Source organism: Schistocerca cancellata, chromosome 2 (assembly GCF_023864275.1).
Source record: "Schistocerca cancellata isolate TAMUIC-IGC-003103 chromosome 2, iqSchCanc2.1, whole genome shotgun sequence".
Classification (NCBI taxonomy): domain Eukaryota; kingdom Metazoa; phylum Arthropoda; class Insecta; order Orthoptera; family Acrididae; genus Schistocerca; species Schistocerca cancellata.
Window position 1 is genome coordinate 102,885,122 of NC_064627.1, and position 288,358 is coordinate 103,173,479.

General features: G+C 43.2%; 2 protein-coding genes across 2 annotated transcripts; both read left to right on the forward strand.

Annotated features, from left to right (window-relative positions):
* Window positions 1-92,733: 92,733 nt before the first annotated feature.
* On the forward strand, window positions 92,734-219,762 carry LOC126161366 (cell division cycle protein 123 homolog). Its single transcript, XM_049917136.1, has 8 exons — window positions 92,734-93,079; window positions 151,353-151,571; window positions 190,232-190,327; window positions 190,413-190,526; window positions 194,501-194,609; window positions 194,860-194,982; window positions 203,944-204,281; window positions 219,487-219,762. Exons 2-8 carry the CDS (start codon window positions 151,365-151,367, stop codon window positions 219,523-219,525), a joined length of 1,026 nt encoding a protein of 341 aa, XP_049773093.1. The 5' UTR covers window positions 92,734-93,079; window positions 151,353-151,364; the 3' UTR covers window positions 219,526-219,762.
* Window positions 101,971-102,741, forward strand: LOC126151252 (mothers against decapentaplegic homolog 3-like). Its single transcript, XM_049915930.1, has one exon. It carries the CDS (start codon window positions 101,971-101,973, stop codon window positions 102,739-102,741), a length of 771 nt encoding a protein of 256 aa, XP_049771887.1.
* Window positions 219,763-288,358: the final 68,596 nt, after the last annotated feature.

Consider the following 288,358-nt stretch of genomic DNA (forward strand, 5'->3'; position numbering starts at 1 on the left):
CGGGGGTGGGAGAGGATCGGGGAGACGAGCGGGTGAGGAGGATCGAGTTTACAGGAGGTGTACAGGATCTGTATCCTTTCAAGGAAAAGGAGAAGGTGGGGGAAGGGGATGAGATCGTAGAGGATCCGTGTGGGGGAGGGGAGACGTATGCGATAGCGAGGCAGAGAGCATGGCCTTGAAGGATTTGGAGGGATTTGTAAAAGGTAGGGGGAGCGGAGATCCAAGCCGGATGGGCATAACAAAGGATAGGGCGGGTCTTCACTGCTGTTATGGTAGCCTTTTTATACCTCGTGGACGGCTTATGATTGGTCGGTTTGTGATTGGTCGGCGATTACGTACTGCTGTTGCAGACGGTGTCAATGAGTGCGCCACCGCTTCCGTTGGAACGTAAACCTTGGAAGGAATGTCTCTGCTGCTTCTCTGCATCAAGCACTCGTTTCCATGCACAGCTCAGATGGTACTTTTGGCTCATTCTTATTTCAACAGCCTCCTTAATAACAGAATCCCCCAGTATGTGGAGGCATGAGACAGAATTTTTGTGTCATCGAACAATATTTTATGCTTGTTCGTGAGGCTGTGCTCCGCAACTGCCGATTTCTCCAGTTCTCTATTTTTAATATGGCATTGGTGTTCTGCACAGCGGTCGGAAACGGTACGAATGGTCTGACCTATATAATTGCTTCCACACTTACTGGGTATATTATAAACTCCAGGGACCCTGAGGCCGAGATCATCCTTAACAGGGCGCATCATCTCCTTAATTTTCTTAGGAGGACGAAAAATCGGTCTTCTACCCCGTCTACGCAGGAATCTTCCTATTTTGCTGGAAATAGTGCCACAGAAAGAAAGAACCGCAATCGGTGTTTCATCCTGTAAGTGTGCAGCATTTTCACGCTTCCTTTTTTTTGTTTTTTTGAGAACTCTGCCTTTATATCGCGTGCACCGTAGCCATTCTTTCGGAACACAAACTTCAGATGGTTAATCTCGGACCTTAAGTGGTCCTTGTCAGAAACAGTATTTGCTCTATATACCAACGTGTTCAAAACTGCTCTCTTCTGAATAGGATGATGGAAACTCTATGCATTCAGATATAAATCGACATGGGAACATTACTCTTGTGGATCTTCGGTAGTCCTAGACCGCCCAGATTGTACAGACTACCGAAGATCAAAAATGGCTCTGAGCTGCTGAGCTCCTCAGTCCCTAGAACTTAGAACTACTTAAACCTAACTAACCTAAGGACATCACACACCTCCATACCCGAGGCAGGATTCGAAACCTGGGTGGTTCCAGACTGTAGTGCCTATAACCGCTCGGCCACTCCGGCCGGCTACCGAAGATCCAGAAGGATAATGTTCCCATGAGACCTATTGTCAGTGCAACTGGTTCTCCTACTTACAAGCTGGCCAAATACCTAACAAAGTTGATGACTCCTATTGTCGGCCGGTGTGAACATCACATCAAAAACTCCCAGATGTTCATTGAGAAAACAAACAGATTAGAGTTGGTCCAAATGACATCTTAGTCAGCCTGGATGTGGTATCGCTATTCACAAAAGTTCCTGTGGAGGACACTTTGAAAATGCTGGCGGATCTTTTTCCTCCTGAAACTATAAAGTTGTTCCGGCATGTGATGACGACCACCTACTTCTTGTATGGTAACAAATTTTATGAAATGACGGACGGTATGGCGATGGGCTCTCCGCTGCCTCCATCACTGGCTAACTTTTTTAGGGAGACGTTTGAGGAACGTGCATTAAATTCGGCTCCCCTCCGTCCATCCTTATTTTATCGTTATGTTAACGATACATTTATGATGTGGCCACACGGCGCAGAAGCTCTCTAGCAATTCATGGAACACATGAACAACATACATTCCAACATCCTGTTCACTGTCGACATGGAGAAGGAAGGGAAACTGCCTTTCTTAGACGTTTTAGTACAACGACAGGCGGGCGGGCGTTTTGGCAACTCTGTATACCGCAAGCCGACGCATACCGATTTATACCTGAATGCACAGAGTTTCCATCATCCTGTTCAGAAGAGAGCCGTTTTGAACAAGTTGGTATATAGAGCAAATACTGTTTCTGACAAGGACCACTTAAGGTCCGAGATTAACCATCTGAAGTATGTGTTCCGAAAGAATGGCTACGGTGCACGCGATATAAAGGCAGAGTTCTCAAAAAAAAAAAAAAAAAAAAAAAGAAGGAAGCGTGAAAATGCTGCACACTTACAGGATGAAACACCGATAGCGGCTCTTTCTTTCCGTGGCACTATTTCCAGCAAAATAAGAAGATTCCTGCGTAGACGGGGTAGAAGACCGATTTTTCGTCCTCCTAAGAAAATTAAGGAGATGATGCGCCCTGTTAAGGACGATCTCGGCCTCAGGGTCCCTGGAGTTTATAATATACCCAGTGAGTGTGGAAGCAATTATATAGGTCAGACCATTCGTACCGTTTCCGACCGCTGTGCAGAACACCAATGCCATATTAAAAATAGAGAACTGGAGAAATCGGCAGTTGCGGAGCACAGCCTCACGAACAAGCATAAAATATTGTTCGATGACACAAAAATTCTGTCTCATGCCTCCACATACTGGGGGATTCTGTTATTAAGGAGGCTGTTGAAATAAGAATGAGCCAAAAGTACCATCTGAGCTGTGCATGGAAACGAGTGCTTGATGCAGAGAAGCAGCAGAGACGTTCCTTCCAAGGTTTACGTTCCAACGGAAGCGGTGGCGCACTCATTGACACCGTCTGCGACAGCAGTACGTAATCGCCGACCAATCACAAACCGACCAATCATAAGCCGTCCACGAGGTATAAAAAGGCTACCATAACAGCAGTGAAGACAGCTGATATGCCCAAGCCACCCCCACCAGTCCACCTTCTCCAGTATGCTGATGACACTGCCTTCCTGGCTCTCTATCCTACGCTTCAACGGTCTCAACGTATCCTCCAAACCCACATTAACCAGTTCACCAATTGGTGTAACCAGTGGTTCCTCCGTCTCAACCCCTCCAAAACCCAGGCAATCATCATAGGCCACACCACTCGCTCCTTTCACCTCCATGATTTCTACCTCACCCTTTATGGTCGTCCTATCCAGCTCACCCCCACCATGAAATACCTTGGCCTCACCCTCGATCGACACCTCACCTGGACCCCTCATCTCCAGACCATCCAGCAGAAAGCCCATTCCCGCCTCCGCCTTCTGAAACTCCTGTCTGGCCGGACATGGGGATTGCATCCTTCTACCATCCTCCACACCTACAAATCCCTCATCTGTCTATCCTCTGTTATGCCAGCATTGCCTGGATCTCCGCCCCCACCCACTTTTACAAGGCCCTCCAAATCCTTGAACGCCATGCACTCTGCCTTGCCTTCCGTATCCGCCTTCCTTCCCCCACACGGCTCCTGTATGAACTGAACCCCTTCCCCCACCTCCTCCTGTTCCTCCAACATCTCCGCATCCTTTACATTGTCCGCAGGCTTGATCCCCCCCACCCTCTGGTTTCCTCCTTCCTCTCCACTCCACGCCCGTTGCCACGCCTCTATCACTGTATCCCTCCCTCTCTCCACCTCCACACCCTCCATCTCCTTCATCAGGGCAATTTCCAACGCCTCCCCCTCCCAGATGACGAACTTCGCCGTGACATCTACCCTTCCTTCCAACTATAACCTGGCCTTGTCCCCCCCTCCTCCCCAGGGCTCCCTTTTTTCCTCTGCCCTCCTTCTCCCAGAGGGGATCTTCCTCCTTCCTCCCCCCCGTCCCCTGAGACCCTGCACCCCATACTTGCCTCTTTCCTTCCCACGTCCCTCCCTACCTGGCCCTCTTCAGTGCGCCCCCCGCTCATCTCCCCCATCTCTTCCCCTCCCTCCCTTCTTCCAGTTTCCCTCATCTCCTTGCACCTGGCAGATCCTCTGTCTTGATCATCGTCAGTGTGCCACGTCAGTGTTGTGTTTAGTGCTGTTTCTCCTGTGCTTCCAGAGGTGTGATTTTAATTGTGTACTGCCTTGAGGTTCGCCATCAGTGTTTGTTATGTGCTACACCATCCGTTGATACTTTTCATGCTCCAGTCATACTGTGCCTTGTGTTCTTTTAATTGTCGCAGTGTGTGGCTTTTTGTGTGTGCTACTTTTAAACAGTTTTAACAGTTTTTTATCTCCATTTTACGGTCACCCCGTTTTTTTGTCTATTGCCTTCCATGTTGATCCCCCTTTTTTATATCTATGTTCACCATATTCTCTCCTTTGTTCTTTTCAAATTTCTTCTATTGTTTGCTCTATGTCTTTCGGCTGAAGAGCAGCGCATATGCTGCTGCCAGCCCGCCCCGATGGGGAATTGAAATACAATAAAGAAAAAAAAAACAGCAGTGAAGACAGTCAGTAGCTCCTGACAATGACGATGGACGATATCGTCGAAAGCTCGAGATTTTATCCCGAATTGACGCGGCAAGAAAACCGAGAATGTTTTGCATACAAAGACTTAGAGGCTGACAAGTTCATGGAAATGTGTGAAAAGGACTTGAGGCCATTTAGCAGTACATAGGCTTCCTAAAATTACGATAAACGTTGATTCAAATACGAAAAATCCATGGCTCAGTGGATATTAAAACCACATTCTGGTGGTATGCAACCTAGTGCGAAAAAGTATAAAAGAAAAGCTTTTTCTTTCAGATAAATATTCTTTAGATTAACATAACGAAAAATGAACTTAGCGTTTGGTGAAATGCATTTGAGGAATTTAATAGATATCTTCAGCTTCTTAAGTGCAAAGGCTTTCAGGGATGTTCTGCTTATTGTAAAAAATATGTATTAGAAATGATCTGATGATAGTTCGAATTGAGAATTGCCTGTACTAATCGAAAGAGGGTGAATATACGGACGAAACCGTTCGCGTCGAAGTAAATAAATAATCCTGAAATAAGGCGGAAAAGAAAAAAAAGACGAAAAAGTCCACAACTTTCTGCGCTAAAAGGACTCAAAATGAATATGTATAGTATATTGGGCCTCGTCTTGCGATATTCGGGTAAAAAACGTCCGAACCCTACTCGTAACACTCCATTGAAAGCGTACAGAATGAACTGCTACGTAGCGTACGACTGTAGGAAGACGGGCGGGCAAGCAGTATTTCTTTAGTCTGCTAGGGTTTGGCGTAGCTTGGTCTGGATAGGAGTAATGCAGCCTGCCCGTTCGGCTGATAACGCACGGCAGCTTGCCTGCCTGGCTAACAGGCAATCACGCACATGTTAAAAGCCGGATATGTAGCACGTTTGAATCAGGCACACAGTTCCATTTCAGACACGATGATTGCATCGCTCTCTTTGGGGAAAGGAAAATATGTAGTAACCCTATATAACAGAATCATGAATGAGCCATCGAACGCAACGTAATTCAAAACAAAATCCCCTTAATTTTGGAAAGCAATGCGTCTACCACTGTCTTGTCACACTCATCCCGCAGTGGCCTTGGTAGTGTAAACTTAACGTAATTCTGCTTTGCGAGGCGAACTAAAAGCTCTGTAGATGACGATGCGCCTATGGGAAGTCTAGGAGAGCCCGTGAAGGGGTTCTTCAACGCAAGTAGCCGCAGGCTCCGAGCCGTGGTCTCGAGCAGGAGCCGAAGAGGGAAAGTCTGCTTGGAAGCCTATAGTGAAGAAGTCCTCAGTGGCATCTAGCGCCAAAGAACCTGTAAAACTTCGCTAACTAAGAAGAAATATCCACGTAACGACACTATTCTGGATTCCTTGTGGAGATCTACATCTACATCTACATCCATACTCCGCAAGCCACCTGACGGTGCGTGGCGGAGGGTACCTTCAGTACCTCTATCGGTTCTCCCTTCTATTCCAGTCTCGTATTGTTCGTGGAAAGAAGGATTGTCGGTATGCCTCTGTGTGGGCTCTAATCTCTCTGATTTTATCCTCATGGTCTCTTCGCGAGATATACGTAAGAGGGAGCAATATACTGCTTGACTCTTCGGTGAAGGTATGTTCTCGAAACTTCAATAAAAGCCCGTACCGAGCTACTGAGCGTCTCTCCTGCAGAGTCTTCCACTGGAGTTTATCTATCATCTCCGTAACGCTTTCGCGATTACTAAATGATCCTGTAACGGAGCGCGCTGCTCTCCGTTGGATCTTCTCTATATCTTCTATCAACCCTATCTGGTACGGATCCCACACTGCTGAGCAGTATTCAAGCAGTGGGCGAACAAGCGTACTGTAACCTACTTCCTTTGTTTTCGGATTGCATTTCCTTAGGATTCTTCCAATGAATCTCAGTCTGGCATCTGCTTTACCGACGATCAACATTATATGATCATTCCATTTTAAATCACTCCTAATGCGTACTCCCAGATAATTTATGGTATTAACTGCTTCCAGTTGCTGACCTGCTATTTTGTGGCTAAATGATAAAGGATCTATCTTTCTGTATATTCGCAGCACATTACACTTGTCTACATTGAGATTCAATTGCCATTTCCTGCACCATGCGTCAATTCGCTGTAGATCCTCCTGCATTTCAGTACAATTTTCCATTGTTACAACCTCTCGGTACACCACAGCATCATCTGCAAAAAGCCTCAGTGAACTTCCGATGTCATCCACCAGGTCATTTATGTATATTGTGAATAGCAACGGTCCTATGACACTCCCCTGCGGCACACCTGAAATCACTCGTACTTCGGAAGACTTCTCTCCATTGAGAATAACATGCTGCGTCCTGTTATCTAGGAACTCCTCAATCCAATCACACAATTGGTCTGATAGTCCATATGCTCTTACTTTGTTCATTAAACGACTGTGGGGAACTGTATCGAACGCCTTGCGGAAGTCAAGAAACACGGCATCTACCTGTGAACCCGTGTCTATGGCCCTCTGAGTCTCGTGGACGAATAGCGCGAGCTGGGTTTCACATGACCGTCTTTTTCGAAACCCATGCTGATTCCTACAGAGTAGATTTCTAGTCTCCAGAAAAGTCATTATACTCGAACACAATACGTGTTCCAAAATTGTGCAACTGATCGACGTTAGAGGTATAGGTCTATAGTTCTGCACATCTGTTCGACGTCCCTTCTTGAAAACGGGGATGACCTGTGCCCTTTTCCAATCCTTTGGAACGCTACGCTCTTCTAGAGACCTACGGTACACCGCTGCAAGAAGGGGGGCAAGTTCCTTCGCGTACTCTGTGTAAAATTGAACTGGTATCCCATCAGGTCCAGAGGCCTTTCCTCTTTTGAGCGATTTTAATTGTTTCTCTATCCCTATGTCGTCTATTTCGATATCTACCATTTTGTCATCTGTGCGACAATGTAGAGAAGAAACTACAGTGCAATCTTCCTCTGTGAAACAACTTTGGAAAAAGACATTTAGTATTTCGGCCTTTATTCTGTCATCCTCTGTTTCAGTACCATTTTGGTCACAGAGTGTCTGGACATTTTGTTTTGATCCACCTACCGCTTTGACATAAGACCAAAATTTCTTAGGATTTTCTGCCAAGTCAGTACATAGAACTTTACTTTCGAATTCATTGAACGCCTCTCGCATAGCCCTCCTCATACTACATTTCGCTTCGCGTAATTTTTGTTTGTCTGCAAGGCTTTGGCTATGTTTATGTTTGCTGTGAAGTTCCCTTTGCTTCCGCAGCAGTTTTCTAACTCGGTTGTTGTACCACTGTGGCTCTTTTCCATCTCTTACGATCTTGCTTGGCACATACTCATCTAACGCATAATGTACGATGGTTTTGAACTTTGTCCACTGATCCTCAACACTATCTGTACTTGAGACAAAACTCCAGTTTGGCAATCGGAAGGTTTGTTAGAAGAGGTTATAGTGGGATGCTACGTAAAAGATATCGCTCTCTCTCTCCTCTGAAATGTTTACTTGTCTCTTAGACATTCTGTAATTTTCCAATAACACTAACAATTTGGTAGCAAACCCCCACTCTCGAAAAAGACTGCAGCTCAAACCAATGCAAGCAAACCCACGCTTCCTATTCTTGGAAAACTGGAGTCGTGGTGGCTTTTTTCGAAAGCGGTCCGAACATTCCGCAAACTTTACAGTTCCACAGACCGGGCACAATGTTTTCTGCTGTGCCGTCTGCCCTCACTTTGTTGTTTTAGGACCAGGCTGTGGTCAACAAGCACTGTACAGGGAGCAGTTTGGTTGAACAGGACACAGCATACAGAAATGCACAGGTCTCGCGCAGTTCCAGCTACTTCTTCATTCCATAATACTGGACGCAGTATTGTGCAACCCGCCAGACACGTGTTCAGTTCCGGCAAAAGAGTCACCTTGCTTCGCCAATGCGGCACCTAGTACACAGTGGTCAGAGGAGTGGCCGTGTAGCACTGGGCCTGGGCCCAGGGGAGGGGAGGGAGGGGGGTGGAAAGCTGAGAGAAACTCTGTCCCATGAGCCCTTCAGCCTCCGGCTAAAGGCACGTACATACAAGGCCAGGGCTTCACAACATACGTGCTCGCGGAGTAAGCTGTGAGCAGCAAGGCGCGAGCACGGAGCAGCGCGAGCACGCTACTCCCACTACCAGACCAGAGCGGAGAGTGGGGAGAGTCCCGTGAGGCACACAACAGCTGCCGCCAGTCAATGTAAATCCGCGGCCACCTGCAGGGATATCACTCACAAATTATTACTGCCACAAATGAAACGAATGAAGGAGAATGTACACATGCAACATAATTTTATTAGCTTAGTGTATGCCTCTACATTCGCATTAATTTGTGAACTGTTACACAATAAAAGGTGTCACTGAAGTGTGGGATTCTCGGTTATCTTGTACTTTTTGCCCTTTACAATTGCGTCTATGTTCGGAGTAATTGTTCTTCTGCATTTTAGGCGCAGCATGCAGTTTAAATTTCGATCAGACAATGCGTTTCTCAGGCGTGTCTTGTTACATTTCATTGCAGAGAACAGTTGTTCACAAACATACGTGGAACCAAACATTGATATTATTGTAGCTGCCAGTTTGTGCAAACGAGGAAATCTATCCTGAGGGAAGTGTCTGTAGAATTCCAAAATGTTTTTCTTGTTCTGAAATTTGTCTCTGTATTCTCCGTCACACTGCAGGTCAATAATTTCTTGCTGCAGCTCAAGATGAATCTCTTAAATATTCGCTGAATGTGGAGAGAACAGATCAAAATCACTGTCTAGTGCTGTCAGATCTTGAAAACGCTGATCAACTAAACTATGTGAATAACGTTCACAGTCTTTGTGAACATCTTGCATGGATAATAATTTAGGAAAATGAGCTAGGTTTCCTGTTTCCAGCTGACTCACCCAAAGTGTCAATTTCATTTTAAAAGTTCGTATTCGATCTATGAAATGAGTAATTAGCAGATCTTTACCTTGTAGTAAAATGTTCAAAGCATTCAGATGGCTAGTTAAATCTGCTAAGAACGCGAGATCACATTCAAACGTGCGCGTGCATTTCTCCTCCCTCCCCTCCCTCTCTACTCCGCGACCTTGCACCTGCTCGCGAGCACGTGCCTGAGCAGACGCGAGTACTCGCGCTCAAAACCGGCCAGTTGTTAAGCCCTGTACTAGGCCAAAGAAGGCTAACGAACGACAGACATTGGCTTCGGCCGCGTGTGTATTGGCTTTCGGTTTCTCACCCACATCAAACGAAGGGCATGGAACCACAAGATTCGGCCACGTAGAATAGTAGTTGGCTCTGAAAACTTGCCAGCGGTCCTCCTGTTTTGTTGTTATAAAGTAGCGTTTTAATTACAATTTCACTGGCCAATATTATGAGGAAAGAAGATGATTTAGTAGTCGTCACATGTGCGGCATTTATTTTACTGCAAAAATTTGACCTTCAGGAAAAGATGGAGAAGAAACGACACTGACGGACGACATCTCTTCTAAAAGTAGGCAGCAGTGAGGTGTGGCAAATGAAATGGAATACGGTCTATTTCATAATTTTTTTCCTACAGATAGCTAGAGGTTTCGAATTGTTATTGTGTAGGCTCTAAAATTTCGAAATATAGCACATCAGAAAGTTAATATTCACTCCCAGTTTTGCTTGTCTTTGTCATTCACTGCGAACAGATGTCAATAAAGACACCAATTTCTTTTTCACATTCTGTATTTCACTTTCTAATAGCTGACAACAGTCTATTCTTTTTAGTTAGTTTCTACATTCCCTTTCACGGTAAAACTCTGTCAGCTTTACTGCCCCCTCCATATCCCACCCTTAATACACGCCCCTTAACAGGACTGCAGGGGAAAGAGCGACTGGACTGTTGAAATTTTTTCAGGACAGCCACACGTCGCACACAGTTTATTTTATTGACTAGATTCGCTCTTTAATTTAACAGCCAACTACTGTACCTTAAACTGTAAATTCTAGAGTTTTTGATGAAATTAAATACATCAGTAAAACATACTAAGTGCTACTTGTGACTGTACTTCTGGAACACAACTAATCACTAATGAACCAACGAACATTCGACTCGGCGTCCACACTAGGAGCAACGCCAACCAACCGCCACACCACAACCTAGGCCAACCGATTCGTTAGTTCCGATTTGCCGCCCGAACACACTAAGCAAATATCGGCCAACGAAGCGGTTGGCTGCCTCTCGTTGGCCTTCGTTGGTGTGGTGTATACCCGCCTTAACAGGACGCACATTGCTGCGACGGCTCGCCGTCACTCGGCTAATTTTCCAGCCTACTACAATATGCAGGACCAGTACTCAGCTAACCGGAATTACGTTATTAGATGGATATATGACCGCCAAAATCCTCTGTCTGTAGTGTGAAATAATAAAAAATAAAGGCTCTTTACTTTGGTGAGGTTTGTTATGACTGTCAGTATAGCATGAAAAAAACAGGCTGAATATGGTTTTGTTTTAAATAAGTTATAGGTTAAAAACACCAATGGTAACTTTAATGACTTCGTTCGTAACTAAATTTTGATAAGAATCACCTTCAATATCGCTATTAAATGCCCTTACAGAACTGTGAAGTTGTTACATAACACACAATCCTTTTTTTCTCTCACCAGGGGCTACAAATTCTTTGAAACATGGGCTCTATTATTTTTCACAGGTATCTGGTTCGATGTATATGAAGGCAGTGCACATTTTATTTGGATAAGTTCACTCAAATCATTTACTTAACGCAATGTAAAATTTCACCGTTTAGCTGCCATTAGTTTAGTTACTCGGTGAGCAGTCCTAAAGCATCGACTGTACACCGACCAACGCAACGCCGCGAAACGGCATCAAGAAGGCGCAGACCCGCCCACCAATGGAAAGAGCAGGCAGTGCCACACCTCCAGGTAGACAGGTGTCAGCGCTGACTTAATCAGTCGCCCAGCTCTGGTCGGCGCAGTTCTCTCGTAGTCTTCGAGGGCATCGGCAATGATTAATAGGAAGACAATACTTAGACTGCGTTCTGCTATTAGCAATAGGAGGCAAAGAAAGCTAATTAATAACAAGAAGTTATGCTTCTTCCATTTTTAGAAATAAATTGTTCTAATAATTTGAAAGTGTTTTGTCCAGATGATTTTGGATTCCTACCACCGGCCATTGCACCTTCTCTCCATAATTTTTCGTGTCGGTGCTGACTCCCAGAGCAGCCGACGCAACAATCGGCATATACAAACCGGTACAAGTGAAAGTTGAAGCAAAATCTGAAAATTTTCACGACTATTATTCAATATTTCATTAGATTGTAAGAATTTGTCATTTCTCTTTAGAGAAAACATGGCTCTCTGGGTCGTATTAAACAAAATTAATATTATGGGCCATACAGGCAGCCAGCAACAGGAATGGTCCACTAATCTTAATATCGTACTGCCCAGAAAAGAACGCTACTTTCACACAAACAAAGGGAATATTATTTTAAACCTCACAATAATAAATATATTTTCAAACACAAGCCAAGAAATTATTACTTTTCACAGACCTTGAAAAATACAAATCGAGAAAACTGTTAGTGCGTCCATTCAATTCAGCGGTACTAGCCAGAGAGATGAAACATTTTATCATAAAAAAATTACCGTATAGTTTTTGTAATGTCTTTGTCTTTTTCGGCGAGATCACCCACACACGCCACTCAACATTAAGCCTTTTATTCACTTCACCTTTCGAACTAGACATGAGTTTTTTTTATATACATCTACATCTACATCTACATCGATACTCTGCAAATCACAATTAAGTGCCTGGCAGAGGATTCATCGAACAACCTTCACGATAGTTCTCTATTATTCAAATCTCGAAAACCACGAAGAAAAAACGAACACCTATATCATTCCGTGCGAGCTCTGATTTCCCTTATGTTATTATTTATTGTAGATCGGCGTCAACATGCAGCGGAGAAAGTTGTTAATTGAAATCTCAATTTCGGGAAAAGATCCCGCCGCAACGAGAAACGTCTTTGTTTTAATGACGCCCTCACTAAATCCTGTATCATGTCCAAGATACACTCTCCCCTATTTCTCGATAGTGCAAAACGTGCTGCCCGTCTTTGAACCTTCTCGATGTACTCGGTTAATAAATCTGGTAAGGATCCCACTCCGCGCAGCAGTACTTCAAAAGAGGACGGACAAGCGTAGTGCAGGCATTCCCTCCAGTAGATCTGTTGCATCTTCTAAGTGATCTGCCAATAAAACGTAGTCCTTGGTTCGCCTTCGCCACAACATTCTCTATGCGCTCTTTCCAATTTAAGTTGGTCGTAATTGTAATCCCTAGATATTTAGTTGATTCGACTTACCCCGTAACCGAAGTTTAACAGATTATTTTTAGCACTCATATGGATGTATGGATGTCCTTACGCTTTTCTTCATTTATGGTCAACTGCCAATTTTCGCACCATACGGATATCTTTTCAAATCGTTTTGCAATTTGTTTTGATCTTCTGATGACTTTACTGGACGACAAACGATAGCATCATTTGCAAAAAACCTAAGACGACTGCTCAGATTGTCTCAAAAATCGTTTATATAGATAAGGAACAGCAGAGGGCCTGTGACACTGCGTTGGGGAACGCCAGAAATCATTTCTGTTTTACTCGATGGCTTTCTGTCAGTTACTTCGAGCTGTGACCTCTCTGACGGAAATCACGAATCCAGTTACATAACTGAGACGATATTCCATAAGCACTTTATATGGTTACAGGTCACTTGGGTGGTACAGTGTCAGCAGCCATCTGGAAATCTAGAAATACGGAATTAATTTGAAATCTCTTGTCAATAACACTCAGAACTTCTTGTGAGCAAACAACTAGTTTATTTCATAAAGACGCTGTTCTCTAAATCCGTGTTGACTGTGTCTCAATAGACCGTTCTCTTCGAGGCAATTCATAATTTAAAACATAATTTATGTTACAAAATCCTGCTGCGTATCGACGTTAATGATATGGGCCTGTAATACAGTGGGTTAGTCCTATTGGCTTTCTTAAATATTGATGTGAGTGATTTAAGTTGCTGTACTACGCCGAGGATATCTACTTTTGCGTTACTAATGTTGGCAGCTGTTCTTGATTTGAATTCTCGAATATTTACGTTATCTTCTTTGGTGAAGGAATTTCGCAGGGCTGTATTTAGTAACTCATGTTTGGCGGTGCTGTCGTCCATAGTATTTCCATTGTTATCACGCAGAGAAGGCACTGATTGTGTCTTGCCGCTAGCATACTTTACATATACCAGAATCTCTTTGCATTTTCTGCCAGTTTCGAGACAAAGTTTCGTTGTCGAAGCTATTATAAGCATCTCGCATTGAAGTAAGCGCTAAGTTTCGAGCTTCTATAAAATATCTCCAAGCTTGGGAATTTTGCGTTAGTTTAAATTTGGTATGCTTTTTTCGTTGTTTCTGCAGCAGTGTTCTGACCTTTTTTAGTGGACCAAGGACATTAGCTCCGTCGTTTGTTCATTTATTTGGTGTAAATCTCTTAATTTCTGTCGATACTATTGCTTTGAATTCAAGCCACATCGGGTCTACACTTACATTGTTAATGTGGAAGGAGTGGAGAAATTTTCTCAGGAAGACGTCAAGAGAACTTGTGTCTGCTTTTACGAATAGGTATATTTTATGTTTGGAGGATTTGGGAGTTACGATATTCAGTCTCGCGTACAACAACCCTGTGTTCACTCATCCCTGTATCCGTTTTGATGCTCGTTATTGGCTCAGGATCATTTGTGCTAAGAGGTCAAGAGTGTTATCTCAATCGTCTACTATTCGAGTGGGCTCATTAACTAACTGTTCGAAATAATTTTCAGAAAATGCATTCAGTACTATTTCGGTGATGTTTTATGCGTACCTCCGGATTTAAACATCTGTTTTCGCCAACATATCGAGGATAAACTGAAGTTACCACCATCTATAATTGTATGAGTTGGGTAAGTGTTTGGAATTAGACTCAAGTTTCATTTGAACATTTCAGCAATTCTATCGTCTGATTTGGAAGTTCAGTAAAAGGATCCAATTATTATTTTATTTTCGTTGCCAAGAATGACCTCTATCCATGTTAACTCACAGGAACTATTTGTTTCAATTTCGCTACAAGGCAATCTACTCCTAACAGCAACAAACGCACTAGCGACAACTGTACTTAGCCTATCCTTTCTGAACATGATTAGGTTTTTCGTAAAAATTTTGGCTGAACTTATATCCTGCTTTAGCCAGATTTCAGTGCCTATATGATTCACACCTGGTTAGGAACTCGCAAAATGTCACAAAATCGTTTACTTCCCTGTTGCCGCTTGTCTCTCGGCCGGCTGCTGCTGCCTCGCTTGCATTTAACGTCTTTACTAAAGTCAGTTCCAGGAGACGGTAAATGCCCCACTTGAGTATAAAATCTTGCATCACTTGAGGGAAAAAGAAAATCTAATTAAGTATGATCTAAGAGTGAATAACAGCAATAAAAAAATGAAACGATAAACTGGTTCCAGCCTAAAGTGGTTTACAACCTTCTGAACTGGGGAAAACTTGTCCCGACGATGTCACACTTTCGCTGGTCATATTGGAGCAATCATCTAGCAAATTTTGTAATTCCAGTCTCCTAGCGTTAGTCAGCAGAGAAAGGGGTGGCACAGAAAACAGGCAATGCAGTGCTGCGCCGATAAGGCTTATTACTTTTTCTTTGCACACTAACGATATTCATCCACAATAATATAACCATCGCTCTCATTCGTTCAAACTGCTGGCGTAGACTCATACTTTATTTCACACAAATTTCAAACAACATGAAGCCATACCTCATTCTCTCTTCTCAACAAAATTACTACTTATATTCCAGTATGAGATTTTCACTCTGCAATGGAGTGTGCGCTGATATGAAACTTCCTGGCAGATTAAAACTGTGTGCCCGACCGAGACTCGAACTCGGGACCTTTGCCTTTCGCGGGCAAGTGCTCTACCATCTGAGCTACCGAAACACGACTCACGGCCGGTCTTCACAGCTTTACTTCTGCCAGTACCTCGTCTCCTACCTTCCAAAATTTACAGAAGCTCTCCTGCGAACCTTGCAGAACTATATCAGCGCACACTCCGCTGCAGAGTGAAAATCTCATTCTGGAAACATCCCCAAGGCTGTGGCTAAGCCATGTCTTCGCAATATCCTTTCTTTCAGGAGTGCTAGTTCTGCAAGGTTCGCAGGAGAGCTTCTGTAAAGTTTGGAAGGTAGGAGACGAGGTACTGGCAGAAGTAAAGCTGTGAGGACGGGGCGTGAGTCGTGCTTCGGTAGCTCAGATGGTAGAGCACTTGCCCGCGAAAGGCAAAGGTCCCGAGTTCGAGTCTCGGTCGGGCACACTTTTAATCTGCCAGGAAGTTTCACTACTTATATTATTTATAAACATAACAATGAAGATTCAAGTTCGCTGTTGTACTTTCTTTTAAGCTTGCTTTAACATTCTCTACCTTATTTTTGTTCATGCGGTCACAGTAAGAGTAAACAAAATTCCTTACAAATCTTCACGCTCCGCTAGAATAATACATGTAGTTGCCTTACACGTCCTTCAGTACGCATGTTTTGATCATTAACGTTAACTGTCATTAGTAGTTAGTAGGTTACATGTCATGTCCTCCACCAATACAGATATTATTTGCTTGATGGCTACATGCTCTCTAATTCTAGACATGCATAATTTTCACATTAATTAGAGGAACTACTGATAGCCACAGAATCGTAATCCTCATGTTTCGCTTCCTTCATTCCCCCGAGACTTTTCAACGTCCTCCCTATACTTTGAACTTCGCAGCAAGCGACCCTCATCTCTGCCCCTAGATGGAGGCCTTGCTGGTCACTCAGCACTTCACAAGGGCTGTTCAGCTTCAGGATGCTATTAACAACAGGCTGAAGTATCAGGTGGCACCATTCTGTGATGAAGGGGTACAGAAGCTGGTATTACGGTATAACGAGTGTTTAAATTTGGATGGCGACTATGTGGAGAAGTAATTTCAACTTGTGAATAAAGATTATTTATAAAAATTATTCAGTTTTCTCTTTTTTTTTAATAACCTATCACAGATTAATTTGTGAGTAACCCTCGTAGGTCACAAACCCCAAGAACATCTCTGGTTTAACGTGCCCACAGTTGTATGATAGGAAATACTCAGTGAGACCACTACGTTACGATAGTTAGGGTGGAAATTGTGGCTCTCCGCAACTTCAGCCAAAGTCGTCTTGGAGATGGGCACGGCAGAGCTAAACAGTCGTAGGTCTGTAGTGATCAGTGTGGCCGTCCGCCAGGCCTGCGGGAGAGGTTACGTTGAGGATGCACAGTTGTGTGCAGCTGCGATCAGCTGAAATCGTAAATCGTCGTGTGACACACTTTTCTTCCTACTTTCGAAATGCCGTATCGAATTCATCGTATTTCGTTTTCCTATTCACCAGTGGTCTAACGGTAGCGTCTTTGATTAGTAATCAAAACTTCCTCCATCCCGAGTTTGGTGGAAGACTTCCGGCATGAGAAGTCACCTTCATTCTGCCAACAGCCTTGCTACAGAAGGCAGAGGAGCAGACAGAGGTTCAGGGTACTGTCTTGTCCTTGGGGTGGTAAACTGTCCCTAAAAGCGGAACAGTCAGCAATGATCAACGGAATGAAGATGCAGAAGGCAATGGAAACCACAAAGTATGTGGCCCGTAACTGAAAAAAGTGCCATGATGATCTCTCGATTGGCAAAAGATTCCGGAATAGTCCCCCATTCGGATCTCCGAGAGGGGACTCTCAGGGGGAAGGTGCCCATGGCAAAAGAACTGAATAATCAATGGAAGGATAGCGTTCTACGAGTCGGGGCGTGGAAATTCGGAAGCTTGAGCGTGGTAGGGAAGCTAGAAAATATGAAAATGAAAATGCAAAGGCTCAGTCTAGATATAGTAGGGGTCGGTGAACTGAAACGCAAATAAAACATGGATGTCTAGTCAGATGAGTACAGGGTAATATGAATATCAGCAGAAAATTGTATTACGGGAGTAGGATTCGTTATGAATAGGAAAGTAGGACAGAGAGTGTGTTACTGTGAATAGTTCAGTATTAGCGTTACTCTTATCAGAATCGACAGCAAACCAACACCGACAACAATAGTTCAGGTAAACATGCCGACGTCGCAAGCTGCAGATGAAGAGACAGAGAAACTATATGTGGATACTGAAAAAGTAAAACAGTACGTAAAGTGAGAAGAAAATCTAATACTCATGAGGGACTGGAATGCAGGAGTAGAAGAAAAGATTACAAGAGAATATGGGCTTAAGACAAGGAATGAGAGAGGAGGAAGACTGTGTTCTGCAATAAATTTCAGTTAGTAATAGCGAATACTCTGCTCAAGAATCACAACAGGAGGAGGTGTACTTGGAAAAAGGCCGGGCGATACGTGAAGATTACATCATGGTCAGGCAGAGATTCCGAAATCAGACACTTGATTGTAAGGAATATCCAGGAGCAGATATAGACTAAGATCACAATGTAGCAGTGATTAAGTCTAGGCTGAAGTTTAAGAGATTAGTCAGGAAGAATCAATACGCAATGAAGTGGGATACAGAAGTACTAAGGAATGACGAGGTACTCTTGAAATTCTCTAAGGTAATAGACAGAGCAATAAGGAATAGCTCAATAGGCAGTACAGTTGAAGAGAATTGAACATATCTAAAAAGGGCAATCACAGAAGTTGGAAAGAAAAACATAGGTACAAAGAAGGCAATTGCGAAGAAACCATGGGTAACAGAAGAAATGCGTCAGTCTATCGACGAAAGGATGGAGTACAAACATGTTCGGAGAAATTCAGGAATATAGAGATACAGGTCGTTGAGGAATAAAATAAATAGGAAGAACAGGGAAGCTAAGACGAAATGGCTGCTTGAAAAATGTGAATAAATCTAAAAAGAAATGATTTTCGGACGGACTGACTCAGCATATACAAAAATCAAAACAACCTTCCGTGAAATTAAGAGCAAGGATGGTAACATTAAGAGTGGAAGGGGAATTCCACTGTTAAATTCAGAGGAGAGAGCGGATAGGTAGAAAGGATACACTGAAGACCTTTATGAGCGGGAAGATTTGTCTGATGTGATAGAAGAAGAAACAGAAGTCGATCTGGAAGACATAGGAGACCTAGTACTATAATCAGAATTTAAGAGAGTTTTGGAGGACCCAAGATTAAATAATGCAGAAGGGATAGACAATATTACATCAGAATTTCTAAAATCGTTGGGGGAAGTGACAACAAAATGACTATTCACGTTGATTGTAGAATGTATGAGTCTGGCGACATACCATCTGACTCTCAGGAAAATATCGTCCATACAATTCCGAAGAGCGCAAGAACTGAAAAGTGCGAGAATTATCGTACAATCAGCATAACAGCTCGTGCATCAAAGTTACTTACAAGAATAAAATACGGAAAACAGAAAAGAAAATCGATGATAATCAAGAAGTAGAAGTCAACCAATTTTGCTACCTAGGCAGCAAAGTAACCCAGGTCGCACGGAGCAAGGATACCAAAAGCAGACTAGCACCGGAAAAAAGGGCATTCCTGGCCCATAGAAGTCTACTAGTATCAAATATAGGCCTTAACTGGAGGATAAAAATTCTGAGAATATACGTTTTGAACACATTGTAAGTAGTGGAGTAGTGAAACATGGACTGTGGGAAAACTTGAACAGAAGAGAATCGAAGCACTTGAGATGTGGTGCTACAGACGAAAGTTGAAACTTAGGTGGACTGATAAGATAAGGAATGAGTAGGTTCTGCTCAGAATCGGAGAGGATAGGAAAATGCGGAAAACACTGACAAGGAAAAGAGACAGGACGATAGGACATCTGTTAAGACCTTAGGGAATGCCTTCCATGGTATTAGAGGAAGCTATAGAGAGCAAAAATTGTAGAGGAAGACAGAGATTGGAATACATCCAGCAAATAATTGAGGACGTAGGTTGTAAGTGCTGCTCTGAGATTGAGATGAAGAGGTTGGCAGAGGAGAGGAACTCGTGGCGGGCCGCATCCAACCTGTCAGAAAATTGATGACTCAAAAAAAAAAAAAAAAAAAAATTACATGTTGTGACAGTGCACCCTTTCAGGACCACTCTAGTCATTTATGCAAAGGTTTGTACAAGTTGTTGTTATTCAATAATACAGTACAGTTCAATAATAATACAGTGAGAAATTCAATAGTGCAGTAGTCAAACAGGTATCGCTACAATGTATTATTACATGAAGTTTTGCCCTTCAGTCTGCCCAATACTTCTTCATTCTTTCAGATATATTTACTTTCTTCCTTCGTCTGAGATCACTCTTCCCGTAGCCCTTTTATTGATCTTCCTTTGTAGCCTGGTTTGTGTGGCTTGCAGCATTCTGGTTTCCTCTGTTTTCTTTTTTATCTACTGTAATTTGTAGTTCTCTTAAATGTTCCTTAATTTCTGTGATCCATTTAATGTTGCTCTTACTAATCCACGATTTTTCTGTTATTCCCTTACTATTTCTGTTTTCTGATGTTCTTATCAGATGTCCAAAGAATGAGTTATGCTTCTTCCGGTTCGTGCCCATTACTGGTTCTATTTTCTTGTACTTTGTATCATTTGAAGCTGTTCTCCGTTGCCGATTTACTTGAAATTGTCTGCTTATGCATGTCCTAACTATTCTTCTTTCTGTCTTTAGTATTTTGTTGATTTCTGCTGTATTTGTTGTTTTGAAGATGGTTTCAGTCGCGTAAGTTATTTCTCGCTGTGTAACTGTTTTATAATGTTTTACTTTTGCGTCTATGGATAGGTTTTTTGTTGTATTTATTTTTGATAATGCAATTTGCTTTCTTCAATTTTTTTATTCTATTTTGCCTTGATGGTTTCCCATATTTGACCTAAATATTTGAATGTATCTACAATTTTGATTTCTTGTTCTCTTATTGTAATTTTAATTGCAAGTGCTGGGTCAGTTAGCATAACCTTTGTTTTTTCAAATGATATTCTGAGGCCAGTTTTCCGTGCTATTTCTTGTAGTGATTTACCTCGTTGCCTGGTTTCTTGAACGTTGTTGGGTAGGAGAGCAAGATCACCAGCAAATCCCAAGTAGTTGAAACTTATTTTCCGCTTTCCCAATTCTAATTTTTTTTTTTGGGGGGGGGGGGGGGGGAATTATTCTTATACCATTCTCTCATTATGTATTCTGGGGCACAGTGAGAGTGTCACCTTGTTTTAACCCTTTTTTTATAATAAATGGTTCAGAAACTTCTCCTCTAAACTTAACCTTCGATTTGGCGCTGGTTAGAGTACATTCTATTAATTTAATTAATTTTGGATGGATTCCCACATTCCTTAAAATTTTTTGTACTGAAGGTCTTTGGAAGCAGCCATAAGTCTTCTCAAAATCTACAGCTGTTATCGCAAGAGGTTTGTTCCGTTTCGTGTAATAGGTCATAACCAGTTTTATACTAATGATCTGTCTGCACAGCTTCTCCATGCCCTCATACCTACCTGTTATTTACCTAACTAGTGTTCTTGTTGTTCCTTGATTCTTCCAAATAGGATCTTTGATAAAGTCTTGTATGTGCAGTCTAGGAGAGAGATTCCTCTGTAGTTGTCTGGATTGCTCTTATCCTCCTTTTTTTTTTGTAATGGCTGTATGGTGGCCGTGGTCCAATGTTCAGGGAATTGTTCTGTTATCCAAATTTTTGTTAGAGCCTTCTGTAAAGAGTTCTTCACTGTGGCACTTGAATATTTTCATATTTCAACAAAAACCCGAACTTCTCCACATACCTTACTTTTTTGTTTTTTGTTTTTTTGTTCTTTGAGGACTCTTTCTACTTCTTGGAATGCTGGGGTTCTGATTTGTTAGGTTCGGTTTTAATTGGGGTATTTACGTCGATTTGTAGGAGCTCTTTGGGTTCTTCACGATTAAAAAGTTTATTAAATGCTTTTGCCATGATTTCAGCACTCTCTTTGTTACTGTGTGATATTCTTCTATCTCCATCTTTTAGTATTAGCGTCGCAGGCTCATACTGTTGTAGTTGTTTCCCAAAGATTTTGCAGTAATTCCTGGAATTGGTTTTGTAGTAATTATCTTCTGTAGAGTTTATTATGTCTTTATGAAACCGTCTCTTAAGTCTCCAAAAGTTTTGTATGAATTTGCTCCTTTCATGATTGAAGTTGATGACCTCTTCTTCTGTTTTGTGTCATTCTTCGTGGAATTTGTCACGTTTCGGAGTCCACTGCGCATTTTTCTTTCTGGGTTCAAGGGAGCTAGATTCTCAGCTTGTTTCTTGAGACTTGGTACCAGTTCTTTTAGATTATCTGTTACTTTAATGGTTTATGTTATTTGTTGGTATTTGTCATGTAGCAGTGACATTTGTTTTATTAGTTTTTTCATTCTTTTTGTTTAGTGGAGTGAATTTGATTTTAATTTCAAATGGTTCAAATGGCTCTAAGCACTATGGGACTTAATATTTGAGGTCATCAGTTCCCTAGACGTAGAACTACTTAAAGCTAACTAACCTAAGGACATCACACACATCCATGCTCGAAGGAGGATTCGAACCTGCGACCGTAGCAGCAGCGCGGTTCCAGACTGAAGCGCCTAGAACCGCTCGGCCACAGAGGCTGGCTTTTAATTTTAACTAGTTAGTGGTCTGAGCCTTTCTCTGCTCCTATCAGTACTTTAATACTGTATATTTCCTAATGAAAGTTTTTGTCTATACAGACATGGTCTGGCTGCCAATACCCCTTCATCCAGTCTGGGTGTTTCCATGTTTTAAGTTTATTTGGCTTCCTCTTGAAGCGTGTTGATTTAGATGTAAGGTTGTATTCTCTGCAGAGTTCTACATTGTTGTTTGTTTAGCTATGTGGACTCCACTTCCCAAGTATATCTTTTTATGTCCTTTCTTTTCCCAGCTGGGCGTTGAAGTCTCCCAGTAAGATTTTATATTTCTTTCATTTATTCTGTTGACAGATTGTTCGAGAAGGTCTCAAAATTTATATGCCTCTTCCTTTGTTTTTGTTAGAATTCTTTTTTCAGTTGTAGGGGCATGAGAATTTATAATTGTGTAGGTTTTGTTCATTGTTTTAAAAGTCAGAGTTGCAATCCTTGGTGATACTGTTTGAAAATCAGTTACTGAATCTGTTATTTTTGTGATCACTATAAATCCTGTTATAAATTAGGGAAATTGTTCATAGTCCTCTGTGAACTTCAGTGCGAGATGCTTTTAATAATTTCCACAACGAAATACTGTCTCGGAATCTGCCAGAAAACCCAACGAGACTTTGGTCACGCATAAAGCACACCAGTGGCAAGACGCAGTCAGTACCTTCACTGAGCGATAACAACGTTGAAGTCACTGATGACAGTGCCACTAAAGCAGAGTTATTAAACACTGTTTTCCGAAACTCCTTCGCCAAAGAAGACGAAGTAAATATTCCTGAATTCCAATCAAGAACAATTGCCAAGATGAGAAACATAGAAGTAGATATCCTCGGTGTAGCAAAGCAGCTTAAATCACTTAATAAAGGCAGGGCTTCCGGTCCGTATTGTGTAATAGTCAGGTCCCTTTCAAAGTATGCTGATACAACAGCTCCGTATTTAGCAGTTCTATACAACCGCTCGGTCACAGAAAGATCCGTACCTAAAAGACGGGAAAACTGCTGAAGTCAAACCAAAACCCATAAAGGGAAGAAGGAGTAATCCGCTGAATTGCAGGCCCGTGTCACTAACCTTGATTTACAGTAGGGTTGTGGAACATATACTGTGTTCGAACACCGCACGACCGCTACGATCGCAGGTTCGAAACCTGCATGGATGTGTGTGATGCCCTTAGGTTAGCTAGGTTTAAGTAGTTCTAAGTTCTAGAGGACTGATGACCTCAGATGTTAAGACCCATAGTGCTCAGAGCTTGTGTTCGAACATTATGAAGTACCTCGAAGAAAATGATTTACTGACACGTAATCACCACGGTTTCAGAAAATATCGTTCTCGTGAAACACAACTAGCTCTTTATACACGTGAAGTAATAAATGCTAAGGACGGGGGATGTAAAATTGATTCCATATTTTTAGGTTTCCAGAAGGCTGTCGACACCGTTCCTCACAAGCATCTTCCAATCAAACTGCATGCCTATGGAATATCGCCTCAGTTGTGCGTCTGTATTTGTGATTTCCTGTCAGAAAGGTCACAGTTCGTAGTAATAGACGGAAAGTCATCGAATAAAAGAGAAGTAAAATCCGGCGTTCCCCAAGCAAGTGTTATAGGCTCTCTATTGTTCCTGATCTATATTAACGACATAGGAGACAATCTGAGTAGCCCTATTAGGTTGTTTGCACCGATGATGGTGTCATTTACCATCTCGTAAAGTCATCAGAAGACCAAAAAGAATTGCAAAATGATTTAGATAAGATATCTGCATGGTACGAAAAGTGTCAATTGACCCTGAATAAAGAAAAGTGTGAAGTTATTCAGAGTACTAAAAGAAATCAGCGTAATTTCGATTGCGCGATAAGTCACACAAATCTGGAGGCTGTAAATTCAGCTAAATACTTAAGGATTACAATTACAAATAACCTAAATTGGAACGATCACATAGATAATATTGTGGGTAGAGCAAACCAAAGACTGCGATTCATTGGCAGAACACTCAGAAGGTGCAACAGGTCTACTAAAGAGACTGATTACACCACGCTTGTCCGCCCTATTCTAGAGTATTGTTGTGCGGTTTGGGATCCGCATCAGGTTGGACTGACGGATGACATCGAAAAAGTACAAAGAAGCGCAGCTCGTTTTGTATTATCGTGAAATAGGGGAGGTAGTGCCACAGAAATGATACGTAAATTGGAGTGTCAATCATTAAAACAAAGGCGTTTTTCGTTGCGACGGGATCTTCTCATGAAATTTCAATCACCAGTTTTCTCCTCCGATTGCGAAAACATTCTGTTGGCATCCACCGACGTAGGGAGAAATGATCATCACGATAAAATAAGAGAAATCAGGGCTCGCACAAAAAAATTTAAGTGCTCGATTTCACTGCGCGCCATTCGAGAGTGGAACGGTAGAGAGACAGCTTGAAGGTGGTTCATTGAACTCTCTGCCAAGCACTTTATTGTGAATAGCAGAGTAGTCTTGTAGATATAGATGTAATAATTGAAAAAAGAGACAGCATTGGTCGTATATTTTTTACTATCGCAAAATCGATTTTCTGTCACTGAGTGACCATCTTCAGTGCTGTATTGTATAACTTAAATTAGGATGCACTGTTGTTAAGTTATACAATACAGCAGTGAAGATGGTCACTCAGTGACAGAAAATCGATTTTGCGATAGTAAAAAATATACGACCAATGCTGTCTCTTTTTTCAAGTATACCTGTTATCTGGTCGTAGTGCACAAGACGACATGGAGTCGCCAATCAATAAGATGTAATAATGCTAGGATAGTACGTGATTGCTGTGCTGTTGTGGTTAGAGCTATGTAATAGAAACATGTTCTGCGATATTCGCTGTTACTTACGTATAAGAGAGTGCTCTCTCAGTAATGAGAGTCTTTGATTTTATGACTTCAGTCTGATTAAGAATGGAAAGATGAAGTGGCTGCTAAGTAAGCAAGTAGCAGTGACATTTGTATTCGTTTTGGTGGCAAATAATTGGCCGTCTTTTCGTATATGACGCGATTTGCCGGAATTTGTTTATAGCCCAAGTGCACAGCTTACACTACTGCTTTTACACTGAGGTGACAGTAGTCATGGGACAGCGATACGCACGTATACATGTGACGGCAGTATCGCTTACACAAGGTATAAAATGGTAGTGCACTGGCGGGGCTGTCATTTGTACCCAAGTAATTCAGAAGGCGGAATGGTAGTTGCAGCTACGCGCATGGGACACTCCATTTCGGAACTCGTTAGGGAATTTAGTATACCGAGATCTACAGGGTCAAGAGTGTGCCGAGAATATGAAATTTCAGACATTAACTCTCACCATAGACAACGCAGTGGCCGACGGCCTTCGCTTAAAGACCGAGAGCAGCAACGTTACCGTCGAGTTGTCAGCGCTGACATGCAGCACTGCTTGAAGTAACCACAGAAATCAACGTGGGGCGTATTCCTTAGAACAGTGCGGCAAAATCTGGCGTTAATGTGCCATGGTTGTAGACAACCAACGCGAGTGCCTTTGCTATCACCACGACGTTGTCTGCAGAGAACTCCTGGGTTCGTGGCCATATCTTTCGGGCCCTAGAGGACTGGAAAACCGTGGCCTTCTCATATGAGTCCCGATTTCAGTCGGTAAGAGCTGACGGTAGGGTTCGAGTGTGGCGCAGATCCCACGAAGCCACTGACCCAAGTTATCAACAAGGAGCTGTGTAAGCTGGCAATGGTTCCGTAAAGGTGTGGGCTGCGTTTACATGGAATGGATTGGTCCGTCTGGTCCAACTGAACCGACCATTGACTGGGAATGGTTATGTTCGGCCACCTGGAGACCATCTGTAGTCATTCACGGACTTCACGTTCCAAACAACGATCGAATTTTTATGGATGATAATGCGATTTCAGTCGGTAAGAGCTGATGGTAGGGTTCGAGTGTGGCGCAGATCCCACGAAGCCACTGACCCAAGTTATCAACAAGGAGCTGTGTAAGCTGGCAATGGTTCCGTAAAGGTGTGGGCTGCGTTTACATGGAATGGATTGGTCCGTCTGGTCCAACTGAACCGACCATTGACTGGGAATGGTTATGTTCGGCCACCTGGAGACCATCTGTAGTCATTCACGGACTTCACGTTCCAAACAATGATCGAATTTTTATGGATGATAGTGCGATTTCAGTCGGTAAGAGCTGATGGTAGGGTTCGAGTGTGGCGCAGATCCCACGAAGCCACTGACCCAAGTTATCAACAAGGAGCTGTGTAAGCTGGCAATGGTTCCGTAAAGGTGTGGGCTGCGTTTACATGGAATGGATTGGTCCGTCTGGTCCAACTGAACCGACCATTGACTGGGAATGGTTATGTTCGGCCACCTGGAGACCATCTGTAGTCATTCACGGACTTCACGTTCCAAACAACGATCGAATTTTTATGGATGATAGTGCGATTTCAGTCGGTAAGAGCTGATGGTAGGGTTCGAGTGTGGCGCAGATCCCACGAAGCCACTGACCCAAGTTATCAACAAGGAGCTGTGTAAGCTGGCAATGGTTCCGTAAAGGTGTGGGCTGCGTTTACATGGAATGGATTGGTCCGTCTGGTCCAACTGAACCGACCATTGACTGGGAATGGTTATGTTCGGCCACCTGGAGACCATCTGTAGTCATTCACGGACTTCACGTTCCAAACAACGATCGAATTTTTATGGATGATAATGCGGTTTCAGTCGGTAAGAGCTGATGGTAGGGTTCGAGTGTGGCGCAGATCCCACGAAGCCACTGACCCAAGTTATCAACAAGGAGCTGTGTAAGCTGGCAATGGTTCCGTAAAGGTGTGGGCTGCGTTTACATGGAATGGATTGGTCCGTCTGGTCCAACTGAACCGACCATTGACTGGGAATGGTTATGTTCGGCCACCTGGAGACCATCTGTAGTCATTCACGGACTTCACGTTCCAAACAACGATCGAATTTTTATGGATGATAGTGCGATTTCAGTCGGTAAGAGCTGATGGTAGGGTTCGAGTGTGGCGCAGATCCCACGAAGCCACTGACCCAAGTTATCAACAAGGAGCTGTGTAAGCTGGCAACGGCTCCGTAAAGGTGTGGGCTGCGTTTACATGGAATGGATTGGTCCGTCTGGTCCAACTGAACCGACCATTGACTGGGAATGGTTATGTTCGGCCACCTGGAGACCATCTGTAGTCATTCACGGACTTCACGTTCCAAACAACGATCGAATTTTTATGGATGATAGTGCGATTTCAGTCGGTAAGAGCTGATGGTAGGGTTCGAGTGTGGCGCAGATCCCACGAAGCCACTGACCCAAGTTATCAACAAGGAGCTGTGTAAGCTGGCAACGGCTCCGTAAAGGTGTGGGCTGCGTTTACATGGAATGGATTGGTCCGTCTGGTCCAACTGAACCGACCATTGACTGGGAATGGTTATGTTCGGCCACCTGGAGACCATCTGTAGTCATTCACGGACATCACGTTCCAAACAACGATCGAATTTTTATGGATGATAATGCGATTTCAGTCGGTAAGAGCTGATGGTAGGGTTCGAGTGTGGCGCAGATCCCACGAAGCCACTGACCCAAGTTATCAACAAGGAGCTGTGTAAGCTGGCAATGGTTCCGTAAAGGTGTGGGCTGCGTTTACATGGAATGGATTGGTCCGTCTGGTCCAACTGAACCGACCATTGACTGGGAATGGTTATGTTCGGCCACCTGGAGACCATCTGTAGTCATTCACGGACTTCACGTTCCAAACAACGATCGAATTTTTATGGATGATAATGCGATTTCAGTCGGTAAGAGCTGATGGTAGGGTTCGAGTGTGGTGCAGATCCCACGAAGCCACTGACCCAAGTTATCAACAAGTAGCTGTGTAAGCTGGCAATGGTTCCGTAAAGGTGTGGGCTGCGTTTACATGGAATGGATTGGTCCGTCTGGTCCAACTGAACCGACCATTGACTGGGAATGGTTATGTTCGGCCACCTGGAGACCATCTGTAGTCATTCACGGACTTCACGTTCCAAACAACGATCGAATTTTTATGGATGATAGTGCGATTTCAGTCGGTAAGAGCTGATGGTAGGGTTCGAGTGTGGCGCAGATCCCACGAAGCCACTGACCCAAGTTATCAACAAGGAGCTGTGTAAGCTGGCAATGGTTCCGTAAAGGTGTGGGCTGCGTTTACATGGAATGGATTGGTCCGTCTGGTCCAACTGAACCGACCATTGACTGGGAATGGTTATGTTCGGCCACCTGGAGACCATCTGTAGTCATTCACGGACTTCACGTTCCAAACAACGATCGAATTTTTATGGATGATAGTGCGATTTCAGTCGGTAAGAGCTGATGGTAGGGTTCGAGTGTGGCGCAGATCCCGCGAAGCCACTGACCCAAGTTATCAACAAGGAGCTGTGTAAGCTGGCAATGGTTCCGTAAAGGTGTGGGCTGCGTTTACATGGAATGGATTGGTCCCGTCTGGTCCAACTGAACCGACCATTGACTGGGAATGGTTATGTTCGGCCACCTGGAGACCATCTGTAGTCATTCACGGACTTCACGTTCCAAACAACGATCGAATTTTTATGGATGATAGTGCGATTTCAGTCGGTAAGAGCTGATGGTAGGGTTCGAGTGTGGCGCAGATCCCACGAAGCCACTGACCCAAGTTATCAACAAGGAGCTGTGTAAGCTGGCAATGGTTCCGTAAAGGTGTGGGCTGCGTTTACATGGAATGGATTGGTCCGTCTGGTCCAACTGAACCGACCATTGACTGGGAATGGTTATGTTCGGCCACCTGGAGACCATCTGTAGTCATTCACGGACTTCACGTTCCAAACAACGATCGAATTTTTATGGATGATAGTGCGATTTCAGTCGGTAAGAGCTGATGGTAGGGTTCGAGTGTGGCGCAGATCCCACGAAGCCACTGACCCAAGTTATCAACAAGGAGCTGTGTAAGCTGGCAACGGCTCCGTAAAGGTGTGGGCTGCGTTTACATGGAATGGATTGGTCCGTCTGGTCCAACTGAACCGACCATTGACTGGGAATGGTTATGTTCGGCCACCTGGAGACCATCTGTAGTCATTCACGGACATCACGTTCCAAACAACGATCGAATTTTTATGGATGATAGTGCGCCATGGCTCCAGGCAAGAATTGTTCGCGATTGATTTCAAATGTATTCTGGACATTCTGGACAATTCGACAGAATTATTTTGCCACCCAGATCGTTCGACATGAATCCCATCGAACATATACGGAACAAAATCTAGAGGTCAGTTCGTGCACAAATTCCTGCATCAGCAACACTTTCGCAATTATGGACGTCTATGAAGGCAGCACCCGTTGTCTAGAGATAGCGTCTTCGATTGGTACTCAAAACGTCCTCTCCCCCGGGGTCGATCCCGCCACCACGTAACTTTTGAATAAAAGTCATCAGCAGTGGCGACCAAAGACTTCCCGCGTAAGAAGCTACCCTCAGCCTGCCAACGGCCGCAGAAGCGGACAGTTTTTTATGGCATTCTCTTGCCCTTGTGGCGGAAACTGCTCCCCAAGTGCGGAAGAATCAGCAATGAAAAAGGGCATGTGTATGCAGAAGGCTATGGAAGCCACTGCATTAAAGACATATAACGTGTTTCCACAGGACATCTGGTCTGTAGCTGAAAAATTCATGATCATCGCTCCACTGGAAAATGATTCCGGAATAGTTCCCCATTCGGATCTCTGGGAGGAAACTGCCAAGGGGGAGGCGATCATGAGAAAAAGATTGAATAACCAACGAAAGGATAACATTCTACAAGTCGTGGCGTGCAATGTGAGAAGTTTGAACGTGGTAGAGAAGCTACAAAATCTGAAAAGGGAAGTAGTAAGGCTCAACAGAGATACTGTGCAAAAATTATCGCACAATGAGTTTATCAGTTCAAGCATCAAAGTTTCTGACAAGAGTAAAATATAGAAGAGTGGAAATGAAAATTGATGATCTGTTTGACGACAGCCTTGGGAGAGCCAGCACTGACAAAACTCTACCATCTGGTGAGCAAGATGTATGAGACAGACGAAATACCCTCAGACTTCAAGAAGAATATAATAATTCCAATCCCAAAGAAATCAGGTGTTGACAGATGTGAAAATTACCGAACTATCAGTTTAATAAGTCACAACTGCAAAATACTAACACGAATTCTTTACAGACGAATGGAAAAACTAGTAGATGCCGACCTCGGGGAAGATGAGTTTGGATTCCGTAGAAATATCGGAACACGTGAGGCAATACTGACCCTACGACTTATCTTAGAAGCTAGATTAAGGAAAGGCAAATCTAAGTTCCTAGCATTTGTAGACTTAGAGAAAGCTTTTGACAATGTTGACTGGAATACTCTCTTTCAAATTCTGAAGGTGGCAGGGGTAAAAGACAGGGAGCGAAAGGCTATTTACAATTTGTACAGAAACCAGATGGCAGTTATAAGAGTCGAGGGACATCAAAGGGAAGCAATGGTTGGGAAGGGAGTGAGACAGGGTTGTAGCCTCTCCCCGATGTTGTTCAATCTGTATATTGAGCAAGCAGTAAAGGAAACAGAAGAAAAATTTGGAGTAGGTATTAAAATCCATGGAGAAGAAATAAAAACTTTAAGGTTCGCCGATTACATTGTAATTCTGACAGTGTCTTGAAAGGAGGGTATAAGATGAACATCAACAAAAGCAAAACGAGGATAATGGAATGTAGTCGAATTAATTCGGGTGATACTGAGGGAATTAGATTAGGAAATGAGACACTTAATGTAGTAAAGGAGTTCTGCTATTTGGGGAGCAAAATAACTGATGATGGTCGAAGTAGAGAGAATATAAAATGTAGACTGGCAATGGCAAGGAAAGCATTTCTGAAGAAGAGAAATTTGTTAACATCGAGTGTAGATTTAAGTGTCAGGAAGTCGTTTCTGAAAGTATTTGTGTGGAGTGTAGCCATGTATGGAAGTGAAACATGGATGATAATTAGTTTGGACAAGAAGAGAATAGAAGCTTTCGAAATGTGGTGCTACAGAAGAATGCTGAAGATTAGAAGGGTAGATCACATAACTAATGAGGAAGTATTGAATAGGATTGGGGAGAAGAGAAGTTTGTGGCACAACTTGACTAAAAGAAGGGATCGGTTGGTAGGACATGTTCTGAGGCATCAAGGGATCACCAGTTTAGTATTGGAGGGCAGCGTGGAGGGTAAAAATCGTAGAAGGAGACCAAGAGATGAATACACTAAGCAGATTCAGAAGGATGTAGGGTGCAGTAGGTACTGGGAGATGAAGAGGCTTGCACAGGATAGAGTAGCATGGAGTGCTGCATCAAACCAGTCTCAGGACTGAAGACCACTACAACAATTTGACGACAGTAATGGTGAAGGCAGGAGAGAGGCAATTGTGACATTGCAGTTGATAATGTAAGCAAGACTAAAGAAAAATCAGAGCACGTTCGTAGGGCCTGTCGACCTGGAAAAAGTATACGGCGATGTCAAATGGTGCAAGATGTTCGAAACTCTGAGGAAAATAGGAGTAAGCTATAGCAAAAGACGTTTAACATAAAAACTGTACAAGAATCAAGTGGGAACAATGAGTTGAAGACCAAGAATGAAGTTCTTGATTTAAAAAGGATGTAAGACAGGGATGTTGTCCTTCGTCCCCTCTGTTCGCTCCGTACATAAAAGAAGCACTGACGGAAATAGAAGGAAGGTTAAGAGTGGAATCAAAATTCAAGGTCAAGGAATATCAGTGACAAGATTTGCTGATGATGTTACTATCCTGAGGAAAGCGAAGAGGAATTACAGGATGTGTTGAAGTGAATGAACAGTCTAATGAGCACAGAATATGGATTGAGGGTAAGTCGATGAAAGAAGAAAGTAATGAGACGTAGCAGAAATGAGAACAGTGAGAAACTTATCAGAACTGAGGATCACACAGTAGTTAAAGTTAAGGAATTCTGCTACCTACGGAGCAAAATAACGCATGATGGATGGAGGAAGGAAGACATAAAAAAAGAGTAGCACTGGAAAAAAGGGCATTCATGGCAAAGAGAAGTCTAGTAGCATCAAATATAGCACTTAATTTGAGGAAAAAAATTCTGAAAATATACGTTTGGAGCACAGCACAGTATGGTAGTGAAACATGGACTATGGGAAAACTAGAAAAGAAGAGAGTTGAAGCATTTCAGATGTGTGTAACAAAAGAATGTTGAAAATTATATGGACTAATAAGGTAAGGGATGAAGAGGTTCTCCGGAGAATCGGCGAGGAAAGGAAGACAAGAACTAACCAGAAGAAGGGACTGGGTGGTAGGACATCTGTTAAGTCATCACGGAATAACTTCCATGATACTAGAGGGAGCTGTAGAGGGTAAAAACTGTAGTAGGAAACAGAGATCGAAATACATCCAGCAAATAACTGAGGACATAGGTTGCGAGTGCTGCTCTGAGATGAAGAAGTTGGCATAGGAACGAATTCGTGATGGGCCGCATCAAACGAGCCAGAAGACTAAAAAAAAAAAATGGTGGCAGCAGGTAATATTTCTGACGTGGACTTCCATCTATTTGTTGAGTCCATGCCACATCGAATTGCTACACTTCGGCGGGCAAAAGGAGGTTCGACACGATATTAGGAATGTTGTCTCCTATCTATCTATCTATCTATCTACGTGCTATTTACAATAAAGTGCCTGGCAGAGGGTTCAATGAACCACCTTCATGCTGTCTCTCTACCGTTCACTCGAACGGCACGCGGGAAAAACGAGCTCTTAAATTTTTCTGTGCGTGCCCTGATTTCTCTTATTTTATCGTGATGATCATTTCTCCCTATGTAGGTGGGTGCCAACAGAATGTTTTCGCAATCGGAGGAGAAAACTGAAATTTCATGAGAAGATCCTGTCGCAACGAAAATCGTCTTTGTTTTAATGATTGGCACTCCACGTATCATGTCTGTCACACTATCTCCCGTATTTCGTGATAATACAAAATGAGCTGCCATTCTTTGTACTTTTTTGATGTCATCCGTCAGTCCCACCTGATGCGGATCCCACACGGTACAGAAATACTCCACAATATGGCGGACAAGCGTAAAATAAGCAGTCTCTTTGGTAGACCTGTTGCACCTTGTAAGTGTTCTGCCAATGAATCGCAGTCTTCGGTTTGCTCTACCCACAATATTATCTATGTGATCGTTCCAGTTTAGGTTATTTGTAATTGTAATCCCTAAGTATTTAGTTGAATTTACAGCCGTCAGTTTGTGTGACTAATCGCGTAATCAAAATGTGGCTGATTTCTTTTAGTACTCATATGAATAACTTCACACTTTTGGCAAGTCGTTTAGATCATCTGATGACTTTACAAGACGATAAATGACAGCATCATCTGCAAACAATCTAAGACGGCTACTCAGATTGTCTCCTATGTTGTTAATATAGACCAGGAACAGTAGACGGCCTGTAACACTTCCTTGGGAAACGCCGGATATTACTTCTGTTTTACTCGATGACTTTCCGTCCATTACTACGAACTGTGACATTTCTGAAAGGAAATCACGAATCCAGTCGCACAACTGAGGTGATACTCCGCAGGCACGCAGTTTGGTTAGAAGACGCTTTTGAGGAACGGTGTCGAAAGCCTTCTGGAAATCTTAAAATATGGAATCAGTTTGACATACTAAGTGTATAGTCTTACTTGTCACAAATATTTAGCTGCGATCGACTCCTTAACAGCGACTTCGTAAATTCGTCGGTCAAGATATCAAAGATAGCAGTACACGGCGGTCGAAGGACGTCACGTGACCCGAACGCTAGCTGAACGCGCTCGTGGCGTCCTCACTGTAGTTGGTCGTTACACCCTGCCGCCAGCCACCACCACCTAGACTGCAGGCCTGCGCGCATAGTTGTGACGTCACATACTGATGGCCGGGTGTGTATCGGAACGCTCCTGTTAAGCACTCTGCAGGTATACAAACTTCACGAGTTTTAGAGCTGAGACCGCATAAGGATTCTCGTTCTTTCCTCTTCTGCATGGCCTTTTAATGAAAGTATGGAAATTTATATCATTGCGTAAAGTAACTGAACAAAATTGCCCTATGATATTTCAAGACGTAAAATTATTTTGACGATTTGCGTTAAATACGCGTTTCTAGGCTTGAATACAAACTGTAATTTTAAATTCTGTCTTTTACCTCAGGAGCTGTGTTTTCTTGCAGTAAAAAATCGGCAATATGCAATTACAAGCAGACGTTTTCGGTTTTAATTAAAGCAACTGGAGCTTCTACAGAATGTAAGAATTTGTTTCCCTGGTTATTTTCGTAAATTTTCCTCTCCACTTAAGAATTTGCTGACCTCACACGAAACTCAAATCATTCGACGAAATGGAGCGCCTCCTGATTTAATGTTTAATAAATCAAGAAACCCGAAAACATATTTTATTTCCCTGTTTCTCCAGAACTTTAGAACCTTAAACATGAAAAGATCGTTTCTACTATATCCTTGGCTGAAATTCGTGCCACAGAGTGCTGTTAATTTAATCACAATGCACTTACATCAAAATTCTGCTTTCTATACTGCTTAATCTGTCGAACACTGAATTCATTAAAGCAATTTTCCAAGGTAGTTTACTCAAATAGAAATTATTTCCGAATAGCTGTATATGTAAAACTGAACAAAAGCATTCTGTAGCTCTTCCAAATAAAAGTACTGGAAACTCAATAATCTAGTAGGAATGATAAGGAATACTAAACATTTTCGAGCCACACTAATTAATATAACTACTCTGTGTGACAATAGTTGCTTCGTATTAACCTCGCAGCAATGGTCCAGAATTAAGGCAAAAATTATACTGGTACATGATACATAACTGCTTTTAAAAACAATTGGCAAATGTGGTGCAATGGAAACAAATGACACGCTATAATTTTTTTGTCATTTACTTACCCTTGAATGATGCGTAGACACAAATTCCTGTCTGGCAATAGGTGCAATCTAGCGATTTCTCAACTTCACACATTTGGGAAATTGAAACATGTGCACTTTCATGCCTTTTTGGGATTTATAATTTCCCTGGCAAAAGGGAACGCGACACTTGTACCCCATACTTCGAAGAACTGTAGGCGAATACTTTATGAAATATACACTCCTGGAAATTGAAATAAGAACACCGTGAATTCATTGTCCCAGGAAGGGGAAACTTTATTGACACATTCCTGGGGTCAGATACATCACATGATCACACTGACAGAACCACAGGCACATAGACACAGGCAACAGAACATGCACAATGTCGGCACTAGTACAGTGTATATCCACCTTCCGCAGCAATGCAGGCTGCTATTCTCCCATGGAGACGATCGTAGAGATGCTGGATGTAGTCCTGTGGAACGGCTTGCCATGCCATTTCCACCTGGCGCCTCAGTTGGACCAGCGTTCGTGCTGGACGTGCAGACCGCGTGAGACGACGCTTCATCCAGTCCCAAACATGCTCAATGGGGGACAGATCCGGAGATCTTTCTGGCCAGGGTAGTTGACTTACACCTTCTAGAGCACGTTGGGTGGCACGGGATACATGCGGACGTGCATTGTCCTGTTGGAACAGCAAGTTCCCTTGCCGGTCTAGGAATGGTAGAACGATGGGTTCGATGACGGTTTGGATGTACCGTGCACTATTCAGTGTCCCCTTGACGATCACCAGTGGTGTACGGCCAGTGTAGGAGATCGCTCCCCACACCATGATGCCGGGTGTTGGCCCTGTGTGCCTCGGTCGTATGCAGTCCTGAATGTGGCGCTCACCTGCACGGCGCCAAACACGCATACGACCATCATTGGCACCAAGGCAGAAGCGACTCTCATCGCTGAAGACGACACGTCTCCATTCGTCCCTCCATTCACGCCTGTCGCGACACCACTGGAGGCGGGCTGCACGATGTTGGGGCGTGAGCGGAAGACGGCCTAACGGTGTGCGGGATCGTAGCCCAGCTTCATGGAGACGGTTGCGAATGGTGCTCGCCGATACCCAGGAGCAACAGTGTCCCTAATTTGCTGGGAAGTGGCGGTGCGGTCCCCTACGGCACTGCGTAGGATCCTACGGTCTTGGCGTGCATCCGTGCGTCGCTGCGGTCCGGTCCCAGGTCGACGGGCACGTGCACCTTCCGCCGACCACTGGCGACAACATCGATGTACTGTGGAGACCTCACGCCCCACGTGTTGAGCAATTCGGCGGTACGTCCACCCGGCCTCCCGCATGCCCACTATACGCCCTCGCTCAAAGTCCGTCAACTGCACATACGGTTCACGTCCACGCTGTCGCGGCATGCTACCAGTGTTAAAGACTGCGATGGAGCTCCGTATGCCACGGCAAACTGGCTGACACTGACGGCGGCGGTGCACAAATGCTGCGCAGCTAGCGCCATTCGACGGCCAACACCGCGGTTGCTGGTGTGTCCGCTGTGCCGTGCGTGTGATCATTGCTTGTACAGCCCTCTCGCAGTGTCCGGAGCAAGTATGGTGGGTCTGACACACCGGTGTCAATGTGTTCTTTTTTCCATTTCCAGGAGTGTATATCACTTTCACCTGGCACACACTTTCAACACAACATACACGCCAAAAGGACTGCCGACTACAGATACGATGGCCAACAGTTTGTAACGTCACGTGCCAATATGGCTGCTGTGCGTAGGCCTTGTATATAGAAGGCTTTGTGCCAGCTCGGTACCGCAGGGGACCGCTGTGTGGGCGGCGCCTTCGCTGCCGCAGCCGCAGGTGTCGCGCGCTGTTGGCCGGCAAACGGCTGCGGCGGGGATTGCCGCTGATTGAGTTCCGCTGCCCACTGACGCACGGCGGCAAACGGGCCGTAGCGGCCGCGCTGGCTCTGGGGGCTACGCGAGCGCGTGATGGGCAGCGCCTGGGCCACCGGCCGCCTACCTCAGCACTCACGTGCCAGTGGCGGTGGACTGTGGTGCTAAAGTAGTGATTAACCAGCCTGTTGGCAGGGCGTTATTACTGTACCACTTCAGAGCACAGTGGGATATGAAGATACCTTCTATTCCCCAATCCAACTCTTATCACTAGAGGAGACTTAAGCCATGCAACAATCGGTTGGGATAATTACAATTCTGCAAGTCGTGGGCTGGAATAGACAGCCTGCCAAACATTACTAAATGCCTTCACTGAAAATTAGCTGGAGCTGACAGTCTGGAAGCTCACTCATGACGGAAATCTTTCCCAGATAGGACTGAAGGACACTTCGAAAAAGTTCAGAGAAGGGCAGCTAATTTTGTATTATCACGAAATAGGGAATAGTTGTTACGGCAGTCATTAAAATGATGGGATTCTTCGATACGGCGAGATATTTTCACGAAATTTCATTCACCATGTTCCTCTTCTGAATGTGAAAATACTTACTGTCGGCAACCTACATAGACAGAGGTGATCAAATAAGAGAAATCAGAGCTCTCTGCCGGCCGGTGTGGTCGTGCGGTTAAAGGCGCTTCAGTCTGGAACCGCGTGACCGCTACGGTCGCAGGTTCGAATCCTGCCTCGGGCATGGATGTGTGTGATGTCCTTAGGTTAGTTAGGTTTAATTAGTTCTAAGTTCTAGGCGACTGATGACCTCAGAAGTTAAGTCGCATAGTGCTCAGAGCCATTTTTCAGAGCTCTCACAGAAAGATTTTAACAGAAAGATTTCATTGCTCACTTTTCCCATGCGCTGATAGGTAGCGAAACGGCAGAGAAATAGACTGAACGTGTTTCGAAGTACCACATGCCAGGCATTTTAGTGTAAACCGCAGAGTAGTGATGCAGATGTGGAAATGTATTAGATCTAATGCCAACAAATATTACTGATCTCTTTGAGGATGTCCATATTAAAACTGGTATCAGTGACCAGGCAGTCGCAGAAATAGCGATTAGGGTAGCTAAAACAAGTAGAATGTTTTACATGTTCAATAACCTAGATAAAGACGCTGTCGAGTCGTATCTCAAGGTGGAAGTGAAAATGTTTAAGTACAGACAGGAGCATGAGCATGCAGAAGAAATGTGGTTCAAGTTTGAAACAATAGCCAATCATGAACTGAACAAATATGACCAAGTAGAAAAGTAAATGGGAGCCCTCCCTCCCCACATCCCTCCCCTCTCGTCGTGTAAGTCACTACAAAGAAACTATTAAATAAGGAGCGTCTTGTACATAATAGGTTAAAAAGAAAGCATAGGACTATTTATGAGTCATGCTGAATGACAAGCATTTGGCTGCCAAGAAGGCAATGCGTGGAGCCCTCAATGATTTCTACAGCACAAACTTAATGAAAATACTTCTCTAAAAATAAATAAATAAATAAAACAATAGAAATTCTGGTCGTATGTGAAGGCAGGCCGTGGCACGAATCTTAGTGCCATTCTTGGATGACACAAGAAATGAAATTGAGGGTTGTTGTTGTTGTGGTCTTCAGTCCTGAGACTGGTTTGATGCAGCACTCCATGCTACTCTATCCTGTGCAAGCTTCTTCATCTCCCAGTACCTACTGCAACCTACATCCTTCTGAATCTGTTTAGTGTATTCATCTCTTGGTCTCCCCCTACGATTTTTACCCTCCACGCTGCCCTCCAATACTAAATTGGTGATCCCTTGATGCCTCAGAACATGTCCTACCAACCGATCCCTTCTTCTGGTCAAGTTGTGCCACAAACTCCTCTTCTCCCCAATCCTATTCAGTACCAACTCATTATTTATGTGATCTACCCATCTAATCTTCAGCATTCTTCTGTAGCACCACATTTCGAATGCTTCTGTTCTCTTCTTGTCCAAACTATTTACCGTCCATGTTTCACTTCCATACATGGCTACACTCCATACAAATACTTTCAGAAATGACTTCCTGACACTTAAATCTATACTCGATGTTAACAAATTTCTCTTCTTCAGAAACGCTTTCCTTGCCATTGCCAGTCTACATTTTATATGCTCTCTACTTCGACCATCATCAGTTATTTTGCTCCCCAAATAGCAAAACTCCTTTACTACTTTAAGTGTCTCATTTCCTAATCTAATACCCTCAACATCACCCGACTTAATTCGACTACATTCCATTATCCTCGTTTTGCTTTTGTTGATGTTCATGTTATATCCTCCTTTCAAGACACCATCCATTCCGTTCAACTGCTCTTCCAAGTCCTTTGCTGTCTCTGACAGGATTACAATGTCATCGGCGAACCTCAAAGTTTTTATTTCTTCTCCATGGATTTTAATACCTACTCCGAATTTTTCTTTTGTTTCCTTTACTGCTTGTTCAATATACAGATTGAATAACATCGGGGAGAGGCTACAACCCTGTCTTACTCCCTTCCCAACCACTGCTTCCCTTTCATGTCCCTCGACTCTTATAACTGCCATCTGGTTTCTGTACAAATTGTAAATAGCCTTTCGATCCCTGTATTTTACCCCTGCCACTTTTAGAATTTGAAAGAGAGTATTCCAGTCAACATTGTCAAAAGCTTTCCCCAGCTTGAGGGTAGCGAAGTAAAAACACAGCTGCTGAACTCCACTTTCAGATGTTCCTTCACTGAAAAAAATACGGAAGTAGTTCGCCATTTTACTTCTCACACCACTGAAAAAAACAAGTGATTTAGATATTTGTGTCAATGGTGTTCAGAAACACGTAAAGTGACTAAAATTAAACAAGCCCAGGGAGAGGAGGGAACATAGTATAGAGAATATGCTATTGAGTTTGCTCCCATTTTAACCATAATGCACGTTCATTCAGTTAAAAAACCTGTACCCAACTATTTGAAAAAAGCATAGGTCACACATGTCTACAAAAATGATAACGGAATCACTTCTGTCCATTCTCGTTAATGTCCATCTGCTGCAGAACCCTAACACTCAATGCAGGCTCAAACATTGTGAGCTATCTCGAACAGAATGACCTCCTCCATATTAACAAGAATGGATCTATGAACTCCCTAAAAATCGGTCGTGTGAAACACAACTTGCGCTTCGTGTAGTGAAGTTTTGAAATGAATGGATCAAGGCAATCGTTTGGATGCAGTATATCTTGACTTCCGAAAAAGTACCAGGTGATCAAAAAGCCAGTATAAATTTGAAAACTGAATAAATCACGGAATAATGTAGATAGAGAGGTACAAATTGACACACATACTTGGAATGACATGGGGTTTTATTAGAATAAAAAAAGGTTCAAAAAATGTCCGACAGATGGCGCTTCATCTGATCAGAATAGCAATAATTAGCATAACAAAGTAAGACAAAGCAAAGATGATGTTCTTTACGGGAAATGCTCAATATGTCCACCATCTTTCCTCAACAATAGCTGTAGTCCAGGATTAATGTTGTGAACAGCACTGTAAAGCATGTTCGGAGTTATGGTGAGGCATTAGCGTCGGTTGTTGTCTTTCAGCATCCCTAGAGATGTCGGTCGATCACGATACACTTGCGACTTCAGGTAACCCCAAAGCCAATAATCGCACGGACTGAGGTCTGGGGACCTGGGAGGCCAAGCATGACGAAAGTGGCGGCTGAGCACACGATCATCAGAAACGACGCGCGCAAGAGATCTTTCACGCGTCTAGCCATATGGGGTGTTTTTTTTTTTGTTCTAATATAACCCCATGTCATTCCAAGCATGTGTGTCAATTTTTACCTCTCTATCTACATTATTCCGTGGTTTATTAAGTTTTCAAATTTATACTGACTTTTTGATCATCTAGTATTTGTCTCAGTATCACATCAATGTTTATTAACGTGAAAAGGATCATATGAGGTATAATACGAAATTTGTGACTGGACAGTGGATTTCTTGGTAGGGACGAAAAAGTGGTGCATGCTATCATGGATGGGGATTCTTCGATAGAAGTTAGATTAGTAGCTACTACAGATGTTTTCAAGGAAAGAGTGTTGGAACCCTTCTTGTTGCACTAGTGTGTTAGTGATCTGGATAACGATATTAACATTAACCTGAGACTTTTTGCAGATGATGTTGTTATCTACACGGTCCAATCACATTAAGGTGACCATCGTCTATGTTCGACGTTAGCGTGAAGTACCCATTCACAAAAGGCAGATGGTAGCACCAGCAGTGGAGGGTGTATAAAGCGTGCCAGAGTGACACAAACAACAGTGCAGTCATTGTCACGATGCGTAAAGGGGGCGAATTATCTGACGTCCAAACGGGCATGATAATTGGTTTTTGGGCCAAGAGTGGAAGCTAAGTTTTTAAACTGTTCGTGTGTCGCCGTTGTTAAAGTATACCGTGCATGGCAAAATGGCGCTATCTAAAACAGGCGCCGAGGCAGCTGTGGTGTACCACGGGCCATAGGTGACAGGGGTGAACAACAGCTGTGGAACTGTTGAACTGGTGCTGCCTCCATATGGGCCTCTGAAGCACGTGGTTGATTCATGCACCCATGCTGACCGCTGTTCATCGGTGACGATGGCTAGCCTTTTCACGCCAGTACTCCAACCGGACGTCCACTAAGTGGCAACAGGTGACATTTTCAGTTAACTCACGCTATACACAACGACAGATGTTCATTGGCGTGAACGATGTGAAACATCTGAAGGCAAACAAGGAGGGAGCTTTATGGTCTGGTGAATGTTTTCGTGGCATTTCCTGGTTTATCTCGTCATTCTGAAGTCAGAATAATCAACACAAGTTTCATTTATTTATTTATTTATACATCTAGTTCCGTAGACCTAAATAGAGGAACAACCCTCCAAGGTCATGGAACGTGTCAGTACATGAAATTACAACATAAAAGAAATAACAGATAAAATGTTTATGAACCCAAAAAGGTCAAGTCATAAGTTTAAGTAAACGCGATCAACAATATAAGATGATGATGGTGAGGTCCCATACTCCGAGGAGCGTAGGGAGCGATGCGGGAGACCCGTCCGCCTACTAGGCAAAGTCCTAGCGGAGGTGATTTGCCATTGCCTTCCTCCGATCGTAATGGGGATGAATGATGATGATGGAGACAACACGACACCCAGCCATCTCGAGGCAGAGAAAATCCCTGACCCCACCAGGATTCGAACCCGGAGCCCCGTGCGCAGGAAGCGAGAACGCTACCGCAAGACCACGAGCTGCGGACACAATATAACACAGGAATCAGCTTAATTTTTCAAGGAATTCCTCGACAGAACCGAAGGATCGACCCATGAGGAAACTCGTCACTTTTTTTATTTCAAAGCGCGTGGTCTACTACTATGATTTTTGAATTCTTGTGGTAGATTATTGAAAATGGATGCAGCAGTATACTGCATGCATTTCTGCACAACAATCAAGGAAGTGCGATCCAAATGCATACTGGATTTCTGTCTAGTATTAATTGACTGAGAGCTGCTAATTCTTAGGAATAATTCGATACAATTAACAAGAAACGACAGTAAAGAACATATATATTGAGAGGCCAATGTCAGAATACCAAGACCAAGACTAATGAACAGCGGTCGACAAGAGGTTCGCGAACTTAAGACCACTTATTGCCCGAACTGCCCCTTTCTGTGCCAAAAATATCATTTGAGAATGGGAAGAGTTACCCCAAAATATAATGCTATACGTTATAAGCGAATGAAAATAGCCAAAGTAGACTAATTTTCGTGTTGAACGATCACTTACTTCACATACCGTTCGGATAGTAAAAATGGCAGCAATAAGTCTTTGAAAAAGATCCTGAAAGTGGGCTTTCCACGACAGTTTCCGATCTATCTGAACACCTAGAAATTTGAACTGTTCGGTTTAACTAATCATGTGCCCATTCTGTGAAATTAAAAAGTCGGGTTTGGTTGAATAGTGTGTTATAAAAAAAAGTGAGCCTTACTGTGATTTAGCGTTAGTTTATTTTCCACAAGCAATGAAATTATGTCATTAGCTGCACGATTTGAAATAGAGCCAATGTTGCACACAACCAAGCTAGTGTCAGCAGCAAACAGAAATCTTTTATAATTACCTTTAATACTAGATGGCAAATCATTTATATAAATGAGGAAAAGGAGTGGCTCCAACACTGATCCCTGGGGCACCCACATTTGACTGTGCCCCACTTAGACCTCACATCACAGCCATTTTCAACATTGTGAATAATAAAAATTTTCTGCCTGTTGTTAAAGTAAGAGGCGAACCAGTTGTGAGCCACTCCCCGTGCTCCATAATGGTCTAACTTCTGGAGCATCTATCTTTGGCGATCATGTCCACTCCAACATGCAGTTTGTCTTCTCTTCGGCACGATGGCGTCTACCATCAAAACAATCCAAAGTGACACACAGCCTGTGGTGCCCGTGCGTGGTTCGTACAGAACCCAGACAAGTTTACAGTATTCCCCTGGCCGCCGAGCTTACGGGATTGAAACCCAATCAATAACACAGGTCTTTGACATAAAAATTGTTTCAAATTTATTAAATGATTTTTATAGCGTTTTCAACGCTGATTTCGGGAAAAATAGTGAAAAAATTCCATCACGTACAGTTATTTCACAAACTGCTTGTCTAGTTTTCGCTGTTTTCGATATTTCAGCACTCTAGTGAGTTTGAATTTTGGTTTTTAGGATCTCCGTTATTTAGCCGTTTTTATACTAGATATACCTAAAATAAAGAGTAATTAGGAGAAACCAGCAGTATTTTCATGTCAGTGCCTGTCTGTCGAGCTGCCCCTTCCCCCGCCATCACCAAGCAGTGAGTTCCCACTATTGTCCTTCAGTTCACAGTATCTCTTCACGCTGTGCTGTTCACGTGTTGTTGTTACTAGTGCTTTGAAGTAGTGACTGTTTTCTTGTGTTGTGAAGTTGTTTAATGGACACTGGACAATGGCTGCCAGAGGATGTATAAACTCGCCAGATTGCTTCTGCTACATTTGTGGTAACTATACCGTTAAAAAGCAACAAAGGAACATTTCCGATTTTGTTGAAAAAGTATATTTCGGCTATTTTGGTATAAAGTTGGGCGATCAAGATAAATCCCGGGCCCCACACAAAGTTTTTTCGGTGTGTGTTGAAGAACTGGGGCAATTATTTCAATGTAAAAAGCAGGCCTTACGTTTTGGAATATCAGTGGCTTGGAGGGCGTCCAAAAATCATAATGATGACTGCTGTTTTTGTTCTTCCAACGTACGAGGTTTCAATTTGAAAAACGAAAAGGATATTTCTTACCCCAACATTCAATCAGCCGTTCGCCCTGTTCCTCATGGACCTGAAGTACCAATACCCTCTCCTCTTTGGATTCTTTGGATGATATAGATGATCACGAGCCATTTGCTCAGCAAGGTGATAGTGAAGAAGACAGAGATTGCAACGATCCTGGCACAACCGATCCCATTCCACTCTCACAATCTGAACTGAACGATTTCGTTAGAGACCTAGGCCTTTCTAAAGCATCGGCAGTGGTTATAGGATCTAGATTGAAAGATAAACATATGTTGGCTCCAGGTACATCCTTTTCATGGTGTTGATCGGGGGAAAAGCAGTTTGTGTCTTTTTTCTCTCAAGAAGGTGACCTGGTGTTTTGCAGTGATGTTCCTGGACTTATGGCACGTTTGAAAATAGCATATGCTTCTGATGAGTGGAGACTTTTTATTGATTCTTCAAAAAGAAACCTTAAAGCAGTACTTCTACACAATTTCAGTAAGTATGTTTCTATGCCAATTCGACACTCGCTTCACTTAAAAAACCTTGAACTGGTTATAAGCAAACTCTACTACTCAGACCACAAATGGACACTATGCGGTGATTTAAAAGTCTTTTCAATGCTTCTTGGTCAACAAAGTGGCTACACAAAGTTCCCTTGCTTTTTCTGTGAATGGGACAGTAGAGACAGAAAGCAACACTACATAAAAATGCTTGGCCCTTGAGAAAAACCTTACAGGTAGGGGTTAAAAATGTTGAGAGGAAAAGTCTGTGGATCCCAAAATGGTGTTACTTTCACCACTTCATATTAATTTGGGGCTGATGAAACAATTTGTTAAGGCATTGCCAAAAGAAATACAGTGATTCAGATATCTTTGTGGACAGTTTCCTGGTTTATCCGAGGCAAAGCTAAAGGAAGGAATCTTTGTCGGACCAGACATTAGAAAACTAATGACAGATCCCAACTTCGTGGACAAAATGGAAACAAAAGAAAAGGCAGCATGGACATCTTTTAAATTAGTTGTTACTGGTTTCCTAAGAAACAAAAGAGATCCAAACTACAAGACAATCGTCGCAGACATGCTCGGCAACTTTAAGAGGCTGTAACATGAGCATTAAAGTTCATTTTCTCCACTCATTTTTTGACCACTTTCCTGAAACCTTGGTGATGTAAGTGAAGAGCAGGGCAAAAGATTGCACCAAGAAATCAAAGAAATGGTAAGATGACATCAAGGAAGATGGAACGTCAACATGATAGTGGACTGTTGCTCGACGATAAAAAGAGATGATCCTCAACGAGTCCACAGCCGGAAAAGCAATAAAAAGCTTCGACAGGAGGCGAAAGCGTTATCATAAGGACTTATGACTTAAAGAGAAATAGAAGTGTACTGGAATTTTAGTTTAGAACATGGTTTATAAATAAAATAAAATTTTATAACGTTGGAAAAAATGTGATAAATTGCTTAAATTTTGTTATTATATCCCAAAATACTCCCTTTTTTCTGAGAAAACCTGACGTGATAGAAAAAAAATGGATCGCATTTTTTAAATCAACGCTGAAAAGCACATAAAAGTCAGTTATCAAATTTCAAACAACTTTCAAAAACTATTTTTTGCAGACCTGTGTAATTTGTGGGGCCACCTCTATCGGGCTGTTCACGCCGAGGGTCCTCACCCGAGGAACCTCGTGCAGCTGTCCACAGCACTGGAGACCGCAGGGCTCCACATCCACCTTCCTGACCCTCACTGACTCTCTTCGTGCAAGTCTTACAGTGGTCCTCAGTGATTATGCAGGCTTTTGGAGAGGTGGTCATTTAATGTGAGTGGACAGTGCATAATGAAATACTATATCGAAAACGTTGCTCTGATATCCTGTCAGATGTTGATAGTATTTAAAAGTGGTGAAAGAATTGCCAACTTGTTTTAAATGTTCATAAATGTAAAACGATGCAATTCAGAAGACTAAAAATGTAGTATCCTGTGACTACGACATCAATAAGTCACAACCCGAATAAGTCAACTGATGGACGTACCTAGGTCTAACAATTCGTAGGAATATGAAATGGAAAGATCACATTAGCTCAGTAGTAGTTAAAGCAATTGGCAGGCTTCGGTTGATTGGCAGGAGACTGGATAATTGTAGTCAGCGTACAAGACTGCTTGGCCGCGCGGAGTGACCGCACCGTTTATGGCGTCATGTCACGGACTGCGCGGCCCCTACCGCCGGAGGTTGGAGTCCTCCCTCGGGCATGGGTGTGTGTGTGTTGTTCTCACCATAAGTTAGTTTAAGTAGTGTGTATGTCTAGGAACCGATGACCTAAGCAGTTTGGTCCCTTAGCAACTCACACACATACACACATTTCTGCAGGATATGACAATGAAGCATTACCATTTTGAGTGAACGTTACGGTAGCTAAAAAGAGTGCAGAAATGGGTCCCATTCACACACATTTGAACAAGATACTTGTGCGTCTCATCTTAAAATATTGTTACAGTGTGTGGGACTGAGTAGGGTTAACAGTGGATACTGAATGTATACAAACAAGGGTGGCGCGGTTGTTCGCAGATTTGTTTGACTCACGGGGGTGGGATACGGAAATGTTGGAAAACCTGAAATGGCGGACCCTTGAAGATACGCGAGCTATTTTGCGAAAGATTTCTTACAAAATTCAGGAACCAGTATTAAGTGAAGAATTTAAAGATAATCTTTAGCCTCCTAAGTATGATAAGATTAGAATAATTACAGCATGCAGACACAATCAACAGTATATATACCTTGCAAAAGATGGGAAAAAAGATTTTGTTATTTTAAGTCGTTCATATGGATGATTGGAAAACCAAGTTTTGCCAACAAAAATTGTGTTGACTTAACTTTCTGTAGTCAAAAATTTTGAAAACTTCGGACTTTTTTCAGTCCTTTTTTCACAAAAGCTGTTTCTTGCGATCCTACCGCTTTGACATCTATTTCCTTTTTAAAAGAGCATTAAATTCTATACAAACTTGATTACTACAACTTTTTTCTGTAACCAATACAGTTCGTGAAATACGGCTATCATTTTTCAAATTTTGTGCAAAATGGCAAAATACCTAGCTTTTGAGCACTTTTATTTCAGTTTATGTTTATGTAGTAGAAATTTATTTTACATGAAGTTGCTTACTGGAAGTGAACATCTCACTTCGCGGAATTCAGTTCTTCTGTGTGTAACGGGGTGATTCCTGGGCATGCATATATTGTTATTCGTTCATCAATCACGCAAGTTAAGCTCCAGGGCATTTCAGCTCTGACCCATGGATGTTTATAAAACTACATATTTTCCTCATTATGATATACATATTAAGTAAACTGCAACGGGAAACTGAACCACAATTAGCTGAACTAGGCAAACCGATATAGGTAGCTAGTATTAATCATATAAAGGAGCCAAGTAATACACAGGAAACATAGGTAGGTTTATTATAATTAAAAAGGCATTAACGTTTACTAACACTTATTATTATTTCCTGATGCGTAGTATTTCTGACAGAGTACGTCAACCGTCGGCTCACTTGAGATAGATATGTGAGATACTTCCGACGTTTATATGGGCCAAGTCCCTCGGTGTCGCCAGAAATGCCTTTAGTAATGGAATCAGGGTAAGTCAATCCCTGATCGACCTTTTCTTCCAACTGTGAAGCCTTTTCCACTTCGTTGATTTCGACGTCTCTTTCATCAATAATTTCCATAACTTCTACTTTTACTTCATTTTCTTAAAAATTCTAGCACATTTTCACAGTTGACTCCAGTGCAATTGTTACAAATGGAAGAACATTTAAAACGCTTTCCTACAGGAGCCCGTCCCGCTTTGGACTTGATGGTAATTTCGTAACGAATGATGTTGCGCAGCATCGTTTGTGAGTGGCAACCTTGCAAGATTCAGTTTGCTTTTTGCGGCATACTTACCTAATGGCTGTTGTTGCTAAACGTCTAGTGTCTGCGAACTGCTGCCTCTCCATTACGCAATGCGATAATAAACTGTCCTCCAGCTTTTATTATTTCTTCGTGGGTAGTGTCTGGTTTCTCGGACGTGGCAAATGGTACGTTTAGGTGTTCACGTTTCTTAATAATGTTGCAAAATTTTGTATTTCGTTGACAAACGTGGATTTTGTATCACATCCACCAACGACGTGAGTGAACAGACTATGTTCACTGTCGAACTTGTAGAATACAGTGCAGAACCAATTGTCTTCAGCACTTGCTCTGCATGGCTTTAGAAAAAATAAGTTTTCGATGCCTTGTCCTCAACCAGTCACGAGCACGAGGAGGTCAACATCTTTTACCACTGTGACCACACTTCCGAAATTGTCGGTTCTTGAAATGGCAGATGTTACAATTACAACTCCAACACCTTCTTGTGCCTGTTACAACCTACTACTACGCTCTCAAAATTCTTTTTTAGGAAGTGTAATCAAGCAATTCTTGCTTTTTTTCAATGAACAAAAATTTGCCGTGAGGGACTTCGTATACCGATACAACTAAAACTTCAACCTAAGAATGTTTTCTAGACCTACGAAATCCCTCAGCACTCTATGTTTACATTGCTGTCCCTCATATGGGTCCCCATCAAATACAATGGCGATTTAAGATCCAAAATGACGTTGCATGCAAAAAAAAAACATAGCATTCGGCTATTTATTTGAAGGAAACATTTCGAGGTCAAGTTTCATCTTCATATACATCTATGTGGCTACTCGGAAAATCACATTTAAGTGCCTGGCAGAGAGTTCATCGAATCATCTTCGCACTAATTCTCAATTATACCACTCTCGAACAGCGCGCGGGGAAAACGAGCACCTATATCATAACGAGCGGTCTCTGATTTCCCTGATTTTATTGTGATCATCGTTTCTCCCTAATTAGGTCGGCGTCAACATAATAATTTCGCATTCAGTGAAAAAAGTTGGTGATTTAAATTTCAGTTCTGGGAGAAGATCCCGTCGCAAAGAGAAACGTCTTTGTTTTAGTAATGCCCACCGCAAATCTCGCGTCGTGTGCGTGACACTCTGTCCCCTATTTCATGATAATACAAAACGTGCTGCCCTTCTTTGAACTTTCTCGATGTACTCCGTTAATCCTATCTGGTATGGACCCCACAAAGTGGAGCAGTACTCCAAAAGAGGACGGACAAGCGCAGTGTAGGCAGTCGCTTTGGCATCTTCTAAATGTTCTGTCAATAAAACTCAGTGTTTGGTTCGCCTTCGCTACAACATTTTTTGGGTGCTCTTTCCAGTTTAATTCGTTCGTAATTGTAATTCCTAGGTATTTACAAGAAATTACGGCCTTGACATTAGACTGACTTATTTTGTAACCGAAGTTTAATCGATTCCTTTTAGCACTCGTGTGGATGACCTCACACTTTTCATTATTAGGGTCAATTGCAAATTTTCGCACCATACATATATCTTCTCTAAATCGGTTTGCAATTGGTTCTGATCTTCTGATGGCTTTACTAGACGATAAACTACGGCATCATCTGCGAATAACTTAGGACTGCTGCTCAAATTATCTCCTAGATCGTTTACGTAGATCGGGAACAGCAGAGGGTCTGTAACACTACCTTGGGGAACGCCAGATATCACTTCTGTTTTACTCGATGACTTTCCGTTAATTACTACGAACCGTGTCCTCTATGGCATAAAATCACGAATCCAGTCGCATAAATGAGACGATAGTCCATAAGCACGCATTTTCATTACAAACCGCTTGTGAGGCAGGTGTCAAAAGCCTTTTGGAAATCTATAAATACTAAACCAGTTGTCTTCGAGACAATTTATAATGTTCGAACACAATATATGCTCCAAAATGCTGCTGCATATCACGTTAATGATACGGGCCTGTAATTTAGTGTATTACTTCTACTGCCTTTCTTGCATATTGCTGTGATCTGAGCAACTTTCCAATCATTGGCTACGGGTCTGTAATCGAGCTAGTGGTTGTATGTGATTGTTAAATATGGAGGTAATGCATTGGCATACTCTGAAAGGAACGTAATTGGTATACAGTCTGGACCGGAAGACTTGCTTTTATTAACTGATTTGAATTGCTTCACTAGTCTGAGGATATCTACTTCTAAGTAACTCATTTTGGCAGCTGCTTTTGATTCGGATTCCGGAATATTTACTTCGTCTTCTCCGGCGAAGGAGTTTCGGAGGGCTGTGGTTAGTAAGTCTGCTTTAGCTGCACTGTCATCGACAGTATTTCCATTACGATAGCGCAGAGAACGCTTTGATCGTGTCTTGCCGTTAGCATACTTTGCATACAACCACAATCTCTGGATTTCCTGCCAGGTTTCAAAATAAAGTTTTGCTGTGGATAAAGTTTTGTTGTGGAAACGATTATAAGCACCTCACATTGAAGTCCGCCCTAAATTTCGAGTTTCTGTAAACGATGGCCAATCTTGGGGATTCTGCATTCTTTTAAATTTGGTATGCTTTTTTCGTTGTTTCTGCAACAGTGTTTTGATTTTTTATGCGTACCATAGGGACCAGCTTCGTCGTTTGTTAATTTATTTGGTATACATCTCTTAAGTGTTGTCGATTCTATTTCTTTGAATTTCACATCTGGTGTACGCTTACAGTTTTAAGAGTGTTTTTCATTGTGAATAAGTAACTTTTCCAAATTGTAACACAATCTTGCCAGACGAAATTGCCTCAGAGGCTCCATAAACGAGGTCTTAGTATCAAACTTGCATGTAATTTATGAAGGGAGAAGCTTTTGTGCCCGTGTACTGCGCAACCGTCAGATTCATGCAATCACCGTTGAAATCATGCTTCCTCTTTGTGCATAAACGGATATAAACTAGGTCTACAACTTCGCTTCCACCGTTTCTTTTCTGATTTCTGGGCTCTATTGTGGAAAACGTACAAAACATTTATGGATCATAGTATTGCCCATTGCTGGCCATTACATTCTCCCATCTTTCGGATAGCATACGAATCCCGTGGCGGAAGAACTGGGCGTCTTTTGTGGGGATCCATGAATCGATTCCATTTTGCACTTGTTCACATGACCGGAAGTGCTGGTCAGCCACACTGTATGCCACTGATCGAAAAAGGTGGTAGTTCGAGAGAGCAACGTATGGAGAATACGGCGGGAGGGATAGGACTTCCCATTTCAACGTTTCCATGTATATTTTTACGTGTTTTGCGACATGGGGTCGAGCACTAACCTACTGCAAAATTACCCTTACGTGTCTATCGCTGTATTGAGGCCGTTTGTGTTTCAGTGCTGGGCTCGAACGCATCAATAATGATGTCATATGACTGTCTTCGTCTGTTTCAGTAGCTACGAAAACGTTCTGTCTTCCACCGCCATGCCGGTCTTCGACATCAAAATCACTGTTCCGAAGGTGTTGAAAACATTCTCTGCGCGATCTTCCACTAATAGTTCCCTCACCACTGGTCTTACCCAGCATTTTAAGAGCCTCAGCCGCAGATTTCTTCGTGTTAAAGAAGAAAATTAAAACTTCACGCAAATGGCTAGAAATGGGTACGTAAGTTGACGCACTTAATCGAGAATAACCTTATAATGCAATCACAAATCGACTAATATTTGTATGGCATTATGCTAACAGATACCGAAGCTTATTGTATTACACCCATGACCAACCACTTGAAACCCACTTGCCGCTACTGCCGTCTATTGCAAAACGGCGGAAGCAAAGCTATATACAGAGGGGTCCAAAAAAATGTATCCACTGTTTAAAATTCCATAACTTGCAAATTAATTGACGGAGTGGTCTCATTTTTGATGGAAGTGTAGCTTAAAGTCCAACTTAAAGATATTACTGTAGGTGTACGAAATGGTCACCATTAACATCCACACACAAACGATGAAGCCGAACTGAAGCACGAACTACTGACTACAACGTGTTCAGTTGGATATTTGCACATGAATGTACGATGGATTCTCGAAGTTCATTCAATGTGCGTGGTTTTTGTCTATAAACGACAATCTGTGCTGCTAATCCCGGCGGAGGTTCGAGTCCTCCCTCGGGCATGGGTGTGTGTGTTTGTCCTTAGGATAATTTAGGTTAAGTAGTGTGTAAGCTTAGGGACTGATGACCTTAACAGTTACGTCCCATAAGATTCCACACACACTTGAACATTTTTTGATTAACGACGTCCTTTAATGTTCCCCACAGGTAAAAGTCCAGAGGGGTTAGGTTTGGGGAACGTGGTGGATACTCCACAGCACCTCTACGGCCTATCCATCTTCCTGGTAGATTTTCATCAAGATACGCCCTAACGCGATTTTGGTAGTGGGCTGGGGCACCATCTTGTTGAAAGTAAACTCTTCCGTCTCCATACAAGTCTCGGATGGTAGGTAAAATGGATGTCTGAAGCTTCTGAAGGTACACCTCACCGGTAACTGTGCCGTCAAAAAAGAATGGCCCAATCAAGCCCCGGTAAGACAACCCACACCACACATTTACTCCTGGCAAATTCACGGCTTTGTCTACATGGACATTCGGATTTTCGGCGGCCCAGTAGATGCAGTTGTGGCGATTTACTGTACCATTGAGTTTGAACTGTGCCTCATCAGACCACACAATCATCTCTGCAAACTCTTCATCGTTGCGCACCATGTTAGTAAACCACTCGCAGTACTCCATTCTACGATCTGGGTCGTCCTCGTTCATGGCGTGTAGCAATTGTGGGATGTATCACTTTGCTGTCTTCAAAATTCGCCGAACACTTTGAGCGACTCACTCCAGTTTCACGGGCACACTGTCTCACAGACTTCTGTGGTGAGTGAGTGAATTTTTGTAACACACGACGGGAGTTAGCTGGACTTGTTACTGTTATAGGTCGTCCAGTCGTTGTTTGTGTACATCTTTAACACAGCCTTCGACTTCAAATTTGTCTCGAATGCGACGAATCGTTAAACGTGTCGGTGGCTCTGTTTGATACTCACTACGCCATTGCCGTTGAACCTCATTAATGTTTTCGTACTTAAAATACCACTTCAAAACTGACTTCCTTTCATCGAATGTAACCCTTGCGCCAGCCATGTTTACTCGAGTAACTAGGTGCAACTAAGAACAAAACACTATCTGGCGACTGTCAGCTGACAAAACAAAACAACGCAATACAACGCTTGTGTGGCGATTGCTGGAACTACAAACTATTACACTACAAAAGATGAGACTACTCCGTCAATTAGTTTGCCAGTTATGGACTTTTAATACATACATTTTTTTGGGCCGCTCTGTATATATGTTGGGAAGTTGTATGAAGATTTCTTGGTTTCTGATGAAGGTTTCTACAGTCTACACCACTCATTATTCTTATAACAAAAGTTGATGGGCCAAGAATATTTTCTTCACTAATGATTGGTTTCCCAAAAAAATAATTCTATACGTCGTTAGAAAATGGAAGTATCCATAGTAGACAGCCATCATAATGTTTAAGTTCCCACTTTCAGATATAAAATACAAGGCAAAAATCTGTTAGCTGAACATTTATTATATGAGTCCACTTTACTCTGCAGTCAATAAAGCTTAATGGCCGTCCATTGACTCTAAGCCATTTTACTAAGTCAATGACAATATTTTTAATAGGTCCTTAAACATTTTCATATATACAGCCATGAGTGATAATGTGGATGCCGTCAGTAAAATGGTAAAATTACACTGTAGCCTTGCATTGGGTTGGTGCATACATTCGCAGCGTTTTTGGTTTGCATGTTGATATTCTGGTTGCTATGGGTTTATTTACGACTGTCACTTTTTATTTTTAGTTCACTGCTGCTATTTGAGTTTACGTATTGTAATTTTGTCACTTGGGGTAGTGACTGGAGATGTGGTCGCTAGAAAACGAAGTTCCAAGTGGAGAAATCGAAACATTTGCGACATTTTCTTCTCTCTGATTTCATTAGAGGATGACAGCAGCGGAGGCAGTCAGAAACATTTGCGCCATGTATGGAGATAATACCTTTGGAACGAATTTCTCGTTTTAAGGAGGATCGTTTTGACGTTAGTGACTCTCCACTTCAGGGAGACCTTTGGGGTTTGATGAAGAGCGTTTAAACGCATTAATCCACGACGATCCTCGTCAGTGCACTCGAGAACCATCAAATGTTGTTAACTGTGCTCATGCCATCGTCGTGTGACATTTACTTGAAATGTGGAAGGTTCAAAAATATTATGTATGGGTAACGCATGAGTTTAAGACAAAACCCACAAAAATCTGCAAGTAACCAATCGAGCATCTCTGCTTGCTCGTCATTAATTGGCTTGTGAACAGCATTGAGCACTCTTATGCTCTACCATTGCTGGTGATGAGAGATAGAGTCTCTATGTCAACAAAAGGCAAAGAAAGGAACTGCTAAGCTAAAACAAAGCAGCATCACCCCGTACAAAGACCTGCGCGCATCCACAGAAGATAATTAGTAATTTTTGAGAACGTTTCTCTTGCAGTATAGCGTTTTTTATTACGTAAAAATGAACATGAACAGTCTCTACCGCTTGAAACTTCTTTTTTTATGAAGTTACCGGTTTCGGTCTGTTTTAGACCATCTTCAGACTTCAAACCGTACTGGCTGTGAACGGAGCAGGCGCTACGACTGAGAGAACGCTAACTCCTCAAGCGAGCAGTTGAGTCCACCATCATGGTATGAGGTCTGAAGATGGACTAAAAAAGATCAAAACCGCTAACTTCATAAAAAAGAGGTTTCAAGCGGTAGAGACTGATCACGTTCATTTTTAAACAAAAGATAATGTTATGCATCTGGTGGGCCATCGACGGTATCGTGTGCTACGAATTGCTTCCCTGAGGCGTAACCATCACTGCTGACGTTTATAGTCAACAACTGAAACGTCTTGCAGACGCAGTCCAGGAACAAGACCAGGAAGACTCCGTGAAGTGAGGCTACTCCACGATAACGCCCGCCTGCAATCTGCTAGGCTGACAAAAAACTTTATTCAGGACTTGGATTAGGAATTCATCGACCTTATTCACCTTGTAAGTAGGCTGTTTATGTTTTCTTATTGGCAACGTTACATAGCGCTCTGTATGAAAATCACTGGCTATGCTGTGTGCAGTCTGTGGCTAGTTTGCATTGTTGTCTGCCATTGTAGTGTTGGGCAGCTGGATGTGAACAGCGCGTAGCGTTGCGCAGTTGGAGGTGAGCCGCCAGCAGTGGTGTATGTGGGGAGAGAAATGGCGGAGACTTGAAATTTGTAAGACTGGATGGCGTATATATTATGATTATTAAGGTAAATACATTGTTTGTTCTCTATTAAAATCTTTCATTTGCTAACTATGCCTATCAGTAGTTAGTGTCTTCAGTAGTTTGAATCTTTTATTTAGCTGGCAGTAGTGGCGCTCGCTGTATTGCAGTAGTTCGAGTAACGAAGATTTTTGGTGAGGTAAGTGATTTGTGAAAGGTACAGGTTAATGTTAGTCAGGGCCATTCCTTTGTAGGGATTTCTGAAAGTCAGATTGCGTTGCGCTAAAAAATATTATGTGTCAGTTTAAGCACAGTCATGTATAAATGTTCAAAGGGGACGTTTCAACCTGATCTTGCGCCCCCAGATTTTCACATTTTCCGCTTTCTATCGAACAACCGTCAACAAACTTCCTATTGAAAATACACTCGAAACATGGCTCGACGAGTTCTTCGCCTCAAAATCATGTGATTTCCACAGTCGCGGAATCGAAGTTACCCCAGCGTTGACAGACTATTGTAAACAGTAATGGAGAACATATTATTGATAATTAAAGTCTCTGTTACGTGTATCTCTTCTGTTTATTAAACGCCTGGAAAAACGCAATGAACTTACGCATCAACCTAATACATTGTGGTAAGTCGTTTACGAATGAGAAGAAACTTAAAGGATCAATAATGATTCTTGTACTGTCTTTACTGTTTAGTACTGCTTTCTGTTTCCTGTCTTTGAAGTATGACCATTGTCACTTATTTGATACACCACCTGGTCTTAAAATGCTAGCTTTCTGTAATAGTATTTGATGGTTCGCAGTGTCAGAGGTTTTTGATATATCACAAAATAATCTTACTGTCACAATTTTGTCATTTAGGGACTCTGGAATCCACACATATAATTAAAGTGGATGTATGATCCACATCTTATCCCCAACTACTGAATCGATTTCACCCAGAGCTGCTACACATATTACTTGCTATCTGGAAGGAATTACTTTGAGGGCGGGGGGGGGGGGGGAGAGGGGGGCAAGAGGCAGCAGCAACCTCCTATTGGGGTGGAGTGATAACACAGAAACAGGGGGAGGAGGAAGCGGTGGAGGAGGAAGAGGATTGCAGAGAGAGAGGTGGGAAAGAGGAGATGGACACAATATGGGGTAGGAGGAAATGGACAGACAGAAGGGCGAAGCAGCAGATGGTCTAATAGTGTTGGAGAAAATACATTCCCAAGGAATGCTGTGTACTCAGCTAGTTTTACTGGTAGATTGCTTGTTCAGGAGACATATCCTTTTGGAAACCTAACTGTCTTTTGCTGAGAATATTAAATCTATATAGATGTTCCAAACTTCTTGTGTATATGAAATTTTCTATTATGTTCGAAACAGCAGTCAGAAGAGATATTGGCCCATAATTTGTAAGTTCCATTTTTTCACCCTTCTTGAAGAGGTGTTCCATAACACCTTATTTAAGTCTGTCAGACGCAGTCCCTTGTTGTGAGTATGCATTGTAAATTTGCAAGGTACATCACTTACAGAAACACAGAAGAGTTTCAACAAATTGTTGCCGATATTAATCGCTCCATCTCAACCACGGAGGTTAAGAGATGGCACTAACCATGCTGAGCAGACATTGGTTGAAGTCTGTCTGCTAACTTGGTGAGTCTTAGAAGTCTGTTTCTCTGTTAAAGCCCCTATTAAAGCTATCCTTTTAGGGTTAATGAACTAAATTGACGATATATTCTGAGAATTTACTTTGGAACAATATAATTTCATGGATGAATACCCATCATCACAGAGTTGAAATCTTAATTTTTAGCGCCAGTTCTCACCCGTAGAGAATAGTGTACGTTGTGGAAAAACAACCGAACGGTTTATTCTCGTTTTAAGTGAAACTGAAGAGCAGAACAGTGATACGAACACTCCACTATCAATATGGCCGAGACAGGCTTCACTTTTTCGGTATAATGGCTAGTCTGCGGGTGTCTAACTATATTTTAATCTCCTTGTTCTCATCTTACATCATGATATTAAGATGCAGTTATCTACAGACTTTTGTGACACCTTGGAGTGACAATGGCAAGAAAAAGAAGAAAGAAACTGCTTTTATTCTATAAAGATTTTAGCGAGGCGCTGCCAATTTCGTTGTTGGTATCCCAAATTCACAGAGAAGTAGAGAGCTATTCCTTCTTCCTCTACGCTTGATTTAGCGGTCCTGTTGGAATTTATGAAGTAAAGCGAGTATCTGTTTGCTTTTACGATAAAAGCAAGTGGCATAATGTCAGTGATCTGTATATTATTAGCCGTAGAATTGTGACTATTTGTCCCATTCCATCGTCTTCGTCTCTAAATACAACTGAAGACTTTTACTGTTTATCGATCCTATGAATCGTATTAAAATTTAAATGCATTGCCCCAAGTCATCAACATTTTGTTTTAAATCTATAGACATAGGTCTTAAGACATGGTCTCGTAAATGCAATGGAATGGGGCTAGAAATTAAATACGGATTTTATTTCCTACTATTTGCTGATAAGTCAAGTGGTTATAGCACAAGCTGTAGAGGACACGAATTATATAGCTATGTAACCAGTTAGCAATGGATTACAGAAGCCAGGGACTGAAGTTTAATTACCAGAAAATAGAATACCTCACAAATGATCCAGATGACTTAAAAATAGAGGGAAAGAAAATTAAAAAGGTCATTAGTTTCTTTTATTTGGGATCTATTTTATCGCTGGGGGGGGGGGGGGGGAATCAGAGATACAAATTAATAAAAGAATGAGCAGTGAGGAAAGGTCATTTTGCTGCTCGGCTCAGTCTTATGGAGTAGAAATGTAATAAACCGAACCAAAAGAATCATATATAAACAGACAGTAGACAGCCTAGTTATGTATAGAACGGAGACTTGGACTACCAGCCTGAAAAATTAAAAAATTGCAACCAGTAGAAATGGACTCCAGGAGAATATCAGCAAGAGTTTATAAAAAGGAAGAAATAAGAAACGACCAAATAATAACGAGAATCGACGTAAGAGAAATAATAGACAACGCAATGGATAGAAGGAAGTTACAATAGTTCGGGCATGTAAGAAGAATGAAGGAAGCCAGAATATCGAAAATGATCCTGGAATGGGAACCGGAGAGAAAGAAGAGAAGAGGTCACCCAACGACGACCTGACTTTAAAATGTACGACTAACAACGAGAAGACTTGGCGCAGAGGAAAAAATTATACAAGATCGAAACGCCTGTAGGGCATTCCTGAGGAGATAAATTAAGATCTTATTTAACAAATGTAATAATTTCCGGGTATTTGTTATGTCGGAAAAAACCTTTGTATAGAGGAAAATCTCAATTAATAAATAACAAAAATACAGTGAAAGAGATGATGAAATATCATTACATATTTCAGTGCCGATAATATGGTTCACATGTTCAGTACACTGTATTTGCTACCGGTACACTAAGAATTATTCACCCCCAGCAAAAGTGCGTTTATTCTGTTCCACATTTCGTGTTGTTTTATGTGATAAACTGACGTTGCAGTGCTCATCTTCGGCACAGCACTGTAAAAGAGGACACAAAATCAGCTCCATGCAAAGCCCACGGAATTTCCATCTTTATTTGTGGGTATTTAGGCATATAAGCCGCTTCTCGTATTTATGCTGACTCCAGGTAAGATCATGTGCGTCAGATAAAATCTTTCCTTTAGAAATCTTAAGCCCAAGAACTTTACGTAAAATTTAAATGTGTTTTCCGTGCTGATTTTATCAAACCTTGTGTTGATGTCGTCATATATTGTGTGTATATCAATTCGCCGATTGTAAACTTATCCTTTGAATTTTAGAAATGTGATATATTTTGTGGTATTGTATCATCAGTATTGCAAACTTAACATGTGCCTTTCATAAAATTTTTCTTAGAATATCTTCGCTCAAAATCAACAGTTTCCTAATTTCATTACATGTTTATGTGAGTTTCATATTTATATGAGAAAGGTATATTTTAGAGAATTGTCGTAAGTTATGAGGGATTTGGGTAACCTGTTTCAAAGTAAATCGATGTTTGTGATTTACAGTAACTGTAAGTAACAGATCGTGTAACATTAGTTTTCTCTTTTAACAGGAATTTAAATTGCCTACATTACCGTAAATTAACTCTATTATCGAATTTGTTAGTGGCTATAATCTGGAAAACATTTCAGCGAAACAGTAAAACTTTTATCAAATTTTTCTGTTGTCATAACAAACATTTCGTTTTGGCTGTTAACCGCTTTAGTTCCAAAAGGTTACTGGTAATACTTGTAGCATATCAAACCCATTAATTAAAAGAGGATCAGTAAGTTTAGTCTAACGTTATTTGTTTATTGCTCAGTCAAATATGTAGTGCCACTGTGTTCACTGCTCTTGGGCGGAGGAACGACTGATTGTTGTTTGTAAGCAGCTGGAAATCGCCTTAACTACTGTGAAGAGATTGGAAGCTGCTGCGAATGGATGTATTGGGAGGACCAGAGATACCAAAGGTACCTCAAATACTCCCGTGGACGCTGTCCCTTCTGCAGGAAGTACCGTATCCATCCCTACTAGTACAGTTGACTATTAGCAGTGTGTCAATGATAGGTCTAGGCAAGATGTACAGAGGAGACAGGAACCAGGGAGAGCTCAGCATATTATATCCACACGCTAAACAACAAGATCAGGATGCTGTCTTCTACTGACACTGCAGGTGAGCCAATGAGACTCACTTCACCTGTTGGGAAACCTGTAGCGTCCTGTGTCAAGAAGAGACAAATACAAATGAGTATCAGTCTATTACTCATAGTGGTTTAAACACACAGTAGTCGGGAAATGGTAGCAAGAGATGGGAAGGAGCACTAGGTGCACCAGTTGTATACACCTGCGGACCTCACTCAGCATATTAAAGGAACTGTTCCGACAGTTGCTGAGGGAGTAGGGGTCAACCAACTGCAGACTGTGGTACACATTGGAAGACACTGTACCTGCCATCTGGGCTCTGGGGCTGTACTAGGATCTTTCCAATGACTAGCAGAGCAGGATGAGAATACCATCCTAGCTCGAGCAGTTTCAACAAAGAACTGTAGATGAATATTGGACGTGGATGGCAACTGTCAGGATGCGCCGCATTAAAACTCATCCGTGTTTCCCAAGTGATTTATTACAGTGTCCCGATTCCTCTCAGTCTGCGTCACCAGGTCCTGCAATGCTGAGGACACCACTTCGCTGTCTGCGAAATGGCTTGGCACTGCTGTGTGTCGGCCTTGTAAAGCTGTGGAGTTGTGACAACGTCAGGATGCACCAGCAGTCGAATCAGCAGTCTCCGTCCCTGCCACCTCAGTGCCGCCCACTGCGAGCTGCAAGGCGGCCCGCTGCATGCTTCCTTGCTGGCGTGGCTAAGATAGCAGCGGCAACAAGCGCCTGTGATCTGGCGTCTTAATCTGCAGCCCTTGCCTTGAGATACCTCCGGCTTGTGTTGGGAACCAACAAGACTGCACGCAGTAGAAAGCCATGGCGTGGCCCGCAGCTGGCTGGCTGCAGAACGCACATTGGCCTCAGATGGTCGAACCAGCAACCTGCTGTGGGCTGGAACGTTGGCACCTTATCTGCTGCTGCGTGTTGCCAGTGGTGTGGCACGCCCCACCATCCAGGAGAGCTGTCACACCTGAATGCCTTGTTAGTGAACCAATGCCTATTTATATGCAGCTGTGCGCCTCTGTTTTGCTAACACACTGCTCTGAGTCATGTACTCATAACACCTGAGTTGGGCCAGTGGGCCCCTTCTACCTGTAACTTGCACTATGCAAACCGTTGCATTTACTCTTTCCAGCTGGTTTATGGCCCTCTGGCCTCCATTCTACTTCACAACTGCTAGTAGCATAACTTACTGTCAACTGGCCTGGCTGTAACTTGTGCACTCATAAATACTGCACTGAATCTAACTTTCCTATCTTAAATGGTGGTGCCACTACATTATTTTCCCCTTTTGAAAGACCTGGTTCCCAGGTCAACCTCTAACTACTCTTAAACTTGTTTGGGTTGGCACATACTTATGACATATCTACTACTACTGTTACAAAACTTAGATGGGGTCTAGTCCTCTTAAAACACATGACATGAGACAAAACGTAAAAATTCCTTACTGGATGACACTCCACTTAATGCTCAATCAATGCCTTAGATACCTGTCTTACGCCCTCAGTATCCAATCCACTGGGATTTGGTCTACCGTCGGTTCCCTCTTGGAATTGGCTCTCTGCCTGGTCAGAATGAAAACAACACACAATAAAGTTAAGGCTCATATGGCACTTGGCACAGATGTGCTCAAAATGATCGTTACTTGACGTTGCCTTTCCTATATTGAGCGACATACTGCACAAGCTGTACAGCTGATACATGCCCCTCTTCCTCTGAAATGAACTTGTTTATGGATCTCAACAGACCTGACTCCAGGGTTTGGTTTAACAAGGTCAGATTCTGCCTTGGGAAATATTCTAAAGTTGCTTCTGGTCAGTACAGCTGTGGCTGTGTAACATTCAATTGAGTGACTCCTGAAATTGACGCTGGCAGATGGAAGGTTGGTCCTATTATGTTACACTTAGTTCCATCGATTAAAATTCCGCTTCCCTCGAGCTCTATACGTTTTGCTTCGGCGAATACTCCCTGCTCAAAACAACTTACTATTCCTACTAATTTTTCGTAGGTGGAGAAGATCCAATGCATCCCAACCCATTGCAAACTCAATTCTGGCTTCATGATGTCCCTTGGACAGTCTGTTTCTTTCCTACTGGCTAAAAATAATTTCACCGTGCACGTGTCCAGATTGGTGCTTATCACCCTGGCTGGACATACCGTTACCTTCCCTTATGGCAGCTCCCTAATTCCTCCCTCATCATCTCGGCATACCGGCTGTTAACTGCCACATGAGCAATACGTCCTCAGTTTTTTACTTGTACCAACTTGCTCAATGCCCCCCACTTCACTGGATACGGGTGGACTGTGTAACATTGAAACCTCACGTTTTTCCCCATAACTGGGAATTAGACCAAAATATACACTCTCCTTTTCAGTGACCTGAGAACAGGGATCACCATCACCCTTCCTCCCTCGTCAAAAAGACTGCTGTTCCTAGCAGGCTCACAAACACATACAACATATGAAAATACAGTGCCTAATTAATCTACGCAAACGCAATGATACAAAACTAGAAAACAAAACAACTATAAATACTCCACTACTTTCTGGATCACAAAACATTTGGTACATCATGCTGTACTCTATCTTTCTGGTTTTCTCTGTGCTGAACACCTCTCTTCACTCTCTCTTTCTTCCTTTTCCCTTCCTGTGACATCCCTGTAATCACAATGGGACAACCCTTAAATGGCCAGAACCGCCCAATGTATACTATCATTGTTCTAGTTGGCAGCTGAAGCTTAACATTAATGGGGGATGTGGTTTCAACTACTTGGTATGGCCATTGATACCTCGTGATGAACTTTGTTTTCCATTTTGGCGTATAGGGGCTGGATAGCATTAACCATTGCCCTACTCTATACTGCAGTAAACTTCCTTTCCACTTCACTGCGTCTTCCTGCCTTTCCAAAGCCTTCATATTCGCCTTTTGTACCCATTTCCAAACATCCCGAATTGTTCTCCCAAATTGACCTACAGATTCACTGGTCCTTCCTTTCTGCAGCTTCACTAACCTAAACGGTGAGGGCATTTTTCGCCCATACACTACCTCATACGGAGACAAACAGGTATTGGTATGGACTTTTACATTGTATGCACTTACAATATGCTTCAAATACTCGTCCCACTGACGGTGATGAGAGTCCACATAAAAACTCACATCCTCCCGATTGTTTTGTGTACCCATTCTGTCCTTCTGTTCGAATGTGGATGCAATGCGCTCACCCTCAACTTCTTTACATTCAGCAATTTACATAGTTCCTTCACTAAATCCGACATGAAGTTGATCCCTTGATCAGTAATTATTGTCTCCAGTACATCAAACTTCAAATTCCAGTTACTTATTAACGTTTGCGTGACCATTGCTGCCTGTTGATTTGGCATAGCCACCATCTCCACATTCCTCGAAAAATGGTCTGTTATCGTCAGAACGAATCTGTTCCCCAATGGTGTTTGACTGAAAGGTCCTAAGACATCAATTCCCAACATAGTAAGTGGACATGTCGCCTCCGGCAATAGTTGTAGCTGTATCTGTTTCCGACTCAAATCTGCTCTCTGTGCACACGGTATACAATTCTTGACATACTGATCCACATCTGCTTTCCTACCTCTCCACCAATACCTCTCCGCCACTCTCCTATTCGTCACTCTACACCTACCATGACCAGATAACACATGATCATGTGCTTCTTTTAAAATCTCATCTCTCAGCTTCGCTGCACTACTACCCTTGGCCCTAACTTCGTTTACCTGCACACAAGACCATCGTACATATTAAATTGTGGCTGTGTCCGATACAATTTACAATCGTCATCAGTGTCCTGTAATTCTTGCCATACTGCTGGGTCACAACCTACTACTTTTGCCACCTTTCTACTCAGTGCATCCGCATTACTGTGCTACTTCCCAGGCTTGTACACTAAGCCTCACAGCCCACCTAGTGAGTCTAGTGGACGGATCCTTCAACCCCAACAACCACTTTAACGCAGCATGATCTGTCACTACCTGAAATCTTGTCCCATATGAATAACATTTAAAATATTTTATTCCATAGATTATGCTAAGCATCTCCCTCTCTGTTGTTGAGTAATTCGTCTCTGCTGCATTCAACTGCCTAGACGCATAGGCTACAGGATGTTCTTTCCCGTCAATTTCCTGACTAAGAACACACCCTAATGCTTCATTCGATGCATCGCATATTAGAATAAATTCCTTTTCAAAATATGGAAACACAAGAACCGGACTTGATGTTTCTTGTTGACAGTTTGTCAAACGCTTGCTGACACTCTTCTGACCACTCAAATTTCACTCCCTTCCATAACAATTGCGTCAATAGCTGTGCTAAATCTGCAAAACTCTTCAGGAACTTCCGATAGAAATTGCAAATTCCGACGAGTGATTGCACTTCCTTAACTGTTTTCGGTTCCCGAAAATCCCTTACAGCCTGTACCAACCTCGGATCTGTTCGCACTCCGTCCTTACTGATGATATGACCGAAATATTTCACTTCTTACAATGCAAAATGAGACTTCTCCAGGCTCAACGTTAAACGAGCTGCTCTTAACGTCATAATGACTTCCCTTAACCGCTGTCTATTTTGCTCCATACTACTTGAAAACCCTATAATGTCATCCTAATGGACAAGACACTGCCGTGGTTTCAAACCCCTCAACACACTGTCTAGCAACGTCTAAAACGTTGCCGGAGCGTTTTTCAAACCAAATGGCATTCTGATGTACTGGTAATGGCCTCCTGGAGTAGAGAAAGCAGTTTTTGGACGATCATCTGGAGTCATCTCTAACTGATGATAACCACTTGTCAGATCCATAGTAGAAAAGTGCTGGCACTGTCCTAAGTGATACAAAGTCTCCAATATGTTTGGAATGGGGTATGCATCCATTATTATCGAGATATTGGTAGTCAAAACAGAATCTGTATTTCTTAGTTCCATCCATACACTTTTTTAGGTACAACGACAATGCCCGATCCCCAGCAACTATTACTATGCTCTACAATGCTGTGCGCAAGCTGTTGATCAATTAAATCCTCCACAATAGGCTGCAAATACCTCAGTATTCTGTATGGTTTACAGTAAACAGGTGCTTCGCTACCTGTGGGTATCCTATGTTGAACTAATGGAGTTGCTGGTAACGGCCGTTGAGGAAAAAAAATCCTTAAATTCCCACAACAATTCTTCCATGCGCTCTTTTTCTCCTCCTTTCAAATGCTTACATCCAAATTCGCTACTAAAACTCCTTTTCTCAAGCTCGCGTCTACAGCGCTAAAATTATCCACTTTCACTGATACTACTCGCCCGTCATTTCCCTCTTGTATGTATACAGTACTACGTTTCACAAAACATCCTAATGGATCCAAAAATTCATTATCCTCCAATGGTTGAATAACACATATCGTACCCACAGGTAGTTTTGACTCTATACTTATCCAAAGCGACTTCCCGGTGCCACTACACACACACTCATGCGAATTAAGCCTTAATGTTAATGTCCGCAGTTCAATTGGTTTGTCCATTAAACACCCCTCGCGACAACTCTACATCGACAACAGTTTCCCCTAGCTGAAATAACATTCCACCAAGTTCCACAGTCCGTTGTCCAAGGTCAATTTTGGCATGATGTTGAAATCTACTCCTAGGATCATGTCGTAGCCCTCCCCTACCCATGGTACTACCTCCAAGCATGCATCAAATCGGACTTTCCCTATGCGGAAGTCAACTGTCACTGCTCCAAAGGTGTGACCTCCTTATCCTCCACTCCATCGGGTTCGATTCCCGGCGGGGTCAGGGATTTTCACCTGCCTCGAGATGACTGGGTTTTTGTGTTGTCCGCTTCATTTCATCATCATTCATGAAAATGGCGAGACTGGACTGAGCAAAAGTTGGGAATTGGTACTGGCGCTGATAACCGCACAGTTGAGCGTCCCACAAACCAAAAATCATCATCATCCCCCACTCCAATGAACATATAACGTGGTGAGTCTAACTTCCTTAGGCCCATTAAACTCTTAGTAGCCACTGACACTTGCGCCCCTGTGTCCAACAAAATCTTAAACGTTTTAGTTCCTATGGATCCTACCACTGAACATTCCACCTGTGCATACGTATTTGTAACATTGAAATTAAACGAGAGCTCTCTTAGGTGGGTTTTGGGCCTCCTCTGCTGTTTAACGATTGTCCATCTCTACTAACTCCACTTTTCCATCCTCCACGCTGCTGATTTCCACCCCTTCCTCTATTCCTCGGTGACTGGGGTATATTGCCTCTGCACATGTCCCGTACGACCTCATTCAGAACATATACCGGCTGTTTACACTATCACGTACACCCGTTGCCATTTCTATTTCCTCACACTGGATTGCCAGCTGAATGGCCGAATACAAACCTTTTGTAGTCCCTTCAAGCATTTTCCACGACATATGCGCCGGTAACCCCCTCAAAAATACATCAAGTGCCCTTTGCTCGGCCTCCTGCAACAGAACACAATTTGCCTCATCGGTCTGACCCAACTCGTAAGTATACTAGTTAATTTCTCTTGTCCTGTCCGCAAATTTCTCTACCGTTTCCCCCTGCCTCTTCGTTATTGTACTCAACGTCTCCCTGAAGTACCGAGCGCTATTCTGTTTCTTGTGCCTCTGTAAAAGCCCCACCCTTAAACTGCTTAAACTGTCCTGCCTTCCTTAGGACCTCAGAACACCTTAACATATGTCTTTGTTTCACCCGTTAATCTAATCTTGGCTACATGTGACAACTGTTAATCAGACCAATTATTCATCCAGCTGAAGTTTCCAAGTCCTCCACAAATAAACGCACATCCTCAGATGCCTTGCCAGAATAAGAAACTCGCACCGGCTGGATCAACCTCCTGCTGCGGCACTCTAGGCAGAAATTACTTATCTGATGCGGTTCCCCGCTCACTTCTAGATGTTAATTCACTTCTCAACTGCGTATTGTCCACTGTCAATTGTGCTACCTTTTCCAACAGAACCCGTACTGCTTCTGGTTCTACATCTACATCTACATATATACTCCGCTAGCCACCAAGCGGTGCGTGGCGGAGGGCACAATTCGCGCCAAAGTCATATTCCCCCCCCCCCCCCCCCCTCTGTTCCCCTCGCGGATCACGCGAGGGAAAAACGACAGTCTGAATGCCTCGGTACGAGCTCTTATTTCCCTTATCTTTGAATGATGATCATTACGCGATTTGAAAGTTAGTGGTAATAATATATGCTCTAGATTCTCGGTGAAGATTGGATTTCGGAATTTAGTGAGCAGCTCCTTCTGTTTAGCGCGTCATATATCTGCAAGTGTGTCCCACTTCAAACTTTCTATGAGATTTGTAACGCTTTCGCGATTGCTGAATATACCAGTCACGAATCTTGCCGCTCTTCTTTGGACCTTCTCAATCTCTTGAATCAGACCCAACTGGTAAGGGTCTCATACAGATGAACAATACTCTAAGACTAGACGGACTAACGTATTGTAAGCTATTTCCTTTGTTGAAGGACTGCATCGCATCAGGATTCTACCAATAAACCGCAATCTGGAGTTCGCCTTACCCGTTACTTGTGTAATCTGATCATTCCATTTGTGATCATTTCGAATGGTCACACCCAGATACTTGACTGATGTTACCGCTTCCAAAGACTGATCATTTATTTTGTACTCATACATTAACGGGGATTTTCGCGTTGTTATATGCAGTAGGTTACACCTACTAATATTGACAGATAACTGCCAGCCTTTACACCACGCATTTATTTTCTGCAAATCAATGAGGATTGACTTGTTCACAAATTTCGTGTGATACTACTTTCCTATAGACTACAGCATCATCGGCAAACAGTCTAAGGCCGCTGTCAATACTATCAACCAGATCGTTTGTGTAAAGCGTAAAAAGCAGAGGACCTACTACGCTGCCCTGGGGCGCACCTAAAGTTACTCTTGTTTATGTTGAAGTTACCCCGTTCAGGCCGACATACTGCTGCGTGTCTGTTAGAAAACTTTCTATCCAACCGCATATGTCATTGGACAGACCGTAAGCACTCACTTTTTGTAGCAAGCGACAGTGCAGAACTGAGTCGAAAGCATTTCGAAAGTCTGTAACGCCGGAAATGCATATCCTCCTATATCCATCTATTGCACTATAATTTTTTTCCTTGTTTTGTTACCTCAAGATATGACATTTGTCTCTTCATATATTGTAATTGTTTTACTGATTTTTTATATATATATATATATATATATATATATATATATATATATATATATGCATTTATGTTGGTTTGTTTTGTGAATATTATTTGTATTTATACGCTGGGTCTGGCCTAGGAAAAACTATGCTATCGAACGAATACATCGATAGGTCGTGTGGAGAACAAAAGTGTTTAGGATCTTTGGTAGTGTTAACTCTGTCGCGTGGAGCGCGGGCAGAGAGGGAGTCTGGCTGGAGTAGCGAGTGGAGCAGGTGTGTTTTGTGACGCTCCCGCGAGTTGCCGCGCTTTCGGGGTTTGGCAGCATGTAATTGCGCTCGACTTGCTATGATAGTTTCTGACACGGTGTCGCGGACGTCAAGAGCCCGTTTCGTCTGGTGACCGTGTCGAGAAGAAGGCGCGCCAACATCCAGCTTCTGCAACAGCGACGGCCGACAATGAGTGACTGTCGCCATCTCCTCGATCGATGGCTTCAAACCTTCAACCAACCAACAAGGAAGACTGGAAGCACGTAAAGTTTTAGAACTGTATGGCAGACCTCAACTTTTCAAACTTTTAAAATTGTTGCATCACAAAATTACAGCAACTTAGCATGAACGTTTGTTGCTCATTGTCCCAATTGCATTACCAAGCAGGGTCCCTTCCTTTTCCGAAATGAACCCGAGTGTCGTTGAAATTCAGACGCCAGCATTAAAGTACAATCATTCGATGTCACTGCTTTAATTTCAAAGTTCAGTTAAGGTATTCATAGCTGGCCACAATATTTAGATTACACAAGCACAAATTAAGAGTGTGAGTTTTGTTACCGTATTTTAGCTTACCTGTGACTGCAGCTCAGCTTGGTACGTACTAAATTTTACTATTGTTAATTGTTCAGAATCATTTAATTCAAGTTCAAAGTTTAAATCTCTTATTTCTAAATTGCGTAGATTCAAGTAGCTTTTGAAATGATTGTTGAGGTAGTCCAAGACTAACCGTATTTTACTGAATTTCGATGTGCTTCAGAAAGAAAGCTCACTATTAACTTCAGTCACTAAATTAACTTTCCATTTTCCGGTTTTATTAATTCTTTTGCTAAATTAAGTCAGAGTGTAGCGAAATTTATTACTTCTGACAAACTTTCAGTTTTCACACAACACGTGTCAACCTTCAGTTGCCACGCTTCTAGTGCTAATTATATGTGTAATAACCTTTCTTTTTCAGTTACTATAGTAATTCTCCATAGGACTGGCGACCGTAATTTCCCCCAAATCTCAAATATCTAATTGCCGCTAGTTGATTGTTAATGTCACGGCCGCACATTTACTTTCTTTATTAACTTTACCCCTTTTCAAAATTAATTTCCACCAGTTTAATTTACATTTTTTCTTTCATTTAGATGTAACCCTTTCCTCCCTCTTTACCGACAGATTAACTTCGGTGACAATTGCTTTTCCCAAATTTCCATTAGGTACACGCGGTTTAATTTTTCACTGTCATTAAGGTCGATAAGTGAGGGGGAGGATACACGTGGCGACCGTGACAGGACAATCTTCGGATTTGAGGTTGTTCTGGATACGAATTTTGCATTGTGCAAATCTCGTTACAAAGTACTGGTTACGAAATGGTCGATACGTCAAACTAGAATATTAGTGTGAGGAATCCTAATTAGATTTGAGATTTGTCATTTATACTGAAAATTATTAAAATGAGTGAAGGCAACAATTACCAAAATTAGGTAGACTTGGATACGGAACAATCGGTCGAACAGTGGGAAACGCGCACCGCGGTACCCATAGTTCAGGGGCAGGCGGCTAGCATGAAAGACGCTACCGCCGAAACGCAACAAAGAGCAGAAACGGAATTCCAAACTTTAGAAAATGTTTCGGAATCGGAAGTGAAAATCAAATGTGAATCCCTTGATGACGAATAAGGGGGGACAATAAAAGAGGAAGCCGCTACGGAAGTAAAACCGGTAGTTTCCGGTAATTTAACTGATTTATTGAATGTTTTGATTAACGAATTCACGAGTCAGTCTGAAAAAATTGAACGGAAGCTAGACAATCAGAACAAAGCTGTTAATGTTGTTAACAACAATGTTGGAGTTGTTAACACAAAAGTTGATAAAATCAAAGAAGATATTCTTGTAATTAATACCGAAATCGGTACTCTTAAACAGGAAATGATAAGCGTTCAGGTGGAAATTGCGAGCATAAATACTCGTTTTAATTCCGAAATTAGCAGAACCGAGAAAAGTGTAGGAGAAGCAGTTGCTCCGATCATCGAGAATAAGGTGACGGAACAAATTCAATTAGTGAAAAAAGAGGATCAACAGAAGGTGGAAACTTTAAGGGCTTTAGTGTCCGAGGTTGATGCTAAAGTGACGAAGCAGGCTAATACCTGCGAAGAGAAAAAAAGGGAAGTAGAAACGCTTGCGACAACCACTTGCCAAGTAATTACGAGAGTTTCGGAATTAGAAAAGAAACTTGACGAAAAACAGAGCTATGTGCCAATCTGTGCACATAGTTCGGAATTGTTGACGAAAGAGGAGCGGTTCGACCCCTTGAAAAAAGGCGGTATACACCCGACGGATTTCATTGAAAATTGTGAAAGAGTTTTACCCAGATCATGGACTAATGAGAGAAAAATTAATGCGGTTATTGATGTGCTGGCTGGTGATGCCAAGCGTTGGGGCTTAAACCTCAACATTACGAACCTGACTTTTGACGAGTTTATAAATTTTTCTGGCTGAATACTGGTCAGAGCAAAAACAGCAAAGTGTCTGGCGCGAATTTGTCGTATCGAGGCCTTTCGATGCGAATTCGCGCGGCTCGATGAAGGAGTTTTGTGAGGGCTGGATCCGCAAGTTGGAATATTTGCGTGATCGCCGCACGGAATCCGAAATAGTCTGGGAACTCTACAAGAAGCTTCCAGACGATACAAAACGCTACGTAGGAAGCAATTACAGGACAATCAATGATTTCCTGGAAAGAGTTGAGGACGAGGACAATTGGCGCAATAATCGCGACAGTGGTAGAGGCCGTGGTAACAACAACGGGAACCACAACAACGATAACCATGGGAATAATGCATACCGCAACCATGGCAGCAATAACAATAGTAGTTCGGGACGTAATGACAATCGGTACAATGCAAATAATAACAGGAATGGCGGAAACCAGTATCATACTAGCGTGATACGGGCTTCGCAGAATAGTAATAACGTCAGAGGGTGTGATCAGCCGCCTCAGCAGCATCCGGGGAGCGTATCTGCTGGGACGAGACAGGGAAACCATTAACCGCGCCGGTGAGGGGCCGACCGGGCGTGCAGAAATTTTGGCGGCCCAATAACAGTAGAAAACCCAGGTGTCGTCGTTATGAAAATTCCGTATGGAATAATCAACGGCGGGAGAGTGTGCCAGTGTTAGGAGAAAGGAGTGCGCCCACGAGTCGTAGATCAGCTGTAGACACGGCAGTAGAAAATACATTCACTGTCGGTGAGAACAATTTAAGTAGTGTTCCGGAAATCGATTATAAAGTGACAGCTGTAACACCCACAGCGGAACTGGAGATTGAGTTTAAGAATGATTCGCAAGTGTTGAGAGAAAATCAGATGTCGGATAAAACGTCGGCCATCGAGCGAGGGGATGCAGAGAGGGATGAGGTCTGGTTAAGGCAGTTCTGTCGCTTATACGACGAACTAAGAGATTATAGGGGCCTGTATGTGAGAAGTGTTAATGGGGAGCGCGGGCAGGATTTGCCGCGTCTCGTCCCACAGGAAGATAGTATTTGTGAAGTGATAGAAAGTTCTGGCCCTAACCGGCAGACTTTACTAGAAATGGTTGATGTTAATGGGGAGCACGAGCAAGATTCGTCGTGTTTCGTCCCGCAGGAGTTCGATGTTGAAGTAGTAACGGAAAGTTCTGGCCCTAACCGGCAGACTTTACCGAAAGTTGTAGTAGTAGAAGTAGCCGACCCATCCGACGCAAACCTCCAGTTTAAACATTGCGAGAGTATTAAGGAGAAAGATTGTGAAAATTTTAGTGATAGCCGGACACGATTGGTAGAAAAGCACATAGATTACAGCGTGTATGAGGTTAGAGCTGACATTATACGGTCAGATGATAGCAGTGTGGGTTGCGCAGACCTAGAGGAAGTAATTGCAGATACTACTGGGCACATTCCTCCAGGTAGATTGGCAGATGAAATCAATCTGACCAAAGTGGAATCAACGAAGGTGACAATTAGTCAGTTGATAGCAAAGCAACACCCACCAGTTGACGAGTTACAGGAAAAGGTTTCGGTATTGGAGGCGAAGCTACAGACTAAGCCTCAGGACAAACGTGTTGAAATTAAAACTGTTTGTGAACAGAGGCTGAAAAAGCCGCCAGATAAGCAGGATTTAGGATCAAAGCCGGATGGTTTTTTTCTGGAATGACCTGGATATAGACGAGGATTTACTATGGGAAAATAAAGAAACGGTCGAGGACAAGTGTAGACAGATAGTAGTGTCTGTTAATATGCACGACCTACAACTAAACGTGTTGATTGACACCGGTGCAGAATTGAGTGCTGTATCTGGGAAAATATTTGAGTTACTGAAAGACAGACCTGGCATCGTAGTTATGCCAGTAACAGGAGTGAAAATTATCGGTGCTACTGGGAAGGCCAGTAAACCGGTCACAAAACAGATTTTTATCAACTTCAAGATATGTGGGGCACGATTTGAACAAGAGTTTGTCGTCGTGCCAGACTTAACTACAGAAGTAATTATCGGGTTAGATTGGCTATTAAAGTACCGTGCAGTGATTAATTGCGAAAGCAAAACTTTGACATGTACGTCACAAGATAAAACAATAGTAGTTAGTTTTGACGAGGCAGGAGACGGTGTGCATAGGCAATACTAGCCTATACACATTGTTAACTGGCCGGATGCTATTGACGTAGGTATGAAATTGAACTACTGTAATGTGAGGAATCTCGGAATTGACAATAGTGTAGAAAGTGAATTGGAAAGTATTGTAGACGGTGTGTCAAACGTAACACACGAACAAAGACGAGGCCTGTATGAAGTAATAATGAGGAATAAGAGTGTGTTTTCAGACAAACCGGGACTTGTGGAAGGATATAAATGCAAGTTGCATGTAATTCCGCGCGAACCATTCTTCGTGAGACCGTATGCTATACCGCTGTCCAAAAAGGAAGCAGTGCAACGGGAGATACATAAGATGATCGAATGGGGAGTGATTGAAAGAAGTACGAGTCCGTACAATAACGGTTTGGTCATTGTAGCAAAACGGGATGGTAGTGTGCGTATTGTGATTGACGCATGCACGTTGAATAGGGTCGTTCAACGTGGAACAGACAGACCAGAGAGTATGGAGTAGATTTTGCAACGTTTTCATGGCGTTAAGTTCATGACTAGCCTCGATCTGACGGCTAGTTACTGGCAAATAGAGCTCGAAGAAGAATCTAGGCCATACACCGCCTTCTTGTTTGCGGGCAGGTGTTATCAGTATAGAGTACTGCCGTTAGGACTTAATATATCTGTGTCCGTATTCATCAGGGCCCTAGATAAAGTGCTAGGACCGGCTTTGAGTTCAAGATTAACTGTATATGTTGACGACCTATTGTTGGCCAATGCCACTTGGCATGACCATTGTGACCTGTTAGATGAAGTTTTTAGAGCATTGCGCCGTGGCGGAATGACTCTAAAGCTAAAGAAATGCGAATTTGTGTGGCAGGAACTGAAATTTTTAGGGCATGTAATTACCACTGCTGGTATTACGAAGGACCTAGAGAAACTAGAGGCAATAAGGAATTGTCCTCCACCCAAGTCTAGGAAACAGTTAAAAAGTTTTCTAGGGCTCACAGGATTTTACCGTAAATTTGTAAAAGGACAAGTGTTTAATGAAAATTTGAATAACCTCTTACGCAAAAATGTTCCGTTTGTGTGGACTGACGGGTGTCAGGCCGCTTTCGAGAGATTAAAAGACGAGTTGTTAAAATCTAACATACTATTTCATCCTGATTTATCGCTACCCTTCCATCTGGGAACGGATTCGTCGAATTACAGGGTGGGGGTAGAACTGTTCCAAGAAGTTGGTAAAGGAGAGGATAAGGAACACTGGACGATAGCGTTCGCGAGTCGAACTTTATCAAAAAGTGAGCGAAACTACACGATTTCTGAGAAAGAGTGTCTCGCTATCGTGTGGGGATTCAAGAAGTTCAAGGGTTACCTATGGGACCGTAAGGTGATTATTCATACGGACCAAAGGCGCTCAGTTATCTGAAGAATTGTAAACTACTTCACGAAAGACTGACTAGGTGGTCGCTGTATTTACAGCAATTTAACTATGACATCTGTTACGTAAAAGGGACCGACAATTGCGTAGCGGATGCGCTGTCGCGGTTGCCCGAGTCTAATCAAGATGTATTGAAAGATGAGTCAAATGGAGTGGTCAAATTATACTATTTTAAAGAAGTTGAGGGACGCAAATTAATAGTGAACATCTGTAAGAATCTACGTCGTCATCAGAACGAGGATGGTTGTTTAAATATGGTGAAAACCCGATATGACGAAAGGAGTCCAGAAGGAGAGAAATTAAGGAAGTATTACAAGATATACGATCATATCTTGTACATACGTAAGGGCGAAGATAGTAATATTTGGCGGGTATGCCGGCCCACCAAATACGTCACGGAAATAATAGACTACTACCATTTGGCGTATGGTCACTGTGGACCGAAGAAATGTACGGAAAAGCTGATTGAAGGAGTGCATTTTAACAACATGTTAAAACGCGTTACTGACAGAGTGAAAACTTGCGATTTATGTCAGAAGGTGAAGGTCACCAACTGTACGAGTCGTGGTCCTATGCAAAGTATAAGGCCTAACGACACCTTTGAATTACTGTGCGTGTACTTGTACGGACCTTTGCCCAAGTCATCAGGAAACTTTGCCTACATTTTAGTAGTGCTAGAAGCTTTTTCCAAGTTCGTCAAACTATACCCGATTAGGAAAGCTACAGCCAAAGCGGTCTATAGCAAGCTTGTGAACGATTATTTTGTTCATATTGGTAAGCTCAAGGCGATTCTATCAGACAATGGGGCACAATGGAATGAAGGCATGGAAAGTAATGGGGTCGAGGTGATCCATATTTCAGCTTATTGTCCGGCTGGGAATCCCGCTGAGAGGTATATGCGCGAGCTAGGCCGACTTTGCCGTACCTATTGCCATCACAACCATAGGGCATGGGGCAAATATGTAGCAGTATTTGAGAGAATTATGAACACCTTGAGACATGAATCTACGGGATTTTCTCCAGAGGAAATCCTGTTGGATGACAGAAGTAAAAGTTTAGTGGAAGAGATAATCAAATTCCCTCCATGGATTGACATTAGTATTGGTGTGAAAAAAGATCGTTTGCGAGAAGTAATGAAGCTAAAAGCCGATGCTCGCATACGTCGTCATGACGCTAAAGCGCGTTTTGCTAAGTTTGCAATCGGAGACTTAGTACTTGTAAAAGCTCATGAGAAATCGAGCGAGATAGACCATGAAATCTCTAAATTTAAGTTTGTTTATAGTGGACCATATAAAGTCATTGGTATACCTCACACAAATGCTTATTGCTTAGAGTATCCAAGCTCTGGAAAACTATTAGGTATACGGAACATTGTAGACCTGAAATTGTACCAACCTAGGATTGATTAATACCACAGAATGGGTAATTTGTACAGTATGTAAATATAGAGTGCAATATTTCACGATTTGCTAGATTTCCATGCTTTTGCCTGACCAAGAGGACATTAAAGAAGTTGTAATTAATAAGAAATTAATTTTGACTAAATGATTTAAGAGTAACTGATTAGTAATCATCTGAAAAATCCAAGCTGCTAGTTTAAGTTTTCAGCTGAGTCACAGTAGATTAAGGAATGTAAATATGCTTTTGTAACTAGCTGTCAGATTTCATGAATGTGTGTTTTACTAGTCATTGCCAATGTACTTAGACGCTGTTTTAAGTTTCAGGCTAGTACATGCGTGTGATGATGGACAGTGTTGAGTTATCCACTGTGATAGTATTAAGGGACTCCTTGAGATTACTCGGGAGTGAGTTTTTCCTAAAGAATTCAGTGAAACGGACGTTCTGGAAATGCCGTTACACAGGCGAGTGAGATCAAGCGTGCCGCACAGGGGGGCGCAACAATACTGGCGAGGCTGAGCCGCTGTCCGCTCTTGTGCCGCTGTCGGCATTCTTTAGACTTGCGAGTACGGATGGCGGAATTCTGCTGTCAATATTTATGGTCTTGTCGATCTGCTGAATATTATTTTCTTGTTTAGCGTTAATTGGACTCTCATGACGAGAGTATTAATTATGAAAAGGTTATATATAAAATGTGTATAATATGTAATTAATAATTGATTTGCGTATTTTGATCTACCTGTTTTTATGACCATGTACTCTGATTAATTTTGTAAATAGTATTCCATTTCTTGATAGTGTTACGTATTTTGACGATTTTGGAATAGCTAAACCATTTTCTATATTTTCTATGAATTATAATATGTTGTCAACCTGTTTTATTTTGTGCTAGATGACAGAGTGGAATAAGATTAGGAGTGTCTCCACTCAATTATTATGGTCTAAAATTGATTTATGGTTAATTAGACGAATGCCAAATGTTGTTGATGTTTTGAGCATATGCGTTTCCGCTGTTTCTTTTTTGGGACTTTTCTGAGTCTGTTTACGTTACACGAACATCCTCAGACAATGTGGGGCACGTGTAACGCCGGAAATGCATATCCTCCTATTTCCATCTATTGTACTATAATTTTTTCCTTGTTTTGTTACCTCAAGATATGACATATCTGTCTCTTCATATATTGTAATTGTTTTACTGTTTATATATATATATATATTTATGCATTTATGTTGGTTTGTTTTGTGAATATTATTTGTATTTATACGCTGGGTCTGGCCTAGGAAAAACTATGCTATCGAACGAATACATCGATAGGTCGTGTGGAGAACAAAAGTGTTTAGGATCTTTGATAGTGTTAACTCTGTCGCGTGGAGTGCGGGCAGAGAGGGAGTCTGGCTGGAGTAGTGAGTGGAGCAGGTGTGTTTTGTGACGCTCCCGCAAGTTGCCGTGCTTTCGGGGTTTGGCAGCATGTAATTGCGCTTGACTTGCTATGATAGTTTCTGACACGGTGTCGCGGACGGGAAGCATTAGCTGGCGCACATCAAGAGCCCGTTTCGTGTGGTGACCGTGTCGAGAAGAAGGCGCGCCAACATCCAGCTTCTGCAACAGCGACGGCCGACAATGAGTGACTGTCGCCATCTCCTCGATCGATGGCTTCAAACCTTCAATCAACCAACAAGGAAGACTGGAAGCACGTAAAGTTTTAGAACTGTATGGCAGACCTCAACTTTTCAAACTTTTAAAATTGTTGCATCACAAAATTACAGCAACTTAGCATGAACGTTTGTTGCTCATTGTCCCAATTGCATTACCAAGCAGGGTCCCTTCCTTTTCCGAAATGAACCCGAGTGTCGTTGAAATTCAGACGCCAGCATTAAAGTACAATCATTCGATGTCACTGCTTTAATTTCAAAGTTCAGTTAAGGTATTCATAGCTGGCCACAATATTTAGATTACACAAGCACAAATTAAGAGTGTGAGTTTTGTTACCGTATTTTAGCTTACCTGTGACTGCAGCTCAGCTTGGTACGTACTAAATTTTACTATTGTTAATTGTTCAGAATCATTTAATTCAAGTTCAAAGTTTAAATCTCTTATTTCTAAATTGCGTAGATTCAAGTAGCTTTTGAAATGATTGTTGAGGTAGTCCAAGACTAACCGTATTTTACTGAATTTCGATGTGCTTCAGAAAGAAAGCTCACTATTAACTTCAGTCACTAAATTAACTTTCCATTTTCCGGTTTTATTAATTCTTTTGCTAAATTAAGTCAGAGTGTAGCGAAATTTATTACTTCTGACAAACTTTCAGTTTTCACACAACACGTGTCAACCTTCAGTTGCCACGCTTCTAGTGCTAATTATATGTGTAATAACCTTTCTTTTTCAGTTACTATAGTAATTCTCCATAGGACTGGCGACCGTAATTTCCCCCAAATCTCAAATATCTAATTACCGCTAGTTGATTGTTAATGTCAGGGCTGCACATTTACTTTCTTTATTAACTTTACCCCTTTTCAAAATTAATTTCCACCAGTTTAATTTGCATTTCTTCTTTCATTTAGATGTAACCCTTTCCTCCCTCTTTACCGACAGATTAACTTCAGTGACGATTGCTTTTCCCAAATTTCCATTAGGTACACGCAGTTTAATTTTTCACTGTCATTAAGGTCGATAAGTGAGGGGGAGGTTACAAGTCGAGAAATTGGCATCAACCTGGGAGCCGGTATCTAGAGCCTGTTTTGTATCATGCACAAAGAGGGCCAGCTGTGTCTGGCATGACCACTGTTTCCTAAAACCGTGCTGGTTTCTGCAGATGAGCTTCTCAGAGTCTAGAAAGGTCATTATGTCTGAACATAAAATATTGATTGTGCAACAAATCGATCTCAGTGAAATTGGCCGGTAATTATGTGCATCCGATTTTCTACCCTTTTTATAGATTGCTATGACCTGGGCCTTTTTCCAGTCCCGTGGAACTCTCCGCCGTTCCAATGACCTCTGATAGATGACGGATAAGAATGGTGCTATATTTGTAGCATAGTCAACATAAAATCTTACGGGGATACCGTCTGGGCCAGATACCTTTCTGGCGTCTAAGGATCTTAACTGTTTTACAATCCCAGATACACTAAACACTAGGTCAGCCATCATTTCGTTTGTTCGATAAATGAAAGGGGGAATGGTGCTGCAGTCCTCTATCTTAAACGAGTTTTTGAAAGCTAGGTTTAGAATTTCGGCCTTCTGTTTATCATCATCAGTTACATTACCTGTACTGTCAGCAAGAGAAGGTATTGAATTACTTGCGTTCATAGATTTCACGTACGACCAAATCTTTTTGGGGTTATTTTTAGAATCTGCATATAAAATATTGCTTTCAAATTCGTTAAAAGAGTCTCTCATTGTCATTCTGACAACTACTTTCATTTCACATAATTTCTTATTTCTGTTTGTCAGCGGAGCAGTGACTACGTTTAAAACGACTGTGCAAAATTCTCTGCTTTCTCACCAACTTCCTAACATGTTTGTTGTACCAAGGTGGATCCTTTCCCTCCCCTATACTTTTGTTAGGCACATACTTCTCTAGCACATGGTGGACAATACCTTTAAATTCCGACCAAAGATGCTCAATATCTTTGTGTCCCGCGGTGAATGCTTGGAGCTGACTATGAAGATATTCAGTAATAACACTTTTATTTGCTTTCCCAAACAAGAAAACGCTACGTTGTTCCTTTTTTTATTTTAATTTTATTTTATTTTAATTTTATTTTTATTTTTTTTTGCGATTTCCACTGACATAGAAGCCACAACGACATTATGGTCGCTAATACCTTCTTCTAGATTAACTTCCTCAAAAAAATCAGTCCTGTTTGTCACCAAGATATCTAATATGTTCCCATCTCGAGTTGGTTTTCTAACCAATTGCTCAAGGTTGTATGTTGAGAGTGCTCCTAGGATAGCTTCACACGAATCTGCTTCTGCCCCCTGTGATAAACGTGTAATTTTCCCAGTCAATGGATGCTAAATTTAAGTCTCCACCTATAACTAATGGATAATTTGGGTATTTACTTCCTATGTACTCAAGACCTTCCCTGAAATGTTCTGCGACGTTTGTTGCGGATGCTGGTGGTCTATAAAAACATCCTAATACAACGGTCAATCCTTGTCTGATTGACAGCTTTATCCAGACCATTTCACTGTCTGGCGCTGTATCGATCTCAATTGCGTTTAAACAGCTTTTAAGTGCAATGAACACACCACCCCCAATAGCATCAGTCCTATCCTTCCTAAACATTGTCCAATCAGAGTTCAAAATTTCAGTGCTTTTTATGTCTGGTTTCAACCAGCTTTCGGTACCTAATACAATATTGGCATTGCTACTGTTTATTTCGGAGATTAACTCGGGTGTCTTGCTACAGACACTAACTAACATGAGATTAAGCATATTTAAATCCTTTGGAATGACCTGTTTAGGCGAAATAACAATTTTTACAGTTGGCACACCCACATCAGTGTCATGAACTGGTAATTTTTCGGGCCAGCAGTTTATTTCCCATGGGGAGGAACCTAATCTAAAAAAACCCATGTGCACGCCACAAGTACTGTGCTACCCATGTAGCTGCTTCCTGTGTGTAGTGCATCCCTGATCTATTGAGGGGCTCCTACAACCTTCCACCCTATAGCGTAGGTCGAAGAATCTACAACCGTTTTCGTCACAGAGTCTACATAGCCTCTGGTTTAGTTTCTCCACTCGACTCCAAACCAGAGGACCCCGGTCCACCCTGGGTATGATGCTGCAGATCGTCAGCTTGGGTTCCACTCCTAGAGAGATGGAGGCCGCCTTCAGCAATTTAGCCAGCCGTCGAAAGGGCCCAAGGATTTCCTTGGAACCCCGACGACAGGCATTGTTGGTGCCGACATGCGCAACAATCTGCAGCTGGCTGCACCCCACACGCTCGATAGCCGCTGGAAGAGCCTCTTCCACATCCGGGACGAGGCCCCCTGGCAAGCACACCGAGTGAACGATGGACTTCTTCCCCACCCTAGCCACTATGTTCCTGAGGGGCTCCATGACCCACCTAACATTGGAATTCCCAATAACTAACAAACCCCTACCCCATGTGCCTGTCTGGACCTTCTGGCGCACCTTGCACCCCTGACTCTGCCATTGAGTTGCTTTCGTTCCCAGTTAGTCCCGAAACAAAACATTTAAGTACAAGAATAACCTGACTTCCTACAGCTCTGTATCATCATACTCAGTACCTTCATACACCATTACAAAAGTAATCAAATGCCACGAAAAATAACACGTTACTGCCCCAAACACACTAATACTTTTTCTGAGAAAAAAACTAATATGCCTCCGCAAAACATGTAAAATGGCCTGCCTGGAGCCATACACAAACCAAAAAAAGACGAAAACGTCCAACACTTAAAAAGAAATATTGGTCAACACTCACCACATTTTGTGACTGTAATGCAGGTGGTGGGCTTTAACGTTATACTGTACAGATGGCGCCCACTATTCTGACACCAAATGTAGATGAATATTGGACATGGATGGAAACTGTCAGGATACGCTATATTAAAACTCGTCCGCGTCCCCATTTCCAGCTACAGTGCGCCTCTTCCTCTCGGTCTGCGTCACTGGGTCCCACAATGCTGAGGACAACACTTCGCTGTCTCCAAAGGGGCTTGGCATTGAATAGCTGCCTCAGCAACCCATGCAGCACACTGTGTGTTGGCCTTGTACAGTTGCGGAGTTGTGACGATGTCAGGATGCGCCGGCAGTCGACTCGGTGGTCTCTGTTCCTTCCACCTCAGCGCCGCCTGCTGGGAGCTACAAAGCGGCCCTCGGCATGCTTCCTCGCCATCATGGCTAAGATCACGGCGACAACAAGCACCTGCCATCTGGCGTCCGAATCTGTGGCCTTTGCCTCGGGATGCTTCCGTCGTATGTTGGGAGCGAACAAGACTGCCTGCAGTAGTGAACCATGGCGTGGTCTGCCACTGGCTGGCTGTGGACCCTACGTTGGCCTCAGAGGGTCGAACCAGTGGCCTGTCGTGGACTGGAACACTGGCGCCCCATATGCTGCTGCATGTAGCCGGTTGTGTGACACGCCCTGCCGTCCAGGAGAGCTATCACACTTGAATGCCTACGCGGATGTGCACCTCTGTTTTGCTAACGTGCCGATCTGAGTCATGTACTCATAACACCTGGGTTTTGCCAGTGGGTCCCTTCTGCCTGTAACTTGCACCATGCAAACTACTTCCTTCACTCTGTTCAGCAGGTCTGCAGGCCTGTGGCCTCCATTCTACTTCACAACCACCGGTAGCATAACTTACTGTCAACAGGCCAGAGCCTGGCTTAACTTGGAGCGCTCAGAAATATTGCACTGAATCTAACTTTCCTATCTTAAAAGGTGGTGCCGCTACAGAACAGATTCTGGCCGCCTGGTCCTGAGTTGAGTGAAAAGCTTGAACTAGAGACTGAGAAGGTTCTGTGACAAGTTGGACTGTGACTTCCTAGACGTGTTTGACAGGACTGAGAACTGTACAGTCCCCCTAAATGGGTCAGATGTGCACTACACATCAGGGGCAGCTACCCACTTAGCTGACAGTGTGGGTGCACAGGGTTTGTTTCATTAGGTGACTCCCTATCCAGCCCAGCTAACGATACTTGTAAGAAACCCAGAAGTATTAGTGTAAGATCCAAAGAAATGCGCCTTGCAGGCGATAGTATTAAAATTCTGGTGGATAATGGCTAAAGCATTCACAACCAAGTGCCAGAGTTTCAAGTGCTCCTAAAAAGCGGTGTAGCTCACATGATACAAGGCACAGAAAGCTAGTTAAAACCTGTAGTATCAGTAATAAGTAACAATTATAACAACAAAGTACAAAGGGCAACTAAAACATTTAGCCCTTCATATACATTCAGCAAATTACACAAAGCAGCAATAGTGTCATCTCACTGAGAAACTGCAAGCTAGCCTATGTTGGCAGCAGTTCTCCATCTGCCAAATGACTAAAAAGTTGTAACCACCGTACCCAAGAGGTGCCACATTTATCAATAGCACAAGGAAATCTGACATTAAACAGTGGCCCCTGTGTGTATCACCTCTGAGTTGGCTAACTAGACATAAAATTAATTTAATTACTTCAAACCCACAACAAAATAAATGACATCATAGGGAATGGAAATGGGTGTCATTGAAAAATTAATAACGAGGACCTGCGCTATCAAAGAGATTTATTAACTAATACTAAGGTCAAGAGAGAACAAACATATAAACAGAAACTTCAACTGTTTAACGTTTCATTAACATGAACTTAGGTTGGTTGGCAATAGATGTGAGGAGCCTAACTGGAATTTACTTGTAAATGAGACAGGCTACAGTGAGTGGAAGGATGCCAATCTAGGCAAGCACATGCTGCTGTATCATTCCACTGATTCGTCTCCCACGTCAAGATACAATTAAGCATGCAATGGACACAGGGAGTGACTACTGCGGCAACAAGGCTGCTATGAAAAAAGATGGTCGTGAAAACGATGGATAGGCTTCTGAATTTGCCGAAGCTGCGCACGCAACGTTACCGATATAGCCGATGAAAGACGAGTCGCTGTCGGTGTGGGGGCACTGCCAAAGTGTTTTACTGTGGAAGATGATCCCATGTCCGCTAGTGATTGTCTCACATCCGCCAAAATCAGGTGTCCGGATGTCTTTATAAGTACTTGCTCTCTCCATAGGAACTGAAGAGTTGTAACAACTGCACTCCACGATGGACGAGAAGCAAGTCCACACCTCTCTCTTTTGCTCAAAACTCCCCGAAAAACAGCTATCCCCCCAATGTTCTCAAATAAACCTATCATGGCCCAGCAGTGGATACTGTGCCAATCATGTTATCTATTGAGGACACCCAATCTTCCTCAACCAATGACTGCAGTGCAGTACACATTCTGTTCTCTGAAAAAAGAGCACACAAAGCCTGGAGGTCCAGCAGCCCAACCCCCGGCGCATTTCGCAAAATGAGGGAAGCTTCCTAGTGAAAACAAGCTCTGTCTCGTCCTTAAACGATTTACGAGGTGCATTCAAGTTCTAAGGCCTCTGATTTTTTTTCTCCGGATTGGAAAGAGATAGAAACATGTGCATTGTTTTAAAATGAGGCCGCGTTCATTGTCAATATGTCCCAGAGATGGCAGCACCGTATGGCAGATGGAATTTTACCACGAGAATGAGAACTGTTTTAAATACTTAAAATGGCGACGTTTTCCTTACTTGAACAGCGTGCAATCATTCGTTTTCTGAATTTGCGTGGTGTGAAACCAATTGAAATTCATTGACAGTTGAAGGAGACATGTGATGATGGAGTTACGGATGTGTCGAAAGTGCATTCGTACGTGCGACAGTTTAATGAAGGCAGAACATCGTGTGACAACAAACCGAAACAACCTCGGGCTCGCACAAGCCGGCCTGACGACATGATCGAGAAATTGGAGAGAATTGTTTTGGGGGATCGCCGAATGACTGTTGAACAGATCGCCTCCAGAGTTGGCATTTCTGTGGCTTCTGTGCACACAATCCTGCATGACGACCTGAAAATGCGAAAAGTGCCATCCAGGTGGGTGCCACGAATGCTGACGGACGACCATACGGCTGCCCGTGTGGCATGTTGCCAAGCAATGTTGACGCGCAACGACAGCACGAATGGGACTTTCTTTTCGTCGGTTGTGACAATGGATAAGACGTGGATGCCATTTTTCAATCCAGAAACAAAGCGCCAGTCAGCTCAATGGAAGCACACAGATTCACCGCCAAAAAAAAAATTTCGGGTAACCGCCAGTGCTGAAAAAATGATGGTGTCCAGGTTCTGGGACAGCGAGGGTGTAATCCTTACCCATTGCGTTCCAAAGGGCACTACGGTAACAGGTGCATCCCACAAAAATGTTTTGAAGAACAAATTCCTTCCTGCACTTCAAGAAAAACGTCCGGGAAGGGCTGCGCGTGTGCTGTTTCACCAAGACAACGCACCCGCACATCGAGCTAGCGTTACGCAACAGTTTCTTCGTGATAACAACTTTGAAGTGATTCCTCATGCGCCCTACTCACCTGGCCTGGCTCCTAGTGACTTTTGGCTCTTTCCAACAATGAAAGACACTCTCCGTGGCCGCACATTCACCAGCCGTGCTGCTATTGCCTCAGCGATTTTCCAGTGGTCAAAACAGACTCCTAAAGAAGCCTTCGCCGCTGCCATGGAATCATGGCGTCAGCGTTGTGAAAAATGTGTACGTCTGCAGAGCGATTACGTCGAGAAGTAACCCCAGTTTCATCGATTTCGGGTGAGTAGAATCAGAAAAAAAATCGGAGGCCTTAGAACTTGAATGCACCTCGTAGTGGGCGCCGTTTTGGCGGGGCGCGATGCATTTAAGAAACGCGACATCCGGAGAAATTCGTTGTCCCGTCTCACAGGGTAAGCTGTTCTTGTAATGAAGACATTAGGCGGGCGCCAGCCCAACGCCGCTTTACCTGGACCCACACAGGGAGAAGGGGAGCAGACTCCCACACCATGTCCACTCGCCAATAAGGCAGTTAGGCCGGACCCAGGATGCCCGGCACCGCCAGTTTCTAAAGAAGTGTCGTTTTGCATTCAGCCACAGCGTTCCCCCCCTCTTGCTTGGCCGCTAGTGGAACAAGGCCGGCAGCCAGAATAGCGGCCCATAAACCACTGCCCTGCCGTACCCACGGCCCGTTTCGGTGACTCCAAAGGAATCCGCTAACTGGCTTGCTGCTGGGAGAAACTTATAAAGCTGCTCCTAATGCAATGGTCACCTCCAGCGCCCAATATTCCGTCTCTATAGCTGAGTTTAATTCTATTTCTGCTACTCAAGTCCTACAAGTACTGTGAGGTCAATAAGTGGCTTCCACCAACCCTAATAGTCCATCAGATTAATATCAATCAATGAAATTGAATGATAATCACCAAAACAAAATTAAAGGGGAGGTGCCTGACGGGTATTACCACGGCAGTGTCCCTGCCCAGAAGGCACAGCCATCTTTCAAAATTTCTAACTTGTAGCTCAGGACAGGGCAAAGTAGAGGAACCATGGCTAGAGTATAAAATAACAGTTGACAATGCCGTGGATATATATGTATTGAATAGAACAGTTCATGATGGGACGGAACTTGTGTGGTATGCAGTCACTGCAAAGAAATATCTAAAGGAAAAACAGCGACTACTGCGTAATTGTAAGAAAACGAAGCATAGGGCTATTGACAGATACAGAAACATTGAAGGAACCGCGTCTGACATTCTAGAGAGCAATGCGAGAATCCTGCTGTGACTACCGTAACAGAATGTGGTTGAAGTATGTTTCACGAAACCCACAGATGTTCTGGTCGAATGTAAAGGCTTTCAGTGGCGCTAAAATTAGTGTCCAGTGACTCACGGATGAAACAGGAACTGATATTGAAAGTAGTAAAGCTAAAGCAGAAATGCTTAACTCTTGTTCTCACATGTTTCTTCACAAAAGGAAAAACAAGAGTATTGCCTCATTAATTCTTGTACTACTGAAAATACGAGCGAAATAAATGTAGAGCCAACGGCGTTGAGAAGCAGATGAAGTTATTACAATTGAACATAGCTCCAGCGCCCGATGGAATATCTATCTACCGTAGACCATTAGAACAATAAACCGTGCCCAGCAATTGGAACAAACACAGGCCACATCCATCTATAAGAACGGTAGCAGAAGTGATCAATGACACTACCATACATCATCTTTCGCATCCACTTGTTGTAGAATATTATAAGATATTCAGAGGTCAAACCAAGGGTCAAAAGTAATGAGATTCCCGGAAAGCATCAAATCCTCCATGAGAACCAGCACGGTTTCTGAAAACATCGATCATGTGATACCCAACCCACACCGTTCTCACAAGACATCGCGAAAGCCATGGGTAAGGTATTCAGTGAGATGTATTATTTTTCGATTTCCGAAAAGGGTTTTACTCAGCACCACACCTATGCTTCCGTCCGCAGTTCATGGTCTAGTGGCGTGTCACGTGGGCTACGCAACGCGACGATTGACGCCGAAGCCGGCCTACGGCCTTCACAGACCACCAGGCTTACATCTGCACCGTCGCTCTGCCACGACAGAAGACATGGCGCAGTAGGGGTCCATGGGACTTAACATCTATGGTCATCAGTCCCTAGAACTTAGAACTACTTAAACCTAACTAACCTAAGGACAGCACACAACACCCAGCCATCACGAGGCAGAGAAAATCCCTGACCACGCCGGGAATCGAACCCGGGAACCCGGGCGTGGGAAGCGAGAACGCTACCGCACGACCACGAGATGCGGGCTAGGGGTCCATGGAAGCTCAGGATGCAAACTGTTTACATGGCGACAATATCAACGGCGTCAATGTTCGTACGATTCAACCCTTAAATGGTGGCTCTGCTGTGTCAAACCGGCTTTTCGCAGAACGTTCGCACGATATGGCCAAGATAAGTCACACTGGCAACGGGCGACTTCCGAAATTTATTTCACAGCCCTACGTGAGTTGGCGAAACAACCACCGTCTGCCGACCGTCCGCAGGCTGTCCAACGTATCAAAGCCCAACTGCTGCGTCTTACGGCAGGGAAGATGGAAGGAGTTAAAAGTACGTGCGAGGATGCTCGCCGGATTACGCAACGAACGGCCGTCATTCTACTATACAGGGTGGTCCATTGATAGTGACCGGGCCAAATATCTCACGAAATAAGCATCAAACAAAAAACTAAACGAAACTCGTCTAGCTTGAAGGGGGAAACCAGATAGCGCTATGGTTGGCCCAGTAGATGGCGCTGCCGTAGGTTCAAAAATGGTTCAAATGGCTCTGAGCACTATGGGACTTAACATCTGAGATCATCAGTCCCCCTAGAACTTAGAACTACTTAAACCTAACTAACCTAAGGACATCACACACATCCATGCCCAAGGCAGGATTAGAACCTGCGACCGTAGCAGTCACGCGGATCCGGACTGAACCGCCTAGAACCGCTCAGCCAAGGCGGCCGGCGCTGCCATAGGTCAAACGAATATCAAATGCGTTTTTTAAAATAGGAACCCCCATTTTTATTACGTATTCGTGTAGTACGTAAAGAAATATGAATGTTTTAAATTGATAAACGGTCTATTTTAACACGGGTAATGTATCACGAAGCAAATACCGTCCGCACTTGCGGAATGTTACGTGATACCACGTACTTAGACGTTTGCGACTATTACAGTGCCATCTATCATGAAGCGAAAAAAGTGGTCCAACTAAAACATTCATATTTCTTTACGTACTACACGAATATGTAATAAAAAATGGGGATTCCTATTTTAAAAAACGCAGTTGATATCCGTTTGACCTATGGCAGCGCCATCTAGCGGGCCAACCATAGCGCCATCTGGTTTCCCCCTTCAAGCTAGATAAGTTTCGTTCTTTGTAGTTTTTTCGTTTGACTTTTATTTCGTGAGATGTTTGGCCCGGTCACGATCAATGGACCACCCTGTATACTGAGAGAAAGAAGGCAGCGGCGACGTACACTTATATGGGATGTCTAAATGCCCGATGGATCGCGGGCCACGTTACAGAAGGATATCGCACGTGCTTTTGCTCACCACTACCGCAGTTTCTATGCGGAGGATTAGCTGGCAGAGGAGGACTGGCAGACGTGTTCGCGAAATGCCAGCGGAAGAGCATCCCACTGAAGTGGGCGGCCTTATGGCTGAAATCATCGTAGATGATCTGGACACTGCCCTAAAAGTGTGGTGCGCTCAACAAACCCCTGGACCAGATGGGTTCCCTCTTGAGCTCTACCGCATCTTTGTTTCTCTGATGGGACAGACGTGGGTACAGATGTACAATGAACTCCTACCTTACGTGTCCCTACCGAGTTCACAGAGGGCATCATGATACCCGTTTCAAAACCAAATGGTGGTCATAGACCACAAGACTACCGGCCTTGGACATTATTGAATGGAGACTACAAAATCTTTGCATGTATCCTCCGTGCTCGCCTTCAAGCAGCGGTAAAGGACAAAATACATTTAGATCAAACGTGTCTAGGTGGGAAGAGCAATATACAAACAGCGCTAGGGGCATACAGGGATGTCATAGCATCGATGTCGGGATGTCGATTACGTGAGCCCTCTTGGCAGTGGATTTCGATCACGCTTTCGACCAAGTGGACCATGTATTCCTCCGAGGAATCATGGGACGGATGGGAGTCCCCCTCCAATTTGTGGACTCGATCATGAGGTTGATTAATGGCGCAAACTCGAGAGTCTTGGTGAACGGTGTTAGCTCCGAACCTTTCACGATCCAGCGCTCAGTGCGGCAAGATTGCCCTTTTCGGCCATCTTATTTTCAGTCGCTCTTGAACCTGCACTACACGGCCTCCGACTAAGACTTGAAGGCGTCCAACTACGGACCGCCTCTTTCCAATGTGGCGCATACGCCGACGACGTCGTTCTTTGGGTCAAGTCAGGAGACGAAATCCAGGCGGCGCTGGAATGACTCCAGCAGTATGGAGATGTCTCATCAACCTACGAAAGACTCGATGTGTGGAAGTGGGCCAAGGGCTGCCATCAGGGACAGCAGTGCCCATCACCAAGGTCCCCACACTCAGGTATTTGGGAGTGGTATCCCATGGAAACATACGACGTACAGCGGCGGATAATTATCGACGGCTACTGCGACAGATTCGCCAATTGATACTACGACATGCACTGCGCCCCATAGATGTGTTCCAGAGCGCACATTATGTCAACGTCTACTTGGCACCGAAAATAAGTCACTTGCCACACATACTGCCGTTGCCTACCACGATTGCGTCAAGACTACAGTCGGCCTTCGGACATTTAATGAGTGCTGACCTCCTCTCCAAAATCCGCTACGATACCTTGATGCTGTCACCGAGAGGAGGAGGCATCGGACTCGCAAACGTGAAGAACAGGGTGCCTGCGCTGTTTTTTAGTACGATGCAACGCTATTGGAAAACCGAGCACGTTACCTTAATGGACGCTGTGATCAACGAAGCGGCTCCCCATTCACACTGTCCACCAGTCAATGTAGGCCACATCACGGCACCGCTCCCACACCTTCGGGACTTCTTCGTCGATTACAGTTACGTTCAGGACAGTTTGCCGGAGACCAGGCTGCCCACAACGAAAGACATATATCGAAGCTTCCTTCAGCAACAATCTAGCAATGTGGCCGAACAGAAGTACCCGGCGATACAGTGGCAGAGAATATGGAGAGCGGGCCATCTTCCCTCTCACTCTTCGAAGGTAAGCGCATTGTGGTATGTAGTTGTGAACGGCAAATTCCCGAACCGTCAACGACTACACTCTATTCATCTGGTAGACTCGCCGATATGCCCCCACTGCCCGGTTGTCGACTTTGACGAGCACCATTTGGTTTGTTGCACCGCAATTGACTGTTGGATTCTAACGAGGAAAATGCTAGAACATGTTTTTCTAATTACTTGGGTTCGTTATTCAGGGACTCTGGCTAGTTGGGGTGTTCCGGGTATGAGAAGTGAAAAGAGCTCAACGTTGAGGAACTAACGTTCAAGCCTGATGTATTCAGCAGACTATACATAATTTTTAAGTTAACGAGAAGCCGACCTGGATACACTCCAACAGGACCGATGCAGGGTCCCGTTTTCTCTTCTTTCTTTTTCTAGTAAACTCTCTAGACGGCGTTAGGAGCCGTTTTTACGTTTGGATGTGTTGAATGGCACCTTCAGTTTCTGTATGTTGTGTTTAGCACCTATGACAAAAAAAAAAGTGGGTAGTGTTGCTGCCACTGGATCACGGAGTCCCAGGTTCGATTCCCAGTCGGGTTGGGGATTTTCTCTGCCCGGGGACTGGGTGTTTCTGTTGTCCTCATCATTTCATCATCATCATCATTCGTGACAGTGGCTAGATTGGACTGCGAAAAAAATTGGACTGTGTAAAAATTGGGACTTTGTACAGGCGCTGATGACACAGTTGAGTGCCCCACAAGCCAAACATCATCACACATACGCTTCTTATCAAAAGTGCGATCGTATGGGGTGTCAAGCGAAATTTGTAACTGGACTGAGGATTTTTTGTTACGGAGGACACATTACGTTATTTGGATGAAGTATCATCAGCAGACGTGGATGTAACTTTGGGTATGTTCCAGGAAAGTGTGTTGTGTCTTTTGCTGTTCATGTTGCATATTAATGAACTTGTGGACAATATTGAAAGACTTTTCGCAGATGGTGCAGTTATCTATAATGAAATATAGTCTGAAAGAGGCCGTGCAAATATTCAGTCAAATCTCGATGAGGTTTCAAAGCGGTGCAAAGAGTGTCAACTTGCTTTCATTTTTTAGAAATGTAAAACTGTGCACTTCATAAAACGAAAAAAAAATAGTATCTTATAACAATAACATCAATGAGTCTCAGATCGAATAGGTCAGCTCCTATCAATTCCTGTCTGTGACATTTTAGGGACAATGGAACGATCACATGGGCACAGTCGTCGATAAAGCAAGTATCAGACTTCGGTTTATTGGGAAGTGCAGTCTACAAAGCAGACTGCTGACAAAGCATTTGTGTGGCCCATCTTACAATATTGCTAAAGTGAGTTGGTCCTGCACCAAATAGTACCAACAAGGGATGTCGAACGTATATAGAGAAGGGCAGCACAGACAGTCACAGATTTACACGAAATGAATTCGCAGTTGCGAATAAGGACAACCATCAGTGTAGTGACAGATTTGTTCGACTAGGAGGAATGTCACAGAGATTCTGAAACAACTAAACTGGTAGACATAAATTATCCCTAGAAAGAATCGGCTCTTGGAAAATACTAAAACCCCCTACGTGTTTCTCCCACAGGAATTGTGAGGACAAGCTTAGATAAATTTCAATACGCACAGAGTCATTTAAACAGTCGGTCTTCCAGAGCTCCATTTGTGAACATAACGAGAAAAGTCTCTATGTGTCCGTGTTTTTAGAGATGGTTACGGGACTCGGCTATTCGATAGAGAATGTCAAATTAAACACCTTTCAGCCGTCAGATAGAGTTAGATTCTTCCTACACGTCGGTCAGGGGCCCGAAGATGACGCAGTAAAACGCTGAAACTGGTTGCCAAATAAAATAAGGTTGGAAATTTGACGGCTGAAGGGAGTTTGACATTCTGGAACGAGAGAAATCACTAGTAACTGGTACAGTGGGAAATACCATCTGCCATGCAATTCAGAGCGGTTTGCAGAGTGTGAATGTAAATGTATTGGTTTTACTCGTCATTACTAATGGTACCGGTACGTCGTAACAACCGTTTCTTACATCTCTTCAAGCAAATATTTTTCCAGTTCTTAACGGTCTCTAGCCTTTCTGCATAAATGTTTTACTCAGCGTTAACGAATCTCTGAAAATGAGGTTTGGCAATTACTTATTTGATGTACAACTTGGCTACTAGTAACACACAAAGCAACACCGTTTTAAGTTCGATTTAAACGTATTTGTCCTCTTTGTTTTTTGGACCGTAGGAGGTACAGCCGAATGCGTAACTATAGCTGCTACATAACATCTTATCTTATCTTGTTTTCCTAAATCAAGATATAAGAATTTGATTTCTCTTTCTCGCAGTTCATAAAGGTAATGAAGTGAAAGAGATTCCATTATCTTGTTTACGAACTATCTGACAGGAGCTTCTCCTCTGACGTTGCCGATAATTAAATAGTAATCGCATGGCAGTTCAAAGCATTGGTTTTGTCATAGTCTGTACTGATTAATTACTGCTTAATTTTAGTTTTCGTCGTCAGTGAAGATTAGTTTAAAACACAATATTAACAAAATATAGTTGCCGCTTTAATTCCTGTTTACACGCGATTACGGACCTGTTGTCTGCTGTGCTTAGGAAAATCTTTGTTTTTGCGCTGTTCATAACCTCAAACGCTTTGTTTATAAACGTGCAGGAAAAATAAGTGAGGAAAACAACCGTAGGAGCTGTGTTTCTAAGTGATTTCACCTCTTATTAGGCGGATTCTCAGTGAGGTGAGCGCTTTTATAAATTGACAATTTTAGTGGAGTATGTAACGTAAATAAGAATGATTTTACTCTGCTTATGAGAATGAGCATCTTCTGGCATACAGCAAGTAAAGTCTGCGAAAAGTTGTCCATCGAGTTGTGAATGGGAAATAAAAGATACGAAACAACAGATATTTATTGAATGTTATTGCGTATATACCCGTTTTGTGACAACACGAATATGAAAGCTAGTTCGTGAGGAATGAACGTAACTTACACTTTTCGCAATAGATTTCATTTATTATTATTTAATACCAAATTCTCTAGTGCCATTGTGTGTATCGCCGTCTTGTCGGTGTTTTCTCTTCGTACCGGCTCATAGACAAGTAACTAACTGTGTTGTTTTGGCACATGTCGATAAATATTTTCATGTATGTTGACTTATGTGCTGAAAATTATTCGTAGATAAAAGTTTGTGGCCACATTGCCAAAAATCATGTGAAATTATATATTCGTCTGAAATCTGTATACTTGTCATGAAGATACAAATAGGCCAACAGTTGAACATAACGTATGGCGTGTGTGATTTTATAGATTGATGCGAGAATGGAATATAGTTGTTTCATTTAGTTCAACAAGTAGGATTTCATCGTTGTCTGACCCGTGGTCTTCACAAACCACTCTTATTAAATATTGAACTGGCAGAAGATATAGCTGTTGTTAATTTTGCTTTTGCTATCTTGTCTAAGCTTTAAATATTATGCATAACAAAGCATTGGGAACATGTAGTAGCATGTACTTCAGTTAATGGTCATGTTTTATTAATACTCCATATTTAGTTAGGTAGGCTTCATCTCTACTTGCTGATCTAAGAAACAATTTTTTTACTGTAAAATGACTACAGAATTTGTGATATCAGTTCAAGAAGAAATTGTCCTGAGACTTGTCTACAGAATGAAATATTCACCACATTTCGATAAAATTAGATATGTGTACAAGTAGGGAAAATTTATCATTAAAAATAATAAAAGAACAATTGATATTCTTTACGACAGTTCAGAGGTTGACAGTAGCTTTTTCCTTCTCTCTCTCTCTCTCTCTCTCTCTCTCTCTTTCTCTTAATAGCAAGAATTTTTCAAATGTTTCAACTGGAACTGACATGATTCATGTCAGTGATCTTATTACTGTGAAAACATGTTACAATTATACAGTTATAATATACTAAGATTAGGTCTTTTAGTATCTTGCAGAAAATGTTGCTATATCTAATACATTCATATTTGATGAGAGTGGACATCATGATGTTTGGTGAAAGATCATCATTATTATTGGACCTCCCACCCTCCACCCCAAAATTCCTCCCCTTTTCTTTATGAGTTCTCCTTTGGTAGAACAGCAGTCTTTCACAATTCAGTGTGCATGTCCTATTGTGAATAATTCTAGCACTCTGTGTAAAATGTCTGTAGTATGGGATGAGAGAGGAGGAGCATCCAGCAGATAGCTTCTCAGAATTGTAAGAACAGTTTTTGAAATGACCTATGATCAGTTCCTTGCAGAATGTCCACATGGAATGTTGGCCTGCTATTCAGCTCCATTATGTTCATATATGGATATACTTTGTGTTGAGTGTTAACTTACAGCATAAGTTAAAAATGAAACAGTATGTTTATCATATGACACAAGACAGTTTCTACAGAATAATATCAACTTTTGTACTGCGGTATTGCATATTTTCTGAATTGTGAGAATGTGGCAGGTATTTTGTTTTCAAGTTCAGAGTGATCTGTAATACGATGCTAGACAATTATTAAACAAGCTTCCACAAAAACAGAAAGCAGTAGATGATAAACCACGTGTTTTCAAGCCAAGTGAACCCTTTCCTCCTAACATTCTGTTCTCTTTATGAGTACCTACATGCATTTAAACAAGAGTAATGGTGAAATGAAAGAAATTCTCAGTAAATTATTTTTATTGTAAGGACTATAGGTTGTTACCTGAGTGAGCTACACTTGTTTGGGTGCTTTTGATCACAGTTACTTCCATTCTAATACTGCAGTAAATATTATTCATGTAAAGTAATATAATGAAATGTTCGACAGTGTGTCAATGGTAGTAAGGATTAAAATATAAAATAAACAATCTCTTAATCGGATATATAGCAGTCCCCTGTTTGTTTATGTAGGAAGTTTTGAGAACCACTAGATCCTCTTGCATTGTGACACAAGCGGAAGAGCCTGCAAATGTATCATCATATGTCATCTGTTGTTGCATTATCAATATTGGCCTACTGGAAAGAATTTAAAAATAGCTAACAGTATTCAGTCACAGTTATCTATGTAGATAAAACTGAAATATTTCCCTGTACTAATGTCTCCACTTTTTCAAAGTGATTAGAATTACGTTAATGGCCTTGCTACTTGAAGGGTTTCTTACCACAACTGTGTCATGGTCTGTCATTAGTTCAGTAAATTAGGATGTGGTAAAAGATGTTAGTCTGTGTACATTCCTAAGGAAACATTTGTCATCAAAATACAACAAAAATAAGTAGTACAAGAAAACCTAAATGAGGAGCAAGCTATAACCTCTTTATTATTAGGTCAGTTTCTTAACAACTGCACTCCCTCATGTGGTTGGTCTCTACTGTATAATGTTCTCTTGATCACATCTGATTTGCATTAGATATTTTATAATAAAAACATAGTTTTGCACTGCCCACACTACAGATATCTACTAGTGACTCTTGGTCCATGAACATGCTGCTATGTGTGTTGCATGTTTATGTATTCTTCTTTGGTAAAACAACTATTGTCACTTCAGTACATTATAAGTAATTCTAGTACTCCGTGCAAAATGCTTATAGTGTGGGTTGGGATGAGAGGACCAAGCTGCTGATTTGTGTGTTTATTTTTACTCATCCACGGATCATCTCACAATGACATACGAATTGTCACAGTAATGGAATGAAAATCTGTTGCTCAAAATATATACACAGAATACATACACATGCTTTATAAGGATATGACAGGTAGTCTACCGTGGCCTTGATGGAGGAACCATTTTGGCATTTGCCTGAATTGGTTTAGGAAAACCGCAGAAAACACAAATTAAGAGTCTTGGATAGCACTAACTCCGTCCTTACAAATATGATGTCATTGTCTTACCAGGTAGATTTACATGCAGTTTGCTTCAGATAAAGTACACACTACTGATTTGGATTCAAGTCCAGCAGCTGTGAGCTAACTCATTGTGTTAGAAACATGGTATCCAGCCAGTTTGTGTGAGGGATTGTCTGTATACTCTGTACCATTGATAGTGCAAGGTGCTTTGAAGATGACTCCTCTTTAGAAAAATGTCAAACCATTTTTTGTGCAGGCTTTTGCCTATTGATTTTGTGATATTTTTCGACTGTGGTAGGATCAGAGTATTAGTGATTGTTGGTTGAACACAGTTTACTTTTACCTGTTTGTGCAGTGTTGGGTGTAACAGAGGTGCAATACTGGGTACACTACATTCTTACATTGTCCAATAATGAGCAGTATGGTGTTCAATTTAAACAATATTTCTTATATAGGACCTTCTTTTGATAATAGTTGCAGACACTCTGCTGTCTAAAATAAACAAGTTACAGAGAGAAACAAAGCACAAATTTGAAAATCTATTGCTATATTTACAATACTGGCCAGATTTGTGATCAACAGCTGACTAAGGTTGAAAATCATGATCGTATATCATTATTGTGATGTAATGACTGACACAACGCTGCTATCATTCCGAAGAATGCATTTGGTAAGCAAACTAGATCTTTAATTCAAACTTCCTGTTGCAATTATTGCAGCATATCACACATTTATGACCACTGGTTCACCTAGGGTCATTAACTTCCATAGGAATGTTTGCCTGTTCCAAAACACTGTACACTTAGTTTTCTACGTTACACAGAGTTGTTCTGTGTTTTTTTAATGGTGAAGAGACAGAGGACACTTGCTTGGTTATGTCTATGCTCTTCATGAAAGTGGTTTATCCTCCCAGATTTAAATAGGGCCTACCTGAATTTCTTCCTGGTATTGGAGTCCCTTAGTTAGCGGCATAGATGCGGAAGGCCTTTGGCCTTGCCTCCATTCCAGACAGATTTCCCCCTCCTCACACACGCCTCCCTTTTCCTTACATTTTGTCTCTTCTTTTGTGACATTTTGTTCCCCATTTTCTGGTGTTTTCTTCCCCTGGTGTTGTACCCATTGTGTAAGATTATGGTATTGTGTGGGGATGGATCAGCAACAGTATTGGCACCCCGTTGCATGTAGTGCCTCTGGGATGTCCACTGCTCCCTGCCTCTCCCCTCCTCTCTTCCCCCACATTCCTTACCCTTCCTGTTGCTCTGAGGTTCCTTCTGCCCCTCTGCCCATTTTCCTTTCTCGTTGATTGGACTGTGCTTTTAGTGTTGTTCCATCCTTAATTTCTCCCATCTTGGTATGTGGGACTGATGACCCCTCTATTTGGTCTCCTCACTGCCCCCAGTCAACCATCCAACCATTCATGTAATGACATCATTTGTTTCCTTTTTTTTTTTTTCTTTGGGAGGATGGATGTTCATCTCCACTTGGATAGGAATTCTCCACCTTGTGTTATACTGGGCCAAAAAATTAACCTTGGTTCATTATTGTCTGCTCTTCAGGCTTCATTATCAGCGTTCATTGGTCAGAGTTTCCAGTATGTTTGCCTGAAACACGTGATTTCATGCAGAACTTTTGTGGAAATTTATGGAATGCAGGTGTCACTATGAAACAATTTCTTTTCTTATTAACTACTGCAAAGACTCTTTTTTTACCATTAAATTGTTAACATTCAGCACTTCATCTCTTCATTTGTTACTGTGAACATTTTCAAGTGTTTATCTTCTTGTTTCTAAGGACACATTTTGCTTGTAATGTGGTATTATTGTTTCCTTTACTTACTGTGAAAGCAAAAAGTCTTGTGAAAGTGTCCAGTGTTAAATATGAAAGAACATGTTTCACTACTTTAGTTTTATGGCACAGGTGCAAAATTTTAAGTATCTTGGAAGCCGGATAGACACCGACTGGAAGTACAGCATACACATTAAAACAAGGATAGCAATCTCAAAAGAGGCATTTTATAAGGAAAGGAAAATTTTCTGCAGCAGTCTGGAGAGAGAACTGAGGAAAAGACTCATAAAAAGTTTTGTATAGAGTGTTCTTCTGTATGGCGCTGAAACATGGACATTGAAGAAGAAAGACAGAGAAAGGCTGGAGGCTTTTGAGATGTGGACATAGCAGAGGATGGACAGAGTAAAAGATGAAGAGGTACTGAGAAGAGCGGGAGAGAAAAGACAGTTACTAGATGTAATAAAAAGAAGAAAAAGAAATTGGATTGAGCATATATTAAGAAAGAATGACGGTCTGATAAAAACAGTTTTAGAAGGTTATGTAGAAGAGAAGAAGAAGTGAGGACGGAAGAGATTTTAGATACTGGATGACTCGATGGATCGCACAACATACAGCAGCCTTAACAAGGAAGCAATGGATCGCAGAAAATGGAGAGGCAGAGGACCTGCTAATATAGCAGAAAACATGATGATGATGGTATACTTTTTGTATTTAGTTTTATTACCATGTGTGTGGTGTAGAAGAGACAGATTTTTAATGTTAAGTTGCCAAAATAGGAGGGTTTGGAGGTAGACTGACAAGCAACAAAAGAAGTTGAAACCTTTACAATCTGATCAAAGAACACAATGTAAGGTTGAAAATTACTGTGTGAGGGGCAGATTGTGGGAAGGGAGACAAATACATGACTGGCGTAATCACCTAAAATTGTACTTGTAACTAGTTATAGGTAATCAGCAGCAAAAACAAGAGATTAAAATGGAAAAAAAGTTGTGAAGTGCAGACCAAAGTGAAATATAAAGAAACACTTTAAAATTGCAAAAGAACAGAGTGATTAGACCTAAAGTTGTAATTTCATCCATCTTCTTTGACCCATGATATCATCAACATAGTGGACACCCCTATTTCAGTGTTTGTAAGGAGCTTACAGCTGCTCAGACCCCAATTCCGAGCATAAAAAATAAGAAGACCATGGTGTCACTCATTAAACCCATCAACGTACACAAAAACCACGCGAAATATTTAACTCCAGCAGTAGAATGAAAGTAACAAGAAATATGCATTTTGAGTTGGAAAAAATTAAATATATGACAATAAAAGTGATGCCACCATTCCAAAATAAATATTAATCCAAAACCCAAGCACACGAATTTCTTAATATTCAATAACCAGAAGATGCAAAAACAAAAATGCTTGGTAGCATGGACTTCACTTGACTTATACAGATCAAATGAAGACCATGATATCAATAAACCACACACAAATTGGAAACCTGGTACTGGAAATTCAATACCATGAACCCACACACAATTCCAAAACCTGATACCATTGTGCGAGGTGGCACAGTGGTTAGCACTGTGGACTTGCATTCAGGAGGATGATGAGTCAATCCCGCATCCACCAATCCTGATTTAGGTTTTCTGTGATTTCCCTAAATCACTACAGGCAAATGCAGGGATGCTTCCTTTGAAAGTGCATGGCCACCTTCCTTCCCCATCCTTTCCAAATCCATTGGGACGGATGACCTCGCTGTTTGGTCCCTTTTCCCAAATCAACCAACCAACAATCAAAACCTGATACCATAAACTTCAGTTGACCTATATATACCAGCCAAAACCAAGCCTGCAGTACCAAAAATCAACACATCAAATGGTGAAATCCCTTATCCAAACTCTCAACGTACTCTATGTATCTAAAACTAAGTCTGCAATACCACAAATGAAAGCATAAGTAATGTCAAAAATGTAACCTAACTAATGATGATGAACCAGTATTAATGATACCTGCCAAGCACTTTTCAACAAAATCAATGAACTCTGTCAAGTAGTTCATGAGTGCTTCCATCATAATTGGCCTCAATATACTTAAGCAACTATAAATAGCAACAAAATGATCATATGTATTACAATAATAAATATATAAAATAAGATGAAAAATACTTACCAACCAAACCTACCCTCAGATAAATTTAGGCTGGCCAACTGCACTCTAGAAAATGAAACAAAACAAAATTGTCCACAGTCAGTCCAAATAACTGCAGGCATTCAATTGCAGACAACATTTCTTCACCTATTGCAACAAGCAGTGACCTACCCATAAATTTCTGTCTCGTGTACATGCCCAAAAATAAAAAGGAAAATAATATGAAATCTCAGAACATAAGAAACACAAGGCACTAGTCATTCCAAACACAAACATGAATCCATCAACCACACTCTGCAGAATCAAAGTAACTCACTAACAAATCAGCACACTCTTCCAATAACAACCTGCTCCACTCAAGTCACAATGTCAAATGACTCGTTTATATACATAACAAACTACTTTGAATAATAAACATCCAACATAAAGAGTGTGCCATCAAATACTCAACATGCCATATACAAACACCACTCAATCCAAAACACTGCATTGCCATGAAGTCACACAACACAATGTAGTTACATCACAGGTCAAAGCAGACAGGTGGAATCACAACTTTTGGTTGATCCAGCCACAAATAGAGTGATCAAGGGGGAAACACTGTTATAATTGGGCAGGTGATGTGTTTCTGCTAGCAAGTACTTCTATCATAAGGTATCATCCAAACACCCTAGTTTCTGATATTTCTGTTGCTGAGTATCTGTAATACAAGAGCTGTTGTAATAATACTCTTAAATATAATTCTGTGGTAGAGCTTTGTAATCCTAGACAGAACTTACTGCCTTTTTGACTGAATACATATTTGCATAGTGCCACATCTTGTCACCTTACTTGCTCCAAGCTTTCTTATCTTTCATCACCTGATGGTTTCGATATTTTTTTTTTTTTTTTGTGCTGACCCAAGTATTAAAAATAATACAAAACCAAACATTTTTAGCCATTATAAAGAAAGCTTTACATCTGTTCTGATTTGGTTTGAGGAAATGCCAATCACTTACAACCTGATCATTGCTATGTTGGGTACTGTGAATATGTTATGTCCATCTCCTGCTGTCCATTCCAAATATAATGTGAATTACAAATTTATTTGTGGTAATGTAAAAGTAGAGAAGAAAATGCAGTGAAATTCAGATGTCTCTTGCTTATGAAAGCATATGTTAACTATAATTTAGAGTTGAGATTATGTTTTTTTTTCTCCCTCATAAAAAGATTTAGTTAAAAATCAATAATAGCCATCTATTGCAGTTTAGGAACATTTCTATTGGTTAGCGTTTCATTTCCTAGACTCAGATGAGCTCTTATATTTACTTGATTGCACTTTGGTAAGGGCAACTTGGTTTTTAAATGCAGGCTCCATTACACACAGTTTGTTGTTTGAAATCTACTGTATTGTTTTATATGCTTATTTGGAATAGAATGAATGCTAGGCTCTAAGCCTTTTAAGATCTTTACTAATCTACAGTAGTTTGCTGTACGAATAAAATCAAAACTGGGTTTAACTATAGGTTAGTATGACTATGGTGGTGATGTATGTGCTCCCTTTTTCCAGACTGGACCATCCTAAATGCAACAGGATTGGAAGGACAGTGCCAGTGGGCAAAATAAAGTCAAATTGCAAACATGAAGACTGAGGCTCAGCCAGAAAGTTGCAAAAAACACATCACTGAGGTGCTTATGTGTTTCTGTAACAAACATTTTAAAAGATTGTGCAGTGCTAATACATAAAAACAGTATCCTTGTTACAAGGTTATGAAATTGCTGACTGGAAGTTTGAAAGATACGAATCACTTCCTTTAAGTTTCTTTGGACTCAGGCTGTGTGTATTGCTTTGTTCTTGATGTAACTTAAATATATGAACAAAAAGTGAAACAAGTCAAGATGTCATTCACACCATCTCCAGGCATGGCAACCACACCTACAATGTCTGCAACAGAGAGTCCACCACTTCAGTATATGTCAGAAGATGGAGACAGCATTGACAGAAGTGAAACCATGAATATGTCCCAGCTTGAACCCTTACCTCCTGTTGATGCCCAACCAGTGATGTACTGTGAACCAGCCTTTTGGTGCTCTATTAGTTACTATGAACTCAATACTCGTGTTGGTGAAACTTTTCATGCTTCACAGCCTTCTATAACAGTAGATGGTTTCACAGACCCAAGCAATTCAGAACGATTCTGTCTTGGACTGTTGTCAAATGTTAATCGTAATGCAGTTGTGGAACAAACGAGACGTCATATAGGGAAGGGTGTTCGTTTGTACTACATTGGTGGTGAAGTGTTTGCTGAGTGCCTAAGTGATTCATCCATTTTTGTACAATCACCTAACTGCAATCAGCGGTATGGGTGGCATCCTGCTACAGTCTGCAAGATACCACCTGGCTGTAACTTAAAAATCTTCAACAATCAGGAGTTTGCAGTGCTGCTGTCCCAGTCGGTGAGCCAAGGGTTTGAGGCTGTGTATCAGCTAACGCGTATGTGCACAATTCGAATGAGTTTTGTCAAAGGTTGGGGAGCAGAGTATCGCCGTCAGACTGTCACATCTACTCCTTGTTGGATTGAACTTCATCTGAATGGTCCACTTCAGTGGTTAGACAGAGTTCTTACACAGATGGGCTCACCAAGATTACCTTGCAGCTCAATGTCCTAAAAAAGATGATACACCCATTATAATTGTGTAGGATTCTGTGACCAGAGCCAGTTGTGTTCTGGTTCTACCTGAGAAGACCAATGTAACTACGACTGAAATGTTGGTTTTATCAGTGACAATTTTTATAGTATGACATGGTACCATACATAGAAAACTTTCATAGTAATTAATACAACCAGTTCTACTGCATGCTTTCAATTTCTGGTTCCTGTGTTTTGTAGTGTAAAGGATGTTAAACTTAAAATGCTCGTGTAGATGCATACTTCAGAATTTATTTTTGTTGCTTTATAAATATATATTTTGTTGTATGTGTAAACTATTTTAAAAACTCATGTTGTGTGTAGATTGTTACAAATTATAATTTTTTTGTTCATGATGCCATGGTTATTTTCAACTAACCTGAAACTAAAAAAAGGCATCATTGTACTGCCCAGTATGAAACAGAAGTTATGTAGCAATTCATTGTGTATGAACATTTATTAAATCAATAGTCACTTCAATCTATAAAAAATATTCACATTAGTGGTTTCAACAAATAGTTGCCATCTTCAGATGTTCTTAATCTACTGAAAAGCTTCGTACAGCCAAACAAATGTAGTTAGGCACTTTGAACATTATGAAGTTACTTAACGATTCAATGAATGTACATCATTTCACCACATTATAAAAAATTCACTCTTTTACCATGTGACAATATGACTTGCATTCATTGAAATGTTAAATAATTTTATGAAGGAAGTGTTTGTCTGTATGAAGCCTTTTAGTTGATTAAGCACATCTGAAGATGGTAACTGTTCACCATACAGGTAATTTGAATATTTTGTTTGTGTCTGTGCAGTTGTTGACATAATAAAATTTTATACTAATATTACAAAGGTAACGTACTTCCAGTTGGCAGTATGTCAATTTTTTTTAAAAAAAGAACTTTATTGTATATTGTTGTGATGTGTTGTTGTTTGGAAAACAATGAAAAGTATGGTGTGAAATGATGAAGCTCAGAGTATAAAAAAAAGGAATTTGGGTATTTTGTACAGAGATTATTAGTTTTGACTGACACAGAACTGTCCAGTTATGTAGAGCAACTCATGTCCTGAGGAAAGTGCCTTGAAAGTTCATGGTTATAAAACGTGCTGTATAATGGATCTTAGTACCACAAAGCCAGAATGTGAGCAAGAAAAGCCTAATTAATTAAGTTGTAACACAGAGAAAACTGGTACTGTAGCAGTAATTTGTGTAGAAAGTTTGATATTTGAGTTGAAGCAAATAATTTCTTCTCAGTTTTTGAGAATAAGTCTTTTAAGTGCTACTGATTTAACTGAAAATTGAAAACTATGTGAATAATGTATATTATAATTTCCTGATGTTACATGTTGTGACATAGCATGTTTCCATTTTGTGATAAGATATGTTGCATCAAAAATAGTGTGTATTTTGTATTAAAAAATACTATTTTGTCAAATCCTTTGTGACGGTTTTGCAATATGAATCCCTGTTATGACATTTCCAACCTTTGCTGTGTTTGAGTTTAATGAATACAATATAAAAATAAGATCACCGTAAAAGATGTAAATTTGTGAGTGATTAGCAGTATTAAAAATCCCAGTGCAGAAATCTGAGCAGCCAACAAATTATGAATCTTCTAACTTATAAAAGCTTAAGGAAATAAAGAAATGAGTCATCTGCACTGCTATTTCATTCTATTAAAATTACTGTTACATTTCTCTGTAACTGCATATATTACTGGTCGCTCATACATTAACTGACTGTAATGACCAAAACACACTTTTTGTTTAGTGTGTGTGTGTGTGTGTGGGGGGGGGGGGGGGGAGAGAGAGAGAGAGAGAGAGAGAGAGAGAGAGAGAGAGAGAGAGAGAGAGAGAGAGAGAGTTGTATGCAAATTCCTCTTCCAACCAGTCTTTTGCATATTTAACATCCAATATTTTACAATATTTTCTAAAAAGGAAAATGTGTTCATTCAGTGTTACTGATTAATCTTTAGGATAAAGTTGCTTTTACGTTTTGGATATTAATTTTTAATGTAGTTTTTTCTTATATACTAGGTGCCATCCACAGAATTTGTTTTACTCATAGTGTTCTCACAGGATATAGTTCTTCACATAGTATCATTGAAACTGTGGTAAAAGTATTTCCAATCAAATCATCAATGTTAGTGAACTGTTATTGGTTTCACTTGTGGCAAACTGACATGACGACTGGAATTTAGACAAACTTGAAAAGGTAGGTCGGCTCAGTATGGGAGAAAAATGATATTTTTCGTAATTTTCAATTGCATTTGAAATTTGAAAAAGTTACAATTAAAGAAAATTTTGGCAAAGCCTTGTCCAGGCGTTTAAAGATGGCTAAAAATTTGTGGATCCCTTGCATATAAGCATATGTAGCCTATGAAATTTTAGCAATGGAAAAAATACAAATATCGAAAATACAGTTACTTGTATTGAAGAATGCACTTGTAAATTTTGAAAATGTGTGCAAATTTCTTATATAATGTGAATTTATTTCATTCTGGGAATTCATTTTGTTCATGGCAACAAATAAAACTTCGCTGAACAAGAAAAATATCAGAGAAAACTACTCTTTTGCTTTCCTATGGGCACATTACACAGTTTGGTAATGGAAAAGATCCTAATATGTCCACTACCTTTTTTTTTTTTTTTTAATGTTATGCAATTGTCAATGATAGCATTAAGTTTTAGTTTTTGAAATGATTGCTGTCGACTTCTAGTTGTTATAGCTGAAACTTTTTTGCTAATGGCAGGTTTAATAATGTGTCATTTGTAAGATGATTTAAAAACCGTAGCAGAGAATGGAATGTTATTTTGATTCGGTAAAAAATAAATGGTACTGTGTGCTAGGTTATCTTTGACATAGTATGTTAAAGCTTCAACTCCAATATGATTATGTTGAAGCCTGTGTTTCTTGAATTATGCAGACTTTGCCTGCATTTTTAAGTGAGTGGGTAATAGTTGTTGGTGTAAGATAGTGGTATGGTATGGACTGCTTGTGAAAGTAACTAACACCGGAAAGAGAAGAGGAAGAAATACATTGACTATATAGACATTTTGTTGTCTTACGGACTTTTTTCCCCTCTGAAATATCACTGTCGGTTCCCTGTTTGCACATGTGTCCAAATTGTGAAACAGCACATACAAAACAGAATTTGGTAGAGAAGTAAGGAGAAATACTCAGATACGCTGTGGTTATACATTCATTTTATATGAATAAATGTACACATTTGGTTCATTCGTAAAATGGTACAGTTTTAAGATAATCTGAAAGTACAAGAGAGATGACAGGTTTATGCATATGTTGGAGTGTATAATGGCAATGAAAGAAGTATTTCCTGTACTAATGGTCAATGTAACACAGTTTTTAATGTGTGTTGAAACTTATAATCTGAAAAGACTCATCACAACTTTGTTATATTTTTCAATTGTGTATATGTCATTAACAAGAACAACTGTTTACCCCAGAAATCTCATCTCTTAATCTCACTTTAATTTTATTAAAATCATAAAGAAATTTGGGTAGTTGGTGCTTAATTTTACTAGCCACTTCTCCTATGTTGCCAACAGACACATAAAGGTAAAAGACAATACTCTTACATTCTACAACCTCAGAAATTCTCCTTCCTTACAGCAAACAGGAAATTGAGGGTTTCATTCAGAACTGAGGTCAAGAGGGGCTCATATCAGGCGGGAAAAAATGTTGAAAGAGATAGCATAAATGCATTTCCGTAGTAAGTATGGAGTAATGTTTTAACAGAAATGAGTGTGTCATATTGAAAAAAGATTCTGCAGAATTTGGAATGGGGAAACATTAACTATGGTGTCAAGAGGGTAGATACTTAGCCCTGTTCCAATAATGATTCCACATACATAATTTACCATAGTCAGTGGCTGGTTCTTCAAAAGTAGTTTGCAAATTATATGAGGACTACAGATGAAGGACCAAAACACACCCATTCCAGATACAGTCAGGAGAGTAACATGCTTACAACTGTTTCACATCTGAACTATTCATCAAACCAAAATTCATACTAAGCACTTAGGAAAAAATCAAAATGACTTGTAGGTGAGAGATGTAGAGGTTAATGGATAAACACTAAATGAAACTTGTATATGTGGAATTCCTATACATACAGCTGGAAAAAGAAATGGAGAGGGTCCTAGTACATGAGTAACTTAACTAAAACAGCTCTGTTTTGCTTGGATACCTTTCTCACTGTGTTGACATGTAGACAGAATCACGAGCATGCTTTAAATTACTACTGTCCTATGGAATAATCTTCTGGGACAAAAGAGTTCTGGTCAGAAAGTATTTATTCTACAGAAGCATTCAATAAGGATATTACGCAAATGTTGATAATCGAACATCTTGCAGAAGCTTCTTCAGCAGTCTTGAGATTCTTACAGTCACATGCAATACATTTTCTCTCTAATGGTATCTGTGATTTATAAAAAGAATGGGTTTAGCATGAGCTGTGAGATTTACAACCAGAATACTAAAGTAAAAATAAATTTATACATACTACACATCCTGCTGGTGTGTGGAGTCAGGATGGAGTTTTGTATACCAGTCAAAAAACTTTTAACAGGTTGCTAGTAGACATAAAGCAGGAGATTGGTCATTCCTAGTTACTCATGAACAAAACTAGAATTTACTTGCTTAACTGCTTCTGTAATTTATCAGAGTCTTTGGACTCGGTGCCTCTCTCCTCCAGCACATAAATAAATGAATAATATCTCAAATATACTAAATCAATAAGAACAGAATGATGATTTTCTTTTTAGTCTTCTGACTGGTTTGATGCTGCCCATGACCTGCTGCAAACTCCTTTCCTATGCCAAGCTTTTCATCTCAGAGTAGCACTTGCAACCTATGATCACAGTTATTTGCTGGATGAAAACCTCCCTGATTTCGAGGACCCAGGAGAGAAAAATCACAGTAGATACGACAATGAAAAATGCACCACATTGTAGAGCATCCCGCATCAGAAGTGCCGAGTATCATTGACAGAGTGCAGCATGGTCACATGAAGTGAAAATGGCCACTCCACAGGAGCACGTGCAAGCAGTAGTGTGGTTTGCAGAATCAAAATCGCCGATTACTGTGCAAAGAAATTATTGTCGTATCTATGAACGTGATCCACCTGATGTGATAACAATTAAGGAATGGTATAGGAAGCTTCTGGCAGCAGGAAGTGTTCTGAAACATTCTGGCGGTGCACATTACGGAGTTTCAGAAGAGAGACATCAGACAAATGTTTCTCAGAAGCCCACGTAAGTCAATTCATCAAGAATCTAGGCAACTTGCTGTACCTCGATCAACATTGCATCGTGTAGTTCACCAGCGTGTTCGTATGTGTGCTTACGAAGTGCAAATTCTGCAACATCTGACACCGAACGACAAACCATGCTGACAACAATTTGCTGCGGATATGCTGCAGCATACTGATATGGACGCCAGCTTCCTGGAAAGATGTTTATTCTCAGATGAGGCAACCTTTCATCTATCCGGAAGGGTTAATAGGCATAATGTTTGGATTTGGGGTTTGCAAAATCCGCACATTGTCATTGAACATGTTTGGGATAGCCCTAAACTAAACGTCTGGTGCGGGCTAATGCACGAGAGGATTGTTGGACCATTCTTCTTTGTGGAACAAACAGTGAATCGGTCAGTGTATCTGGACATGTTGGAGCAGTTTGTGTACCCTCAGATACAAGACTTGCAACCCAACATCGTTTTTCAACAAGATGGAGCTTCGCCGCATTGGTCAACAGGTGTTTGCGAGTTCCTGGATAGGAAATTTCCCAATCATCGGATCTGACACCCAACATTACGCCACTGGATTTCTTTGTGTGGGGATTCGTGAAGGACTGTGTGTATGCACCCAAAGTGGACGATATTCCTATGTTGCAACATTGTAGCACTAATGCAATTGCAATAATAACAGAGGATATGTTACAAAGAACTTGGCAAGAAATTGAATTAGACCCGATATTCTTCATGCTATAAGTGGTTCACATGTAGAGGTGTATTGATGGTAAATAAATAAATTGAGATGCTCTGCAATGTGGTGCATTTTTCATTATCGTATCTGCTGTTTATTTTATTTTATTTTATTTTTTTTATTTCCCCCTCCCCCACCTGGGTCTTTGAAATCAGGGAGGTTAGAGTGGGACACTCTGTATTGCAACCTTTGTCTTTCTGTACAGTTTTTACCATCTATAGTTTCCTCTAGTACCATGGAACATATGTATTGTACTGTCCCTGTTTCTAGTCAGTGTTTTCCATATATTCCTTTCCTTGCTGATTCTGTGGGGGACTCTCCTCATTCCTTACCTTATCAGTCATCCTAATTTTCGACGTTGTTCCAGTTTTTCCATGGTCCACGTTTCACTACCAGACAATGCTGTTCTCTAAACGTACACTACCAGAAATTTGTTCCTCAAATGAAGGTATGTGTTTGATACTAGATGACTTCTCTTGGCCAGAAATGACTTTTTTGCCTGTGCTAGTCTGCTTTTTACGTCATTCTTGCTCCATCCGTCATGGGATATTTTGCTGCCTAGGTAGAAACATTCCTTTACTTCATTATCACCAACTATGATGTTAAGCTTATCGCTGTCCTCATTTCTGCTGCTTCTCATTACATTTATCTTTCTTCAATTTACTCTCAGTTCATATTTGCACTCAATAGACTGCCTACTCCGTTCAACACATCATGTTATTCTCCTCCACTTTCACTGAGGATAGCAAGGTCATCAGCCAGTCTTATCTTTGATATCCTTTCACCTTGATTTTTAATCCCACTCTTGAACCTTCCTTTTATTTACGTCATTGCATCTTTGATGTATAGGTTGAACAGTAGGGGGAAAGACTACATCCCTGTATTACCCGCTTCTTAATCTGAGCACTTTGTTCTCTGTATGCCACTCTTACTGTTCCCACTTGGTTGTTCTGCACATTGTATATTGCCCTTCTTCCATCATAGCTTATGCCTATTTTTCTCAGAATTTCAAGCATCTTGCACCACTTTTTAAGTTGTCAAATGCTTTTTCCAGATTGATAGTTTCTATGAATGTGTCTTGATTTTTCTTCAGTCTTGCTTTCATTATCAACCCCAATTTCAGAACAAGCTCTTCATTGGCTTTGCTCTGCTCTGTGATGACAGTCAGATACACTGACACAGAACAGGTTGTCCTCTGCTTTTTTGGGTATAATTCTTTTCAATTCTGAGAGTAAGATGCAGTTGTTATTTCACTCTTTCTTCATTTGCTGCATCACCTGAGATGCACTTGCCACTGTGAATGGCATTTTTTGTTCTGATTCTATGAGTCACTACTTGTGCTCATAGCTTCATTTGTGTCTGATACTTCTGCTCTGTCAGTAATTTCCTCCTTGTGTGGGAGCATTTGTCTATAGTCGAAATGGCGTAAGAAAATCCACAGCAGTTCGTATCTCTGTTGCCTGCTTTCAGCTGCAAAATGCAAGTGGCTGCAGGCGAAAATGATGGCTGTCCGCAGCACCGTCTAACCACCGAGATGTGCCATAGAGACTTTTACAATATTGTGTTACATCTGCATTGACATCTATACTGTGCAAACCACTGTGAAGTGCATGACGAAGGGTACATCCAATAGTATCATTTATTAGGGTTTCTTCCTGTTCCATTCATATATTGGGCGTGGGAAGAATGAGTGTTTGATTGCCTCTATGCATGCAGTAATTATTTTAATTTTACCCTCACGATCCCTATGTGAGCGATACATAGGGGGTTGTAGAATATTCCTAGAGTTGTCAGTCGTCATTTGAAGCCAGTTCTAGAAACTTTCTTAATAGGCTTTCTTGGGGTAGTTTACATCTATCTTCAAGAGTCATCCAATTCAGTTCCTTCAGTATCTCTGTGACACTCTCCCACAGATCAAACAAACTTGTGACCATTCGTGCTGCCCTTCTGTGTATGTTCTCAATCTCGCCTGTTAGTCCTATTTGGTGTGTGTCCCACACACTAGAACAATATTCTATAACCAGTTGCACGAGTGATTTATAAGCAATCTCTTTCATAGACTGATTGTACTTCCCCAGTGTTCGACCTATAAATCGAAGTCTAACATCTGCTTTACCCATGACTGAACCTATGTGATCATTCCATTTCATATCCCAACAAAGTGTTACACCCAGGTATTTGTATGAGTTGGCTGATGCCAACAGCCACTCACTGATACTGTAGTCATAGGATACTGTTTTTTCGTTTTGCAAAGTGCAAATATTATGTTTTTGAACATTTAAAGCAAGTTGTCAATCATTGCACCACTTTGAAATCTTATCAGGATCTGACTGAATACTTATGCAGCTTCTTTCAGACAGTATTTCATTATAGATAACGGCATCATCTACAAGAAGTGTGAGGTTACTATTGGTATTGTGTGCAAGTCATTAATATAAAACAAGAACAGCAAGGGTCCTAAAACACTTCCCATCCAAGATAACATGCTGCGGCCTCCCTACCAAAAAGTCCTCAATGCAGCTTCAAATTTCACATGATACCCCATAAGCGTAGATGTGGTACTGAGTCAAATGCTTTTCGGAAATTAAGCTGTACTGCATCTGCCTGACTGCCTTGATCCAAAGCTTTCAGTACATCATGTGAGGAAAGTGCTTGTTGGGTTTCACGTGTTCAGTGTTTTTTGGAATCCATACTGGTTGGCATTGAGGAGACCATTCTGTTCACAGTATCTATCTCATTACGTTTGAGTTCAGAATATGTTCAAAACTTACACAGTAAATCTATGTCACAGATATTAGACATAGTTTTGTGGATCACCTCTGCTCCCCATCATGTAGATGAGTGTAACAGCTTTTTTAAAACAGGAACTGGGCATGGGTTTTTGTTTGGGGAATCACGACAGATATATTCAGAAGGAGGGCTAACTCGGCCGCAAATTCAGTATATAATCTGACAGGGATTCCATCGGCTCCTGAAGCTTTATTCAGTTTTAATTATTACAGCTTGTTTCTCAGCACCACTGACACTAATACTTATTTCATTTATCTTTTCAGTGGTACAAAGATTAAGTTGGGGCAGTTCTCCAAAGTTCCCCTTCATGGAGGGACATTTGAAAACAGAGTTAAGCATTTCAGCTTTTGCTTTACTACACTCAATTGAAGTTCCTTTTTCATTTGCTAGGGTCTGGACACTACCTATGGTGCCAGTAACACCATTACTATGACCAGAATTTTTTTGGGTTTTGTGAAATGTCATTTATGGTATCTGCTATGGTAGTCATTGAAGGCATCACACATTGCTTTTGTGACAGTCAAACATGTTTCATTCAGAATCTCTCTGTATGTAGCCCTGTGCTTTGTTTTGTACCTATTATGCAGTAATCTCTGTTTCTTTAGGTGTTTCTTTACAGTGATTGTATACCATGGAGGGTCCCTCATATTGTCAACTGTTCGACTGGGTACATATACATCCAGTACATGATCAACTATTGTTTTAAACTTGAGCCATAGTTCCTCTACATGATCCTGCTGTGTGCTGAAAGTTTCAAGTTGTCATTGTTTCGAGTTACATTGTTGGTTGAGGTAGGCTCTCAAAGCTGCCACGACCAGTCCACTGCACCTGTCACAGATCAGCTTACACCGACTCACCTGTAGATTTAGGGTAGCTGATTTGTAATTTTCTTTGCAGTAACATTTGTTGCATGCACTATTGTGTCTCTTAAAATAGTGTCTCTTATGTTGTAGAGTGAGAAAGTGAACTGCTTCATCAACATTATTTTTACAGCAACAATTCATTCAGACATTGTACTTATACAAATCAGAAGCATTTATGTATTAATTGACAAATCATAAGCATTTACATAATAACTGAAAATATAAATTTGATTGAAAATGTCTGACATAAGTACATTTTTCTGTTTTCGATTTTGGCCATCTATGGACTATCTGAAGTAACTTACTCATGATGATGTCTTCTTTGCTGCTTTTCAGTTTTTGCAGTATTTCTTCATTCTTTCACTGTGTCTTTCTTTCTTTCATCTGTCCATATGATGATGCACTTACTGACCATTTCCTGAAAACCTGTAAACTTAGTAATCTTGTTTTGAAATGTTGGCCTGTCTAGAATTTATGGTTTTGCAACACTCATTTCTGCTAAGTCCTTTTTCACTTCCCTTAACCAACTAATTTGTATTTTGGGATTTTTGTCAAAATGGACAATTACTCTTCAGTCATTCCCTTCCAGTTGATTCGACCCAAGTGACCATAAAAAAATTTCTGCTTTTCCTGACAGCACCAGTTAGGGTATAGATTTCTTCATTCTTATATTTGTAAGTCCTCCTCTCACCCTTCTCCAGTTTTTACCCTGTACAGCTCCCTCTAGTACTACAGAAGTTAGTACATGACATCTTAATGTATATCCTATCATCCTGTCCCTTTTTGTTATCAGTGTTTTCTACGAGGGTCAGTCAAAAAGTAATGCCTCCTATTTTTTTTTCTACGTTTAATTGTCAGGAAATTTAAATGCAATTACATAGGTTGAAAACCACAACATTGAGGATCATTTTGTCATTTTTCAATGTAATCTCTGCCCATCTCTACAGTTTTGGTCCATCTTTGAACAAGGGCATGTATCCCAGCACGGTAAAAATCACAGCTCTGCTTCCTAAGCCATTGACGCACGGATGTTTTGACGGCCTCCTCATCTTCAAAATGAATCCCACGATGAGCTTCTTTTAGTGGCCCGAACAGATGGAAGTCTGATGGTGCCAGGTCAGGGCTGTATGGGGGATGAGGCAAAACTTCCCATCCAATTTTGACAATCTCGTCAGAGGTGTGACGACTGGTGTGTGGTCTTGCATTGTCATGCAAAAGAAGAACATCTGCCATTGATTTTGTTGGGCGAACTCGCTGAAGACGTGCTTTAAGTTTGTTGAGAGTTGTGACGTATTGAACAGAATTTATTGTGCATCCCTGCTCCAAAAAATCAACCAGAATCACACCCTCTGTATCCCAGAAAACTGTTGCCATAACTTTCCCTGCCGATCGCACAGTTTTGAATTTTTTCTTCCTCGGCGACCTTGTGTGACGCCACTCCATTGACTGCCTCTTTGATTCGGGTTCAAAAAAATGCACCCATGTTTCGTCCCCGGTCACAATTTTTTTCAGAAACTCATCTCCCTCCAAACGGAAGCGCTGCAGGTGTTGGGAGGCTATTGTTTTCCTTGCCTCTTTATTCTGATCGGTTAACATTCTTGGAACCCACCGTGCACAAACTTTTGAGTACCCCAATTGTTTAATAATCGTGATCACACTGCCTTTACTAAGAGAAATAATGCGACACACTTCATCTGCAGTCACCCGACGGTCACCACGAATGATGTCATCAACTTGCTGAATGTTGTGTGGAGTCACTGCACTCACCGGCCTGCCGCTCCGCTTTTCGTCAGTCAACGGTGTTTGCCCTTCAGCTTCCTTACAACGACGAACCCATCGTCTAACAGTGCTGACATCCACTGTCACAACACCATACACCTTCTTCAGTCTTTCATGAATGCGTATGGGCGTTTCACCTTCTGCATTCAAGAATTCAATCACACAACGCTGTCTCAAACGAACATCGATGTCGGCCATCTTACAAACTTCTGCTGTGCTGCCACCTGTTGACACAGAAAGTTACTACTGCAGTGGATTGCAGAAGAAGGTTTGAGGAATGGCGCCAAATTCAATTTTTTCACTTAACTTAATTTCTTTAGGTAGAAAAAAAATGGGAGGCATTACTTTTTGACCAACCCTCGTATATGTTGCTGCCTTTAATTCTGCAGAGAATCTCTTCATATCTTATCAGACCACATAATTTTCGACATCCTTCTATAGCAATCAATCTCAAATGCTTAGATTCTCATTTGTCGGGTTTTCCCACAGTACAATGCCTGTATTAGTCTGCTTTTTATGTACTTGTGACTTCTTGTATCATGCGTTACCCCTCCACCCTCCTCTCCCTCGGGGGCTCACCACTCTTTGGCAGTTTCGCGCTTGGCTACCACGGGCCCCGAGCCTTTGCAGCATTTTTTCCCTTCCGTGCTGCACATCTATCCTCTTCCTCTTCCTTTTCTTTTTTCCCCTCCATTGGGGAACATGTCTGGGGTATTATTGGGAATGTTCTGCATTCTGTTGCTGACATGCGAACGGTCTCACCTGTGCCTTTCACTCCCTTTCCTTTCTTTGTTTCCCTTCTCCCCTCATTCCTATGCTTCTGCGTTTGAGGATCCTCTTTCTTCTTCTTCCTCCCTGTGTGCTCCTGAAGGCCGGCCCATGCCTCTGACAAGTAACAGGTGACTGGGTAATACATAATTCCCAGCCTCGGCTCGACAGGTAGAGTTCGCACGTGCCCCCTGGTACGGGCCAGGCTCAGGGAAGGGTGATTGCCTGAGTTGTAACATTCCATTCCTAAATTGCCAATTTGCCCCTCTGTCAGGTGTTCGGGAGGTATGACCTGAGATGCGAACAATCACCAAAGGCGGGTGCGCCCCCTTGTGAAGAGGGCCCCTGGTTGGAAGGAGCACGCCGTCGGAGATGCTGGCAATCATGGGCGATTTCATCATGGGGGATTTCCTTGTGATGAGTCAATCATCCTCCCAATCAATATCTATGAATGATGCAAATGATTTGAAGATCCTTACTGCTGCACCATGGTTCCTCGTGGTCTCATATATTGAAGACGGTCAGTCCTTCGCCACAGTCAATCCGTTTATTATTCAGGAAGGTGTTGGTGCAAATGCTGGCTCTGTGAAATCCTTCTCTCATTTACGGAGTGGCACTTTGTATTTGGAAGCAACTTCTGATTCTCAAGCACAACAACTGCTTACTGCGTCGCTTCTCCACGGTTTCCCTGTTTGTGTTGAGGCCCATAGAACTTTGAATTCTTCCCGTGGCATAATTTACACCAGGCTGCTCGACGGTCTAACCGATGCTGACATCCAGTCTTACCTCACTGATCAGGGTGTCATTGCTGTTCATTGTGTAATGAAAAAGGTAGATTCCTCCTTAGTGCTCACCCACACACTCCTCACCTTTGATAGGGTGGTGCTTCCATCCAAGCTCAAAGCAGGCTATGAAGTAATCACCGCCCGGCCATACGTTCCAAACCCGATGCACTGCTAGCAGTGACGTTGTTTCAAACACACTAGAACATCTTGTTGACACCCAGCCAAATGTGTCACCTGTGGCATGGATGCGAATGAGGGCGTTTGTCCACCTCCTTGTCCCCGCTGTATCAACTGCAATGGCAACCATGCCACCTATTCTCAGGAGAGTCCAGTGTACCTTGATGAGTGGGCTCTTCAAGAGATCCGGGTAAAGGAAAAGATACCTTATCCAGTCGCTCGCAAGCTAATGGCTAGTTGCAAACCCTGCATTCTCCTACCAGGTACCTATAGTGCTGTTACGGTTTACCCCTCGCTCCGTGAAGGACATGGCTATGCAGACATGCGATGTCCAATTCAACTCTGAGGTTGTGAAATCACCCATTGTCAAGGTAGCATCGCCATCCCCTGTCCAGCTGTGCAACAAGCCTCCTCTGTTTGTACTGGTCCCTTGTCCGTTCGAAACTCGACTATGGGTGCTTTGTTTATGCATCTGCACACCCATCCCTCTTACGCCGTCTCAACACTATCCATCATCGTAGCATCCATTCGGCCGTGGTCACCTTTTACACCAGCCTGGTTGAGGGTCTGTATGCTGAAGCTGCTGAACTACCACTGTTCTACCGCTCTGACTGTCTCCTCGGCAGGTATGCATGCTGTTTGTCTACCACGTGTGGCCACCCCTCTTATGCCTTCTTCTTTGATTATTCTTTTGATTGTCAGTATGTGACTCGTCCCTCTTCTCTGTTACCTCCTGGAGTCCGCTTTCGCCATTTGCTACAGCGGCTTGACTTCACACTACCTGCAACTTTACCAGTGGGTGTGAACCCCTCACCACTTTGGCTTCGGAAGTGGCCCTTGTTAACCTTGGCCTTCGTTCACTTCCTAAGGACACTACTCCAGCCTCAGTCTATTGCCTCCAGTTTCATGACCTTCGCCCTCGCATGTATCTTCGCAATAGTACCTTTGTATATACTGATGGCTCTCGGACTGACATGGAGTCAAGTGTGCCTTCGTCATTGGCACCCGTGTCTTTAGGTATCGGCTTCTGGCACACTCCTCAGTATTTACAGCCGAGCTCTTCATCTTGTATCGGGCCACGGAGTACATCTGGCGACACAGCCTTCCCAATTGTGTCCTCTGCTCAGACTCAGTGACTTCCAAAGTCTATGTGTGCTGTACACTGCTCATCCCTTAGTGCAGTGGGCCCAGGAAAACTGTCACTTGCTCACTCTTGGTGGAGCCAGTGTCATGTTTCTGTGGGTCCCTGGTCATGTTGGTTTACCAGGAAACGAGGCTGCTGACAAGGCTGCAGTCCTTGTTCCTCAGCCCATGAGTACCTGTATTCTCTCCGATGATCTCTGCGTTGCCGTCTGTCAGGAGGTGGTGTACATTTGGCATCACCAATGGTCTTCCCTCCATGGCAATAAGCTTCGGCTTATTAAGCCTCTCCCGGCGCCTTGGACAAGCTCCTCTCGGCCCTCCTGCCAGGAGGAGAACATTTTAACTCAGCTATGTATTGGGCACCACCTTTTTAACCATTGTCGTTTGCTAAGTGGCACTACCCCACCACTCTGTACACATTTGTGCCCAAATTTTAACTGCCCACTACTTCCTGCTGGAATGCCCATTTTTAACCATTCACTTTCCAGCTTTGGTTTGCCGGCTGATTTATCAGCCATTTCAGCGAATGAAATGGGGGCTGTCGACCACTTGTTACTTTTTATCCGCCAAAGCAATGTGGCTAAGGCCATTTAATTTTTAGTTTTCGACCATTTCTGTAGGGTGTTTCTTTTTTTTTTAGACCTTTTTCCACGTGTCTGTTTTTAGCTGTCTACTATTCTGTCCATTGGGACTTATGCATAGTCGTTTACCTCCTCTCCGTGTTCGTGTTATATAGCTCTGACTTTGGCGCGTATGACCACAGTTGTTTTCTGCACCCTAAAGCAAAACAAAACAAAACAAAACATCATACATTACTTTCCTTCCAAGGTAGCACAATTCCTGCACTTCCCAGCTTTGTTGATCCCAATATCAATGTTATGTTTACTGATAATCTTAGTTTTATTTTTTGTGATTACTTCTGTCTTTTTTCTGTTTACTGCCAATTTATGTTCTGTGCTCATTAGTATGTTCATTGCATCCAGCAGGTCCTATAATTGTTCCTCAGTTTCACTGGGATTAGGAATGTTACCAGCACATCTTATCATTACTGTCCTTTCACCCTAAATTTTAAATCCACACCTGTATCTTTCTTTTATTTCTGTCATTGCTTACCCGATACATAAATTGAACAGTTGGGACAAAAGTGTGCAACCTTATTTTAAACAGTTTTTAATGAGAATACTTGGTTCTTAGTATTCCATCCTTGTTAATCCCTCTTGGTTGTTTTATGCATTGTATATTAAGTGCTTTTCTCTACAGCACACACAGGTTTTTCTGAAAATTCTGAATATCTTACACCATTTTACATTGCTGGACCCTTTTTCTGGGTCAACAACCGTAAGAATGTGTCTTGATTTTCGTTAAGTATTGCTTCCTTTATCAAATGCAACGTCACAGTTATCCTCTGGTGCATTTACCTTTCTTAAGGCCAAACTGCTCCTTATCTTATGGAGCCTCAATTTTCTCCTCCATCTTTCTGTATATTACACTTGTCAGCAACTTTGATGCTTGAAAGACTACACGGAATGCGCAATAGTTTTTCACTTATCTGCACTTTACATATTAGCAACTGTGTTTTTGATATTTTTTTGAAAGTCTGATGGTATATCTCCACTCTTTTGTTTTACAGACCAACTTGAATTGTTGTTTGTTAGCCATTCCCTCAGAAACTTTAGACATTCGTAAGACATGTTATCTACCCTTTCTGATTACTGTTAAACTCCTCCAACTCCTCTACTGGACTCCTTATTGTTGCATAGAATAACTATTTAGGGTATTTATTTTGGAATTAATTCCGAATGGCTGTACAAGGTGATTTTCATTCATTTCAGTTAATTTATAATCACTGATGGCCTCATTGTCAGGCATTTACTACGACACTCAAGTTGTTGTACATCCCCTAAGCATGTATCTGCACAATCATGTATTGCTTCACCTTAACTGAAGGGGGAAAAAAAGCAATATGAAAAATGGATTCCTCATTTTTTCAAATCAACTCCCATATCTGCTTCTACCACATCACAAACTAGTTCCTCCCCCTCTTAGAGGCCTTCAGTATACTATTTCCATCTATCTGCTGTCTCCTCTGCATTATACAGTGGAATTCCTCCTGCTCTCTTAAGGTTGACACTTTTACCGAAGGTTGTTTTGAATTTTGTGTTTGCTGAATCTGTCATAGGTACAATTTCTTACTTTTTGCCAACTTCACATTTTTCCCACAGCCATTTTGCTTTAGCTTCACTGCAATTCCTATCTATTTATTTATTTAGTTCCTATGTGACTTATATTGCTGTATTCCTGTATTTCTGTGATTCTTTCTGTATGTACCTCTTTTGTCAATCAGTTAGAGCTTTTTTTATGCTGCCCAAAGTTTCTTTATTATTTCCTTCCTTCTATCAACTTCTGAGATTGCTTTTAAAAAAAGTGTCCATTCCCATTCAACTAAACTGCTTACTGTGGTATTTGTTATTACAGTATCTACAGCCTTTTATAACTTCAAACACACCACTTTGTTCAGAGTAGTTCCGTATCCATCTTCTTTCTGCATCGATTCTTCATGAGAAATCTCTAAAGCCTACTGTTCAGTGTTACTGAATTGTGTTCATAGAGCAATAAAAGTAAAATAATTGATGTACCCCACTTGCTCTCTTGTATAAAGAATTTTGTTGCCACATTTCGTTGCCAACTTCATACCATTGGGAATTTTTGTCTATCTGCTTGCATGCTAGTTATTTTGAACATGAATGTTAACCATTTTTATGGATGCTTGTGGAAGGTTCTGAAATATTGAAGTAGAGGTCCGTGTTCTTTTCTTGGTGTGATGTGTGAAGTGTGTTGTGGGTAACTATAATGAGCATATGTAGGTTGTGTTATTGATGATGGCAGGTTACCCATTCTTCACAAATAATACCAAAGAGCAAGCAAAATTCAATGTTGCCATTTATGATAAATATTGTCATTATCACTGTCACATGAAGCTTTGCAGAAAGGCCTAGGTACTGGACACGCAGTCCGTTGATCAAGGTCTGTACACCCCCTTAAATGAGTAAGCTAAATATTGATAATGAATGTGCCACAGTTGTCTTTGAAACTAATTGAAAACAATGCAATACCAACTTGAGTTTCTCCTGGTGTATACAATGTCCAAATAACTTAAGGGAATGCTACGGGGTGACATCGTCAACAACCACATTTCAAAATGACCACACCCCATGCCATTTTCAAGGCAAAACAGCCTTGAAAATGGCAGTGTTGCTCCTGTTGAAATTTTGGCAGTTGTCACTGACATCACCCAGCTGCATTCTTATAAATTATTGGAACAATGCATTACTGGTATATTGGGTTTCATATTTTTTTCTCTCTTTTTCATAAGGCAGAAGAGTGCATTCTATAGCTCAGTTCTTTTAATGTAATCTTATACTAAGGCATTTCGCTCTCAATATAGTTATTTAAGTTAATATGAGTAGTTGAAGACACAATAATCATCTGTACAGATTAGAGTCATACAGCGGGTAAGTGTCCAGATGATAATGACTGCCTATGACATTATGAAATGCTATCTTCATTTCCAAATGTTCCTTTACATAGGAAAACTCTGGAGAATTGCCACAATTTAATCCTTGTATCACTGAAAAGATGAATAAAATAAGTATTAGTGTCAGTGGTGTTGAGAAACAGCTGAAATCCTTAAAACTGAACAAATCTACAGGGTTCAACAGAATCCCTATCAGATTCTATGCTGAATTTGCGGCTGCGTGGGCCACTCTTCGAACTATAACCTGTCACCGATCCCTCAAACATAAAACCATGCCCAGCTCTTGGAAAAAAAGCTCAGGTCGCACTCATCTACAAGACGGGTAGTAGGAGTATCCACAAAACTACTGTCCAATATCCTTTGCATCAATTTGTTGTAGAATCTTGGAACATATAATGAGGTATCTTGAACAGAACGACCTCCTCAATACCAACCAGCATGCGTTCCAAAAACTTGCACTTTCCTCGCATGACATACTGAAAGCTTTGGATCAAGCAGCTAGATGCAGCATTTCTTGATTCCCGAAAAGCATTTTACTCAGTACCACACCTATGCTTATTATGAAAAGTATGACCTTAACTGAAATTTGTGATTGTATTGAGGACTTTGTGGTAGGGAGCACGCATTATGTTACCTTGGATAGAGAGCCATCGTCAGATGTAGTGGTAACTTCAGGTGTGCCCAGGGAAGTGTGTTGGGATAGTTGTTGTTCATGTTTCATATTAAAGTCCTTGCACACAATATTAATAGTAACCTCAGACTTCTTTCAGATGATGCAGTTATCTATAATGAGATACTGTCTGAAAGAAGCTTCATAAAGTATTCAATCAGATCTTGATAAGATTTCAAAGTGAGCAAAGATTGGCAACTTGCTTTAAGTGCTCAAAAATGTAAAATTTTTGCACTTCACAAAACGAATAAACATAGTACCCTATGACTGTAATTCAATTGAGCAAAAGTTGGGATCAACCAATCGTACAAATACCTTGGTGTAACACTTTGTAATGGAAAGGTCACACAGGTTTATTCATATGTAAAGCAGGTGGTAGACTTCGATTTATTGGTAGAATACTGCGGAAATACAATCAGTCTATAATGGAGATTGCTTACAAATCATTTGGGCCAACAGTTCTAGAATACCATTCAAATATGTGTGACCCGTACCAAATAGGACTAACAGGAGATATTGAACGTATACGAAAAAGGGCAGCATGAATGGTCACAGGGTTGTTTGATCCATGGAAGAGTCCCACAGAGGTACTGAAGAAACTGAACTGGCAGACTCTTTAAGACAGATGTAAACTATCCTGAGAAAATCTACTAACAGAGTTTCAAGGACTGGCTTTAAATGATGACTCTAGGAATATATTAAAACCTCTTATGTATTGTTCATATGGGGATTGTGATTATAAGATTAGAATAATTACAGATGCACAGAGCCATTCAATCAATCATTCTTCTTGCACTCCTTAAGTGAATAGAATGGTATGAACAGGGGGATGTACCATGTGCCTTAGATGTAGATGACTACCGAATATTGAAATAAGTTACGGGCATGTGCCTGTGTAAATTCCTTGACAAGTGGAGACACGTTAACAGTGATACGAATTATTGCTTGCCACAGGGCTGTATGGAGGGTTGATGAAATAGTGCCTTACCAATGGCATAGGCACAGAGGATGTGCAAAACTGGTTGGAAAAAGGCTAAGGAAGCAGAGAAATGTTTTTCCCTAAGCCTGTTACTATAAATGCACACTATTCTCAGTGTCATTTTGTCCAAGTTTCATCATCAAAAAATGACTGCAGATGTGCTATTCAGCAGACAACTATCACTAAAACAGTTTATATGGAAACATTCTGGTTCACACAGCTGCCACCTAAACAGCTTACTGATGTTCAACAGTGATGTTCTTTTTACTACACTCCTGGAAATTGAAATAAGAACACCGTGAATTCATTGTACCAGGAAGGGGAAACTTTATTGACACATTCCTGGGGTCAGATACATCACATGATCACACTGACAGAACCACAGGCACATAGACACAGGCAACAGAGCATGCACAATGTCGGCACTAGTACAGTGTATATCCACCTTTCGCAGCAATGCAGGCTGCTATTCTCCCATGGAGACGATCGTAGAGATGCTGGATGTAGTCCTGTGGAACGGCTTGCCATGCCATTTCCACCTGGCGCCTCAGTTGGACCAGCGTTCGTGCTGGACGTGCAGACCGCGTGAGACGACACTTCATCCAGTCCCAAACATGCTCAATGGGGGACAGATCCGGAGATAGAGTACGTTGGGTGGCACGGGATACATGCGGACGTGCATTGTCCTGTTGGAACAGCAAGTTCCCTTGCCGGTCTAGGAATGGTAGAACGATGGGTTCGATGACGGTTTGGATGTACCGTGCACTATTCAGTGTCCCCTCGACAATCACCAGTGGTGTACGGCCAGTGTAGGAGATCGCTCCCCATACCATGATGCCGGGTGTTGGCCCTGTGTGCCTCGGTCGTATGCAGTCCTGATTGTGGCGCTCACCTGCACGGCGCCAAACACGCATACGACCATCATTGGCACCAAGGCAGAAGCGACTCTCATCGCTGAAGACGACACATCTCCATTCGTCCCTCCATTCACGCCTGTCGCGACACCACTGGAGGCGGGCTGCACGATGTTGAGACGTGAGCGGAAGACGGGCTAACGGTGTGCGGGACCGTAGCCCAGCTTCATGGAGATGGTTGCGAATGGTCCTCGCCGATACCCCAGGAGCAACAGTGTCCCTAATTTGCTGGGAAGTGGCGGTGCGGTCCCCTACGGCACTGCGTAGGATCCTACGGTCTGGGCGTGCATCCGTGCATCGCTGCGGTCCGGTCCCAGGTCGACGGGCACGTGCACCTTCCGCCGACCACTGGCGACAACATCGATGTACTGTGGAGACCTCACGCCCCACGTGTTGAGCAATTTGGCGGTATGTCCACCCGGCCTCCCGCATGCCCACTATACGCCCTCGCTCAAAGTCCGTCAACTGCACATACGGTTCACGTCCACGCTGTCGCGGCATGCTACCAGTGTTAAAGACTGCGATGGAGCTCCGTATGCCACGGCAAACTGGCTGACACTGACGGCGGCGGTGCACAAATGCTGCGCAGCTAGCGCCATTCGACGGCCAACACCGCGGTTCCTGGTGTGTCCGCTGTGCCGTGCGTGTGATCATTGCTTGTACAGCCCTCTCGCAGTGTCCGGAGCAAGTATGGTGGGTCTGACACACCGGTGTCAGTGTGTTCTTTTTTCCATTTTCAGGAGTGTATTTTGGTATGGTATTGTAGGATGTCAAAGGTGGACAAATGAGTGCTGAAGCATGTGTTCTATTAGAAAAGAGACTTGCAGTTTGTGCCGATTTCTGCCAACTTAGGGTTGGAGTGTGATTGAATGAAGTACAGTGCTTGAAAGTATTTTCTGTGACAATAAGTTTCTTGGAAATCAGATTTCTCATATCTCATACGATTTCAGTTGACTTTAATATACTGTCAGGGAACATCATAAACGATGCTCTGTATCTTATTGTGACAAATGTGCTACTGATTTTGGTGCCAAATATAGCAGAGACATTGATACAGTGGAGCTAATTGATTAAATAACTATTTTCAAGTTGCAGGTGAAAGATCTGATGAAAAACATTGATATGGATGCCCATTTGGATACTCTGAATATTTTTTTTTTCCCCATAAGTGTCTTTAGGGAGACACTTATGGAAACATCAAAATAGTGTTGAGGATATTTATAACAATCTCAGTGACTGTCGCATCTTGTGAGTGCAGTTTCAGCAAGCTAATAATCATAAGAAATAGTACTTAAGGTAGAGTATGATTGAAAGCAGACTGCTAAATTTTTCTCTTTATCTATAGCGTCTGATACAACTGCTAAACTTGGTTTCAATGACATGTCTAAAGACTTTGCATCACAGAAAGCAAGTCAATGCATAGTAAAATTATAATAAAAACACAATTTTTCTCAACTCTCAATTATGGCCCTTCTTTATTTCTAATTAATAATTTATGCATTATTAATAATTTTCGGTTGGGAAACAAAATCTGATCTTTAATTACAACATGCTAAAACAAGTTTGCAGTAGCTGCCATAAACAATAAAATATAAATTTTATTTTACTTTCAATTTTTTAGAAAGGTTAATTTATTTACTACAGTTACATAGTGTAATATTATTCAACAGTCCATTATTTTTACTAAATATAACTAGAAAATTTAAAGAATTCTAAATATGTGAAGGGAAAAAAGACAGAAAGGTAGTTTTGATTGGGAGGCAGATGGAGAGAGTGCAGCCTTTGTAGTTCTGAAAAAGGTGCAGAACAACCACAATATGACTGCTATGCCCTAGGCCTCCATTGTAGAGTGGTTTATTGAGTGTTTGTTGTATTTGTATTGAGACAGGAGAATGAAGACATTTGGAGCAGTTTAATATTAATAAATTTTCTTCTTTTGAGGGTAACTAAAGCTATACCTTATGTACAGAGATACCAACAAAAGTTTTATTGCATCATCAGAGATGCTAGAGTCATATATAAATCTGTCTTCTGACGTCACAATAATGTGTAAAACACACACACACACACACACACACACACACACACACACTCACACACACACAGAGAGAGAGAGAGAGAGAGAGAGAGAGAGAGAGAGAGAGAGAGAGAGACTGCAGATGCTATCTCTTCGTAGAAAAATTCCTATGAACATCTGATTGCTTTCTCTGCCAGACAGCAGTTCCCTCGTCTTATAGCATTTTTTACTTTCAGTTGATGAGGTATGTGTGGTTTACACCATTTTTTTTCCACATTTTGCAGTGAATAAACATGCAAAATGTCATTCTGGTATCAAATCAAATAGCTTGTATTAGGCTTGTGGCCAAATGACATTTATTTACCCATGGAAAAGGGATGGTTTTGAGAGGTGGTTCAATGAACCGGAGACACTCATTGTGTAAAAATATGTTATTACGTGTTAAGAGCAACAGATACTTTGTGTTCCTTTAATTTAGAAATTCTCGTTAAGAGGCTGAATATGTTATGGTGAATACTTTGATCAGTAACTGTTAAGTTTTTAGGCATCTCACAGTTCACCAAGATTTAATGTTAGAAGCAAGGAATCATCTGGAATGATTTTGGATAATTATAGACAATATTATGACCAGACCACAGCCCAAAAGTCACTGCATTAATTTATATTGGGTGGAGCAGTACGGTGGTAACTGTAGACTTTCATGACTGGTATTTGAATCACTTGTGATTTTTGTTTTATTGGCAGTAAGCTGTGGTTTAAGGCATATTTCTGTGCCTAACATTTCATCTTCCAATACTGGAGACATCATCCAGGCTATAACAACTTGGAAAGCAGTTACAGTCTCAAACAAATTCAGTAAACTGAACCATTTATATGTATCCACACAAATGTCAGGTTGTGGCATTATCAGATCACTACCCGTGATTGCGTAGTTTTGCCAATCTGGGTTACAGAGCTAATAGTGGGGAAGAGTTGGTGCTTTTTGGTTTATTTAGCATTAAGGCACATACTCAACTTGTCTAATTTCAATCCTCTTCCTTTCTCTTAAAGTTGGTTTTGTGCTTTTGAATTTCTATGACCTCTGCATATAGCCCAGCATAGTAATGATTGGATCTTGATAAAATCGTATCATAGATGAAATTTATTTAATTGTTCCTTGGTCCCGGTGCATGATGTGTTATTGCTAATTTATCTGTGGTACCCAGATGACAGTTGCTGTTGTGTTCCTTAAGCCTTCTTCCACACTATAAGCTCCAGAACACACTTTGACGTGACTTTGCAATCTTAAGCGACACTCTGATGCCATGAACCAATCTTTTGGTGGATACATATACAGTTCAACTTGTTTAAGATTGTAAATACTTTCTGAGTTCTTGAAAATCTGATAATGGAAGATGACATGTTAAGCAGAAAAATGTGCCTTGGATCATGGCTCAGTGTCCATAAAACAAAAATCACTGGTTATCAGTGTATCAGAGACACCATTTGTCATGTAATTTGAGAGCACTTACTGCAGGTTTAGACTTGCAGGATGTGTGTTGCTTTGAAGCTATGTTTTGAATCTTTTTGAATTCGAGTGATAACTTTTGTTGTGATCCCTGTGTGGAGATAATGAGTTCCATATGAGCATTCCATGAATTATTGATTCTAAGAAAATTGTAGGTCAATAGTATATTTTCATCCTCAATCTACATCTACACCTTGCAAACCACTGTGAAGTTCACATCAGAGGATGTGTCCCATTGTACCATTTGTTAGGGTTTTTACGCATTCCAGTCACTATGGAGCATGGACAGAATGATTGTTTAAGTGCCTCTTTCGATGCTGTAAGTAATCAGTCTTGTCCTCACAAGCCCAGTGGGATTGTAGTATATTCCCAGAGCCATCATTTAAAGCCAGTTCTTGAAACTTCATAAGTAGGCTTTTTGTACATAAGTTCCCATATTGCTGGCTTGAAGATTAAACTTTTTTTTTTTAAATTTGAAACCTTTGTCACCATGTAAACTTTGACTGACTGTTTCATGCTTTCAATGTTATGTCACTCATTGCTGTCCCAAGAAAGATCATTAGCATATGGCTTTTCACACACACACACACACACACACACACACACACTTTGTGTGCAACCATTTAAAGTGTTTTGTATATTTTTACAGATAACGCAAACTTCTTTATCATTGATTACTATCATTTATGATGGACCTTGAATCCTGACACATTTGTATCAAACACCACAGAGGTTGAAAAAAAGTTTTCCCAGAATTCATAGCAAATGTGATGGATTTCCAGAACATTTAATCTACAGCGTTATTGGTTCTGTGTCCTACAATAATTCATGGACTATAATGTGCATATTGTTTTGATTTCATTTTATTTTTTCAAGTCATTTTACTTCTTCTCTCTTTTTTATTTTTTTTGTTTTATTTTTTATTTACTGTGTATTTATGATAATTTAAGTCTGGAGGAACACTGACTACTTTACACACTGTGTGCTCATTTTAGAAATTTTCAGGAGTCATACAAAGTAACATCATGATCATGCAGTATAGGTTTTGGACAATTCTTTCACTTCATGAGAAAAAAATGTAACTCTTAAGAAAAGAAATTTTAGAAAGGTAATTCATTTGTAACCATAGACTGACAAAAATGGTTTCCAATACCTGTGTAGCTATGTACACATGCAGCCTTATATTCATTAGGAGCAGAGAATGAAAGACTAAGGCTATAAAAGAAATGAGAGGAGAAACAATGTCACTGTAAAATAAACACAAAACGTTGACATATATAAAGGTAATGTGTTTTAAAGTGAAGATCTTTGCACATTTATGAAAATAAAATCTACTATTCATGTAACATTTAGTACTGAGTTGTTCCACCCACATACTGTACTATGCTTGGCTCCGTCTTGGCATATTGTTCACAAGGTGGTTCACACATTGTTTTCAAACCTGTCCTCTATTCAGTGGCAGTGTGTGGGGAAAATTAATAGGGCGATATACTGCAAGTTAGAAGTGGTTCCAAGCAAGGTCAGTCAGATTCACACCAACCGTCTCTTCAAGAAATGTGTTTGTGAGGTGTGCATGGTGTGCTCAGGTGTTATCATCTTGAAACATGAGAACGTCAGTGAAATGTGACTTTAAAGATGGACAAAAGGTTTTAGTATCAGTCTCAGTACTACATTGCCCCCAAATTACTCTTGATACCAATGCGAACTCTCGATCGGACATCAGTGCTTGACCTTGGCCCGAAACATGACTGACTCAACTCCCTGCTACACTTGTGGGATGCATGCTTGAGATGTGATTGGTACCTAGTCGCCTTCACTCTCTTCCACAATGATCAGACTTGAGACAAATTCTGCACTCGGTGGTAAAAAGATCCAGTTGCCATGAACCGTTTCTTTGCAGCCGGCTTTGCGTGTCATGGTGTAGTTTGTTGTGGTCGCCTAGTGACCAAATTGATAATGATGAGATGGTGGTTACATGGCTCTCATAGGACCTACAAAAAGCCAGTGCACAGTTTTTTTGCTTTCTCTTTGGGACACTTACAAGCCATAATTTGTATGAGGCTCATTCGGAAAGCAAAGAACGTTTGGTTTCGACATGTGACCTGATCCCCCACCCCCAAACGCCGCCGCCGCCGCCGCCACCACCACTAACCTTCGTACTCATCCGCTTGGCGGCAGCTACGATCCAATAGCGTTGCTTACTGATTATCTGTACGATTTTTAAATGTGTGACAAAATTGACTATAAAAAAAACCACCAAGTGTGAGATGCACAGTGTCATCCGCATTTTGAACGCAGAAGTAGTCCGAACCATCGACATTTATTGACAGATAATTGAGGTTCACGGTAACGTGATGAACTAAACGCCAGTTCGGAAGTGGTGTATCATGTGTAATCGCGGACGGAGGAATGTTCACAAGACGAAGATTGCTCGGTTCGGCCCTGAGTGGTTACTAAAGCACTAAAAGCAAGGACTAAAACAAGAATCCAAGAATGTAGGCGTTTCACAATCAGTGAAGTGTACAAATTCTTTCCCGACATTTCAAGAATTATGTTGTACGAGATTGTTGGTGTAGATCTGAGCTATAAAAAAAGTGTGTACCATGTGGGTTCCTCGAATTTTGTAAGACGAACAAACCAACGAATGGCAGTCTTTATGAAAAGGCTGGTGCCGAATTTTTGAATCGCGCTGTCACTGGTGGTGACACTTGGGTATCACATTTCACACCAGAAGCAAACAGCCAATCAGTGAAATGGCATCATTCGAAATCCCAACGTAACCAAAAAAAGCAAAACAAATTTTGATCACTGGAAAGATTATGGCCACGGTGTTAGGGTATCGTAAGGGTGTCATGCTCGTCGTCTTCATGCCTAGAGGCGAAACCATAAAAGCACTGTCCTACTGTCTAACACTTCAACGACTTTGCGCGCCATTAAAAACAAGCGACGCGGAATGTTGACCAGCGGAGTCGTCCTCTTTCACGACAATGCACGTGCGCATGCAGCGGGAGTCACAGGACTTGCTTCGGCAGTTTCAGTGGGAAATAATTCAACACTCACCACGAAGTCCGGACGTAGCCCCAAGGGATTGTCACTTACTCCCCAAATTGATTTTTTGAGTGGATAACGATACGGAAATGACGAACTTAAAAAAGTCGTTAATCCGCGGTTTAACAACTTGGCGGACAACTGAGTATGCAGAGGGGATAGAAAAGCTGGTAAAACGGCAAGACAAATGCCTAAATTTAAACGGTGACTACGTAGAAAAGTAGTTTGGATATAAAATTACATGTAAAGTAGTTTCGTTTAATTATATCAAAGATTTCCGTTGAAAAAAACAACATTCTTTACTTTCCTATTGACGCTTGTAGGCAGCGGTGATAAGATGGTGTTGTTGGCTATTGATTGCCACCACGAGACGAATCTTCAGTGTTTGTGTGCCATGATAGTGGTTGAACGTTCAAATTATGTCACCATATTATGCACCATTTGGCTGATTCCTGTGCTGACAATAATTCATGCGATGCATTGACAACGTGCGCATGGTGGAGCTTCAAAAGACACCTCAAGACACTTTGAACAATTTCCTCAATTTCCATTGTCCCATTCAGGATTGGGCGCACGACACACACTACTTAATAGCACCGAGAATGGGTGTTCTTTTACCCCCGCTACACGTGCGGCTTTATGAATGATTTTCTGTGCTGTAAAGCGTATTGAGAATGAGGGTTCTCATGAAAGAAGCACACACTATATAAGTGTGGTGCATAACTAATTTTTGGACCAGTGTATTTTACATCAGTAAAGACTAACTCGGTATTCATCCCTTTCAGCTGAGGGCACTATGCAGATAGTCAACATCGTTTCCATTCATTACTAGGTGACCATCGTATTTTATTTGAATAAACGTGATGGGCAGCAGTATTTGCGTGACTAAGATCTACAGAGAATTGTCAGATTATAAAGTGTAGAACATTTAGACTCTTGTTAGAAGTTGCTGTGTGTGGATTACAGTATGTAGACATCGGTGAAATTTTTTGATGTTGTTTGACAATAGACATAGATACATCATGAATACGTAGTGACACTTAAAAATTTGTGCCAGACCACTGCCAGTACTCAAAATATGTAATTAATAAATACACCTTGTTAGAAAATAATAGACAACCGTCGGTCGCAATAAAGGTTTGAGTCAGGCTTGGAGGAGCGCTTAGATAGTGTAATGGTTAAGGCGTGTGCTCACAATAAGTGGGAAATCCAGGTTCGAGTATCTGTCTGGTACAAATTTTAAGTTGTCGTTCCATATTCAGTACATTGAAGATTCAGCGTATCTAACCTGTTACTGCTGATATCATTTCATGTCATTGCTTCTTTGTTCATTCCATACACACCGATTCATTCATGTCGTTTCATCTTATTCATAGATAATTCCAAGGCTTTTCGCATTGATTCTCAGATTTTTATTTTATTTTGCGAACAAGTAAAGAATAAACGAAGCACCTGTTTCGAAAATCTTGTCGTGTTTTGCATTTTTGGAGTGAACTGTGAATGGTAAAGACACTTTATGTTGGTAAGAGATGCTACTTTGAAAAAAAATAGTTTTATAAACTTTCAAATGATTCTGGAAACGAATGTCAGCATGTAGGCCTATTACAAGATACGAATTTGTCGGTAGTATTAGTGCTATTTATGATGTTATTCAACTGGAACATCGTTATTGGTAACTAAGGTCTCAGAGATTTGAGCCAGTGACTAGTTTACCAGAATAAAACGCATCGTTACTGACTCGAAAGTTGTCTAAGAGAGGTTGAATCGCAAACTCGTAGACGCATGTAATGAAAACTTTACAGAAGTTCTCCTGATATGCTGGACCAGCGCTCCCGGAAGGAACAACACTTCAGAGAAATGGCCGAGCCACAACGGGGATTGTTTCCAGAATGAATCTTCTCTCTGCTACATGAGTCATTCTTGTATGGCTCTGTTGGTATTTTTTAGCTGCGACATGAAGTTGCGTAGAATTGCGACCATTGTCGAACAACTTTTTCAACTTGTAACAGTGCTGATTACGCTAGAAAAAAAATCACATTGAGTTCAGTAATTCACATTTATTGACTCGTTTCGAGATTACCTCATCATCAGAATATCTGTCAAAAGAGTACAAAAGTCATAAGCAACAGAGTAACAAAGATTTTCTGAGTCACCATTAACTAAAATTTTTTATTTAAACGAACATACGGGGCAGATCTCAGAACATATCTAAGAAGAATAGTGGAATTCTACACACACGTACAGTTTCACGTGTGAGCTAACTGCTCCAAAACACAGTTTAGCGTGAACAAACTAGAAAGTTTACAGAAATGACCTCCAGTCAGTAAGTACATGAGTGAAGTGGCTGTACAAGTGACTAACGGAGATACGAAGAAACAATTTTGCTAATAATTAAAATAAGATATGAAAGAATAAATACTTAAGAATACAGAAAACGTAACTGAGCCTAAAATATATGTGAATGACAGTCGTCTTCGAAAGTCATAAAAGGAAAATTGAGAGTAATAAGAGGAGGTGAAAACAAAATACTGCATGAACGAAAAATGCTAAAAATACGTAATGATTACAGCAAAATGAATGCACTTCACGCTCAGTTGTACTCTGGAGCTGTTAGCTCACACATGACACTGTGCTGTGTATGAAGAATCCCACTAGTCTTCTTAGGTATGTTCAGAGATCTGCCCTGTATGTTTCTAAAAAAAAAGTTTTGTTAGTTGTGATTCAAAAAATCTTAAAAATCTTTTTTTTACTCTGTTGCTCTAGACATTTTTAATCTTTTGACAGATGTTCTGATCGTGAGTTAATCTCGAAACACGTCAATAAATGTGAATTACTGAACACTAAGTGAAAAAAAAATTTTTTTTTTTGAAGGACCTAATCAGCAGTGTTTAACGTTAAAAAACGCCACTTGGTAAGGCATTTCAGCGTTCCGCGTTAGAGTCCTGGTCTGGTAGACAGTTTTACTCTATCAGAAAGCTTCAAAACAGCTCACATTCCGTTGCAGATTGAAATATTCATTTTCATAACATTAAGAGAACTTGTAATTTTGGACTAATTCTTGGAATTTAACAATAGTGACTTCAAGTAGGGTAGCTCGCGGAAATAAGGAACACTTGAAACTTCCCGTGCGATGTCCGATTTCTCTTACTTTATTACAATGATCATTTTCATTTATGTAGATGGAAGTCAACGAAACATCTTCGCATTCGGAGGAGATAGTTGGTGATTGTAATTTCTTGGAAAGATATCACCGCAACGCCGGCCGGGGTGGCCGAGCGGTTCTAGGCGCTACAGTCTGGAACCGCGCGATCGCTACGGTCGCAGGTTCGAATCCTGCCTCGGGCATGGATATTTGTGATGTCCTTAGGTTAGTTAGGTTTAAGTAGTTCTAAGTTCTAGGGGACTGATGACCTCAGAAGTTAAGTCCCATAGTTCTCAGAGCCATTTTATCACCGCAACGGCAAACGCAATTGTTTTACTGACGACCACTCAAACTCGCATATAATAAATAGCCTGATACTCTGTGCCGTTTTTCGCGATAGTACAAAATGTGATGCCCTTCTTTGATCTTTTTCTATGTCCTCTGTCAATTCTATTTGGTAATGACCCCATATCGCGCAGAGTCAATTGCCACTTCTCGAACCATACAGATATCTTGTGTAAATCATTTTGCAGTTGGTTTTGATCTTCTGATGACTTTAGTAGACGATAAACGAGAGAATCATCTGCAAACAGTCCTAGCGGGCCATCCAGATTCTCCCGTAAATCGTTTGTGTAGAGGGGGAACAACAGAGGGCCTGTAACACTACCTTCGGTAGCACCAGGTATCACTTCTGTTTTACTCGATGACCTTGCGTCAGTTACTACGAACTGTGACCTTTCCGACAGTAAATCACGAAACTTGTCGTACAACTGTTCCTAATGCTTGTAAACGATGTAATTCTTAGGTGCCGAAGAGTGGTGCCGGTCTTGTAGGGCCAAATAAGGAGCTTTTTGGCAACAAATTGGTGTTAGCAACGACACTTAGGACTCCTATTTTAAACGGCGATCCAAACCTTCGGGGAGATTCATATTGACATTTGTTTTTGATGAGAAATCAATAGATTTTAATATCCAAGTGTTCCTGCTACATCCGTAATTATCTACATTCAAATGTCATTAAGAAAGCCGCGAAGTATTTTTTTCTCTCCTAAATATAAAGCATTTTATGGTACAACAGTCAAGAAACAAAATTGCAGTAATAATTATGCACAGTAAGTCGTCCGAGACTCAGAGAAAATAGAACTAAAACGTGAAAATGACGAATGCATAAATTTGTGACATAAAGTCGCTTTCACACCGGACGTACCACGCCCTGCAGCGCACAACGGCACAGACTAGGGCAGAATTGCACAGAATGGAGCAGTATTCGTTGGTGCGCAGCAGTGTTCCAGTGTGTGTGCATGTGTACGTGATTGCGCGCGCACGCGCGCCCTCCAGTAATAGTGGAAAACGAGAGACGCCATACAAACAGAGCCCACACGATCGAATCATTTCCTTTAATGTAGCGACACTGCGCGGAACTTGCTTCTTGTTGTGCAGAGAGGCGCGGTTTGACGCCCACACTGGACGCAGCTTTTCAGACCACAAAGACGCTATGAAGCTGTTTAACATGAAATTACTTTTAATGTCCTTAGCTGTCTTGAGAAGAACGAATCTGGGGTATGAATGTCACAAAAATACAGTATGTTAAGACAGTCTGTTCGATGGAAAAAAGCACTGATGAAATGTGTGTTTCGAGTTTTTTGAATACGTTCAAAATAACAAGTATTTCATTCAAGAAGTGTTAACTTGGTGCCAACTTAGAACACTATGCCAAAACCTGTTGTGTTATTCATCAATTCCAAGATCGAGGTCACGAACAAATCAGACAGGAAACTAGAGAAGATGAAACGGAAATTCAGCATAGCTCCTTGGAGCTGGCCATTAATAATTGGAAAATTTTTGAACCCATTTGAAAAATTATATATTCTACTTGCATTCGTATATGACGAAAATCAGTGTTGGGTGATATTGTACCGTTATGCTAATAGTAAGAAATTAAACACACTTTAAAAAGGGTCTATAATGAAAATGCCATTCCAGAAAATGTTGTATTCGAATGCAAAGCTCGATGGTTCTGGAAAGTGAATAACGAATTGCAAGACCCACACCTAAAATACGATTCTTTTTACAGCCTATTATTAAAGTTTCGATAATTTCAATTTTTCTACGAGCGGTAGAACACTGAGCTCGTATCCAGACCATTGCTTCCAAGGGGTTCGCTCTTATCTGTTAAGCTGTCTACGCTCACAGCTTCAGTCTACCAGTACATCCTCGATTTCCCAACTATTTTTCGCTTCCACTGCAGATATGAAGGGCCGCCGCACTAAAATTTGGAATAACTCTCAAACAGATGGCACATTCGAGCAGACGTGTTCTCACAGCAGTCGAGAATGGGACTAAATGCATGAAACACTTTGTGCGTCGTTCAAAAACTATAACTGTGCAGTAATTAGATTCTGTGAATGTATATTTATGCAGGTACATGTATGATGTATAAAATAAGCTGTTGGATTACTACAGTAGGTAACTGCAATGGTAAGCATCGGCCGTGGTAGGTAGCACGCTTACTCTTGCAGTTCGGCGAGGAAAAGGTAAGTTGTATAGCAGATGTGTATGGAGGAGAAACCCGTGTCGTGAGGAACAGTTATAGAATGTTGATTCAGACATTGTGACTTGGTGTTCACGTTTCTGTTCTTTCGTTTCACTTTGGGACGTACATTTTTTTCCCGCGTTATATACGAGGTCTGTTCAAAAAATTCCGAAACTTTGTCTACCAAATTTTTCTACGTTTACGTTTTATTTATTGTACATGGTCTCCTTCGAAATACTCTCCTCAGTTGATACACCACTCGCAACGCCGTTTCCACTTCCGGAAGCAATCTTGGTATGCCTCATGCTAGATCGCGCGAAGCGCCGTCTGCGAATTTTCTTTTGTCTCGTGTATCGTTGCAAATCTTTGTTCTTTCAACGGGATTTTTAAATTCGAAAATAAAAAAAAGACCGCAGGAACCAGATCTGGAGAGCAAGGAGGACAAGGCTGCAGAATGATTTCGTTTTTTTGTGCAATAGCCACGCACCAACAGGGATGAATGTGTGAGAGCGTTATCGTGATGAAAGAGCCATCAATTGTCTCGCCACATTTCAGGCCGTTTCATTCTTACATTTTCTCGCAGGCTTCGCAAAACGTCCCTTTGTCCCTGTGGATCGAATTCATGATGAACTAATCCTTCAAAGTCAGGTCAGCATGGCTTTGACATTTGACCTGACGAACTTTTTTTAGTCTTTGAGAATTTTTCCCGACCCATTTTGAGGATTGAACCTTGGTCTCAAAGTCATAACTGTAGACCCACGTCCCATCACCAGTTTTGATTCTCGTAAGGAACATCTTTTTCTCATTTGCGCGATCCAAAAACTCTTCACAGACTGCGAAGCGAGTCTTTCTGGTGTTGACTCATGAACCGCAGGACAAACTAGGCGGCAACCCGATGCATACCAAGATGCTGTTTCAGAATTTCATGACATGATCCAACTGAAATGTTACATTCTTCTGCAATCTTCGATTGGCAAGTACAATTTCGTTGACGTGCCTGACATGAGCATCGTCGGTAGACGTCGAAGGGCCTCGTAAGCGAGTGTCATCTTTTAACTTCCGTCCGGCCATTTTTAAACCGTGTGAACCATTCGTAACACCGAGTACGGCTTAAGCACTCATCACTGTCGGCCTCCAGCATCATTTGGTGTGTCTCTGTAAATGTTTTCTTGAGCTTCACGCAAAATTTAATGCAAAAGCTTTGCTCCTCTATGCCGTCTCGAAATTCGCAAACTGTGCGACATAACGTTCTACTCAATACAGCACTGAACAATAACTAGCAGACATACAACAATGAAACTTCCGTCAGTTAAACACAGGTGTGTGCGGGGATGCCAACACAATTTCGCTCCAACACACCATTGAAGCGGAATTTCGAATGTTCCGGAATTTTTTGAGCAGGCCTCGTACGTTGTAAATATGAGTGACACTCAGTGCTGATAACTGTTTGAGGTTTAGTAGCAGTACTCAGAAGTGAAGGAAATTAGTGTTCCATTACACTGCAGTTACGTCTGTGTCCATACTACAGCTATAACTATACGAATAACTTCCTACCGCCATTTATATTGATTCGCGCACAGTTGTTCGAGTAAATTTTAGCTTGAACATTTTCTTCCTTTCTAGTTAATTCATAAGTCGTATTCGTAAGATGGTATAGCAAACATTAAGGATTTGAAAAATATTAAAGGTAAAGAAACATACCATCTGCATTCGGAATTGTAAAATCTGTTGCCGACATTTTCTTGCACGATATGATGCACAAGACGATTCACTCACTAACCAACCAACCGAGAGTCATCTCTGTGAACCAAAGCTCTGAGAACGTTCGTGATTAAAAAGCTGTCAGATTACATTTACAAAGACACAAGGATCGATTGCTCTTCGTTCTAGGAATTTTTCAACTGTGGCAACGGTTTGCACATGTGGAAACAACTCACAGGAAGAGCTATATCGTCAGCATTTACCTCTTTATTTATATTTAGCAAGACAGATATCCTCTCCCACACATTATCACCAACTTTAGCACCTAACTAAACTGTAGAATGAAGTTGGTCAACTGCAGTTTGAGCGTATTCCTTGCATTTATGAAAGATTTTTTGTTGTTGTAGCTGTCGGTAATGGTGGTGGTGGTTGTGGCGGCGGATCCAGTATACATGGCAGTGTAAACGCTTCGTCGTGTCCCCCGCCCCTCATCTCTCTCCCTTCCGCTGCTTCCACTTACCATCCATCGGCTGAATGCCTGGTGCTTTCTACTGGACATCAATTTGGCAGCTCGCACACCCGACGTGCTGGAAGATTAACTGTAGTTTCGGTTACTGTTGTTGCTGCTGTTGTTGCTGTAGGTAATGGTGGTGGTTGTGGCGGCGGACCCAGTATACATGACAACGACGACAATTATGATAGAGTAGGACAAGTAACCCGGTGTCTTCACATAACCGACTCATGGGTCGATATGCTTAACACATCAACCCGATTTGTGGTTTACCATCAACATTATTTCACACCGTCACCCATAGAGAAACTACGGAGAGGTTTGGAATTTGTTGCAGGCCATGAAATGGCGATTAAAATTCCTTCTGCCGCGAGAACTCGAGACATCTGTTCCCAAGTCCAACACTGGAACGGAAGCGCATTTTTACAAACATTTGCAGAGTGGGGCGAAGATGCCTCTTGGCTCGTAATTTGGAGCAACCCTTTCGATGTGAGGCCGCTTGCTGAGGTTGCACGTCGATTTCGCTTCGTACGAATTGAAACAGACTCTTATTAGTTCACACGAGGCCGACTGTTTCCTGTTTTTGGTCCCAGAAAACTCTGAGAAGGTTGCCCGAAACAGAACTCGAGGCCCTTTGTAGTTGTTCAATGACGCGTACCAGTACACCGGTGAGAGCCTCATTGATGTGCGTAAGGGGGTAGAGGGGGACAGCACAGTACCGTCGTGATTTAGCGACTGTGGGAGTGCTTCAAATATAAGGTCACTGAGTATCCCGTATGACGAACATCATGCATTTGTACAGGACTACCTCTCAGTGCTTTGCGTGAGAACATTTAGTAAATCGCTGTATACATAGTGACGGAAGTGACCTAACTTTCCGGCTAAGTATGCGTTGTTGATAGTATTATACGAAAAGAAGCCCCTCACATGGTACCATCATGAATAGTTCCACCCGAGAAGTTCCAGTCTCGATGGTAGGGAATTCCGCAGGATTCTGCTGAAGAATTTTTTCCAGTAGTTACCCGGAATAGCTCGGAGCGGTCACACATTGTTCGTTGATGATATTAATGTCTAAAGTATCGACGTTGGATGTTCGTAAGAAAATGCTGAACGTCTGGTATAGAATTTCGCTACCTCTATTAATTAAATTCTTCGCAAAACGAACTTCACCTGCTGCTTTCAGACCCGTGTCCCAAAAAGAAGAATTTCGACATTTCCATACAGCATAGAGCGGTGGTTCCCAACCGTTCTTAGACCATTACTTCTTAGTACAATCAGACATTGGCTATTATTCCCCCCTCCTCTCCCACACATCAGCAACTTCAGCACCTAACTAAACTGTAGAATGAAAGACTTTTATTGGAACTCTTTTATTTTTTAAATGATGAAAGATGAATGATATTTAGTTTGTTTGTGTGTGGGTGTGTGTGGGAGGGGGGAAGGAGGAGGTTGAATGAATTACGAAGGAATTAAATTTGTCGTTCATCCTACGTGCTACCCACAAATCCTTCTCAGATACGGAAGCTAACTATCCACAGTGAGTGTACACACTTGCTACAAAACATACTTCCCTTGTATTACTCCTCTCCATTGCGGTACTTACTTGACCTGTACACTGCAACTCCAACCAAGTTAAAGTGCGTGCACTATACTTACTGTCTGTGAATAACTTGATTGCTGCACTCCTTACTTCTGCACTGGCAGAAATTGGAAGATTTCAGGCTGTTAATGCTTTGTGTCTTACCACAGCCACTAATAGTAATGGTAATAATAATAATAATAATAATAATAATAATAATAATAATAATACTGTGTACAGCACTGTAGTAGCCCTTATGTTAACTTAATGCTCTGGCTTGCTGTTAGTTAATTCATTTATCTGTTTCGAAGCGAGTAATGAAGCCATTTCTGGATTACTGTAGGTACTTAACATATTTTCCTCAGGTATTTAGCCTTTGTTACGTATATGTGTCACTTTTATCATCAGCACTGTATGAGACAAAGTACAGCATATGTTTTTGGTGGGTGGACAATGTGAGGAACCTGTAACCTCCACTGTATTAGTGCTACTAATTGAGAAGAAATAATTATTGATAACTTATATGATAAGTGTTAGAATCTTACGGAATTGTGAGAATAGTAATGATCTTCTGAAAACAATTTCGTTTCGTGACTGAAACAGAATCGAAACGTTTAGTTTTTACCCCTCAGAAAATTTCATTTTTGGGAACCACTGGCATAGACTGACCGATATCGATGCAGAGCTGTGCCACAGCCGCTTTACTAGGCTGTAAGAGCCAGTGTTCCGTGAATTTTCATCGTCTGCCCAATGTACGAAAGGCGACAATCGCAGAGTAGCTTGTAAACTACAGCCTTGGGGAGCATCAAATCATCTTTGACGGAATCCAGAAGTGCTGCCATCTTCGGCAGAGGGTGAAAGATCACTTTAATTTTGTGAGTACCGGACCTATTTTTGACGACAGGCTTCTTACATATGGCAGGAAAGCCATGGAGTTAAATCTGTCCTCGTTCCTTATGTCCAACTGAGCTCTTATTCGTAGGGCATTACGTATCTGTTGCAGACGTACACATTTGCTTCAAAAAACTCCCTTTGAGTGTATAAGCTCATTTGCAGACTGCTTTCAACAGCAGAGCCGTCTGTAAACAAAAGTTCTGCGAACGCTCATCGCCTGGGAAGCAAATAAATAAAGGTCCATATGAGCTGGCTTCCGATTAACTGCGTGTCCCAAGGTGCCATTATTGCTTTTAAGATGAAATGTACTTAGGAAATAATACAAGGCTATTACAAATGATTGAAGCGATTTCATAAATTCACTGTAGCTCCATTCATTGACATATGGTCACGACACACTACAGATACATAGAAAAACTCATAAAGTTTTGTTCGGCTGAAGCCGCACTTCAGGTTTCTGCTGCCAGAGCGCTCGACAGCGCAGTGAGACAAAATGGCGACAGGAGCCGAGAAAGCGTATGTCGTGGTTGAAATGCACTCACATCAGTCCCCCCCAACAGTGCAACGACACTTCAGGACGAAGTTCAACAAAGATCGACCAACTGCTAACTCCATTCGGCGATGGTATGAGCAGTTTAAAGCTTCTGGATGCCTCTGTAAGGGGAAATCAACGGGTCGGCCTGCAGTGAGCGAAGAAACGGTTGAACGCGTGCGGGCAAGTTTCACGCGTAGCCCGCGGAAGTCTACGAATAAAGCAAGCAGGGAGCTAAACGTACCACAGCCGACGGTCAACAGGATGGTGCTCCACCGCACTTCCATCATGATGTTCGGCATTTCTTAAACAGGAGATTGGAAAACCGATGGATCGGTCGTGGTGGAGATCATGATCTGCAATTCATGTCATGGCCTCCACGCTCTCCCGACTTAACCCCATGCGATTTCTTTCTGTGGGGTTACGTGAAAGATTCAGTGTTTAAACCTCCTCTACCAAGAAACGTGCCAGAACTGCGAGCTCGCATCAACGATGCTTTCGAACTCATTGATGGGGACATGCTGCGCCGAGTGTGGGAGGAACTTGATTATCGGCTTGATGTCTGCCGAATCACTAAAGGGGCACATATCGAACATTTGTGAATGCCTAAAAAAACTTTTTGAGTTTTTGTATGTGTATGCAAAGCATTGTAAAAATATCTCAGATAATAAGGTTATTGTAGAGCTGTGAAACCGCTTCAATCATTTGTAATAACCCTGTATATATACATCTTACCGGTGGCCCATGGAGCACTTACGTACATTTCGTTTTCCTCTTCTCCTCTGGAAAATTAATTTAAGTTTCATACGCTACTGCATTTTGTTCCCTAATCCTTATTTGATACGCACATTCTTAGTGTAACTGTTTAGTATATTGGGCACCTTTCCTGTCCTCCTTCCAATCGCCGCTCTCTTTTCTCTTGTTTTCGTCAGTTAACTTACTAAGGAAATGTTAGGTGAGACGCAGTTCACACTCGTACGGCAGCCGTCCGTGCAGCACCGTGTACAGGATATGGCGCCGCAGCAGGTGCACGGCGCGGTAGCTCCTTTCATATTATTCCTTAACAGTCTCTCAGTACAGACCCAGAACTTGGATCCTGAGAGACAGCTATGAAACTGTAGATACACTGTCGATAACTGCACTTGAACGAATGCGGGCGTTAGACAGGTAAGTGGAGGAATTCCACCAAATAATGCGAGCAACATAGAGAACACTTTTTGACTGCAGCTGCGTCTGTAAAGTTGCAATTTTATAATATGTATTTTTTTTGGAAAGACTGTTATTACTACTCCATTCAGTACAAAGGCACTTTTGAATATGATACAATAAAACGTCTTAAGGCATTCATTTTTTTTCCTTGTCGTTGATGTTTCAAACTTTTCCACTCAACTGATTGAAAAAAATCGATGGACTCGTTATTTGTATGAATCCTGTTCTTGTGTCTTCCTTAGTGGGATGGCACATCCATGGCATCCCCACTGTCTCCGGCCGTCACAAATGTTTTTGTAGAGCACTTTGAGGAGCAGGTTCTGAATTCTGCGAGGTTGCGACCATCTTACTTCCTACCGTACGTCGACGACGCCTTCTTGTTAAGGCCTCATAGTGAAAATGCATTGCAGCAGTTCGTCGACCACATGAACGGTGTCCATCCCAACATTAAATTTACTGTCGAGCTGGAGAGGGATGGCTAGATTCCGTTCTTGGATATTTTAGTTGAACGGAAGGCAGCAGTAGGCCGGCTTCGTCGTTCAGTGTACAGGAAATCTACGCACACTGATAGTACTTAAATGCTTACAATTTTCGTTACCCAGCATACAAGAAAGCGGTACTGAACACGTTAGTTCGCATGGTTACAGCAAGGGACGAATCGCTAAAGCTTTCAAGCGCCACCGACGAAAGACGCTTCGTGAATCGACGGAAGAGGCCAAGCCAGCTGCATTCCTTCCATACTGTGGAGCAACTACTAACTGAAGAGACATGGATTGAGACCAGTGTTCCGCCCCGCCTCCAAGATAAGAGATATGTTACACATTGTTACAGATAACATAGGTCTTGACTTCCTCGGTTGTACGGTGTATTCGTACTGTCATCGAGAGTTGCGCCTTACGTTCACGGCAAACCAAACAAAGGGAACTTGAGAAGTCGGCCGTGGCTGAACATTTTCTAGAAAACGAGCATAAAATACGATTTGAGAAAATGAGCGTTTTGGCTCAAACAACATCATACTGGATTCTGTTATCAAAGAAGTGGTCGAACTTAGAATAAACAGCAACGGTTTAATAGAGGCCAGGGCTCACACTTAGTAGAGAATGGGGAGCGGCCGTTGATCATTGAACGGAAGAAAAGACGTAGGCTGGAAGCTTGAAAGGACGCGGGAGCGGTAACTCAAACGTGACACTGGCCCCTCGCACCATGTGACGTCATTCGGTCCCGCGGCATGACGGAGCCGCTATGAGCTGCCCAACTTGCATTCCATCCATGCGCCACTCCTGCCCTCTCTGTAAGGCTCCAGACGCTGCCATTACATATATATACGCAGAACACCGTGCCAGTCTCGGCAGTCAGTGATCTCAACTCCTGATGACGATGGCGGTGACAGCTGTCGAAAGCTCGAGTGTTTTATTCGAAACGACGCGGCTTGTAAACCGATAAGATTTTATTCAGTCCTGTTCTTGTAATTCTTTAGAGTTTTCTACCACAAAACAGGCCGTTCTTCCACTAAAAGAATCAATCGCTCAATGTATGTTATGCCTTTGCTATAGGTTCTTAGTGTCCCAAGTCAAGAGTCGGACTATGAGAAGACATTACGAAAATAAAAAGAAAGACAAATAACGGTAGAAAGAATGAACTGGCAAACACGCCGCTGTTTCTTCGAAGAATGCCGCGCAATTCCTGAAAGATGTGAAGGCGCGAATGTGTACTACTGCAGACGTCACGATGCTGAGAACACGGCAGCCGTCCACTGATGTGGGAGTGCGTGGTAGCTCCACAGCTGCCGTGCGCCGTTTGGACGGTACCAACCAATGGCATGTAGATGTGAAAGCCGCGAATGGCTTACCGTACCACGGCCGTGTAAACGATACCTTCTAAATGTGAAATCTGACAAAGGGAGCGAGAAGGCGCAATGGCTAGAACACTGGACTCGCATTCGGCAGGAACTGATTAGTGTGCAGGCAGTTTACTCATATTCTGGACGCGCTAGAGTCCAAAGGTTTCACACATCATGTAGACTGAATCCAAGTAATTCAAATTTTCGAGTGATTTTTGTCTTCCGTAACTTCCGCCTGTTACGACTTCTTACCACTGCTGCCACCACCACCACCACCACCACCACCACCACCACCACGACCACTAGTACTACTACTCTCTTGCACAGACTAGCGTGATTGACACCCACTTGTGAAGCGGTGTTGGTGTAAGATATTTTCTTCACCAACTTTTGCCACCTGATCATAAAACTGTCTTCTTCAATTTATTCCTCCACAGTATATGGAACAGTGTCTCTTCCTGCTTCATCTCGAGAGTGGTTACCTTCTTTTCCGAGGCCTTTCAACGTTAAGAGGTGCCAAGCGCGTTGCAAAGTCTCCACAGTTCCTGCTGGCATGTGGCTACCTTCTGTGACTTTCATCGTCGTCAACAACACAAACCTAGATACTGCACTGTGCACACACTTGTCACAATTAGTTCCATTAACTTCGTATGGCTACTATCTTCAGGTTTAGTAACGAACTAGGTCACTACATAGAGATGAAAGTCCTACTAACGTTCTGAGACTCACAAAGGACGTTGTTAGCGGAAGACGATCTATGGATCTTCAATAAAATATGGGCTGAAGGTTACTATTCAGGTCCACGTCGGGAGGAAATTCTGATACAACATCTCAAGCCATGGCAGGACAGATTGTCTCCAGATAGTTGAATGAGTGTTGAACTCACTAGCTGTATAGGTAAGACCCTTGAGCAGATGACGAACCGACGCCTGGTATGGACTCTGGACGGCTGAGCAATCCCTTGGTTTCTAATCTGGGTTTCGCAAATACTGGTCCACGCTCAACCATCCGCCCCAGTTAAAGGGTGCGATACAACGGCCATTCCTACGCAAACAGCAGTTTATTGGTCTCGTCTTCGATCTCGAGAAATCATGTGGTACCGCTTGGAGACATAATGTCGTGTGTCAACTTCATGAGTTGGTGCTGCAGCTTCGACTAAGAACTCTCCCAACAGAGTGGTGTTCCTCAAGGTAGCACTCTGAGCAATACCCTGTTTGTTACTGCAGTCAATAGCATCTCCTCCACATTAAGGAGCCCAGTCAAATATTCCTTATTTGTGGATGGCCTTGCAGCATTCTGCTCTTCCTCCAGTCTCATGACTAATACACATCAGCTACAGCTGACCCTTAAGTGGTTGGAGGATTGAGGGGATACAACTGGTTTTCAATACTCTGCAGAAGAAATTGTTTCTGTGTATTCTAATATTTCATGTTATTTCTTTACTTACCCTGAAATCTGCTTGAGGGGGATCATTTTGGTTACTAAGACATCAGTGCAGTTGTTGGGCTTCATCTATGATCAGAGGCTGCCACATCTTCATGATTACAAATGTAGATGTCAGAAAGCACTAAACATCTTAAAATGTCTTAACAGTACGAAGTGGAGAGCAGATTGGTCCACTTTGCTCGCATTCTATACAAACTTCGCTTGCACATGGTTTGACTGTGACAGCGAAGTGTATGGCTCAGCTAGGCCCTTCTATTTACAGATATTGGATGCTGCCCACCACACAGGCATTAAAGAGGCTGCAGGAAACTACCAAACCAGTCACATTCCTGGCCTCTGTGCAGAGGCTGCTGAGCCGCTTCTCAGCATCTGGCGATAAATCCCCATGGTGTGAGTTGTACACAGAGTGAGATGCATCTCAGAACATCATGTTGTCAGTATTGGGACCGAACAATCCATGAGACTAAGGTTAACTTCTCGCCAGGCAACTAAGCCTTTTTTGTGTCCATGCGAAGGATTGTCTCAAGCAACTTGCTATAGCAGTGATATCAATTCTTAAACACGGTTGGAGCAAATACTCTTCCTGGTTATCATGCCCACTTTTAACTTGGTCATGAGGGAGTACAAACAAGGTCACCACTCCTTCTATAGTTTAAAAAAATTTTTTAGCAGTATTTTATCGGAATATCGCGAATGCGTGGTAGGTTTTAGCGGTGGTTGAAAGCAAGGGGACGTTGTCGGATGTACTGTTATCTTACCAGATTCTGTCATTAAAACCTGTCTACCAAGTGACATCTCGTTGTACTATGCAAAGCTGTCGGCGGTCAAGAAGCCATTGGAGCACGTAAGGCTTCTTGTTGGAGGAAAATTTCTTGTCTGCACTGACTGTTCTGTTGCTCTGTAGGCTATTCAACAAATTTTCCCATTAGATAAGATAATTGTCCAGGACACTAGTCACTTCCTGCACAGAGAGAAGAAAGAGGTGGCCTTCTGGTGGGTCGCTTGACACATCGGCTTTGAGGAGAACGCGGGAGCTGGCAGAGCAGTGAAAGTAGCCTGCCAGGAAAATGCCACAGTTCACCTTAACGTCCTCCTACGAGTTGTCATTTCGTGAGCGACAAAAATAGTGTTGGCCGAATGGAAAATGCTGTGGCTGGATGTTGCCGACAACAAGCTGTGATTGATCCAACCAACCATCTGGCCATGGTGCACTTCCGTTCGATCCCCGAGAACGCCGAAGTGATCCTCACTCTCCTTCGTGTCGGACACTGCCCAATGGCGCATGCTTGTTTCTTGCGGCATGAAGACCCACCGGAATGCAGTGTTTGCGGTGTCCCACTACGGTGCACCATGTTTTAGCGCCGTGTGTTTCGTATGCTGTTAGGGAGAAAGCCTTTGATCTACCGAGGCACTTGCCCTAATTTTAGGTGGTATTGAAACAATAGCAAGTGAATTGTTAACATTGTGTGTCGCCTCGTGATTTCTGCCTAATTCAATTGGACGAATGTTTTAATGTGCTTTAGGGTGGCTGGCTCGCCCTCTTAATTATGCGATCAACCAGTCATCGGAATACCGTCTACTGTTTTATTAATGCTATTAAGTATGACAATGGTATGAACATATATATCGGAGTTTGTATGTGAAATTTTTTATTATTCTGCCTATAGTTCTATGGTCGTTGCTTTTCGTTTCAACAAGAGTAACTACTCGTACACCAGTACCACGATCTTGGGAAGGTCGCTGATGACTACGACGTTTAGTGCCCAACGATCCATCCATCCATCATGATATGTGGTGACAGCTTGAGAAATACGTGCAGACCGTTGTCCACACGTCTTGGAAAGGCTAGCTGTGCCACCTCTGTACCCATACGCTATCAGCGGGTTTGTAGTTAATAATACGCACCAAGTCAAAAGAAACTGTAACATTCACTGCCGGCCAGAGTGGCCGAGCGGTTCTATGCGCTACAGTCTGGAACCGCGCGACCGCTACGGTCGCAGGTTCGAATCCTGCCTCGGGCATAGATGGATGTGTGTCATGTCCGTAGGTTAGTTAGGTTTAAGTTGTTCTAAGTCTAGGGGACTGATGACCTCAGAAGTTAAGTCCCATAGTGCTCAGAGCCATTTGAACCATTTTGTAAGATTCACTCTGCGGTCACCAGACAGGAAATCGATTTACACTTGGCTAAAGCATTCTTATCCGCCCTACAGAGGGGTGCATACTGTTATACATGTTTAACTTTCGGAGCATTTCAACTAGAACAGGAAATTTTAAGTAAGAAATTTCATAATTTTAAATATAAGTTGCAGAGTGTCTTGTGGTGTACCTTTTTTGTTCTATACAAGAGTTCCTCGCATTAGTTGATAGGGATTTGCTGTGCTCTGGTACTTAAATAAAACAGCGCATGTGCGACACCTGCCATTTCAGCCATCTGCCTGTGTGTGTGTTTTCTCAGATGCGCTTTATGTAAATCGTGAAGGACTAATTGAATGAAGACACAGAAAATGCCTGGAATTATTTGAAAACCGGAAGAAACCGGCTTTCTTCAGAATTTAAAATGCGAACCTGATTCAAAATTAGTATGGGGTATCAGAGTTCGAAAAACTGAACATTTTTCGCGTGAAAGATAATTTTGCTCTGCTGTGCTGATTCGCTGATATCAAAACCATCTTCCTGGCACTAGTGGCCTACGTAACGTTTAAGGACACTGGATGTGCTTCAAAACACATGATTACTGTCGCAGCGAAGAAAAAACAGTTGCCTTTACATTTCCTATTCTAAAGTAACGAATTTTTTGCCATTTTAAATACGCTTCGTGCATGGATGTTTCTTAGTAAAGAACATAAGGTCATAAAGCAGTCTTCAAGCTGCGAATTGCTCCTACTCACAAGTGTTACGAACCTCTCTCGGCAGTCGAAAAATCTATGTCCACATTGCAGGATATTTTCAAGGAGGGGATATTCGTCCATAAATTCCAAGATGGGTTAACTCCAAGACAACAGCATTATTTGTTTGATTAGACTAGTAGACACCGTTCAAAGGATGCCAGAAGAAGAAACTGTCTGCAGTAATTTACTCATTAACCGATTATTTGTATTCTTAGTGTTTATCCCTAGTCTGTATAGTTATTTATCTCCAACGGTAAAGCCAATGAAACGACAACTGCCATGCAGTTGTCACTTATGTATATCCTCAACACAAGGCATTTTTTTACTTGTTAAAGAAAAATTTAAAAAAGTGGAAATGTTTCTGTTATTTGTACGTACAAAATTAATAATGAGAGCAATGTACAGAAAATTCACTATAAACATATCAAATAATTAAGTTGTTAGTAAATATAATAAATAATAATATAGTTAACTAAATGGCTGGGCAGTACATTTAAAATTAGAGGATGTTGACTGGAATACTCTCTTAGAAGTTCTGAAGGTAGCAGGAGAAAAATACAGGGAGCGAAAGACGATTTACAACTTGTATAGAAATTGGACGTCAGTTACAAGGATAGAATGGCATGAAAGGGAAGCAGTGGTTGAGAAGGGTGTGAGACAGGGTTGTACCGTATCCCCATGTTATTCAATCCGTACATTGAGCAAGCAGTAAAGGAAACCAAAGAAAAATTTGAAGTTCGAATTAAAGTTTAAGTAGAAGATATAAAAATCTTGAGGTTTGTCGATGACATTGTAATTCTGCAAGAGACAGCAAAGGACTCGGAAGAGCAGCTAAACGGATTGGACAGTGTCTTGAAAGAAGGATATGAGATGAACATCAACAAATGCAAAACATGGATAATAGAATGTTGTCAGTTGAATCAGGTGGTGCTGAGGGAACAAGAGTAGCAAACGAGAAACTTACAGCAGGAGATGAGTTTTGCTATTTGGGCAGCAAAATGACAAATGATGGGCGAAGTACAGAGGATATAAAATTTGGGCTGGTAATAGCAAGAAAAGCGTTTCTGAAAAAGAGAAAGTTGTTAACATCGAATATAGACTTAAGTTGTCGGATGTCTTTTTTCTAGAGTGTATCCATGTATGGGAGCGGAGCATAAACAATAAACTTCTCAGAAAAGAAGAGAATAGAAGTTTTTGAAATATAGTGCTACAGTAGGATGCTAAAGATTAGATGGGTAGATCACGTAACTAATGAGGAAGAACTGAATAGAACTGGGGAGACAAGAAATTTATGACACAACTTGACTAAAGGGAGGGATCAGTTGACAGGACACACTTTGAGACATCAAGGGATCACTAATTTAGTATTGGAGGAAAGTCTTGGGGTTAAAATTGTAGAGGCAGACTAAGAGATGAATACAGTAAACAGATTCAGAAGGATGTTTGTTGCAGTATTATTCGCAGATGAAGAGTCTTGCACAGGATAGAATGGTATGTAGGGCTGCACCAAACCGTTCTTCGGACCACGACAACAAATAAGAAATTCTTTGGATTAGGAATATGTTTTATTTGAAGTACATCTGGCCACCATGCCTTAGTCAAAACAGAAAAATATTGTTAGATATTTTAAGTAAAATTATTTATTTCAGTTCAAAAATTATTTTTTAAGTTTAAAATATCCGAAATTAGGAAATTTAAGAAGATATTATTTCATAACTGCAACTGCAAAATATTATTTTAAGTGCTCCATTATCCTACAAGATTTATGTTTGTGTCTTTAAGCATTGATGAAACAGTCTATGCCGCGAACAATATTAACCCTTGATATCACTGAATTAGTACAACAGATTTTTTTTTCCAGGCGCGAAATGCCCAGTTTTGATGTTTCTATTCAGTGTAGCATTTTTGAACTTCGCACCCTCCACTTCCAATATGAATTCCAGGCAGTGAGGAGTTAACCATTTAGTTAACCCTTAACAGTGCGAAACACAGCTTTCCTTAGTGGCAGAATGTAATTTGGGAAAATATTTGAATGTTACAAAAACGTGTGCAATGTATTTAAGAACGGTTTGCCTCAGGAAAGGTACATCGCAAGTGCGACGGAACGATGCAGTTATCACTATAACATACATCGAATAAAAATGAATATAACCTAAATAACCTCGTCAACTTCTTCTTTGCTATACAAATGCTATCGCAATTACCTTCTGTTTTTGATTTATCAGGCTCTGGTGGCTGTTGTACGTCTTCATTGTTTGAAAGCATTCTTTGACCGGGAAAATACTGTACTGACTTCCTCGCAAAACTGTAGTAATAAGTATGAGATCGGACTTCAAAGAGAGAATATGCGGGTGTGATTTCGTATGAAAGTAATATTTAAACGGCACGTCGCGATATAGCATTCGCTCGTTCTGCTTTCAAACAATGAGTGTACAGTCATGACACATATATCTGAAACATGAAAAAAGTCATACAACATATTAATGTGATCAATTATAGGATTCTATAAATGACTTGCAGACACCTTTTAAACAAGACTGAGCTTTTTATTCAGTAAACTCTACAATTTGTAGAGAGCTCTGGAAACATACCTCCCATGACGTCCTTAAAAGCAGAAGTAACGTAACAGAGGAAAAAGTCCTCTTTACATCATATTTTGTTTAAAAAAATGAAAGCGTTACAGAGACTGTCCTTTTAACTTTTCTGTTGCAACGTCTGTGCACTAGATTTAACATGAACTCGTTAGCTTTTAATACGTTATATATTTTTTGCGAGATGTTTTTCTCTACGTAGTAATTAGTTCATCTTAATAATTTACAAAAAAGTGCAAAATTAACACATCTATTACAAGCTACACTTCAGGTTTTTGAAAGCTGCGTTATACCCGAAACGTGTCCGAGGAAAAGGCATTTGGAATGCACTGTATACCACTGCAAACCACTTGCTTTCCTGTGATTTTTTAAAACTTTAATAGCATCCCGTGGGTTATATCTGTAGTATCGTGCTATATGACCAAGTAACTAGACTAATATTGACGTGTGGGACATGACAGTAGATAATAAAGACAATTACACTAAACACGTGTGGTACGCCATCGTTGGAAATGACATGAAATACAACTATTTGTATCAGATTAGTATCAACATGAAATAATTCTGAAATATGTTCGACCAATGAGCTACTGATGTGTGTCTAACAGCGTCAATGCATATGGGACTTCAGTTTGCCAATCCCTATTTTAAACATGTAAAATATTGCGTATTTCTTTTTATTTGTTGACATCCCCTTAGGACGAAGCGTTTACTTTTTACGACTGGCTTCTCTTTTGTAGGTGAGGCCAGAGATGGAGGAATGTTCATTCACCAGCTGGTACCCCAGGTTTTCGAGGCACAGCGTCGAGTCTATAGCGATCCCCATCCAGAACGACGTTCTGACGTACCTCCGCGAGGGAACCCTCATCCTGCCCAAGGAGGCGGTGCCGCCACCCAGGCAGCGCAGTTCCAGCTCCTCCGACTGGAGCGACTCAGACGCTGATTCTGACGAGGCTGAGGTGAGTCACGGGCCCAGCTTAAGCGCTCAGGTTGCGGCCAGGGTGTCAGTAGCGAATTTTCTTGCCAAGTAGTGTTGCTAAGCTGTTTGGGGTACTAGTAGTAATTGGGAAAATTCACCTGGCCACTTTACGAGAGCTGTCCCAGTGTAGCTGGGTAGTGGGCTGCCAGTTTTTGGCCTTCCAACTGGCCAGCCTCCTCAACGCTTTGTAACTCGAGATGACCGTAAAAGGGACATGATAAGGACAGGCTTAGGATAGGAGAAAGGGACCAATAAGCTGTTGTGGGATACACTTCGTCTGGCTCCTCCCCTTCGGCATTTCCGGCTTGAGTCACAGTAGCCCTGCGCATCCAGATTATGCAAACCTCGGCTGAACGAGGTGCAGTTCCCTGAGTAGAAACTCTCCAGATAAGCAGATTTAAGAAGAAGTCAAGGAATACCGAGGAAGCGATGGGTACCATAACATGCTAAACGAAGGAAGGCCTAAAACTTGAAGTGAAGGTGATGAGACGACGAACGGTATTGCTAGAGAGAGCCGCCTGTTCAGCTGGGACAGCTCTATTGTAGAGGAGAAATAACAACGGGCCGAGGTCGCTGATATTTAGTGGTAGGGGCACAAATTTTTTAAAGAAATCCACAAAATTTCAACAAATTTCATTCCCTCTCTTTCTATAATGTTAGCTATAAGGCGTCTTGACAAACACAGAGTAAATGAATAACTCTTTCCGCCACGCAGTGAAATGCATTTCCACATGACAATGACGCACGCTGGTCAGTGTAATATGTGATACAGAACGTTTTTTATTCGAATCGGAGACTGATGACGTTGAATATGGAGCTGCTTCCCGAGACAGACCACAATAACAGAAACTGTACTGCTTCAGGTCCACTACCCAGCCACAATACTATTGCACTTGGCCTTTTTTGGCAGTTATCTGAAGTACATGGTGACCTTACAGTAAAGGAGTACAGTGGTGACTATCGGAATAGCAGTGTACGTAGGCCCATTCACTACCAAACACCCCCCCAGGGGGTACACAACTCTTTTGTGGATACGTGCGTAGCGAGCACGGGACCCCGAGCTAGTGTGGCCCTCCTTCCTTTCCGGGCTGCATACCTTCCTTTTCCGCATCCTTCCCCATCCCCCATCTTCGCCCCCCCCCCCTCACCTCCGCCTCTTTCCTTCCCTTTCTCCCCCTCTGGGAGTATGTTTTGTGCCTACGTCCGGAGACGGACGCTCAGACATGTAACACATTCTTCGCTTTCTCTGCTTGCAAGTCTTCGCCCTTCCTTTGTCCTTCTCTTTTCCTTACCTCTTCTCTTCATCCTTTTCTCCGCTGCGGCGTTTGAGACCCCTCTTCTTTCCTTTCCCTTTGTTTTTCCCTTTCTCTTTTTTCCTCCCTGTGCGTGTCTGAAGGCCGACCCATGCATTTCCATGCGTAGCTGGTGACGGGGTAACGCGTTATTCCCCACGCCGGGTAGACAGGTAGGACACGTACGTACCCCCTGGCAATGGCCAGGTCCAGGGAGGGGTGATTACCCCAGCTCATACCTTCCGAAAGTGCCGATTGGTCCCTCCGTCCGTTTGTCGGGAGGTGTGACCTGAGGTGTGAACAATCACCTAAGGCGGGAATGCCCTCAGAGAGGTCCCCCACAAGTGAGGAGCGCACCATCTGAGACGTTCGGTAATCATGGGGGATACTTCCGCAATGGTTTCCTCATCTTCTACTATGTCTGCTCACAAGCGTAAGTTCAATGAGTCTCAGCCACAGACAGTCCTTCCATCGTTGCCACAGTTCCTTGTTGTTTCTCGGTCTGACGAAGGTCATGACTTCTCCACGGTCAACCCTTTCATTATTCAGAAAGGTGTCGACGCAATTGCAGGTCCTGTAAAGTCTTGTTCCAGATTACGAAATGGCACCTTGTTGTTAGAAACAGTCAGTGCCCTCTAGGCACAAAAATTGCTGCGTACTTCACTGTTACACACCTTCCCTGTCCGGGTGGAAGCGTACTGCACTTTCAATTCCTCACGTGGGGTCGTTTATACACGCTCCCTCGACGGACTGTCCGACGAGGAAATTCAACACTACCTGTCTGAACATCGTTCCAACCCGTACAGTTTTCTTCACATTTGACAGAGTTCAACTCCCATCGAACATAAAAGCGGGCTATGAGATAATTTCCGTTCGCCCTTACATCCCAAACCCTACGCGTTGCTATCGGTGTCAGCGGTTCAGTCATACCAGCCAGTCCTGTTCCAATCCGGCCAAATGTGTTACGTGTGGCAAGTGTGGCAGTGTGCTCCCTGCTGCCGTTGGATAAGCAGCTGCAGCAGCAAGTCGTACACTCCTAGCTCACTCATTTGTTACATAGTTTAATTCTTAATTTCTTTGCGTGTTTTTCGTACTTGCATTGTTTAATTCATAAATTTCGGGCGTATTATAGTATTTGAGAGTTGTAGCATCGCGTTTTAGTACCTGAATAGTGTAAATTCGAGTAGTCGTCTGTCTTCTGTTTTTGTTTTGAACGGCCAGTGTCGGTTGGTCACAGTCAGTGTGCTCCCTGCCGCCGTTGGATAAGCAGCTGCAGCGGCAAGTCGTACACTCCTAGCTCACTCATTTGTTACATAGTTTAATTCTTAATTTCTTTGCGTGTTTTTCGTACTTGCATTGTTTAATTCATAAATTTAGGGCGTATTATAGTACACTCCTGGAAATGGAAAAAAGAACACATTGACACCGGTGTGTCAGACCCACCATACTTGCTCCGGACACTGCGAGAGGGCTGTACAAGCAATGATCACACGCACGGCACAGCGGAAACACCAGGAACCGCGGTGTTGGCCGTCGAATGGCGCTAGCTGCGCAGCATTTGTGCACCGCCGCCGTCAGTGTCAGCCAGTTTGCCGTGGCATACGGAGCTCCATCGCAGTCTTTAACACTGGTAGCATGCCGCGACAGGGTGGACGTGAACCGTATGTGCAGTTGACGGACTTTGAGCAAGGGCGTATAGTGGGCATGCGGGAGGCCGGGTGGACGTACCGCCGAATTGCTCAACACGTGGGCCGTGAGGTCTCCACAGTACATCGATGTTGTCGCCAGTGGTCGGCGGAAGGTGCACGTGCCCGTCGACCTGGGACCGGACCGCAGCGACGCACGGATGCACGCCAAGACCGTAGGATCCTACGCAGTGCCGTAGGGGACCGCACCGCCACTTCCCAGCAAATTACGGACACTGTTGCTCCTGGGGTATCGGCGAGGACCATTCGCAACCGTCTCCATGAAGCTGGGCTACGGTCCCACACACCGTTAGGCCGTCTTCCGCTCACGCCCCAACATCGTGCAGCCCGCCTCCAGTGGTGTCGCGACAGGCGTGAATGGAGGGACGAATGGAGACGTGTCGTCTTCAGCGATGAGAGTCGCTTCTGCCTTGGTGCCAATGATGGTCGTATGCGTGTTTGGCGCCGTGCAGGTGAGCGCCACAATCAGGACTGCATACGACCGAGGCACACTGGGCCAACACCCGGCATCATGGTGTGGGGAGCGATCTCCTACACTGGCCGTACACCACTGGTGATCGTCGAGGGGACACTGAATAGTGCACGGTACATCCAAACCGTCATCGAACCCATCGTTCTACCATTCCTAGACCGGCAAGGGAACTTGCTGTTCCAACAGGACAATGCACGTCCGCATGTATCCCGTGCCACCCAACGTGCTCTAGGTGGTGTAAGTCAACTACCCTGGCCAGCAAGATCTCCGGATCTGTCCCCCATTGAGCATGTTTGGGACTGGATGAAGCGTCGTCTCACGCGGTCTGCACGTCCAGCACGAACGCTGGTCCAACTGAGGCGCCAGGTGGAAATGGCATGGCAAGCCGTTCCACAGGACTACATCCAGCATCTCTACGATCGTCTCCATGGGAGAATAGCAGCCTGCATTGCTGCGAAAGGTGGATATACACTGTACTAGTGCCGACATTGTGCATGCTCTGTTGCCTGTGTCTATGTGCCTGTGGTTCTGTCAGTGTGATCATGTGATGTATCTGACCCCAGGAATGTGTCAATAAAGTTTCCCCTTCCTGGGACAATGAATTCACGGTGTTCTTATTTCAATTTCCAGGAGTGTATTTGAGAGTTGTAGCATCGCGTTTTAGTACCTGAATAGTGCAAAATCGCGTAGTCTCCTTCCGCCGCCGAGCAGTGTGTCTGCAGTGCACAAGTGGCAGCATTACTGCATTTATTAGGCAATCTTGTATTTTAATAACCGTTTAAATTTTGTGTCGATTTGTTTGCGCTCTCTGTAGATTAGTTCAGACGTTCTTTGCACAACAGTTTTTAGCATGGATAGGGACTGCAACTGCTGTGTTCGGATGCAGGCTGAGTTGGCATCCCTTTGCTCCCAGCTTCAGGCAGTGTTGGCTTCAGTCACACAGCTTGAGGCTGTCGCCAATGGGCATCACTGTGGGGGTCCGGATGGGGGTTTGTCGGGGACGGCCAGCTCGTCCCACGCATCCCCCGATCGGACTACAACTGTGGTTGCCCGGGATACTGCCCGCATTAAGGCTGATCCCTCACCTGTGGTAGAGTGAGAGGTCGTCTCAAGGTGTGGCAGGGGGCGAAAGACATTCCGGAGGGCTGAACGGAAGGCCTCTCCAGTTTGTCTGACGAACCGGTTTCAGGCTCTGTCTCAGGCTGATACTGATCTTCAGCCTGACATGGCTGCTTGTCCTGTTCCAGAGGTTGCCCCTCAGTCTGCAAGATCCGGGCGGTCACAGAGGGTGGGCTTACTGGTAGTTGGGAGCTCCGTCAGGAGCGTAATGGGGCCCCTTAGGGATATGGCAGCAAGGGAGGGGAAGAAAACCAAAGTGCACTCCGTGTGCATACCGGGGGGAGTCATTCCAGATGTGGAAAGGGTCCTTCTGAATGCCATGAAGGGTACAGGGTGCACCCATCTGCAGGTGGTCGCTCATGTCGGCACCAATGATGTGTGTCGCTATGGATCGGAGGAAATCCTCTCTGGCTTCCGGCGGCTATCTGATTTAGTGAAGACTGCCAGTCTCGCTAGCGGGATGAAAGCAGAGCTCACCATCTGCAGCATCGTCGACAGGACTGACTGCGGACCTTTGGTACAGAGCCGAGTGGAGGGTCTGAATCAGAGGCTGAGACGGTTCTGCGACCGTGTGGGCTGCAGATTCCTCGACTTGCGCCATAGGGTGGTGGGGTTTCGGGTTCCGCTGGGTAGGTCACGAGTCCACTACACGCAACAAGCGGCTACACGGGTAGCAGGGGTTGTGTGGCGTGGGCTGGGCGGTTTTTTAGGTTAGATGGCCTCGGGCAAGTGCAGAAAGGGCAACAGCCTCAACGGGTGCGGGGCAAAGTCAGGACATGCGGGGACCAAGCAGCAATCGGTATTGTAATTGTAAACTGTCGAATCTGCGTTGGTAAAGTACCGGAACTTCAAGCGCTGATAGAAAGCACCGAAGCTGAAATCGTTATAGGTACAGAAAGCTGGCTGAAGCCTGAGATAAATTCTGCCGAAATTTTTACAAAGGTACAGACGGTGTTTAGAAAGGATAGATTGCATGCAACCGGTGGTGGAGTGTTCGTCGCTGTTAGTAGTAGTTCATCCTGTAGTGAAGTAGAAGTGGATAGATCCTGTGAATTATTATGGGTGGAGGTTACACTCAACAACCGAGCTAGGTTAATAATTGGCTCCTTTTACCGACCCCCCGACTCAGCAGCATTAGTGGCAGAACAACTGAGAGAAAATTTGGAATACATTTCACATAAATTTTCTCAGCATGTTACAGTCTTAGGTGGAGATTTCAATTTACCAGATATAGACTGGGACACTCAGATGTTTAGGACGGGTGGTAGGGACAGAGCATGGAGTGACATTATACTGAGTGCACTATCCGAAAATTACCTCGAGCAATTAAACAGAGAACCGACTCGTGGAGATAACATCTTGGACCTACTGATAACAAACAGACCCGAACTTTTCGACTCTGTAAGTGCAGAACAGGGAATCAGTGATCGTAAGGCCGTTGCAGCATCCCTGAATATGGAAGTTAATAGGAATATAAAAGAAGGCAGGAAGGTTTATCTGTTTAGCAAGAGTAATAGAAGGCAGATTTCAGACCACCTAACAGATCAAAACGAAAATTTCTGTTCCGACACTGACAATGTTGAGTGTTTATGGAAGAAGTTCAAGGCAATCGTAAAATGCGTTTTAGACAGGTACGTGCCGAGTAAAACTGTGAGGGACGGGAAAAACCCACCGTGGTACAACAACAAAGTTAGGAAACTACTGCGAAAGCAGAGAGAGCTTCACTCCAAGTTTAAACGCAGCCAAAACCTCTCAGACAAACAGAAGCTAAACGATGTCAAAGTTAGCGTAAGGAGGGCTATGTGTGAAGCGTTCAGTGAATTCAAAAGTAAAATCCTGGGTACCGACCTGACAGGAAATCCTAGGAAGTTCTGGTCTTACGTTAAATCAGTAAGTGGATCGAAACAGCATATCCAGACACTCTGGGACGATGATGGCACTGAAACAGAGGACGACACGCGTAAAGCTGAAATACTAAACACCTTTTTCCAAAGCTGTTTCACAGAGGAAGACCGCACTGCAATTCCTTCTCTAAATCCTCGCACAAACGAAAAAATGGCTGACATCGAAATAAGTGTCCAAGGAATACAAAAGCAACTGGAATCACTCAACAGAGGAAAGTCCACTGGACCTGACGGGATACCAATTCGATTCTACACATAGTACGCGAAAGAACTTGCCCCCCTTCTAACAGCCGAGTACCGCAAGTCTCTAGAGGAACGGAAGGTTCCAAATGATTGGAAAAGAGCACAGGTAGTCCCAGTCTTCAAGAAGGGTCGTCGAGCAGATGCGCTAAACTATAGACCTATATCTCTGACGTCGATCTGTTGTAGAATTTTAGAACATGTTTTTTTGCTCGAGTATCATGTCGTTTTTGGAAACTCAGAATCTACTATGTAGGAATCAACATGGATTCCGGAAACAGCGATCGTGTGAGATCCAACTCGCTTTATTTGTTCATGAGACCCAGAAAATATTAGATACAGGCTCCCAGGTAGATGCTATTTTTCTTGACTTCCGGAAGGCGTTCGATACAGTTCCGCACTGTCGCCTGATAAACAAAGTAAGAGCCTACGGAATATCTGACCAGCTGTGTGGCTGGATTGAAGAGTTTTTAGCAAACAGAACACAGCATGTTGTTATCAACGGAGAGACGTCTACAGGCGTTAAAGTAACCTCTGGCGTGCCACGGGGGAGTGTTATGGGACCATTGCTTTTCACAATATATATAAATGACCTAGTAGATAGTGTCGGAAGTTCCATGCGGCTTTTCGCGGATGATGCTGTAGTATACAGAGAAGTTGCATCATTAGAAAATTGTAGCGAAATGCAGGAAGATCTGCAGCGGATAGGCACTTGGTGCAGGGAGTGGCAACTGACCCTTAACATAGACAAATGTAATGTGTTGCGAATACATAGAAAGAAGGATCCAAATTGTATGATTATATGATAGCGGAATGAACACTGGTAGCAGTTACTTCTGTAAAATATCTGGGAGTATGCGTGCGGAACGATTTGAAGTGGAATGATCAGATAAAATTAATTGTTGGTAAGGCGGGTACCAGGTTGAGATTCATTTGGAGAGCCCTTAGAAAATGTAGTCCATCAACAAAGGAGGTGGCTTACAAAACACTCGTTCGACCTATACTTGAGTATTGCTCATCAGTGTGGGATCCGTACCAGATCGGGTTGACGGAGGAGATAGAGAAGATCCAAAGGAGAGCGTCGCGTTTCGTCACAGGGTTATTTGATAACCGTGATAGCGTTACGGAGATGTTTAACAAACTCAAGTGGCAGACTCTCCAAGAGAGGCGCTCTTCATCGCGGTGTAGCTTGCTCGCCAGGTTTCGAGAGGGTGCGTTTCTGGATGAGGTATCGAATATATTGCTTCCCCCTACTTATACCTCCCGAGGAGATCACGAATGTAAAATGAGAGAGATTAGAGCGCGCACGGAGGCTTTCAGACAGTCGTTCTTCCAGCGAACCATACGCGACTGGAACAGGAAAGGGAGGTAATGACAGTGGCACGTAAAGTGCCCTCCGCCACACACCGTTGGGTGGCTTGCGGAGTATAAATGTAGATGTAGATGTAGATGCCCATGAGGGTGCTTGTCCACCTCCATCCCCTCGTTGCATCAACTGTATGGGTGACCACGCTGCTTCCTCTAGAGATGGCCCCATTTTTAAAGACGAAAAGCTCATTCAGGTATTACAGACGTTATTCTTACAGCTGCGGAACCTTCAGTACCTCGCACCTCCCAATTGCCCCGGCACCCCCCCCCCCCCCCCAGTTCCTTGGTGGAACGAGGCATGCCGTGACCCAATACGTGAGCGGCGACGTGCTCTTCGCGTTTGCAGTAAGACCGTTTGTGTTAATTTTTGGCGTCGTACGGAGTTTCTTCCCCCTTCCTTACATCTAGGATCTGTCAACCTTCCGTTTTCGGATGTCGCTAAATTCTTGGGTCTTATGTTTGACAGAAAACTGTGCTGGTCCTCCCACGTTTCCTATCTTTCTGCTCGCTGTCTGCGATCCCTCAACACCCTCCGTGTCCTGAATGGTACCTCCTGGGGAGCGGACCGAGTGGTCCTTCTCCGCCTCTATCGCGCCTTAGTGCGCTCGAAATTGGACTATGGAAGCATAGTTTACTCCTCTGCTCGGCCGTCTATTCTTCTTGGATTACGTTTAGTGTCTGGAGCTTTTTACACCAGCCCTGTGGAAAGCCTTTATGCTGAGACTGCTGAACCTCCGCTGTCCAATCGGCGAGTTGTCCTTCTGAGTCGTTATGCTAGCCATCTGTCTTCCATGCCTGCTAATCCGGCCCATGACATTTTTTTCGACGCCTCCTTGGATTTAGGGTATGCAGGCCGCCCTTCCTCCCTGCTACCACCGGGAGTCCGCTTCCGTCAACTGCTCCATTCTCTTTCCTTCCGCTTTCCTAAAACTTTCTTGACAACTTGGGGTACAGCACCGCCTTGGCTCCGCCCCCGGACCTGCCTGCTCCGTGACCTTTGTCAGTTTCCCTTCTCTTGTTTATCGTCGGGCATTTGCTGCTCTATGTGCACAAATGAAGGAAGCCACATTTATTTACACTGATGGCTCAAAAACATCGTTTGGTGTAGGGAGTGCCTATATTGCTGGCGACACCCCACATCGATTTCGGCTTCCCGACCAGTGTTCGGTTTATACTGCGAAGCTTTACGCTGTTCTCCAGGCTGTCCAATACATCCGTCGCCATCAGCGGATACAGTATGTTATCTGTTCAGATTATCTCACCTCTCTCCTCAGTCTCCAAGCTCTCTACCCTGTCCACCCTCTGGTCCACCGGATTCAGGACTGCGTCCACTTGCTCCTCTTGGGGTGCGCCTGTGTGGCGTTCCTCTGGATCCCAGGACACGTTGGCATCTGTGGAAATGAGGCGGCCGATATAGCGGCCAAGGCTGCAGTCTCTCTTCTTCAGCCAGCTATTCGCATGATTCCCTTCGCCGATCTGCGGAGTGTTTTATGTCGTCGTGTTGCTTTTTTATGGCATGCACATTGGTCAACACTTCCCAATAATAAATTGCGGGACGTAAAAGCTCTTCCCTGTGCTTGGAACTCTTCCTCCCGAACGCGTCGTCGGGAGGAGGTAATTTTAACTAGACTCCGGATAGGGCACTGTCTTTTTTAGCCATCGACATCTTTTAAGTGGCGATCCTCCCCCACTCTGTCCCCACTGCTCTCAGCTGTGGACGGTAAGACACCTTTTACTTGAGTGCCCCTATTTTACTCCGTTACGCGCCCGTCTACAGCTGTCGCCTGATATATCTTCCATTTTAGCAGATGACACGCGCTCAGCCGACCGCGTTCTCGAGTTTGTTAGTGCCAGTGAGATGACGTCAGTCATTTGAAGCTCTTTTTGGGGACAACCAACCCCCTTTTATAGTGGTTTTTTAAGCTTTCCTTCTGTTTTTAGTTTCTCTAATTTTTTGAGTTTTGTTCCCATTGATGCTGGTTTCCAGTTTCGTTTTTTTTACCTTTTCCTAAGTCACAGACCGGGCGCTAATGACCGTAGCAGTTTTGCGCCTTAAAACCCTAACCAAAAAAAACCTACCAAACACATGTTAGAGTCACCGTTCCACGGAAGACTGAAACCATACGTGAACACACGATAACGCACGGAAACACAGGCGGCATTGGCCTACTTTGCTGTTAGGTATACATGCGGCACGAAGGCTATGATATGGTCGAATTAGAACGCTTAGCGCCGGCGGACTGCAGGGAGCGGGTGTGTCTATGCTGGTGATGATGATGATTTCAGGTGAGAGGCGCTCAACATCATGGTCCACCAGCGCCCCGACGAAAATTCAGCATGCCAGTCTCAAGGGTAGGGACGATGGCTGTCCCCACATGCGGAGCAGTTTAAAATGCATTAAAGTCTGCCTCTCTTCCCCGTCAATTTAGCGATGAGGCCTGACAGTTCACCACTCTTGTACCACTGGAGCAGTATTGGCGAGGATGGTGGGCAGATCTCCGTCGAGACTGGGGTATGTCCTGATGTCAGTATATAAAACACACGTTGTCAAAATGTGCTGAGCTGAAAATGGCACACCACAAACCTCACAGGGGGGGGGGGGGGGGGGGAGCCCTGTGTTAAAGGGCCATGTCCGATGCGCAGCCTGGTAAGCTGGAACTCCTCTCGGCGATGAGGTTGCCGTGAAGTCCGCCACGCCCGTGTGGTCGATTTGAGCAACTGCAGTTTTGTTTTCTGTCACCTTCAACCATTCAGTCTCCCACTGACACATGATGCGTCTGTCGGAAAACGAGGTAAGGGTGAGCTTGAGGTGACTATTTTCGTGACATTCACTTAGAGGACACTGTAAGTACAATGCCTTCCATTGTAGTTGTTCAGTTCCGCGTGTCCTCGTGAGGTATCGTCAGTAGTGCGGTACAGTGTTGTCCACAATCATGAATACTCTTGAGAATGGAAAGCAGAGGGATACACCGCGAAAGTTGGCACATTCAGGTGAAAAAGAGTTTATATTCAAAGTTGTACAATTTTGCCACGAAGAGAATAAAAAACACAGGTACCGCAAGAGAAACCAATTTCATGGGTGGCAAAATTTGTTGGGAAGTCAGAAAGAACAGTAAAATACATTTTGAAGGACCTTAAAAATTGGAACAAACCAGGGAAAATGTGGAAACTAATGGAAAAGAAAGGCGTCCTACAGAAGTAGTTTCTCTTGGTGACTACAATAAAAAACTTATTACGAGAATAAGAAGGAAATCCCAACGTAGAGAGAGCTGCTTATATTTTCAAAAACCGACCTAAATTTTCAGGTGGAAGAAACAATTTCAGAAAATTTTCAAAGAGATGAGATTTCCTATCGAACCATCCTAGCTGAACGTTCCGACATTGTTCGAAAACGTGCGAAATACCCGAGAGCAATCAGGGCAGCAGGAGCCAAATAAACTAGTGGTATTCACGGACGAAAAGTGAGTTCATACGCATTCTACTATGAAAATATACTCGCAGCGTGAAGTAGTTCAGGGTGTAATGACTAACAGCAGTGTAGGCGAAAGAGCAATTATTGTCCACTTTGGAGAAACAATGGGTTTCTTAGATGGAGCAGAATTAATTTATGATTCGAAATTTAAATCCCTAGATTATTGCGATGATATGAATGGAGATAATTATCACAAATGGTTAGAAGAAAAAGTGATTCCTAATATCGCAGCTTGCAGTATTGTCGTTCTTGACAACGCACCGTACCATACTGTTCAGAGAAGTAAAACACCCACTACCGCAACTCGCAAGAAGGACGTCATTGAATGGCTCATTCAGAACGAAATCAATTTAGAACCAAGCTTAAAAAGAAATGAGATTTTTCAAGTTGTCTGTTATAATAAGCCAAAGTCTGTTTTTGAAGCGGATCCCGTTTTTTAGCATAAGGATTTACTGTTCTGATGCTCCCACCATACCACTGTAATCTGAACCGCGTAGAACTCTTCTGGAACACAAAGAAATAAAAAATTGCAGAAAACAGTTTCCTCTATTAATTCAACTACGTTAAAACAAATGACCAAAGAGTCTTCGTCTAAGGTTACCAAAATGATTGGTTAAAATCTTGCAAACATGTCAGAGGAATTGAAAATGAATATTGGGATGCAGATGGGTTAACGGAAGAAGCAACAGAGAACATAATCAATGTTGGTCTGGAAAGTGAAAATGAATGTGCACTACATGAAAACGACAGTGATATGGAAACTGACACGGCAGATGGAACTGGAACGGATTTCAGTGAAACAGATAAATCAGATGGAGGACTTGGCGTCTAACCCCTGTGCGATTGACCATCCACTTGAATCTCTAATCACGAAGGTTTTGCAGTTTTCATTGCATAACTGTAGCTGTCCCATCCTTCCTCCCCACCGCAACCCCAATTTCGCATTGTTGGAATATAGCCGAGAAGGTGCCGTCAATCTCCATGTGATCTCCAACCACACCCATGGCAACATATGACTTGGACGTTTCTGCACGTACAGGGGTGCATGTAAGACCGGCAAAAATTAGGTACAAGCACTTCATGTATGACTCGCCGAGTGCTCCATCTACCTCAAGTTTCATTCATATACTGTCTCTGACATCAATGTGTCCTGCACACCGCTCACGAATTAACCTTCTGACTAATGAATGATGTGCATTGTACACTGCCCTGAATTGCCTTACGCGCTGTGATTAAGGATTAACCTCAGATTAACGAATAATTGCTCTGCATCGAACTCTGCCTCGGAGTGCCTTACGGGCTCTGCATACGAGCAAACTGTCAAATTTACGACTGAGTACTGCTCCTGCACTCTGCTCCAGATCACCGCCAGACTCTGTACGCGACTGTGCTGTGTACTGTATTGACGGTGCAATAACTACTAGCTAAAATCCAAAATTTGCGACGAGCAAAAAGGACTTAAATATCCACCTGGTTTTGACCAAGCTGTCCGAGCATTAACAGCTACAAATGACCTTGATACAAGAACAATTAGCAACCGAAGGGTGTTGGCACCACCAGCAGATGGACCTCCTAGCAGCTCTGGCAGACACTTCATGCTGAATGGAAACACTTAATTGTCTCATTCCTATCAGCGTCAGTCTGTTATTTCCACTCTGAGAGGAATCAAAAGTGGACTGAGATGCATATCTTCCCCAACACTTCACAGCCCTTAAGGTAACAGAGAGCCAGCTCCGATGAGCCTTTTTCCTATCATTGTCTAAGCCCTAGTTGCACCAGTGATTGCAGAAGTTGCCCCAATTAACAGATCTAGTGGCCCAACCTTGTGAAGAGTTGTGTAACTTACTGCCAACTTATTATCGTCACCAAAGCCATATAATGTCGGCCAGGATGCGCGGTAATCAATACAAAAAAAGCACAGACCTCTCATATTCAGTGTGAACGGCTGACCTCCATGCCCTCCGCCAAAAGTATCAGTTTATGTGTGACAGCTCAGACGACAAGTCGTAGCCTGATTCACTCAACCAGGACATTGTAATTGGATTCTCACCAATGCATAGCTTCGCGGTGAGGCATTAAAGTTTCCAGACCCCTCAAAGGAAGAAGTCCTACGCATCACTCATTCATTCATACTTTCGCTAGCTGCTATGTTGCAAACGTTGGCCCCATTGTAAGTAGCACAGATCAAACCACAGCAACTGCATCATTTCCGCCCCTCCTGGGAGTCGTCCTCATCGTCAAATCACTTGACTGTTGACCATCTCTGCTGATCATTCCCATAATGTGAAGACTGTTTCAAAACGATTCAACTGCCGCCCTGCAGGCAGTCTGTGGCAAGTGTGGCCGTGAAGGATATCTTACAGTCACATCTATTTGTGACTGTCAGGCATGTTTCGATCTTATGGATATAAACAGCATAAGGCCACAGAAAGCGCACACACGAAGACAACAAATACGATTGACCGTGGACCTAACTCTGGGCAGCCATGGGGTACAATTTCAGGTTGATACAGGTACATCTGCAAAGCCAGTCAGTTGGAAATCTTCCAGCGTCTAGGGACCCTAACACTGTTGCAAACTGCAAGGGTGCTAGTCGCAATCGGCAACCATCATATTGTGCTCAAAGGACTCTACTTAGTGGATGTTGGCGACAAGAGTGTTGCTCGAAGTGTGGACATACTGCTAGCACAGCGACAGAGAATATTTTTAGACTAGATGCCTTTTCAGCTTTTGGGTTTACTATCTCGGATACAGTAAACCTAGTATTGGACGAAATTCCATTTCAGTAAGAGGAACTATATAAAGAATTTTCTGCTCTATTTGCACCCGGCCTGGCCTTTACAACTAACTATGCTGACCATATCACATTCAAGACATTGGCGCTGCTCCATTTCTCTCGGCCTCGACCCATTCCCATAGCATTAAAAGTGGCAGTTAAGACTGAACTTAGGTGATTACAACAGCAGTGCGTTCTCAGACAAACACCTTTATGTCAGTGAGTAATGACGGTAGTGATAATCGAAATACAAAGTGGTAACTTTGTGTCAAATTACAGTCAGTTTACAAGCAGTTACTGATATTTACCTTATTCAAGCCCTGGAGAACTACTCAGCCAGGATCTCTGGCAGCCAATGTTTCTCGAAGATTTACCCCATAGATGCATAACTGCAGATACCCTTGCATGAAAAGTCTGAAAAAATACCAGTGGTTAATACACCTTTCAGTCTCTACCTGTAAGAGCGTCTGCATTTCGGCACCAGTACGGTTCCAACGATATTTAGCAGTTTGTCTTCATTCGGATCCGCAGTGCGAAATATGTCTTGTAGTGACATGTTTACCGTAATGATACACCAATTACACTGTTTTTATATGAATTTCATTGCGCAAATCACAATGAGCACATTTTGGTTTATTGTCATCGTCAGGTTTCCTGTAAATACGTCAACAGTTGATAGTCTTGATATTGTAAACTGTAACTATGATCGTAAAGGTATCATACATTCGATTGCTATTTTTGCCTTACGTGTAATATCGACGCTGCCATACGTCGTCTTTGATGGACTTTGTTTTTCGACGCATCTGGACGTTCGTTGTAGGTGTACTGTTATGTTTGATTTTTAGATGTAAATTAGTCAGTTTTTGTGCACCATTTTCCCTCTTGATAGCTTGGATAATAGGGAACCAGCGATATTACATGTTTAAATAGTTACCAGTAGAAGTAAGCGATGTGTGGAAATTTGGTTATATATTGATTATTTCCTGAGGTTTGGTTCTGATTATGTTTTTTACCAGAAATTTTGTCTAGTTTGTGTTGAGATTATTCTTTATGCAATAATTTTGCTATGGTTAATAGGCTGTGATGTTTTCTTCGTGTTACATCTTTTTTGTACGGTATCTATGCCTTCACTATAGACGAGTGTTGCCTAGTATCACTGGTTTGTTTATTTTACCCGTTTTTCTGCTTTTAATATCAATAAAGTTTTCAATATTCTTTGGTGACTGGTCGGTTTCTTCAGTAAATTTAGAGGGCTATTGTGTGCCTGGAATTTATCTCCATTTCTTCAAGGATACTCATGATTGCTCCATTTGCGTAGTATGGAGGATTTTCAGTGCTTCTTCGTTTATGGATTTTACATCGTATTTTTCTGTCTGCAGATGATGAAAGAATGTGGATGGGGGTTTTCACTGTCCGTGATGTGCTCTTTGTATCTAACGTTGGAATTTTCTGCCGGTTTTCGTACATAGCATTTGTAGTATATGTTACATGAAATTTTATAGATGCTGTGATTGTTAATATGGAGATCCCCTCGTAGGTTTTGTGTCTGAGGCTGTGTCTATTTTAAAATGCAAAGGCGATGCTGGTTTTGTCGGGTTTAGCTCTTCTTTTGGCTAACCGATTTTCGCTCCACCTCTCTTTGGTGCCAAGTGTAGTGGCGAGGAGTACGGTCTTTTAGACGGTCACATAATGCCTCCACGTATCATAGAATCAACTTCGGCCTTCGCTGTTGCCAAGCAGTCCGGGACCAAACGCCTTGGCCGACATGCTGCAGGTGGTCCATCTGTCGTCCTTATGTGACACACTGTGTCATGCGGTATGCGCTTAGGAGCACCGGGCGGCCTGGTCAGATTCGGGTAGTTGCTCGACAACTCAGTGTACTCATCCCCAGAAGCCTGCATCAACTTAGCGCTGTGAGTTGCTGTGGTGCGGTGGAAACTGGTGACTGCTAAGCCCGTGTAGCCGTTCACTAAGTGAGCGTGTGCGACGTTCGGAAATAGTCGGTGCTGCACCAGGTGGTCAGTTCCAACGATTACCTCGTTGAAGGTCCACGCGTAAGTGTGGTGCAGTCAAAGGTGAGCTCCGTCCACCGAGTACTGTACTTCGTGATTGAGGAGTTGTCAGCAGGCTTTCGAGACAGTATGCTCAGATCCTAGCCGGTATATATTAAGAATTTCATGCCGGAACCACTGTCAGTGACAAACAGGCGCTTGGTGGACTTCTGCTGCACCTACTACCGTCCGACGGCCGGTGTGGCCGAGCGGTTCTAGGCGCTTCAGTCTGGAACCGCGCGACCGCTGCGGTCGCAGGTTCGAATCCTGCCTCGGGCATGGATGTGTGTGATGTCCTTAAGTTAGTTAGGTTTAAGTAGTTCTAAGTTCTAGGGGACTGATGACATCAGATGTTAAGTCCTATAGTGCTCAGAGCCATTTGAACCATTTTTACTACCGTCCGCTGCTTGCATTTGAGTGAGAGCACGGTGATGAACACCTGCTCGCCTGATAACCGAACCGAAGGTGATACCAGCACATTTGCGGGTCACCTTGCGGATTCGTGGCACCACCAAATCTACTCCTTGAACGTCAGCAGTATCGACCTCTGTCGTTGCCGACGCTGTCTCGCGACAATGGCGCGCTAACGTGGGTGCACAACAGTTCAACCTCTGCCGTGAGTGAGTCTTGTTGTTACTCATTAATTTTTAGTTGATTTGGCGCAGTGTTTTACTGTCTGAATACGTATTGTAGCTTTTCCTGATTTTGGGCTCTCTATTTCATTCGCTATTTTCATAGTAATTTCATTATTTTGTTTTATAGGTAGATTTTCTAAGATGGTGCTATCTTTGCAGATGCTATTGATTGTTTTGTTGTGTATTGTGGAATCTGTGTTTGACAGTACACTGTAATCCTTTATCAAGTAGTTTTTGTTCTTGATTATTGAAAGAAATTTCAGTCGTGTTGATGGTTCTGTTGTGAAAATTGAATGGGGATATTGTGCTCTTAGTTTTGGCAATGGGGTACTGCTTTTTCATGAGGCGCTTGATTTTATTTTGGTGTCTGAATCTTATATGGGTGCTGATGTTACGTATATAAATATTTATAAAGTGTGGAATGATGTCAGCCATTAATGGAGTAGTATTGTTACTTAATTTTGGGTATTCTACGTACATATCTTGGTTTAGGTATTCCTTATAAGATAGTTTGCTGTTAATTTCTCATTGGATTCATGATTTTGCTCCATATTGTCCGATGTGAGCTACTAGCCTTGGTTCTGCTGAAGTCATGATGTTGGCATAGGCATTGTAAATCCTTCATATAAGTGAAAAGGGGACAGACATGAACATTCTTGAAGAAATAGAGATATATTCACATGCACACAATAACTCTCTAAATCTGCTGAACGAACAAACCAACCAAGCATGAAAAGTATGTTAAGAAGTGTATTGAAAACTTTATTGATATTATAAAGAAGGAAAAAGAGTAAAATAAAGAAACCAGAGATCCTGAGTCACACACATCCACAGTAACAGCATAAACACTGTACAGCTAAAATATAACATGGAGGAAACATCATAGCCCATAAACCATAGCAAAATTATTGCATAAAAAATAACAAAATAAAAATAATACATAATTTCAACACAAACCATACGAAATTTCAGGTGAAGAACAATCACAATCAAACCTAAGAAAATAATTGAAACATAACGATTCTCCAGTGGTAACTATGTAAACATGCAATATTGCTGGTCCATTATCATCCAAGCTGTCAAGAGGGAAAGTAACACACAAAAACAGAGTAATCTACATCTCAGTATCAGATACAGCAGTACGTCTACAGCAAACATCCAAGTCCATCAAAGACACCATGTTGCAGAATTGATATTCCATGTAATGTAAAAAATATCAGTCAAGTATATAATACCTTTACAATCATAGTTACAGTTTGCAGTATCAAGACTATCATCTGTTAATGTATTTACAGAATACCTGATGATGCCAGTATGCCAAAACGAGCTCATTGTGATCTATAAAGTAAAACTCATATAAAGGATGTGTAACTATTATATCATTGTGGTAGTCAACATGTTTAAAAGGATTGACAAGAGACATATCATCGTCCATGAACTATTTGGATGACATTATTGACATATGGAATGAATATGAAATCTGTGCATCTTGATAAAAAAAAAACTGCAAGCAGCAAGGGTACATTGCAACTTGTGCAAAAGCAATTTATTCTAAGCAGAAGAGCAATATATAGGCCACATACAAAACAAAAACAGCATCCATACTGTGGAACATCATGTAAAACTCAACAAAATGGTATAAACGAACAATATAAAAGAGTTGCAATATTTTGTGGACAAAATAAACTATTACATGAAATTTATTCCACACGCAGATATCATTGTCCATCCCCTCAACCAGCTCTGAGAGAAAGAGATACAGTTAAGTGGATAGTGGCCTTTGACAGCGCTTACAAAAAACTGAGGGAACATCTGTAATCTGTGTGACCCCTAACTTCATTTAAACGTAGATGCTCATTGGACATAACAGTCAATGCAACACCCTATGCCACTGGGGAAGTACTCTCTCAAAAGAATGGTGAAAAGTTGAACAGCCAATCACATAAGCTTCAGAAACGGTAACACATGCCCAGAGGAATAACTTACAGATAGAATGATGGTCTCATCCATCACACATCACTTCACAAAATTCCTTTACCTCTCTCTGCAGAGTACGCTTCCACCTAATTACTAATCGTAAGCCTTCACTGGCAATATTTGGGCCATACATTAGGCTTCCAGGATGGACAGCGTAGCGCCTAGCACCTGCAATGATGGGCTTTGCTCGTCAATAGTTACAACTACAAAATTCATTACAGTTTCACCGCTAAACTCACTAATGCCAACATGTTGTGTCGCCTGTCCATGGGCACCGATCCAGTGTTTGATAGTTGGGCAGAGCTCTGCTTGCAGATTGACTCATGAGCTCATTACACTGTGCAAAACGTTCCTCTAATAACCACAAAGATATCCTATGCTACAAGACATGACTGAATGTCCCAGAACATTGTGTGCTAGTTTGATGAAGCTGGCCTCCGAAGTTACCAGCCTTCACAATCTTCCACTGTGGACCCTCTTTCACTTGAAAGATTGCCTATTGGTTAATGACATAGCTATACTACTGCCCACATATCACAACGACTTCTCAAGTATTCCATCTACTTTGAGGCCGACTGTGAATGGCCAACATGAAGAACATAGAGCACTGACATGTTTATCAGCCACATACCTGCTTCCAGAATGGCATATCCCGCATCATGGCACCTATTCGGTCAGCATGTAACGGCAAGGCAGAAAGAATGGTGCCCAAGTTTGAACAACAAGTGTCAAAGGCACTTACAGAATGATGCGAGTCAGTAGTTGTTGGCCTGCTGAAGTCTTCCGTTTCTGACAGCCATACATTTTCCTGCACCTGATCCAGCTGTCCCTAAGTCCAACAGCAAGGACACACTCTCTATGTTGCCACGCTACCACATTTCAGCTAAAATGAGGGCTCCCACATTCCGGTTTCATCACAGTTGGACTTCAAGGACAATCACCTAGCACCAGGGATGCTGCGTGTATATCATCTCTACCGAACATGGCAAGGAAGTGTGCCATCACAGTCAGCTGCAGCCCCATGGAGCTACTGTCATCTCTCCAGAACTTAGACACCACTGGAAGCAGCTCCTTCTCCTCCAGCTGGACATTGTCAGGCCCTCCCAGCAGACCGACAACCACCACCATAAATACTGTGGAGACTACTGTTGAAGTACTGATGGAATCAAGTGAGGACCAGCTCCTGACTACAGAGACTACCCACACATACGCACGCACCACCGACACAGGTGTACAGCCAGTTGCTGACAATAACATTGAGGGCGCCTCCAACCTGTCGTTAGTTCCTGCCCTGTCAGAATACAGCCAAGAGGACGCCGCTGACCTTCACATGATATCCAAGCCACATCAGCAGCAACCAGGACTCACTAGAAGTAAGGCAACGATCATGGTACAAGCGTGACCCAGCCTCACCACTCTTTGCCGTTGATGTCAGGGAACATTTAGACAATGTTTTCCCCAGCTGTTGGATTGGGAGGCAGCGCAGTCCCATGGATTTCTTTGTGTAGCGAGAGATGGAGTGTATGGTGTGATACCCCAGAAGAGTTTGCTGCCCATTTGGCTGAAGCTAAAACCATTATTCGTGAAATATGTCTTTGTTTTGAGCATGTTAGACGACCATTAACACGTGGATTCCATGTACTTTAAAAGTAAACAGAAGACATTTCAGTGACACCTCTAAAACAATATTCATCGCACGGCAGTTTGAACTCATTCACTGAACATCACTAGTGTCAAAATTTTCATTGATCGCTAGTAGGAAACGATGCATTTGTGACATTTTTGTTATATAAAAAAGTATTTCTTTTTATCATTTCTGTACAGTCTTCTATTTAGAATAGGTTCTTTTTTACGCCATGGCAGAGTAAAGCATGGTCCTCCTCCAACTCTGTTCACCCAGTTGTGCTGTTCAATGTGCTGTTTAGTTGTGGCAAAGAAATGCAACTCTGGTTTGGAATTATGCTCAGATAGCTAAATGTTTAAGGCGATTGTAGGATAGTCCCAGTCTGCATACATTATCAGTTGCTACAACCTATTTATATACCCGCCTGGGGTAAATCACTTTCACGACACAGGTAACCATGCCAGTCCTAGATCGAATCCGCCTCGTCACTGAGCCAATCAGCCTGAATGTGGTTCTCAAGCGGTTTTCCGCACTCATTTAGGTAAATACGGGGCTGGTTCCCGCATCCCGCCTCAGATAGCTGATACACAAACGCTTTGCATCATAATGTCACATTTGGCTATCGATTACACTATACTCAGACAGAAGGGATGCACGCCTTCTACCTGCAAAATGGATTGGGGGATGGGAAGAGCTGGCAATAGTTTTCAAATGCCTGTGGAACTGGTGACCCCATCGTAATAACAGCCTATATAAAAGGGCTGGATAAAGATACGGAAGCACAGGGAGAAATGGACGCTTGAACATAAATTCAGATCCTAGCACAGCCTGCAGGTCGCGCTTTTGTATTTGACCATGAACAGCACCTGTGCAATGTCCTCAATACGTTGCAAGTATCAGTGGTGGCCAGAACAGTACTCTGTGTAGCCGTGAGTGCATTACGTTGGAGCTAAGTGAATTCGAATATGGCCAAAATATTGGTACTCATATGGCGGATGCTTTCATAACGAAGGTAGCCAACTTTTTGGTGTTTCAAGAGTCACCGTTTCGAAGATGTATACCACACACGAGGTAGAGGGGAAAACATCATCCGCTAAGTCACTACACGGACGAAAGAGTCTGTTGAATGGCCATGACAGACGGTGATTGAAGAGGATTGCGACGAAAAGTAACAGCACGGTACTTGCAAAAGTCACTACAGAACTGTAAGTCGCACCTGCGAACCCTGTCACAAAAAAAAAATTGGAATTCAAACTCAACGCGTTAATTATGCAAATGTCCATAACAGGAAAACGTGGTGCCGAAATCATAAAACCTGGACTACGAGCAATGAATGAAAACTATTTGCCATTTGGTCGGATGGGTCTTGTTTCAGACTGTTTCCAATTCATGGCCGAGTTCACGTACCAAAAGTGAAATATGGCGGGGATTCGGCGATGATTTGGGCAGCCATATCGTGGTATTCCTTTTGCCCCATGGTTACTGCACAAGGTCACATTGCTGCCAAAATTTGTGTGTCCGCTTTGGCTGATGAGGTCCATCCCGTGTTACAGTTTTCGTTCCTCAATGATGGTACTGTGTTCCAACACGACAGGGCCCTTGTTCACACTAGAGATGGGCAAAACTGTTCTTTTCAGAGATTGGATCAGAACTGTTCACTCCCTGAAATGAATTAGCTCTTTTTCATGACTCACCACTCATTTACAATATAAAATAAATGGAAGGCACATTGCCCTTTAAACTTGGTTTATTCCAGTACTATACCTGTATTTTGATCTTATTTGATCTTATTTTGAAGTAACACAGATAATGAGTAAGAATTTTGTATTGTTTATTGAAATTTCCACGATATGACAAAGTTTTTGATTATTGATTTATTTTGCACTATCGTGGTTTTTTGGGTGATCGGAAAATGTTGTAACTTGAGATTTACATTAACAATATATTTGGCTATAACGTATTAAAATTTCATTAACCTCATACAAATACATCGCAAGCCATATATTTTTAAAGTGAACGTTTCCTTTCGAAGACGCCTAAAATCGCAAAATCCGTACCAGAATAAGAAAAAAAAAATATAAATTTGACTGTAAAACGAAAGTGCTGCATATAGCCTTACGCAGAATAAAACAAGGAAAATATTGGTGTATCACATTTTGCGATACGTTTATCGGTTCGCTCGTAATTAAAGCGTAAATTCGAGTGTCTATAATAAAAATCCTATAGTAAGAGGAGTCATCAGGAACCTAAACTAATCAGTTTAAACAAATAAAGATAAAATAAAAACAATTGATGTATACATAACATAATAATGTAATATACATAGCGGCATTACTACGAAGAACAATATCCAGTGGAGACGAACTCCGATGCAGAGGCGCTGAGTCGAGCAGGTCGAGCCGCGAGCTGTATTACTGCGTGAGCTGAGACCACAGTGACACCTGAGTCGCTTTGCTCGACGCTCTGGCTAGAGTCGAGACGGTGGGGCGAGCGTTGAGCGGGCGAGTTCCGAGGGAGGGGGTAGCGGTGAACTCACCCGCTCCGAGACAAATAGTTCGTTCCCTTGCGAGCGGGTTTTTGCAAGTAGTTCCTATGTTATCCGCTAGGTGGCTCTCTGTCCTGTTGCTCGCATCAACTGCCCAGAGGGCAGGACGTGCGACTGAAACGATCGCCGACAGAGTGCGATGCGAAGTTACGCTGCGCCAGACACTGCGCTGCAGACGACGCACAGATACGCCACGGCATATGTGAAACACAAAATCGAATGGGGCACTGCACAATGCAGGCAGGCAAGGTAGAAGCAGGGCAGAGGCCGGCGCTGGCTGTGTTGTGTGGCGTGCACTGTGCTGTGACCAGCAGAGGCGCTGCTGATATGCTCCGTGTCTCTCTCTCTCTCTCTCTCTCTCTCTCTCTGCCGTGGGAAACGTTTGGAGCTACCGTTCTTTTTTTCTGAATCACTGATTGTTCACTCCTTTGAAAGATTGAACTCTATGAATTAGTTCAAGAGCGGATCCCCCATCTCTAGTTCACACAGCTCGCATCGTCCAGGACTGCGGATGAAAGCCCACAGAAGGTTCCACTTTGACGTTTTCCCTTACCCTGTTGGTTAATGAAATTCGCCATAGCTCTGTTCGGCGAGTTGCAGGTGCTGATGGAACGGCTGATGTTGTGGGCATAACGCCCCTCCTTGACCTCAATCTAGATTTTTGTGGTGGTGGTGGTGGTGGTTAGTGTTTAACGTCCCGTCGACAACGAGGTCATTAGAGACGGAGCGCAAGCTCGGGTTAGGGAAGGATTGGGAAGGAAATCGGCCGTGCCCTTTCAAAGGAACCATCCCGGCATTTGCCTGAAACGATTTAGGGAAATCACGGAAAACCTAAATCAGGATGTCCGGAGACGGGATTGAACCGTCGTCCTCCCGAATGCGAGTCCAGTGTGCTAACCACTGCGCCACCTCGCTCGGTTAGATTTTTGTGGTTCGTACCCAAGCATGGTGTGTCTGGGATCGGCTTCCCGTTTCTTTTTCTCCATTTATGCGAATGTGCTTCTGCGGATGTCAGGTGGCGCTATATCCATAATTTGATAAATTTCAGTGACAGGATTTGGCCGGACGCCGCCACTCAGAATGCATCCAGTCTCAGTCAACGCCGTATCCACCTGTTTGGGATGTGTGGAATTTTGCCACACTGGTGCTACATGCTCAATTGCAGAGATGCACAGTGCAATGGCATACAGTTTGTTTCTGGAGGAATAGTAAATATTGTAGGAGGTGGTAGTAGAGTCGAATTGCAATAAAATGCCATGTAAGATGTGCCCAGTTTTTATTGTGTACAAAGATACAGCTGTTAATATGTAACCCAAACAAACGTAAAGCAAAGGCAAATGAGATTTTCAAAAATTCCATCGCCAACTTCATCGCACCTTTCGACTTCTCTTCATAACACCACGTGTAACTTTTCTGAGGTCGTCTTTGCGTTGTTTTATGGGAGCTGCAGTACTCATAATTCCAGCGATCAAATCGGCTTTTGTGGTTACTTTTTCTTTGTAGACTTCGCTTTTCAACCATCCCCACAGGCAGAATCCAAAGGGGTAAGGTCCCGGGACGTCGGTGGCCAAGAAACGTGCCCATATCTGTCGATCCCTCTCCCGGTGAATGTTAGGTTTAGGTGCTGTGTCACCTTACTACTACAATGTGCAGGAGCCCCGTCATGCTGGATGAACTTACTCACTCTTGTAGCCAAAGCAGTCTCTTCCAATAACGCAGTAAACTCATTTTCAAGAAAGTGTAGATAACGGGGTCCTGTAAGACGATGCGGTAACACAACAGGCCCAATCAATTGATTGTCTATCAAACCGTACCACACATTTACTGAGAAGCGCTCTAGAAAATATGTCTGTACAATGGCATGTGGACTCTGTTCAGACCACTGATGTGAATTACGAGTGTTACTGATGACGTCAAGAGTGAAAGTGTCTTCATTAGTGATGAGTAAAAATGAGATTACCTGGCGATTCTCAAGTATTCAGTGACAAAATTCCAATCGTCTATCTTCATCTCCTGATCGAAGATGCTGAGTGCATTGTAAATGATTCAGGTGCAACCCGTGCATAAGTAATGTCCACCATTCTATTTTATGTGGAACACCGATGCATGCAGAAATTCTGTGTGTGCTTGTTGAATGACTACGTTCTACCGACTGAATTATGCCCTCTATTTCACCCATAATCTGTTGATTTACGCGTTCAGATGCAAAGTGACTGCTGAAAACACGAGTAAACACTCTTGTCTCTGGTAGCCTGGGATTAGGACATCGTATGCCGTACTGTCTACAAGCAGCAGCGTTTCCATTACAAAACCCATAAAAACCAAATCGCCATACTCAGCATGTGTAAATACGTGCAGTATGTTTACACACTACAATACAGTAGAATCGGCCAACAAATCACAATAAAAACTTCAATGTAAATTAAAGCACAACTTCACAACGTGAACATCAACACACTACTGCTTACATTCGATAAATACGTCCATGGCAACCGCTGTATCAACACACGAAACGAAAATACACTGAACTCTACTGTGTCTCTGTACTCAATAAAAATAGGACAAATGTTATATGGAATTTTTTATTGTAATTCGTCTATACTACCACCTCCTAAAATATTTACCATTCTTCCTGAAACGCCCTGTGTGTACGGAGCACGCCTGGATGTGAACTCCTGATGGTGCTAGTAAGGTCACGAGTGATGCAGATACTTTTAGCTTTGTTTCTTGGCAATGATCTTTGAATGTAAGATTACGATCCAACTTTACTCCCATGTATTTTGGAGTATTCGTAGTAACATAGTTGTTGCCCTCTCCACTTAAAATTTAACTTCCTTCTGGCTTCCCCGTTTCTCAGAGAAAGGGCACAGACCTGCGTCATTCTGGGATTTGGTTATTGGTGGTTATCATCGTAATGCTTGAAGACATCTTCAAGGTCTGCTGTCAGCTTCATGTCCGCTTCCTCAAAGGTTTTGCTTTGAACTGTAGTTGCTGTGTCATCTGCATAAATAAGTGTTCATGCTCCTGGGTTGATTGGTTGGTCGTTTCTGTAGATGGTGTACAGCAGGGGCGCCAACACACTAACCTGAGTAAGATCATTCCTTAAGGTCTTCCATCGGCTCTTTTTATAATGTAGAGTGACAAAAAACGTCCTGTTTTGCGGCAAACACGTGATAAACTGTGCTAAATGGTAGTCTTTTCTTATTGAACATACCTTTCTGATCGACTTCCTGTGGATAAAGGTGTCATACGCTGCTGACAGATCTGTGAATGCCACTCCTGTTAGTTGTCCTCTTTTGTATCTGAGTCACATTAAGGATTTGACCATAGCATGACTTCCCTGGGTGGAAATCTTACTGCTCATTTATAAGGTTTTTATCAACGTGTTGTGAAATGTGAGTGAGGGTCAGCCGTGCCAAGACTTTAAAAGCTGGTAAAGAAGAGAAACTGGCCGATAATGTTGAGGATCCGTTGGTTCTTTTCCAGACTTCAGAAGTGCTACAGATTTGTTTTGTGTTCTTGGGGTTCCCATATTTTTAACCACTACCTGTATGTACTGGTTGTCTGCGATATTGTAGAAGTCCCATACCATTCCCGACCCAGCACTGGCTGGATAAAGGGCGTCGGGCAGGAAGGAAGGAAGAACGCCACATTCGTATTTAACATTACACAAGAAGGAGCGTCGTCATCAGATACTGGATCCAGGAATGTCCGTAGTTTAAATCAGAGCTAACGTTGGCTGTAAGAACTGCTACATAAATAAGAGAACAAAAACAGATGATTTGTATAAGACAGCGAGTGAAGCCAAGCCACCTGACAGTGTACGAAAGTAAAAAATAGATTTCAGCCATAGCTGTTGAGGAATCTCTTCTCAGACCACCGTGTTCATTTTTACCACGGTCATCACAAAATGGTTCAAATGGCTCTTAGCGCTATGGGACTTAACTGCTGAGGTCATCAGTCCCCTAGAACTTCGAACTACTTAAACCGAACTAACCTAAGGACATCACACACATCCATGCCCGAGGCAGGATTCAAACCTGCGACCGTAGCGGTCGCGCGGTTCCAGACGGTCATCACAGTAATAGGCCCTGCTATGATAGGTTTTCCGGAGTAGCATGCTACGGTGAGCATGGCGGAAGCTTCATTGCTCCGATCTGGCGCAATCGAAATTTCGTGGAATGCTAAGTGGGGCTGTAACAAGGGACGGAGGGGGTGGGAGGGCTTTAGCAAACGTTTATCGTTGGTTGTTGGAGCAACGAAGCGTTCCAAGAGTCGTCAGATGCGTGTACCCGTAGTCGTATATCGGCGACATAAATCTGCTGTAGAATTATGGAACACGTTTAGTGGTTGCGTATTACGACCTTTTTGATAGCCCCAAATAACGTTTATAGGAATCGGCATAAGGCCCAAAATAACCTTTATACGAATCTGTGTGGATTTCGCAAACGGCACTCCTGTAAAACTCTGCACGCTGCGTCACCCTTGAGTCCAGTAGGCAGGAGGTAGCGAATCCTAGGGTTCGGTATTTGTTGACATCCGGCATGCATTCAGTACAGTCCCTCACTGTCGCTGGATTAATAAAATACGAACTTGTGAAATGTCCACAACAAGCAACCGCACGCTGATGTCGGAACAAGAAGCCATGTGGGAGACTTCCTGGTTCGTTCTTTCTTCCAGAATATCCGCAACTGTAATAATTAACTGGAAACGAATTACAGCATCAGCTGCAATTTTATTTGCTAGCATCACGACCAGTTTTAGGCCACGAAGGCTGTTAGCAAGCGGTTATATGATTAATGTGAAAAAGGTACAAATGCAATAAGTTGTATGAAAAGAAAGCGACAAACGTCATCAGCAGACGACAGTATAGTAAAATGAATAATGACGTACAACAGGTCGTCCAATATTAAGTTCTAGGTAACATGTACAGGGTGTCCCAGGAGGAACGGTCAGTATTCAAGAGTATGATCATTCGAAGCAAATAAGTCTAGTTAATGTACGCTCTGCGGGCCGCGGTGGCCGAGCGGTTCTAGGCCCTTCAGTCCGGAACCGCGCGACTGCTACGGTCGCAGCTTCGAATCCTGCCTCGGGCATGGATGTGTGTGATGTCCTTAGGTTAGTTAGGTTTAAGTAGTTCTAAGTTCTACGTGACTGATGACCTCAGATGTTGAGTCCCATAGTGCTCAGAGCCATTTAACCATTTAATATACGCTCTAAAATGCGTACCTGAAGAGCTATGAACACTTGTTCATTGGAAGAGGTGTGCTTCACAGTAACGAAGATGAACAGGTGCTCATAGCTCTTAGGTATGTACTTTAGAGCCCATAATCATCTTGTGGTGCATTTCTTCTTGTTGTCTCCGTGCTTGCTAAGAAAATGGGATGAGAAGTTCCGCCTTATGCAAGATACCTTTTTTCTTTTGTTTCACCCATACATGTTTCAGCACTTTCGTGCTATCATCAGTGGGTTCTATTTTTATTTTTAACTTACATTATGTTTTTGTCCTCTTGTTTTGGTAGCTGTTACGCTACACAATGTACAACATGTCATAGTTTTGAAGTTGTGGTACGTTTTCCTGTTTTGTTGGCGAAGTAAATAGGCTTACTTCTTTGCCTGTGTTCGCGTGGCAATGCAGTTTTTCGATTACTCAAAACAACACGTAATGGCAGCGAAAACTCCGCCTATGTTTTGAGTAATCGAAAAAAATGGCTCTGAGCACTATCGGACTTAACATCTTAGGTCATCAGTCCCCTAGAACTTAGAACTACTTAAACCTAACTAACCTAAAGACATCACACACATCCATGCCCGAGGCAGGATTCGAACCTGCGACCGTAGAAGTCCCGCCGTTCCGGACTGCAGCGCCTAGAACCGCAAGACCACCGCGGCCGGCTGAGTAATCGAAAAACTGCATTGCCACGCGAACACAGGCAAAGAAGTAAGCCTATTTACTTCGCAAACGAAACAGGAAAACGCACCAAAATTTCAAAACTATGACATGTTGTATATTGTGTAGCATAACAGCTACCAAAACAAGAGGACAATAACATAATGTAAGTTAAAAATAAAAATAGAACCCACTGATGATAGCACAAAAGTGCTGAAACATGTATGGGTGAAACAAAAGAAAAAAGGTATCTTGCATAAGGCGGAACTTCTCATCCCATTTTAGAGCCCATATTTACTATTTTTTTTCATATTACGTTCTACCAAAATATGGAAAGCAAAGTGCTTGCAGTAGAAGAGATTTGCTTCACAGTATCGAAGATGTGAAATAATGCTCACAACTCTTGAGGTATGCATTTTAAAGCCAATGTTTACAAAACTTTTTGCTTCGAATGGTCGTGCCTGTCATATCATTGAATAGTCACCATTCCTCATGGGACACTCTGTGTAACATACGACCTTAGGAGCCTAGCATGAACGTACATAGATGCAGTGTAATGAGGCATATGGAGAGGAAGTGCTTGAATAGGGGAGGGGTTGCAGAGGGCAGGGAAGTCGGACAGGGGAAACAAACAATAGTGACGTAAGTATAATGCTTTAAAAGTAAAACAAAATACAGAAATACATACCGTTTAAAAGATTTACGCATACATGTACGAGACAACATCGTAAAAAGAACTGTTCTGAAACAGTAAAGACAGTACATGATCAGCGTATCTCGGCAAAAAAATGTGAAGAATGGAAAACCAAACTGCCAACGGAATAAGCAAATGCTTATAAATTGTATGTACTTCTGTATTTTGTTTTATCTTTAAATCATTGTACTAGCGTAATTATTAATAGTTTCCCCCGTCCAGCGCTTAGTCCGGAGCCGCGCGACTGCTACGGTCGGAGATTCGAATCCTGCCTCGGGCATGGATTTGTGTGATGTCCTTAGGTTAGTTAGGTTTAAGTAGTTCTAAGTTCTAGGGGACTGATGACCATAGATGTTAAGTCCCATAGAGCCATTTGAACCATTTCCCCCGTCCACGTTCCCCACACTGTACAGCCCCTCCCTCTTGGACGAGTTACTACACATCATCATACATTTTGTGTGTGTGTGTGTGTGTGTTGTCCTTAGTGTAAGTCAGATGAAGTAGTGCGTAAGCTTAGGGACCGATGACCTCAGCAGTTTGGTCCCATAAGACCTTACCACAAATTTCCAATTTACTATTCTGTCTTGTTTTGATGATCTTTATTGTTACTTTCGTTTTCATTCAATGTATTACATTTGTACTTTTTTAACATGATCAGGTAATAATTTGAAAATGGCCTTCGTCGTTGAAACCGGTCGTGGTGATAGAACATAAAATTGCAACTTGCGCTGTAATTCGTTTCCAATTCCTAGTTCTTGTTAGCAACACGTGGAAAGTACACTATCTAATCAAACGTAATAGGACATTTGTATGTAATGCGGAACTGACCACCGATGCCACGATAGGCGGACCCGCCAGTATAAAAGCAGGCGGGGAGTACTGTGTTGCCAATAATTAGTAAAGGCAGATTGGATCAGTCTGGAGAGCTCAGCGACGTCGAGCGTGGGTAGTCATTGGATGTCACCGAGCTATCAAACCTGTCAGGGATAATGCAAATCTTGCAAAGTTACCAAGTATACTGTTGGTGATGTGATGGTGAAGTGGAAACACGAAAGGACGACCACAGCTAAAGCATAACCAGACTGACTTCGTGTTCTGACGGACAGAGCCTGTCGAGAATTGCGAAGGGAGATTGTAAAAAAATCGCGTGAGATCAGTGGGAGGGACCACTCGTGTGTTCCACATTGCTACCAGCAGTCCAGCTAGTACAGTGCTTCCCAAGCTTTCTTAGACCCACGAGGGGGCGAGCTGATGACGCCTCTGCACGATGTCAGGAATCATCTGGAAGCGCTCATGGCGCTAAGAAAACATGATTATTCAGTGAATCGTTCATTGTGACAACTTTACAAAGGGTGGTGCACTGTTGGCCGTCGTTGCCTCCTGCACTGGCCACGAACAGACTCTTCCGTCCTTGCGCCTGCATCATAGCGAGACGTCGTTCCTCTTGCGTCGATACGGATGCTTAGCCCAGCTTGGTACAGCGTGGATGGCAGCTACCGGCTGATGGAGTGTACTAGATCCCACTGCGCGCCTCTTCTTCCTTGGACCACCCCATCTGCGGTGTGGTGTAGGCGTCAGGCGTTGAACACTGTACTGCCGGCCTGGTCCTCGTCTTCCGTCCCACGCTCAGAGAGTACAGCACCTGGTACTGCACTGGTGCTGGTAGTTCATCAGCTCTCCCATCAGTAGTGGTTGATGTAAATTTGGAAATTTGTGGTACGGTCTTACGGGACCAAACTGCTGAGGTCATCGGTTCCTAAGCCTAAACGATACTTAATCTAACTTATGCTATGGACGACACACGCACACACACCAGTGCCCGGGAGAGTACTCGAACCTCCGACGGTGGAGGGGGGGGGGAGAGGTGGGGGGAGCCGCACGGACCGTGACAAGGCGCCTAAGACCACGCAGCTACCCCGCGCGGCTGTGGGTGGTGTGACACAGCGTGAAGTTCGTCAGCGGAGTTCAGCTCTGCGGCACTCCGCGGCTGGCTGGTACTGCGCTGGTTGACCTGAGACAGGACTTAACGTGGTCATGGAGCGGAATGTCGTCGACACCGACTTCATCGTTCCCATTGATCTGAACTGTTCTCTTCTACTTGGAGCTGGGGCTCCGGTATTTAAAGAGCTCTCTGTAGTTCTGTGACGTGCGGTTTACTAGCGATAACCGCATGTGGCCTCGTTATTCTGCTACCCTTGCTCTAATTCTCTCTTAGCAGCTAGTTAAATTCGTCTGTGAGTGTTTTCCCTAGCCGTGGCTATTGCTTCTTGCGGCGTTCCGCCGAGCGAACGAGCATGCGTGTTATTCTGCTTAGTCGCTGTCCTCTGTTTTCCACCTGCGTGTGCTCTCTCTCACTCAGCTAGTGCAGAGTGGTGGATTGTGCTGCCCGTCTGTCTTGCATCGCCGTGCTTCCTGGTCCGCCGCTAATCGCAGCGTAACTCAAGGTGCTTGATCCCCCTAAAAATTTTATAGCTTCGAATCCGTATTACTCTATGCTGTTACAGACCATTACCCATGAGTGCAATCAAACATTAGCTAGTATCCCCGCCCCCTCCCTTCTGTTGCACGCCACGCCCCACCCCCGTCCCGTCCCCCACATTATCACCTACTTTTAACACCTAACTTAACTGTAGAATGAAAGATTTTTTTCTTGGAGCACTTTTATTTTTAAAATAATAAAAAATGAATGATATTTAGTTTCTGTGTGTGTGTGTGTGTGTGTGTGTGTGTGTGTGTGTGTGTGTGTTGCTAGAATGAATGACGAAGAAACGTGTGATGCATCGCAAGTGCTACCCACGAGTCCCTAACTATCCACAGTGAGGGTGCACACTTGTTATAAAACATACTTCACCTGCATTATTCCTCTCCATTGCGGCATTTGCTTGACCTGCACACAGCAACCCCATTTAAAATCAACCAAGTTAAAATGGTGCGCTATACTTACTGCTCGTAAATCACGTGATTGCTGCATTCCTTACACCTGAACTGACAGAAATTGGAAGACTTCTCGCTGATAATCCTCTATGTCTGACCACAGCCAGTAATAGTATAGTTGTAATGATAATACGAGGATAAGTCAATTATTTTCCGCAATTTAGTTATATTTTTGTTTATTTTGGTAGTACTGTCGTTTTACGTTGATGACACTTGCTTTCTTTAGTTGTTGTTATATATTTGCAATTTTCAAGCTGCTAGGTTAGTTTCGTTATCGCTTCCGTGCTGTTAATCGTGGCTGCTCTGCTGTCTGTACCAAAGAAGAGCAACGTTCAGTGATCCGTGTTTTGTGGTCGGAAGGCATATCAGCGGCTGAAAATCACCGAAGACTTTCGGTACAGTACGGGAACGGGTGTTTTGCCACAACGGAGTATCTATGAATGGATTGAAAAATTCCGAAATGGTCGCACAAGTATTACGCACGATGAAGGAGCAGGACGACCGTTTACCGCCACAAAAGAAGAAACCATCAAGAGTTCACGTGAAACGATTCTCTTAGACAGACGTTTAACTATTGACGAAGTGTCACATCGTCTGCAAATTAGTCACGGTTCTGCCTACGAAATCGTCCACAACAGACTTGGGTTTTATAAAGTTTGTGCAGGATGGGTCCCAAAACAACTCACACAGTTGCATAAACAAACGCGCATGGACATCTGCAAAAAACATTTGGATCGCTATGGTAACGAAGGGGACAACTTCTTAGACAGTATAATTGCTGGTGACGAAACATGGATCTGTCATTACGAGCCGGAGAGTAAACGGCAGACTATGTAATGGAAACATCCAAATTCGCCGTGTAAGAAAATGTACAAGACCCAATCGTCCGCAGGAAAACTGATGCTTACGGTTTTTTTGGGACGCACAAGGTCCAGTACTGGAACATTATGGGGAAAGGGACAGAACAGTGAATAGTGTACGTTACACTGAGATGCTTACTGACAGGCTAAAGCCTGTAATTCGAAGCAAACACCGACTGTTACTGTCAAAAGGTGTGTTGTTGCACGACAATGCGCCCATCCGCATACTGCTGCCCACACTGCTGAAACGCTCCAGAAACTCAAATTTGAAGCACTGGATCATCCTCCATGTAGTCCCGATCTTGCCCCTTCTGGCTATCACTTGTTTGGTCCACTCAAACAGGCATTAAGGAGCCGTCGATTTGCCTCGGACGAAGCAGTGAACAGGGCGTATACAATTCGGGACAACCGGGAGATCCGGGAAAAACCCGCGAATTTTTGCACCCGGGAGAAAACCGGAAAAAACCCGGGAATATTTTAGAATTCCGGGAATTTTTCATTGCTTTCAGTTAAATTTTTGTAATTTTGACTGGTAAGAACCGATACTCTAACAAAGAATATTACTGTATCCCGCTACTGCAGAATAATACTTCAGCAATAAAACATGAACGAGTGAAAAAACGAAAATAAAAACTTAAACTGCAAAGTAAATGCGCCATATACATCAACAAAACAAAGTGCTCATACAAGGGTCTGCCAACAGCAAAATTTGTCAAAGGCTTTAGGAAGAATATGCAATGATTGGTAACAACAAATTGCCTCCGATGAGCGTGACGTCACTTTTTACATTAGATTCGTTTTAGCAGTTACAAGCGGAATCATGCGCATGCGCAGTTGAGTAGTACCTTCTCCAGCTTCTGGCTACAGAAATGTGGCTGTTGGCTGTGTAAGCAGCCGCAGGTTCGAATGTCTTGTTTCTTTTATGACCTAATGTAAGATCTTTTAATGTTTTGTACGTACGAACATACGGCTCCCTACCACATCGTAGCTGCGCAAGCGCCGTGACGCCTGTCATCTGGCGCTCTCTGGCAACTGCAGAAACGAATCTATTTCTAACAGGTCGCGGGAAAATATTCTGAATGGTGGTTTGAAAAGCGTTACTATCAAAGAAAATTTCCTTTTACGCAAGTTGAACTACGTACGAGAATGTTCGATGAATTTCTTAAATCAAAAAGCGTTTGACTCTCATTTAAAAATAAACTCTTTGATCATGAGCCATTTAGATGAATTTCGAGCCCAGAAGAACAGACATTTATATCGATATTAAAATTTTTAATGGCACATTTGTGTGAAATATCTTAAATTGTAATACGCACGTAAAAGACCAACATTATATGTGAAAGCTTAGCTTCTCTTCCAGCGTATTAATCTTATAGACCAATATTACAAGTGAAAGCTTTACTTTTCTTGTAGCAACACTATGTATGTTAATTTAAACCATTAACTTTTTCTGTTTGTGTGTTCGCGCTACTTAACAATGATGTTGCTATTGGCTGATTTCATCACGTGTCATAAGCTCTGAATACCTGGTATCATCCGCTGGTGAAAATCACGTGACATGAGCTATGACTGGCTTACAAAAGCGCACTTCAATGCTTCGGAAAGTAACATGCGCTTTTTGGTGGAATTGGAATTTATACTTTCGTAATACGAAAATATGCAGCGTACATGTTAATGCACATCAAAGATCTTTCCAAAACGTTTTTTTCCCCCTGTGTTTTGTTTTCCAAAGCGCCGGGAAATTGTACGCCCGTGTATAAAACCATAACCATTCAAAGGATGGATAATTTATACAGTTCCGAGAGAAAATGTACTGTCAGTTAACAGGGAAAAACTATGTTTTCACCCGGGAGAAAATGTATTTTTAACCTGGAAATCCGGGAGACATCCGGGAATTTTTTATCTTTGTCCGCGTATACACCCTGAGTGAAAGAAGCGGTCCATTGCTGGCTCGCAGCTCAACCGAGAAACGTTTTTTATGAGGGCATCAGGAAGCTTGTACAACGATGGACCAAGTTCGTAGGAACGCAAGGAGACTATGTCCAAAAATGATGTTCTTGTAAGTTTCCTATTTGATTACAATAAAATTTTGTAACTACTTTGCGGATAATAATTGACTTACCCTCATAATAATAATAATAATAATAATAATAATAATAACAATATTGTGTACCAGCACTGTAGTAGCCCTTATGTAGTTATTGATGTGTCGTCCTGTCAATTAATTCATTTACGTGTTTCGAAGCAAGTAATGAACCAATTTCTGGACTGCTGGAGGTAATATCTACAAATTGGAGAAGACATTTTCGTGAGATACTCGTATTTCGCATTTGTTATGTATATGTCTCACTTTTATGATCAGTGATGTACGGGACAAAGCACAGCATGTGTGTATAGTGGGTGGACTATGTGAGGAACCTGTAGCCTCCATCGCGTTAATGCTGCTAACTGAGGTACAGTAATTATTGATAACTTCTTGTTGTTGTGGTCTCCGGCCAAGAGACAGACGTCGGATCAACTACTTAATTTTCTCTGCCACAGTGCTCTTCGAAAGAACCTGTCATTTCGAATTCTGTAATCATTTTCTCCGGACACGTAGCAGACATCGTACCAATGGTTTTTTTCCACACCCATGAGTGTCCAGAAGTGCTGCACAGTTTCCTTTCTTGTAATAAGAGCTTTACCAGTAGCGCGGATCCTTCATTTAGACAGTCCTGATGGGCATGTAGGACGCAAACTGTGGAACAGCTGCGTGTCGTGCGTCTGTTGGTATGCATATTCTGACGCTGGCAACGTCATCTATTGGACAAACTTTCGTTGATTTTTACTTTTTTGATCCAGAACGTTTCCACTTGCATCAGCAATATTCTGTGCAAATTTGACGTCATTCTCGTCAATTGTTCTCTTTCTATAGCGTTTTAAAAATGGAAATTTAATTACGAAAAGAAAAATCGGAGTAGGTATTAAAATCCATGGAGAAGAAATAAAAACTTTGAGGTTCGCCGATGACATTGTAATTCTGTCAGAGACAGCAAAGGCCTTGGAAGAACAGTTGAATGGAATGGACAGTGTCTTGAAAGGAGGATATAAGATGAACATCAACAAAAGCAAAACGAGGATAATGGAATGTAGTAGAATTATGTCGGGTGATGCTGAGGGAATTAGATTAGGAAATGAGACACTTAAAGTAGTAAAGGAGTTTTGCTATTTGGGGAGCAAAATAACTGATGATGGTCGAAGTAGAGAGGATGTAAGATGTAGACTGGCAATGGCAAGGAAAGCGTTTCTGAAGAAGAGAAATTTGTTAACATCGAGTATAGATTTAAGTGTCAGGAAGTCATTTCTGAAAGTATTTGTATGGAGTGTAGCCGTGTATGGAAGTGAAACATGGACGGTAAATAGTTTGGACAAGAAGAGAATAGAAGCTTTCGAAATGTGGTGCTACAGAAGAACGCTGAAGATTAGATGGGTAGATCACATAACTAATGAGGAAGTATTGAATAGGATTGGGGAGAAGAGAAGTTTGTGGCACAACTTGACCAGAAGAAGGGATCGGTTGGTAGGACATGTTCTGAGGCATCAAGGGATCACCAATTTAGTATTGGAGAGCAGCGTGAAGGGTAAAAATCGTAGGGGGAGACCAAGAGATGAATACACTAACCAGATTCAGAAGGATGTAGGTTGCAGTAGGTACTGGGAGATGAAGAAGCTTGCACAGGATAGAGTAGCATGGAGAGCTGCATCAAACCAGTCTCAGGACTGAAGACCACAACAACAACAACAATTACGAACACCTGTACGATCAATAGATTAAGAGGATTTTAATTAATTGTGGTCTCAGTGTTAGCTCGGCTCGCGTGAGCGTTAATGTAGGCGTCTAGATAAATGTCGAGCCTGGTTTGAATTGTCGTGCGACAGCATGCCCCACCTACATAGAGGGCAGTCATATACAAAGAGAAACTTCTGGCATAATTATGATGGATGCCAGCTCATGCTGACAGGCGTTGTATAGCGTGTGGTTGATAAATGTTTCCTGGAAATTTAATTCCGTTGAGTGTAATAACGACACATCATCTACTTTTTACAAAAGAACCTGTAGCTATCTTTCGTGTGATTCAGATCACATGTGTTCTTAGCGTCGTAGGAAAAATATGCATCGTTCTGCTTAAGAAATGTCTCTTATTGTTATTAAACATTCCTTAACTCTTTGGTGGAATGATTATATGGGCTATCACTGTGAGCTTTTGTGAGCAACACATCACTTGTTTATCTATTTTCGGAAATAATCGCTGTGATGTTTTAGCTGAAATGGCATGTATCAAGAATACATCATTCTCGAAAGTATGGTAAGTGGAATTTGTATTCATAGTATTATGGAAGTGTTACTGTATTTCACGAATTGCTGGTTCACTGGTTCATCTAGTGTTTTCTTCGTGTTTTATAATATTCATGTCTATGGAATGTGCTAAATTAACGAGTTTAAGGTATTTAGGACGCAGTGATCTCTACATATTGATGAAAGTTGTCAGTTCTTCGTGACATGTTCGAAAGAACGGACACCACGCATTCATATAATCTGAATGGCCTAGCCGGGCAATGGATCCACCTTCTTGGGTGCAGATGCAGAAATACGTCTGTCTGACCTCCTGTCGGAATCTCAGAGAGCGACTGTGGAGGGAATGTACAGCGACTGCGGATAGGCGGCGCTCGATGGGAGTGTGGATCGGCCGTGAGGCGTGCAGAGGTAGTCCGCGCAGTTGGGATAACGTCGTGTCCCGTATGGCGCAGTGCTTAACGCACCTGCCTAGTAAGCAGCAGATCCCGGGTTCGAATTCCGGTCCGGTACACATTTTCACATGCCGCCGCTGATTCCGCGTCATGTCCTGATGCAGCAGACAGCAGTGATCATTTTTCTACCCCACACCATTTTAATTTACATACAGTGAACCCTGTTATGCCCCTTTCTGGAAGAAGCGAAGTGTCACGTAAAAAATATGTTTGTCTTTTTTGTACCATTGACGACATTGTTTGTAATTCAGTCGGAAACAATAATCAGGCTATGTGATTTTCTCTGTTATCAGCAACCGTCTTTCCCCGCGTTCAGCGCACAGTTGAAGGATGCGATGAACCAACTGGGAGGCGAGGTGTTTATCAAAACCAACTGGAGCGCTCCGAAGGTAACCACATACCGAAGAACTTTGTAGATTTTCTCCACAATCAGCGTATGTGTAACCATATTACTCACGGTAACTGTTGTTTCAGGATGCAAAATGGATAGCAACGAATAAGTCGCTTAAATGTCGGAGACTGGAAGAAATATATTTACTGCTCAAAAGTTCCGACTTTGTTGCCAACGATCTCAGCTATCAACTTGAGGTATGGAAAAGAAGACTGGACTTGTTGTATTACACACAGTGTAATGAAACTCCCTGTACAGGCTTTGAGGACAGGTTTCTTACACCAAAACAAGAAAATAACGTCTAGTAAACATGGGCTGTGAAATGCATACCTTAAGAGCTATAAACACTTGTTCAGTAGGAGAGATGTTTTTCACAGTAGCGAAGATAAACAAGTCATATAACATTTTCACTACGAAGACAATACTGTCTCGGAATGTTGCCTGTCCAAAGGGCTGGCTTATTACGCCACTATTAAGTACTTGACTTGTTTGTCCCCGACCTCCACTATAACTTCAAAGAGTATAGGGCGTTCTCCTTTACACATAAACATGCTCTCATCAGATAAATGCCTCAACAGATTCAGAAAATGGAATTGGTCACAGGTGATCGCTTGAAGTTCTAGATGGAAAGGCAAACCCAGAAGGCTGTCGCTCACTCCATCGGTATTGTTGGCGTCCCAACACGACACACGCCAACACGAAGGCCGCAACCAAATGAATGTAGGCCGATGTCTTTCCTCGGCTCTGCGCCCGCAACCCGCTGCATTGGCTGGCAATCTGGTAGAGACCTCCTTCCGCAGAACAGAGCGCCCTCTGTCTCCCGCGCCCTCACTAACCTCCCTACCGTTGAGATTTTTAAAAATATCGGGAATCCGATTTATCGACATTTAAAAAATGCTATCGGAGCTCGACAAACCGAAAAAATTAACTACATATGAACGAAAAAAATCGATATATCAGCCTATAAAAATAAGCTGGGTGCCTGGTTACCCACTTACAGCAAGAATTGAAAGAAAACAATACGCGTTCGCGCTTGGCGATAACCACTTCGCTAACAATCGTATCTGCATGTAAGTGGCGCAAAAAAAAGGTGTCCGATAGGTCCGTCGTTCGGATTTGTCACATATCGGATTTTTCTGGAACTTCTGTGTTTCCTTTTTTTTTATCTCTGCAAACGCCAGTGATGTAGCAGCTGTAGTGTCAAAATTGCGTGGTGAAGCTAGACGTTGCAGTTTCTGTGGGTAGCGCCAAGCGCCGATATCGTAAACATATCCACGCACGCATCTCCGCCTACCGCAAAACCAATCTTGTCATTTAGATTATGGCCCCCATTTTTCAGCAACTGTTTTTGAAGAATACAAATGTGAAAAAATAGAATACTAGTTGCGTTAAAAGTTTTTTTTTTTTTTTTTTAACGCAGCTGGTGTGCTATTTCTCCACATCCTGAATCTTGTTATTCCATTCACAGCGCCACCCTGCGGTGCAACTGGACTTCCTCTCTGTGCCACTTATACTTCTTTCACACAGTCAGAGAAAGACTGGACATGATGCGAGATCAAAAAGTAATAAGTGAAAGTCAAATTATGTTCTACTACTATTTCGAAAGGACGATTTCATATGTTTACCGACAATTGCGAAAAAAAAAATACACACATCAAAAAAAGTTTTGCATCACCTCGGTTCCCAGAACTCCTTAAGACAAACGTTGACTGTGGATATTGTATCACAGACACAGTCCCTCTGACTGTTTAGAGATGTTTCTAAACCCGCCCAGCCGGTCAGAGTGGCCGAGCGGTTAAAGGCGCTACAGTCTGGAACCGCACGACCGCTACGGTCGCAGGTTCGAATCCTGCCTCGGGCATGGATGTGTGTGATGTCCTTAGGTTAGTTAGGTTTAAGTAGTTCTAAGTTCTAGGGGACTTATAACCACAGCAGTTGAGTCCTATAGTGCTCAGAGCCATTTAAACCCGCCCAAAGATGTAAACAACCATCCACGAGGAGCGCCTACTAGACGGAGGGGGTCCGACAGCCGTTCAGTTCCAGTCATTCCACCAGGAAGGTGGCTAGTGTTGTCCGTAGTTCAACCATGACCAGACGGTCTGTGCCGCGGTTCGATCGCGTCCGCATTGTTACTTTGTGCCAGGAAAGACTCTCAACAAGGGAAGTGACCAGGCATCTCGGAAATAACCAAAGCGATGTTGTTGGGACATGGAGGAGATACAGAGAGTCAGGAACTGTCGATGACATGCCTCGCTCAGGCTGCCCAAGGGCTGTTACTTCAGTGGACGACCGCTACTACGGATTATGGCTCGGAGGAACCCTGACAGCAACGCCACCATGTTGAATAATGCCTTCCGTGCAGCCACAGGACGTCGTGTTACGACTCAAACTGTGCGTAATAGGCTGCACGATGCGCAACTTCACTCCCGACGTCCATGGCGAGATCCATCTTTGCAACCACGACACCATGCAGCGCGGTACAGATGGGCCCAACAACATGCCGAATGGACCGCTCAGGACTGGCATCACGTTCTCTTCAACGATGAGTGTCGCATATGCCTTCAACGAGACAATCGTCGGAGACGTGTTTGGAGGCAACCCGGTCAGGCTGAACGCCTTAGACACACTGTCCAGCGAGTGCAGCAAGATGGGCTTCACTGCTGTTTTGGGGTGGCATTATGTGGGGCCCACTTCCACTGCTGGTGGTCCTGGAAGGCGCCGTAACGGCTGTGCGATACGTGAATGCCATCTTCCGATCGATAGTGCAACCATATCTACAACATATTGGCGAGGCATTCGTCTTCATGGACAACAATTCGCACCCCCATCGTGCACATCTTGTGAATGACTTCCTTCAAGATAACGACATCGCTCTACTAGAGTGGCCAGCATGTTCTCGAGGCATGAACCCTATCGATCATGCCAGGGATAGATTGAAAAGGGCTGTTCATGGACGACGTGACCCACCAACCACTCTGAGGGATCTACACCGAATGCCCGTTGGGGAGTGGGACAATCTGGACCAATAGTGCCTTGATGAACTTGTGGATAGTATGCCACGACGTGTACAGACATGCATCAATGCAAGAGGACGTGCTCCTGGGTATCAGAGGTACCAGTTTGTACAGCAATCCGAACCATCACCTCTGAAGGTCTCACTGTATGGTGGTACAACATGCAATATGTGGTTTTCACGAGCAATAAAAAGGACGGAAATGATGTTTATGTCCATCTCTGTTACAATTTTCTGTACAGGTTCCGGAACTCTCGGAACTGAGGTGATGCAAAACTTTATTTGATGTATTTATTATAAAATAAAAATATCGGCACTCTATATTGCCGTTTCGGTATCGATATATCGGTAAAAGAATACCGACAATATACTGTATATGTCGATATCTTTTGGAAAAATATCGATGTATTGTTATTTTATCTACACGCGTACTCGCTACGACTCGTACCTCCTGCACCCTCTCTCGAACTTCTCCCCTGTTGCGGCCAGCGAAACTCTCCAAAGATCAGGAACAAGTCCACGACCGATATATCGAATCGAGCGTCACGGCTCTGTGAAGAATCTGAACGAATTCAACATCAGTTTCCGATGTCTTCGGTCTGACAAGAATCTTGCTTCATCACAACAATGCACTTCCACACACAACTCTCAGAATCCGGAAACACATAGCCATATTTTACAGGACATGATTGCCTCATCCATTGTACATTTCATACCTGGCGTCCTCGGACTTCTATCTGTTTCGGTCATTTAAGGGTTCCGTAGGTGGGACACACTTTGAAGATGATGAGAGTATAATTCATACAATAAACAACAGCGCCACGAGTACAAGAGAAGAGCTTTTACTAAAGGGAAGACATGCTCTACATAAGGCTGAGGTCAGGCCATAGAACATGGTAGACACTGTGTAGGAAAACAGTGTACGTAAAAGAAATTTTGATTGATACTGTCACCTAATTGTAACTCTTAGGAACAAGTATGTTGCAAGGAAAATAAAATGGGGCTTTATTAACTGAACGACCTTTGTTCAAATAAGTTTTCACGTGTTTTCTCATGTTGACAATATACCAAGTTTTTAAATATACTTGAAAGCGGTTGCATGTGCTCTGGTCTGGTAAAGTGATAGTGTGTGAAGTGTAACATGTGCTGAAATTACAGGATGGACAAAGCAGCGGTGGCAGTGGTTATTACGTAGTGCTAAAGCAGTGGAAAGACATCCATCCAGGAACGGAATACAGATGCTTCGTTATCCAAAACCAGCTGATCGGTAGGTTATCTACGAAATTACATGATCATACATTAAAATGGTATATATGTATGTCGTATATATTTATCGCAAGTTACAAGTGAGATATCGATTGTGTATAGTCGTGATATCTCTGATAAAACATATTTCCACTTACATGCGTAATCGAACCAGAAAACGTGTGATTTTTCAAATCATCTATATTTGTACATAAATGTCTTATCTGTACTTGAAATATAATATAAAAGAGTAAACTGTTTCATTGTTTCAGCAATTTCACAGCGAGACTGTACTTCGTACTATGAGCACATTCAAAAATTGAAGTTCGAAATACTGGACGATTTAGTCCAGTTTTACAGAAGAAATATACATAAGAAGGCACCACTGGAAACTTGTAAGTGTTTCAGCCATATATTTATGTTCTTGTATACAGTCTATACATTGTTAAGTATAACATTAGATTATTCTAACACGTAGGGGCTACTTTTTGACTTACGTTTCGTCATTAACGAAATGTACTAACCATATTGCGCTGTTCAATTTCGGCATAATTCACCTGTAAGATCAAGTAAGGAAGATCTCCAGGTCCTGACATTTATCGAGGGATCTTGCAGGATGAAGCTCCTCAGAAAGTACCTTTTTTTTAATTTTCGTTCTTCAGGACTTACTTTTTATGAGCATATGCCGCAGATCTGGTAAACAGAATGAGCAATATATATTAACACAGAAAGTGATAAAGACGCAACATATCCCAAGAGGTACGGATATTGAACAATGTAGTTAAAGCCCAGGAGAGGCTTCTGTGTGACGGTTTTTTGGGCTCACAGAGAGCTTCACCGGCTGTCAGTTTGAATTCAGAATGATGAAATATGTTGATGACGTCAGTAACGGGGCTTTACGTGTAGAGATCGACACATCTAGGAAGTGTACTGTAGTTTTAATGGTGGACATTGGAGGCTCCTTGGATAACCTTTGGTGGCCTACAGTTTTCTCCCAGCTAAGCGATATCATGGTTAGGTTGATGTCCTGATATTTTGCATTAGGAAACGCTAAATGCGACAGGATAATAACACATTTTACAGCATTGTGTTCTGAGTACAGTGGAGGAACAGTTCGGAGATGGTGCATGTTTGTATCAGTACGACAGTGCACCCTATCACAAAGCGACAGCTATTCCTGAAATGTACTGGGCTGCCCAGAGTCCCGATACGAACCGAAAGGAACAGCTGTGGAATGAGTTAGAACGTCGATTTCTCTCCAGACCTTCAGCATCCAACATCACTACCTTCTCTGCTTTCAGCTCTTGGGGAAGAATGGGCTGACACTTCTCCACAAACATTCAGACGCCTTATTGAGAGTGTACGGAGCAGATCTCAAGCCGTCATAATGGGTGGGCACCTTCTTTTAATGCTGGTAGAACCCCCCTTCTCCCCCACCCCACTTGTGCTGAACCTTCAGAAATATCTCAGTTTAGCCAATGAGACCGTAGAGGATGGTATAAGAGGCGTGCAGTGTGACTGGCCGTGCTTTTCCAGCCGAGTTTTGCGGGGAGTAAGACGCTTAGTCCTCGGCTAACTTAGTGAGTTGTCGTGCAGGGTTCCTTGTAACTGTCTCTGGAAGTTTATGTCCAGTATCAGCGCCGTCGAGATCTCTGTAAAGTGCAATTCTGCTCCCTGTGATTCTAAGTGATGAAGCGGGAAGCTATGTTATTCGGAGTAACGTTGAAATAGAGATACCATTATGATTTATTTATTTGCTAAACCTCGTAAAATGATAATATCGACACAGTTAATAATGGTTGACTGAAAAGTAACAATTTCCTCAGAGCATGGTCTTACCATTAACAACGAGGGTTGGAACTTTAATAGTGGCAACTATTTATTTACAGCTCGTACAAAATAAATACGTTTTTCAAAGTTTTGCTGACCTTCTAAGTAGTCACCAGCATTATGTGTAACCCGTTGCCAGCGATGTGGAAGTCGTATCAGTCGAATCAGTAACAGCTTGCACTGTACGTGCTTGAGCATTGTCCTGCATAATGATGGTCAGGTCCCGCGGAAAGTGTCACCACTTCTGTCTCTAAGCTGGCCGTAGGTTGTGTTACAAAACTGAACAGCACAGAGACTGAAGTGATAACACTTTCTGCTGGACCTGACCATCATTTTGTAGGACAATGCTCAAGCACGTACGGAGCAAGCTGTTACTGATTTGTTTGACTGATGGGGCTGCTAAGTGCTATACCACCTATTGCACTCCCCTGACTTAAGCCCTCGTACGTTCAACTCGATTTCTAAACTGAAGGAAACGCTTCACGGCATTCGCTTCAGAACTGCTACAAATGTCAGTTGAATGTCAGTAAAACTTTGAAACACGTATCTATTTTGTACGAGCTGTAAATAAATAGTTGCCCCTATTAAAGTTCCAACCCTCTTAGATCGGAATGATCCTATCGGCGACTAGCGACTGTGGCGCGCAGCCTGTACCCCGCACTTACACTCGTGATATTTCGTACCCGTTCGTAATTTTCGTTAGCTTAAACAATTCATTTAGTTATTAAGATCATCGATTTCTGGCGTTGTAATATTGTTGTAAGAAAGTACTTGTGACCTATAGGCTTCTCCTAATATCTGTATTGGAAGAAGCGGCTTTTATTAGTAAATATTTATCAGGCAAGATTACTTGTTTTGCGCCACCTTAACTGTGCTTTCCCTGTGTACCTCGCTGCTGGCGTAACGGTCTTTCTCATGTCTAGCAACAGCGCCTCACAGTACCTTACACTGGCAACGTCATTCAGTCCACCGGCTCCTTCAGGCAGCGTGGGAACTTAAATCTTACTGCCGCTAGTGTGAGTTCTGTAGTAACGCTTTACTCACTGAATGCTTCATAATGTCGTGCAGACGCGATACAAAATTGTAAAACTGGAGAATAAGGAAATAAAATGTGGATTGAACAGACGAGGTACCTAACAGTGTCTACTAATGGATAGTGTTTGTGGCATTAGATGTATAGGCACATATCACGCAATGCCTTTAAATTATGGACTCATTGTTTTTACGCACGGAGCCTGTGTCCAGCAGCTTCCCAAATGGGCTTTGTGACCTAGCTGGAAGATGCTATTGCTGCCACATAGTCCGCAGTTGTAATGGTGCCCTCTATGTTGCGATGGAAACCCATATTAATATCGCATTTTCATGATAATTCCCTCAACGGTATGTGTCGTGGCTCGGCGCATGTTTCGAGCAGACAGCCGTTCTGTTGGGCGACGGCGCATCCGGGCACGATCATTAACCTCGGTCGCAGGTTCGAATCCTGCCTCGGGCATGGATGTGTGTGATGTCCTTAGGTTAGTTAGGTTTAAGTAGTTCTAAGTTCTAGGGGACTGATGAGCTCAGATGTTAAGTCCCATAGTGCTCAGAGCCATTTGAACCATATGTTGTTGTTATTCTGAGTGTTTATAACATTCAGCTCGCATTTACAGTCAATATTCCCACAAAATATCTTTTGTTGTTATGTAATTAAAGCTTAAAAATCGTTAGATATCAAGATTTGCTCACGTGGTCGAAAATGCTGTGTTATTGGCTAAAGCTCTGGGGACATGACAGACAAGGAGCAAGACCTGTTTACAGGAGTGTTAGTCGAAGTCATTGCTCATGCTGCACACTCTGCTAACCACTTTCTATGCCCTTGGATGAAAATTACTTAATTTCGCACTTTCAAGTGTTAACTTGTCAAGCTCTGCAGATTGTTTTCATAGTCCTTGTTCTTGCTTGGCCCATCGTATTGTTGTCCTGCAAATAATCACCAGCGGCTGACCGGCCCATCTACAACTGCACCGTACAACTTTGTCCTCTCTATTCAGTACTCTTATCTCAGTTGTAAAAACTGTAAAATATACACTCACTACAATATTATCTCTTATTTATATTTCATATATCTTCAGTACCTAAGTCTGCATAATCTGTGAATAGTGAACATAAACAAGAGCAAGCTGAATACACATACATATCTCCGCCACTTCTGGTAAGAAACAATTGATATCGTAAGACGGCGTCAATATTTGTGCGCGATTTATTAGAATACGAGGTATTTTCATAAAATTCCGGAACATTAGTGATTTCGCGCCAGCTGTGTTGGACCGAAAAGCGGTTGACTTTTCTGCACACTCCAGTGTTTAATGTGTAACTACCGGGAGTTTCGTAGTTGTGTCTGTTAGTGTTCAGTGTTGTATTGAGTAGAACGTTGTATCGCGCAGATTGTGAATTTCGAGATGGCAGGGTTTGAGGAGCATCACGTGTGCATTAAATTTTACGCGAAACTCAAGAAAACCTTTATGAGTATTTCGAAGGAGACAATGCACAATAAGTGAAAGGAAAGCGTAGACAAAGTTCCGGATTTTTTTTGAACAGACCTCGTACTCGCAAGCGGTTACGGCTACACGAGAGTTTTTTTCACTCGCACTTGTGTCGGAATTCACGCCGTCGATATAGATCACAGTTTGTTGAATGGGGCAGGCCACACGACGCATTTCCGCGCTGTGTGCGCTTGCGGGCTGCAGCGTTCACGAAGCTGTAACACACCGGAATGCATTTTTGTTCTCCGTTTTTTTGCACGCTGCGTGGTAGTTGGCACTAGCGACATGTGAGGGAAGCGCGCTGCGCTTTTATGGTCTGCCTATAAACTGAAGAGCGAGTAGTGCTCGGGAAGTGGTCTTTTCAGGAAGAAAGACGGTACGGGATGACTGAAGGGTCTGTTACCTGTCTAGCAGCGCAGTGAGAATACCGTGTGTTACTCGTGATGAATAACAGCAAGGAAGTTGCGGTTATATGTCAACACTACGTAACAATAGATGAAGCAGTATCGGAAATTACATTTATTATCTATAAAAGTTAAGCTATCACAACAGTTTGTCTAAGAGATGAATTTTGAATGCACCTATAGTTTTTGGTAAAGTTATCTGGAGCATCGTGCGTGTGGTTAAACTCAAACTAAGAGAAGCTACTCTCAGTATTCATAGAAATGTGTTGTGCCTCACATCTGGTTGAAGGCAAGTATTAAACAATATAATGAGTTGATTAAATGAATCGTTCTTATTTCGTCAGTTACATATCAAACTGGAAGATGGGAGACACAAGATATTTCTGTGAATGGTGAGAGAAGCCTACCACAATCTGAGATATGTTACATGCATCATGCCCCACATAACAGTACCGAAAAGTTACAGCGCATTCAAAATTCATCCCATAGAGAAATTGTTGTCATACTTAAAGTATCTTAAATAAATAAATAAATACAATTTCTCATGCTGCTTTACCTACATATGACTGCAACGTGTTACGCGTTATTGATCAAGAGCAATGTATTCTTGAAGGATAAGAGTGAAAATGCTATCTGCTCATGTCCTGGTCCTCTTAAAGTTGCAGTGAGTTTTTCTTCTTCACTAATACGTTCACACATGGTTGTCTTACATTTATAAATTTTGTCTCTGACCATGCTCAAAAGCATTTCAAATGAGTTAATAGGTATCATGTAAAATGAAAAAAACTTGACGAGCTTTGCCTCCAATTTGTTGTATAGGAACACATACTTTCCTCTGTAGATCTCTCGCTTTATATCAGATGAATCCAGTATGTTCCTCATGCCACCGTTGCTGACGCCTATGAAAAAATGTCACAGCACAGAACGCAAGGACTGCATTCTTATTTATTGAAATTCCGCCTGTAAGTGATACTAACTGCGCACACTAAATGTTGGCGCACCTTGCACCGACTCAGTTGTGACTGGCCTTCCCTTGGCTTCACACTGCGCGATAACAGCGGCCGTGTAGCTGCGCGCGTAGCTTGAAAGAAGGGCCAGACCTTGCGTGAAAAACACGCGCCACTGGCCGTAGCCAACGTGGCTACTCTTGTCTCTCACCGGATATGTACGTTTTAATAATACTACGAGACCGCAGTCAGAAGTGTCACATTCAGCTTTGTCTACTGTTTCATGTGCGTCTTTAACCAGGAACGCGAAAGGAAACCAGTGAAGCAATTATTTTTCAAATCCAATTAAATATTCCTTTTATAACCACTATGCAATGTGGAAAATGTCTTGATTCTGTTTTTTTTAATGAATTTGATGCTTGGTACTTCTGAGCACTGCCACGATGTGATTTGGCCAAATTATGGCGAAACCTTCAATTTCGTGACTTTGTCAGGTGGTTGTGCTACTGTCTCGTCGTAGTTCTCCTCTTTCCTGAGATTTTATCAACTTGTCTGCGTGGCTAGTTTTCTTTGTAGCAAATGAGGGTGAGGAAACGCCGGTGGTATGCAGAGGGTGCGTCTCCCATCGCATAACATGTCCCAGGGTCCTCCAGTTGCTGTTTTCTCGAAGAAAGTCCCACTTATCCCTGTGCCACTTCTACTTGCTTCTCGCTCTTGGTTTATTGATTCTCAGCTACAGTCTGGTTTATCAGGTTTTTTCGTCTACGTCTATTCTCTCTCAGGACTCTTCCCAGGGTGACACATATAGGATGAAGGGACTGTTGATCTCGTGCTTTTGTCCCTTCAGTCCCATTAATCCAATCCTGGAGACCGCTGAGGTCCTTAAGGACGATGAATCTAGCGACCCTAAAGCCACCGATTTCGTAGACCGCTACGGTCGCAGGCTCGAATCCTGCCTCGGGCATGGATGTGTGTGATGTCGTTGGGTTAGTTAGGTTTAAGTAGTTCCAAGTTCTAGGGGACTGGTGACCTCAGATGTTAAGTCCTATAGTGCTCAGAGCCATTTGAATCATTTCGTGGACAGTCATGGGATCCCGATCAACGAGAGTGCCAGTATCGTGGAACGATAAACGGGACTCTAGATAAGCGATGATCCTGCCGCAGTCGAATGCCGACATAATGATGGTAAACATTATTCCCTCGTAAACAAAATTGTGAATGAGGATCCCACTCAATAACTTTCCGTAAGTACAGAATGCTAATGGTCTTACTCTTATCCACTCCATACAGTTGCGCTGGAATGCTGATCATTTGCATATCCAAGCGTAAAGTACACATGATATCATTTTGGCGTTTGTTGCCTACCATCTCCATGAGGTTGCAATTTTGACTGCCAGCGCGGTATAATGTGTTACACCATTAAAATGGTCACATTTATCACTACTTATAGGCTGGCTGAAGAACAGACACTTGGCCGCAGCCAACCTGTCACCCATACAGGAATGAAGTATGCGATAGATCAAGAAGAAAATCAAAACAGAAAAGAACACTGTGGACAGGTTTATATTTTTATGAGTGCATGGTGTCTGTTCCGGCGGTCACCTTCGAAAGAACAGACACCCTGCATTCATACGCTCATGCTCATAAATTAATTGCAAAAAAAAATTGCCCGTTCAAATGGCTCTGAGCACTATGGGACTTAACATCGGAGGCTATTAGTCCCCTAGAACTTAGAACTACTTGAACCTAACTAACCTAAGGACACACATCCATGCCCGAGGCAGGATTCGAACCTGCGACCGTAGCAGTCGTGCGGTTCCGGACTGAAGCGCCTAGAACCGATCGGCCACCGCGGCCGGCGATAACTGCAGGATGTGGTGCAACACGACGTGGCACAACACAAAACTGGCGCTAATGGCTTAGGCACATAGGGAACACACACGACACAGATCCTCAAGTCCACGGTATTGGTGATAAGTTGAGAAAACCATCCCGAAACACATGTGCTACAAAACGCCACTGTTTCCTGAGCATGTAACAACGGGTTGCCTTACTCCGGATCAGGTGGCCGAGCAGCTGCTGGGGTATAGCCTCCCATTCTTGCACCAGTGCCTGTCGGAGCTCCTGAAGTGTCCTAGGGGTGTGAAGACGTGCAGCGATACGTCGACCGAGAGCATCCCAGACGTGCTCGATGGGGTTTAGGTCTGGAGAACGGGCAGCCCACTCCATTCGCCTGATATCTTCTGTTTCAAGGTACTCCTTTACGATGGCAGCTCGGTGGCGTGGCGTCGTGCGCTATCATTCATCAGGAGGAAGGTGGGACCCACTGCACCCATGAAAAGGCGGACATATTGGTGTAAAATGGCGTCCCGATACACCTGACCTGTTACAGTTCCTCTGTCAAAGACATGCAGGGGTGTACTTGCACCAATCATAATCCCACCCAACACCATCAAACCACGACCTCCATACAGGTCTCTTTCAAGGACATTTAGGGTTGGTATCTGGTTCCTGGTTCACGCCAGATGAAAACCCGGCGAGAATCACTATACCTGGACTCGTCCGTAAACATAACCTGGGACAACTCTTCCAATGCCCATGTACTGTGTTCTTGACACCAGGCTTTACGGGCTCTCCTGTGACCAGGGGTCAGTGGAATGCACATTGCAGGTCTCCTGGCGAGTAAATCATAGCTGTTCAGTCGTCTGTAGACTGTGTGTCTGGAGACAACTGTTCCAGTGGCTGCGGTAACGTCCTGAGCAAGGTTACCTGCAGTACTCTGTGGCCGTCTGCGGGCACTGATGGTGAGATATCGGTCTTCTTGTGGCGTTGTACACTGTGAACGTCCAGTACTGTAGCGCCTGGACACGTTTCCTGTCTGCTGGAATCGTTGCCATAATCTTGACATCACACTTTGTGGCATGCGGAGGGCCCGTGCTACGACCTGCTGTGTTTGACCATCCTCCAGTCGCCCTAGTATTCTACCCCTCATAACGTCATCAGTATGTGTTCTTTGAGCCATTTTCAACACACAGTCACCATTAGCACGTCTGAAAATGTCTGCAAACTTACTCGCTGCACCGTACACTGTAATGCACCAACACACCTCTGCGTATGTGGACTGCTGCCAGCGCCACCGCGCGACGACCGCAGGTCAAATGCACCGCATGGTCATACCCCGAGGTGATTTAAACGCGCAAACCGTCCACCAGAGCGTTGTTTCACCATGTATCAGCATTATCCTTAATTTATGAGCATGAATGCATAAACGATTCACCTCGATGGCCAATGAATCCGCAATATTCAGTGTGGATGCACACTTCGTTCGATCTCCAGCGGGAATTTAAAATTAGCGAACATGGAGCAGACGGACGGAGATTGCAGATAGGTGACGCTAGATGGGAGTGTGGGTCAGCTGGGGAGCGTGCCAGGTAGTCCGCGCATTTGCGATAAACACTGTGTCCGGGCGGCGCAGTGGTTAATGCTGCCTAGTAAGCAACAGGTTCCGGGTTTGAGTCCCTGTCAGACACACGTTTTCGCTCGTCGTCTCGATCCAGTTGCTATTATTAATTCCTTCCCTTCCATTTCCTTTCCCTTCTCCCCCTTCCACCTCCGATTTATATGTAATGGAGCGTGGTTTGGTCGGTGTGCAGACACGCTGGACGTGGTGCGAGAGGGCCGCGGCAGGGTGACGCTGCTGGACGTGGGCCCGCTGACCGAGCGGTCGGCCAAGACGCCGCTGTTCACGTGGCCGGAGCTGCAGGAGCTGCTGGCCGCGCGCTCGCCCCCGCAGCCGGCGTCTGCGGGCGGCGCCGAGGCGGCGGCGGCGTCTGGGGCGGCGGAGACGCCCGCCTTCGACCCCGAGTTCCGCTTCCTGGGCGAGGACCCTGGACTGCAGCCCAACCAGTGCCAGCACTTCGGCGTTCCTTTCGAGGTGTCTGACCTGTGCAGCATGCAGGAGTCCATGTCCATCATCGAGCACATTACCGAGGTAGGTTACTCACATCTGAATGGCAGGAAATCAGAAAAATGGCAATCACGAAAAGTAATCTGGAGTGTGCTCTCTGTCAAACAGTAAAGCGAATGTTACCATTTTCTCTCCGTTGCGCCGTTGCTCTCTTATCATTTCTCAAAGACTCAGGCTGCTCCCCTTTTCGTTACCTGTGTTCCCATCACTTTCATCTCTCTCTCCTTCTTGCACTTCATCTATTACGTCCATTTTTGCTGCCAGTACCCTCGGTTTAAATCCATCTGGCAGTAATCAGGCGGTTTATGTAGGTAAGATGTACAACCAGTCGTTTTTTGAATGTCAGACGAATTATTGTGCCAATAACTACACTATTGTTTACAAAAAGTGAAACACTCGTAAGGGAAACTCGCCATCGCATCCCTCTCAGGTTTAGTCGTATAATGGCCTAGTGAATGCTAAAAGAGTTACTTTTGTGGATTATATTATATTACCTATTCATTTAACGTGACTGTAAAGAAATAAAAATATATACAGAAAAACTGACCACAAATCAAGAATGAAGACAGGAAGAACGTGTACTGAACTGTGAAAAAAGAAGCAAAATAGGAACAGTGAACGGTCCTAACTCAAGATGTATAACACCGAGTGGATTGCAAGAACTACGGTGTCGTTGTTGTGTGGTCACGGTGTTGGCTTGCAAAGCGGGAGATCCGTGTTCAAATCTTCCTCGTATGCCATTTTTTTCATAAAATTATGAACTTTCCGTCCGTTCATTCACGTGTGTGTCCTCCTCCTGTAGTCTTGGCAATTGTCATACTATGCATTGATTGCAGAATATGAGTCGCAAGTAAATGTGATGAATAGTTAGAGCAGGCGAAATGCCGCATACACCTCACAGAAATGAAAACAACAAATGACAGGAATTAAAGACTCAAAACTTCCAAAACAGAACGCAATTGTCGTAACATGTGATACTTTTATAGAACAAATAAGAGGCACGTATGTACGTGAGTACGTCTGCCTGGAGGTCCCTTCCTTACAATACGTTGTTGTATTCGCACATTACACTACAGCACAGACGCCAATTTGAATACAGCGAACAGACACGTCAGTGAAAGAACGGACAGTTCATAGTTTTGTGGAAAAAAGGGCTAGCGGGAGATCTGAAAACGTATCTCCCCTTCGCAGTTCACTACCGGGGCCACATAACCACGACGCCGTGGCTGTCCAAATTGGCTCGATTTTGCATATCCTGAGTGTGGACCATTCACTGTTTCCAGTTTACATCTTTTTTCACAGTTCAGTATACGTACTCCCTGTTTTCATGCTTGATCTCTGTTCACCTTTTGACGCTCCATCCACTGGGCTATTTTACCACTAAATCTGATGATGGGGGGCAAGTGTAGTTTCCCTTGTCAGAAGCAATTGTCTGCAACAAGCCACGATAAGAGGAAAAATAGAACAGTGGAACCACAGTAAGCCAACTTATATGGCGGAGATGCGGCGTGCACGTAGGCCCGTACGCCTCCCTCTCTTGTGTGACCGACCAGGTCAGTGTCACGTAACGCTCAGTTGATGCGGAGTTATCATACGAAGTGGAAACGTGTAACCAAGTGCCGCTATGCTCGCCGAGATCACAGGGTGGAATATGTGTGTGCGTTCGGAGGGGGCAAAAATAATCGGTTACCGAGGGACGGCTCTGTCGTTCCATGACATTGCGGCTCGTACAGGTTACGCTGCTTCAACATCGAGGCGTACGTGGAACCAGAGGAGAGAAGGTGCCGTACACAGCGCCAATAGGGTGCTGGACGACTCAGTGCGGCCACAGCGCGAGGTAGTCCGTTTGGCCGTGACGGACAGAACAGTTTCGTCCGCAGACTTGTTGGGACACTGCAACCGGTGTGGACGTGTCTGCGTCGACGGTTCGACGCTGTGTTCTGCGGAGTGGACGGGTAGCATGCATGCCAGTGCGTCGCCTTTCACTGACTAGAACCCACTAACGTCACAGACCGCAGTGGGCACGTGAATGCCGACACAGGCGCGCTGAGTGGTAAAATGTAGTGTTTCCGTACGAGTCCGGCTCCAACTTGCCCTACAGTGATGGCCGCAAATGCGTTCGACGCCGCTGCGGTAAACGTGATTGGACAGACTGTTGAGCGGCATAGCGGACAAATTCCAAGCGTGATGGTTTGTGGTTTTATTGCATATAACACGCCATCTCGCCTCCTACGTCTTGAGGGCAATGTGAGCAGCTACCGCTACATCATGGACATTTTATTGTCCGAGGCACTGCCCCTCTTGTAGGCCGTACCATATATCATATTTCAGCAGGACAATGCGTGGCCGCTTGTGACAAAGTTTGTGCAACCTTTTTAGAAGAACGTTAGGTACCGTTGCTTCCCTGGCCGGTCCGTTCGCCTGACATGTCGCCCATCGAACATGGCTGGGATATGGTCGGTCGGCAGCTTGTTCGTTCAGGTTCTCCAGCAGCTACAGTTGATGCTTTGTGGAAGCGCGTACACACCACATGGCAGAGTATTCCCCAGTACCATGTTCTGGCGCTCTATGAATCCAAGCAACGACGTGTAGCTGCTCTAACAACAACACATGGTGACGCTACTCCGTACTGAATTTCCGCAGTCACAGTCAGGGCCGTCTTTAACGTATTAAGGCTCTGGGCACATTAAGGCCCCTGTGACCTTGACAGACCACTATTTTGTTAGAATAGACAAAGAGAGTAGATAAGCGAGGTTCTATATATATTTTTATTTGTTTACTGTCACATGAAATGAATAGGTAATGTAATATAATCCACAAAAGTAACTCTTTTAGCATTCACAGGTTAGTGCCTAAAAATCTCTGTTGATTGAAGAGTTGCCCTTCTAGATTTGAGATGGGCAAAATTGTTAATCACGTGTTCAAAATCTATATTTTTGAGCATACTTTATTCTTGTCAATTTGGAGAAGGAGCGTTCCGCACTGCAGTTGGTTACCCCCGTGCTTAAAAAGATTTTCAGTGCGTTTTCTACATTTGTAAATGTGTTTCACTTTTGTTTTCTTTCAAACGGTGATATTTTTCCAATACACTGTTAGTTCCCCCATTTGTACTCTGAAGAATTTTCAAGTATTCTGTTAAATGTAGATATTCCGTTTGTAACTCTTGCTCGTTAACGTCTTCATAATAAATTTCAGCAAATTCTTTGCAACTTTGTCTCAACTCTTCGGAATTCAGAGTTTACAAGCGAATCGCTGTTTTAGATGAACGCTCAAGGTATCAGTTATGGGAAGAAAGGTTTCCACTTTGAATTTCTCTCTTCCATTCAGTTTGACTGACGGTGCAGAGCCATCAAAAAAGTCTGACTTGAGCTTCTAAATTTTGTTCTTTGAGATGGGTCCTTGTAATCAGATTCTGGGTTGCTTTGTTTGGCGGACGATTCGAAGTCGAATTTATCCGTGAGGTTAATGATAAAATCACCAAGTGAAGTGAACAAATTAGTTGTAACGTGCAGTATTATTGTTTCTTTCTGAAGATAATTGCTTGTTTTGTATATTCTTTCCAATATAGAGCTCCAAATTTCCGTTAATATAATAAATTCTAGCTTTCCGTTCTTTGGACAGACTAAGGGCTTCGTTTCTGGTTTGTATTGTCTGTTCTGTATCTTCTGCGATGGACATCAAAGTGACTATAATTTGTTTATGATGTTAATGCCAGGCACTTACTGCATCAGCTCGGGCTGACCATCTGGTTTGTGAAATTTTTATAACATCTTTTTTTAAAACCTAAATTTTCTGTTAAAATATTTCATCGGTGGGTAGAGCTCAACAAAAAGCTGTACACTTTCTGAACCATTTCAGAAACTTTGTTGGCTCTGATACACACCCAGCAGCTTGGGAGACCTACCAAGGTTAGTGAATGTCCCGCACATTTTACAAAGGCGGCAAATTCACATTTCTCCTTGATTCTTGCTTGTAGACCAGTATATTTCCTCGACATATTTGAAGCATTGTCGTAGCTTTGTCCTTTGCAATCTTTTATGGGAATATCATGATTATCCAAAAAATTCAAGATGGTTCCCGCGAAATACTGAGACTTATGGTCTTTAATAGGTATAAAAGTCAGGAACCTTTCAACAGGATCACTGTCGAATTAAAAAAGTTAGCTGGTCAACATGAGACAGATCGGGCGTACTGTCAACGCTAATAGAAAAATATTTTGCTAATTTAACTTCCTTTATAACTTTTTAGGAGCTTTTTCTCCAATTACGTCAATAAACTCATTACAGATATTCACTGATAAATAAGAAGTGTTATCTTTTCCAGGATTCCAGAATTTTTGTAAGTGGTCTGCAAGAAATGGATTAAATTCACTCAATAATTCCATACATCCCAAATAATTTCCATTGTTGGGAGATCCTCGAATTTCATTGTCACTGCGAAATGGAAGCCCTCTCGATGCCAAAAATTGTACAACGGCCACAATCCGTTTAATTACATATCTCTGGTAATCCACTTCTTTTTTACGTTGAGATAATAAGTCTACATCTATTCTACCAACCGCTTTACTTCGTGCCAGATAAGTCATCATGGATTGCTAATGTGCTGGACTATTTTCATGCGTTAAAATTATGTGATTAATGTCCATCCAATCATTACATCCACTCGAAGAGTATAGATTTACATCAGAATGGTTAAATAAGCAGATGATAAAATACACGGTTTTCGGAAGGCGAGTACAACTACCGTTTTCTTTCAGCGCTTTCATTGTTCTAGTCGCTTACAGAAGACAAAACAGACAAACGACTGTTTAATCAAAGAATACCTCGAAGCAGAGTCAGTAGCAACAACAAACAAAACAAACGCAACAACACCGCAGACAAATGCAGGAGAATTCCCGTTCGTCGAGTCGGTTTATTTAAGTCTGTCGGTCACGTTTAATTTTACGTCGCTGTAACGGTGCACTGCGCAAAGCTAATAAGCAAGTAGCTATTGTAGTCAGTCATTATCGTTCGATTTTTTCGAAATGAATTTTTTTTCGATAATACGTGTAAATATCGGTTATCTTTTGGTGACCTGGTAGGAGTGTGGGGGCCCATATCGATCGCGGAGCCCTGGGCACGTGCCCAGTGGGAAAGAGGAGCCTGGTCACATTGCATAGTGTCATGCCCCTAATCGATGGAATAAATTTCATTGTAATCACATCTGTCGCTTTTGGTGTTCCACTTTTTCCAAACAGTAGTGTAGTTCGACCCACCAGCTGCAGGCTCATCGCCAGACGGAGGTATTACAGGTACGTTATTTTCTGGAGCATTTGCCGCTAGACGCTGGGGTCATGGTGATAGCATGGCATCTTGATATCCATGACAATTCCATTTCGATAATGTACATTTTATCCAAACAACTTTCTCTCTCTCTCTCTCTCTCTCTCTCTCTCTCGCTCTCTCTCTCTCTCTCTCTCTCTCTCTCTCTCTCTCTCACACACACACACACACACACACACACACACACACATACACACATACAGCCGCCCGGTGTGGCCGAGCGGTTCTAGGCGCTTCAGTCTGGAACTGGGCGACCGCTACGGTCGCAGGTTCGAATCCTGCCTCGGGCATGGATGTGTGTGATGTCCTTAGGTTAGTTAGGTTTAAGTAGTTCTAAGTTCTAGGGGACTGATGACCTCAGATGTTAAGTCCCATAGTGCTCAGATCCATTTGAACCATTTGAACACACACACACACACACAGATGCACTTTAATTTTTGTTTACTTTGATACTAAGATGCAATAAAATCTCCACGAACCTAGCGTGTAGCTGCACAGGGTCCAAAAATAATGTTCCTGTAATACCTCCAGCTGGTGACAAGCATGCTGTGGCTCGAAAACTACTTCCCTCTCTTTAATCTGACCCTTCGCATCTCTGGTTGCATCACGTGGTAAGGCCCTTGCCGACCTGCTTCCACGAAGCTCTGACTTGGGCATGTTGACTTGCTGGCTGCAAGCCGACCCCGGTCAGGCTTTTAATGTGGGCTATCCACCGCAATGGTGCGTCCTCTAGGTCTTAGGCCGTCGAATGTTCCCTGTATCATAGTTCTTTCCATTGCATCTTGCCTTCTGGCAATGTGACCAAATATACTGACGGGAAAATAATTAATGTAGAGTAATGAAATTTCGGGAATACATTTGTCTAGGTAGCACATTCAAGTGATTAACATTGCAGGATCATAGGTTAATGTAAGTGCGAAATAAACAATTGGAAATGTGAAATGCTTGTACGTTAATAACCAGTTTAACCGCCAGAATGTTGAATGCAAGCGTCCAAACATACATGCATTGTGTTGTACGGATGTCAGTTTGTGGGATGGAGTTCCATGCCCGTTGCAGTTGGTCAGACAATACAGAGACAGTTAACGCTGTTTGGGGTGACGCTGGAGTTTTCGTCCGATGATATCACATATATGCACAATTGGAGACAGATATGATGATCGAACAGGCAAAGGCAACGTGTCGACACTGTAGAGCATGTCGGGTTACAACATGGGTATGTGGGCGATCGTGTTCCTGTTGGAAAATAGCCTTTGGAATGCTGTTCATGAATGGCAGCACAACAGGTCGAATCAACAGACTGAAGTGCAGATTTGCAGTCGGGCTGCGCGAGATAACCACGATAGTGCTCCTGCTGTCATATAAAATCGAACCCCAGACCATAACTCCAGGTACCCCAGTGTGTCTACTATGCAGACAGGTCGGTTCCATGCACTCAGCTGGCCTCCTCCTCAAGAACAGACTGCCGTCACTGGCACCGGGGCAGGACCAGCTTTCATCAGAATACTTAACAGACCTCCACCCTGCCCTCCAACGAGCTCTCGCTTGACATCACTGAAGTCGCTGATGGTTGTGGTTTAGGGTCAGTGGAATGTACGCTACAGGGCATCTGGCTCGGAGCCGCCCTTGGAGTAACAGATGTAGTGTCACTGTGGTGCCAACTGCTGCTCAGATTGCTGCTGCAGTTGCAGTACGCCCCAGAGCGATACGCCGAGCACGATGGTCTTCCCTGTCGGCAGTGCCACACAGCAATCCGGAGCCCGGTCTATTTGGGACCGTACGTTCCAGTGACTACCGCTGCCAGCCATCATGAACAGAGTCTACATTCCTGTCACGTTGTTCTGCAGTATCTCGGAAGGAACATCCATCTTCTCGTAGCCCTATTACACAATCTCGTTCAAACGCAGTGTTGACAATGGCGCCTTAGTCTCCTTGAAGGCGGTCTTGGTTAACATCAGCTCACCACGTCCAGTCTCAAAGGTAACCAACGCTCACGACCGTTACAGCGTGTATTTATAGCAAGCCTGATTTGCATGTCCATAGTGCCGCTACCAGCGTCACTCTTACGCGACTTCCGCGAAATTTGAATAGACATCATCTGTCAGGCATAGAAACGCGCCTACAAGTTTCGCTTATGTCGCACGTCTTCTTGGTGTTGTGGCTTTTTTCCGTCACTACATTTCAACTGATTTTGGTTGACAGGAGTCGACAAGCTTCTTCTCATGCCGAGCTGCTTGGCGATCGATTCATTAGTACGATGTGTTGTCCATGGTATTCGAAGTGATCTTCTATAACTCTACAATTCCAGAGCATCAATCTTGCGACGATCCACCGTCTTCGTCGTCCAAGTTTCTGCTGCATAGATCACTATAGGGAAGATTAGAGCTCGGACGAGGGTGTTCTTTGCCTTGGAAGTGATGGGGCTGTCCTTCCAGGTACGAGCAAGTTTTGCTGTAGAATTTCTTGCAATCGAATATATCTCCAAGTGTCAGTGACAACAGATCCTAAACACTCGACGTGACTGACGACCTCGTAGCCAGCCAGCAGTTCTTGTGATGTCAGGTCACTTGTCATTAGAGCGATCTGCAGTCATCACTTTGGTATTTCTGTTCTTGCTTTCAGCACCATAGTCTGTGCTTCGTTCGGACTTTTTTGTATTATTTATTTATTGCCAAATTATAGACCTGATACCTGGTGTTTTAAAACAGCTCGTACGTCATACAATTTTCGTTTTTCATCCTTTTTGGAGTTTTCTTTTCTTTTGTTTTATCTACAACATTTACAAAGAATAACACTTTTCAAAATAACAGTAATTTAACGTTGAAATATAAATAAAATTTTGTTGTATTTTTCAAGAAGAATATGAAAAGATGATAGGATAGAGGAGAGATTTGTTAGTCCCATCACCGATTGTGACTGACGACGAATACCTCAGAAAGATTTCTTCGAGCTGTTGATTGAAAGACACACACACACACACACACACACACACACACACACACACACACACACACACAATATTGTTTATTGGTATTGCTAATCCTATGAATTAACTTTAGGTGCTCATCCGTTTACAGCATTTGGTGATTTCTTGGCGTGTGCTCGTTTGATGTTTGTGTCCCCAATTTTACCTGAAGGATTCCTTTGGAGTGATCCTTTCAGTGCCGCGCGGTTAGAGGCGCCATGTCACTGACTGCGCGGCCCCTCCCGCAGGCGGTTCGAGTCCTCCCTCGGATATGGGTGTGTGTGTTGTTCTTAGCATAAGTTAGTTTAAGTAGTGTGTGAGGCTAGGGATCGATGACCTCAGCAGTTTGGTCCCTTAGAAATTCATACACATTTGAACATTTTTGATCCTTTCAGTAACGTGTGTGTTGTTTTGTTTTCGGCTATCCTGAGTTTATTGTTGTGACACCATTGTGTAATTGTTTGTAGTATTCCAGTGGCTTTCTCTTCTAATTGGTCTCTGTTGTTTGCAGTGACTACAACTAATAGGTCACCTGCGTAGGCGACAATTCCGTCTGACTTTCATCCCCAGCTAGAAGGTGTAGCAGGGGCTCGATTGTTATGTCCCAGGCCGGCCGGAGTGGCCGAGCGGTTCTAGGCGCTTCTGTCTGGATCCGCGCGACCGCTACGGTCGCAGGTTCGAATCCTGTCTCGAGCATGGATGTGTGTGATGTCCTTAGGTTAGTTAGGTTTAAGTAGTTCTAAGTTCTAGGGGACTGATGACCTCAGCAGTTAAGTCCCATAGTGCTCAGAGCCATTTGAACCATTTTGAACCATTTGTTATGTCCCAGAAGATGGGGCCGCAGATCGACCCTTGAGGACAGCCTTTGGTAATTATTTTAATTACTTTCCGGCTGTGCATCTGCCATTCGGCTGCTCGGTCTTTACAGAATCTAGCTAACTACTGTACAGTCATTGCGGCACTTACAGGTGTTTTAACCTCTGAAACATTGCGGACCACCAGAGATTATCGAATGCCCCGGCAGTGTCAATCGTTATTGCCATGGCGTATTTCTCTGTTGTAGTATTAATTGTGGGTAGGGCCTGGTTGATGGCATTATCTATTGATCTGCCAGTTCCGAAGCCGAATTGGTGTTGGCTCATACCTCTGAGAGCTCTGTATATTTGCAAGATCTTACACAGTAGCTTCTCCTGAATCTTTGCTAGGGTGCTTATGAGGTATTTTTGCCTGTGGGTCTTTGGATCTGAAGGACGCCTGTTCGCTGATTTCTTAATAATGACTGGTTTGGAAGTTTTCCATACTGTAGGTACCCTGCCTAGCCGTAAGGCATCATTCAGTAATGTTGTTAGGAACGGTGTGATCTGCGGTGCTAGTTTTTTCAGTGTTTTCGAGTGGATACCATCTGGTCCAGGTGCTTCTTGTTTTTGAGCACTGAGATTGCTAGCGCAACCTCTTCTTGCGCAAAATGACAGTTGCATTGTTGTACGGTGTGTGTAGATTTTCTGGTAGTGCTGTATGATACTGTGCGTCTGTATCGATGACATCGTCAGGAAGCAGTTTATACAGCAGAAACTCCGCTGTATTCCTCCACCCCCTCGTCATCGTGCCGTCATCCTGCCGTAGCCGCGTCCAGAACTAGTGGGGTTTTTATCTTCTCTGTCAGTATTTTGTATGGTTCCCCCCACATATTTTGCTTTGTTTGTGTTGTTACAAATAGCTCCCATTGTTGTTTACGCGTGTTGTATAGGGTCTGTCTGTATAAGTTTTGTGCATGCCTATATGCTTCCAGTCTTATGTGTCTGTCACTATCTGCTATCGCTCTTTGATATAATTTCCTCGTGAGATCGTTGATCCATGGTAATGTGAGCGTTTTGTGCTCTTTGCTGTCGGTTTTGATGTGTTTTGTGCATGTTGTATCACCTGTGTTAGCTTGTGTGCTCTGTAATCGATACCTCGATTGATATTTTCTAGATCGTGTTGTTGGATAATTTCTGTGATTTGTTCCAGACTGCTTTGTGCAACAATAAGTGTCTGGTGCTGAGTGTGAGTTGTGTGTATGTTATGACATTGTAATCACTACTGGTTATGTTGTTGTGTACGGTCCAGTTTGTTAGGAATGCCACTGCTGCATTATTTGCTAGCGTAAAGTCAATATTACTGCTCGTACCATCGAACCCTGCATATGTTGGTATATGTCCTCCCGTGTTCGTTATATGTAATTGTGTTTCTTATATTAGGTCGGTGATTATATGTGTCCTCTGTCATCTGTCCTATCTGAGTTCCAGAGGTCGCTCTGGAATTAATGTCACCACTTGTCACTAATTTTTTTGCCTCTGGCATACATTACTAGGTCTCTGGTGTAGTCTGCATACGGTTGTATTTGATGGTTGTATTGGCGTACATGGATGCAATCACCGATCTAACGTTCCCATTAGTTATCTGTATGGTAACTAAATGTTGATTGTATAACCGTGTACCTTAATTATATTAGAAGTTGTATTTAAAGTTGCTATTGCAGCCTTACAGTCATTGCTGCCTATTATTCTGGTAGCATGTTTTGGTAGACATATTAGTTGGGCATGTAAGCAGTTGATGTCTGCCTACAAGTCTTGTGCTATTTTAGGGATTTCCGCGCTGACTGTCGTACTGTTTTTTTGTATTATATTGTAAGATATTCACTTTTTGTGTATGTGTTCTGGGTGTTTTACGTGTACAAAGCATTTATTGCCTGTCTGTGAGTAATCAAAATGTGTTCGTCCGTGTGCTCTTACATGGTGTGTATATATTTTGTCCAAGTCGAATGATTCTTACCTGCGCAAGCAGACCTGGAGCATGAGGTCGAGCAGTGGCTCGGCTGATGTAGGAATAGTCTCTGTCCTTAAGATGATTCTGTCTGTCTGCTCAGTTACTGGAAAACAGAGAGAATCTCCTTTTCGATGGCACAATCTAAGTAGCATCTGCTGCACTGTCTGCAGTATCTCTTTTTTCTCTAGCCTACTTCAAAGTAAGTTAAATTCTAAATTATCATAATTAGGTGTAGTTAGCTTCCTGTCGGTACTGGTTTCTGTTGCGGTTTCTGTGGTGGTACTAGATGAATTGTGGTTTGGTGTTAGCCGCTGACTGGGAGACAATTTAAGATCTCTTTGGGATGTCATACGGCTACACTACATTTTGTCACTCACTTCTTCAATGCTTTTTGCCTTCATACGTTTTGCACTGATGTCGATGCTGTTGCTGGTGTGGTGTCGACGATGGTGGTAATTTGTGTGGGACTGACTGTAAGTGTTACGTGTCTTTGTTGATGTTTGTAGTGGTGGTTGTTTCGAGACGCACGTTGACATCGTTGCAAATGTAACATGTGTCTCCCTTAGATTCGTCCTCATCTAATTTGTCTACTTTTATAAGTCTGCGCCCGGTAGTTCTGAGTTTTGCATTGGTTTGTGGCCTGATTGTTTCGGTGTCTATTGATTCAGGCTCTATGTATCTGTCTATTCCTTGTTTCTTATGTCCGGGGTGAAGAGTGCCCCCCGAGACAAATTTGACTGGTTTGATGTACTGTTCACATTTATGTGTGTCGTTGGGTTTTCCATGTGATGATGATTCCGGTTTCTGTTCGTCTTGTGTGTGTGATGTGATGTACTTCGATTGGGAGAAATTGTGAATGAGTATGTCGCTTTTGTTTGTACATTTCTCTTGTGCAATATATGTAAACTCATCTTTCAACTCATCTATCCTCTGCGTTAATGTTATTTGGAAGTTTATCCAGTGGTGTAATTGTCTTTTGATATGCTTTGCCACCTCGTAGTTGATGGAGCCACTGATTGTCATGCCATCTACACTCTTGGAAATTGAAATAAGAACACCGTGAATTCATTGTCCCAGGAAGGGGAAACTTTATTGACACATTCCTGGGGTCAGATACATCACATGATCACACTGACAGAACCACAGGCACATAGACACAGGCAACAGAGCATGCACAATGTCGGCACTAGCACAGTGTATATCCACCTTTCGCAGCAATGCAGGCTGCTATTCTCCCATGGAGACGATCGTAGAGATGCTGGATGTAGTCCTGTGGAACGGCTTGCCATGCCATTTCCACCTGGCGCCTCAGTTGGACCAGCGTTCGTGCTGGACGTGCAGACCGCGTGAGACGACGCTTCATCCAGTCCCAAACATGCTCAATGGGGCACAGATCCGGAGATCTTGCTGGCCAGGGTAGTTGACTTACACCTTCTAGAGCACGTTGGGTGGCACGGGATACATGCGGACGTGCATTGTCCTGTTGGAACAGCAAGTTCCCTTGGCGGTCTAGGAATGGTAGAACGATGGGTTCGATGACGGTTTGGATGTACCGTGCACTATTCAGTGTCCCCTCGACCATCACCAGTGGTGTACGGCCAGTGTAGGAGATCGCTCCCCACACCATGATGCCGGGTGTTGGCCCTGTGTGCCTCGGTCGTATGCAGTCCTGATTGTGGCGCTCACCTGCACGGCGCCAAACACGCATACGACCATCATTGGCACCAAGGCAGAAGCGACTCTCATCGCTGAAGACGACACGTCTCCATTCGTCCCTCCATTCACGCCTGTCGCGACAACACTGGAGGCGGGCTGCACGATGTTGGGGCGTGAGCGGAAGACGGCCTAACGGTGTGCGGGACCGTAGCCCAGCTTCATGGAGACGGTTGCGAATGGTCCTCGCCGATACCCCAGGAGCAACAGTGTCCCTAATTTGCTGGGAAGTGGCGGTGCGGTCCCTACGGCACTGCGTAGGATCCTACGGTCTTGGCGTGCATCCGTGCGTCGCTGCGGTCCGGTCCCAGGTCGACGGGCACGTGCACCTTCCGCCGACCACTGGCGACAACATCGATGTACTATGGAGACCTCACGCCCCACGTGTTGAGCAATTCGGCGGTACGTCCACCCGGCCTCCCGCATGCCCACTATACGCCCTCGCTCAAAGTCCGTCACCTGCACATACGGTTCACGTCCACGCTGTCGCGGCATGCTACCAGTGTTAAAGGCTGCGATGGAGCTCCGTATGCCACGGCAAACTGGCTGACACTGACGGCGGCGGTGCACAAATGCTGCGCAGCTAGCGCCATTCGACGGCCAACACCGCGGTTCCTGGTGTGTCCGCTGTGCCGTGCGTGTGATCATTGCTTGTACAGCCCTCTCGCAGTGTCCGGAGCAAGTATGGTGGGTCTGACACACCGGTGTCAATGTGTTCTTTTTTCTATTTCCAGGAGTGTATATATTCTATCGTATTTTTACAGCTATCCTGTAACGTCGTTGAGTGTGTTAGCTGCGGGATGAGTTCATTGTCGTCGTAACTCTCCGGCAGAAGATTCATTTTTTTTCTCCAGGAAATTGATCTTCGATAGCTTCTTTGTAACGTTGACGTGATTTGTATTTATGTGTCTTGGGTGATTGGCTGTGGTTGTTCGTGTTTGTTGTGTGTGTGTGTGTTGATTTTAGCTGCCATAGTCTATACTGTCCAGGAGCTGGTCATGCAATTCTTTAAAGGTCTGACAATCACCTCCTTTTGTTTTATTGCAGACATGGCCTCTGTATTTTCAGTGGATGAAGATGCAAACTTCAGAAGTGCACTCTATGCGCTTGTGTCCTAGGGTGCCGCACTTGGCGCACATAACATCGGCCTTTCTGCAGGTGTTAGTCCTATGTCCAAGGTCACAACACTTAAAACATTGGTTTACTACTGTATAGTCTTTCACAGAGAATGATTCGAAGTCTACGTAGATTATCTGTCTTCGTGTAAGAACTCTGTACAGATGTGGGCTGACCTCCAGTACCTGGTGACCGAAACCCCTTCCCATAGGCCGTGTTTTAAACCTACTTTTGACTTCTCTGTCTAAGACTTCATCGCTTAGATTCTGCTCGTAAAGGCTTTCTAGAAACTCCTCGTCGGTAAGTGTATCGGGCACGTGATATACTGCCACGAGTGGCTTGCGTTTTCGCGGTCCTTCACGGACAGTGGTGTGCAGGTCTTTAGTCATTCCTATTATTTTTCGATAATCCTCATGTGTTGCCGTTTCTACTATAACTGTTGTTCGGACAGCCCTCGCATGATGGTTTCCAGCTGATATTCGTCTGTTGCAGTTATCAGAATGTCATCTGCTTAATGGAGATTATTAATTTTCCTGCCCTACCAGATCTGAAAGGACCTCCCCCATAACGTGCTCACTGTATGCATTGAACAGAACTGGAGAGAGAATGCAACCTTGTAATACGCCGGCATTAGTAGAAATGTATGAGAAGGTACAATAAATCGTATCAGATTCAAAAAATGAACGGTAGCGTATCATACCTAGGCAAGCACAGTTGCCGTTTGTCATCAAGATTCGAAATAATGACTTGACAGTAAATTTTAGTTTTTTCTTCTACTTTTCATCAACTAATAAACTGTCCTCTTGCTACTGTAACTTCTACTGTTCATTACTCTTTATGTTACATGTATTACGAAGTTTTGTGTCCCATATTAAGGTTAAGTACATTTATGGCATTCAACATATGTACATTATCTTCATAACAGCACACATGTTGTCTTTTTTAGTTGGAGGAGGAGGTATGGGGATGAGCGGAAGGAAGTGCTGTTTGTGAACTACCACAAAACGTTTTTGAACTGTTTTCGTACAATGTTTGACAACGAAGTTCTTCAGTGCGGGCTGGACCTTAGGAATAGAAATTACGTCTTAGTTTGCGGATTCGCTAAGCATTCAAGACACAAAATGTCACCAGCAAACAGGGTCACTTTACCTTCCAGTCTTTACTTTGCGTCTATAGACTACTACAGCTTGCTCCAAATCGCACCATAATGTATTGAGTCAAGACGTTGAAATAATTTCCTACTGCACTAAGTTAAAGCTACATTTTTTTCACAGTATTATCGTACATGACATTCCGTTTTTCTTTACAGGCTGTCAGGCAACAGAACGGCCGCACTGAAGAAAGCTGAGCGATGAATTGCGAGCGAGGGGGATCTGTCGATATTATAAACTGTGAGGAGAGAAAACCTAATGAACGTTGTATTATATGGTCAATTAATTTTGTGGTATTACATGTGGCTAAGGTTTCTAATGTTACCAGATTCACTGTGAGAGAAAAATATAATAATTATCTGGAAGAATGTTTCATTTAAAAGCCTGCACGTTAAATAGTCTTGAAATGAATTATATAAAGATTATTTCCGTTACAGCTTTTACTTGTTGTTTATCTCCTATTACCTACTCCTTTCTAGGAAAAAATAAATAACGTTTTCACTACAGTACGAGCAAATTCAGACAGTCGATTACAATGAAAGATCTGGAAATTCCTCATGAACACAGCAACTGCTCTTTCTTAATAAGCGACTCTGCACAGGTTTAACATGCAGTGTGCTCTTGTGCTTGTAATGACCGAAGTGTGTGCAAGATGACAAATAACAAGAAGGTGAATATCAGAAAAGAAGTTCCGTCATTGTTTAGTAGTATAGTCACAGATTTGGCGTATATCTTAGCACGTAGGAACAGTACAAGTAGGTAATTTTGCCAGAGTTTCAAGACAGTAGCTTTCGAAAATACAATGCAATATATACTGTTTTCATTGTGATCCAGATTCATTATGTTACTTACTGAGTGCTAGTTATGCGACATAAAAAGTCACTAGTATTGTAACAGAAGAAGTAGTGCATCTTGCAGATGCCTGCATGCAGAAATCAGTCATTGGTCCAGAAAAGTTTCCATCAAAGTGATCAAATGCTTATAAAAAGAAAAAAGTTTATAGTGATGCAGCAGCGCTAGGACTGTGGAGTGGAAGGAGTAAGTGTTTTGTAGTGGGGGTGTTGCGTTCTCGTCCTTTAATTAGCAGCACAAATACTTAGAAATAACCCAAACAGAACTAGATCCATAGCTCTCTTGCACACGAGAAATTTACCTGCTAATTAAACAAATATAACAAAAACCTGCAATCAACATGCTGAAACGAAATAAGCAGTGTTGAAAACTCGGGCATGAGATATCAAATTTCTTCAATAGACCTGCGACTTAACATGGCATATACCTCGACGAAATATTAATAATTAAAAAATAACAAATGGAATGAATATACTGTGATGGAGAAAAAGTTGCTGAAGCGTAATCCTTTAACATCAAATCCCTGCCAGATTCCGCTGGCCGCTGTGGCCGAGCGGTTCTAGGCGCTTCACTCCGGAATCGCGCTGCTGCTACGGTCGCAGGTTCGAATCCTGCCTCGGGCATGGATGTGTATGATGTCCTTAGATTAGTTAGGTTTAAGTAGTTCTAAGTTTAGGGGACTGATGACCTCAGATGTTAAGTCCCATAGTGCTTAGAGCCATTTGAACATGCCAGATTGCACTTTGAGTTAATTCAAAGCAATTCGCTAACGGCCTTGCCGCACTGGTAAAACAGGTTCCCGTTTGAAGTTAAGCGTTGTCGGGCCTGGCTAACACTTGGATGGGTGACCGTCGAGGTCTACCGAGCGCTATTGGCAACTAGGGTGCACTCAGCCATTGTGAGGCCAATTGAGGAGCTACTTTGAGAAGTAGCGGCACCAGTCATGAAAACTAACAAGGGCTAGGTGAGCGATGTGCTGTCCACATCACCCTCCACACCCGCATCCAGTGACGCCTGTCGGTTGAGGATGACACGGCGGTCGGTCGGTAGCGTTGGGCGTTCTGAGGCCCGTTCGGACGGAGGTAACCTCCGCTAAGGCACAGGACTGACAATAGAACAGCGGTACCGACGAAACGACAAGAGTTACTTGTGGAGTATTAAGTACAGGGCAACGCCGCATAGTGACAATGGCACTGCCCGAGTTCTCCAACACCAAGAATCGTCCAGGAGAAGAGAGGGACCCGAAGACTCCAGCCGCCACTCCCTCGACCAGTCGGCGGTGCACTAACTGTGTTTGTGATGTTCTCAAAACTCGGCGTCCTCTGGGTTGCTGTGTTGCTCATTCGCTCGCCCGCGCAGTGTGCCGCCAGCAACTAAGCGTCCTCCACAGTCGTAGCTTGGTGTCCTCTTCCTGCTGCAGGAGTCTCCCCGCATTGGTCGCTCCCTCGCTCCCTCCTTGACTTCCACGTAGGAATGGCGGTTACCGCTGAAGCAACCGGTTTTCGGTTGCGCCGGTTCTTTTCGTTTCCATTTCAACCTGACAGTTAAAACCGCTGAAAATAACAGAGTTCTGAAATAACCGAGTTTCAATTTTTTTATTGCTTTTGCCTCCAGTAATAAACACAGAATTCGAACAAAAGTTCTAACGAAGGTGGAAGAGTTGGAGATTTCGATCGATACGGTGTTGAGGTTGCGGCAGAAATCGGTCTCATTGTTTCCAACAAAGATTGTGATGGCGAAGGAGACGGGCTAGGCGACAGCGAGAGCGAAAGGTCACAAGTTGATAGCTCACCTGCATCATCTGTTTTGGATGATATTAACTTTTCATCCTGAAGCACTCGTAAAGTAAGTTAAGATAATGACATATCTATAGCTATACATATGATGTCATTTATTGTATGGCTTCCAGTTTCGGCGCTTCAGTGCACCATCACCAGGCCTTAGCTGATGCTGAAGAGATGCATATACACCGTACATCAGTGGCCAACATAAATGGTTTACGCAGACTACCTGTAACAGTGATGTTCTCTCTCCAACTATCAACTGTCAACGGGTGAGTGTGTGGTGTGCAATGTCCAGTCACGGAATATTCGGTGCGATATTCCTTGATGGCACGGTGACCACGTGGAGGTTTTGGAAGATGATTTCATCCCCATTCTCCAAAGTGACTCTGATTTCGACAATGCAAGACGGAGCTCGACCCCATCGAAGCAAGAGTGTGTTTTATCTCCTGGAGGAGCATTTTGGGCGCCGCATTCTGGCTCTGGGGTACCCAGAGACCACTGGCATGGGCCTCGATTAGCTGCCACATTCTCCGGATGTGGACACATGCGACTCCTTTTTGTGAGGTTATATTAAAGTCAAGGTATAAAGCAATAACCCCAAATCCATTGCTGAGCTGAAAACGGCCATTCAGGAGGTCATCGACAGCATCAATGTCCCGACACTTTAGCGGGTCATGCAGAATTTCTCTATTCGTCTGCGCCACATCATTGCCAATATTGACAGGCATATCGAACATGTCATAACCTAAATCCGAATATCTGTAGTGACGTTTACATGTTTAATAAAGTGTGTGCACGCCTTAGTTTGTAACTAATTTACGCTTTTTTTCATATACACTCCTGGAAATGGAAAAAAGAACACATTGACACCGGTGTGTCAGACCCACCATACTTGCTCCGGACACTGCGAGAGGGCTGTACAAGCAATGATCACACGCACGGCACAGCGGACACACCAGGAACCGCGGTGTTGGCCGTCGAATGGCGCTAGCTGCGCAGCATTTGTGCACCGCCGCCGTCAGTGTCAGCCAGTTTGCCGTGGCATACGGAGCTCCATCGCAGTCTTTAACACTGGTAGCATGCCGCGACAGCGTGGACGTGAACCGTATGTGCAGTTGACGGACTTTGAGCGAGGGCGTATAGTGGGCATGCGGGAGGCCGGGTGGACGTACCGCCGAATTGCTCAACACGTGGGGCGTGAGGTCTCCACAGTACATCGATGTTGTCGCCAGTGGTCGGCGGAAGGTGCACGTGCCCGTCGACCTGGGACCGGACTGCAGCGACGCACGGATGCACGCCAAGACCGTAGGATCCTACGCAGTGCCGTAGGGGACCGCACCGCCACTTCCCAGCAAATTAGGGACACTGTTGCTCCTGGGGTATCGGCGAGGACCATTCGCAACCGTCTCCATGAAGCTGGGCTACGGTCCCGCACACCGTTAGGCCGTCTTCCGCTCACGCCCCAACATCGTGCAGCCCGCCTCCAGTGGTGTCGCGACAGGCGTGAATGGAGGGACGAATGGAGACGTGTCGTCTTCAGCGATGAGAGTCGCTTCTGCCTTGGTGCCAATGATGGTCGTATGCGTGTTTGGCGCCGTGCAGGTGAGCGCCACAATCAGGACTGCATACGACCGAGGCACATAGGGCCAACACCCGGCATCATGGTGTGGGGAGCGATCTCCTACACTGGCCGTACACCACAGGTGATCGTCGAGGGGACACTGAATAGTGCACGGTACATCCAAACCGTCATCGAACCCATCGTTCTACCATTCCTAGACCGGCAAGGGAACTTGCTGTTCCAACAGGACAATGCACGTCCGCATGTATCCCGTGCCACCCAACGTGCTCTAGAAGGTGTAAGTCAACTACCCTGGCCAGCAAGATCTCCGGATCTGTCCCCCATTGAGCATGTTTGGGACTGGATGAAGCGTCGTCTCACGCGGTCTGCACGTCCAGCACGAACGCTGGTCCAACTGAGGCGCCAGGTGGAAATGGCATGGCAAGCCGTTCCACAGGACTACATCCAGCATCTCTACGATCGTCTCCATGGGAGAATAGCAGCCTGCATTGCTGCGAAAGGTGGATATACACTGTACTAGTGCCGACATTGTGCATGCTCTGTTGCCTGTGTCTATGTGCCTGTGGTTCTGTCAGTGTGATCATGTGATGTATCTGACCCCAGGAATGTGTCAATAAAGTTTCCCCTTCCTGGGACAATGAATTCACGGTGTTCTTATTTCAATTTCCAGGAGTGTAGTTTAATGATTGTCACCCTCTATATTGTACTTTACGGAAATGCCCACAGAACACGCACCTTAACAATTTTCATCGGCGAGGAACCGAACCCAAGTTCCCAATGGGCCAGTCGATTAAGTCTACCAGGAGGCCACATTGTCTGTCGAAAAAATCGATCTTACCTTTGGGTATTAAACATGCTTGGAAAACCTCAAAGTCCATTTTCTCAAGAGTTGTTGAGAGCTACTTCGAACTGCTTGGGAAGAGTGATATTTGAGTTCTGAACTCCATGTACCATACATATAAAAAATTACAAAAATCCGATTGCGGTGTGGTCTCATTGTCTGTTTTCTAGTTCTGGTAATATTCCACACGTCCATCATGAAGGTACATGAAAAATTTACCAAAATGCAGCTTGCAGAGACGTATGTGAAGCAGTATGGTAATGTGAGAGTAGTCAATACACATTCGACATATTATTCAGGACAAGTATAGGTTTTAGCTGGGAAACATGATTGTGACTCTCTTTAGCTGTCACACAATTTCGTTTACGGTAACCCTTACTGAACCTGCCAGAGATTTTCAGTAAAACACAATCCCCTATAACTTGGCTTCCTGCATGTGGACTGCATGAATAATTTTCCTAGCCTGATGCCAAACGACCTCTGTCTCCTCAGTAGATACCTCTTATAGGGTAATAAACTGTCAGTAGGCTACAATCAGACATGCGTGAATTCGGCCTAAAAGCAAACATAAGCCCCTCTTAGCCCCACTTATGAGTCTCATATTAGGATATGCTGAAAGTATAAATAAACCACTCCAGTTTCTCATACCAGTGAGTATCATCTTGGTGGTGGTACGCAGTTAGACAGCACAAAGGTTCCAGCTAAGCCTCTTAGCGAAGGAGGAGTTCGAGTGTTGTGGAGTGGCGGTAGTGTGCCTCACTTCCAACCGAAACAGAACTACACCAATACTCTCGAAGTAAATGCGGTAGTGTTTTCCGATATCAAAGTTTGACCTGGACCAAAGGTACCGAATAGGCGTTTTAAACAACAAATGGCCCCCTGTAAATGGTGCAGCTATCTTTAATGACGTATTGTATGGAAAAAAATCTACCGAAATATTGAATATTAATATTATTTCAAAGTGGTGCAAAGGTTGGCAACATGTTCTAGATATACAGAAATACACTCTAAGAAAAGGAAAAAAGGGCACCACGAAGGAATTAGTCGAATGGGGCGGAAATTGGTAGATGTGTTGTACATGTACAAACAAACGATTGCAATTTCAAAAAAAGCTGACGATTTATCCAAGAAAAAGAGCTTCACAAATTGCGCAAGTCAATAACGCGTTGGACCACCTCCGGTCCTCATGCAGGAAGTTACTCAGCCTGGCACTGATTGATAGAATATTTGGATGTCCTCCTCTGAGATATCGTGTCAAATTCTGTCCAGCTGGCATGTTACATCCTCAAAATGCCGAGCTGATTGGAGCGCCCTGCCCATAATGCTGCAAACGCTCTCGATTGGGGCCAATTGCTGGCCAGGGTAGGGTTTGAGAAACAGCAAGACAAGCAGTAGAAAGTCTTGTCCTGTGTGAGCGGGCATTAGCTTGCTGAAATGTAGGCTCTGGATGGCTTGCCACAAAATACAACAAAATGGGGCCTAGAACATCGCCGACGTACTGCTGTGCCGTAAGGGTGCCGCAGATGACACCCAAAGGCGTTCTGCTATAAATGGCACCCCAGACTGCCATTATTACTGGTTGTCAGACCGTACGGCGGCCGACAGTCGCATGGGTATACCACCACTCTCGGGGGCATCTCAAGACACGTTTTGGGCCTGAATCTTATTGACTGGAGTAGAATTGTCTTCAGTGATGAGTCCCGCTTCAAACTGAGCCCTAATGACCAGCGAAGACGTGCCTGGATACACTCTGGACAGTGGTGGGATACCAACCCGACTATGGCCCACCATATGGCCCAGCAACCAGAAGTGATGATGTGGGGTTCCATTTTGTTTTATAGCAGGACTCCTTACAGCAGCGGTGCGTCGACAATATTATATGCCCCGTTTTCTTGCCGTTCGTGCCAAGCCATCCTGAGCTCACATTTCAGCAAAATAGCGCCTGTGTGCACACGGCGAGAGTTCCTACTGCTTGACTGTGTGCTTGCCAAACGCTATCTTGGCCACCACGGCCGTCGGAGCTCTCCAGAAACGAGAGCGTTTGGAGCATTAGGGACAGCCCCCCCCCCCCCCCCCCAACCAGCTCGGGATTTTGACGATCTAACGCGCTAGTTCGACAGAATGTGGCACGGTATCCCTCAAAAGAACACCCAATAATTCTGTCACTCAACGCCAAGCCGAATAACAGCTTGCATTAAGACCAGAGGTGGACCAACGCATTTCTCTTGAATAAATCACAGAATTTTTCTGAAACTGTAATCGTTTTTTGTCTGTTATCTGTTCATGTACATCACACCTACCGATTTCCGTCTCATTCGGAAAATTCCTTCGTGGTGTGTGGACTCTTTTTTTTCCAGAGTGAATAAAGTTATACACTTCAGAAAATGAGGACAAAAACTGACAACTTGATTTAAATGTACAGAAATTTAAAAGCAAGCGATTTTTAAAACGAAAAATTTAGAATCCTGTGACTAGCGCATTAATGTTCCAAAATTGTTCAAGTTAAAGAAGCGCCTGGGTGTAACAATCTGTAGGGATATGAAGTGGACCGATCACACAGCCCCAGTCGTAGGAAAAGTACGTGGCAGACTTCGGTTCACTGGCAGGACACTTAGAAAATGCGTTCAGTCTACAAAGGAGTCACTGCTACATGTCGTCTTATAATATTGCTCAAGTGTGTGGGACCCAGACCAAACAGTGCTAACCGGGGATATTGCACGCGTACATCTACATTTAAATGGATACTCTGCAAATCACATTTAAGTGCCTGGCAGAGGGTTCATCGAACCACCTTCACAATTCTCTATTATTCCAATCTCTCATAGCGCGCGGAAAGAATGAACACCTATATCTTTCTGTAAGAGCTCTCATTTCCCTTATTTTATCGTCGTGATCGTTCCTCTCTATGTAGGTCGGTGTAAACAAAATATTTTCGCATTCGGAGGATAAAGTAGGTGATTTGAATTTCGTGAGAAGAATCCGTCGCGACGTAAAAGGCCTTTCTTTTAATGATTTCCAGCTCAAATCCTGTATCATTTCTGTGACATTCTCTCCCATATTTCGCGATAATACAAAACGTGCTGCCTTTCTTTGAACTTTTTCGATGTACACCGTCAATCCTATCTGGTAAGGATCCCACACCGCGCAGCAGTATTCTACAAGAGGACGGACAAGCGAAGTGTAGGCAGGCTCCTTAGTAGGTTTGTTACATTTTCTAAGTGTCCTGCCAATAAAACGCAGTATTTGGTTAGCCTTCCCCAAAACATTTTCTATGTGTACAAAGGTATTGTCAGAGGTTTGTTGACTCACAGTATTATATGAAGAATCTGTTCTTCAGGCCCCTGTGCATCATTCCCGTAGTTAAGATTACACTAATTACAGCACACACAGAGACGTTTAAGGAGTTTTCTTCCTGTGCTCCATGCTCGATATGGTATCATGCTAAGTACCCTCTGCCATGCACTTCACAGTTTCCTGAATATGTATACAGGTGTAAATCGCTGGCTTTTGTGTGTATAATACACACAATTGAGCACTGGACCACCAGCAATATCATGATGGACTTCTTGGGCAATAGAGAACATTCCCTCCACAGATCGTTGCGGCATGTAGTGCTCACAGCTTCAGGGTGGTCAAGTTTAATTAACCTATGGGCTCGTTACTGAGACGGAAACACTGAAACTAGAATTTCTGTCGAAGACTTATTGGTGTCCATCAGCCACCATCCTTCGTGAACTATAAGTGTACTTAAAGTTTAGTTCACAGGGGCCGTGTACTCATAGTTCGCCGCTGACGGCGTGGGACGTCGGTTGATTTTCGTATCCGAGTTCTCATTCTTCTCTTTCATTTCCATTACTGCATCGCAATTCAGGTATGGAAATGCCTTCGATGGCGTAGCAGACCAAACCTGACATGAAACATGCAGCCACGCACATTACACATAATAGAGGGTGCAGGGCATGGATGAGTTTGGCGAAGTTTGCATCCGTGATATTTTTCATTTTCCTCCCTCTCGGATTCCTTCTCCAAATGTAAGACAGCAGCTGAAGTAGTTGTCTGCCAATATTTACGATCTTCTGCTGCGGCCCACTAATTAGTGTTTAGACTCTCTAGGTTCTTCTTGATTGGCCCTTAAAGCGCTTCACAGAAGTACCGCAGGGCCTTGCGTCTGTCTCACTTCACCATTCAAAATTTTTCGAGGAAGGCTGTTATTTCTCATCCGCTGGAAGTGCTCAATCCATCTGACTGGTGATGAATAATGGTGACTTCTATACTATACATCTTTGCTTTTTCAGGAACAGTAATGTTTAACACGGTGTTGTCCCATTTGATGTTCATAATGTGTCTAGGCTTCTATTGGTTGAAGCGTTGAATTTTCTTAAGATCACGGCGATACAATGTCGAGGTTTGGCAACCGCAGAGCAGGGTAGAAACAACAGCTGCTTGATACACCATCAGTTTGGTGCATACCGTCAGACCTTTATTTAGGAAGACCCGATGTAGGAGACGTCCAAAAGCGACGTGTGCGGTATGCATCCTTTTCTCCTTTTCCGATGAGCAGTTATATGTTATATACATTCTAAGCAGGCAGTGATATACTTGTTTCAGTGAAGAAGTGATACACTTGTTCCAAAAGTGTGCTGGAAACAGAGACACTGAAATCCAGATACGCGATTGCGGGAGCTGGCTGTGCTGGTAATTATTATAAATACGTCAAACAATATCAGACTCCAGGTAGGAATGTCAACATTGTAGGAAAAGATAGATTGCTACTTACCGTAAAGAAGACACGTCAAGTTGCAGACATGTGAGTGACTTTTAATCGTGCCAGTCTGGAACTTGGCGTGTCTTCTTTGCGGTAAATATAAATATATTATTTTTACAGTGAAAATGTAATGTTTTATTTAAACTATATAAATTTTAGAAACGGTAACGGAATTTAAACGCTAATCTTGTATTTGGATGTTGATGGTGAAGTCACACTGTGTGTGTGCAGTATGTACTGATACAATTTGCAGACAGTCGCAGCTCTGCAAGCGTGTGAGCTGGAGAAGCATTGTCGTCAGCTTACTGTAGTTCAGTTTCCTGAGTGAGAGTTGCGACCCTTTTAGAATTCAGTCTGGGCTAAATAATAAGCCCTCCATCAAATATGTGTTTGCGTCTATTCCTGCGTTGTTTATAGACGATGTCTAGTGAAGCATGGATGCTAGGTACAGAGCAAAGAACGTTGACGCAGGATACATCCTTGTTTGATCCAGTAGTAACAGTAAATGTGACAGATGTTTCATTCTGCTGTAGCACTCGCCCAGACATGTCATCATGGAAAGCTTGAACCAGTCAAAAAAAGTGTTCAGGACAACCAAAAGGTTCAAGATCGTCCATATGACTTTCTAGGTCATAGACCAATAGTAAAGGCCGATTTTGCACCCTGAACTCCTCCTGCAATTGTCGTGCACAGAAGATCATATCAATAGATCCTCTACAGGGGCGAAATCCGCGTTGAGATTGAGAAAGTACGGTCTCGGAAAGAGTCTGGAGGCGAGTGAATAGGATTATAACAAAAATTTTACCAGCCACGGAGAGCAAAGATATGCCACGGTAATTACCACAGATGTTTCGGTCGCCTTTTTTGAAGATGGTGACAATTGTGTTCTTCGTGTGAGCTGATACCTTAACGTGTTTCCCACATTAGAAGAAACTGAGAGAAGAGTCTGGTTTTTAGAGGCAAGCAACCACTTTCAATGACATCCAGGAGGATGTTGTCAGCTCCGCGTACCTTTCTCGGTTTCGTACTATCTAGAGCCTTGCTGAACTCATGAAATGTCGGTCGCACAGCCACAAAGGACTGTGCTGGATACTGTGAGACATGTTTGAGAAAGTCGTCAGCAGCACTAGAACAACGGTTTAAAGATGAGCTGAAATGCTCATTCCAGCGATACAAGACGTCCTGATTGTCAGTGAAGATGGTCATACTGTCCGCGGGTTTAGGGTTCCTGGTGAAGAACGAAAAGGCCAATATATTTCCTTTATTCCAGGTCTGCAAGTCCCTAGCATCCGACAGACTTAAGAGGTTCCTTCGCTTTTTTGTTGCCACCCGTTCTTGTTCATTGTTTATATTTCAGCTTGGCATTTCTGCTTCAGCCCTTGCAAGCGTTTTTTCTGGAGATGGTATTTAGGAAAATAGATACATGATTAAGAGAGGTCTGAAAGCCAAAACACCAGACCAGTCAAAGGAAGAGGAGGTGTAAAGAGATGTAAGGTCTACATCCTTCCTTCTGTATGTGGAAGACGTTTCTCCTGCCCACCTGACAATAAGACAACTCTTCTGGAATATGTGATGGGAGACAGGAATCTAAAAAAAATTTTGTCAGTGTGGTAAAAGTCATGTGGCAAGCCACAATCAATATACAAGAACAATTAATCGAACACCCCCTCCTACAGTCTAATAAATCTCCGTGTATTTCCATTGGCCAGTCCATGGATTGCACAACAGTTAAGGTACTGTCCACAACCTCATCCTATTGAGATTCAGTGGTCAAGGAAGCTATGGAAACAAAACTGGAAGACAACCTGGTCAAGCGAGACGAGGGCTTCCATCTCGACAATTTATAGACTTCCGCTCATTTCGCTTCTCTAGAGTCTCAAACGAATATTTATTTTTGACCTTTGTTGCCTGGCATTCCGACATCTGCCACCAATTTGAAACTAATAAGCACTGAGGATCCGTAGCTGCACTACGCTTGTTTAGATTCGGCGCTTGGAACTTTTCCATCTTTCACGCATTAGTTTTATCTGAGACTGGCACTGTTGCACCGATACTGTTATCTGTGACGGACGCGCTTTTTATCCCACCGTGTATCTTTGAGTGACGTGGTTCTAGCATTTGAGCATATAAATAAACACGCCTGGACATTCCGAACTCAGTCAGCGACTCGCTTTAAAGATAGTTGTAAGGTTCACAGGGAACATCGGAGGAGGAAATACTGTGTCTCGGAAGCACGCCAGGAAAAAGATAAAATATTGTGTGCCAGGAATAACTTCGTTACCGAGCGAGGTGGCGCAGTGGTTAGACACTGGAACCGCATTCGGGAGGACGACGGTTCAACCCCTCGTCCGGCCATCCTGATTTAGGTTTCACGTGATTCCCCTAAATCACTCTAGGAAAATGCCGGGATGGTTCCTCTGAAAGGGCACGGCCGACTTCCTTCCCCATCCTTCCCTTATCCGATGAGACCGATGACCACACTGTCTGGTCTCCTTCCCCAAAACAACCAACCAACCAATAACTTCGTTCTAATTACAGGTTATGGAAGACACATCATCTGAGTTTACCAAAGCATTGGCTACTGCTCCACTGATTATGAACGTCACTGTCATCCTCGTGCTTACACGTTACACTGCTACCCTGATGTTTAAAACTGTCCACGCTAATGTAGTCAAGTATATTTTTCGTGATCTTCAGAAAAGATTTAACAGGTCTTTACTTACCTTTCCATTACTTTGATTCTGAGGCTCAAACTAATGTTTATTTGTGAAACCTGTTTACACTGTCCTAGACTCGCACTCTCATACATCCAACTATGGCTATGAAATTTCCTGGCAGATTAAAACTGTGTGCCAGACCGAGAATCGAACTCGGGACCTTTGCCGTTCGCGGGCAAGTGCTCTACCAACTGAGCTACCCAAGCACGACTCACGACCAGTCCTCACAGCTTTAATTCCGCCAGTACCTCGTCTCCTACCTTCCAAATTTCCATATCAGCGCACACTCCGCTGCAGGGTGAAAATCTCATTCTGGGAACTATGGCTATATTAAAGGCTAACGTCAGTGTATACAGGGTGATTCTTATTAACATTCAAAACCCACCGAAGCGACGTAGATGACGCCAAGACAAGTAATTTAATATAAAACACATGGGGCGGCAAATGTCGGGAAATTCCCCAAAAGTGGATGACGAATGTTGGACATTTGACGGCACCAGCTGACGTACCTCGCCACTCGTCCAACGACTGGGCTTATAGATGTACCCTCGCGGGCAGGGGCCAGTGCTACACATAGCTCCGCTAGGGTACTCTTTTTTCGGAGACCTTTTGTCAATGTGATCTGTTGTACGTGTTGAAGTTACAAAGTTATTGTTCTCGCTGTAACCAAGCAAAAGTTGTTCTAATTTTGCGTTTCTTTCCTTTTGCCCCTTATTCTCTCTTTTACAGACTTTATTTAAGAACACGTAGCTCATTTACTGGTAACGATGCAACACGGAAGCTTATACCTGTTTACTCGTGACGTAGAACGGTAGGTTTTCCTGTTTTGTACTTTACTATTAAGCAGCGGAAACCTCAAGACGGCTAAATAAAATAATGAATAATACCTCAATATAAACACATACAGTGAGTCCAAAAATTATTCGTCTAGCTGCATATCTTTTAGAAAACAAAGTCTGTGGAACATGAAAAGAAATGTATACAAAATCTAAAGAGCCAGTCATATAAGAAGTACCTCGGGAAGTCATTTTTGTTGAAAAGCAAGGAAAGAAATACATCCAGATCGACTGCAGGGTTAGCAAAAGAGAAAATGCAATACAAGAGCTAGTTCATAAAGTATTGCCGGCCGGCATGGATGTGTGTGATGTCCTTAGGTTAGTTAGGTTTAAGTAGCTCGAAGTCTTGGGGGGCTGATGACCTCAGGTGTTAAGTGCTTAGAGCCATTTGAACCAAACCCCACTAAATATTAATTTTCGTAACTGAAATCATATTTTCAGATTTTAAATTTAAAAAAAAAATGAGTGGACGAATACTTCTTGAAGTAGCCCTTGAATAAAATCTCCGTTTTGTCACATTTGTTATCGCTATTGGTGTATTTATTTCCTTGTCCATCAATAAAAATGACTTATCAAGGTTCGTTCCATATGACTGGATGTTCATATTTTATGTTCGCTTCCTTTCACGTGACGTATACTTAGTTCTTTAAAAAAATGCCAGCTAGAAGAATGTTTTCTGGACTCACTGTAACTGTCTAACGCAATGCGAAATGCACTGCCTGTCGAACTCTCAACCCCAAGCGCTCAAGTCGCGCACGTAAACCGGAAGCCACACCGACGTGAGTGCTTCACAGGTTGGGATGATGAGATGCGACAGAGCGATCTACTCAGCCTCTGCACATGCGGTGAGGTACGTCATCTGGTGACGTCACATGTACAACATTTGTCATTTATGTGTGCGGTATTTCCCGATATTTGCGGTCCCATGTCCGTTAGATTAAATTACTTGTCTCAGCGTCACATACCTCGCTTCGGGGTTTTTTAAACTTTAATAAGAATCGCCCCTTATGTTCATTTAGGGGAGTTATCCTGCAGTTCAGGATCCTTTGCAAATTGGAGGTATTCCTTTTAGTTCTGTATATTACGCGAATAAAGTACGTGTTGTGAGAACAATCCTTAGTTCATACCGTAACTGATCTTAAACAGTCAGAGCACCATTGGTATAAATCTTAATAGCATCTCTTCGTGAAGGCTTCTGACCTTCGGCAGAAATATAGACGAACAGCCTATCTTTTGTGCATTCTGTCAAAAGCCTGCCTAATTCCATTAAAGCGGATATGGAAGTCACAATGTTATTCAAAACGTTTCACCTGAAGCTGCTACAACAGTGCCACGGTTCTTTCGAAAGACATTCTGACTGTTTGGGAGTGATCTTTCAACGCAGCCTTGTAATCAATTAAGTAACTATCTTGGAAAGCCTCTTCAGAATATGATGGTGAGATATATTGCTCAGTATAAATTACTGTCTGAAACACTGGTATTTTTCTTGTACATTACATATCTAAGTTACGACCTGAAATCATCAGAGACAATCTCCATATATCCTAGTACTCCATGTGCTGAAGTGATATTCGCCCCTTTATATTTCGGGCTATCACCATGATGACAAGGGGTCTTTTTACTTGCTATTGCAGCCTTAACTTCCTGCAGCGTTGACTGCTAATCCTTATTTTTGTCTGTTGCGAACTCAGACAGGGATTGCTACGACGTACATTAAGTACTGTAATATAGAAAACCAGTAATTTTTTAGAACATTTCTCTTGGAGCACAGCGGTTTTTAATTATTTAAAATGAACATGAACAGTGTGTTGTGAATAAAAAATAAATATACACATGAAAAACATTTAAAATTGCGTTATTAGAAATGTTCTGAGCTTGTACGAAATTTTTAGGCTATCGAACTTCATCCCTTACATTTCAATTGCATGCGCAGGCAACGGACTCCAAGCACACCTGTGCGTGTCATAATTAAGAAAATTCTCCTTACTTGGTTTCTCATCACTTGAATAAAAAATATTTAATACTGGTCTCAAAGTTTTTCTTATTTTGAAACATGTATGATACAAAACACTCGTAGCCCGTCATATTTCCGAACGGCACAGTTTAACAGCAAAAGAGTTAGAAACAAAATCGTGTTCAAAAAATTGAATGATAGATTTTTCATTTGTCTGCGCCTTACCTCGCGTCCATAATTAACGTCATTGCCAACGCTTCTGGTCAGTCGGTGTTTCATTTTTTGTTTTTAATTAATTTTATCTTTACGATATCCTGGGGGTCTTTCATCATGTACCTACACAATTGCCCCCACACTGTGCGTTGACATGGTATGGAGACATACAGTGTTTTTTTGCTTGTACATGTTTACATTTGCCGATAGGGGTCGATGCCCTTTATCTGTCGGCTTCTCTTTTATTTAATGGAAAGGATATGTAAGCTTATCCTATGTATATTAGAGCTCTACAAAAAATTAAATGGTTATATACATAACAGGATAGTCCATTACATATTTGAAGTTAGTGCGCTAACAATAACGTTAACAGTTTGCTTCATTCTCGCTACTGGATTACGCGCTTACGCACTGGCGGATTTGGCGGTAAAGAACAAGTCGCCAACGGTCAACATGTCAGCTGCTACCGTCCTACGTGCGTGCACTCGTTTTCTTAGTGTTGAATGCACACTGAGTGTCCCACTTTCACCTGAGTGTCACATATTGAAGAATTGCCGTGGCGTTTGTCTTCATTCTGGGCGCAGTGGGTGAGTGCTTGTTGTTTAAAATCCGACTCTGTGGCCGAAGATCTCCATTTTTACGGCCAGGGCGATACTATTACCCGTCGTACTCGCTATTTCAGCGGGGAGAACCCCGACCAACAGCATCCGTCGATGAGGTAAGTACCGGCTCGAACAACTATAGTTCACTTGAAACTTCCTGGCAGATTAAAACTGTGTGCCGGACCGAGACTCGAACTCGGGACCTTTGCCTTTCGCGGGCAAGTGCTCTACCATCTGAGCTACCGAAGCACGACTCACGCCCGGTACTCACAGCTTTACTTCTGCCAGTATCTCGTCTCCTATCTTCCTTTACAGAAGCTCTCCTGCAAAGGTTTGCAGGAGAGCTTCTGTAAAGTTTGGAAGGTAGGAGACGAGATACTGGCAGAAGTAAAGCTGTGAGTACCGGGCGTGAGTCGTGTTTCGGTAGCTCAGATGGTAGAGCACTTGCCCGCGAAAGGTAAAGGTCCCCAGTTCGAGTCTCGGTCGGGCACACAGGCACACTGCCAGGAAGTTTTATATCATCGCACACTCCGCTGCAGAGTGAAAATCTCATTCTATAGTTCACTTGTTCATGCGTCAAGCGTTGTGAGCCACGATACTCGTTGCACATGCATGTTCATGTCACCCCAATTGGAGTACAGCGGTTTTTTTAGTAATTAAAATGAACATGAACAGTCACAACCGCAAGAAACTTCTTTTTTTTATGTTACCGGTTTCGGTCTGTTTTAGACTACTTCAGACTACATACCACGATGGTTCACAGTGGCTGTGAAGTGAGCAGGTGCTACGACTCCACGAAAGCTAACTGCTCAGTGCAGTCGTAGCGAAACCTGTAACCTCATAAAAAAATGGTTCCTTGCGTTTGTGACTGTTCATGCTCGTTTTAATATAGAAAAGTGTGCGGAGTGGGTCCATACCAGCGATGAGCACGTCATTGCTCTCACCATTCTTCGGTATATCCGTTGGGAATTTCCGAGGACATCGTTCGCAGCCAAACAGATTCCCGTGGTGAATATTTCCTTAATCACTACTCCATTAGTCCATTGTACTTTATCAATAATTATTGACACCTTTCTAGCAGTTACGAGTATGCCTTGATATCTTGACTGGCAAAAATTTAGCAGTCAAGGCTCAAGCGTTTTAAAACACGCCAGAAAAAGATTTACTCGCTGTTGGGAACTTTACGGCGTTAAATCCACTTCTAAATAAAATCAGTTCTTTCATCTCTGTTTGGCGTTCCGGGTGCATACACTCTCCGAAGAGACATTAGTGATACTCACTCAGTCAAAATCTGATTTTCATAATACGATCAGTCTACTGAGCACATAGATTTTTTTTTCAGCAAATCGTACGTCACTTTTCTGTCGTCGAATGCTGTTTTGCCTTTCAAAAAAGGAAGTGTAGCTGTCGAAAGTTCTCCCTGGCGCGCAAAGCGAATTTCGCTTACAGCCAACATATCGAGTCTGTACTGGCAAGGAATGAGCAAGCTTGGCCAAAGAACTGCAGGTACGATTGTTTCCCTGATTTTCTCGTTTTTGTGACATTTCACCTATTTAACATACTATGGATACTCTTGGCCGACGGATTATTCGACAACGTCGTGTAGCCACTGCTAAAACTTCGTGGATCCACATACAAACCGTGTGTGAGGAGATTCTCTAGAGAGACATATACAGGCTGTTTTTAATCCCCTGTCCTAACGTTTAAAGGTAGTGAGAACTGAAGGCAATGCTGAATTCTCAAACTTATTTACAACTTTACTCCTAACCAAGCAAGTAAGCAGAGTTTTAAGAACATGTGGCCACATCTTGTTTTCCATCCATCTTGTTTTTCAAGTGACTTCAGTTCTGTAAGAGATACATGGTCCACTCACATAAATGTGACCACATGTCAAACGCCTGAATACGCACCATCTGTAGTGCAGACGTATACGAAGAGAGCAAATGAGGTTCTTGAAGGCACCGACAAGGGTGCAGAGCCGTGCCGAATCCAGTGTCAGCGCCAGGTTTCACGGATGAGGATCCACGGCACAAACAGGCCTATCGAGGTGCTGTCACAGATTCTCGATTGGGTTTCAATCCGGCGGTTTTGTCTCCAGGAGAGTACGGTAAACTCAGCCAGGTGATCTCGGAACCATGTACGTACGCTGTGAGTTGTGTGACACGTTGCGTTGTCCTACTGGTAGGTGCCATCGTGCCGAGGGCAAAACTGCGTAGGAGTGGACATCTTCCCCAAAGATAGATGCTTACTTTTGTTGATCCATCGTGCCTTCCAGAATGACAGGATCACCCAAGGAATGCTATGAAACATACCTCAGACCGTAAGTCTCCCGTCTCCAAAAAAAGGTTCAAATGGCTCTGAACACTATGGGACTTAACATCTGAGGTCATCAGTCCCCTAGACTTAGAACTACTTAAACCTAACTAACCTAAGGACATCACACACAGCCATGCCCGAGGCAGGATTCGAACCTGCGACCGTAGCAGCAGCGCGGTTCCGGGCTGAAGCGCCTAGACCCGCTCGGTCACAGTGGCCGGCCTCCCGCTCCGGCCTGGATCCTTCTGACTATACGTAATAAACGTAATTTATCTGAAAAGACCGCCTACCGCCACTCAGTGGACGTCTAATAGCGGCAGTGGCGTCGGAATTCCAACCTTCGTCACCGATCAACAGCACTTAGCATGGATGCGTCAACTAGGTGCCCACTGCGAAGGCTGAACGTTCGTTGAGCAGACCCTGCTGGTAGCCCATTGATTCATCTGAACGGTCAGTTTGTCGACAGTTGCACTTCTGTTCTCTCACAGCGCCATTCTGCCATGCTAGATGTAATTTAACCGCGGCGGCACGCGGACTGTTTACGAGCTTAGCCATTTCGTAAACGCTTCCGCCATTGATTGGTCCGAAAGCCACTGCTCCTGCCCTTCTAGACGTCAACATTACAACGACGACCACTTTTTTCCGCGTCCCCCGACACGCTTTATACACTCGCCATTGCTAGCACTGCCACCCGCCGTCTGTGAGTGGTTGTTACTCGTCGGCATCGAACTTAGGCGGTGGTCACATTAATGTGACTAGACTACGTACTTGCCTTCATCATCTTAAAAGAAGGAAGGAAGATTATGGCTTAAGTTGAGTAGAAGTTGCAGCATTAGAAAATTGTAGCGAAATGCAGGAAGATCTGCAGCGGATAGGCACTTGGTGCAAGGAGTGGCAACTGACCCTTGACATAGACAAATGTAATGTATTGCGAATACATAGAAAGAAGGATCCTTTATTGTATGATTATATGATAGCGAAACAAACACTGGTAGCAGTTACTTCTGTAATATATCTGCGAGTATGCGTGCGGAACGATTTGGAGTGGAATGATCATATAAAATTAATTGTTGGTAAGGCGGGTACCAGGTTGAGATTCATTGGGAGAGTCCTTAGAAAATGTAGTCCATCAACAAAGTAGGTGGCTTACAAAATACTCGTTCGACCTATACTTGAGTATTGCTCATCAGTGTGGGATCCGTACCAGATCGGGTTGACGGAGGAGATAGAGAAGATCCAAAGAAGAGCGGCGCGTTTCGTCACAGGGTTATTTGGTAACGATGATAGCGTTACGGAGATGTTTAGCAAACTCGAGTGGCAGACTCTGCAAGAGAGGCGCTCTGCGTCGCGGTGTAGCTTGCTCGCCAGGTTTCGAGAGGGTGCGTTTCTGGATGAGGTATCGAATATATTGCTTCCCCCTACTTATACCTCCCGAGGAGATAACGAATGTAAAATTAGAGAGATTCGAGCGCGCACGGAGGCTTTCAGGCAGTCGTACTTCCCGCGAACCATACGCGACTGGAACAGAAAAGGGAGGTAATGACAGTGGCACGTAAAGTGCCCTCCGCCACACACCGCTGGGTGGCTTGCGGAGTATAAATGTGGAAGTAGATGAATGTAGACGTAGATGAAGGTCCTGTCGACATAGAGGTCATTAGAGAAGGGATAATCTGAATGTAAATTTCAGAAGAATTAATTTAAAATTTGCTCCTTCCGAGGTGGCGACCGTTTTTCTTACTTTAATACTTATTTCAAAGTGATTGATATACGCTAAGCTCTCAACCAACTTTCTAACAAAACCACTGTTGGTTTACCGGATATAACCAAGTAACCTGCACGATAACTAAGGTAGATAGTGAAGTGAAATATTTGTGTGCATTATAATTTACGATCAAAACCAATATCCATCTCGCACTTTCGAAAGAAATAATCGATCGCCTTAAAAAAAAAATCAGTTTGAGCTATGTACGATCAAAGTTGTTGAAAATAGCGATTAATAATGTGCTTGCTCAGTGCAAGATAAATGCCTATACTCAATTGGGCGAAATAGGGTTGCACAGCTTTGTAAACGGTTTGTGACAAGGGCAGAGTTTTGCCATTCACCGCCAGCCAAGGTCACGCACCGCGGTCGCGTGATTGGTCGAATAAGCGGCAGTTTTTTAATGTAACGACTTGCAAGCGAGAACTTTGCATCATCTATGCTAAAAGTTTTGTCAAGCGTGGCAGTTAAGCATGTTATTAAGTGATTAGTAGTTATGGAATAGTAGAACAAACACTGTTACGGAATTGTCAGGTTCAATTACAGGCGATTTCTTGCATCAAGAAATGGGCAAACGAGACACGTGAAATCGCAGGGTTCGGTTACACTTCGTTGTAAAAAGTCGCGTAACTCGTGAGTTCCAAAGTGCTACAGGAAGTCCAGCTAGCACAGTTACTGTGTTTTAGGAGTTACGAGTGCGGCACAGTGCTACAGCGGAGGAAGAGTTCGGAGACGATGATATCAGCATGACAATGCACAGTGACACAAAGCAGCTTCTGTGAGGCAACTGTCGGTGGTCAAATCGTCCCGGAAATGGACTAATCTGCGCAGAATCCCTCCATGAATCCAATGTAACGCCTGTGGGATGAGTTATGTCGCTGTTGGTAAGTTACCATGGGACGAAACTGCTGAGGTCATCGGTCCCTAGGCTTACACACTACTTAATTTGAACTTCAACTAACTTACGCTAAGGACAACACACACACCCATGTCAGAGGGAGGACTCTTAATCTCCGACGGGGGAATGGGATGAGTTAGAACGTGGGCCTCGCACTAGACTCCAGTGTCCAACATGACCACCTTTTCTGGTTTCGACTGTTGTGGAAGGATGGGCTGTCATTCCTCCACAGACATTCAAGCACCTTACTGAAACACTTCTCATCATGATACGTGCCGGAAGAAAGGCGACGAGTGGGCAAGTCCCATATTAATGTCTACTAATAGGTGTCCGGATACTTTTGATCAAATAATGTATGTAAATGAGCAAGACATTCCCAAAAAGCTTCGTGTGGAGCACTGCATGACATGAAAGTGAATCGTGGACACATGAAATGTAAGGCTAGCGTTGTTGTTCTTGTGGTCTTCAGTCCTGAGACTGGTTTGATGCAGCTCTCCATGCTAATCTATCCTGTGCAGGCTGCTTCATCTCCCAGTACCTACTGCAACCTACATCCTTCTGAATCTGCTTAGTGTATTCATCTCTTGGTCTCCCTCCACCATTTTTACACTCCACACTGCCCTCCAATGCTAAATTTGTGATCCCTTGATGCCTCAGGACATGTCCTACCAACCGATCCCTTCTTCTGGTCAAGTTGTGCCACAAACTTCTCTTCTCCCCAATCCTATTCAACACTTCCTCGTTAGTTATGTGATCTACCCATCTAATCTTCAGCATTCTTCTGTAGCACCACATTTCGAAAGCTTCTTTTCTCTTCTTGTCCAAACTATTTATTGTCCATGTTTCACTTCCATACATGGCTACACTCCATACAAATACTTTCAGAAACGACTTCCTGACACTTAAATCTATACTCGATGTTAACAAATTTCTCTTCTTCAGAAACGCATTCCTTGCCATTACCAGTCTACATTTTGTATCTTCTCTACTTCGGCCATCATCAGTTATTTTGCTCCCCAATTAGCAAAACTCCTTTACTACTTTAAGTGTCTCATTTCCTAATCTAATTCCCTCAGCATCACCCTACTTAATTCGACTACACTCCATTATCCTCGTTTTGCTTTTATTGATGTTCATCTTATATCCTCCTTTCATGACACTGTCCATTCCGTTCAACTGCTCTTCCAAGTCCTTTGCTGTCTCTGACAGAATTACAATGTCATCGGCGAACCTCAAAGTTTTTATTTCTTCTCCCTGGATTTTAATACCTACTTCAAATTTTTCTTTTGTTTCCTTTACTGCTTGCTCAATATACAGATTGAATAACATCGGGGAGAGGCTACAACCCCGTCTCACTCCCTTCCCAACCACTGCTTCCCTTTCATGCCCCTCGACTCCTATAACTGCCATCTGGTTTCTGTACAAATTGTAAATAGCCTTTCGGTCCCTGTATTTTACCCCTGCCACCTTTAGAATTTGAAATAGAGTATTCCAGTCAACATTGTCAAAAGCTTTCTCTAAGTCTACAAATGCTAGAAACGTTGGTTTGCCTTTCCTTAATCTTCCTTCTAAGATAAGTCGTAAGGTCAGTATTGCCTCACGTGTTCCAACATTTCTACGGAATCCAAACTGATCTTCCCCGAGGTCGGCTTCTACCAGTTTTTCCATTCGCCTGTAAATAATTCGCATTAGTATTTTGCAGCTGTGACTTATTAAACTGATAGTTCGGTAATTTTCACATCTGTCAACACCTACTTTCTTTTGGATTGGAATTATTATATTCTTCTTGAAGTCTGAGGGTATTTCGCCTGTCTCGTACATCTTGCTTACGAGATGGTAGAGTTTTGTCAGGACTGGCTCTCCAAAGGCCGTCAGTAGTTCTAATGCTGTCTACTCCCGGGGCCTTGTTTGGACTCAGGTCTTTCAGTGCTCAAACTCTTCACGCAGTATCGTATCTCCCATTTCATCTTCATCTACATCCTCTTCCATTTCCATAATATTGTCCTCAAGAACATCGACTTGTACAGGCCCTCTATATACTCCTTCCACCTTTCTGCTTTCCACTCTTTGCTTAGAACTGGGTTTCCATCTGAGTTCTTGATATTCATACAAGTGGCTTTCTTTTCTCCAAAGGTCTCTTTAATTTTCCTGTAGGCGATATCTATCTTACCCCTAGTGAGATAAGCCTCTACATCCTTACATTTGTCCTCTAGCCATGCCTGCTTAGCCATTTTGCATTTCCTGTCGATCTCATTTTTGAGACGTTTGTATTCCTTTTTGCCTGCTTCATTTACTGCATTTTTATATTTTCTCCTTGCATCAATTAAATTCAATATTCCTTCTGTTACGCAAGGATTTCTAGTAGCCCTCGTCTTTTTACCTACTTGATCCTCTGCTGCCTTCACTACTTCATCCCTCAGAGCTACCCATTCGTCTTCTACTGTATTTCTTTCCCCCATTCCTGTCAATTGTTCCCTTACGCTCTCCTTGAAACTCTGTACAACCTGTGGTTCTTTCAGTTTATCCAGGTCCCATCTCCTTAAATTCCCACCTTTTTACAGTTTCTTCAGTTTTAATCTACAGTTCATAACCAATAGATTGTGGTCAGAGTACACATCTGCCCCTGGAAATGTCCTACAATTTAAAACCTGGTTCCTAAATCTCTGTCTTACCATTATATAATCTGTCCGATACCTTTTAGTATCTCCAGGATTCTTCCATGTATACATGGAAGGTTAGTGAAGGATGTTAAAAGTTGGGGACAAGTAAAGTATGATATGAAAAAGTATGAAAAAAATAGTTAGGCATGAAAGTTTGTGTAGGACCCAGTTAATAGTCGTCTAGGCACAAAAACATTATTTTTATCCATTTAATTTCAATACGCCACATTTTCACTCTGGAAACTGCAAGAACACCTCAGTGACCGGATAATTCGAAACCTGATGATTACAAGGGACATTCAATAATTAAAGAGACATGAAACCGTTTTTAGGAGTAATTTTGTACTTTTACGCCTTTAGGTTGGCTCTACTGGAACGAGCTGAGAACAGTTGACGGTTGAAAATTGTTTTGTTCATAATCTCAGTATTGGATTTAGCGACGGCGTATCTGCTTGAAGTTTCCACATTAGATGAACAACGTTCAGTGATCAATTTTTTGCGTTTTGAAGATGAAAAGCCAGCTAAAATCTTTTGTCGAATAATGTTATAGTATGTTGAAAGTTGCATGAACTGCAGGAAGTCTTACAAATGGGTAGACAGATCAAAAACTGTCGAACCTCAGTGACAGACGAGCACGTGCTGGCCGGCCAGTTGAACTGTCAACTCCGTCACTAAAAACCGGCATTGGCAGCATTGTTTGTAGAGATCGTTGTGTTACAGTCGAATGCAAACCCAGCGATGAGAGGAAAACGTCACAGCGTGACATAGCTACACCACAATGCTCGTCCTCACACCTTACAGCTGATCCAAAAAACCAGTGAAAGATAGACTGGAATATACTACCTCATCCTCCCAACAGTCCAGATTTGGATCCTTCGGATTTTCAAATGTTTGGTCCCCTCAAGGAAGCGTAAGGAGCAAAACGTTCAGCAAGAACGAAGTGGTCAAAAAAATTGTAGGAAAGTAACAAAAAGACAGACTTCCTTGCATCAGGTATAAAGACACTAGTTGGTTGGTTGGTTTGGGGAAGGAGACCAGACAGCGAGGTCATCGGTCTCATCGGATTAGGGAACGAAGGGGGAGGAAGTCGGCCGTGCCCTTTGAAAGGAACCATCCCGGCATTCGCCTGGAGCGATTTAGGGAAATCACGGAAAACCTAAATCAGGATGGCCGGACGCGGGATTGAACCGTCGTCCTCCCGAATGCGAGTCCAGTGTCTAACCACTGCGCCGCCTCGCTCGGTAAAGACACTAGTTCATCTTATTTCGCAAAAGTAAACAGTTTGCTTTTCTAGAGCGAATTGAAATGACGACGTTCACGCGTGGTAATCGAGACAGGGGGTTATGACCAGGCGGCGCGCGTACGTAGCGAGAGGTCTTCGACCTGACGCTTCGGACTGGAGTCCCTGTCGTAGCAGTTCGGTGCTAAGCAATTGCTGATTCTGAATCAGTCACGTGATACTATATCTGTTGCCCGCCAAACTCGGGCACATCGGACGATTTGCACTCATCTTCCTTCTTATTGTTTCATTTAATTTTCAGTTGTCGGTCCCAAAAGCTGCACTTCGCCCCCCGCTTTGATGAGATCGAGCGCGTTACGCAACGGCCGCATCGACATGTGATTCATGTTATCTGAGTTGGCGTCTCAAATTTATCTCCGCGATGTTTGCTACCCTGCCAGTCTAGGAGTCTCGCGTTTCTCCCCGATCCGGCTACAGCTACCGTAACTACTGTTTTCATTCAATAGACGACCTCGATCTGAACTGTCGCTTAATCATTTCAAGAACCTTGTTCCATTTATATCCTTAGGAGGTACAGGTCTCTTAAATCTGCCTTTAAGGCTTACTGGCTGATAACTACAATTACTTAACAGCCATCAACTCAACAGCTACAGATCTTGCAACTACGACAACGCACCAAGTCCAGGTAAGAGCAGTTCTTCTGTTACCGCTTGAGCATTATCATCTGAAAGAACTCTGAGATAGATATTTAATATCTTGTACTGTTCTCTCTTAAGGGCATACGTCTCCCACCGTTTGCGTTGTAAGAGACTAGTGCAAGCCCCTACCATCTGACAGCCAGCGCGTGAGATTCGTACACATTTTACTGCCCTCGTGAAGCCTCTGTCGATACAGTGCGTAGTCGGTCCCAGAAGAAGGACAGATTAGAAGGATATCCAGGAACAATCATCTTGTCGCTGGCTGCAGCAGTAGAAATGAAAGTTAGGAAGAATACGCAAAACAGGTTACAGAGGATAGTGGATGTAACAGTTACGTAGACACGAAAAGATTACTACAAGACAGGGAAAGATGGAGGACATCATCAGCATCAAATCACTTTTGAAAATCCTGATCTTTAGTTTATTGACATGTATCTAAAATGTGGTCTAAAGCTAATTTCAGTCGTATGTGACCTAATTGGTGCTGCACGTGACATAAACTGCAGCGCATAATGAGTTAGTGAAATGACAATTTTCGATTATAAACTGGTATTCATATAAGAAAATCCGGCGACTAGTTCGAGTATGTTTCTCTCTACAGACAGTTCATCGGAACAACTGATATTGCGCAAACACCTGCTTCATGCAAACGAAGTTTACGGATTTGTAATCATTGTGTAATATAAATAATACAAATTATAGTATGTTGACTTCTTGTTCTGCAAAAAATGGCTCTGAGCACTATGGGACTTAACATCTATGGTCATCAGTCCCCTAGAACTTAGAACTACTTAAACCTAACTAACCTAAGGACATCACACAACACCCAGTCATCACGAGGCAGAGAAATCTTGTTCTCCAATAAACATAATAGATGCGACTGGGAGAATGTGCTTTAGAGAGAGGAAATAATGGGAAGCATGCAAGCCAGCACGTCACAGCGTGCAGAGGCGTCAGTCGACTGTAGCGGCTCCGTCTCCAATAGACGTCCCTTCCCCTCCCGTCCCCCCCTCCCCTACTACTCCCCCTCCCCCAAGTCTTTTACGCTGCACTAGCAGGTGTACGCCCGCGGCGTCGTTTGCCAGGGAGCTTCTCGGCCACCCACGAAGCTCTCAGAAAGTGCCAGCTGCACCATCTGCTGCCTTTCGTTTACGACTCCAGCGTTTCACTTTTTACCCTTCCACTGTTCTATGTACAAGTTGCAAGTACAACAGCCTTTACTCCCATGAACACACTAATCATTTAAATTATTAAACACTGCACCACTTAACGTTTTTTCATGCGTACGAGGCGTTGTAGGAATTCATTCCCATTTTCAACCTTTGACATTGGTATCGCATGTGATGTCTGCAGGTGTTTTGGTCTGCGTCTCTGCCCATCTGCATATTTCTTTATGGCTTACCCAGTACGAAAATATTCAAGACTCGCTGGTATTTGGTGTTGCTGATCCTGGCTATCAGATATTGATGAACGATAAAATATTGTCAGTGTCGTCGATGACCAAGATCGTCGTGACTGCGCGAAAGTGCTTAGCGACAACGCCTGTGCTGGAAAACTTGCATCCAGCGAGGACGCTTTCCATTGCATTGAGACGGTTGAGAAGAAGTTACAACAGCATGAAGAGCGTGATGCTGTCCAGCTGTTGATTTTAAAACTTTTACGAGGTTTACCGACAGTAAAACGAGTCTCAGCTCTGAGGCAAACACAAATTTACGTTTCTTTTCCTAAACTCTAGGCTTATTTCACTAGCCATTTTTACTTTTTCAATCTAGGCTATGTATACAGTTCTCTTTGCTATTTTAAGACGAATGATACAAAATATTACGACACATTTTTGTTTTTAATTCATCGTTTCTTTGTTTCACATTCCTATGAACGCTGGGTAAGTTGGGCATGTGCTTTGCTGTCATACAAATATGGCATCGGATTATTTTTCGACAGCATTTCCGGACAACTTTCTCCCGAAATATACATAAGATATCACTCTAAAAACATCCATGACTGTTTAATCACCTGAGGTATGTGCTCGTGACCTGTGACTTCCTCTCTTCAATATAGCTTACTCAAATGAACACAAAGTCATAGGGATCTTGAAGTTAGCCGGTTAGTAATAGTCTCTGTGTTTATCATATTGTCAATCCATAAAAAAATCTTCTTACGTCGATATAATGTCTACTCAGCATACATGAACAGACACATTGTTCACTTTTATTGTAAGACGTCGTGGTCTCCTGACCTTCATTGCTTACATATTCCGCCCTCACAATCATATTCCGCACATCAAGACGCTCCATTCGAACCCAAACTCGATAAGATAAAGTCAATGTTGTATGACATCATGTAACCAATATGGAAATAACTAGTAAATCGCAAATGCGCTCCGAGATTGAAATACTCGAGGCTGGCATACACACACACATTACAGACACGACGGTCGCAGGGGCTTTTAGTTCGGGAGACGCAAACCGCACGCCGGGGCGCCGGTCCATTTAGAGGACGAGTCAACGCCAAACGCCGAGGTGACCACCCGTGGAGTGGACAGCGTTTGCCCAAGTGAAAGGAAGAACGCATCCCGTGTTCGGCTTAAAAGCATATTCCGCTACATTGTGTGGGAGCGCCCACACTACACATTCTTTACAAATATAGCACACAGTTTCAGAGATTTTCAAAGGGAGACAGAAAACGCCAAACGCCGCTGCTACAGATTTCTGGATTGGTCGCCTTAAACGAAACGTCATTCTCCCGTTTTAGAAGAGCAATGCTGATTGGCAGATGATATTTATGACGCCTTGAGCTGAAGGAGTAATGGAAGAGTCCGAAAGATATACCCCTTCACGTCTGGCGTGGAGAGGGGCCGTTCCGTTGTCGCTCTTGGAGCGAGAACACGTAATGAGAACGTGTGCGCTCATACGTGTACTCAAAGAGCGAGGAACAAGTCTCTCCTCAGTACTTCACTGGGAGAGCACCTCTGTCGAGAGCGAATCGGAGTGCGACTCTATATTGAGTCCTTGCGATTAAGCGTTGTGCACTGTGTTGGCCGCCACACGTATTGTGTGGTGTGAATAGACAGAGTTATAGTTAAACGCCTGCGAGCGAATTTTTGAGTGGCATCATGGTGGACTGGTTACCTGACCGGTGTACCACACCAATAGCTAGACTAGGGGCGAATAGGAGTCCTTGACTTCATCAAGGCGTAGGGAGAATTTGATTGGTGAGGGTCAATCCAGTTAGAATGAGAGTTATCTCATTTGTCAGCAGCGAGCGGTGCAAACAGCAGTCATCGCAGCTTACGGTATTGTGCGCTACAGCTCTTGCGAGCCCCATATTTCCTCCACAACAGTACGCTTCACAGCATTTCACACGTGACTGCCTCGACCGTACCTAGACATTCTAACGGATAATTATTCAAGTTGAGTAGGTGCGGCTCTCAGCCATTCTGCCAAGTAAATAACGATCTTAAACTTTATATAGAAATTTCATTAGCGAATCCTATCCTTGAGAGGTAACTTCACATTCCGAAAAGAACCCGGATATAACTTGTTCAGATCATAACTAAAAGTGCCATTGTGATTTCTCAGAATTTTTGCAAAATAAATAATAATTTTCGTTAGTTTCATATTTTTCTTACACTAACTAGCACTAGCAGTACCCAAGTATCCCACCAGTTACGTAAGAAATTTTGTGAATTTTTGTGTCATTTCCTTACAGTGGACGACTCCAGAAGATATTTATTGCTGAAAGTTTTTCAGGCATTTCTCTTTAGAACGTTAGGAGCGTCTGTCTGACCTCTGTAGTAGTGTGGGGGTGGAAATTGCATCTTGCAGGAGCCACAGGGTAAAGGGTACATCTCAGATTAATCCGTTGCGCAGAATGACCGAATAGCACCCACACACTCACATTATCACCCGAGATACCCACCGTTTTCTTAAATTCCATTCGACCGCTCTAAAGAAAACTAGAATGATTCCTATACCGCAGTATTAATCATGGGCTACCACCTCAACGTCTGTGGGAAGGTTGGTGTGTCTCAGCTATGCTGGTGGGAGCAATGCCCCTGGTAGGGTCATCCATGCCAGACTGGTCGGTTGGTGAGATGCCAGACATAGTCCCACTTAGGGCACTCTCTTCTATGGACTACGTCGATGGCAACCACATGGGCCCTTAGGTAAGTCTGGCATTAGTTCTTCTTACTTGTGGTAGGCTGCTTCTTTTTCCTTTTCTCTCGGTCTCTTTTGGCCCCAATGGTATTAAGTTTCGAGCCCCGAGGGGTCTTTCATTATGCTATTCTATCTCCAACGGCGGCAACATTGGATAGGATGAACCTTGGTACAATGGAGCTGGCGAAATTCTGATTAACCGAGACCTTAAGTCGACAATGAGTGTCGGTATGAAGGAAGAAAACCTTGATAAAAAATTACTAGGTCCTCCTGAGCAAATCCTCAAAAATAGATCGGAATTAAGCGGAATCGACCCAGCAAATAAAAACGATATATAAATTTTGGTTTATGGAACGTCCAGGGAATCGCAACTAAAAACAAAATTATTCAGAGAAATTGATTGGAATAATGTAGACGTAATAGCGCTAACAGAAAGAAGAAAGAAAGGTGAAAGAGTAGAGGAAATAGATGATTAGTTTCATATTTGGAGTGAAGCGAACAAAGAGTGTTGGACAAAATAGGGGATATCCATGCCAGTACATAAAAAGTGGAACCATTGCATTAAGAAATGCGACTGTGAGAACGAATGTCTGATGCATGTGAATATGAAGCCAAAAGGATACGATGTAGCAATCATTGCATCATATCCATCCACAAATAATGCTACTGGTGCTGAGGAGATTAATTTCTTTAACGATTTGACAACCCTCCTAGACGGCGTTAGCAATAGGAAGGAGCTGTATCTTTCAGGAGGACGAATGGGGAAGCAGGATGCTAACAAGGTTGTAAGCAAATTTTGGTAATATATTGTGAATGGAGAGAGGCTACTAGAAATGAGTGGACAGTACAATCTTAAGATATGTGGCGGCTTTTTTCAACACAAAGGGATCCATAAATGTACCTGGACACAATCTACAAGGAAGCTACAATCTATAATTGTTTGCTCTATAGGGAAACGAAGTTTGTACAAAGGTGAAGTACTGCAGGGTCTAAAAGGAAGCAGGAAGTGGATCTGACCACTTCTTGCTTCGGTGTTCACTTTGGTTCCCCTTTCAAAAAAATTAGTAGGTGCCAAAACAATTGTAACTGGGCCAACCACAGTACAAGTTAAATTTACCAAGAATTCTTCAGTTGCCTTCTTATACAAGCTTAGCGGGAAGCTACATCAAACTGACGATACAACAGTGGAGCCGTGCGGGGTAGCTGTACTGTCTGAGGCGCCTTGTCACGGTCCGTACGGCTCCCTCCGTCGGAGGTTCGAGTCCTCCCTAGGGCATGGGTGTGTGTGTTGTCCTAAGTATTAGTTAGTTTAAGATAGATTCAGTAGTGTGTAAGCTTAGGGACCGATGACCTCAGCAGTTTGGTCCCATAAGATCTCACCACAGATTTACAATTTAAAACAGTGGACGTAGCATATAAGACAACTGTGAGAGCTATTCATGATGCTGTCTTTGAAAGTCTCGGAGAAGTTGAGAATGTGTTTGGCAAATTTAAAAGTTCTCATTTTACTAGGGTTTGAAGCTCCTCTTTTCGTTCTTCCGTGTTTGCGATTTCAAAACTGAGTTGTTTTGGAAATCAGCCTTACGCAGACACAATTAGTTTATTTTTATATTTATCCAGACGTGTTTCTACACCAATGTGTCTTCTGTGGGTCAAATTTTTATTTCTGAAAATTACATCGCTAACTGGACTGAATTATTATACATCGATTTTAGTGCTCATTTTCGTCTTTTTTTGACAGCATGTCATCTGCAAAATTTTCCGTCCTGTTTCGTGTCCCTGGTTGTTGTCTCAATCAGCCGCTATTTACTGCATTGTTTTCACTCAGTTTTTCACAAATTTCCGCTCACTACTTCACCTCACCTACACTTACACAAAATGTGGCGATTTGTGATCTGAGCAGACATTTCTGACAACACACTCGATGAGAGGTGTCGTGTTATCTCGAAAACCATTCGGAAAAGGGCATATGTCTATATGAAGTTTTTTGCTTCAAATGAGCATTCTTGTCATATTCCAGAATGTTTACGATTCCTCCTGGGACGTCCTGAATAAAACAAGTTCGTTTGTTTCGATATACAAAAACTTAACATTTCTCAGGGAGTTGATCGTTATCGATTCACTTCTAGAGCCATGTGAGAATTATGCAACGTATCAAAACTCTCCACTTAAGATTCTGGAGCAGGGTTAAGTGTCCGATCTGTTCCCCATCTTGCGAACGCCTACGATACACCGTAGCGGTATCGACACCTATAGTAGTGGAAATCAATATAAAGGTGAGGACATTTGTAGCGAAATTAACATTGTCGGTTAGAACAGTTGTGCACAGTGTATATGCAGTACTATGAGATCCAATATACTGACAAATGCCGTCAAATAATATCGCATTTGATGTCACTAATACAGTATATAACAAGACATCAGCGATTCACGTGGTAGAGGATGGAACCCGGCATAAAGGTATTCGGTTCTGTGGACTGTTAGTGTGTGCATACTTACCTAGACAGGAAACAAGACACCACTAGCGACCAGGCGTATTGTGTACTTAAACCATAATTGTGACAGTGCCATGTGGTAAACAGTTATCATGTGATGAAAATGCAAAAATCGTTGCGTAGAAGGATACAGCACTCACTAATCGTCAATGAAGTTGAACCGTTCAAGTACAGTGATTTATAATTTCGTTAGATTGGGCGCACAATATGGATAGAACAAAAAATAGGCAAAGTAGGAAATTATATGAGGCATCTGAGCCGTGCGTGGCTTGTGTTCCTGCCATCAAGTATATTACACACTGCTTTTAACGTACTTCCACCTCACCACGTTCATTTAAATTGCTGATATCACTGAGTTGCTGCTTTGCCTGACCGTGAGTGGCACTAACAGCTCATATCAATATATCCCCTCTCATAGTATCTTTGCTTGACTGCTATGACTTTCCAGTCGTTGTCTGTTGTAAACGAGTTCGGGTCGCGAGTTCGGACTGCCAGTCAGTTGGAACGCGACTGGAGCGCAGTCCGGACTTGCTAGTCGGGGAGTTGCAATGCGGGTCGCGAGTTCGGACTGCCAGTCAGTTGGAACGCGACTGGAGCGCAGTCCGGACTTGCTAGTCGGGGAGTTGCAATGCGGCACTAGTGCAGTCGGGTTGGAGCAGCAGTGAGGTCTGCGTCGACATGGCTCGCCCGACCATTGCCGCCACTCATCACTTGAGCCGGCCCACGGTCTTCGTGTATCGTCAGTCGTTCGTCCTACCGGACGACGCGTTTTGGTTCGCCGATCGTTCATGAGTCAGCTGTGTGTGTGTGTGTGTGTGTGTGTGTGTGTGTGTGTGTGTGTGTGTGTGTATGTGTGCGTGCGTGCGTGCGTGTGTGTGCATCGACGCCCCATTGGTCTTCGTGCGTGCTTAGTTACTGTTGGGTATCGTTCAGGTCTTCGTGCAAGTGTTTGTCGGTTTGTGAGTGTAGTTGGCGTTATTTCCACTGACGACTATTTTAGTTAGATGTTGTCGGCATTCTGAGAGGAGTCGGTCGGTTGCTGCGGACCAGGGAAGTTATCTCTGCGCGGTGCAGTCGGCTGGGTCCGCTGGCGGTCCCTCCGCTGTGTCAGAGCGTGTGTGGAGCTGCCCTATTGCTACGAGCTTCATGTTTCACCAACTCAGGACGTCAAAATTGAGTAGTGGTTTCAAGTACCCAAGCCACGTCCATTCATGTTGTGGTTCGTTTCGGTGGTTCGTTGTTGGGGAGGTTTTCCTGTGAGCAACAACGAGTGTTTGAATTGCTGAAATTTAGCCGCCATGCGGTGGAATTAACTGTATTGGTTGACTGCAATTCAAGTGCCCCAGCGGATTTTTCTGTCTTGTGGCCGTTACTGTTCCGGTTACCTGGCCTGGCCACTAACGTAATTTCAGGCAGTGTCCTTTCCTCACCTGTTGCCACTGTCCAATTCGGCGAGTAGTTTTGACAGCTTAATACATATACATATTTGATTGTGGATAATCATGCCTGTAACATTTTGTGTTTGAATTCTCATGTACCGATTGGTGGCAAGCAAGTCTTTGTCAGTCGGTCCGTGGCTGTCCCTTGGTTGGGTTCCGACGCATCAAGTATAGTTGGGCTCACCATCTGCCTCACCTAAGTGAACGAGGGCAGACCGACGCCCTAGAGGCTTCTGAGTGTTGTTGTCTTTACTGTCACCTGTGTTTAATTGTCTGTTTATAATCTATCATAGCTAATGAAAAAAATTCTTGGTTTTACTGTGTTTTATGTAAATAAGTTTGAATTCTGGCACGTGGATATTTGCTGAAAGGTTATTGCCATTGTGTTGTCTTCCTTTTTAGCCCGGTTTCAGCTTCTTAAAATTTAAGGCTAATGGTTATATTTTTTTTTAATTTTGGAAAATTAATTGTGGGCCTTCTGCGTTGGAACCTTATTCTTAAAATTACCTTTCATGCTTAAACATTGGGGCCTTCTGCCTTTGAAAGGTTATGGTAAATTATTTTAAAATCTTGAAAATCTTCTTGTGGGCCTTCACCCGTTTGTATTGCATCTTGTTTATGTTTGTCTATCCACCCTTGCCTTGATGCTTTCAGCCTAGCTGGCGGATAGCGAACGATCCATCAGATATGGTGGACAGCTGCGAATAAGGGGAAACCCAAATAAGCAGTCCCGGACCGAGGCGGCAGCATCACGAGGGTGTGGGAGGGTGACTTTTGGCAAGGGTCACACTCATTCAAAAACCACAGAACCCGAAGACGTTGCTGTGTCATGGCGAGTAAGTGCCGCCATTACAATAAGCATTGTCAACACCCAAATCCAGGACGCGTCTGAAGTGGGAACCATCGGCATCCTGGTCAGCGTCTGTTCACACAATGTGCGGCTGGTCATAATGTGCCAGGAACTAACAATCCCTGGTTCTAAACACCCAGTGGAAACACTGGACCAACTTGATTACAAGCAAGTATGACTCGTGCAAGTAATAACAACATTACCCCAGGTGGTAACCAATCCACCCATCAACAGATGGCAACCAGGAATTCGGATTCTGGGGAACCTGGACTTACACGATTACATCAGAGAAAGTCGGAGCTCTCTGGCAAACTTCCACTCAAAACACCTACATACATTGGAACCTTTAACATAAATACATTAATCCAACCAGGAAAACTTCTAAACCTTACAACAGAACTTGAAAAGCAAAAGATAGTAATACTAGCTTTACAGGAGACGCGTTTTACAGATGAAGAAACATCAGATTATGGCAACTATCGCATCTTTAAGAGCAAGACGGATAAACGAATCGGAAGAGGAGCCCCCCATCTCGGGATGGCGTTTGTCATACACAAGAGCGTGCTCAGCTCCATCAAGGAAGTTACTCCCGTAAATAATAGGATAATGACGATGCGCTTACAATGTGCCAACAAAACATACACAATGGTTAATGTTCATGCTCCCACAAACGGAGACAACAAGAAAAACCCCATAGAAACAGAAAAGTTCTGGGAAAATTTGGAGAATATAATGGCCAAGATTCCAAAAGATGATACAAAAGTTCTACTCGGCGATTTTAATGCCCAAATTGGTAGAGAGAAAATCCACCGAAAGACCGTAGGCAAATATCCTGCACATAAATTTACCAATAAAAATGGTACAAGGCTCGTCGAACTATGTAAGCAGAATAACCTGAAGATAATGTCAACATCTCTAAGAAAATGTCCAAGAAAACAAAAGACATGGAGATCTCCTATACAACAAATTGGCGAGTTTCAAATAGATCATGTGGCGATTTCATACCCAGTACAAAAAGAAATTTACGACGTCCAAGTACGCAGAGGAGCAAACATTGATTCAGACCATTACCTAACTAGAATTAAAATCAAGTTTACAGCACGAAGAAGTCATCAGAAGAAAACAGAAATACAGAAATATGACACCAAGAAGATTAAAGAATCTAAAGTAAAAGAAGAATGGGAGAAGGAAAAGGCAAACACATGGGAAGAATTTCATTCTAAAATCACGCGAATAGCTAAGGAAACTATTCCCTTGAAAAAGATATTCAAACACCCTTGGTGGGATTCAGACTGTGAAAATGCATTGGAAAGGAGAAAAAAGGCATTTCAAGAATATAACAGTAAAAAATCACAAGAAAGTCTACAGTTATTTAACGAGGTTAGAAAACAGGTTTCAAAATCTATTAGGCAAGCAAAAAGGAAGTACACAAAGGCACAACTGGATGTCATAGAAGAAAATTTCCAAAACTATAATACAAGAGACTTCTACAGAACTTTCGCAGATAAAATACGAGGATATATCCCTCAAAATTTATGTTTCAGAAAACCAGATGGTAAATTAGCCCTAACAAACCAGGAAAACTGTCAAGTATTGGCTCAATATTTTTCTAACCTACTAAATTGCCCAGAACCTAGTTTAAGGTTTCCCAAAGAAATCAGTGCCAACGCTCAACCGGATTCATTACCACCAACACAGGAAGAAATCAAATGTCACATTAAAAACTTAAAAAATAATAGAACATCTGGCGAAGATGGCATTGTTGCCGAGCTATTAAAAAACCTAGGACCAAAGACGTTGCAAGAGCTCACAAAAATAATAACAAAAATATGGGAAACAGAAAAATTACCAGAGGATTGGAAATGTGCCCTTATTCACCCGTTACATAAAAAAGGAGACAGAACAAATGTCAATAACTACAGGGGAATCTCACTTTTACAAGTCACCTACAAAATTCTCTCAACATGCCTGCTGAAAAGAACACAAGAGCAGCTGGAACGCCAAATTGGTGATTATCAAGCAGGCTTCCGCCCCGGTCGCTCATGCATAGAACAAATATTTAATTTAAAGACAATATTAAAACACAAAGCAATTAGAAATGCCCCCATAATTTGTACATTTGTAGATTTTAAGAAAGCCTATGACTCAATAGACCGGCAATCTTTGTTTAACATTTTAGAGGAACTTGGACTTGACTCCAAAACACTAAGGCTTATCAAAGAATCACTGACAGACACTGTATCTAAAGTTAAATTCAGGGGAGAAATCTCTGAACCTTTTCTCATAAAAACTGGAGTACGTCAAGGTGACGGGCTATCTCCACTTCTGTTTAATATAGTCCTGGATAAAGTCATTAAGGAATGGGAAAAAGAATTAAAAAATCAATCCTACTGGAAACCAATCCATCTTGGTAGAACCAAAGACAACGTGGAGATATCTTGTTTAGCATTCGCGGACGACTTGGCCATACTTGCAGATGATGAAGAAATCGCCACCAAACAAATAGAGATCCTTAAGGAATGCGCGGATAAAGTAGGTTTACAAATTTCGTTTCAAAAGACAGAATTTTTCTGTACAAAATTAAATATACACAGTTTGAACACAAAATATGGAAAAATAAATAGAGTAAAACATTTTAAATACCTAGGTGAAATTTTGGAGCCAACCGGAGGAGAGAAAGTTGCACAGAAGATCAGACAACAGAAAATGAAGAGAGCATATGGTATGACACATGAAATATACAATAAAAAATGCATCTCCTCGAACACAAAAATCAGACACTACTGCGCAGTAATTAAGCCAGCAGCACTATATGCTAGTGAAACGCTCACACTCCACACAAAATGTGATTTAGAAAAAATACTAAAAGAAGAACGCAAAATTATGAGAAAGATTTTAGGTCCAAAATTAACAGAAGAAGGATATCGGATACAATCAAGAAGAACCACAGAAACTATATCAAACCTGGCAGCAGACATAAGAAGGCGAAGATTAAAATTTTATGGACATGTCACTAGACTTCCCCCCACACGACTCACCAACAGAATTCTCACTTACATAGAAAAAGTCAAATCAACAACACCATGGATTAGCCAAGTAAAATTAGATTTACAAAAAGCAAATATTGAACTTAAAGATGTCAAAGACAGAAAAACTTTTAGAAATAAGGTGGAAAAGTGGATTGTATTGTCGGAGAAGGAAGCACTAAAGAGACCAGGAACAAAATGGACAGAAGAAAGAAAAAGAAAACATGGAGAACGGATGAAAGAAGTATGGAAGAAACGACGTCAGAAAGCTTTGCGTGATCCTTCTGGGTCCATTCGCGATAAGTAAGTAAGTATATATATATATATATATATATATATATATATATATATATATATATATATATATATATAGGGTGAGTCACCCAACGTTACCGCTGGATATATTTCGTAAACCACATCAAATACTGACGAACCGATTCCACAGGCCGAACGTGAGGAGAGGGGCTAGTGTAATTGTTTAATACAAACCATACAAAAATGCACCGAAGTATGTTTTTTAACACAAACCTACGTTTTTTTAAATGGAACCACGTTAGTTTTGTTAGCACATCTGAACATATAAACAAATACGTAATCAGTGCCGTTTGTTGCATTGTAAAATGTTAATTACATCCGGAGATATTGTAGCCTAAAGTTGACGCTTGAAACATCGTCCTCACTTCATTGCAGGGGCCCAAACAGCTGCAACATACATCGCGTTTCTACAGAATGATCTGCCAACGTTGCTCGAAAATGTCCCACTGTAAACGCGTCGACGTATGTGGTATCAGCATGATGGTGCACCTGCACATTCCGCAATTAACACTAGGCTGACCCTTGACAGGATGTTCGGCGGGCGTTTCATAGGACGTGGAGGACGCATAAATTGGCCATCCCGTTCTCCTGATCTTACACCTCTAGAATTCTTTCTGTGGGGTACGTTAAAGGAGAATGTGTACCGTGATGTGCCTACAACCCCAGAGGATATGAAACAACGTATTGTGGCAGCCTGCGGCGACATTACACCAGATGTACTGCGGCGTGTACGACATTCATTACGCCAGAGCTTGCAATTGTGTGCAGCAAATGATGGCCACCACACTGAACATCTATTGGCCTGACATGTCGGGACACACTCTATTCCACTCCGTAATTGAAAACGGAAACCACGTGTGTACGTGTACCTCACCCCTCATGGTAATGTACATGTGCGTCAGTGAAAAAGACCAATAAAAAGGTGTTAGCATGTGGACGTAATGTGCTGTTCCAGTCTCTTCTGTACCTAAGAACCATCACCGTTCCCTTTGGATCCCTACGTAATTCGGTGCTCTCCGATACACACGATCGAACAGCGGAGGAGTGGTACTCAAGCGTCAACTTTAGGTTACAATATCTCCGGATGTAATTAACATTTTACAATGCAACAAACGGCACTGATTACGTATTTGTTTATATGTTCAGATGTGCTAGCAAAACTAACGGGGTTCCATTTAAAAAAACGTAGGTTTGTGTTAATAAACATACTTCCGCGCATTTATATATATATATATATATATATATATATATATATATATATAAATTTTTTGTTTGTAATTCTAACTGCATGTTTTCAGTCATCTTACCTTGTTGATTTTTAAGATTTCTTGTTTGGAGGCCTTCAGTCGTGAAAGATTTGGAGTTTGAAACTCATAGTTGTAAAAGTTCGGCTGTTTGCCGCGCTGGTTGTAAATGTGTTATTAAATTACAATTTTAAGGTGAATCTGACCCCAACCTTCCTTGGCCCTTTCCACGATCCTAATCAGCTGTTCTGATCAGAGGGTTTGGCGGGCGTTCCAGCATCAAATGGGTACCTCTGCGTGAAGCAAGGACTACAAATCGTTATACTTCTGAACTTGCTGCTGATTTACAGTTGCCAGTAACTGCCAGACGTATACGACAAATCTTGCATTGAAGAAACGGCTGCAGAAACCTGCACTAACACCCACACATAAATCGGTTAGATTGGAATTTGTTGGAAAACAAATGTCATGGACTTGAGAATGGGGTAAGTGATCTTCAGCTATGAGATGAATTTTAATTTAGATTGTCAAGATGGATTTCAATACGATTTGTATGACCTGAGAACAGAGCAGCAGGTAAGAATGAGCAGAAATTTTGGTGGCGTAAGTGTTGTGATTTGGGCAGTCTTCTACACGAAAGGTAAATCACGCATTCCCTGGGTGAACGCTAGAATGAGGTGCTAAAACAGAATGGATTAGAATGTATTAGTACTCGGGGGATGAAAGTCTAATGTTTCTACGAGATAATGCATCTGTGCATGTTCCTGTTACAACAAAGAAGTGGTTTGAAGATAGATGTATCGATGTCTTGCGCTGGCCTGCACGTAGGCCGGATTTGAAGGAAAACCTTTAGGGAATATTTGTAAGGCATATTTATCACAATGGAAGGCAGTTTGAGGCCGTATGTGAGCTGAAAAGAGGGATACGACAAGAGTGGGAAACAATTTCACTGCAAGAACTAAAAATCCTGACAAAATCAGTGCCGAAGAGAATTTTTGAGGTAATTAGGAAAAATGGAGTTTGGACAGGTACTGAAGCCGACGTCATGTAGGAAAGCGGCACAATTCTCAGCCGTTCTGCGCATCCCCCTCCACTCGCCACTGGCAGCCAATAATATTCACTCTCTTTCCGAGCGGCTAGCAGCGAGATACGGCTAGATAGCGAGAATCTCGCTCCTATCTGCTGCACTGTTACTGTACAACCGAATTCTTCAACTGTCAGTTTGTTTTCTTTTTTTTTCTTTTTCTTGTAGCAGTATAGCTGTTAATGTTTATCTGTAAATGTTTAATTGAGATTTAAAAAGGTCAGGTGATGGCAACAAACGTGAAGTGCTTCACAAGCAGGTGAGGGAGATTATTTATCGCATTTATAAATTTTTCAAAGGTGAATTTGAAAGCAGGTCTCCTGTTGTTGTCTTTTGAAGATACAAGAATGTACTTCAGAAACATTTAGTGTCTGCAAGAGAACTGTAAAGAGAATTGTAAACGAAAGTGTCATAGCTGTAGGAACCATAAAAAAAGTTGGTTCCGTGTTGCCTGGAAAGCATCAAAATCGCAAGGAACCTGCAACACAAATGGATGGTTTTAACAACGATGTTTTAAGGTGTTTCTCGTGAATGATGAATTCCTGACACCACAAAAACGTGTTACAGCTGTGCAGGAGAAAATTGGCTTCAATGATAAGCGCTTCATTAAATTAAAGAATTTTAAATGACTTTGGTTCCAGATATGTTAAGAAGAGAATTTTTAGATCAAACGAGACCTAGGTGCAGCACGAACTTCATCCCATATAAAGGTTTGCGATACAAGAGAAGGAGGTAGTTCAACAGTGTATTATCTTGATGAAACATGGGTCAATTAGAATAATTCCAGGAAGATCTGCTGGAAAATGAGTGATGGTACTGGCGGTTTTAAAGTTCTCATAGGAATAGGTTCTTGGATAATTATTCTGCATGCTGACTCTTCTTCTGGTTCTGTTTCTGATAGTAAACTTGTATTTACTTTTAAGAAAAACAGCAGTGACTGCCGTTTGGAAATGAACGCTGTCAGCTTAGTTACGTCATCACAATTCTTTTCGTACCTTGCTTCGCTCCGCCTCTATGCGCGTAAGCGCCGTCCTACGTGATGTGGGCTTCAACAATGCATAACATAACAGAACAGTGAGTGCCTTTACACCAGTTTCCATCCAGGAAATGCAGATGCCTTATTTAGTTACTCATGTTATGAAAGAAACTATGTAATTCCGTCATGATTGTTCATATATGCATCTACTACCTTCATAATAAAACAATGGAAAATCCAGGATGGAATGTAACAATATTATGAATAGGTTAGTTGTTATCACCATATAGCGGAGATGCTGGGTCGCGGATAGGCACAACAAAAAGACTGTAAGAAACCGAGCTTTCAGCCAACAAACCCTTCGTCGGAACTACAGGGTGTTACAAAAAGGTACGGCCAAACTTTCAGGAAACATTCCTCACAGACAAAGAAAGAAAATATATTATGTGGACATGTGTCCGGAAATGCTTACTTTCCACGTTAGAGCTCATTTTATTACTTCTCTTCAAATGACATTAATCGTGGAATGGAAACACACAGCAACATAACGTACCAGCGTGACTTCAAACTGTTACAGGAAATGTTCAAAATGTCCTCCGTTAGCGAGGATACATGCATCCACCCTCCGTCGCATGGAATCCCTGTTGCGCTGATGCAGCCCTGGAGAATGGCGTATTGTATCACAGCCGTCCACAAAACGAGCACGAAGAGTCTCTACATTTGGTACCGGGGTTGCGTAGACAAGAGCTTTCAAATGCCCCCATAAATGAAAGTCAAGAGGGTTGAGGTCATATTTACAAATATGATCACGTTGGAATGAAGCCTCATCCGTAAAGAGAATATTTGCACTGAAATGAGGATTGACACATTGTTGGATGAACCATTCGCAGAAGTGTACCCGTGGAGGCCAATCAGCTGCTGATAGTGCCTGCACACGCTGTACATGGTACGGAAACAACTGGTTCTCCCGTAGCACTCTCCATACAGTGACGTGGTCAACGTTACCTTGTACAGCAGCAACTTCTCTGACGCTGACATTAGGGTTATCGTCAACTGCACGAAGACTTGCCTCGTCCATTGCAGGTGTCCTCGTCGTTCTAGGTCTTCCCCAGTCGCGAGTCATAGGCTGGAATGTTCCGTGCTCCCTAAGACGCCGATCAATTGCTTCGAACGTCTTCCTGTCGCGACACCTTCGTTCTGGAAATCTGTCTCGATACAAACGTACTGCGCCACGGCTATTGCTAATACATACATCAAATGGGCATCTGCACACTCCGCATTTGCAAACATTGCACTGACTGCAAAACCACGTTCGTGATGAACGCTAACCTGTTGATGCTACGTACTGATGTGCTTGATGCTAGTACTGTAGAGCAATGAGTCGCATGTTAACACAAGCACCGAAGTCAACATTACCTTCCTTCAATTGGGCCAACTGGCGGTGAATCGAGGAAGTACAGTACATACTGACGAAACTAAAATGAGCTCTATCATGGAAATTAAGCGTTTCTGGGCACATGTCCACATAACATCTTTTCTTTATTTGTGTGTGAGGAATGTTTCCTGAAAGTTTGGCCGTATCTTTTTGTAACACCCTGTAGACAACACGCACACACACACACACACACACACACACACACACACACACACACACACACACACGCAAGCATGCACGCACGCAAAAGGAGCTCACACACACATGACCACAGTCTCTGACTACTGAGGCAGACTAAGGCCTTGTCGGCCGAAAGTTCTCTATTTGTCAGTCGTTTTGTTGTGCCTATCTGCAACTCAGCATCTCCGCTGTATGGTGAGTAGCAACTATCCTTTTCATAATATTGTTACATTCACAATCAATTTGACACATATATGTTTCGACATTATGTATTACTATCGTAGGAACCCTGCCTGTATAGTGATTTCCACTACTATATACCCTTACAATTGCCACAATATCAGAATAATTCAATTATCCGAACACCACTTCCCCATCCTCGTCTCCAGTTGTTCAGATAACTGATGCTCAACTGTAGTTGCAATCCCCTAGTCGCGATCAATGTTTTCGAGAAGTTTACCTTGTTCGTAAGGCTGAAAATACCGCGACAGTGGATCGAAGGCGGCTTTTGCTCTGTATTTATTGCTGTGAATCGTTGAAAAGATTGACTTTAAAAGGCGCAGAGCCGATTAGCGGGATAGATTTATCACTCGTATCGTCAGAGAGGCTCCCTCCCGTTTCGGGCCGTGAAAAATTGGGTATGGGCGGTATAAGAGCGGAGGCCGGGCGTGTGGCGGCGGCTCGTTAAGCGTTGATTACGGGGCCGCACGTGTCGCCGGCCACGTGGCGACGTAACGGCGCTAAGCCGGCAGCTATCGTGCCTGCCCTGCCGTGCACGGCCACTGCAGGCGCCAGCCGCCATTTATTTCGGCTGCGCCAGCGGCGACGCGCCAAAGCAGCGCGCATCTGCTCCGCGCAGAGACACCCTTGCCTATCCCGCGCCGGCGTGCAGGCCTGTGTAAAGCCGTCTGTACACGGGCCGTGCATCCGAACGTTGAGCGTGCCGAGTTTCATAGCGTCGAGTAGCACATTCGGGAGTCTTTCCGAACGTGCAGAGCAATATCTGGCATGTCAGATATTCTGAGCGTGCGTCTGAGCGTTGACCAATGAGATGGCACAACGCCACCTACGTCACACGCACGCCGTCTCCCTTCAGTACAGAGTTGTGAGGCGTCATACTGGTATTCATTTCAAGCCTATATGTATATATGCCGTTTCTGAGCACCAACAAATTGAGAATCACTGGAAAACCCCGTTGCTAACTTTTTATTTATTTATTTATTTATTGTTCCGTGGGACCAAATTAAGGAGAAGTCTCTATGGTCATGGAACGAGTCAATACATGAAATTATAACACGATATTAGAAACAGATAAAATAAAATATAAAAAAACATATTCAGGTGACAAGTCGTAAATTTAAATAAAGAAAATCAACAATGTAGCACTGGAATTTGCTCAACTTTTTAACTCTTCCAGGAGTTCCTCGACAGAATAGAAGGAGTGATTCGTTCCAATAAAATAATGAGAAACATCATATTCGTGCAAAGGAATTATTGTAACTTGCGTATTATGCCGGCCGCGGTGGCCGTGCGGTTCTAGGCGCTTCAGTCCGGAACCCCGCGACTGCTACGGTCGCAGGTTCGAATCCTGCCTCGGGCATGGATGTGTGTGATGTCCTTAGATTAATTAGGTTTAAGTAGTTCTAAGTTCTAGGAGACTCATGACCTCAGATGTTAAGTCCCATTGTGCTCAGGGCCATTTGAACCATTTTTTTTTTTGTGTATTATGAGAGAAGGCTATTTGAAGGCAGCGAAACACTGAAGATCCACCCAAAAGGCATTGTTCTTGGTACAATTTGTTATAATTAAATTTCAATTAGTAACATATCTACGATTGAGGTTTTCAGCATGGGGTAAGATAAATATGATTAGATATAAGGCGTGTGTTGTTGGTTTAGCGTAATGAGTAGCGTCATGGTCCTATATTGAGTTATTTGTTGAGGTGGTGGTTCGGTTCATGTTAATTTCAATTTTTTTCCTAACATTCGCGTTTTTATTAGGTTCTGATACTTTATTATTAGTTTATTATAAGTATATACTATATTATTTGATGTTATGTAAATATAAGGTCACCTTTTTCTTGAGAGGTGACCTTGTTTGATTGGCTTAATCTACAGAACAGCTTGAGCTACTTGTATAAAGATATTTTGCTCCTTTTTCTTTTACGCTTCGTTATTCACATGTTGCAAAGGTTCTGCTACTGGATAGGAACAGCGATCAAGTAAGACTGACTTTTGGGATTTACTAAAATGTGGGAACGATGAAATAATGTTTATCTTATTTACAGAAGTATTCCAAATTTGTACCGCTCTGTTTGTGATGGAACTTTAATAAACCTGTGTCCTTATTGATTGGACATGGTACTTTCCTTTTCGTGGGCGATGGACCGAATGTGCATTTCAGTAGAACTAACGTGGGAATTTTACGCGTGCCCGTTGAGTAAACAGTGTGATTTACCAACTAGAATCATCCCTCAACTAACGCTGGAGTGCGCTGCGATCGCGTATATCACGTTGGGGCCCACGTACCGTATGCACAAGTCGCATCGTTCCTGAGCGCTCAGCAGCACGTTGAACTTGGCACGCTCAACGTTAGCGTTCGACAGCACGCCCCGTGGGCTGACGGCTTAAGACCTAAACCGTTGGCACGCGGACCGTGCAGTCGAATGTTGAACGTGCCCAGTTTCTGGTGTCCTAGCGCGGAAAAAGCACATTGGGGAGTCTTTCCGAAGGTGCAGAGCAATATCTAGCATGACAGATATTCTGAACGTGTGTTTGAACGTTGACCAATTACATGGCAGAACGCCAGCTGCGTCACATGCACGCCATCTTCCTTCAGTACAAAGTCGCGAGGCGCCACATTGGCTTTCAGCTGAAGCTCATATGTATATGTGCCGTTCCTGACAAGGGAACCTCCCCATCGCACCCCCGTCAGATTTAGTTATAAGTTGGCACAGTGGATAGCCCTTGAAAAACTGAACACAGATCAATCGAGAAAACAGGAAGAAGTTGTGTGGAACTATGAAAAAATAAGCAAAATATACAAACTGAGTTGTCCATGCGCAAGATGGGCAACATCAAGGATAATCCGAGCTCAGGAGCGCCGTGGTCCCATGGTCGACAGTCGGCTCTCAGCCGTGGCAGCGTGCGGACGGCCCCGCGCGCCGGCCAGTGCTCCGCTGCAGGCGTCGTTTACTTCCGCGTCGTAGCTTCAAAGCTTGTGTCCGTCCACCGTGAACAACATGTCGAGCGCTTACCACCGTGCGACCCTTAAAGTTTCCTTCCCAGCTGAACATGCGCGACCTCGTGCACATGAAGTTGAAACGCTCATACGTGAAGAAGTTCGTTTAGATCAGGCTGTTCCAGCTCGTCGGCTCCGTTGTGAGCCGCGGAGCGCTCCGTGCTCCAGGCAGCCCTGTCGCTCGCTGTGGCCATTCCAGTGGGTCGGCACGCCGGCAGGTGGCACGGCTGGCTGTGGCAGGCGGCAAGGCAAGCGTTTTGCTGTGCCAGCTGCGTCTCACAAGATCGACAACCTCATACCCTTAGCTGCTAAGACGTGGTGACATGCTACACCAGGAAATTGGATGTTCAGAAAATAAATAAGAAACAACTGTTTTACAAGAAATTGCATACTAAATTTATTGGGCCTCTGCAGCTTGACATTTTCTTTTCATTACAAGATAGGAACTATCAGGCGTCAAAGCGTTCGCAGCGTTAATCCGGAGGATGGCCTTCATTGTTGCATCCTGAAGAAACGATCGTTCCTTACCTTTTACTCTTTTCATTGCTGAGGAAATCTGCTCACAATAATATGGCCGGCCGGAGTGGCCGAGCGGTTAAAGGCGCTACAGTCTGGAACCGCACGACTGCTACGGTCGCAGGTTCGAATCCTGCCTCGGGCATGGATGTGTGTGATGTCCTTAGGTTAGTTAGGTTTAAGTAGTTCTAAGTTCTAGGGGACTTATGACCACAGCAGTTGAGTCCCATAGTGCTCAGAGCCATTAGAGCCACAATAATATGTAGATCCAAACATGCACATGATCTGAGCGGCATTGTTGTGAAGCTTGGGAAATGTTTTTTAGCTGTAATGAACGATACCATCGTGACAAATCCAACGTGTTGTAGTACCTCTTTTTCAACATAGTTGAATTTTGCAAATCAATAATCTCCAACTGAAGGGACGATGACAAGTCATCCGGGGAAACTGAAAAAGGAGTGCTAAACACTTTAAGTTGAATTTCCAAACTAGTGAGGTCTCGGAATCGTGTTTCAAACGACGTAATGAGCTACTTTAACTTTGCTTGGTAATCGCCGAAAGTAGTACCTTCAGATAGTTTTAAAGAAGCAAGACGAATGAAGAACGTTAAATGTCCATCACTCATCTGCCTCTCAAATAAACGTAACTTTTCCATGAACGCTTTGATCTGGTCGTGCATGTCAACGATTAGCTGCCCTTTGCCTTCCAATGACAGATTTTAATTTTCGGATGCATAGTTATGCCACCTAAGAACGCCAGTTCTGATATCAATTTTATATCTTTCAGACAACGCATTCAGGGATATTTTCTCACGAATGGCAAAGAAAACATCAAGAACTTTTCCCCGATTCAACCAACGAACTGTACTGTGGTAAGGTATATCCCCATACTCCGCTTCCTTATCTTTCAGGAATCCTTTGAATTGGCGATGATTCATACCGTGACGCCGCACAAAATTCACACTTCACGACATCTTTCATTACGCCACCTAGCTCTACTGTTTCAGCACACAGTCCCTCTTGGTGAATAAAACAATGAAGAGTCAAAATGTCTTTCCCGAACTCGTCCCTGAGTTTATTTTTCAAACGAGAAGCAAAACCTTGGTTTCGTCTGATCATTTGTGGTGTACGGTCTGTCGCTACAGAATGGAGCTTATCCCACGGTAAATTAATATTGTCCACTGATTCACAAACAGCTTCAAAAATGTCACATCGTGTTCCGGTGTAATCGAGTGGTACCTCATCCAAGAGTTCTTCAGTTACTTGCAGCCCCATGTCAACACCACGCACAAAGACTGCAAGCTGAGCACAGTTCGATATGTCGGTGCTTTCGTCAAGCGCTAGCGAAAATGCAAAAAAAAAAACTCTCCGCCTTTTTCCTGAGCTGTGTCTCCAAATCCGCTGCCATGTCCATGATTCGAAGAGACATTGTTTGCTTCGACAGGCAAACCCCTTCAACTGCCTGCACATCCCTTGTAAACAAAGATTCTGCAACTGCTACCATGCACGTTTTTATGAGTGGTCCCACCGAAAACGGCTTGCCACTCTTCGCAATAATGTGAGCGACCCTGTAGCTTGCTCGAATTGCAGATTCAGTAGTGTTTTCATCGCTCTCATTCACCTGAAAATTATAAACGCATTACTGAACACGAACTATGTTGCATGTTTTGATACCCTCCGTATTACGACACCGTTTTTAAACTTACGTCTCCTGGTATGTCGTTCTTAAGCCTGGCTACCTGTTCTCTGCGTGCAACATCTTCTACCTGACCGTAGTGCGCTGCGTGAAAACATGTATAATGTCGTTGTATATTGTACCTCTTCGCAGAATTAAATACTTTATGACATACAAGACACTGCGGACGACCATCCCTCTCAATGAATATAAAGGTATCCTCCAATAGAGGTACAGGGCTCCCGCGGCTAATCATAGCTGTCATTGAACACGGATTATTGCGTCAGTTGCGGCTGCACGCGGCCAGGGGGCAGTGAGTTCGCTTGCCCCCTCCACGCATGCTCCGAGCTGCCACAGTGAGCGCTCCGGAGCCCTCCGGCTCTCTGGAGCTCGGTTGGAACAGCCTGGTTTAGAGCCTAACCACGTTATCGGAATCCATTTTTCGATCATGAGTAGTGTCGTTTATATTAAAATGACAAACACCGAGGTGTGTGAAGATGTTATTCGCCGCCATGCCAATGGACTTAAGTTCGAATGTTCTGATGGTCACATCAGAGCTGTAACACTTGAACTCGCAGAGTACGGTCAACGCACAATGAGGGTGTTCGAACTACCTGTTGAAGTGCCGAAGGACGAAGTTGTCTCTGCGTTTCAACCATACGGTAACGTCATCGGTTACGTAGAGGAAAAATGGCAAACCTTCACGACCTACCATGTCCTTAATGGTGTGCGTCAGGTCAAAATTGAACTGAAAAAATGGTTCAAATGGCTCTGAGCACTATGGGACTTAACATCTGAGGTCATCAGTCCCCTACTTAAACCTAACTAACCTAAGGACATCACACACATCCATGCCCGGTGCAGGAATCGAACCTGCGACCGTTGCGGTCGCGCGGTTCCAGACTGTAGCGTCTAGAACCGCTCGGCCACTCTGGCCGCCAATTGAACTGAATAAACATATACCATCATACCTGACAATTGGCGGGGTGCGAGCCATTGTCATGTACGACGGCCAACCCCGAACATGTGCGGGTTGTGGACAAGAAGGCCACATCAGATTCGCCTGCATGCGACGCCGCCTGATCCAGACGCCGGTCGGCGAAGAAGCGTCCCCAGCGGTGATCACTCAGATCCCTGACACATATGCCAAGGTTGCCAAGGAAGGTAGCACCTCTACACAGGGTCTTCCGGCTCCGTTGACGTCGTCTGATCAAATGGTTCAAATGGCTCTGAGCACTATGGGACTCAACATCTTAGGTCATAAGTCCCCTAGAATTTAGAACTACTTAAACCTAACTAACCTAAGGACATCACACACACCCATGCCCGAGGCAGGATTCGAACCTGCGACCGTAGCAGTCCCGCGGTTCCAAACTGCAGCGCCAGAACCGCTAGACCACCGCGGCCGGCGTCGTCTGATCAGGTAGATGCAGCCGCTACTGAGATTCCTTATGAGGTGCCACAGACGCCAGTCCCTAACCTGCCGAATCTTCGCAGCACTGTGATTGAAAATGCTATGGTGCCTACTTCTGCTTTCCTTCAGACTGGTCCGGAGTCAGACGAAAGCCACCCGCAATGAGACTCTGAACGACATGTTCGAAAACAAGGGTCGACACGAAAGAGAAAGAAACGTAGCCGTACACCCCCTGATGAATCCATTCTACGGATGGATACCAGGGATGCAGACCCGAAGATGGACGACAAACCGCTCTTAGATGACCAAAACTCTGATGCGAATGACCCGCCACAGGCGACCACTAGCAACGAACACCCCTCCTTACTGGCGCCGTCACCCCCACAGGTCGACGCTGAAGACAGCCTATCCGCTGAGCCGAAAACTACGTCTCCTCTCCACGTGGATGATGTGCACAGCCGATGCCCTATCGCAGTATCAGTCTCCTGGGCAGACGACGTGGAGATCGAAGGGACTGGGGTGGACGGTGCTGATGATGGGGCGCCCCCATCGGTTGCGCCCGCGCCCGCAAACTCTCCACAATAGCAACCTCTTCGGTCGACCGGCAAGATCGACGACCTCTCGCTCCTGAAGAAGGTGCCCCACCTGTGCCTGTGGGACTCCAACATCAGCATTATCGTGTCGCAACGATTAACCTCGCGACCATTTGTGCGCCCCACAAACTAGCGTTGCTCCGCGATATGATCAATAATGCGGACATAGATATTGCGCTTTTTCAGGAAGTGCATGTCGCCGATTTTTCGCCACCACATGGCTTCACGGCGCATCTTTCTCCCGCTTCGGACACCGGTAATGGTGTTGCCATCATCTTACGAGAAGGTCTTCCTGCCGAAGATGTCCTATACCTCCCCGACGGCAGAGGTATGGCCCTTACTCTCTTTGGTGTACGAATCGTCAACATTTATGCGCCGTCGGGCTCCAGCTACCGTCGTGAACGCAATGCCTTCTTCGCGAATGAAGTTACACCCCTTTTTATGGGACCACACGATGACTGGGTCATGGGTGGAGACTTCAACTGCACCCAGCAACCTCAGGATCAATTGCCGCGTCACTCACCATGCGCAGCTCTGGAAAGTCGTCACGCGGCTACAATTTGTCGACACGTGGAGACATGTTCACGGTGATCTTATGGGCTTTACGTACTACACTGCGCACTCCTCTAGCCGACTGGATCACATCTACATCTCGCGATCCCTAATTCAACACACTCGACAGGCTGAAATCTGGCCTGTTGCTTTCTCAGATCATGAGGCTTACTTCTGTGATGTTGTTCTCACAAGACAGGCAGTATGGCACGGACGTGGTTTATGGAAACTGAACACGGCACTTCTTAATTCACCTGACTGTCGACTTCTAATAGAAGACACTTGGATCACATGTAATAGACGCCGTCCCACGTATCCATCTACCATATCCTGGTGGATCCAGTGTGCAAAACCTGCTATTCGAAAAACTTTGATCCGGTATGGCAAAGATGTTGTAGCCTGGAGGAAGAGCACTATGAACTTTTACTACAGGATCCTACGAGAATGCTCCACGTTGCCAGCCTCCCCTGAGCGCCATACATGGATGAACCATGCTAAGGCACAAATCTCTAATCTCATGCGGTGGCATTTGGAAGGAGCGATAGTACGATCTCGTACTGCTGATCGCATGCCTCATGAACATCCGTCGATGTACCATATCATCCAAGAACGCCAAAATCGACGCCGAAAATTGATTCACGTCCTAACAGACCAAGAAGGGCATCGCTACGTAACCCAATCTGCAATAGGGAATGTGCTTCACGCCCACTACCAGCAGCTATACGCCGCAATTCCACATTCCCCAGAGTTGCTCGAGGAAGTCTCACAGCTCAACTTCGGTGGTATCCCAGGAGATGCGGCGATTGACTTGATGTCAGAGGTGACTGATGATGAAGTCCGCGATGCGATCCGGGCAGGAACCATCAATCGCTCCCCAGCACCCGACGGTCTTCCCCTCGAATTTTATCGCACCTTCCGTGATTTGTTAGCGTCCACCTTCATCTCCATCTGTCGGGAACTGATGTCTCCGGAAGTACCTGTGCCGGACGCTTTCATGGAAGGAATTATTATTCCTGTACATAAACCGCATGGTGGCAACAATATCAGTGATTATCGGCCCATCACCCTCCTTAACAGTGATATGAAAATCTTCACTCGCCTTTTGGCGGCACGACTTAAAAACGTTGCCCGATATGTTGTGTCGCCAGACCAAGCATCTTTGGGAGGGGATAATAATATCCGCATGGCTTTATGCCGCTACAGGGATATGATCGCCGTTACCCAGGCACAACGCCTCTCTGGGGCACTTGCGTCTTTGGACTTTAGTCAAGCTTTTGATAGGGTTGACCATTCGTTTGAAACGTCCCCTTAGAACAATTTATACAAGACTGTGCTTAAACTGACACACAATATTTTTAGCGCAACGCAATCTGACTTTCAAAAATCCCTACAAAAGAATGGCCCTGACTAACATTAATCTATACCTTTCACAAATCACTTACCTCACCAAAAATCTCCGTTACTCGAACTACTGCAATACAGCGAGCGCCACTATTGCCAGCTAAATAAAAGATTCAAACTACAGAAGGCACTAACTACTGATAGGGATAGTTAGCAAATGAAAGATATTAATAGAGAACAAACAATGTATTTACCTTAATAGTCATAATATATATATATATATAGCAGTTCATGACAAATTACAAAACTCCGCCATCTCTCTCCCCACATCCACCACTGCTGGCGGCTCACCTCCAACTGCGCAACGCTACGCGCTGTTCACATCCAGCTGCCGCTGCCCAACACTACAATGGCAGACAACAATGCAAACAAGCCACAGGCTGGACACAGCACAGCCAGTGATTTTCATACAGAGCGCTACGTAACGTTGCCAATAAGAAAATATAAACAGCCTACTTACATAGCACCAATGCTCCCCAAAAAAAAATTTACAAATCGTTTTGGCCAGTGGCCAATAATGATTTGAAAAAATTTTCCATAATTACAATAACAAAGATATCAAATGCACACACTTATTGATACAATGTTGGTCAGAAGCTAAAATTTTCTCACAGTCCATAAAGACAGTCCAGATTGTTCATCACAGTAAAATTTCAGTGTTTTTTTTTCTAAGTCTGAGCAGTAAAAGACAATGCACACGGAAGTAGTGGATTTCCATGCAGTCTTGAAGAAGTAGTGTTGTCCTTCCAACTGAAAGACAGTGCTGACTCTTGACATGCTGACAGGTAATGGGCCACAACAGAGCAAACCCACAGCAGAGTCATTCGACGTTTTGAAGAAGATTGTTAGGTAGGTCGTCACAGAGCAGACCCACTGTAGTCCTGGTAGAGAATATGGTATTGGTGGGCCACCAGAGGCGCAGACCCACTGCAGTCCTTGTAGAAATAATGGTATTGGTGGGCCATCAAAGATACAGACCCACTGTAGTCCTTGTAGAGATGGCCAGCAGCCATCTGTTGTGACTGTGCAGGTGCACAATCACCATTGAAGAGTCTTGCAGATAATATAGCAAGTCCATAACCACCACTTGTGCACTCACAAATTTTTTGGAATTGTCCTTAGAACCAGCAATGCTGTTATCCAGTCCCTTGCTGAATTATCAACACACGTGCAAACACTAACAGTCTCTACTTCTCATATATTGTCCATATACTATGACCAACGGAAATGTGTGCAGTGAAATGTAACTTACAAGTTACTAATATGATGAACTGGTGTCAATTACCATTTTATAACATGAGAATACAATTACAAAGGTACAAAATACATCATTAAAGAACATAACAATACAGATAACATTTGTAGTACAGGCTTTACAACAGAATAGAAATTAACATATACATCAGTGTTACAGGAATTATGACATAAGTAAATACATAAACGATCAGAATAACTTTTGAAACATCAACTTTACACATGAGCATTAAAACAAAACAGAATAAATAATGTCTGAGCATCTTTACAAGGTAAATAACATAGTATTAAAGCCAATTATATTTGAGGATAACAGTATTCCTCATCATAGTGAATATAGCTTAGTATTAGAAGAAGAAAAAATTCTATGAAACTACACAGAGACAGGAAGAAAACAACTACACAAGGGTACACAAACACATACTGGGATAACACAAAAGGAAAGGACAGGGTTTGTTTTCAGTGTAACATTTGGTACTGCAGTCCACCCGAATACTTCATTCCATATATCTTTCCTCTTATTTCATCCTTTGTTTCCACCAAAAAATTCTATCTAAGCATGCTTTCTGTATTTATATGTTCACACATTTCTTACCTCATCATTTATTTCCAAGAAAATCCTACCTAAACCGGTTTTCTGTACTTTTTTCGTATAACTTCTCAATGCATTTCTTCCAATTCATCGCAACTCATTCTCTTATATAGTCTACCCCCTCTTAAGCTAACTTAAATCTACTGAGCTCAGATGCTAAACTAAGGTACGAGGCAATGCAGCAGCACAAAACAATTAACACAAACATCAATGACAAAAAAATTCAAATTGGCAAAGCAATTGCAATATTACAACTAATATAAGGCACTGTGCAGCAAACAAGAAAACTAAATCTGTAGTAAAACTGGCTTACAGCGTAATACAAAGTCAAATTCTGTAACATTATGCCTGGCAAACAGCAGCAGCAAACATGACAAATCTCAAGCAGAAAAAATATTACAGTAAAGACAACAATGCAGACAAGGGAAATGTATATTCACATCTTATTGTCTATGTAATTAAACAACTTATCATAAAAAATATTACCATGTACTTGAAAAGAAAATTATGTGTGCAGTTACTGTTACTAGTCCCTTCTTATTGTTCTCCATTCCAAGAGCTCCTTTTTCGAAGAATGTGGATCATAAAATAATTATTTAATAGATCTGTTGACAGAAAGTGTTCACATTAGCAAATGCATCTAAGTTTATTTTATAAAACTAATGCTGCAACACAGCTGGAAACCAGATATTAAATGAAATAAGCAATTACGCAAACCAAAGCATAAAAACATCATTCAATAGCTATGTGGCATTTCGTAAGTCAGTAGCTCTCAACTCTCGTAGAAAGGCACTTGTCATAATCAGGTGTGCAGATGTATGAATATTTCCCATCAATTCATAAGCATTTCAGTAATTAGCACAAAGTACAAATAATCATATGTTTTCAAGTAATGAGCTTGTCATATTTGCGATGCTTTCTACAAAGGAATGTCAATAGCGAGGTTAATGGTCTCTTTTTTTTTTCTCCACCTCTGCCGCTGTAAGGCGCACACACTAATGGCTTTCTTTTGTCAGACGACTGCCTCTCAGGTGGGTGCCCAAAACGCATTACGTCAAGGTCACTTACCTTTCTTACTGAAATATTTATGACAGCAGTTTCCGCTACAGTGGCAGTCTCATATAAAAAATTTCACAGGTCAAGAATTTGCGTTACAAATCTGTAGAAACAAAATGCTATTGATATAACAATGTCCAAAAAACTTTCGTCGGCATTGTAATACATTCATGCATTTACATACACATTTCATAACTCTTAAAGTATGATTCTTGGTTTCCAACATCCTTTTTCACAAGTCAGAGTCCCTAACCACTATTCATTACTCCTTACCTTATTCGTCGACACTTCTTCAATATTTCATCTTAATAAATATGTGGCATAATCAAATTCCTCATATAACATCGACTTATTGATCATAAACATACCTCAACAGCATAATACACATCGTCGTCGTAAAAATAACATCATAACACCTCAGTCAAATCTCAAAAACGTCGTAGCTTTCTGCAAGAATTTCAAAACCTAAAGAAAATTCACTGCCCATGTCAAAAGTGTCATCTACCTCAAACGTTCTTTAAAAATCATGATCCCATACCAAATACATCATTCAAAGCTCTCATAGAAATCACAATGGTTATGAAAAAATATGAAGAGTTCACAAAGTACAGACAAAATACGATTTCGTAAGTGTGAAGTTATCCAACGGTGTAATTAAGTAGACATCTGTCACTGCTGTAGTAAAAAGTTTGTCTCTCTCAGTTAAATGATCAGATAGCTGTGTAATTTGTGTTAGAGAAATATGGTACCGATGTGTAAAGTTGTATAAGCAAATACCATATTAGCTAGGGCTCCTTGTGCTTGCCAAACACATGGTACACAAAGTAGGCGTGTACCCCCCTGTGGAGTAATGTAATTATACCCTCAGGTGTTACAGATTACAAGAATGGAATAAAATGTATTACGGAAAACTTTCTTTGTAATTCAAAAATCTTTAAAAATAAATGTTTTAAGTACAAAATTAATCACTCAAATACGTGTCCTGTAGCGCTAAACTGTGCGTCTTGTTGTAAGATAATCTCTGTGGAAGTGTCGTAGTTATCGTCCTCCAAAAGCTAAGTTCTGCAGAAGTCAATGTACTGACCTCATGATAAACAAAAGTGAAATGCTTTGCGTATAGATATCTCACTTATTACGCTTATTGCTGTGATGAAGAAAGTACTGTGCTGTAACGTATTGTTGTGCTATGGAAAAGGCTGTCTCATTGCAGCTGTACCACAAAAGTTACTATTAAGCACGTTTTACTTTTCAGAAGAATTCAGAAAAACTGTGCAGATATGAAACAGAAACACCGCAAAAGCAACATTGTAAATTGTCACTCATTAGTAGCGTCGTGATAAAATCGTGTAGCTGTCACATTAACTAACCACTGTGTCATCTGTTCGCAATAACAATGCATTCGTAATTTCCGTTTGAATAAGTTCTCTTGGTTCTTGACTGGATATTTAACTTTAAACATTGTTGCATGGTAACAGTTTCTAAAGCATACTAGTAACGTGAAGTGAAACGTTTTATGGCAAAGACAAAGTTAAAAAGCAGATTATCTTTCAATAAACGGTTTTACATGTGAAATGTGGTGTAAACCTTTGCTCTTCTCAGTACGCAGAGTTTCAACTTGAATGCAATTATCATGCGGTATTCGTCCGTAAAGAATACTGGAATTTTGCTCACGGTTAGCGTCAATGTTATTTTTCCCTGAGCCAGCGGGCGCAAGTGGCTGCCTGCGGTGCGAGTCATTGTCTGTTTCTTTGTTGGCGCGTGTCGTTATTGGGATTAGAAGACCTAACTTCTACAAATTCGTCTTGCCAAGAGGGCTCTGCTCTGTTTAAATCCCGCCAGTTCTGATGCAGTTCAGGTCTGTCGTTACGATCATATCGTCTGTCGTCATGTCGGTACATTCCATAGTTTCTTTCCTGTCGGTCACGTGGTGAAGAATTTCTCCCTGAATCGTAACTGCGCGCTGGACCGTTGCGTCTGAAGTTATTTTGTCTCCCTTGATAATAATTTTTTTTTGGTTCCCATATTGTCTGTTTCTAAGGTAATCTCTGTCATATTCATTACTACGAAAATGCGATCTTTCTCTGTAACTATTATTACTCTGCCAGTGGTTGTCATATGGGTGGTGTCTGTTTTGATCACGATTTGCATTGTAAGAATAGCCTTGTCGTGTCCAGTTATTGTTTCTGTCGTCACGGAATTGTGATGTATGTGACCTGTAGTGATTGTTTTCCTGTTTTCGCATCCGGCGACTGTCTGTGTCAATATCTAATTCTTGTAGGAGTCCCTGAAAAGCTTCAATGCCGTCTTTGCAACGTCCTGCCAAAATAATATTTCTTAAATGTTCAGGCAATTTCATTAAACAAATGCGGATGAGTTCTGAGGGGCTGTATGGGTTTGAAAGATACTGATTCTTATGCAACATGTCTTCAAAATATTTCATAAGACTGGAAAATTCAGATTGTTCGAAACGTTTCATCATTATGATGCTATGTTTTATTCGGTCTTGTGTAGCTTGAGACCAATATGCTGAGAGGAAGGCATGGTAAAATTCTCCTTCACTGCGGCAATCGTGAATGACCGATCGCATTCTTACAGCTGGTTCATTCTCTAAGTAGCCACACATAAATTCTAACCTGTGCTCCAATGACCAGTTGGGAGGAAAACAATGAGAGAATTGATGGAGCCATGCTTGTGGATGAATGTCGTTGGCAGAATTCTTAAACGTTTTGAATTTACGTGTAGTAATGAACAGCTTATAGTCAAAATCATCGTGTCGGCGAGTAGCATGTCGGTCATTGGTATGTCGTGTCGGCGGTTCCATCTCAAAATTCTGTGTACCTTGCCAATTTCTTTCATAATTACCGAAATGCCCTGTGTTATTATTTTGTGGCTTTTTCGTATTTCTAAGTTCCTCTTCCCATGTTGGAGCGCGAGTGTCCTCTGAAATATGTAATTCTTGTATTACCTGCGTCAACTGATCTTGTACTTCCCGGATTTCTCTTTTGTACTGTGTATTGATTTGATTTTGATTTTGTTTGAATTTTCTTATTTGTTCATACTCTTCTGTGTCAGTGAAGGCTACGGATCTTGTGTCATTCAGATCATCATCTACCTTTGTAGATAAGTTAGTGACCTGATCCGAAAGTTCGGCTACTTTCTCCGATAGTGTACTTATTTCCTCCATGTGTCTTTCTGAACCAATTTTCAGGGTATCTACTGTGTCCTTTAAATTTTCCTGAGTTTTTGCAAGTTGCGTAACCGAATCGGTAGATGCAACTGAGTCAATTTTAGCTTGCAAGGTCTCATGATTTTCATGAACAATAGTTTGCAGTTCTTTTATGGCTGCTTCGTGATTCTGTAATGCATTTTCATGACGCGAAAAAATAGGTTGGAAATGCTCACAAATTTGTGTTTTTACGTCATTACAGACCTTTTGACATTTCGATTCGATGTTATGTAACTCAGTAGTTAAATCTTCACGTGTTTGTTCAAGTGTGGTGTCTAACTTTTGAAGATTTTGTTCCATTGTGTCTAACTTTTGAAGATTTTGTTCCACTGTGTCTAACTTTTTAAGATTTTGTTCCACTGTGTCTAACTGTTGCTGTGTTTGTCTCTGGTATTGTTCCATTGTGTCTAACTTTTGAAGCTTTTGTCCCATTTGTTGCATTAATTGTAATAACAATGCATTAGTGTCTGGAATCTGTTCCTCTATGCTTTTCGGCAGTGCATTTGCACCAGCAACATTCACATTTTGACAAGCAGAAAATGTGTCTTGACTCATTTGAGAAAACGGTGAGGACCCAAAACCTAAGTCTAGAGTATTTGCAATATTGTGTCTGTCATTTCGGATTCCTGAGGCGAGCTGTTGCCGACCGATCGATCGATAATGCTTCCCTGTTCACTAATTGTTTCACTGTCTACACCATTGTTTGCAGCCCGCTCCATTTCCCTATGTACAATTACCAAATTACTACTTTCAACATTAGTTAATTCATTACTCGTTGGCGCTAACACACTGCTTTCGTCTTCACTGTCATTTCTCAGTTTACTTTGGAGCCTAGTATTACGTTTTTCACACGCCATTATTGTCACAATATTTCACACGACAACACAAAAAAAACACAATTTGAAGAGCAAAAATAAGGGAACATATTAACATAGCACTGAAAATAATATCTAGTTAATTGCAGCTGCGAAATACTTGGTGCAAATCTACATGCGTGCCACACCCGTTTTACTGTACAACAATGAAAGACTGCAACTACAAAGGAAATTCTCTCTATAATTACGCGCTAGCAATAAACAAAAGCTACACTAAATACACAAACTACAAGAAAAAATCAGAAGATTCCAGTGAGGTATCCTTGGCTTAGGGTCGACATATGAAACGTCCCCTTAGAACAATTTATACAAGACTGTGCTTAAACTGACACACAATATTTTTAGCGCAACGCAATCTGACTTTCAAAAATCCCTACAAAAGAATGGCCCTGACTAACATTAATCTATACCTTTCACAAATCACTTACCTCACCAAAAATCTCCGTTACTCGAACTACTGCAATACAGCGAGTGCCACTATTGCCATCTAAATAAAAGATTCAAACTACTGAAGGCACTAACTACTGATAGGCATAGTTAGCAAATGAAAGATTTTAATAGAGAACAAACAATGTATTTACCTTAATAGTCATAATATATATATAGCAGTCCATGACAAATTACAAAACTCCGCCATCTCTCTCCCCACATCCACCACTGCTGGCGGCTCACCTCCAACTGCGCAACGCTACGCGCTGTTCACATCCAGCTGCCGCTGCCCAACACTACAATGGCAGACAACAATGCAAACTAGCCACAGGCTGCACACAGCACAGCCAGTGATTTTCATACAGAGCGCTACGTAACGTTGCCAATAAGAAAGCATAAACAGCCTACTTACACGTTCCTTATAGCCGTTCTCAACCATATGGGTTTCCCAGTCGCCGTTATCACGGTGGTGATGCGCCTTCTGCGGGGTGCCTCATCTAGGATTATGTACAATGGCAGACTCACTCCTCCGATAAAAATAGGTCGATCCGTACGTCAAGGTTGCCCTCTATCAGCGATTTTGTACGCCTTTTCCTTGGAATCCTTGCTATGTGGACTAAGACAACGTTTTCTAGGGTTGTCCACAGATCGCTACCGATTCTGTTGCACGGCCTATGTTGACGATGTAGTCATCTGTTTACGTAATGCCGACGAGGTTCGAGCTGTTTTGACGTGGGTAGCGCCTTATGGTGAGGCATCGGGTAGCTCTTTAAACGTACGTAAGTCACGAGTTATGTTCATTGGCACGGGACTTCCCATGGAGTGCGTTACACCTCTCACCACCGTTGATACCATTCGCTGTTTGGGAATAGATTTTTTATCTGATCTCCGGCGTTCAGCCACCATCAACTGCCAACTGCTCCTTTTAATGATCAGAGCAGGTCTTATGGACCATCGCCTTCGATCCCTAGATATTCTCCAACGAGCTCGATATGTAAATATATATATATCGCATCCCGAGTTCCCCATGTAGCACAAGTTCTACCTTTCCCACTTACTGTGGCACGTCGCATGTTGGCAGCGATGGCATCTTTCGTCAGCTCTGGGCTGTTGTTCAAAGTTTACTATGCAACCCTTACTCTTCCCTGTGAACGAGGTGGGATAGGTCTGTTTCACGTGCCGGATAGAGCTCGCGCCCTATTTGTCAGCTCCCAGATGACGGTATGGACACGTTGCCCAACGAACGTCACTGGTCTCCTCCTGTCAGCATATTCGCCGGTCTCACTGTCAGCCCCAGTGATGATCTCGGACGTTCCGGCCCAGTTCCATTATATACGATACTTCTTTCTTGAACTCAGTTATCTACGCCGCACCTTACCAAGACAACTTTTACTCAAGACAAAGGCAGTATACAATGTCCTCCAATTAGGTCGTCCACCTAACCCGATTGAACAAAAGTTCCCCCAGGTTGACTGGCGTCATGTATGGCGCGCGGTGTTCGCCTGTTACCTTGACACGAATGTTCAATCTGTCTGGTACCTAACTGTCAGTGGTAAGCAAATCAACCAATTTCGCCTTCATCGTATCCACCTCGCCCAGTCACCTCTATGTTCCACGTGTGGAGTGCCATACAATGATGAACATAGGTTTGTTAGCGGACCGGCGGCGGAGGTTTGGCACTTGGTTCGTCATATTGTGGCTTTTCTGATGCGGGACATTCCGGATCGGATTACTCCCCTTTCATTATTATTTCCGGAACGTGACTATTTTCCTCGGACAAAGACCAATGCTGTGAATTGGATTCGCGGACATGCCATTCACTACCTATTTGGACAAACTGTAGACTCTGTACTCGATTTTTGGACGTACCTCAATGACCGTCATTATGTCGTTGTCCGCCACCCAAAATACAGACATTTTTTCTCGAACTTCCTTGGGAGTGCTTTCCACGACCCGCCTCGCAGCTGGAATGTGTTAAGCCAAGAGAGAAGAAGGTTTCCTGTTTGAACCAATGAACATTTCTGAACAATTAAACGGAACACATTAATTTCGAGAAGACGTGACTCAACATATTACCAGCGGGGCGCAGAAGGCCTCTTATCAATTACACAACAAAACTAAACAAAAAAATAAAGATGAAAAAGATAAAAAAACAATAAAAATAAAAATAAAATAAAATATAAGATTTTTTCTTGTTTGTAAGGATAGCCCTAACCTTGATTTCCCATATTTCCCCTGGTATATAGGTTGCTCTCTGGAGTAGGTTTAGTCAGGAGCCAACGCCTGAAGTTGACCAGATTTTTTTGTTATTGGTTGAAAAGTGGCGGTGGCATTAGGTTTTTTTTTTAGTTTAATTTAGAAAAAAAAATGGTTAGCGTGAGCAGCTGCGGAATGAGAGGTCCTTGGTTCAAGTCTTCCCTCGAGTGAAAAGTTTACTTTCTTTATTTTCGCAAAGTTACGATCTGTCCGTTCATTCATTGACGTCTCTGTTCACTGTAATAAGTTTAGTGTCTGTGTTTTGCGACCGCAATGCAAAACCGTGCAATTAGTAGACGAAAGGACTCCACAGGAAAACACGTCTGATATAATCTATACTACACTGGTGACGGCATGTGCTTCACATGACAGGAATATGTTGCCGACGCACCTAACTTGCACACTTGGCGAATGGGTAAAAAGATTCTTCTACCTTGCCCGATTTAGGTTTTCTTGTGGATGTGATAATCACTCCCAAAAAAGTGATGAAAACATAAGAGTTTGTCACATAAACTGCAACAAATGAATGTAACAGTTTCACAGTCGCACAGTTTTCCCTGTGCTCTGTCAAAACATATGTTTTTAACGTTTTCAAATTTTTCCGTGTGTAGACTGTCAAATCCTGCATATGTCCAAGCAAATCTGAACATGTCCAGGAAATTTGGAGAGCGAAGTTGATTATGTGTGAGTGCCTGAACTTTGATAATTGTCTGAAAATAAAAAATTAAACATTTCACTCGACATAAGAGTTGAACCGAGAACCTCTCGTTCCGTAGCTGCTCACGCTAACCACGGGACCACAGTTCTCCTGAGCTCACACTATCCATGATGTTGCCTATCTTGCGCAAGGACTACTCAGTTTGTATATTTTGCTTATTTTTTTCATAGTTCCACACAACTTCTTCCCGTTTTTTCGATTGGTCTGTGTTCAGTTTTTCAAGGCCTATCCCTGTGCCAACTTATAACTAAATCTGAGGGGGGGGTGTTTGATGGGGAGGTTCCCTTGTGAGTACCAGCACACTGAGGATCTCTCAGAAACCCGTCGTTAGCTTGATGATTCGTTGTAATAAAATGCCGAAAAACGTCATATTCGTGGTTAAAAAATTGCTGTAACTTGCGTATTATGAGAGTATGCCGTTTTAAGGCAAACGGCGCACTGATGATTTATCAAAAACGGTTGTTCTTGGTATAATTTGTCGTAATTAAATTTCAGTTAGTAACATAGCTACCAATAAAGCTTCCAGCACCGTGACATGCTAGGTACAGTCGCTAAACAAAAATGGCTCTGAGAACTATGGGACTCAACTGCTGTGGTCATCAGTCCCCTAGAACTTAGAACTACTTAAACCGAACTAACCTAAGGACATCACACACATCCATGCCCGAGGCAGGATTCGAACCTGCGACCGTAGCGGTCACGCGGTTCCAAACTGAAGCGCTTAGAACCGCACGGCCACACTGGCCGGCCACAGTCGCTAAACTATTCAAAATGGTTCAAATGGCTCTGAGCACTATGGGACTTAACATCGATTGTCATCAGTCCCCTAGAACGTAGAACTACTTAAACGTAACTAACTGAAGGACAGCACACAACACCCAGTCAGCACGAGGCAGAGAAAATCCCTGACCCCGCCGGGAATTGAACCCGGGATCCCTGGCGTGGGAAGCGAGAACGCTACCGCACGACCACGAGCTGCGGACGCTAAACTTTTCCGGATCGTTTAGCATAGGAAGAGTCACAGATTTGGTAGGTAAGTGTGAACTGTTGATGGTTCAATCCCCCTACATCAAATTTTTTCACTGACCTTCGCGTTTTTAATGAATTCTCGTACTTTCTTATTAATTTAATATAACTATATATTATAACATTGGATGTCATCTAAATATAAGTGCGCACTTTTTGAGGAATGAGTGCGTTCGATTGGCTTAATTTATAGGACAGCTTGCACTACCTGCAGTAAGATATTTTGCCCTTTCTTCTTTTAAATCTCGTATTTCATATGTTGTAAAGATTCTGTTAGTGAATAGGAACAATGATCAAGTAAGAATGACCTAAGGGTTTTACCAAAAAGTGAGAATGATGATGTACCGCATTATTAGTAACGGAGCTTTTACACTAAATCGCTAAAGAAACTGGTATAGGCATGCGTATCCAAATAGAGAGGTATGTAAACAGGTAGAATACGGCGCTGCGGTCGGCAACGCCTATGTCACAATGGCTGGCGCAGAGATCGGTTACTACTGCTACAATGGCAGGTCATCTAGATTTAAGTCAGTTTGAACGTGGTGCTATAGTACTCACACGAGGGATGGGACATAGCATCTCCGACGTAGCGATGAAGTGGAGATTTTCCCGTACGACCATTTCACGGGTATACCGTGAATATTAAGAATCGAGTGAAACATCAAATCTCCGACATCGCTGGGGCCGGAGAAGGATCCTGCAAGAACGGGAGCAACGACTGAAGAGAATCGTTCGACGTAACAGAAGTGCAATGTGATTACGTAGGCTTTCCCGGCGTAATAAGTCTTGAAAGTCTCTTCGGGTTTTCCTTTATTGTAATTTTAATCACCTGATACAGGTGGGCTGGCAGCAGCATGGTACGCTGCTCTTCAGCCTTAAGTGGAACAATAACATGACATACAGGTGATACAGACAAGACAGTAAAAACGGCGGGCAAAAAAAAAAGGAGATACAAAAAACAATAAACAAGAAGCCGTTCACGCTGGACGCGAAAAAACAGTAACACTCGGGGACACGGCGCACAGAACACGGATGACGGCGACGGCACACGTGAAGAGTTGAGGCGTGACGGTGACAGAACACTAAACACAAATCGAGGCACACACACAACACACAGATGGCGATGATCTCCGGCGCGCGAAAGTCCACTGAGCGTGTACGAGTCCGGGGACCTGCCAAGAGTGGAGGAGGAGGAGGAGGAGGAGGAGGAGGAGGAGGGGAATGGGAGAGGGGAGAGAAGAGATGCCATGGGCAGAGGAGAGAGGGGGAGGGAGGAAGGGGGAGGGGAAGCCCAGGGGAAGAGGGGAGGAGGAAGGGGGGAGAGGAAAGATAAGGGAAGGGAAGGGAGGAAGGGAGGGTGCCTAAAGGAAAGGACACAGGAAGTGGGGGGGAGGGTCAAAGTTGATAGGAGGGGTAGATGGAGGGGAGGAGGACATCATCAGGGAGGGGGAGCTGGCGGAAGCCACCTTGGGAGAGGGTAAGGAGGGTGGAGAGATGGAGACCGGGTGGGACGTGGGAATACAGGCGCGGCAGCGGGCGGGGGTGGGAGAGGATCGGGGAGACGAGTGGGTGAGTAGGATCAAGTTTACGGGAGGTGTACAGGATCCGTATCCTTTCAAGGAAAAGGAGGAGGTGGGGGAAGGGGATGAGATCATACAGGATCCGCGTGGGGGAGGGGAGACGGATGCAATAGGCAAGGCGGAGAGCATGGCGTTCAAGGATTTGGAGGGATTTATAGGAGATCCAGGCTGGATGAGCGTAACAAAGGATAGGGCGGATGCGGGATTTATAGGTGTGGAGGGGTCCAGACCCCACGTACGGCCGGAAAGGAGCTTGAGGAGACGGAGGCGGGAACGTGCCTTGGCTTGGATTGTCCGGAGATGGGGAGTCCAGGAGAGGCGACAGTCGAGGGTGACGCCAAGGTACTTAAGGGTGGGAGTGAGGGCGATAGGACGGCCATAGACGGTGAGATAGAAATCAAGGAGGCGGAAGGAAGGGGTGGTTTTGCCTACAATGATCGCCTGGGTTTTGGAGGGATTGACCTTGAGCAACCACTGGTTGCACCAAGCAGTGAACCGGTCAAGATGGGATTGGAGAAGGTGTTGGGAGCGTTGCAGGGTGGGGGCAAGGGCAAGGAAGGCGGTGTCATCGGCAAACTGGAGAAGGTGGACGGGGGGGGGGGGGGGGACGGCGGCGGCATGTCCGCCGTGTACAAAAGGTACAGAAAGGGGGAGAGAACGGAGCCTTGGGGCACACCGGCGGAGGGGAAAAAGGTGGAGGAATCTGTGTTATGGATGGTGACATAGGAAGGACGGCGGGAGAGAAAGGAACCGATCAGACGGACGTAGTTAATGGGAAGGGCGAAGGTTTGGAGCTTGAAGAGGAGACCGGAATGTCAGACGCGGTCATAAGCGCGTTCGAGGTCAAGGGAGAGGAAGATTACGGAGCGATGGGAATTTAGCTGTTCGGAAAGGAGATGAGTGAGGTGAAGGAGAAGATCGTCGGAAGAGAAGGACGGCCGAAAGCCACACTGGGTAACGGGAAGGAGACGGTGCTGGCGGAGATGCCAGTGGATGCGTCGTGTGAGGATAGATTCCAGGACCTTGCTGAAGACCGAGGTAAGGCTGATGGGACGGTAGGAGGAGACAGTGGACGGCGGTTTGCCAGGTTTAAGGAACATGAGGATACGGGATGTTTTCCACAGGTCGGGGTAGTAACCGATGGACAGGACTACATTGTAGAGCCTGGCCAGGGTGGAGAGAAAAGACAGGAGCTTCACGAAGGTGACGGTAGGTGACACGATCGTGACCAGGAGCGGTGTTGCGTTTTGTGCGGAGTGTAGCAATGATATCCTGTGTAGTGATAGGGGTATTGAGTTCCGTATGTGCAATGTTGTCCAAGTACTGGAAACCAGGAGCGAGGGGAGGGACAGAGGTGTCAGTTCAATCGCGGATATCCGGGAAAAGGGAGTAATCAAACTGGGGATCATCGGGGATGGAAAACACATCTGACAGGTAGGAGGCAAAGTGATTGGCCTTACTAAGGGCGTCAGGGAAGGGGTGGAGAAGAGGATAGTAGGGGGAGGGCTTAGTTCCTGTAAGGCGACGGAAGGCTGACCAGAACTTGGACGAGTTGATAGGTAGGGTAGCATTTAAACAGGTGCATGTCTGTCGCCAGTCCCGGCGTTTCTTAGCCGCGAGCAAATTACGAATGTGTCGCTGGAGTTGCCGGTGGTGTCGTAGGGTGTCCGGGTCACGCGTGCGGAGGAAGGCATGGCAGAGGCGGCGGGATTCACGGAGGAGGAGGACGGCCTGTGGGGGTAAGGTAGGACGGTGGGGGTGGATGGCGACAGTAGGGACGTGGGCCTCCACGGCCTCAGACAAGGTCTGCTGGAGAAAGGAGGCGGCATGGGTGACATCATCGGGATGGTGGTAGGTGAAAGGGTGGCTATCGACCCGGGTGGAGAGGGTATCCCGGTAGGCATTCCAGTTGGCACAGGAATAATCATGGACGTACTTAGGGGGAGGGTCATTACGAGGGTCGGGGCGGGGGCGACGACCGCCTGAAACGGTGAAGAGGACAGGGAGATGGTCGCTACCAATAGGCTCCAGGACATCCACCGTAATGCGACCAAGGAGGTTGGGGGAGGAAAGAATAACATCGGGACTGGAGTTGGATTCGGGACGGGTGTGCTGGGTGATGGGGATGAGGTCGCCTTGAAGGGAGGAGAGGAACCGATGCCACCGCCATAACTGGGCAGCGGAGCGACTATGGATGTTGAGGTCGGCGGCGATCACGTAGGAGGAGAAGGTATGGTCGATGTGGGAGAGGAAGTCGAAAGGAATAGGGGCGTTGGGGCGGACATAGATGGTGGCGCAGGTAATGGTAAGGCCGGGGAAGAAGAGACTAACGATCAGGTGTTCGGTGGGGTCGGGAAGGAGAGGTTGGAGCCGAATGGGGATCTGGCGGTGGTGACCAATGGCAACTCAGCCACGCGCAATTGGGAGGGGATTATCGGAGCGATGGAGGAGGTAGGGTGAGGTGTGGATGGAGTAGTGGGGTTGGAGGAATGATTCATTGAGGAGGAAGGCATCCACGCGGTGGGTAGCAAGGGTGTGCAGGAAGAGGTTCTTGTTGGGGGGAAGGGAGCAGATATTGTTGAAAAGGATACGGTACTGTCGCGCCATGATAGGGATTTAGACGAGGGTGTCAAGATGGGAGAAGGTGAAATGGGCCTGGTTGTTGGAGTAGGTGATGTACATCTTAAGGTGGAAAATGGAACGGGCGGCGAGGGAGATCTGTTGGAGGGTGTGGGGGCGCTGAAAGGGATGAACATTTTGAAGGACGATGGTGAGGAACCTGATGATGTCCTCAGCGGTGGGGGGGGGGGGACGAAGGGAATTGCCAGGAGGGGTGGGGGCGTCCAGAGGACGGACAGGTACAGTGAGTTCAGGAGTGGTCGGAGGGGGTCGGGCTTTACACTTTTGGGAGTAAGTGGGATGGGGGAGATTGCAGGTATTACAGGAGGGAGGGGATTGAAGGTTAGGGCACTGCCAGAGGAAGTGCGCTTGCTGACAATGCGGGCAGGTGGGGGCCTCGCGGCACTCAGCTGTTGGGTGTGCAATATAGCGCAGACATCTCTGGCAGCGCAGGGATTGAGGAGGGGAACGCTGGTTGAAGAGGAGGGTACCCTCCTTCAGGAGACGGTCAGTGGAAGGGGCGTCCTCCGAGAAAACCCGCATAAGGCGGGTGGGGCCGCACCTCCAGCGTGGGATGCGCCTTGAGCTCCGCCAACACCTCCTCCTCCGTGATCGACGGACTGAGCTGAGTGATCACGGCGGTGAGGGTCGGTGGGCGACGCGGGGGTTGGGGTTGGTGGGTCGGAGATGGGGAAGGAGCAGGGGTGAGGGAGGCGTTGGGGCCAAAATGGGTGATGAGGAAGCGGGAGAGGATGTCAGTATGGAGGATGGGGCTGGGGGAGGAGATGAGAACGGAATCCAGTCTGGGAGTGAGGAGAGCGATGGGTGCACCAGGGAAGTGTTGGCGGAGGAGGAGGGAAAGATTCCGGGCCTCAAGAAGGGAAGGATTGGGACGGGAAAGGAGGTATTTGTAGAAAGAGGGGGGGAGGAGGTGGAGGAGGAAGAGGCAGAGGGAGCAGGGCCAGGTGGGAAGACATCCATGGCACCCTAGGGGGGGGGAAGGAGGACGGGGTGGGGCCTTTTTGGGAGTGGAGGAGGTGGTGGTGCCACTAGGGCGTTTAACGGCGGCAGAAGGGCGGGTAGTGATATGA

Bases quoted from the DNA above. Each gene is read 5' to 3' on its own strand.
- LOC126151252 (XM_049915930.1), top strand. From the start codon at position 101,971: ATGTCATTCACACCATCTCCAGGCATGGCAACCACACCTACAATGTCT.
- LOC126161366 (XM_049917136.1), top strand. From the start codon at position 151,365: ATGGAGGAATGTTCATTCACCAGCTGGTACCCCAGGTTTTCGAGGCAC. The intron at 151,572-190,231 runs GTGAGTCACGGG...CTCTGTTATCAG, and splicing joins CTGATTCTGACGAGGCTGAG to CAACCGTCTTTCCCCGCGTT. The intron at 190,328-190,412 runs GTAACCACATAC...CTGTTGTTTCAG, and splicing joins CCAACTGGAGCGCTCCGAAG to GATGCAAAATGGATAGCAAC.